At 41.8% G+C, this 287,064-nt stretch overlaps 21 protein-coding genes across 31 annotated transcripts in view; 8 read left to right on the top strand and 13 right to left on the bottom strand.

The window, feature by feature from the left end:
• LOC307269875 (neuronal membrane glycoprotein M6-b-like) overlaps positions 1-12,759 on the bottom strand; it is a gene marked incomplete at its 3' end in the record, with an annotated part of 18,618 nt that extends 5,859 nt beyond the window's left edge. Inside the window, exon 1 of the mRNA XM_080052957.1 lies at positions 12,645-12,759. Within this exon, the coding sequence (XP_079909083.1) occupies positions 12,645-12,714 (70 nt within the window). The 5' untranslated portion in view covers positions 12,715-12,759. The remainder of the gene's footprint in view (positions 1-12,644) is intronic.
• A 10,338-nt stretch (positions 12,760-23,097) lies between these two features.
• gemin8 (gem (nuclear organelle) associated protein 8) lies at positions 23,098-25,206 on the bottom strand. 3 transcript variants are annotated; one of them, XM_080053137.1, is made up of 4 exons: positions 25,160-25,206; positions 24,777-24,847; positions 24,136-24,457; positions 23,098-23,778 (listed from the first exon to the last, which is right to left on the bottom strand). In XM_080053137.1, exons 2-4 carry the CDS (start codon positions 24,777-24,779, stop codon positions 23,522-23,524), a joined length of 582 nt encoding a protein of 193 aa, XP_079909263.1. In that variant the 5' UTR covers positions 24,780-24,847; positions 25,160-25,206; the 3' UTR covers positions 23,098-23,521. The 3 variants fall into 3 exon arrangements, with proteins under 3 accessions (XP_079909263.1, XP_079909262.1, XP_079909264.1); XM_080053136.1 differs by having other exon boundaries at positions 24,777-24,850; positions 25,160-25,185; XM_080053138.1 differs by lacking the exon at positions 24,777-24,847 and having other exon boundaries at positions 25,160-25,205.
• Positions 25,207-49,915: 24,709 nt separating this feature from the next.
• On the top strand, positions 49,916-53,788 carry LOC307270081 (OX-2 membrane glycoprotein-like). Of its 2 annotated transcripts, none has more exons than XM_080053222.1 (7): positions 49,916-49,983; positions 51,648-51,986; positions 52,066-52,374; positions 52,455-52,484; positions 52,585-52,678; positions 52,767-52,829; positions 52,908-53,788. In XM_080053222.1, exons 1-7 carry the CDS (start codon positions 49,929-49,931, stop codon positions 53,029-53,031), a joined length of 1,014 nt encoding a protein of 337 aa, XP_079909348.1. In that variant the 5' UTR covers positions 49,916-49,928; the 3' UTR covers positions 53,032-53,788. The 2 variants fall into 2 exon arrangements, with proteins under 2 accessions (XP_079909348.1, XP_079909349.1); XM_080053223.1 differs by having other exon boundaries at positions 52,767-52,833; positions 52,914-53,003.
• Positions 53,789-57,757: 3,969 nt separating this feature from the next.
• On the top strand, positions 57,758-69,316 carry LOC307269792 (nectin-4). 3 transcript variants are annotated; one of them, XM_080052833.1, is made up of 8 exons: positions 57,758-57,856; positions 59,118-59,202; positions 59,365-59,479; positions 59,988-60,311; positions 61,054-61,383; positions 62,446-62,730; positions 63,008-63,109; positions 67,712-69,316. In XM_080052833.1, exons 3-8 carry the CDS (start codon positions 59,410-59,412, stop codon positions 67,714-67,716), a joined length of 1,116 nt encoding a protein of 371 aa, XP_079908959.1. In that variant the 5' UTR covers positions 57,758-57,856; positions 59,118-59,202; positions 59,365-59,409; the 3' UTR covers positions 67,717-69,316. The 3 variants fall into 3 exon arrangements, with proteins under 3 accessions (XP_079908959.1, XP_079908961.1, XP_079908960.1); XM_080052834.1 differs by having other exon boundaries at positions 57,782-57,856; positions 59,121-59,202; XM_080052835.1 differs by lacking the exon at positions 59,118-59,202 and having other exon boundaries at positions 57,761-57,856.
• A 6,283-nt stretch (positions 69,317-75,599) lies between these two features.
• Positions 75,600-80,622, bottom strand: btla (B and T lymphocyte associated). Of its 2 annotated transcripts, XM_080052743.1 has the most exons (6): positions 80,203-80,622; positions 78,261-78,584; positions 78,023-78,055; positions 77,808-77,936; positions 77,664-77,698; positions 75,600-77,573 (listed from the first exon to the last, which is right to left on the bottom strand). In XM_080052743.1, the coding sequence occupies exons 1-6, from the start codon at positions 80,306-80,308 to the stop codon at positions 77,217-77,219; spliced, it is 984 nt and encodes a 327-aa protein (XP_079908869.1). In that variant the 5' UTR covers positions 80,309-80,622; the 3' UTR covers positions 75,600-77,216. The 2 variants fall into 2 exon arrangements, with proteins under 2 accessions (XP_079908869.1, XP_079908870.1); XM_080052744.1 differs by lacking the exon at positions 78,023-78,055.
• A 997-nt stretch (positions 80,623-81,619) lies between these two features.
• LOC307269830 (splicing factor U2AF 35 kDa subunit-like) lies at positions 81,620-89,574 on the top strand. Its single transcript, XM_080052905.1, has 8 exons — positions 81,620-81,684; positions 82,538-82,625; positions 84,424-84,490; positions 87,268-87,317; positions 87,553-87,651; positions 87,959-88,092; positions 89,024-89,116; positions 89,283-89,574. The coding sequence occupies exons 1-8, from the start codon at positions 81,641-81,643 to the stop codon at positions 89,389-89,391; spliced, it is 684 nt and encodes a 227-aa protein (XP_079909031.1). The 5' UTR covers positions 81,620-81,640; the 3' UTR covers positions 89,392-89,574.
• A 1,017-nt stretch (positions 89,575-90,591) lies between these two features.
• Positions 90,592-104,749, top strand: cbsa (cystathionine beta-synthase a). Of its 2 annotated transcripts, XM_080052900.1 has the most exons (16): positions 90,592-90,682; positions 94,268-94,535; positions 95,118-95,224; positions 95,622-95,756; positions 95,903-95,982; positions 100,086-100,290; positions 100,399-100,490; positions 100,613-100,738; positions 100,844-100,928; positions 101,034-101,139; positions 101,652-101,729; positions 101,824-101,958; positions 102,107-102,215; positions 102,689-102,773; positions 102,910-102,924; positions 103,724-104,749. In XM_080052900.1, the coding sequence occupies exons 2-16, from the start codon at positions 94,279-94,281 to the stop codon at positions 103,855-103,857; spliced, it is 1,749 nt and encodes a 582-aa protein (XP_079909026.1). In that variant the 5' UTR covers positions 90,592-90,682; positions 94,268-94,278; the 3' UTR covers positions 103,858-104,749. The 2 variants fall into 2 exon arrangements, with proteins under 2 accessions (XP_079909026.1, XP_079909027.1); XM_080052901.1 differs by lacking the exon at positions 102,910-102,924.
• Positions 104,750-106,556: 1,807 nt separating this feature from the next.
• Positions 106,557-120,766, top strand: LOC307269823 (uncharacterized protein; the record flags this gene model as incomplete). Its single annotated transcript, XM_080052894.1, has 10 exons — positions 106,557-106,682; positions 109,375-109,520; positions 111,145-111,226; positions 111,405-111,540; positions 111,855-112,060; positions 112,226-112,362; positions 112,519-112,660; positions 112,761-113,042; positions 113,541-118,944; positions 119,470-120,766. 10 exons carry the CDS (start codon positions 106,557-106,559, stop codon positions 119,478-119,480), a joined length of 6,672 nt encoding a protein of 2,223 aa, XP_079909020.1. The 3' UTR covers positions 119,481-120,766.
• Positions 120,767-123,618: 2,852 nt separating this feature from the next.
• Positions 123,619-139,424, bottom strand: LOC307269827 (vascular endothelial growth factor C-like). The gene is made up of 8 exons (XM_080052902.1): positions 138,431-139,424; positions 135,238-135,475; positions 132,478-132,668; positions 131,960-132,090; positions 131,747-131,850; positions 130,152-130,286; positions 129,641-129,842; positions 123,619-126,015 (listed from the first exon to the last, which is right to left on the bottom strand). Exons 1-8 carry the CDS (start codon positions 138,530-138,532, stop codon positions 125,907-125,909), a joined length of 1,212 nt encoding a protein of 403 aa, XP_079909028.1. The 5' UTR covers positions 138,533-139,424; the 3' UTR covers positions 123,619-125,906.
• Positions 139,425-146,208: 6,784 nt separating this feature from the next.
• On the bottom strand, positions 146,209-147,195 carry LOC307269829 (trace amine-associated receptor 13c-like; the record flags this gene model as incomplete). The annotated part of the gene is made up of 1 exon (XM_080052904.1): positions 146,209-147,195. The coding sequence occupies one exon, from the start codon at positions 147,193-147,195 to the stop codon at positions 146,209-146,211; it is 987 nt and encodes a 328-aa protein (XP_079909030.1).
• Positions 147,196-149,830: 2,635 nt separating this feature from the next.
• LOC307269828 (trace amine-associated receptor 13c-like) lies at positions 149,831-150,817 on the bottom strand (the record flags this gene model as incomplete). The annotated part of the gene is made up of 1 exon (XM_080052903.1): positions 149,831-150,817. The coding sequence occupies one exon, from the start codon at positions 150,815-150,817 to the stop codon at positions 149,831-149,833; it is 987 nt and encodes a 328-aa protein (XP_079909029.1).
• A 10,044-nt stretch (positions 150,818-160,861) lies between these two features.
• LOC307269874 (secreted phosphoprotein 24-like) lies at positions 160,862-162,574 on the top strand (the record flags this gene model as incomplete). The annotated part of the gene is made up of 5 exons (XM_080052956.1): positions 160,862-160,925; positions 161,020-161,147; positions 161,263-161,385; positions 162,146-162,259; positions 162,512-162,574. The coding sequence occupies 5 exons, from the start codon at positions 160,862-160,864 to the stop codon at positions 162,572-162,574; spliced, it is 492 nt and encodes a 163-aa protein (XP_079909082.1).
• A 619-nt stretch (positions 162,575-163,193) lies between these two features.
• On the bottom strand, positions 163,194-205,156 carry raph1b (Ras association (RalGDS/AF-6) and pleckstrin homology domains 1b). Of its 4 annotated transcripts, XM_080052896.1 has the most exons (19): positions 191,954-191,998; positions 191,794-191,828; positions 191,561-191,633; positions 180,890-181,009; positions 180,429-180,537; positions 180,107-180,304; positions 179,111-179,556; positions 178,328-178,414; positions 177,385-177,459; positions 173,856-173,933; positions 171,402-171,561; positions 170,778-170,899; positions 170,337-170,402; positions 170,091-170,234; positions 169,803-169,913; positions 169,529-169,627; positions 169,290-169,410; positions 168,798-168,934; positions 163,194-167,860 (listed from the first exon to the last, which is right to left on the bottom strand). In XM_080052896.1, exons 4-19 carry the CDS (start codon positions 181,007-181,009, stop codon positions 165,071-165,073), a joined length of 4,863 nt encoding a protein of 1,620 aa, XP_079909022.1. In that variant the 5' UTR covers positions 191,561-191,633; positions 191,794-191,828; positions 191,954-191,998; the 3' UTR covers positions 163,194-165,070. The 4 variants fall into 4 exon arrangements, with proteins under 4 accessions (XP_079909022.1, XP_079909021.1, XP_079909023.1 ...); XM_080052895.1 differs by lacking the exons at positions 191,794-191,828; positions 191,954-191,998 and adding an exon at positions 204,941-205,156; XM_080052897.1 differs by lacking the exons at positions 178,328-178,414; positions 191,794-191,828; positions 191,954-191,998 and adding an exon at positions 204,941-205,156.
• Positions 205,157-206,920: 1,764 nt separating this feature from the next.
• Positions 206,921-209,138, top strand: LOC307270085 (uncharacterized protein). Its single transcript, XM_080053227.1, has 4 exons — positions 206,921-207,169; positions 208,161-208,496; positions 208,602-208,735; positions 208,872-209,138. Exons 1-4 carry the CDS (start codon positions 207,082-207,084, stop codon positions 208,983-208,985), a joined length of 672 nt encoding a protein of 223 aa, XP_079909353.1. The 5' UTR covers positions 206,921-207,081; the 3' UTR covers positions 208,986-209,138.
• A 739-nt stretch (positions 209,139-209,877) lies between these two features.
• On the bottom strand, positions 209,878-216,711 carry fastkd2 (FAST kinase domains 2). The gene is made up of 11 exons (XM_080052748.1): positions 215,538-216,711; positions 215,014-215,117; positions 214,802-214,910; positions 214,485-214,608; positions 214,075-214,214; positions 213,688-213,860; positions 213,168-213,331; positions 212,819-213,064; positions 212,208-212,295; positions 210,880-210,994; positions 209,878-210,491 (listed from the first exon to the last, which is right to left on the bottom strand). The coding sequence occupies exons 1-11, from the start codon at positions 216,204-216,206 to the stop codon at positions 210,366-210,368; spliced, it is 2,058 nt and encodes a 685-aa protein (XP_079908874.1). The 5' UTR covers positions 216,207-216,711; the 3' UTR covers positions 209,878-210,365.
• Positions 216,712-216,988: 277 nt separating this feature from the next.
• Positions 216,989-220,395, top strand: mdh1b (malate dehydrogenase 1B, NAD (soluble); the record flags this gene model as incomplete). The annotated part of the gene is made up of 10 exons (XM_080053171.1): positions 216,989-217,014; positions 217,098-217,206; positions 217,311-217,445; positions 217,542-217,684; positions 217,924-218,092; positions 218,433-218,775; positions 219,146-219,287; positions 219,641-219,816; positions 219,964-220,106; positions 220,207-220,395. 10 exons carry the CDS (start codon positions 216,989-216,991, stop codon positions 220,240-220,242), a joined length of 1,422 nt encoding a protein of 473 aa, XP_079909297.1. The 3' UTR covers positions 220,243-220,395.
• A 2,389-nt stretch (positions 220,396-222,784) lies between these two features.
• Positions 222,785-228,659, bottom strand: retreg2 (reticulophagy regulator family member 2). The gene is made up of 9 exons (XM_080053170.1): positions 228,380-228,659; positions 227,749-227,852; positions 227,214-227,244; positions 226,655-226,784; positions 226,364-226,448; positions 226,010-226,147; positions 225,489-225,577; positions 224,810-224,945; positions 222,785-224,308 (listed from the first exon to the last, which is right to left on the bottom strand). The coding sequence occupies exons 1-9, from the start codon at positions 228,631-228,633 to the stop codon at positions 223,524-223,526; spliced, it is 1,752 nt and encodes a 583-aa protein (XP_079909296.1). The 5' UTR covers positions 228,634-228,659; the 3' UTR covers positions 222,785-223,523.
• Positions 228,660-229,581: 922 nt separating this feature from the next.
• On the bottom strand, positions 229,582-233,466 carry prkag3a (protein kinase, AMP-activated, gamma 3a non-catalytic subunit). The gene is given in 14 exon segments (XM_080052918.1): positions 229,582-229,703; positions 230,195-230,288; positions 230,394-230,540; positions 230,697-230,734; positions 231,350-231,515; positions 231,617-231,743; positions 231,847-231,901; positions 232,009-232,015; positions 232,019-232,069; positions 232,593-232,651; positions 232,727-232,808; positions 232,925-233,025; positions 233,212-233,251; positions 233,378-233,466. Coding segments are annotated over 14 exon segments (999 nt in total). The 5' UTR covers positions 233,396-233,466; the 3' UTR covers positions 229,582-229,689.
• Positions 233,467-234,026: 560 nt separating this feature from the next.
• On the bottom strand, positions 234,027-238,997 carry cnppd1 (cyclin Pas1/PHO80 domain containing 1). The gene is made up of 8 exons (XM_080052715.1): positions 238,841-238,997; positions 238,229-238,331; positions 237,917-237,998; positions 237,681-237,801; positions 237,421-237,549; positions 237,278-237,339; positions 236,113-236,230; positions 234,027-235,983 (listed from the first exon to the last, which is right to left on the bottom strand). The coding sequence occupies exons 1-8, from the start codon at positions 238,901-238,903 to the stop codon at positions 235,342-235,344; spliced, it is 1,320 nt and encodes a 439-aa protein (XP_079908841.1). The 5' UTR covers positions 238,904-238,997; the 3' UTR covers positions 234,027-235,341.
• A 332-nt stretch (positions 238,998-239,329) lies between these two features.
• On the bottom strand, positions 239,330-249,490 carry abcb6a (ATP binding cassette subfamily B member 6 (LAN blood group) a). The gene is made up of 20 exons (XM_080052814.1): positions 249,270-249,490; positions 248,001-248,528; positions 246,722-246,862; positions 245,949-246,138; positions 245,584-245,676; positions 244,936-245,128; positions 244,045-244,166; positions 243,844-243,953; positions 243,557-243,622; positions 243,283-243,408; positions 243,028-243,104; positions 242,836-242,899; positions 242,642-242,727; positions 242,465-242,522; positions 242,256-242,360; positions 241,672-241,846; positions 241,388-241,500; positions 240,899-240,993; positions 240,716-240,784; positions 239,330-240,602 (listed from the first exon to the last, which is right to left on the bottom strand). Exons 2-20 carry the CDS (start codon positions 248,514-248,516, stop codon positions 240,443-240,445), a joined length of 2,559 nt encoding a protein of 852 aa, XP_079908940.1. The 5' UTR covers positions 248,517-248,528; positions 249,270-249,490; the 3' UTR covers positions 239,330-240,442.
• A 16,398-nt stretch (positions 249,491-265,888) lies between these two features.
• The window catches only part of nrp2a (neuropilin 2a), an 82,896-nt gene continuing 61,720 nt past the window's right edge, over positions 265,889-287,064 (bottom strand). The window contains exons 12-18 of the mRNA XM_080052856.1: positions 281,151-281,225; positions 280,492-280,596; positions 276,378-276,643; positions 275,503-275,599; positions 273,121-273,153; positions 267,290-267,355; positions 265,889-266,959 (exon numbers count right to left, since the gene is read on the bottom strand). Of these exons, the coding sequence (XP_079908982.1) occupies positions 266,652-266,959; positions 267,290-267,355; positions 273,121-273,153; positions 275,503-275,599; positions 276,378-276,643; positions 280,492-280,596; positions 281,151-281,225 (950 nt within the window). The 3' untranslated portion in view covers positions 265,889-266,651. The remainder of the gene's footprint in view (positions 266,960-267,289; positions 267,356-273,120; positions 273,154-275,502; positions 275,600-276,377; positions 276,644-280,491; positions 280,597-281,150; positions 281,226-287,064) is intronic.

The raw sequence follows: 287,064 nt of genomic DNA, 5'->3' as shown, positions 1-287,064 counted from the left end.
TAATTTTTGACAGGAGCTGCAATGAAGCATTCACAACCCCCTGCTGTTAAAGCTTGTTCTGCTTCCTGGGGGCCTGCAGGGCAAAACCAGAAGATTAGGATTTCAATTTGCAGCTGACAGTGATGGTTCAGCAAAGGAATTCTAATAGATGCTTCTTCATTTTGTTCCTCCCCCCCACCCCGCTAAGAACACATAAAGGAGAGATAAGAGGAGGAGATGGTATTAAGCAAGTAGTGTGAGAGACAGAGAGAAAAAGGAAAGCAAGAGGTAAACGGAGAGGAGAGGAGAGGAGAGCGATGGATCGATAGAAAGCCAAGCAGAGGAACAAATGGAATAGGAAGGAGAAAAGGTGACGAAATAGGGAGAGCAAGGAAGAACAGAGAAGAAGAACTGAGAGAGAGAGAGAAAGTGTAAGAGAAAAAAAGCAGCTCTTGGCCCCAGGGCCGGCGAATAGCAGTTGCCATAGCAACGTGTTACCCACGACCCAGTTCAGCAGCGGCGTAGTCCTTCGCAGCCGCTTCACACACACACACACACACACACACACTGACTGATGCAAAGTGATGTAACCTCACTCCCAACCTGAAGAAAGGTGCTAAATGGTGACTACGGTCTTGTTTAAATAGAAATGAGAGTGGGCAAGCAAATGATGATGATGATGAGGAAATGTGATGGTCGGGAGATGCAGTAGGCCTATCTTCATTCATATTCGACCAGGCAGTTTTTTTTGAAGTGGGTCAAATTGATATTGAGTCATTTTGAAACGAGGGATGAATTTGGGGAAAGGGAGAATGATTCCTTAGTTTCATTGACCTTGCTCGGACGTCAATGGTTCAAAATGAAACAGAAAGTGATTAATAGGCTACACCACAAATGAATTAATAGGAATTTCATCAAGCTTGATTTCCGTGTCATTGATTTCTTTGTAGATAGAGTGATAAAGAATGTGGAGGTTGCCAAAGCCAGCTTTTTTTTCTTTTGCGGTAGATCTAGCTATAGTTTTCTCTTGGTGACATGCATTGTTAAACCTGCATGAATTAAATTTTCTTTAGCTCCGTTTTGGACTCCACCAATGCCCTAGTGAAATATCAGGCTTTTTAACTGCTAAATGCTTTGCTGTGTGCACCATCTCTTCGCTCACTTTGTATCAGTTTGCTGTTGACAGCTGAGCAGGTGGCCTATATGTTGACCCAAACTATTTGGCCTGAAAATTGGTGAGAGCCGTGAGAATCAACCAAAACCAGTAAAATCGCAGGGTGTAGCCTACTGAAACCGAAACAACGGCTTAAAGACCTAAAATGCTCTGGAAAGCTGTCTGGAGTCTGGTGATAATTCTCTGTGGTTTCATTACTACAGCGAAAACCTTACACATTAGTCATTGTATCCACAACAAAGATAAAAAAAAAGATAATGATGATAATTTTATTCTCTACTTGTTACATTTCTAAAGGGATGTAGAAGTGACATTATGCAACTTTACACAAATGCAGGACAACTGCACAAAATATAAAGGAAAAAAGTATTCATCCAACTGAAATTAATTTGTTATTAATTTATTCATTATTCCTAAACTACTAAAAAAGTGTCAGTTTGTGTCAACCTCCCACACATTCAATAAAAAAACCTTCATCGTGCATCCATAGTCCAAGCCTCATCTTTGGACAAGAGGACGTGTCTGGTTCTGCGATTGGACGAGGAAGGCGTGGGGTGGAGTAGACACGGTTGGAGACAGAACTAGTCACCGGCTGCTGACGTCCTCTGTAATTACGCTTTGCTTTCTTGTCAATCACCTGACACCCACAATATGAGCGTAATCTCTCAAACACATGTCGCCTCGCATTTTCCATTAACACTAGGTATGAATTTGTAGCATTTACACTTCAAAAACTATTTTTTTTGCATCTAAGTGCAGCATGCATTTGAATAAAACTGGAAACTTAAAATGACTTCAACCTCTTTTAGTAGCAGCTTTAATCTCTTGTCTTGATAATACCTCCTGAATTTATGTGCTGTATTTCTCTGGCAGCATTGATTTCCTTGCTGCCGTGCCTATAAAGCTGATTTATTTAGGTATAAACTGGAGTGTAAAGGAAAGAGAGAGAAGATAACGTTGATTTTACTAATAGTTAATAATTTGCCATAAACTGTACAACCCAGTGGCGCAGCATGATTATCGCCTGCTGTTCATGTGCGCGGCGCATCTGCCAGGAGTATCAGCGTTAATAAAGCTTTGTGAATATTTCAGCGGCCAGTCTGGTTCCTGCCTGCGGCTGTTTTCGGATTCCGAAGTGCTGTATTCATTATGGGGGCAATTTTCCTCAAAGTGAATTATGGGTAGATTCCCACAAGAGTTGAGAAAGTCCGATTGAGAGAAGGGGAGGGGGATGGAGGGTGGTGAATCCTGTGGTCGAAATTAAAAAAGAAACCCCCTGTTTGCCTGATGGAAGCACACTTCCTCCACAACAACTTGACATAAAGGACAAAATGCTCCTCTGAGCCTTTTCTGAGAACATCAAAACTGCATTGTCATGAAGTTGAAAGCAAAATAATTCCACTTTGTGGCAGCTTTAATGTTGTTTTGTAGTTTTTCCCATTGTTTTGTGACACCAGAGAAATTGCTTAAATATGGGAGCATAGCGAATTCACTTACTATCAGACTTAAAATGTGGCAGAAACTTGTGTAAAGACGCTTATATAGTCCAAAATCTAAAGATAATCTACATAGTGTCATATAGATCTGTCACATGTTCCCGGTTATCAGCAATTAATTCAGTGCGATTATTATTACAGGAAAGTATGTCATCCTTCAAAAGTTCAAATGCTCAGAAAGTTTTCATGCAGAGGAATTTGTTTCATTCCCATAGCCAATGCAATTTCAAAACAAAGGCTTCAATCGGCTTGATGACACACACCGTGCCATGAGCCAGGTAAGAGGATGACAACGGCCATCATCGCCATTCCAAACCACAAACTAATTTCCCCCCCTTTTTTTCCCACGGGACATAGCTGACCCTAATCTTCTGTTTTGTGCTGGTTATGCAGCATTATGAATGGCCCGAGGTCAGCATCTGGCCGGGCGTAACTGAGCATGATGGACTCTCAAATCCCTATTCTAGGGCTCTCTTGCTGCGTGATCAATACTTTTATCCTGCTGATCTGCTGGATGTTGGTTCACATTTATTTATCCCTTGCTTTGGCCAACCTGGGCTACACTCTGGCAGCTTAGTAAGGGACACAACCCCCTAAATGCAAACCAAACACTTAACACACCCATCCATGTTGAATAGGCTACACGAGCGACCCCAGAGGACAGACAACTTCACATATACTGTAGATGCATTATGCTCACACACTCCTAAACACTAAAATATTAATCCATTCTCTGGCCGCGTTAAGGTGCTTTTGCTGTTTCTTGTCTGAGCTGATCTGCAGCCAGAGTGCCCTCACACTCTTGTGCTGCCCGCAAGGAAGGGTACAGTGTAAAATACTACACATAATGTAAAATACTACACATATTGACCAGATGCTTACTGTCAGCATCTACCAGGGTCAAAAACAGATACAGTGGATTTTCAGCAGATCAAGACGCAGTGAAAAAACTGAGAATTTTGCAATGACGTGCTTAAATTATTAAGAACGTTTAGCTATCCTGGTTATCTACAGACACCAAATAATTTGGGGTATATGATCACACAATATGATTCAATTAAGATGTATACATGTCCTTCAGGGAAATTGTGGGAAGTAGGATTAACAGCAAAATATTTAGAAAAAAAATGTGTAGGTTGCAGTAAGTAGACCTAGATAAGGTGGCAAATAGTACACTGACTGCCTACACGGTGTGAAAACTCTCTCAACAGCTATCTTGTTTCTAATCTGCTAAACAGAAGCAGGATCACCTGTACTGAGCTGCCCTCTGCAGACTCAGCAGAGCACAGTGAACGCTATTTGTCGGAGTCTTGTTCCACCAAAATGTAAAATGGCCCCTCTGGGCAGAAGTGCCGTGCCATCGGATTGAGTGGCTCAGCGGTTATGCAACCAAGATAATGCCACTCTCCCTGAGATGTCAAAGAAGTCGGTGGCACTCCCCTTCACCTCCACCCACGTCTCCCTCATGTCATTATGGAGATTCACTTTCCAGCAGCCTCAGGGGGCTCGGCGAACACTGTGTGTGTGTGTGTGTGTGTGTGTGTGTGTGTGTGTGTGTGTGTGTGGTTAGCACAAGGGCCCAACCGAGCATGTACACTCCAATATGACTCTCATTTACTGTAACATGGGTACACTTTCTGTGAAGGCTGATTCACTGTGTTAGGGCAGACACTTCTTAGAAGGTTTGGTGCTGAATGAATATAATGTGCCACTTTTCTTACGCTGTTGCAAACCAAGCTTACATCGTCATAAAAAAGGGTGATTTCTTATTAAAGCAGGATCAAAAAGAGGCCTAAAACCGACACACAGAATGACCTACACAGCACTCTAGTCCTAGCCTAGCCTTAGTCATTTATAGATGTCAGCCGTGGCTAATGATGATGAGTGCTAATCAGGCATTGGGCGCTTTATGGGCTATGGATGAGAGGAGCAGATTGGACAACAGTGGGTGATGGAGGAAGGCCAGAGGAGGTTGGCACCATTCAGGAACAAGGCAAGCTGCGCCAACCTGCCACTTGCTGCTATTCATATACCCACTGCAGACAGGGGTTCAAACATAGACCCATGCAGTGTTGGAGGGTGAGGATGACTTCAGATCACTGCTATGTGGTAGCCAAGCCCCAACCTCAGCGATTTTTACCAGCATCCAATAAGGAAGTGACCACAACTGTAGTAACCAGGAAGTGCCACTGGGGGCTGGGAGCAGAAGACAGCCATCTCTCATTGACTCCAATGTTAAACATGCCGTTTTCACAGCATTATTAAACCTATTTACAGCCTGGGCCACAAAACCATTTTAGTCTGTATGTTTAGGTCATATCTCCATGACAACACTGAGGGGGGTGAATTTTTTTGGCCCACGCTAGTTTTTATTCTTTTGGAGGTTAAAATGTATTGGCGCGATATCTTGAGTGACAGCTCTCCGCCCGTTTGCCTTGGAGGTAAACGTCAGCTATCTCCCTCCCCCTCACAAAATGGTGACGCGCTCAAACCAGGATTATTGGATGCCGTGTGAATAACTGAGGTCAGCCCGGATGCTACATCCATATTATTTACTATCTATGGTGGTAGCGTGTGCATATGTTACCAAACTCTTGTAATCTGTTGCTTCTTTGTAGAACTGCACACTTCGTTTCATTATCATTGTAAATATTTCCCATTCAGACCAAAACCCAAAGATCTGACATTTTCCATGGAGAAGCTGCATATAATCTTTTGAGAAGCTGCTATGTAACTGACTCCAGGAGGACTCTGACTCTGTCTCTTTTCTGATGGTCATATAACATATCTAAGCATTTATAATCTGTGATTCTGACTTGTGGCCAAAGGAAGCCGGCAAAAGAAACATCGACTCACTTAAAACAACAACCAACATCTTTGATATGATTATTTCTTAACAAAATCAACATATTTTTAAAATTTTCCTATTAACATGCATCTTTAAAAGTAGACGCCTTACTTTATTGTTTAATATTTGAAATATACAATCAAGTGTATTTGCTCTCAACGAAAAAGGATTATGTAAAGGGATTTTCCTTCAGCATTCGTTCAATGGAAAAAGTCAGCTAGATACATAAAGTATATATATATATATATATATATACTAAATATTGCTTGGTTTGTGAATTTGAGATACAAATATAAATGTGACCACAGTGTGGGGACTGAATGGGCTGAATAGGAAAACAACGGCTTACCACACCGACCCGCCCACACGTGTGCAAAAATAGAGCTTTTACTTTAGTGCAAGCGAAGCACAGACACAGACATTCCCCTAAACCACTCCTGGTCATTGACACGTAAACACACACACACACACACACACACACACACACACACACACACACACACACACATCCAGATGGAGGCTGACAGCATCCTCTGGGCAAATCGCTTCAAATGAGGAACACATGAGCCTCTCTAGGTGTGACGGCTTTCACATGCTCCCGCAATCTCACACACCTACGGGGCTATAGGAGAGTGTGTGTGTGTGTGTGTGTGTGTGTGTGTGTGTGTGTGTGTGTGTGTGTGTGTGTGTGTGTGTGTGTGTGTGTGTGTGTGTGTGTGTGTGTGTGTGTGTGTGTGTGTGTGTGTGTGTGTGTGTGTGTGTGTGTGTGTGTGTGTGTGTGTGTGTGTGTGTGTGTGTGTGGAAACAATAGAGATAAGCAAAAGAGAATCAAGACAGGATGAGAGAAAAGAAGAAAGAGGAGAACATAAAAAGACGTTTGATGCAATTTATGTGGAACAAATCCATCAAAAAGCCCAAGATCTGCAGGGGCAAGATTTGTAAGTGCAAAAACCTAGCTTCCAGGGGCCGTATTCACAAAACATTTTATCTTAGCGCTAAGAGTACTCCTAAGGAGCACTAAAAGTTCTTAGTAAGGAGTAATTTCTTAAAACCTATTCACAAAGCTGATAAGACCAACTTTTACTAAGGAGTGGGAGGAACTCCTAAGCTAAGACTAGAGGGCGGTGTTGACCCTGTTGCTATGGATGATGTCATGTTCATACCTTCTATGCCCACAGTGATTGGCTGAGAGGGAATGAGAGCTAAGAGTGAATTTATGATAGAAACACTGTGGGAGATATCCATATCGTGTCGCTGTATTAAAGTAAAGAGTTTTTATATACAATTAATGACAAGTGACACTGATTTAACATGAAACCAAGATACTGCAGGGTTTCCCACACATTTGTTCAAAACTAACCTACAAAAGCGCCACATAGGTCTATTCATTTTAAATTTTACAATGATTTGAATCGTAAAAAATATCCTCATTGAACAGCTGCACGCCATGCACTCTCACTGTATTTCTCTCAACGGCGGACTATGCAGCAATAGTCAGACAGCGACAAACCAGGAAATTCACAATTAAGAAACAGCCGGCGAAATCGTAAAGTGCACGCGGAAGGAAAAAGGCGAGACGCGCAACTAAACAGTAGCGGACCTGTGGAACGGAGGAGATGCTGGGAAGCGCCACATATAGGCCTAGCCTACTCTAGTAACAAATTAAACCCAAACGTGACACCAACAGTAACTTTCAGCGCATCGTAAACCCAAAGCAACTGCAGGAAAAGGAACTTAATAAGTATTTTTTTATATAAATGTAATAAATATAAATGTGTCTATCATTTCTAAACATAGCTTTACTAAGATCATTAAACCCTTACAGCTATTAAGGTACCTTTTGTAAAGCTCACTAGCATTAAATCTCTCCAAAACACCATCAAATGGTTGTCTGTGAATTACTCTTAGTGACTTAGGAGTCCTCTCGAGGACTCCTATCTTTTCATAGATTTAGGAGCTAGTTTTAGCGCTAAAATGCTTTGTGAATTACACTTATCTTAAATAGTTAGGAGTCTTAAAATTAGGAGTGAAACGCCCCTTATTTTTGAGAGTTACTCCTAAATCAGGACCTTAGGACCTACTCTTAGCCTTAAAATGTTTTGTGAATACGGCCCCTGAGCACGTGAGCAACAGAAGTTTGAGTGTGATTTAGTGTTTATAGAGGAGTACGTTACGTTAGACTTGAGTGAGAAATTTCAGTCTTTGTCGGTTTGGGTGCAAACTCAAATCAAAAGCCGGCAAAACTCATCTGAATTGACCAGATTTGAGTTAAGGTGTCATTGATTTTGCATTTGTCTAGGACTGAACATGTGTAAAATAGATTGTCCATCAACATATTAATGCATCCTCCTAGATCGTGCAGTGCTCAGTATCGTAAAACAATGCTCAATCTACTGAGTGGGAGCCTTTTTTCATCATTGCCATAAAGAGATGAGTTTCAGCCTTAGTGAGAGGAGGATATGACTAGCAAAGTGAAGCAGGAGAAGGTGTGTGTGTGTGTGTGTGTGTGTGTGTGTGTGTGTGTGTGTGTGTGTGTGTGTGTGTGTGTGTGTGTGTGTGTGTGTGTGTGTGTGTGTGTGTGTGTGTGTGTGTGTGTGTGTGTGTGTGTGTGTGTGTGTGTGTGTGTGTGTGTGTGTGTGTGTGTGTGTGTGTGTGTGTGTGTGTGTGTGTGTGTGTGTGTGTGTGTGCGGTAGAACAATGATAGTATCTCCGAGCGAGAATCACCACCTGCAGTAATGTATAATGATGGTGTAATGAGTTGAATAAATTCTATCACACCACCATCCCAAATGTATTTTTAGTCCATGCAAGGATGAAGGAGAGGAAAGTATTTGAATATTGCACAACTTTGTCGGTGGCAAAGCTACAGTATAGTGTGTGTGTGTGTGTGTAGACTAACTGATTAATGTTATGCCACACAGCCGAATAATGAGTGACTCTTACTTGTTAAAGAGTGCGGAAAAGAAGCTACTTAAGATTGTTTGGTGTTGTGTGTGTGTGGCAGCAGTGATTTGCTTTCGCCTTCAAAGTGGATTTCACGGGACCATAACACAAAGTTCATTCAAATTAGAGGAGCAGTCGTCGCCACCAGCCAACCGTCTCATATTTATGTTTTAACAAAAAAATTATCCGTGTAGGATTACAGTATTTTGTGTAACATTATGAAATTAAACGCTTGATGGAGTGGAGGGGAAAGGTGACCAATATTTATGGGCAACACAAGAGTAAATGTCAGCACCAGCAGAGAGAAATGGTCTAGCTCCCCTACTGTCCACTGAGCATCAAACTGGGGGGCCGACCTTCAGATTCAAGGCCTCCACCTGGACTCATCATATCAAAACATGGCAGAGAATTTTAGAATTGTAAACATAAAACTGTTTTAGTTCAATTACATCAATCAATTCATCAATAATCTGGTACCTCCTATAATATTTGGAGGTTGGTTGCCACTGGAGTAATACTTAAATCAACTCATTGTTCAGGCTCTGTGAGTTTCATTTGCCCAAATGAAGACAGAACAATCAACATAACCTCGGGAGGGTTATATAGATATATATAAATGAATACTAACTCAGGTTCTCTGAGAAATAACTAGGCCACACTATTCTGATGATCTTTTCTTGTATGTTTAGGGTTAGGGTTAGGGCAACTGGCCCCTATCAACTCCTGGCAAGAAGGCAAAACACTTTAGGCCTATTTTCAAAACATTGATCGCTTTCACTCAACTCCACCTCCTTTTTAAATCGGTCAGTGTTTCTTTGATAACATCAGGCGTTACCTCTGTAGCACCGAGTCTTAACATCCGCCTGCGGTCAGGTCAAACATTTTTACTGGGGGGGAAAAAAACTTGAAAGGGCGATTAGGAGAAGCTCCCTTTGTGTTTCCGAGGCTGCAGCGAGCTCTGCCCTTCCATGCAGAAAATTCAACAAAAAACCTGCGCCCCTCCAGACGATGATGTAATCTCTTACGGTTCGGATCTGAACATCATAAGCAAAGGCGCGTGAACCAGCGGCGTGTTATGTAAGAGTGGGCACACACATTCACACAAACAGACAGGGAAAGAGGGAAGGTGTGTGTGTGTGTGTGTGTGTGTGTGTGCGTGCACCTCACAACAAAAATCTCACACAGGAGGCGCTTGCTTTCTCTAATCAAACTTTCATATTAATGAAATCAGATGTAATTGTTCCCTCGGAGAGCATAGCTGATGCCTCGTTATCTGAGTCCTGAGCGGCAGCCTACCTCTGCAGACATGCAGATTAGAGATTAGAGGACGCAATCAAGCAAAGAAAAGATCAATCCATCTATTCACATAACCACAGCCATCGCCGCACGTCCCATCGGATTATAATACAAGTATGCGTTCTGTGTTAATTTCCCAGTTTGTAATTACACTCAGCTCAATGTAACACAGGGATGCAACGGAAAAAATACACAATGGTTGTGCAATCAATAGCACCGACTGTTTACCATAATTAAGGTAATGTAGTTGCAGCTAATCAGCACACCCTTTATAACAAAACAGTAGACATAGCGCCTGATAGTATTCCATGATGGGAGGATGAAAATAATCTAAAATAAATCTAAACCTTTACTTTTGGTGGCTCACGTATTATATTTCATACATTTTAGCACAAAGTTTATTCAAAAAGAGGAGCATAAGTTGCTTCCGGCTAACCTTCTCATATTTACATTACCACAGCAACATTGATAATAACGGCCACTATATGGGGATGGACCATTTACCAGTCTGCCTCCAATAGACAATCCTTAGCATATCGATAGCTTGTATAATTGGTTTGACTCAGCCACAGTAGAGAAGGGGACTCAAGTCAAGTGGTTTTCAACCTTTAAAATCTCCAAACTGACCCCGTCCCTGGACTTAATCAGATAAGAGGTTGTAGTAAACACAAGTGCGTGCATGTGAATATTTATACTAACACTTCCTACATCTGCTTCCGGAATCAGAAAAGAGGCAACGCTGGCACCCGCCGACACAAGCGCCTTAAACGACAGCGCTCGCCTCCTTGCCTTCGCTGTGAATCTCCATCCTCTTAACAGATGCTGTAAGCTGATGGTCACATTCCAGATGTCAAAGGCGCACACAAACGATTACACCCACGGATAGGCCATGCTCCAATCCGGGGCTATTTTTGGTAGATACGCTGGGTGTGGGTGGACTCGGTTTCGCAACATCACACCTGGAGCACAACAGCCCAGAGTTTAGAGAGGTGTGTGTGTGTGTGTGTGTGTGTGTGTGTGTGTGTGTGTGTGTGTGTGTGTGTGTGTGTGTGTGTGTGTGTGTGTGTGTGTGTGTGTGTGTGTGTGTGTGTGTGTGTGTAAGTATAAACATGGCCGACCTCCAGGGACCCTCTTGAAGTTGCATGGTTAAAGGCTCTCGTTGGACACTTGGCCTTTGCATTTAGCTGCTTGCCTCAGGAGAGGATGATGTAATGTCTTTAAAACATCACTGTTAAGGGACACCCTGCTCTTCTGCCCCTCACAGACAGAGTTTGACCCAGAGATATTACTATGGGTTGAAAGAGTGCTGCACGAATACAAATACATGTTAAAGAGAAAGAGAGAGTATCAGTGCTGAGATTTGAAGTCACAATAGAAGACAAAAATAAATGACACTGGAGCTATAGATTTTTTAGAACACGGTGACGATTTATATAATTGTGTACATACTGAAGCTAAAATCACTTCTAAAATGTACCTTTTCCAACACAATCCCTTCCTTTGGGGCACATCTGCACAAATGCAAGCGAAAGTAAACTACAAAAGAGGAAGGGGAAACGCTGGACTTTGCCGTGATGTGAATGTGTGTGAAGCACCTGAAGACACAGGCGGTGGTCTGACTGGGTGTCAACTATCCAGCTCTCTAACTGCCAACATGGCAAAGAGGCATCAGGCCAGATCAGCCCCAACACTGCACTGATTGGTTACACACACACACACACACACACACACACACACACACACACACACACACACACACACACACACACACACACACACACACACACACACACACAAAAGAAAACTCATTCATCTTCCAAATCCTTTCTTCTTTGCGTCTATATTCTACATCATCATGATTTATATATCACTGATATGATGGCTGCTTCTCTAACAACACTGCTGTCTCCAAACATTGAGGGTGTGAGTTCACAGCTGACCCCCAAGCTACAGCTGAAAACAAATCAGTCCCATCCACTCCTGTAGGGGCACAAGCCCTCCAAACAGAGACATGCCTACACTTGGTCTACACACAGGCCTGGAAAAGACACAGCAACAGTTTAGATAGGACAAGATTGACTGATTTCATTTAAGGCTGCTCTTTAGTGTAGGCCTACACATACAACACTGTTTACCTCTTAATTCATTTTGCATGCACATTGCAGATTGCGTTATGGGTTCAAAGAGCCCTAAGAATCAGATGACCACAGAGCATATTTTATAATTGAACAGACTAGGCTCCATCAACGTGACTGACAGCTGTGGTTGGAAGTGATGGAAACTAATGTCTATATCTGCGCCAAGTGTTGGTTCCCTTTGCAGCCTCCTCACACATACCACGGAACACAGGCTCCGTGTGTTGCAGCGTCGTCGACTAATGACAGTGTGTGTGTGTGTGTGTGTGTGTGTGTGTGTGTGTGTGTGTGTGTGTGTGTGTGTGTGGGGGGGGGGGGGGGGGTTATGGAGCGGCAGTTGCACACCTGACAAGGAGACAATGCAGCCGTGCACGGCACACAGACTCTTAAATAAGCTATGCATATGCACCGTGAAACCCGACCGTGCATCGTCCACAACCCACAATCCATCCATCCACCCAGCCTCTAATTCTCCTTCAAAGGCGCAAGATAACACAGAAGGCGTCAACTGTGCTCGTGGTTGTGTTAATAATCGCCTACAGCACAGAGACCCATATTGCATTTTTTTCTCTTTCTTCTTCTCAATCGTCCTCAAATAGATGAGAAGCCACAGAAGGCTGGAAAAAAAGCACCGCTATTGTGTCGCGCGCACGAGAGAAGCCATTGCAAGTAGGTTAAACCGCTCAGGCTGGCGCAGACGCGGAACGTCTCCAAAGGGATGGGTGGGAAAAACACACAAAAAGGCGCAAATGTCAGCGGCTGATTGAGCGTACCTTTGCTCTCCTGTCCCTCGTCTTGAGTCTCGTCCGCGTTGGACTCCAAGGCCGGCTTTGTCCCATCCATTATGTTCGGTTGAATATAGACTCCTTGTGTCACTTGTACCTTACACAGTCTGTGGATGGTGGAGACTGTCCTGGTGACTTGATGCTTGCTCTCTCTCTCTCTCTCTCTCTCTCTCTCTCTCTCTCTCTCTCTCTCTCTCTGACTCCCCCCTCGCACACGCCCTCCCTCTCTCTTTCTCCCTGTTAAAGCTTAGCACTGTCTCCCTGACTGTCTCCCTATGTATATTCACAATCCAGTTCCAAGATGCAAAATGCTGCTGTCAGATTGGATTTATTAAGCATATGGAGAAAATGATGCTCAAGGTGTTACTTTTTTAAATGTCTCTACTGGTGACTCATGCATGTCTTCATGGGACCTGTCCGTTCCCTTATTCAAATAATGTTTTCACTAACATTTAATGTTGTTGCATTATTCAGTAGTTTCCTCTGTCCCTGGTCTGGTGCTTTTGTTTTTATCTTTCTTTCTTTTAATTTTGTTCTTTGCCTCTGTGAAGCAGGGGAGGATATAAGGACGGAAATGTGCAGGATAATTTAGATATGCAAACTCATGGGTAACCATGCATGCATGAACACACACACACACACACACACACACACACACACACACACACACACACACACACACATATACAACCACACTCACACCGCCCCCTCTCCATCTGGTGAGCTGAGAGAAAACCAAAGTGCGGGAGGAAAGGGACTGAGGAAGAGTAGAGTTAAAAGAAGAGTGAGAGTTTTAAGTGTGTGAGTTTTAAGTTTATGCTTTTGTTTAAGATGACCTTCTTTTTCTGCCAGGCTTCTAAAAGAAATCTGCGCGATACAAAGGGAAATCATTTATTGTAGTTTTTATTTTTTTAAATGATGAAATCTGTGTTATTTTAACACTTATAGGGCCGGTTTCGCAGACATGGATTAAGCCTAGTTCTGGACTAAATTGTACTTTCAATGGACAATCTCCATTCAAAATTCCATTTAGTCCAGGACTAGGCTTAATCCATGTCTGTGAAACTGGCCGATAGACATTTTAAAGCATCCAATTAGCACTCAGTGGGAACATTTGGTCACATATAATTGTAGCTAAATGCAATATTATCTCCATTTTATTCCCATTAGAATAAAGAAGGCTAACACACACACACACACACACACACACACACACACACACACACACACACACACACACACAGAGGAGGGATGCTACTTAAGCCTCACTTAAATTGATTCGTGCTTTGATTGGACCTCCTCTGACCAATCTAAGCTTCCTCACTGCTAAGCAGCCATGCGCCTGGCTTCATTTAAGGCTCTTTGTTTGCATCCGAGGATGCCGATTGGCCAAGTGCAGGATGCTCACGATCCAATGAGAAATCAGGCAAGGTATGTCCTTGGGAAATGGTTCAAAAAAAGTGGGTGTGGTGTGTTTATTCAGGGAGCTTGGGATGTGTTGCTGTTTTCTTCATTCACCTCATTTTCTAATAATAAGCACATCCCCAAACAATGGGACGCCATCTGTCCCGAATCCTCTTAAATACGATTTTAATTCAAAGCCCACGTGGCCCTGTTTTCAGACAAAGCTTGGCCCACACAACATCCCCCCCCCACCCACCCACACACACACACACACACCCCCAGAGCCCCCCAATGTCGCCAACACAACATCAGACACACCAGCACAGCTAACATGACATCTATGACATTAAGTCGACCCCGTTTACCCCCAGGCCTGAAATTTACACCCACACTGCACCATATGCCGGTGTATCAAAGAGGGTCACCCCATCACGCTTTCTGACTTCTTGACATCTGAATGGCTCTGCGATATTGAGCCGGGAGGGCAACCCGATACGCTACATAAATGAACAAGCATACGTTTGAATCTAAATGTTGGTTGAAAAAAGTAAAATGCAGTTTTGGGGAGCCAGGTATAAACTTACAGACAGAGCTATTGGGGTTAGCGTTAGCTATAAGAGAAGTGGTATGTTATCACGTTATCGTTAGCATATTGCATTACATTCTTTTGTCACTTAATTATTAAATTGTCTGGTCCATAAACTGTAAAGAAATTGTGGAAAAATATTTGTCAAAGTTTCCTAAATTCCAGATAAGGTTGTTGTGTTTTATTATGATTTTATTATCACACAAAAGTAGTCAATCGATTTATTGACTATTTGTCAGCATTTGCACTCAGGCTTGCTGTTTAGAAAATAAGCCTATACTTTGCTGGTGTCATACTGTGAAGAACTTTGAGAGTTTGTACATAAAGAATTTAGGATATTAGCGAAGATATTTTTTATAAATTTTAGTGAGCCAACCATTACAATTGTAGTGCCCAATATTAGCCATTATTGCCCAGTGTCGCCTACTTGTTTATAGCTATAGAAGTGATGGACCACTTAATCCTCTACCAATTTAGCCAGACAGACTTTTTTAAATTTATGAATGTGAATGTGTTTTTCTGTGTAATTTCTATAGCAGGACTGCTCAATGTCATTTGGTTGCATAATTCACCTTTAAAACAAACCATTTCCTGTTTCATATATCAACATTCACACACAATGAATTGATGACTGAAACAGGAACAGAAAGAGAGAATGAGAAAAATTAATTTCACACGCACAAACACCACAAGCTGTCAGTTATCAAGCCCATTTGTCTCCAAGAACCCCCCCCCCCCTCCCGCCCCCCAACGTAATCCCTCGCTGGGTCACACAGATTAAGGACTTGTCCAGAAGATGAGATACAGTGCTCCCTGGCACTCCTGTCCAGTGCTTTGGACCCAGTCCCAAACCTCTAATTTATGTTGCGTTCCAGAGACGTCAGAAAATCGGAAATCTTACAGTGCCCCATTGGCTAAAGAAAAAAAAAATGCTACAAATCGTCTTTTTTTTTAAGTTGGAATTCTGAGTAGGATTTGTCAACCAGGTCTTCAACCAGGAATATGTTACATCACATGGCAGCTAAAGTGACATTTAACTGTGCTTGAAGAATTATCACACTTTTCTGTAGATGTTCCTGCAGACCTTGAACTATCATCCAAGAAATATAAATTTCTAACTCGGCAACGATTTTAGTGGCTCACAAATACATTTCAGCAGATACCACAAATGTCTACCGCCTGGTGGCAGTAAATTCAGTGAGTCACCAAAGATATTGGGAAACCATTTGATAAGTGTTGAGGTATTCCATGTCTGGGCTAAAGCGGTGGTCTCCTAGACCTTGCATTGTTTCATATTCAATGTGTGGATGGAAAAAATTATTTAGCAGCAAGCCATCATTCAAAGCCGGGTGTGTGTGTGTGTGTGTGTGTGTGTGTGTGGTGTGTGTGTGTGTGTGTGTGGTGTGTGTGTGTGTGTGTGTGTGTGTGTGTGTGTATTCACATATAATCACCTTCAGCCATTTGCCTGAGGAATGACAATAAAGCTAGGTTTAACCTACACAATGGACGGAGACAAAAACCCATTTGTACTTCCTTAAACCTCGAACTGGGTGTTTGTCCGTGTTAGCCTGTAGCTTGAATGTATCAGTAAATGCTGCCAGGGTTCACGGTCGATCCATGCACCCTCTGACTTTGCTGAATCATGTATCATCTCTGGCAATTTTGACCAATTGCTGGGCTTCAGTAAAGAACAACTTTCTAATCTGCCTCCGCGACTCTTGGCGTCCATTAAAAGGGAAAGTCATGTGAATGCCGGTCTTCCCTCATTATACAGTGGCCCCGTCACAAAGTAATGAGGCCACCGCGGCTCCTTGATGTCATCAGATGTGGAGTTAATGGGAGACAAGAAGAAGAAGAAGAAGAAGAAGAAGAAGAAGAAGAAGAAGAAAAGGAGGGCACAGCAGTCTCCGGATGCCTCTGTAAATAGTTGTAACTGGCTTCCAACTTTCTTTTATATATATATTCCCAACAACAGACTCTTGAGACTCTTTTGATCACATCCTCAGCATCCAAGTGATCTCAGAGCAGTACCTGCGGCTCTGCTGTTGCCTAGGAGATGGTGATGTGCAACACAGGCGGTAGACTTACTTTGATTCAGGACTTTTTACAGCGATGCTATCAGTTACCGGAGGAAGAAAAACATGTCTCGCATGGCATCTCTCACAGCTTGAATCCTCCATGAGACAGAAGCCAAAATCAAATTGATAAGAAAGTCAGGAAGAGGGACTGATTGAGAAAATACTGTGTGAGTGTAGTAGCATGGGTGATGTGATTTATACACAAGGCTGGAGTTGTTGACATACTGTAGCCTCGTAGAGCCAAACATCCTAAAGTGGGAATCAGTGGGTAAATTGATCCCTTTGAAAAGGAGTAATCAGCAATAAGATGCACCATGTCTTGTCAGCTTTATTAAAAGGCTTTACGGGCTGGTTTTGAAGGACTATTGAATGGATTGACAATTTTCATACAGAAATAATTTTGTCCCCTTGTGATGTTCAAACTCACTACACTACTAGCATTACGTTGACCCTTTAACCTTTGTCCTGTCACACCGCTCAAGACCTTTGATGCATCCCTCTTGTCGGGCGCTGACACTGACTGCCACTGCTTTGAGCTCTGATCCCAGGGGTTGACCTCACCATGACCCACACTATCTGTTGTCCCGGGCCTTGGGAAATCACTGCTCCCCGCCGACAGCTATCTGTGGCAGCCTCTGTCTGTCTGACACAAGGTTAAGGCCTTCCATGAGATGACACTGCTTCAATGACTCAAGGGACAATTCAGAAAGTGTGCTAACTTTTTTTGAAGCAAACGTCTTGAGTTCAGACAAAGGTTTCTTTACAGCAGGCTTTTTTATTTACGGCAAATGACGGAGACTGCCGTGAGCTAATGCTAATGCTAAAACTGTGTACGTTTGTTGATGTTTTTTGTACTTTTTGAGGATTTTTGATTTAGCATTATTAAACGGAGGTTTGGCGGAAATTGGTGGAGTGAAAACTAAATACAACCTTTCAAACTAAACAGTATCTATGTCCGGAGAGGCTCTTTCAGCCGTGCAACAGAAAACATAAATAATAATATCTAGCCTTGAAATATTAAAGCAGCAAATACTTTCACACTGTTCACAAATGCAACAGTTTGAGCATCCGTCCAATCAAGGCTTTGTTTGGCTATTGATTTATCTGCCTCCATTAGTCAAATTGAAGTGTTTTATCAGTAACGTTGGAATCAGGCCTTCAGTTGAGCAAACAAACACAAACAAAGACACCGGTGCAAACACACACACACACACACACACACACACACACACACACACACACACACACACACACACACACACACACACACACACACACACACACACACATACTGTCTTAGCAATAGCTTTACTAGCCTCCCACTGTCGCTTTACTCTAATCCTTGCCATTTTAATAGGCTTGTGGCTTCCTCTAAAAGGGAAACCTTTGGCAGAGAGTGAAATCCAACCACTGCCCCTTGCATTGTCTTGCCTCTTACCTGGGATGTTTCTCTAGTGTCTTCAGAGGTTGCTCATCTGTGTGTGGTTGTACTTTCTGAGCATCCATGTTAATTCTTTGGTGTGTGTGTGTGTGTGTGTGTGTGTGTGTGTGTGTGTGTGTGTGTGTGTGTGTGTGTGTGTGTGTGTGTGTGTGTGTGTGTGTGTGTGTGTGTGTGTGTGTGTGTGTGTGTGTGTGTGTGTGTGTGTGGAGATCCAGGGCCCTTAATCTTTGGTGGTTATGGTGGTGATGACCCAGATTTGCCCCCCTCCCCGCCCACAGCCGTCGGTCGCCAAGGAGACGCTTCCCTCTCATCCCTGAACGGAACCGCCGGCTGATGACGAAAGGTTAGTCCATCTCACACTCACACACACACACACACACTCTCAATCTAAAGATTTCAGCATGAATACATTAACTGTTTTGATGAAATATGCATTTAAAAAGGTCTGCCTTTTTGGGACCAATGCAGAATGGGATTTTGTCTCCCTGTGTCTTTCCTTCAGCCAATGGTTGAAACAGGGAGTGGACACATTGGCACCTTGAATGTAAATACATGCAAACTAATCCCATCATGCCTTCATCATCATCGGCATGGCCTCAAACACCTGCACCTCTTTGTGCACTGAATTTGACTGTGACTGCCAGGTTTCGCTTTAATGTGTCATGGTTTTGGGGCGAATATGTATCTATTGTCTTACAAACATAGATACACGCACGCGCACACACACACACACACACACACACACACACACACACACACACACACACACACACACACACACACACACACACACACACACACACACACACACACACACACACACACACACACACACACACACACACACACACACACAATCCAGCCGCCTGGCTGCACGTCCACCCTCTAATGGAAGCACATACAGAAACAAAATGAAAGTGGGCGAGCATCTCTGATATACCTTTAGGCGTATTTACATTATCTGACTGCTGTCAGTACGGATGGCTTAACCTACACACACCTCCACATACACACACACACATACGCGCGCCTACACACCAATCCCCCCTCCCTCTCTGTCCAGAAATTTATCCGACGAGCTGCTAATCCCGCTGCTGGCCCAGATTTGGCCCACAGGCTGCTCCACATGATGTTATGTTGCGATCGTCAAACCAACAACTGCACACACACCAATCCCACACACACACACACACACACACACACACCCCACCCCACCCCCTCTCCACGGCTGCCTGCCTGCATCATGTGACCTCTTTGACATGTGACTCACTCAGGAGCTTGTTGCACCTGTGACCTACTGTACTGAACTGCAGCACACAGTGGCCATGTGGGGGAAAAATGGCCACTTCCATCTGCAATATTCAAGCAAACTGTTTGAGTCACCGCCTTAGACTGTATATAAATTTCAAAGCAGGGTGGGCTCATCATCAGCGTCATCATCATCATCATCATCATCATCATCACTCCGGGGTGACAGAGCAGTGCAGGGGAGATGAGCTGTCTTTTGGTCATGTGCTTATATATATATATATATACTGTATATATATATATATTCTTGGTCTCTGGTGTGATCAGATGCATGAAATGTTTCGATGACGCCCGCCCTCGGAGCTCTGTGCATCGCCACGTCGCCATGGCAACAGGTCCTCTCAACGATGACCGACTCTGACACATCAGAGCGGCCGTCGGGGCTGATCTTGTGAAGAAAAAAAAAGCTCACATGCAGGATTAGGCAAAAGACATGAAAAGACCATAGCCTGGATATGAAGAGCAACTATTTTTGCCCCTTCAAAACATTAATCAAACACCATACAAATGATAACATATACTAAATCAATAAGACGTAAAGTAGAAAAAAGGGCTGCATTATGAAACAAAGACAAAGATTGATGTCATGATTTTGCCAAGAGGAAACTACACAGACCTCAGATGGTGGGTTGCTGTGTGTTTTGGCACAGGACCCATTGCATCCCTAAAAATATGATCAATAAAACCACAACATCAATTCTGAGAGTAGCAGGAAGACGGGGAACAGATAATGAACAGGGAAAACATTGTGACTCAGCCAGGAGAGCAAAGAATGATGCATATACAGAAAAACCCAGAGGCTGAACCCAACCGTAAACATGGCCGGATGGATTGGAGAACTGCTTCTATTCGTAAGGGGAAACGTTCATCATTTTCCGCAGCTCTTCATTTGATATGTCTGTGACCCATGCACTTTCATGTCTTTCCCAAACCAGCGATTCTATCCATCCTTCCATCACCTGAGCTCCACACCTCCTCCCAATCCTCCATCATGGACACACATCCTAGCCAAGTTGTCTGTCGGGAAACTCAGTTTAAAGGCCTTCTCGTGCAAGTCAGAGTCATATTAGCTGTGTGAGCGAGCAAAATGAGATCCAATACGTTTAGCTTTCAGCACCTTGCAATCTGAATGAACACAAAGATAATTAAAAAAAACAGTAATTCTAGTTTGTATCCAGCTATATCCCCAGAGTATAATTCTTACACTGTTTCTGGAGTTTAAGTGTTGGTATGCTGTTATTCTAATCAGGTCAGTGGATCGTTCCACATTCTCATTTTATCCCCCCTGGGAGCTGAGCCATCATTTATTCCTTCAGAATAAAGCAACCCTTTTATATATATGATAAAAATCTGCTCCTTATTTTGAAGGGAGTCTCCTGTTAGACTGCTGCTACATTCAGTATTATTTGATGATGAGCGCACAGAGAATCCAAAGGAAAGGATGCAAGAGGACACACACAAGATTTTCTTCCACAGAGCGAAGAGAGAAAGAGAGAGAGCACAAAGAGCTACTTCACAATACAAGAGGACACGTGGGATGGGGTCATGATGAGAGTGATTGAAGTAGCAGTTTTTTAGAGGGGGGGGGGTTTACAGACAAAATGAGAGAACTTTACAACAGCTTCCTGCTGAAAAACTGCTGCGGCCTCCCCCCAATTGCAGTAAATCATGTCACTTGGCTACATCCTGTCTGTTCTCCACTTCTCACCGGCCCCGAAGGCGATAAACAGGCCTTATTGGAAGCAGATGTTACGAATGGGAGCGAGAGAGGAAAGAAAGATAAAGAGGAGGAAAAAGCAATGGAGAGGTAGAAATGCTTTGGATCCTAATGAGATCCATCTGAATGCTACTGGTCTCAGGTCAGCCTCCAGTGAAACAGAGGCTGAATCTCTGCTCTGATTACTTCTACCACAACAAATCGTAAACCAATGGCACACACCCACAATTTTTTTTTCTTCTGCTTACTTTGTTCTTCCTGGCTTCTCATGCATGAGGAACTGGTGTTATCGATGTCAACATGCATCTGTCCAGCCATGTATTAATGCTGTATACTACACATCAATGTTGTTGAGTTTTTCGTGCCCTGGTTTGAGTGGTGTTTGTACTTACACTAGCCATTTGGAAGAGAACCAAAGCCAAATTAAAGGTCTTAACATTTGAACTACTGAACACTGAACTCCTTATTTCTCTTTGCAAACAAGATATGCTTCATCTCGTTACTGACTTTGCTCCTGTGTTAATCTTTAAAAGCTGTTAACCCTGCCCTAACTAACTTCCAGTGTGACACACACACACACACACACACACACACACACACACACACACACATACACACTTCTGGGTGAAACGGTGAAGTGAGACTTTTGTTTCTCTTCTTAGAACCTTAAAACCACACGCACGCGACCAGCTGCTGGCTGCAGAAAGACGCAGCATCTAGACACGCGTCCATAAAAGTGGCTTGCGACTAGTGCTGTTGCAAGGGTCGAAACTATTAAGAGTATTGAGGATATATAGGGATAAACAGAAGAAAAAGGTTGAGAATAGTTCACCTACCCATTTTTGTCTCCGCTTCCGTGGAAAAAACACTTTCCCAGAGGCAAAATACAATGAGAAAATACAAACTAGTGACCAAACTCCGAGTTGATGTCCACAGGTTGTCTGGAGAAGGGGGGCAGCGTGCAAACAACCGGGCGCCTCATTTTGGGGGGACGGTGGGTGGGGGTGAGGATGGGGGCTGTGAGAGTGACGTCAAGGCCAGATCAGACCTCATTAATTACTCACCCCAAGGGTTTTAATGGTGCTATTCTTGTGCAAAAAAGTGAAGCAGGGGCAGTGTTGCTTACAAATATTTCTCATTTCCACGTGATTTTCTTACTTTTTGTTTTTTCCTACCATAAACTTAAGTGCAATTTTGAGATCTTAACTTTACTTCTACTACTTTTCCTCCACTTCTTTAACTGGTAGCTAAAGTTTTAAATCAAAGAGTGTAAGTAAAGATTAAACCTTTTTCTTGCTGGTGATGACCTCTCTCAGAACAGCAGTGTCTGGATGGAGCTCCGTCTCACGTTTCAGATGTTTATTAGCTCTTGACCAAACAGACATTTCCTCTCTGAACCCCTCACATGGTTTCATTTAAATCACAGTTCGAGCCAAAAGGAGGCAAAATCAGCCAACATTTCGAAAAAGGTCTAAGATTAAAGAAACCCTGAAAAATAAATAAATAGGCTACTAATTTGAGAAGAACATTTTTTTCTTTCCTCTCCCATTTATCATCACAGGAGAAATCACATTATTTTTGTGACTCTTTGGAAGGGCCCCTGACCCAGGTTTGGGACTAGTCTAAACTAGCATACTGTTTATAAAGTAGTCCAAACTATATCCATCTCCAGGACACTTATGCTGTGCTTTGATGAATCGTTAACAATCTAAAAGTCATGTACAGCATAATACCATATACCTATCAGTACTTGCTGATATGCCTATATTGTAAGACCTTTTACTTTTAACGCAGTATTTTTTTATGTTGTACTTTAAGAAAACAACCAATTGAGAGATACAGTTTAATTATATTATTTCAACAAAGTGCTAAGAAATCACCACTGACAAAGCAGGTTTAATCCAGACATTAAAGACTTTATTATAAACAGAATTAATATAAAAAAAATACACATCCACAGTCTTAAAAAGTAAAGGGTTCAGAGTGGTGCGAGCAGAAGATAAAAGTGTATAGTCGATGTTCCTCCTTTGGAACCAAGCTAACAGCTTTGAACCAGAGTAAATGTCAGAATCAGAGAGGCGCAAGTTTACAACAGATCTCCGACAGGCTGCTTCAGCATGTCGCATCACAGGGCTGGAGGGTGAGCGAAAACGGATTGGGAGGATTTTTTTTTTAATATCTTCATGGGGAGGCTCTTCTCATGAAACGCTGACCCTCGGCTGACACCCTCTCATTTCTTTTTCAGCTCTAAATCAGTAAGTTTGTTGCTGCCGTCTCACTGGGAGCCCTATCCCCCTCCCTGAGTCACAACCAGGCTCTGGCCGTGTCCCGTCACAGTTTCAGTGGGATGACAGGCCAGTACTTTGTCTGTTTGATGTCACAGTTCCTGTCAAAGGTGAGCTGCATTGCCGTCTCCATGGCCATGATCTTGGCGGCGTCCTCTCCATAGAGCTTCTTCATCTCTGCCCCGCGCCTCTCCCCGGGCCGCTCGCAGGGGGCCGAGCTGCTGCGCCACGACACGCTGCGCAAGTCCTGGTCGGCCGGCACATAGCTGTTGTGCTCCTCATCATCAATCTGCTGCTGCTTCTCTGCATGGACAGGTACAAAGGTCATGTTTAGACACACAGCAGCCACTTCTATTCACTTTTAACTAAAACTATATGTTAACATTAATATGAATATGCTTGTATGTTTCATTTGTTTTTTTATGTCTGTTGAAAAGCCCTTCTAGGGATGGGCATTGGAAATCAGCATTAACCATAAATGCTGTACATTGGAGATTTCGTTGTTCAAGTGTCATGTGGTAGCAAATCTCGCCCTATCAAATAAACATGAAATGAAAACATCCGGTTGTTATTGTGCATCCCTAGGGAAAAGCCTATTATAACATAGTGATGGGTGAAGTTTGGAGATCCTATCCCTACACCCCCCTGTTCTTCTCTTACTTAGCTCCTCTCTGTGCTTCTCCGTATGGGCAAAGTACTGCCGGAGCTCCTGGCTGATCTCCATGTTGCTCACGTCACACTCGATCTCGCTGTCGGAGCTACTGTCGTCGTTATCCTCCATCTCTTTGGCGTGCCAGTCCGCATAGCGCCGTCGGTTGATGGGGCGCCGCTCCTGGCAGAAGCCCGGGCCGTGGGCAGCCTCCAAGGCCTTACTGTAGGCACGCCGGTGTCTCTGGTGCCACGCCATGGCCTGGTGGTAATGCTGCCAGTAGCGGCTGTACACCGGGCTGGAAAACCAGGACATCACAGTGCTGATGTCCTCCTGACGAAAAAGAAACAATTAAACACAGTTTTAATGCTTAGTCTGACATTGGTTGTTTCACAAGGACACTTCAGGAGAGGGAACACAATGTCGCATGTCCAGCAAAAGTAAACAGAAGAATAAACAGAAGGTATATCTGTAAACTGTCACTTCCTGTTGACATAACAAACAAAAGGGGGGGGGGGGGGGGGGGTGGGTTCTATGCAGCAGTCCCACTTTGTCATTTAGGAATAAAACGGGGGTGTATGTACAACTAAAACCACAATATTAGTACCATTTAAACTGTGAACAGTAAACAATACCATCTCGGTTGCCTTACCATAACTGGGGATGACTGTAGTTCAGTGATTGTCCCTGCTAACGCTGCTATCACTGCTAAACACCACCAACCTGCTAAAACAATGAAATACTAATAAGAACAGCTGTGATAACCAATAGCTAGTTTAACAATGTCTGCTTGTTGGGATTAAATACCGCTTGAATAAAGACAGTCAGGGCTAACTTTGTGAGCTCAGGAGGAAAACAATCCACACGCTGACATCTTGAAAACAAAAGATGGGCGCTACCAAACGTTACATGTCCATGTACGACACAAAGCCATGCACAAAGCACAGCCTGTGAACACAATGCCACTAAAATAAAACTGAAACCCACATTAGATGCGTTCACGTGCTTGAAGCCCCCTCGTTGGGAGATATTTACCTGCGGCGTGGCTCGCACTCACAGCACAGCCTCCTCAGAAGAAAAATATTTCCCAGCAGCCTTTGAGTGACAGCTAAATAAAAGTGCGGCAAAGTAGCGACACCCAGTGGCCCCTGCTTAAGTGTGTAACGAGGTGAAAAAAACATTGGACGGAGCACCTGTAAACTGGAATTTTACTTTTTAAAGGTAGGCTATTTGGTTAGCAAGAAAAAGTTAAATAGCTCGAGAGATAACGTTCATATTAAAGTAAGAATAAGTGGGACTTAGTATTTTTATTAAATTGGCTTTCACCTTTTAATTTTTATTTGGGCCTAAACATTTTACCGTGGCATTTTAGTCGCAGAATTTCGAAGCCTCGCTTTAGCCGTTCATACTTTTTAACTTTCTTTACTATGAGTAGTATGTGTCACAAACTCTGACACATAGAGTTAATGGAGTCTGTTTTATTCTTGTCTCGTTTAGGGGAACACTAGTCTACCTACGAAGGATGTGGAGCTGCTGCAGGAGAAGAATAAATATGTAAGTAGTTTCTTGTCATTATGTGTATTGTTTTAGGATCTGGCCCATCAAATGTATGACGTAGGCCCTATTCAGTTTTCAACATAGATAGAATATAAAAGGTTTTCAACCGGTTTTAGCTGCACCTTCAGACCAGAACGTGATTTAAATAATATTGTTGTGTTTACCATGTGCATATTGTGTCAAATATATAATAATAATCTTTATTTGTATAGCACCTTTCAAAAAGAAGTTACAAAGTAGCCTATCCTTGTTTATATTTTGAAACAACAGTCTGACATGATGTGTGGATGGCTTCTTTTTAAAATAAAGAAATTATCCTTTTTTAAAGGTATTTTCATCTGGTAAAAGAGAGTGGGGACTTCTTCTTCATCATCAGGCCTTAAAATGGAGAGCCATGTGATGTTCTTGAGGGTCAAAAGGTGAAGTTCAACCTCCCTATGGCCATGGATGGAAGTAAGTCGGCAAGGCTTTTTTTGATTCGTGGAATAGCCTATATCCATATTTGTATTAGTAAAACTTTTTCTAAATTAGTTTCAATTTAACTAATGTTCTTATGTAATGTGGCTTCACAGTGAAGTGTTTGAGAGTAATATTGTGATTATTATTCATGTTATGCCTTGTCAAAAACATAGCTGTGTCTGATTCTGGTTTGAAAGTGCTTGAATATGTGAGCGACATTGTATGGCCGAACATTTTCTCCTTTGTTGCGCTGTGAGACACATCTGACTGTAGCCTGCGTATATCTGGGTCACGCGCTGGCCTCAAGGCTTCAAAGCTTTTTAGAGGAAATGCAACAAGGCAGATGTGCCTCTTCAAAACACATTTCCCTCTGTGTTGTTCCAAATGTTTTTTTTTCTATGACACATAAGAAGTAGTCTAAAAATAAAACAAGAATTCCCTCTATCGCAGAACACAGATTTGATGCAATATGTACTGCTTCTTTGAATACTTGCAATGTGTAAGTATTTCTGAAACAGTGCTTTTGATGAGTGCATATATAGATACAGGAATCTCAGTTTGCTGGATACTGTTAAATATGGGTCATACATGAGACTTAAGTGTTTACTGCTACTCCCTCTGCTGGTCTTTGCTCGGTCACACATCTTCATTGTATTTAATCTGAGGCTCTTTACCTCTCTAACAGTAAACTGAAGAAGTAGAACGAATGATCTAACAATGATCACATGGGCAGCCTAGAGTAAAAACCACAATGACCAAACCACAGATAAGATAATAAGGGGGCTGTTGAATTGAATGTGTGGTTTGTATTATGTGCTTCCCTTCCTTTCTTTTTTTCCCTTGTCAGAGTGTATTCGATTGTTGCGCAGGTCAAAATGACAAGATATTTTATTGTCAAATGTGTCCCCTCAAGATTTAACCCCGCTCTACCTTGGGTCTGTGCGCTGTACGGTGTCTAATTGCTGCTTACTTCACATTTAATTAAATATAACCTTTTAAAGTGATGGACGGCTCTGTTTCACACGCTTATTCTTCATGCATCGTGTGTTCGCTTGAATGTGTTGCAGCGTTTTCACCACAGTCTTGACACTTAAAGCCGTGAGAGCAGACAACTGAAAAAGAAAGAGACTAAACTAACTTAAAACCGAGAAAACATTTCAGTCTGCCCTCCTGTCTAACTGTCTGTGTTGTAGTTTCACTTTGTACGAGGTTTCCTTTCCAGCTGAGAAAAAAAAGCTCATGTTTTTATTAACCAACAACCATGGTGACATGTATTTAAAAAGCCATAGCGTTTACTAATTCAAAAAAAGCATTACCCAGCAATAAGTCTTCTTAAAGCCTTTCTCCTGGGTAATGGGTTTGCTACCTGCTTGATTAAATTATTTAACACAATGCTGTTGGACAGGGAAAACCACCTCTCTAATCTGATCCCTCTGTAGTCCGGTATCAAAGTCTCTTTGACGAGTACCTTTGTCAGTTATCTCAGAGGACTGTTATGTTTGGTGCAGTGGTGGACCTCTGTGGAAATTTGCATTGTGCTCAATGTGAAGGTAAGTCTTTTCAATGCACTGCCGTGCCAATATATATATTTCAAGCATGTAAGAGTATTAAATTCAAATTGACTGTGAAAAACTCCCCCTTCAAGGTGCCGCTTCATCAAGGCGATAGAAATGGAGTCCAGTAGCACTGATTTCGACCGGCATTTGGCCCAGTTCTTGGAGGAAATCATCGCTAAGTCTGAAATGATGACACAAAGGTTGGACTGATGGTAGCTGTTTAACATCTCTTTTTTCTCCAATATTTTGGACACCCCATATTGAAAGTCTTGAAGATCCCTGTATGCCTGTAAAGCACATGAGATTGCATGTTTTCAAAGGAAACAAAGGAATTAACCAATTAATCTGTATTTTTTGTTCCCTTCTAGACTCAGTTGTCACCTCCTTCAGGATGTGAGGCCCGTCCTCCGCTTGACGACCAACAATGACGCAACAGTGACCAGCAACGACCTCCGACACATTCACACAAAGGTCAGTTTGTCTCATGAACGTCATAAACTCAAACTGCTTTTCCTCGGTTTTAAAACATGGCTCATACTGCAGCCTTTGCAATTTTACATGTGTGTGTGGTCTGCTGCCTAAAGCTTCTGCAGGTGATGGCCAGCAGCAGTCGACTGGAGCAGAAGCTGGATTGCTGCCTTTGGCTCCTGAAGGTTTTTATTGCCGTGGTGATGGTCCTGACAGCGTTGTGGTGTTTTGTTCTTTATGTCCACTGCTCACCCGGCTATTTGTACTGGGCCACGTCTAAAAAGTGATGCTCAGTACTGACAGTATCATTGGGGCTGTGTGGGTCTGTTTGAGGATAATCCTTTTCACACTTACATGGATTTACATGTAGTTGTCTCTGTGTGTATGTACTATGTGGATGCATCTTTTACTGCATCTTCACTTGATTCAATAAAATCTATCCATCAATCTATGTTGATCATAACTTCACAATTCTGTCTTTGGTGCTGTTGTTGGTATTATATGTACGGTCCAACTTTCTTTAATGAAGGGTGATTTGGTCGAAATTGATGCTTTTGAAATGAAACCGGTGTTAAAGATTCCCCCTGCAGTGTCTAAACCGGAAAGTAGAGGCAGTCATGTAAAATGCTGTTTTCCGACAGCAGCACTGCTGTTCCGACGTCTGTACCATTATGGAGAAATGGAAATCGCAGTGTTTCCTTCTTCTGCCCCTGTGTGTTTGTGCTTTGACAGTGAAGGTACTGTACAGGAGTCATTTTTTTTTAAGTTTGGTAGATTTACAATTCGCCAGCACTAATGTTCTTATACTGACCCACATTCACTTTACCCTTGCTCGCTCTGGTGCAGTTGCTCTTATGTCCTCTAATTGCAGAAGCTCTGGTAAAAACCATCGGAAAATAATTGAATTATTGCAGGTGAAATATGAACTCTTAATACTTTATTTTTTAGGGAGTATTCTACTGTTGCTTGATTTTTTGTGTATTTATGGTGTTTCCTTGTGCAAAACGCTTTGCATATTCAGAGGCGACAAAAGATCAGCGCAATCTGGACCATCTGTGCCTGAAAAGCCAGCACTTTTTGGTGAGCAATGAGTTTTTTTTTCATTCTTTTGTTGTTTACACATTTCAATTTATTATGTGATTTTAACATAACTAACATAACGTGTGTAGCACATCTGCTGAGAGAAAACATTTAGTGACAACTGAGAAAGTGTTTCTACACATTTCTTTCTTACTTTGTTTTTTTGGCTTCGATATGTCTGTTGGGACCAGTGGTGTAAATAAAGGTGTGGGGGAGTGAGTCTTTTCATTTCATTTTCCTTTATTTAACCTCGAAAGATCAATTGAGGGGTGACCCTCTTTTACAATGACGTCGAGTTTGTACATATACACAATATACAATGAGAATACATAACAAGTTTACACACACACACACACACACACAGACAACAACAATTTAAAACATTCAGATCAATTGAATGAGAGACATAATAGCCTAATTAAAACAGTTACAAGTGTAGAGGGGCTGATTCAAAATAATAATTTTAAATTGGTTAACAGTTATGAGTGTATTTATTTTAATTGTATGTTGTAGGCTGTTCCAGGAGTCAGGGGCACTATGGCTAAAAGCGGATTTACCAAGCTCAGACCGGGCATAGGGGACATATAACATGAGCATGTCAGTTGAGCGGGTTTGATAAAGCCCATCTGAAATAAGCAGCATTTCTGTCAAATATAGTGGTAGCTTTCCAGTCAGAGCTTTATATATAAAAATATGCCAATGTGCATCACGTCTCTCCTTAAGGGAGGACCACCCAACCTTTTCATATAAAACACAATGGTGTGTATCATAAGCATCTCCTGTAATGAATCTCAAAGCAGAGTGAAATACAGAGTCTAGAAGTTTAAGGCATGAACGAGATGCATGCCGATAAACCACATCACCGTAATCAAGGACAGACATAAAAACTGCCTCAATAATCCTTTTCCTACTGAACAACGGGAAGGTGGCTTTATTCCTATAAAAATAGCCAATCTTTTGTCTGATGTGATATATGACAAAGTGAAAAGATGAGGTTTCACTATGAGTCAAGTTTCCTGACTAGAGCCACAATGTGTTGACATGATAAATAACAATGAAAAGTTATTGTTTTTCATTTCAAATAATGGCTTAATTGATGCTTTATGCATCCTTCATCAATTATTATGAATAACTTGTGCATTGTCAACCATGTTCTGAAAATTTTACCAACTCTTGCTTACATCCTTTTTGTAATGTTCTAACATTTATAAATTAAGACTCATTTGACCTAATAAATGTACAAATAATTAGAAATTAATGTATTTGTTACATTTTATAAACCTTTACAATTTTGGCCTCAATAAGAAGTGTTTGTGTTTTTTTAGGACAAAGAAGACCCACATGACTTATACACAAGCCTCCAGCAGCCAGAAAGTGATCTCTACCAAACCATCTCCTCGACACAGCATCAACTTGCCACCAAGAGAAATTCATCCAGCAGCAACAATGTAGCAAAAATCTAGAAACACTATAAAATAAATGTTAAAATTCTAATTCTAATATACAATCATGTTAAAATACACACAAAGACGAAGGTTGCTCGTATCACCGTCATTTACATCTAACAGGAATATAATATAGGAATATTTCTAAATTAATTGCTACTTATTTCTGCTACTTGTGTTTCATAATGTCCCAAACGTAACATTTGAAATATACATATATGAAATATTTGTGGATTGTACAAATACATTTTTTTTAGACAAAGGATGAATTAAAAGAATGAGTTGAGTCTTTCGGCTCTCTTGTCCTTCGTCATTTATTTTGATAAGTGTTAGGTGTTACTCGCAAACACGACGGGGGCGTCTCCTTTTAAAGATATAATCAGTGGTCAATAAGTTAAGCGAATGCAAGTATCTGTTTCTTGCATTCATGTGTGGTTTTATTCCATGTCAGGATTAACACAATGCTGCTCTATTTTTAGCAGTAGAAGTAGAAGCAGTCGGTGTAAATTTCATAATTTTTATCTAATAGTACATGCAGTAGCACTAAATAACGTTCATTTTAAAGTATCCAAGTCTTAATCACAAGTAGGAATCTCTGCTCTGATGCTACTTGGCTTAGACAAGGCAGACTGTCAGTAGCACATAAGGTGCGCTACTTGTTTGGTCTCATTTATCATCCTAAGACTCTATGACTGTGTTGTTATTGCCTGTGATTTCATGTCAATAGAGTGACTAACCTACTTACTTTTTTAGTTACCTACTCCAAAGTATATGCTTTGCTTACTACTTCGCTTTAGAGTGTGCTCACATGAAAGCAGAAGCGGTCGATGCCTTGCATTTCCGCTTTTAACGACCTCACACCAGCTCAGACCTGTGAGACATTAGATTGAGGTAACCAGAGCACTGTGCAAAGAGGTGTCTGTGTTACCTTACAGTACAGTATACTGAGCAGCACTGTTGCTCAGATGTCTTGACCAGTATGGGTAGATGGAAACTATGGGTTGTTCTGCTTCTGCCGCTAACTTTCCATGCCAACGGCAAAGGTACTTAAAAGAAACTACTTTTTGATCATATACAGTCATATGAAAAAGTTTGGGAACCCCTCTCAGCCGGCATTATAATTGACTCTGCTTTCACAAAAAAAAAGATAAAAGTGGTATGTCTTTAATTTACCAGGAACAGCTAAGTACTGGGATGTTTTCCAAACAAAGATTTTTTGAAAAGCAGTATTTGGTTGTATGAAATAAAATAAAATGTGAAAAACTGGCTGTGCAAAAATATGGGTACCCTTGTGGTTTTGTTGATTTTAATGCCTGTAACAGCATGTAAAACTGATGACTTTAAACACACAGTTGGTTGGATTATGTTGTTAAGCCTTGAACCTCATAGAATTGTCTGTTTAATCATGAGAAAATGTATTTTAGGTGCCTAAATGCAAGTTGCACTTCTCTTTGACTCTCTGCTGAAGTGAAACAGAATGGGATCATCAAAACAGCTCCCAAAAGATCTGAAAAACAAAGATTGTTCATTGTCATGGTTTAGGGGAAGGCTACAAGAAGCTTTCCCAAAGGTTTCAATTGTCAATTTCGACTGTAGGGAACGTTGTCAGGAAATGGAAGGACACAGGCATAGTGGCAGTTAAACCCAGGCATGGCAGACCAAGAAAAAAACAGGAGCGGCATAGGTGGAGGATTGTGAGAATGGTTGCACACAACCCACAGATCACCTCCAAAGACCTGCAAGAACATCTGGCTGCAGATTGTGTATCTGTACATCGTTCAACAATTCAGCGCAATTTGCACCAAAACATCTGCTTTTTATAAAGACCAAATAACTTAATTTTTGTCTCATCAGTCCAAAGCATTTTCTTCCAATATGAAGCTGGCTTGTCTAAATGAGCTTTTGCATACTCCATGCAACTGTATCTGTGGTGTGGGCGCAGAAAGGGCTTCCTTCTCATCACCCGGCCATACAGATGTTTTGGTGCAAATTGCACTGAATTGTAGAACCATGTACAGATACACAATCTGCAGCCAGATGTTCTTGCAGGTCTTTGGAGGTGATCTTTGGGTTGTGTGCAACCATTCTCACAATCCGCCGCATATGCCGCTCTTGTACTTTTCTTGGTCTGCTAGACCTGGGTTTAACTGCAACTGTGCCTGTGTCCTTCCATTCCCTGACAACGTTCCTTACAGTAGAAATTGACAATTGAAACCTTTGGGAAAGCTTCGTGTAGCCTTCCCCTAAACCATGACAATGAATAATCTTTGTTTTTAAGATCTTTTGGGAGCTGTTTTGATGATCCCATTCTGTCTCACTTCAGCAGAGAGTCAAAGAGAAGTGCAACTTGCATTTAGGCACCTAAAATACATTTTCTCATGATTAAACAGACAATTCTATGAGGTTCAAGGCTTAACAACATAATCCAACCAACTTTGCGTTTAAAGTAATCAGTTTTACATGCTGTTACAGGCATTAAAATCAACAAAACCACAAGGGTACCCATATTTTTGCACAGCCAGTTTTTCACATTTTATTTTATTTCATACAACCAAATACTGCTTTTCAAAAAATCTTTGTTTGGAAAACATCCCAGTACTTAGCTGTTCCTGGTAAATTAAAGACATACCACTTTTATGTTTTTTTTGTGAAAGCAGAGTCAATTATAATGCCGGCTGAGAGGGGTTCCCAAACTTTTTCATATGATTGTACCTTGAAGTCAATGTTTTTGGTTTTGGTTTAACTGAATATTTTCTGTCATTTGCTTGTTCGCCAAATGCATAAATAAATGAACCCAGTGATTGTATTTTATATAAAAAAAAATCTGATTAATAGATGAAACTCTTGCAAAACACATTGGACGCCTACCAGACGTGACTCCAATTTGCACCAATGGAACAGGAAAGACTATCACACTGATCGTCTGTCATATCAGCACCAGGAGCAGGGTAGAAGAGTGTCGTCTGGCATATCGACATGGACAAGGCTTTGAACATAATTGCGACTCAAGGTTCAAACTCATGGAACAAAATCAGACTGTGTTTCTCCACTTGAGCAGTTTAACACCAGGGGATAGTGGAAACTACAGTTGTGTGTGTTCACAACTAGACGGAACAAATATTCTCCATCTGAATATCACTGTGGAACGTAAGTGATTTATTTTACAGCAGCAAATTTACAAATGGCCGCACATAATACTGAATCTACTTGAGTTGAATGTTTCTTTGCAAATGAGAGAATATCTGTGCTACATTTCTGACTTTTTTTTTTCTTTTCTTTTCAAAGCTAAGTAGAACGAAGTAGCCAACAGCTCCACAGAAATGCCTTTCATTTTTGTTGGAATTGGTGTACTGATATTCATCATTATAACTGGAGTTATATTGGAATTTATCCACAGAAAAATCCACCGTGGGTAAGAGACTGATATGCTGTAGTGCTTGAGTAAAGAGTTATGGCTTGTTTTAGGTGCTACTATCATGGAACAAATTTGGTTCCTACGCACAACACCATCTCCACACAATGGCCCTCATTTATCAATCTTGCGTAGACCAGAAAAATGGGTGTACGTACATTTCCACGCAAATCTCGGCATTTATCAATATGGACGTGAGCGTAGGGTACGCTCAAATCCCACGCCAGCTCTCAGCTCGTGTACGCAAATTTGAAAACAGCTTGGACTCGCAGTGCAGGCTGTGCCGGGTAGCCGATGACTTTGTTGGACACTTATTAGAAGATAATACAAATGCAGTGCAAATAAGACCGAAATAAAGATATTAATCACTTAAAAATGAGCAGCTTATGTGCAACTGAGTAGGAGAGCTGATTCAATAGTGCGCACACCGGCTGCATGGGACTGCGTAAGGGCAGTCTCCGTCTTGGAGCAGCTGGGGGGACACTGAGGCACGGGGGCTGCATTCATTCAAAATGTTAGCCTAAGTATTAAATATGTAGGCTAGTAGACATACACTGCTCTTTATGATACAAAAAATACACGGCACACCATTCAGCTTAACATTTTATTTATTTGACGCATTTGTAGATGTTAGTTCCTCTTTTAATGTGTCATTAATGCTAAAGCGAGCGATTTATTTCCACCGTTAACCGGCACGTTGTTCCTATCTGCTGGTGGAGCAGGACAGTGGGCGCTCTCACAGCTGATCGCTGCCGGGTCGGCTTGTGCAGCTGACGGCCGGGCTGACCACTCGTGCCAAGCGCATGCTGTCATACAGTAAAACGCTAAATGTGTTATTTTTAGTTTTTAAAACCCTTTTGAATAGTGCTATCTAAAAGGGCCAATACATTCCAATCATTCAAATCTCTGCAGACGTGTATTTATTTTATGGGGACCATTATCGGACAGTTGGTGCATCTTTTTCTCCTCCACCACTTATATTATGCCCGCAGCCCCGCACCCCCAGTTGGTTGCATTTCAGAACAGCAACACGCTTTTTTAGTGGCGATTTTGAGTCAACACCAACGCTGTTGACCGCAGCAGTTATTTCCTTCCTAACTGCTGCCTTCTGTCGTTCTTTGATGCTGCTTGTAGGCTAATGCTCCGAAATGAAACTCTTTTTTTTTCTACTTTCGCTGTTATTCTGTCAATTTCTACTTCAGGGAAGTGCCGTATTGCGCATATCCATGTCGTAAAACCTCTGGGCGAGGCCTCTAAACTGAGAAAATATAGGGGCGTGATACGCTCGTTTTCATCCGCCGCATTTATCAATAATGGCCTGGCGTACGCTGAGATTGGCGAGATACGCCTGTTTGATAAATACCACGCGACACCTGGCGTAGGGAGGTATTTGCGCCAGAATCTGCACCAGTTTCCACGCAAAATTGATAAATGAGGGCCCATGTGAGTATATAATGAATTATTTTCTTTTGCAACAGAAGACGGACAGAACCACTCAGCAGTCGTCCAAATGTGGTACTGTAAACTTTACTTTTCTCTACTTTATTTTATTTTATAAACTACTTTTCTTTAAAACTAAGTTTCCTTTGCAGGAACCACAAGACATCGAGGCATACAGCACCTTCATTCAGAGAGAGAATGGACTTTATTCACTAACAATGTACTAATAATTCAGTTGAGATGACACAAGTTCAAAAATGCATTTTGTAGAGTTGAAAACCTTTAGCTGTATCCTTGCTTTTCATTCTGTTAATTTCTCAATTTTTTGGATTCTAGATGGATTTTATTTTGTGAGTTAAATGTTTTAAAAGGAGCTCACTAAGTGCATTGTGCTGTTTGAATCATATTCTGACTAGCAGAATTGTGTAATTAACTAATGGTTGAAACAAAGTTGACTTTGTTTTTTGGATGTCAGCTTTTCAGTTTGTCAAATACCTGTAAAGCAATTAAATATCACATAATATACTGCTGATTAAACTTTTAAATACAGGTTTTACTTAAGTCAAACATCCCTAATATATCATCTTTGAATTTAATTCTGTTTATACAGTAATCATAGTGTGTTACAAATAGAAATCATAGGGAAAGTGCACTTCTCATTTTAAGTATTTTCAGGGTATTTTAGAGAATATATGGTAACACACCACGGTGCTCTTAAACAGTTGATGTTACACGGGGCTGTTGTATATTTCAGGGGTTTTAAACAACAGACACTAACTCAGCTCCCGCCGTCTGTGACCTTCGTCTCGGCTTCCTGTGTGGACTTCCTTTCCTTACCCCAAATCTGCCTCGAGGCCTTTGTTTCTGCTAAACGTCCTGCAACAAAATCTACCACGTTATAGCCATCTCAATCTGGGTAAGTTTGTCTTTTCAAAGCGCTATGGTTGCTTTGGCACAAAGTGATGCTTTCAATAAAACCTGTATAAGAGAATCACCCACAGAGAGTTCTACCTCTAAGTCAGAGGAAGTCATGTCATGTACTTCCTTTTAAGATGATAAGTTATTTTAAGTAATTTGGGGGTTAAGGTAGCAAAATGAGTGTATCACAGTTCATATCTCACTTTAAACTGCACGCCGACAGCAGCACTGTTGTTCAGGCTATCAGCGATTATGGAGCAATGGAAGCTCTGCTTTGTCCTGCTCCTGCCCCTGAGTTTTGCCCTGACTCTGAAGGTACAGGAACCTTTTCATTTCAAACAGTTGGTGCAATTAAGCCAGTTTTGCATTTTTGTTTGGTAGATTCATATGTATCACGTAACTTTGAATTATTAAGGGCATAGGCTATTCCACGATCTTCTGTAATTTCATCTATTCTTGTATGTGATAAGAATCCTTCATTTGCAGTCAGGCATGAAAGATATGTATAAATAGTACAGACATTTAGTCATTAATAAAAATGTTTCTTATCATTTGCAGCGACTCTTGTGAAAACCATAGGGAACAAACCAGACGTGACACCAATTTGCACCAATGAAACACAGAATATCATCACACTGATAGTCTGTAATATCACAACAGAAAGGAGCACGGGAGAAGAGTGTCGTCTGCTTTATCAACCTGGAGGGAACTTTACGTATAATTGTGACTCCAAGTTCACACTTTTGACAGCGAATCAGGCTGTGTTTCTCCACCTGAGCAATTTAACTCAGGGCATAGCGGGAATTACTCATGTGACTGTTACCATGAAAATGGAAGAGATATTCTGCATCTCAGTATCACAGTGGAAGGTACAAGTAGTTATTTCCCTAAATTATCAAAATCAAATAATATATTACGTATTTTTGTAGGTACTGAGAGGTTTTTATTTTTTTATTTTTTACTCAAATTATTTCCCATTGTGTGTTTCAGAAGCATTCATTGAAATGGAATTCCTCCTCTATCCTTGGATATTGTTGATCATCATCGCTGCGTTGGTCACTGCGCTGTGTATAGTTACAGAACACATACACTATATAGTTTTACCTTTACGGTGGTTTGGCTATTTAATATGAAAAAGTAGGTCCTATGTACACAGGAAATGATGAGGAGAGAAAGAGAGGGCTTCAACATGCATAAAATGGGCCACAATTAAATGTTGCGCCCACAGTATTCTCTTTGCATTATAGCCTCATGAACTATAGGCTACAGTTTGTGTCGATGTGGGTTTGACGCCGGTTTCCTCCTAATAGAGGTGAGGAGGCCATGAAATGTATCGACCAGTAGAGACCGCGTTGCTTTCTATTCACAGCTCAAGCTCAGTATGTGGCGGCCACAAGAGCAAACATGTCAGTTTCAGCAGCTCAAAGTGTGCAGGATATACTTCACGTTGGTTGGCTCACACTGTTGTCAACTTATGTAGATGCACATAGCAAAGGCATGAGAAGTTTTTTTCAAGGTAAGAAAAGGTGTGAAAGCAGAAGCTGGTGTTAGCAGCACTTCCTTTTAGGGAGAGTTAATAGTGACTTGTACCTCTGCTCTCCTCCCTGCAGCAAAATATATTGACTGCCAGCAGCCATCGCTTCTTGACCAGTATGGCCAAATGGAAACTGTGCTTTGCCCTGCTTCTGCCACTGTGTTTTGCAGACAAAGAAGGTAATGTACATAAAATTGTTTTCCTAATCTAACATTTTTCCAATTTACATTTTCTGAAGTTTCTCTGTTGGAGTTAAATATATAATTTTATATTCACAAGATGCAAAAATACAGTGAACTCTAACTCAGATTTTGTTTGCAGAGACTCTTTCGAAATTAATTGAGGGCGAACCAGATGTGACTCCAATTTGCACCAATACAACACAGAGTATCATCACACTGATAGTCTGTAAGATCACAACAAAGAGCAGGGGAGAAGTGTGTCTACTGATGTATCAATATCAAGGAGACTTTAACTATACATGTGACTCCAGGTTCACACTCATGACAGACAGTCAGACTGTGTTTCTCCACCTGAGCAGTTTAACACCAGGGGATAGTGGAAACTACACCTGTGAGTGCACATCTCCAGATGGATTTGATATTCTCCATCTGAATATCACCGTGGAAGGTAAACACACTTTTTATTTCATGCAAATCTAATGTGGTAATTTCCTAAAGTTTTAGTGTTTTTTTTAATAGTTTTTCTCTTTGCAATTTTGTTCAAGCTGAAAACACCAGAAGTAATGCACATATTCAACTTGCATTGATCGGTGCAACTATTATATTCCTCATTTTAACCGGAGTTATCCTTGGATTAATCCTCACACGAATACGCCACAGGTGAGAGACTACTGCGTTTATATTTCTGTTTAATCATAGCTCATGTTCTTGACTACGGAAGCTGAGATAAGCAATGTTTGTGATAAAAAACATTTATTATAAATAATTACTGAAAAGAAGCGTTTCTGTTGTGGCTATTATAATGAGCATAACTGGAAATGTTTTTCTGTGAGATAACTGGTTATCTCAAGATAACAATTCATTCATTTCAATTCACTTGTGATCTCGAGATATTGGCATTTAATTTGAAGTAATAAGCTGAAACGTCCTTTATATTATGTTTTCTTGTTATCATGGGAATATTAGCCTCGTTTTCTCGGATCACAATAAAATGTCATTTAAAAAAAAGCTTCAAACATACAATTCTTGGCTTTCCGTACTTGACAGCATAGGATGCCCTTATACAACAAAATCTTTTGTGGTGAACAAACATTTCATGCAGCATCTTCCAGATCCTTTTATGTTCATCACTTTTATCTGTCTATCAACTTCTACTTTCACATAAAGCTATAACAGGAAACATGGTCTTTCATTTCCTGTGCCATTAATAGACATTACTGTAGCTTCATGACTTACGCATAGCTGTTTGACCCCAGCAGACGACCACCGCCTGAATAATAAGTATTACAAATGTCCAGTAGTTGGTTATATTTGAGTCCTCTACCTTAACTTGGCCTGTGTGTGTATTGTCACACTAACTCTGATAACTGTTTACATTTAAAGAAACTGTTCAAGGTCAGCCACATCTGGATGTGAAACTCCTGTAAGTCATTTTTACATTTAATTTTATTTCAGTGGTAATGTCTTGAACCAATATCTTAGAACATGATGCATCATCAAGTTGTTTTCTCTCTTTTTTTGTATAGGACCCAGATGACCCTTACACGAGCCTTCAGCAACCAACGAGTGATGTCTACCAAACCATCTCCTAGGTTCAGCATTAATTCAACACCATGACAAAATGTAGCCTTCTGAAACACAATGACACAGCAGGGAAAATGTGGAAGATAAAAAAAATGTTGTTCTGTAAAAGATCCAAAATAATGTCATCTTTATCCATTATGTTTTTGTGAGGATGTTTTCCAAAAAAGCCTGGAACGGCCATGATTGCAATTATTTTGAAATAACATTATCTCGTAGTAACAAAAAAAAATTGTTTTCCCGTGATAATGAGAAAACAAAGGGTTTTTTATTATTATTACTTATCTTGTGAAGTTGTGATACACAACAGTCTTTTGTTATCTCCAGATCAAGGGTTAATTAACATATTTTTACGTGATTAAAAAATAATCGCAAGCATGGAAGTTCTGGGCTTCTTTACCAAAATATTGAGTTAGCAGTATTTGTTAAAAAGGTCTTATGTAAACTACTGTAGTCAAGAAATATATTAAAGTGTGTACAATTTGAAGTCTCTTTTAGAACCATTTTATTCAATTTTTTGAGTGATGTGTCTCTCTCATTCTCATAATCATTTTAAAATGAAGCTATCCAGAGAGAACAATTGGGTCTTGCTTTGTACAACATTGATTATAAGTGATCAATTAGTGGGATTTAAGTGTGTAACTGATGAGTATATCCAAAGGCTTGTAATACTTATTGTTCATTTAATAAAATATTACTTTGCATTATAGCCTCATGAACTATAGGCTACAGTTTGTGTCGATGTGGGTTTGACGCCGGTTTCCTCTTAATAGAGGCGAGGAGGCCATGAAATGTATCGAGCAGTAGAGACCGCGTTGCTTTCTATTCACAGCTCAAGCTCAGTATGTGGCGGCCACAAGAGCAAACATGTCAGTTTCAGAAGCAAAGTGTGCAGGATATACTTCACGTTGGTTGGCTCACACTGTTGTCAACTTATGTAGATGCACATAACAAAGGCATGAGAAGTTTTTTTCAAGGTAAGAGAGTCTTATTGTGAAAGCAGAAGCTGGTGTTAGCAGCACTTCCTTTTAGGGAGAGTTAATAGTGACTTGTACCTCTGCCCTCCTCCCTGCAGCAAAGGATATTGAGTGCCAGCAGCCATCGCTTCTTGAACAGTATGGCCAAATGGAAACTGTGCTTTGCCCTGCTTCTGCCACTGTGTTTAGCAGACAAAGAAGGTAATGTACATAAAATTGTTTTCCTAATCTAACATTTTTCCAATTTACATTTTCAGAAGTTTCTCTGTTGGAGTTAAATACTGTATATGATTTTATATTCACAAGATGCAAAAATACAGTGAACTCTAACTCAGATTTTGTTTGCAGAGACTCTTTCGAAATTAATTGAGGGCGAACCAGATGTGACTCCAATTTGCACCAATACAACACAGAGTATCATCACACTGATAGTCTGTAAGATCACAACAAAGAGCAGGGGAGAAGTGTGTCAACTGATGTATCAATATCAAGGAGACTTTGAGTATACATGTGACTCCAGGTTCACACTCATGACAGACAGTCAGACTGTGTTTCTCCACCTGAGCAGTTTAACACCAGGGGATAGTGGAAACTACACCTGTGAGTGCTCATCTCCAAATGGAACAGACATTCTCCATCTGAATATCACCGTGGAAGGTAAACACACTTTTTATTTCATGCAAATTTAATGTGGTAATTTCCTAAGGTTTTAGTGTTTTTTTTAATAGTTTTTCTCTTTGCAATTTTGTTCAAGCTGAAAACACCAGAAGTAATGCACATATTCAACTTGCATTGATCGGTGCAACTATTATATTCCTCATTTTAACCGGAGTTATCCTTGGATTAATCCTCACACGAATACGCCACAGGTGAGAGACTACTGCGTTTATATTTCTGTTTAATCATAGCTCATGTTCTTGACTACGGAAGCTGAGATAAGCAATGTTTGTGATAAAAAACATTTATTATAAATAATTACTGAAAAGAAGCGTTTCTGTTGTGGCTATTATAATGAGCATAACTGGAAATGTTTTTCTGTGAGATAACTGGTTATCACAATTCATTCATTTCAATTCACTTGTGATCTCGAGATATTGGCATTTAATTTGAAGTAATAAGCTGAAACGTCCTTTATATTATGTTTTCTTGTTATCATGGGAATATTAGCCTCGTTTTCTCGGATCACAATAAAATGTCATTTAAAAAAAAGCTTCAAACATACAATTCTTGGCTTTCCGTACTTGACAGCATAGGATGCCCTTATACAACGACATCTTTTGTGGTGAACAAACATTTCATGCAGCATCTTCGAGATCCTTTTATGTTTATCACTTTTATCTGTCTATCAACTTCTACTTTCACATAAAGCTATAACAGGAAACATGGTCTTTCATTTTCTGTGCCATTAATATACATTAGTTTCATGACTTACGCATAGCTGTTTGACCCCAGCAGGCGACCACCGCCTGAACCACAGAGCAATCTTGCAAACACGGTAGTGTGCATACATATGTAACATCTTTTGCATTCATGCCGTTCATTAAACTTTAATTACTTTTTATTTCTAAACACATGTATCTTTCTGCAGGAGCCAGAGGACATTGAGCCGTACAGCACCTTCACACAGAGAGAGAGTGGCCTTTATTCAATTGTCAGATTACATTGATGTGACACTAATGCCAATAACCCCAACCAATCATATTATATCTACTCTGAGGTAATGCATGTTTCACTATAGAGAAGAAGGCTTGTTGTCCACAAGGTGGCACCCTACAACTCTGGAACAACTTCTGTGTATTTCAACTATCAAATTGCACTGTATCCTTTACTGTCTAAACCTGAGCATTGTAAGAGCATTACTGTTATACTATTGTTATGTAATGAAGATCAAATTGATCCAATTATCTGGAGAATAAAACACAGTGTGTTGCATTGTGTTTTTTTAAGCGTTTCGCCAAAACAAATAACCTCTTTCTTTCTCTAAAATGTAGACTCAGAATATAGAAATGTTCCAATAAGAGTGCACTTTTCATATTTGGGCTTTACATTAAGAACACTTATAAGCTCAATTAGGTTTGGATACATGACACAGATGTCTGCATTGGTATAAACTACATTGTTCCCAATGCAATAAAGCGAACAAAAGTACTGATTTAAATGATTGGAAATTGTATCGAGGTTAGATCCATGTTACCAACCAAATAAATTCCATTAGATATTTATTTTGACTTGTTTTGCTACAAGGAACGAGGAACAGTTGCTTTCATTTTCAACCATAACTTAGATAGATTTGAAATTCTTTGCTGTTGTTTTTCTCTGGTGTTCCCCTGAAAACACTCCCTCATATAAGTGTGACTATAGGCCACAAGCAGCTGATCGGATACCTACCACTATCTGTTTTCCTTCGTTTCACTCTCGTAATCAAGCATAAACTGCATGCAAATGATGCTGCATTTCTTTCTTTTTGTTTGTTTGTTGTTTACAGGAATAAGAGTTTAGAAGTTTGGGCCTGTCCCAGCAGATATTATTACGAGTCAATAAAACGGATAACTTCAGCACATCTGAGGGGAAATGAGTCAGCTATCCTGTTGCATGTGACCCAGGTTTTTAGCGTACCCAATTAACATTTTCTCACACATTTTCTCTTATATTGCATCATTTTGGATCCAATCAGCAGAAATACTTCTTGAATTCCACTTTCCAGTTTACTGAACATGTACTGCTAGGGCTTTCCTCTTTTGTACTTTGAACTACTAATCATATTTACTGTACATAGAAAGACTTTAAGGTACAAGTATTTGACTTAGATTTCTGGAATGCCTTCTAGGAATCATGACCAACTCAATGAAGCACCAGTTTTTGGGTGGGGGGCTGCCCACTTGATTACCCAGTATTCTTGTGTAGTCACACACACACGTCATGTTGAATCCTTGTTGTTTCCTAATAACACGAGTCCAGGGACTTGACTCATGAAATGTTTTAAATACCAGAGGTGTTGCTAGATAAACAGTGAGCTTGGCTGGACTGCTGAGTTTGATTGGCCTTCAGATAGATGCCTAAGCTAGAGAGATATAAATGGCTGTGGCTCTATAGCAGCGGAAGGAGGAAAATGATTTCTTCCAGACTCAAATCAGGAAAACTCAGCTTTAAAAAACAAAGAACACTGAAAAAACTGACTGGCAGACTATCCACAGCTGGTGTGCAAAGATATGTTTTAAAATTCAGAGCAGTGACCCCCTTGTGACCAATATAGTTGATATGATGTGGATTAACAACAAACTATAGGCCAAGCTTTCCTTGGAACATGATGCTTACGTAAACACAAACCAAGCCACTGGCATTGCTTTTAGCATGGCATTCTGGTTTCAAATGACGCAGCTTGGCTTCCAGGTAACACAGGTGATTTCCAGGCAGTGTTTAACCAAGGAATGGATTTCTTAAATTGCTGCAGAGGCGTCGCCAATATCAGAAACCATACTTATTTAGTCTATAGTCTGATGCATTTAAATTTAAAAAAATAAATAATGCAACATTATATCTTGTTCTACCTATTGTAGTCTTAAACCTACTGCCGAATATCAATGGAACCTTAGACTTTGGAGTTTGCAATCTAAATGATTAACGTATTTACGTGTAAATGTAATACTGAAAGCGGAGATGATTGATAATTGAGGCGTGTTTGCTATGAACCAAAAAAGAAAGTACTTGTATAATCAATTAATTTAAGTTGTCTTGTTAGAAGTACCATCTTCCCAATACATAACAAATCAAAAAAACATATTTGGCATCTGCTCGTCACAACCCTTCTTAAGGGGATTTATGTTCTTCCCCTCCACACGGGACAAGATAACAAACATTCATTGTGCCCAGAATATGACTCCTAGAGCAGAGGATACATAGTACGGCAGGCTTCAAGTGTTTACTGGACATGGCATTATGCAGCTGAAAGGAATTAGTTTGTGTCAGTTTTTTTTGTCTTAATGGTAGTGAAACATTGTCCAAAATGTATTTACTCTGCTCCAAAAAAGTCATGAGACTTTTTTCCCAGAAGTACTATATTCTATATTAGGACTTCTCCAGCAAGTGCCTGGAACACTGTTAAAATTGAGTGACGTGTCAAATATGTGTTTGAGCATGGGAATTTGAGGTTGTCCTCTGCGGGAAATACAGCGTCAGAGCAAAACCTCGAAATACCCAGAGACACACTTCTGCTTCTGCGATTGTTTTTAACCTCAATTTACTGACAGAGAAGTATACAGTAAGTATACAACTTACTGTATATGTTGTAGCAATTAGAAGACAATACAAATCAGTATGAGTTTGGAGTCACTTAGGCTTTGCATTTTTGACCTTTGTAACCGAATAATTTCCCCTTTACTTCATTGATTAATCAATCCTAAAATAATAATCATGTTATCTTATGAACAGAACATTCAATACAAATATAAGAAGACTGTGCCTTGTTGATGGTTAGATCAGCTGCTTGGGTAAATCCCCCCCACCCCTTCCCTCTTTCAGTTTCACTATCAGACATTTAAAGGGCCCATCAGATACAAAATGAAAGTATTTCACGTAGAGCAGTGGACCAACATGTTGCCAATCCTGATCCTCTTCAGTTTGCTGTTTAAAGGTAGGCTACGTGAAACTGACAGAGGGGTTCAACTCCCTCTACTGTATATTCACTGTACTAGTTTATTTTTTATTACTTCATATTTTTTTGTAGTCAAATGCTTGTTTTGTATTAAAGCTTGATTTAATTCATAGACTACAGTATGATGCAGTGGTGGAGAATGTATACAGATACTCCTGATACCACAAGTAAAATACTCTCTTACTGAATAGAAAAATGTGACTTCAAGTAAAAGTATGTGGGTATAATCAGGAAAATGTGCTAGTATTAAATGCAGAAAATGTCCGCAGTTATATATTATATAATTAGATTATTATCGCTCATGTAACAATTGAGGAAAGTTAAACTTATTTTGAAAATGTGTGTATGCACCTAATAATTATTTTGATTATGGATTAATCTGCTGATTTTTTTCTTTATTAATCGATTGATTGTTTGGTTTGTAAAAGTTGATTAGATGACTTAAATGATCTTTTTATTGAACTGTCAACCAATGGCTTCAGTTGTACCTGTACATACTTGGGTAGTTTAGCTTATGACAAAACTTCATGTTTCATTTACTCTTCATACTTGTTGTGTGCAAAAATCTTGATTTTTAAACTAACAAAGTAACTAAAGCTGTTAAATAATTGTGGTTGAGTAAAAAGAACAACATTTCCCTCTGAAGTGGAGTAGAAGTAGAAATGACTTGCAAATTGCAATTAAGTATGTACATGAGTAAATGTGTTTTATACAAAAGTATTCTGTATTTCTCAGCTTATCAGTATTTGCACATTTTTTATATATATTTAACTTTAAAGCTATGGTGCGTAACTTCTGTTGCCCCCATGAGGAATTCTAAGGAATTACATCAATACTGTTAGTACGTCTACATGAGGAAAGCCTTCAGTGATTGTGAATGGATTTTATACCTTCTGCTGTAGGTCCAGGTTTTTCATAGCAGTAGAATCAATAACTTAAAAAATATGTGGGTACTTCTTTGTAGTTTGTAAGAGAAATACAGAGAGAGTTTTGCGGAGCTGATAGGCTTAATCAACTTTGTGTCAACTTATTATGCGATATGTGTAACCGATATGAATGCAACCAACCTTTATTAATACGAAAAAGTTGCACACTATGGCTTTAAGCCGGCACTTGCTGATTCAACTGTTTTTAATTGTAGCCTCGACGGCGCAGATCACGGGTCATGGGAACTCAGAAGCTGACAACGGCGGTAAAGCGCATTTCCGGTGTGCAATGGCCAACCCTGCAGGTATGGAAGTTACTGTTGATGGTCAATGCATTGGTTGTCCCCTTCTCTAACACAGTATGCTGTTAGTTGTAACAGCTTTGGTTAATTTGTTTGTCTCTGTAATATCTGGTTCTATTCAGAGCATTCATTACATATTTGACTGTTGTTAATTGGCTTGGATTACCGTTCCCGACAGGCGTGCTCCAGGTCACATGGCAGAGGCTTTTCAAAGACGAGTCCATTGAGAATCTGGCCACCTACAGCAAGCGCTTCGGCCTGCTAGTAAATGAGCCGTACCGGGGGAAAGTCATATTCACCGAGGCGTCTCTCAGCTCGACCTCCATCACTCTGACCAATGTCACATGGGCGGATGAAAGCTGCTATATCTGTTCCTTCAACGTGTATCCTGATGGGTCCAGGAGGAGACAGACTTGCCTCACAGTGAAAGGTAAATCGAAATCAATCTCTCAGTCATGTATGAGGAAAAAGTCCTTAGATAAAAGTCGGAAACACAGTCAGAACTCACACAATACCTGATTAAAACCTTGCTTTTCGTGGTTGAAGCCCAACATTTTTGACCTTTTCCCTACAGGTTTGATCATTTTAGTCCTCTTTTTCTATGGCCTTGATTGTGTATATTTTACCAGAAGCATTCAAGTGATCAATGAATCCTCGTCAGAATTGCTGCAGCTCTCAAAATGACCGGTTTTAATTCTCTATCAAGGTATATCCGAAGTGACAACAGAGGTCGCCAGCAGTCGACCCGAGGGGGAAGAAGAGGTGGAGAAGGCGGTTGTGTTTAGCTGCTCTGCAACAGGTAAACCAGCTCCAACCATTGAGTGGGACTCACCTGGCGCCATTCGCTCTAACCTCCCACAGACTACAACAGTGTCAAACATTGACCGCACGTTTACCAGCAGCAGCAACCTTACCCTGCTATTGTCTCTGGACTGGAAAGGACACGTGGATTGTGTGCTGAACAGCGGCATGGCGGGACAAAGGCGGGAGAGGATGAACTTTACTATGCAAGCTGAGGATCGGACGAATACTGATGCCAAGGGTATGCCGGCTGCTTATAGGAAGTCCCTAGACCAAAATAGATCTAATTTAATAGAAAGACCAGCTTCCAAGAGAATTAGGTTGTTGCACATCCACTGCACCTTTCCCATAATGTGACAACAGGATCATAAACAGTTTATTATGTGTAGCAGCACACATGCAAACTCATGTCAATATTTGCTGATTAACTTAAGGAAATTCAACCTTAGTTATTCCATTAGGTTTGACTTTGCCTTCCAACAAACTAAAGAGAAAAAATAGTAATTGAAGGGACACCATTTATTATGACATGCTTAGTTGTTTGTGTTCCTGATGGGAAATCCTAGAAATCTACTCTTCTGAGGAAACGTATTGGAGGGTGTAGATAAGAGTGACATAGCTTGTAATAGTCCCTGTGAGTCAGCTGGGCAGCGACGTGCAAGAAATATGTTTACCTTCAGTTTCACTTCGTAGTAAGTGTAAGGTTTCATGTTTGAGAAAAAAACAACGTCAGGGTGCAATAAGTTATGTTGACATACACCAGCTCCCCTGGGAAGCTGTCAGTAAAAAGTATGCCACTGTAAAACTTTCCCACCTTCCTCTTTTTTTAGGGAAATGTATTTAACCTCTGCCCTGTGCAAGCTAACCCTGTTGTCTAATTTTCTGTAGGAGGGAAAGCACAGTCTCGGTCAGGGACTGCACTCACTGTCAGTGTTGTCATCATCATTTCCTTAATCGTGGCTGGCGCTGTACTATTGCGAAGGAGGTGAGATTTGTCACACTTGGTCACTTAATGTACATGTAGCCGAAGTGTCCTTATGTGAAAGTAATTAGCCCAGTGATACAGTATCTTATCTTTGTAAAACTCTTTGTCTTCTCTCCTGGCAGGTTAAAGGGCAAGAGAAGAAATGAAAATGTCTGATAAGTATTTGTATATTCGGCCTTTCACACAGTCGTCTTAGACTTTTGTCGATGTGAACATCTTAGCATGGAAGCATTAAAAAAAATGCAAAGATGTGACAGTGAGTTAAGCTAATAGCTGCTATCCAAGATCCATTTTCCAGTGTGTTTTATTCTGAAAACGAACCTGTCCAATTGACATTTCTTGTAAAAACTCAGCACTTTAACTTTGATAATGGAGCTCTGAGCTAAACACATGTTTTTGAATGTAAAAATGTTTGAGCAGACTAACAGGTTGTTTACAAAAAGTCTGCGATTGTGCAATCTGCTTCCAGCAAGTCTACCTGACAGGCAGAATGAAATGTAAATGTCTTGCAGCGCCATCTACTGTGCTTTGTGGGGAAAACAGAAAGGAGTGAGAAATTAAGCACATTAGGCCTCGAAAAGGACATTTCAAACTTTTTTTCCTTTTTTTTGCACTGGAACTTATGTTGGAACTGTTTATTCATTGAATTAATCTGTAATGCTGACATGTTTGGCAACAAGGTAAATATGTTATTCCATAAATAAGAATATGTATATCTATATGTATCTTTAAAGTATATACTGTATATTAGGCTCCATGATAGAAATTATACACTTTTTCTAATTATGTTAGTCATTTTGCACTTTTCTCGCAGTTTTGCACTTATTTATTGATAACATTTACTGTGTCTTTATAATTGTGGCATAGTGACTATGTGTGAAAGTATTATTTTTGCATTCAATTTGTGTCAGCCATTTGATTGTTAACATGTTCATTATAATGTAATCTTTCAAGGTGATGTGTTATTTAATATATTTTTTGTTGTTGTTGATGTTGTAATGTCACTTTAATGTGTTTGTTCAGTCAAGTGATCAGCAAAACCCTCCTTACTGAAACAATCTGACCTCCTCTCAAAACAGGCTGTTCAACAAATATATTAAAAAAATAATGTAATTATCTGACCTGCAAACGTTTTGATTCATTCCATGTATAGAGGTGAAGTGTTGTCCCCCGAAGTGTCTCTGTAATGAACGCACCCTTTGAATGGACATATAAAGAAACACGGCTCAGTTGAAAAGAGACACTACTGTATGCTTCTACCTGATTGGTCCGGATGTACCATTGCAGGGAATGGGGGCAACTGCAACATGCTGCTGTTTATATATCCCATTCCTTTATACATTTAATTTGCCCTTTCTTATGAAATAAGTATTTATTTATTTTAAAGAAAGGCCTTTTTTGTATTAGTTGGTTGCTATATTGTTCGCTAATGGTTGTATGTACAGTATTTAATCTGGCAACTGCCATATGCGCAGTGACAACTTTCACTTTCATTTTTTTTAACTTGTGGCGCCAGATACAATAGTAAAGATGGCCCGCGCTGCTGTTCTACATTTCCTTTGTGCGTTTGGAGTCTTCCAGAAAGGTGAGAACGAGATGAGCAGTCACTCTATGCAGGACTCATTTGTCATTTATTTCTGAGTTAGCCTATTCTAATTTTCCTAGAGTGAAAACAAAACGTTGTGTTCTTTGTTTACTGTTTTTTATTGCATTATATAGGCCATTTAAGTTTTTTGGCGGTTCAATTTTAGAAATTGCAATTCTTGCATTCTTAACCTTCCTCTCGTGTTAGGGTCGCCACCGACCCGTTTTGGATTTCAAATGCATAAAAGAACCACTTACATTTTGTTTATTGCATCAAGATTTCTTGACTTTGTCAGGAACCTATTTCAACAAAATTAAAAAAATTAAAAATGTTTCACTTAATTATAAAATGCTCTGTTGGAAATTATAACACTTGTGGTGTTAGGGTCGTTTTCGACCCGGTTATAGAATAAGGTGTAAAAAACAATAACTAGAGCCAAAACTTAAATTATAAGTGCACTGTCAGCCAACACAATGACAGTCAGCTCCTCTCCCAATCATGTGAGCTCTGGGGAGGTTCTCATTTTGACTTTTTTTACCCTTATACCTGCATAAAAGCGAAACAAACAGGCAGGCATATCCAGACATGTGAGGTCAATTCAGTATAGAGTTGGTGACTTGCAGAGTGCACATCTCCTATTTGCAGTATTCAAAAATGAGGAGATATACAGTGAGCCAAGTTCTGGATCATGTTTTTGGTGAAAATGGCCACCTGATTCTAAAAATAAGAGGTGTCAGATTTGCCGAAGCACTAAGGACAGAAAGATAAAAGTATTGTGCTTTACCTGCAAGAAATATTTCTGCAAAGAACACTGAAAGTGTTGCTCTTTGCCACACATCTGAACACACAACCAAACATATGTACACAGAGACTTTTACTCAGTTTTTTTTACTAGTTTTGGAACTAGTAATTGATTTCGATTGGTTTGATTTGTTGATTGGTTGTTGTTTATTTGACCTTACAAATATATATGTTGTTTGTGACTTGTTCTGGTTTTCATTGTGTGTTTGTATAATGCTGAAATAAAAGTTTTTTTGCTGTTTTCTGAAATAGGTATATATGGGTCGTAATTGACCAGTAACACCATATATGTGAAAAAGGTCAATAATATTAATAGGAAAAAATAAATAAAACAAATTTAGTTAAGAAATGTGTTCTCATACCCCTCAGTAATAATCAGGTAACACAACAACCAAATATTTATTTATATGATTATCTTGAGGTTAATTTTACCATTTTTTTTTATTGAAATTGAGGCGCATACTGACAAGAAAAAGGCCCAGCCTCCTACACCAAAAATATTAAAAACAATATTTTCATGGATAAGGAAGCCTAACAAGGTAACCAAGAGATGAGAAACAAACTGGATGATAGATAATTGTTTTTAGTGTTTTTTACAGCTGATTTCAGACACGGCTCGAAACTGACCCGCTAACACCATGGATGGTAGCAGAAAGTTAACACAGGAGGAAGGTTAAACCAAATCCTTCAAAACCAAAGCCTTCTAACCATGTAATGTTGGGAGTTAGTTTCTTGATAGTAAAGCAAGTTAATGAGGCTGATTAGCATAGTCAGAAATATCTAAAACATATCCGAACCCCTCTATGAATTTGGTGTATTTTACCTTTTACTTACAACCACAATGTGAATGCCTTCTGGTGCAGGTCTATCAGGTGTGGTGCAGACAGAGCGGACTGTGGTGGCAGCTTTAGGAAGGGACGCACATTTCAGCTGTGAGCTGACGCAACACAAAGATGTTCATCAAGTCACCTGGCAGAAACTGCTATCAGACGATGAGAAGACTGTCGCCACCTGCACTAAAAGCTTGGGCCAGAGAGTGAGCGCTGACTTTAAAGGGAAAGTGGAGTTCATAGATGCTGGACTACAGAACAGCTCCATAGTTATCAGGGAGGTGACGGAGCTGGATGAAGGCTGCTACCGCTGTTTGTTTAACACCTACCCTCAAGGTGCTCTCACTGGTACAACCTGCCTCCTACTCTATGGTAAGAAACTTTATGCATTGTCAAAGATATCTTCATAATGCTTTAAAAGAGTGATGTAATGATATGTTTGCCCTTTCAGAGCTGCATGGACCCGTTCTAAACGTGACACAGTCAAACTCTACTGAAGAGGTGGTGGTGTCCTGCTCTGCCACAGCTCGACCTGCTCCCACAGTAACGCTACGTGTCCTGGGACACAACGTCCTCTTCGCTAAACGCAGTTCTGCAAGCTTAGAGGAAACCAATGGTCTGGTCACTACCACAGATACGGCTGTGCTGCCTCGTGTCCGTGAAGGCAGCACACAGGTTGGATGTGCAGCGCGAGTGCTCTCTGGTCCTCCATCAGAGGTGTTCATGATGATTCCTGAGGTCAAACAGTCGTCTGCTGAAGGTGAGAAACACGTCCAAAGAGACATTTAGAGATCAATACTTCACTTTATGATCCTGATGTGATGGTTTTATTTTTTACAGGTTTTGATGAGTCTAATTACCTTGGTCGCAGTAAGTCAATGTTCAGATGTAGCATTCCCACTCAATTAGTTGTTGCTTTTATAACTGCTGCGTTCATCATAATTATTAATTAATTAATTTTTTTTCAAAGGTAATCTCATTGTAGTACCTGTGATAGTGGTTTTTGCTTGTGCCTTACTTGCTGCACTCATCATCTCCCGGTTTAAACAAAGAAATCAGAACAGGTTAGTTCAGTCAGTAAATATACAGCATGTGTCTCAGTTTAGAGTTGTTAAATGTTTGTTCAGCTCTACCTGTTCTTAAACCCTTTAGTCAGTCACACAGTGTCCTTGACGATAACGAGATGCCTCATGCTACAATCGGAGACATTCATAGGTAAGTTATTCTTTATTTTATGATTTTTTTATGATATACTGTATACTATTGATTGAGCAAACTTTTTTTAATCTTTAGGACCAGAGAATCTTCATTCCCACTGGAGAACGATCAGATCAGACAACGTACAACTCCCATGAAGGATCAAGTTAACACTGAACCAAATCCATCACCGTCTGCAACAAGGAGAATGGATTTCTGACTTGAAATGGTTTTATTACGTGTTATTGTGTGTGGCGATGATGCACAACGTTGCATTAGTTTAAACTACATAGAGACTGAAACCTACTGAACAATACATGAAAACACTTCAGTCAAAATCTTCATTTATTTCCCAAGATCTGAAATTGATTGTTAAAGAAGATATTTCAATGTTTACATTATATATTTTTACAGTTATGTTTTTTTTATATTGCTTTGCAGGATAACTGGAATGTGAAACACAAAGATGCTGCTTTGAATTGAAAAAATAATCAAATGTTTTTCATATTAAATATTTTACTACAGTTGCTTTTTAACAAATATATGTTACAAAAAATTGTGCGAGGAAAGAAAAATTCAAACACAGACCTATACATCATGAGTTTATTTCAGTTCTCATAAGAATCACGTTGGTCATTAATATAATTAATAGATCCTCAATATGTCATTTAATCCCAACTGTGCCTACATGTCAGCGGCAGAGTAGCAGCCGTTCCGTCAAGTGTCCACAGGAGGACGCTGTTTACTCAGATTTACTGAGCCAGTGTTGAGAAATAAGCGAGGAGATCACTAAAGGCTGCTTGTAGTTTAACCTTTTAATGTGCTCCCTAAGAAAAAAGCAGTGGAATTTTAATTAGTATTTGTTGTTTCGTGTTTCCCCCTTGGGGCAATAGTAACATCAATCTATTGGCAACTTTGTAGTGGTTTTTATATATATATGTTTGTTTTAATAAAGGCCTATACAGCTGAAGTGAGAACCACCTTTTCCACTTGTCATATACATGCTAATTTTTTTATGTGTTTTTACGGTCTGTCATTATCAGGGAATATGTTCCAAGTCACTACATCTAGGATTATCTTTTATCCGAATAATATAACATTTACATTTGATAGTTGTCCTTTAGTTAAACTAAAGAGGAACATGTACACATCCTATAGTTTTATTTATCTGCATGAAAAAGGGTAACAATCGGTCAGTTCTCTGAGAGGTTGGGCAGCAATTAATTATTAATTTAATTCAAATGTCTACAGGCTTCTCTATGATTGGTCCATGTGAAATACGCCTCGCGCGCTTTTAATTGGATCACAGCTTTTTAAACAACTAGTTAGCCCATTGTTATTCAATAAGTTAATATTACTATAATAAGCTCCATATCTATTTTAACGGTCGGTCGATAATTTGTAGACATTAGCCTTGTTTGAGTAGGAGCCGTCTTGCTCAGACCTGCACAATTATGACGCGCTTCTTGCTGGGCGCACAGAAAAAATGCTGCAAAAATGCTGTGCGCTCAGCAAGACGTGCGTCATAATTGCGCAGGTTTGAGCAAGACGGCTCCAACTCAAACGAGGCTACTATAACGTGAAAGCGGAAGTGTCTGCGTGCACCTCTTTTACAATAGTCCCATGGTGCACCTGCGTACACCTGATAACAGTTTGAATTTTGACCGGTAAAGTTTGATCCGAAGATGGCACGCGCTACTGTTCTACATTTCCTTTGTGTGTTTGGAGTCCTTCCGAAAGGTAAATAATTACGTATTAACTTCACGAAGGACTTATTTATCAATTAATTTCCATAAATTGAAAGCACAGCTGTGTTTCTGTTCTTTCTTTCTTTCTTTCTTTCTTTCTTTCTTTCTTTCTTTCTTTCTTTCTTTCTTTCTTTGGCAGTTAATTTTGAAAAATACTTTCGCATAAACGTATGTTTAATTTCATGTTTGATATCATGTTTTGCGAAGTAACAAATAATTTATCATCACTGAGTTGGATGTACATATTATAGCCCTTTATACCAACTATAAGTGCATTATAGAACAAAACATAAATAGTTTACTTTTTTTGTTGCATTAATTAACCTGTGCATAGGCCTACATATACAGTAACTTGCAGCCTGGACTATCACTACAGCGCGCAAACCCCTCCCCCCCCCCCCCCCCCACACACACACACACACATAATCTACTGTATGTGTAGTTGGTATTTTGAAATATTTGAAGATAGAGAATGCTGTTCTGTATCATATATTTTCTATGTTCAGCCCTCTTTAAGTTTACCTCAGTGTGAGTCAGATAGGAAATCATGTGTTAATCCCTACTATCTATGGTTAATCCTTGAATATAGAATTGTTCTCATATTTGTAATGCAGCAGAATAATGCATCCTCAAGTTCTAGGAACAGACAATGTAACAATTATTGATTTATAAAGATAATAATTCCATTTTCAGTTTGTTTCGCTTTGGTCCACAGACCCTGTAGCACAAACACGCACACTGAGTTAAAAGCATAGATGGTATATAAAAGCTGTCTCCTCCCGCAGGTCTAACCACTCTGATACAAACGCAGCACACTGTGATGGTGGCCACTGGAGACCAAGCCCTCTTAAACTGTGAGCTAATGCAACAGAAAGGAGTCCTACAAGTCACCTGGCAGAAACTACTACCTGAGGGGAAGAAGACTCTCGCCACCAGTAACAAATACTTTGGCCAGGGAGTGAGCGCTGACTTTAAAGGTAAAGTGGAGTTCATAGACGCTGGACTACAGAACAGCTCCATAGTTATCAGGGAGGTGACGGAGCTGGATGAAGGCTGCTACCGCTGTGTGTTTAACACCTACCCTCAAGGTGCTCTCACTGGTACAACCTGCCTACAAGTCTATGGTAAGAACTTTAATGCAATGTCAAATATATTTTCATTATGCTTTAAACGAGTGATGTAATGATATTTTGTAATGATATTGTTGCCCTTTCAGAGCTGCATGGACCCGTTCTAAACGTGACACAGTCAAACTCTACTGAAGAGGTGGTGGTGTCCTGCTCGGCCACAGCTCGACCTGCTCCCACAGTAACGCTACATGTCCTGGGACACAACGTCCTCTTCACTAAACGTAGTTCTGCCAATGTCGCCAACGCAAACGGTACCGTCACTGCCACCGTTACGGCTGTGCTGCCTAGTGTCCGTGAAGGCAGCACACAGGTTGGATGTGCAGTGCGAGTGCTCTCTTGTCCTCCATCAGAGGTGTTCATGATGATTCCTGAGGTCAAACAGTCGTCTGCTGAAGGTGAGAAACACATCCAAAGAGACATTTAGAGATCCATACTTCACTTTACGATCCTGATGTGATGGTTTTATTTTTTCCAGGTTTTGCTGAGGAATCCAGATCTCATAATGAAGAGTTCAGTAAGTCAACCTTTAAGTGGTGTTCAGTGTCTTCAGGAATGTTGTTATTGTTGTTCATTTTCCTCCTTTTCCTGCAGATGTTACCTGGATAGTTGTCTTGTCCACAGTCGTGGCCTGTGGTTGTTGTGCTGCAATCATTATCATCACAACCATAATATGTTTCAGACAAAAACATCAGAAGAGGTATTTTGAAAATCTTTTTGCTTAATATCTGTCTCGTTGCCACACCAGTGACATTGGTGATGATTGATTTGAGATCCTTTCATACAAAAAAAAGTAAATATTCAGTACACTTTTGTTCATTATTGACTTTTCTTCAACCCTTCAGTCCATCGCAGGGAGACACTGAGGGGATCAAGACGCCACAAAGGCCAATCGGACACATTCACAAGTAAGACAGTTTATTCATTTTTCACTTGTACATAAACTTTTAATTTTTTATCTTTGCAAAATTATTCTATTGTGGCATTTGCTTTCCTACCTGCCAATTTACCAGAGGGATTTTATGTCCTAGGATCAAAACCCATGCAACTACTTGCGTCAAGCAAGAGAACGAGCAGCTGAGGCAACGGACGCCTGCTCCTAAAACGAATGAAATCGGCTCCCCAAAAGCGTTGTCGCCGACTGTGAGGTGTCAGCTCATCTTCCAGGAGTAGATCTTTGATGACACGGAATAACACGCATTGGCTGCAGCCACTAATCAGAGACAGTTCTGACAGATGAATTGCGTCATAGATTATGAATCTTTTTTAAATCTTTTTGTACTTTTCCATTTTTTTATGGTATCCTTTACAACGTCTGATCTTTCTTCTTATGTGTACTCTCTCTCTCTCTCTCTCTGGTGTGTTGATTTCTTGTCTCTGTTTCATTGCGAATTTACACACTTAAAAACCCCTTCTTCATTTGTCTCTTTTTCGTTTCAAAATTAAACGTACTGTATATATATTTCAACTGCTGCTGCTTTTTGTTACCGATTGTTTTTTAATAAAACCTCATCATGGCAAAGATGGGATAACAGGGGACTGAATATAAATGAATGAATGTTTAAGAGTCCTGTGTTAAATGAACATCCAGACTAATGTTGTTTGTGTCATCTAATAATGTAAAGATACATTATGGGTTAAGGATGCAACCATGACCACTGGATAAACAGTTAAGACTTACTTTTATCACTAAGAAACTGTGGTATTAAATATCTGGAAAGGGCTTTGTGAGCTCAAGAAGAACAATGTGTTGTATTTTTAATGAAGGTGAAATAATTGTTATATTTCATGTAATTGTATTCTGTACATATTTTAATAAATCTGAATCTACTTCTCTAATATCCAAGTCGTTACTCTTTAAGTAAAAATAAGAAAATGTTTGAATGTTTATTGTAATGTACACATTTATAATAATGTGACTAAAGTTAATATGTGCCACAGGTTTGTAGCAGCAGGAGCCCTACGTGGCCACTGGAGGTCCCACTGTCCTCAAGAGTCACTGAGGAGGTTTTGAGAGAGATTAGGGGGTTGAAATGCAGCAGCCTGAGCCCAACGCGGCTCAGTCGCTGTTCAGAATCAGTGGCCGATGGATTATTCTGCTCTAGTTCCTCTTCACCTGTAGCACAGGAGAGCAAACCCTGTCTGCTGTGGGACTGCCATCTCTTAGCGGGTAAGTCATGTCTTTGTATCATGTACAAAATCTCTACAGGTTTAAGTTGTTGATTTTCTTACTTTAGCTATGAATGTGCACTACCCTAAATGAATTTTTCAGCTTGTAAAACAATGCAGGTCTATGAAAATTTGTAATGTGTGTGTGTTTGTAAAAACTACTGCAAGTTCTTTTAGAGAAGTTCTGATCCCTTATATTAACCCTTATACCTGTATAACTGATCCATTAATCATTTAATTGAGCTTTAACCATAATGTTCCTTGTTGCACTCTTGCTGATGGTTTACTTTCCATATTTGCTATAGCTTGACATTTTCATGTTATTTATCCCTGTAGCATTTTCATCATTTCTTTTTATGATCTCCATGTGATAAAAGTGACAGGAGAAGGATTTACTTCCCCCAGCATACGCTTAATTATGTGAAAAAGCCACCACCCCCCTCCATCCCTTTCTCATAAATGCTGTGGCGACAATGTTTGGTTCACATCTGGACATGATGGATCAATTCACATTCCTTATGTAAATGAACCAACAACCTAACTACTGAATTTTCACAATAAAAGCACACAGTTTAAGGATTTAATCGGATTTGTTGTGGCACATTTAGACATCATCCTTTTTTCTTTTCTTTTCTTTTTCTTTTTGTAGTTTTTTGTAGTGGAACAGTGGTTTAACTGCCGCTCCAACAAGAGCAGGCTGCAGGTTTTGAAGCCAGATGCGTTGGCAGTGTTAAAGAGCAAATAAATGGCCCGTAAAACTCTTAAGGTCTGGACCTGGTCTGTGGTGTGGTCTAGACAGGGTTTCTCTTCCCCAAACTGCCTGATCCCTGCTGGTTCGTGGTGGGCAGAGTAGCTGATTTACAGTGGCATCTTTTTGTTTTCTAACACAATGGGACGTTTATAACCAACCAGGCAACCACACACACACACACACACACACACACACACACACACACACACACACACACACACACACACACACACACACACCCTGCAACTAACTCATGTCCTGATTACTGCCTAATGTCTCCTCGTCATTCCAATGCATCATCAACCGGCCACTGTAATTCTTGACAGATCTTCAGCATATGTGGTTGTTGTTGATGTTTGCATGCTGTATTACCTTGGCAACGTCTAGCCTCAGATCGTCCCCATACGTTGCAGAGCTTTAGTTTTCCGAGAGGCAAAGAAAGAGTGTGAATCTCTAACGGATGCTGTGATGCTGTCATTGCTCATGTCATCCTCTGGCATTCCCATTGCAGCAGACGGTGTGCCAGTGAGATGTGGCTACGACTGTGCTGACCGACAGCAGCTCAACAAGCCACAACACTGGACGGCTGACAAGGGGTACATCTGCACCACAGCCTCTCAAGTCACACTTGCTTCGCTGACTTAACCTCCTTTTTTTCCTTTTTATTTGTTGCAGCCAACTCTACTTTGAGGTTATAAAAGTTGTGTTTGGAACAGTTTAAAGTGTCCCTGTGTTCAAAGCGTGTTGTGTGTTTTCAGCTGCAGCCTGGATGTGTTAGTGGTTAACACTGTCCCGAGTGTGCGATGTGTGGACCCGCTGTGCCAATGTGTCTGCTGCTCTGGATAGCAGGCACGGCCGTTTCCAGGATGCAAGGTAGTAGTCTGCTGTTTATATTCATTTTAGCAGTGACATGGAGTAACAAGTAGGCCTAGATCTAGTTAACATTACTTGACTATTTCCATTTTCTGTTACTGAATACTTCTACTCCACTTCATGAGATTTTTACATAATATAAATTTGAATCAATCAAATACAAGGCATTGATAATGATCAAACATATGGTTTCCGACCTATTTTGCTTATGACTTCTCAAAAACACATGTTTTAGACCTGTATACAATTGTGAGCAGCTTCACCAAGGAGACATTTCCCCTCTAAACATCTCAAATGGTTTCATGTAGATAGATATTTGAGGCTGAAAGAGTTGATATGATTGACTATTTCATATAAAGGCTAGGAGAGTTGGGAAAAGTCTGAGACATGAATCTGATGTTGTGTATCAGAACCTCAACTCACTTATCTCACAACAACCCCTTAGTTTAACCATGTGGCCCTTTGGCGGTCACAAAAATGTAAACGTAAAATTGTCTCTGCCTTGAAGGTGAGGTCATAGCTGCCGCCAGTGTGAGCGCAGAGGCCGGTCACCCCCTCCTGCTCGGCTGCAACGTCACCACGGAGAGAGGCGACAGCGTGCGGCAAGTGCGCTGGCTGGACAAGCACAACAAGGTCCTGCTGGCGTACGAGCCCAGCGTGCCCGTCCGCATCAGCCACCGGGCGGCCAGCGTGCAGCTCACCGCCTCCAACAACGAGGCCAGCTACATCACCATCAACAGGGTGCGCTCTGACCACCAGGGATGTTACCGCTGCATCTTCGACGTCTTCCCCAAAGGCCCGCAGGAGGGCGAGACCTGCGTCACTGTCACTGGTCAGTCACATTCCAGTGTATTATTTTCTAATAAAGTTTTAATTTATTTTTTCTTTTAGATTTTTTTATTTATTTTTATGTTTTTTATTAGATAGTTTGGAGTGACAGAGGGGAAATGCGGCAGAAGGAACGACCACGGGCCGGATTGGAACCCGTGGTCTGCTGCTTCTAAGGAGCCACTCGTGGTGTAGTGGTTAGAACGCCCGCCCATAGAGGCTCTAACCACTAAACCACAATCGCCCTCTCTCTTCTAATAAATAAAGTCTTAACGACTGTATTAATATTCTAGATCAACAATGGACTCTTAATAATATGTACAATAAATGATTGTTTGTGTTTGTTTTAGTTGGCTTCTGTTATTATCTTAAATTAAGTATTTTTTTTAGTGCTGTAGCGCACACTTGACATTTAAACTTTTGTTCTTTTTTCCCGCAAAGAAAAAGAGACCCTTTTTACCACAGTGTTTGTTTTTCATGAGACAGGATAAAGTAGGCAAAGGTCTGAACTGCAAGACAAGCAGAGGAGAAAGCCCACCCACCCAGCTAGCCTCAGCACTTCCTGTTGTTCCTATTAAACGTGCACACACACTCACCTTAATTCCTCCCAGACTCCTCTCGTTACCCCGGCTCCTGCACACAAACAGCAGCAGAAATGAATCCACATACAGCTGGCATACAATCACATATTGATCTCCACATTCTTCATATTAGATATTAATAATAGGGTAACTTCTTCATTCCAGGTAAAGTGCGCCAGGAGGGCAACAAGACGGCAGTGAGTGGGAAGGAGGCCACCCTCTCCTGCTGGTACAGCCTCCCTGAGCGGGTGCACCAGGTGTTGTGGAGCAAGACGGCCGAGCAGGGCGACACCGTCACCGTGGCCTCCTTCGCCAAGCGCGGCCACCATAAGATAACCAAGCAGTTTGAGGGCCGGGTGGAGCTGAGCCGAACCCTGGCAGACACACAGTTAACCATCAGGTCAGTCAGCACGGAGGACGAGGCCTGCTACACCTGCGAGTTCCACACATACCCGGACGGCACCAAGAGGGCCACCGCCTGCCTCTCTGTCTACGGTGAGTTGCGTCTTTTTTCCCCCCCTGTCTGTTCAATGTGAATCACTGAATAATATGAGCCAACATTTCCATTAAATGTGACTGTTTTAAGGCTGAATGCTGGGGTAGATGATGATGGTGAAGGAGTATCTAAGTAGATCAGAAAAAAGCAAAGGTCAAGTTGTGCACTGTACAGACAGAGGAAATGTGTGTTGCAGTGTGTGTGTGTGTGTGTGTGTGTGTGTGTGTGTGTGTGTGTGTGTGTGTTCGCATCCCAGAAGTAGCTCAGGAAACGGGAAGCGCCGTGTATAAACAAAACACTGGCTGCCCCCGAGGTGAGAGTTCTCCCGTTGCCAAACTTCTGTTCTGACCTGCTCCGTTGTCTCGTGTCCCCCGTCAACACTTAACCCGTTCCTCTTTCTTCCCCTACTTGTTCCACAGAGGTGTAAAATACATGAGTGTTACCTCTCTTAGACGTGTGAGAGTGTCTGTTGATCGTGTGTGTGTGTGGGTGGGTGGGTGGGTGTGTGTGTGTGTGTGTGTGTGTGAGAGAGTGTTTTTTCAGAGTGATAATGTTGACAGAGGGAGGGGTGTCAACGAGGGAAAAAGGGGGGATTAATTTGGTAGAAAGCCCGGCGGATGAGTGGCTCACTGTTTCCCTAGACACAGGGCCCTCAGTGTGTGTGTGTGTGTGTGTGTGTGTGTGTGTGTGTGTGTGTGTGTGTGTGTGTGTGTGTGCGTTTGTCTCCTTGCTCTGCTAAACAAGCTTTGTCTCCACTGACGAAACAAGCAATCCAGACACACAGCCACAGAGTTGGTAAAAGCTGCTTGGCCTCTGTCTGCTGTCGGAGGACAACTTGTGTCATTGTTGTCTTCTGAGCAGACAGATTGATAGACCAATGCACTTTGTCTCTTCATCTCCGTCATGAAGGCAGAGGAGCAAATCTGCTTTCTGTTGACTGTGCATCACTAAAAAAAAACAATCTACGATGAAAATGACCCAAATATAGTTACTTTCTTCATTTATACAAAAATAGGTTTTAATGTGAGAGCTAATAATCAACACAATGCTTATTTCACCAGTTTTACCCAAACCAGAGGTGAACCACGTGACCTCGTCCTCGGGAGTCACAGAGGCAAACTGCACGGCTCTGTCCCGGCCCGCGGCGGAGATACTGTGGAGCGTGGGTGAGGACAACCGAACGCTGGGGCCGCCCATTACCTCCGCCTACGAGCAGGGGGACGGCACCACGCTAGTGACCAGCACGCTCCTCTTCCAGTCGGGCCTGCTCAGTGACCTGTCCGTCAAATGCATCGTGCACCACCCGGGTCTGGAGAAACCCCTGACAGTGGCCCTCAACACGACCGGTACAGTCTCAAAATGTTGCCAAGAAGCAGTTCTACTTCCCACCTCAGGTTGCTGGGTTGCAGTAGAAACAAGGCCTCTATTGTTTGGCATGTGTGTGCATTCTCAACTGTTTTATTTTTTGGGTAATTATAGCTGCTGCAGCATACGGGAAATGTTATGTTTCTTAGGGGAAAGTCGTCATTCCAGTACCACTTCCGTATGGTCTAAGTTTTACACATTGTAATTTTACATACACAGTGCTGCAAGGTTAAATGTGTGTGTGTTTGTGTGCTGTAGTGAGTTCGGCCATGGTCATCCTCATCTCGGTGTGTGGCGTGGCGGTGGTCCTCCTCCTGTGTCTCTGTGTGTGTCTCTGCAAGTGCTTCGTTTGCACTGACGGTGAGTCCCGGCTCTCAAGCTTCACTTTCCACCTAGAAAAAAGACCTACAATTTTCTCTTTCAGTCACCCTGAATGACTTGATGAAATGTATTCCAGGCCTCTCTCCACATTTGCTGTAATTACAACTTGTTTTTAATCCACCATAAAACAGAAAACAGCACTGTCTAAATACCAGATTATGCTACATAGGCTATGCTATGCTCTAGTGGTTTTCCAAAGGTTTTCTGGGATGTGCAAGTGGTGGTTTGAAAAGAGAAAAAAGTATGAGCATGTCATCAGAAATACTCCTGCTATGGGACTATCTGAGTGTGGATTTCCTGTCCCTGTTTCAGCTCACGGCTCAGGAAAACGTGGGTGAAGAAAGTGAATTAGAGGCAGTCTTAGAAAGTTCTAGTGTTGATTTTAAGGGCCTCAGTCTTCTGCTGTTTTTCTGAGCAGCTTTCAAGCTCAACAGTGTAGCCACATGAATCAGAAGCAGGGCGGTAGAAATGACCGAAAACATCTGAAAACACTGGCATTTTAAGACAATACAATCTTTTCCATGGGGCATTACTTCATTACATGATCTCCACCATGGAAGAAAAACACTCACACTCATTCGAAGTGCATTGTTTATCTTGCGGACATTTGTTCTGGCCAAGTTTTAAGTGCCTCTTGTCATTGTAGTGAATATGATGAATCGTTCGCATTCACAAATACGCCGGGATTTCTTTTTTTAGCCCTGAGAAGCCAACCTCAGAGGACTTTAGCACAAACAATCCTGACTGATCAAATGTGTTTTATCTGTGAAAATGTGTGCTTAAAGCTGCTGTTGTCAATATGTTTAAATATTCAAAGCATCACAATGATGGTGTGAATGAAAGGGGCCCTCATTCTGACAACATCGCAGGTCTATAGCAAAATACTATAGAAATTTAGCAACTAGCATGTGAGCAGTTAAAGAGACAGATGTTGCCCTTCCAAAAGCTGACCAAAAATTAAAATCAAAATGTATGCTTATGCTGCTCTGTCTCTGCTGGCTGTATAAATAAGCAACTGTTCATCATATGTACATAAAACTTGGCAATACTGTGTTCCATCGTTGTGATCAAACATTGTTTCTTCTGCCCCCAAGTGGCCAACAATGTTTTATTTTATTGTGGGTTAAAAGAGGCTAAACACTGAATACTATAGACTGTATGTAGGCTGGATGTGTCAGGGCTCTAAGGCATTCAACAAAAAACAGTAAAAAAACTAAATTGATGTGTTCACCCTCGCAATTTGGGTCCATTGCCTTGAGAACGGTGTACGTGAGGGTTGTTGAAGAGTAAGTGAAGAAGAGCGTCATCAAACCATGAGATGTCTCTTTTTCCCAAAAGCAACGTCTAAAGGTCAACTCGCAGGGCTCGCTGCTACCTTTCCACACAGATGTGTCAGGGTGGATGCTTACTCATGTGTCATTGGCACTCCCTGGACTCCTGTTAACACCTTTCCACACAATCCTTGCCTGGGTGTCACGGAAACCTCATGGCGCCAGCGTAAAGTAAAGCGTGTGGATGGCTGCCCACTTCCTATTTATCGGGAGTTATCTGCCCCGCCCAGGAGGGGCAGGGGAAACAGGGCTTTTATGGCGGCAGTGACAGAAGCCTTGGCCGACGTTGGCACTTCTGCTGGCCAAACAAACGCTGTGGAGGAAGAAAAACAAAAGTTGGAGCTGACGTCTCAAGGTCGGGACCATCCCACGGCTACTCTCGATTGGGCAGCGTACAAATTAGCTCATGTCACATTAGCCACAAGAGTAATCCCAACAAATACAGTAGTCTATATTTGATATATTCGTCATACCTGCATGGGGCCTTAAAAGGATCCTTAAAAGTATTTCCACAACAATGAATTTCCTAAATAGACCTTAATCAGAAGATTAATGAGGTTCCCTTTTCCATTCAGCTCCTCCTTGCCATTGTTTTCTTGTGTGATAAGAATGCTGGGATCACACACGCCTATTTTCCTAACGTCTTAAAGATGGAAGCTCGCAGACACATTGCCCTAATTCCTTACATTCCTCGTCACATCTTCATGTCAAGTTCCAAAACCAAGAATGGCCCACATAGGTTGCACACAACAATGGCCTCAACCATGCCACCCCGACTTGATTGTTTGTTTTTTACTCACATCCCTAAGACATGAGACAATTCAGGGACAGTGTTGACACTCTCAAATTCTCTCTTTGCATGTGATTGATTGTGTTGTGTTGGACCAGATCTTGCTCAAGTATCTCTGGCCAAAATTCAGCGTGGGATATCTTGAACGGATTGCAGTTGGGTCATTGCAAAAATAGATTTATTTTTCTCTGCTGGAGACTTTGCATGTTGCTGGAGGCGCATTGCCCCAGTCTTGTTTTCCAACTCTTTGAATCCTGAGCAGAATAACAAGTGGTTGTGCCGATTGTCTTGAGTTAGCAGGCCAGAAGAAAAGAGCCTCTTTCTCTTGTCTAATCCCTTGGACTGTAGAGGACGGCAGACATTTAGGGGGCCTGTGGGTAGGGAGCGGGGACAAGGAGGACCAGAGGCCGAAGTTGAAAGCCTGCCCAGTTGATAACAACGCCCCCTCTCACGCTTCACTGTACAGACACACACGTACTGTATGTCCCAGTCTTGGCTCAGGGTAAATGTGCCAGGAACACAGGCTTTTTACTGTCATGTGGTTCGGATTGCAGTTTAAGGGATGAGAGCTGTGATGCAAAGTGTCTCAACTCCTTATTTGGAGCTGATTTGATTAATTTTGCCACATCTTTTTTTTCAAATACATTTTCTGTTTCCATCACATACGTGCAAACAACTTGAAAACGGGTTTCTAGCCATGCAGATACTTTTGGTTTCATTTGCCAATGTTTTAAAATAAACTCATATGAGATTTCATTACAAAAAAAGTACACTTAGAAACGATTAGCTTTCTAAAAACAAGCCAACAACTAAATCCTGGTTGAGCGGCCCTAAGAGCATAAGTGTAAAAAAACACATAGAAAGTTCTCATGTGAAATAACTAACTTTGAAATGTGGCAACATTTTTGGTTTTCTTGTGGGGCTGGGGAGCAGTTTCAAGGGATTTAATGTCATTGTGTGTTGGATACTGTAAAACCAAAACTCATGACCTATATGCCACTATAAGTAAGAGGGAACATATGCCTCTATTTTTGTCATTTTGGTGGGAAACCCTTCTTAAAAAGTTAAACTCTATGTTGACAAATATATGAAATCTAAAATGTCCTGCTGCCGAGAAACACTACTGTTAACGGTCTGAAAAATTGTGATGTCTGCGGCTGAAGTGTAACCCACGAGCTGGCCACAGTGGCATCTGTGGTTCCTTCTTAACCAGTGGGTGTAATTCAGCCTCTGCCCGCTTCAATCAATCACAGCTGGGAAGTAGAGGCCAAGGCCTGAGGTACTTCCAGTAAAAATGCTGCCGGCCTATTTGTGTCTGTGTTTCCATTTTATTTTATTTTTTATTTTTTTGTGTACGACCAATAGGAGGTGCATAGACTCCGATATATGGTGGTGGCACAGCAGGATGTGAACCATGGATAAGAGCCGTTTAATCAAGTAAAGCAAATGTTTTCAGTTGCACCTTTCAATCCTGTGGCACCACAGGAAGTGCTGGGGGATGCACCACATCCGGCCGAACATGGTCGGCCTTTGAATCATAAGGGCAACACTGATTGCTCCTTAGAGATAAGAACATATTGTAGCCTACTCGTGCAGAAGAATGGTGAAGGTGACACCTGCTGCCTGCTACAGGAATAAAACATCTTCAACCTCTAATAATGAGACATTTTTCTTTTCTCTGTATTATTTTTATGCATTGGTTCACCAGGTTCTCTGTAACACACAGCTGAGTTCACTTGCCGCTCGTGCTCTAATTGGATTTTTTTTTTTTTGGCTATACGTATCGATTCAGCTTTGCCTCCATGGACTTTTTCTCCTAAGAGGGCTAACTCTGAATAACTCACATTGCCACCACATGGTATATTGAGGTGTGGCGGCTGCTTCATTATGGCTGTGGAATTCCTGCAATGTCTCATTATTTTCTGCATGTGGTCTGTTGTTGAGTCACTGTGTGTGTGTGTACACAGACATGTATGTGCTTGCTGTATTTATTGTTTGCATTCCTGGGTGGGATTTATATCAAGTAATTACAGCTTCTGTAATGTGTTTTCTTGCATCATGTTCTGTGTGAACCAAATTCCAACTCATGCCTCATTGAATAGAGTTGGTGACTTGCACTATTAAATTTGGGAGAAAAATAAGTTCTCTTCTAAAAAATAACAAACATTGTGGTCCACCTTGGTGAATGGGGGAAAAATACTGAAAATGTTCCAGCTTCCCAAACACCTGATGTGTCACTGTCAAACTCACAGTGCTCAACCTTTTACTGAGGAATTCTCAGGGGCGTGTTGGCCTGACAGGATGCAGGCGTGCAGAGGAAGGATTTGACCTGCGTGATTCATGCAAGAAAAGAAACTGGAAATAAAAGCGTTGTGGAAAAGGGCTTCTGGTGGTCGTGGGACAAAAGCATCGGGCTAGCCAACAAACCTCACGTCTCTCTCTCTCTGTGTTTCTGTACAGACTGATTTGGAGGCGCGGCGTCGCTGCTGCTTTGATGAAGGTCCAGTGGAGCTCTGAGCCTGACCTAGCTGCTCAGCACCGTGTCCTCCAGCTCAGCATGCAGAGGAAGGGAACAGAACAGAACTCTCACAGAGCCGAGCCAAATGCTTCTGCTAGTCCTGCTTCCATGAAGACACTGCTAGTGCGGACACACACTCAGACGTCTATTGTCATTTACCAAGTAAACACTCAATTAAAACCATATTATTGTTATTACACTTACAGTAGAAAGGTTGCTTCGATGATTGATGAAGTCCTTGTGATATGTAATAGTTTTTCATTTGCATCAGCGTATATTATGCCATTCTGGAGATCCAGTGGTCAGGCTGATGTTTTGTAACCTAAAAAGGTTGTTGCAGTGTCTATGTATAAAGTTTGGTTCATTTTCAGATATTGAACAGTGTGATAAGTTATATTATTGTTTTTTAGGTTGATAATTGTAGCTCGAGTACAGTTTGCTCAGTAAGTTTTAGCTGGTTTGTGAATTTGTTGGGTATCTTATCTCAATTCAATAGAAAGCAATACATAATTATCAGTGGTGAATTGATTAGTTGCCATTGAAAAACCACACAAATATTGCTTGTTAAAACATTGCATCAAAGTTCAGGTTGATCATGTGTCCTTAGGTATTATTTTTTGAGAGTTAAAGCTCAAAAACTCAAAAAGAAAAAGACAACTGTTATCAGATTTTAACCAAAACGTTGCTCAATCCTGAATGTGTAAGAGCATCAATGAGGTCACCAAAAACAGAAATCCGTGACTACTGTAAAAACTTGACTACTGTAGGAACCCATCACTCACAACTGATTAAGAACTGTTTCGGGACCTTTTAATTAAACTGAAAACCTCTGTTTATGGCTCCCAAATAGACAAGCCAGATGATTAAAAAGGACTCATTTTTAAACTAGACTTGCAAGTTATACCGTAAATCAAAAAGAAGCAAGGGCCACTGACTTCAAGTGAACCAGCCCTGCTATGACTCAGACTGACTGGTCTGAGTGGGAAATAATACAGGGGGATTGTTATTTTTAGCTGCTGTGCTGCGCGGGGATGGAGAATGGGTGGTCAACCTCTAACCTCCACGTGCTTGGTGGTTGACACCGCCCAAACAATTCCTGTGTGGATGAACCCTGCACCCGTGAATCACTGTTGGTGTGAAAGAGTGTGTGTGTATGTGTGTGTGTGTGTGTGTGTTTGTGTGTGTGTTTTTTGAAAGTGAAAGGAAATTGGAGTTTGTCCATGTGTTTGCAATGTTGTACAGTATTTCATGATGTACAGAGCCGAACTGTAGGGATCATCCTGTTAGAGTAAAACTTTTTAATTTGGAAAATATTAATATAAGCCTACGGTGGCTGTACAGTTAATCAGGAAAATAACCATATATTCTTTATTACAACTAAACACAGCAGTTATTATTAAACTTTAAAAAATCTATTAAAAACCACATTGGAAACTAATATGTAATCATGCCTTCACATTTATAGTGTTTTTTCCGAGCAGTATTCATCTTTTTATTATTAAGTAGTTTCCTGTGCTGGTGCTGATTTGATGAACCTGAAGTTAAAAGTGGAATCGAAATAAAACCCAAGACTTTGCCTGCTGTGTTATTTGTCTTTTGGAGATATTGCGTCAGAAAATTTCAAACATTTCTCGCATATACTTCAAATTTGAAACTGCACTCTCCAAACTACCTTGGATACTTTTGACATTGTTGGGTTGCGATGTTTAATGACTGTGGGTGGTACAGAAACCTCACCAGAAAGTTACACAATAGAAAACTCATTTCCTCCGCAGCCCACTCCAGTGACTTCACCATCTCACTCTCACCCATCGACTGGCATAACGGCTTTGGGAGGTTTTTTTTTTCTTACCAAAACAGATATTGAAAAAGCTTAACTTAGCCTGAAATAACCACATACAATTCCACAATTGTTGTTTCAGGTGTTGTCTGAGTGAGTCAGTTGAGCGACGTGGATATTTTATGTTTCACTCCAAAATAATCAGTTGGGAAAGGCATTGCAAAATAATTGTTGGTGTGATATTAAGATATGCCGTGAGTTCAACCTTAAGTTCACAGGATGCGTGAGCTATTTTTTTCCAAATTATTTTAGAACGCTTTTAGACTCACGCTGTAAGTCATTAAATCCAAACCCAAACAGGGTACTTCTATTTTTGAAAAATTAATTGAGCTATTTGCTCAAAGCTCTCCTGCCCCAAGACGCTCCTCAGGGTTTAGTGCTTGGTCCTCTCCATTTTTACTGCTAGCTTCACTAAATCCAGCAACCTCTCATTTGAACAACATGTCACCCAAATGACCAAAACTGCCTTCTTCCAGATAAAAACAGCTGAAGCTGAGACTTTGACTCAGGTTTTCATTACATCCAGAAGTGAGTGCAGCAACAGCATTCTTTACGGCACATCATCCAAAGTCCTATTTAAATTCCAGTGTGTCCCTGCTCACCTGCTCCCGGCTGACTATTTCTCAAACTGAATTTATCTTGTTTTGGGAATTACTTCTGCGGTCTGAATTGGACCATCATTGCATTTTTTTTTCATATAACATATTCACGTAAATAACCAAAAAAAAATCACTAGGAGTTTCCACAAACCACCAAGACAGGAACGGGTAAGTAGTTCCGTTGTTACTTGGAGGTTCTGAGTGGCATTTGGCTTGTTTAAAGTTATGTGTGATACTGATCTCATTAATGCAAATCATTTGACTGAATGAAAACAAAGAGGCTTATCTGGAGGAAACTGTGTGCTAACATTGGTCCCTGAACAATTATAAGGTGTATGGAGCCGTACTGGTAGGAAATAATAATTCCAGTGATCACTCAACGTTCTTTTAAAGGGTGTGTTGATCCATCTACAACCTTGTATCATCTGGCCAGTTGCCTTCTTAAATCAGTCCTGAGTTTTGCTTTTACACCACTAGATGGTGACCTTGTTAAATTGGTTTTAAAGAGAAAGTTCTTGAGTGTCCCCTTGTCGCACTTAATTCATACTTTTTTTGTTCGCAATTGCTCCACGTCAACTTCCCTAACATAACATAAAGCAAAAAAGCACAGCAGTTGAAGACAACGACTGAAAAAAAAAACTTCACTGCAATGAGCCTCTCCAGCTGCACCAGTCACATGTTGGGTGGGGTGTTTGTCAAAAGTGAGCGCATCTGAGCAAGCGTGTGTGTGTGTGTTTGCCTGTGCCAGATTGTGCAGACAGTGCGGCGATGTAACCACAGAGGTATCGCATGATCCCACAGGCCGTCCCTGCACCAGGCTCTTCATGCAGCCCTGTACTGTTGGTCCAACTAACTACAATCATTCAAATACAAATCAAACAAATTAAAATCATACAATCAATGTGGTTTAAGGCTTTTGTTGCCACAAAATCACCAGATCACACTGAATCAAGATGCTGAACAGTTGCTCATTAGTGTTGATTATGGATATAAATGTTCATTGCATACTACATGTCACACCTATGTATGGGAGATAAAGTAATTGGTCCACTCTCTATAAATAGTCCTAAAATGTCTTCTTATGTTCTGTAGGCTATGCTTTAACATTTTCCAGCAATCTTCATTATTATAGCCTTGTTCTTGACTTTTAATTTATAGTTCCCTCTATATTTTTTTTGTAAAGAAATAATGTTTACCATTAATAATTCTTGTTGTAGACATATCATGCTACATGAACTGTAGAACCAACTTTCACATGAGACCTGTGGAGATCTCTTTTGGTTCTGTTTTTTTTTTTTTCAGTTTGTAGGTGGTTTCAGTGTTGACTGAAAGGCGCCATTTCCTGGATTCAGGTTTGAAGACAGGCGGTCCTGTGATGAGCTGAGACGGAACATTAAGAGTTCCCCCCCCCCTACCATGGTTGTCTGTCTGCTCCACACATGTGATCAATATACTGTATATGTAAGTTAGGTGACTCATTTTGAAATATGGCCTGTAGTCTTGTTGGAATTCACACTCATTTATTAGCACCTCGTACCAGTTTCAGTGAAATGTGAGTTGAAATAACAAAAGGAAAATGTTCAGATGATAACAGCCAGTGCCCCTTTCATTGGATTGGGCACCTGTTTTGTATTTAAATTTTTCAAATCCAACATTATTTGATAAACAATATGTGGTTAATGTGCTACTTTCTCTCAAGCCGTCTAACCTGGTTATTTATCCTGCCTATATCCCACTAAATTCCACAGTGGACATAAAACATTTTGAACTATTTTAAAAATTCCAAATGCCCTTCTTGTTTTAGGCTTAAAATGTTAAAGCTTTGCTAAATTAGCCTGAAATATATTAGCCTATATTATATTAAAAAGCTAGTAACCTATTCCATTAAGTAGCCTAGGCCTACTAGGAAACTTTAAATATTTCTTGTTGTTGTTTGGTTGACAGTTATCTACTAACAGTTTGAAATCTTAAGTGAATCCTAAAGATGTGGATTGATGTCCATATTCCTTCCTTGGGTCTGAAGTTGAGTAGATGGGTGAGTTTATGATTTATATTTCTTTTGCCTAATGTAACACAGCTTCCAGCCTTTGTCTTTACATATTTATATGATACGTGTGGTTTCATTCTGCTTCCTGTTCGTCAGTCGACAGTCCTGAATGCACAACAGATACCGTGGCAAAGAAGAAGAGCTGCTTCTATCAACATCTAAGAGACCGTCAAGAACAGAGGTGCAAACACAATCACACAATATGGACAAACACAAAGTCCCATTTATGTCTGCAACGGATGTATGCAAAAAGACTGTTACCTGTACAGGAAGCAAAACTATTTACCTGTAAACATTTTACATGCTGTGGTTTCACACGTAAGACATTTCACTGCAGTTTCATTACAGCTTGATTTACAGGAATTCAAATGAACTGAATGGAGTCAACAGTAAGATTTATAACAGTAAATCTGCCATGATAAAGACATTAATCATATTTTGCCAATGCAAAAAGCAATATTTGGTAATCAATAGCGTATAACATAAAAATCACATCTTTATTACACAGCCCAGCACTGATACACTCATTTGACAAACACACAAACAAGCATGTTACATGATAAAGAAACTTGAAATCAATACTTCATAGTAGCCTACTACTAATATATCAAGATTGATCTTCACAGTTTGACTTCAAGACATATAGTTTAGGGATTACTGATAATTTTCATAGATATGGATGATAGACAGTTCATGATGGGTAGGCTGGCAGCTCGGTTCCGATGTCTTCCTGGATTTTCCCACACACCGACCACCTTGGATGAACATAAGTATGGGTCAGTTACGGAAATACATATTCCTATTGTTAATAGTGTTACTGCATGTAAAGATCACACATTCTCACCTTTGAACCCAGATTTTGATACAACACATATAGCTATCACCAAGATGAAAAACACTGCGATTCCAATAATTCGGTACCCATAATGCCAGGGGGTGCCCTGAACTGCTGGTTTATCTGAGACAAAAAAGGGAACATCATTAAAATAAGCATCATAGAAGCTAAAGTTTTTGAGCCATACATTGCGTTTTAAGTGCAAGTTAGGTTTTCTTACCCGTTTCCGAAGTTGTCCCAGTAACTGTGGTGAGCTCGATTGTCCCTGAAAAATTATTAGAATGTTACTTTGCTACAAAAAAGTAACGTATCTTCAATGAGACCACTTGCAAAAAACACATTCGAAATGAATCATTCAACAGCAGTAAGAGAGTCCTGCTGCTCACTCACCATGGACAGAGACGTCGATGGCATGACTCATGACAAGCCTCACACTGCCTCTAATTTGACACTGATACAGACCTGAGTGTAAAGATGTCAAAACTACAGTAAAATTCACACTCACCATGGACAGAGACGTTGATGGCATGACTCACAGTGCCTCCAAATCGACAGAGATACAGACCTGAGTGGCTTGTGAGTATTTGTTGAAAGACCAAATGTGATATCCCTACTAAAGGGTTTGAAAGTGTCCACTCTGTTTTAATGTGACTGGCACTGCTAACATTGACAGGAACATATCTTTTCTCAGCTTTATACCAGGAGACTGTTGGTGGGGAATCGTTGCAGAAACGGACAGGACAGTCAATACTAAGACATTCCCCAGGGGTAGCATTATAAACCGTGTAGCGGCGTACTTTAATTTCAAGGTCACATCCTGAATCTTCACCTGCAAAGGGAAAATGAGAAAATATAGGGATTAGAAATGGACGAGGCAACTCATGCTCACTTAATTGGACGATCTGATACCAGCTGACAATGACAGATATTACATAATACTTAATTGATCCCGAAGAAAATTCAAACATCCATTAACAGCAAACATACATAATAAAAAACAACCACAACACACACACACTCCCCACCCCTGTCAAGTTGAAACTGTACAAAACACAAATAATTAAATTAAACTTTGAAAATGGAGAGATAAAACTTATATAACATTTTGATTAAACCTTGAAACAAAAACTAAGCATAAAAATAATAAAATGTAACCTTACAGAAAAAATGTACACCTATTAGTAAATAAATACTAATAAGCCTTATACTAAATGAAGGAGAAATAAGAACAGTTTAATAGTAAATATGAAAGCAGTGAAAGAATTAGATCACAGGAAGAGTTGTATGGGTTTGTAATGCTGCAGCTGTGGCCGTCAAAAAAATCCAGGTCAGGAAGTCATCTTTGGTACCTTTGTGGTTACAGCAATTTTCTGCCTCTGGTTATGTGCAACTGGAAACAAATCCTTCCGATTTCAACATGCTTAGTTTTTTACATTATCGAAGGATATATTTTGTTTTGGAATTAGTGTCTGGCATTCTTTAATTAAGTGGTGCCCAAGAGGCCAAAATTTGTAAGCAAAAGAGTTGCTGCGAAGTCTTTAATGGTCACTCTACGTGACGTCATGTAGTGCAATATGTAGCCTTTTTTTACTGGTACAAAGCAATCCCCATCTCCATGAAATTATGAGAAAAACTATGCAAACTATACCTTGTCATCTTTACTGCCTTAAATGGTTTTGTGCGGACATACCAACCACACCTACTCAAACAGTGGTGTGTGATATCCGCATTATATATGATCTAAGATTCAATATACACCTTTACATTTGCTCAGTTTAACACCTATTAACGTTGAAATACTCATGTTTTCTGATCGCTCAAATCTTTTACTATTCTCATCTTCGGAATTAAATGAACTACTATAACATACAATCTAGTTTATTTCCGCGTTGAGTATTTTTCATTCTGCGTTTTTGCTTACAGGAAAAATATATAAAAAGTAAGATGTATATATGTGAAACCCTTTCAGTCTTATTAACCTGTAACTTTGCTAAACAAATTTACAATAACATTTATATGATTAGTTTTCGTGAATAGATTACTAAGCGACAGTAAAACAGGTTGCAACAAAGAGCCATTCAGACTGAGAGTATAAGCGATATAGATAGAATAATAAAAAAACCTACTATCAGCTTTCAGAGTGATGATGAGCACCGCTAGGATGGACATGTAGAGAGTGGTCAGGCAGGAGACAGGTGTCATGGTTGAAACTCTTCAAGAAGCAGCTATCAAATAACTTTAACTGTATGCCTGCTCTATATACCAAAGTCAATGCCATGTGGTCTATAACTTCCTGTTTCTTTGGTGTATGCAATCCCCCTTCACAGAATACACTCTTTTTTCAATTCAACATTTTTGTTTCAATGGTATTAGATTATTTTACAAGTAAAACGGTACAAAAAAGAAGTCAGAAGTGATTGAATAATATATTCTTGATTAAAATCCGACAGGTATTGATACATATTATGTTATCTGATTGCACAAAATGATGAGATTATTATTACATGTATCTAGTCACAATCAATAATTCAGAAAATGGACATAATTACAGAAGCACATTAGTCATTCGTACAGTTGGAAAATTAGTCAACGGTTAAAATGGTGCATGTTGTGAGGGTAAATTCAAGTCATGGATGCACTGCAGCAGCACAAAGTCACAATTGTCGCCTTTAACGTATAAACCAATAACAAACAAATCCATATTAGTTTAAAGACAGTTTGCAAAAGTTCTGTTATTATACATTTAGTTTGATGAGAGAAAGTGCTGGCATCTCCAACGCTGCAGATTCAGCCTTAGGACGTCATAGCCTGACTTCTTCCCTTTCTCAGTTCTCTGTTAGAGGATGAGACTGGTTTACTTCCATATATTGCCTATTGTCAACCAATCCAATGACATAGCCAAATCATCATAACATGCGTGGTCCATCTTTCCCATCATGTCCGCGGCACTAAAGCCCCAATCATATTGACTCTTGTTGAAGATTTAAAACTTTAAAAACAGCGCACAAATATACTGTAGTTTAATTTTTGAACAGTAGCAGACGTTACTTAGACAGGAGGAAATAGTGCATTGATTGAGGACTATTTGAGTAATAGTTCCACATTGGGTGCTGTAGTCTGTATTTGTGACAGCAGGACTTGTTTGTAAGCTTGAGTCAAAATGAACTACAGTGTGTGTTCATGGTGATGAAGAAAGGCTTATTGATGTTGAATAATATAAGACTTTTGATATCACAAGTTAATTGTTTCAATTATCTTTGTTTATAATGGGAGTTGTTGACAATGAAGAAAGTACAGAATATCACCAGCCTTATCCTTAACTTGTATGCCATATCGGGATTGATCACAACGTTTTACAGTATGATTTGAAGAAATGCTTCACCATGGCACCAGCCGGATTATATCAGTATCATTTTCAGGCAAGCACATTAATACAAATGTTACTGTTACATGATGCAAACTAGACAACCATATGGCTAAAACAATATCAGTACCTTGTTGTCTTTAGTCTTCAAGAGGCAACCATAGTAGCCTATTGACCTTTTCCAAGGTTGTTAGCATGAAAAGTAAGAATTCGCAATGGAAAAGTTAGCAATTCAACAAAAAATATCCAGGCTAGTTAGCTCCTGTGTTGCACAGGTATTATATTAGGTATTTATTGCTTATGTCGAATTAATAATTGTTCAGGGTGTTTGCAAAGACAGAAAGGTACCTTTTCTATTTGGATTCAGTCATGACAAGCCATGTATAATATTGTCTGTACTTTTCGACATGTTGTTTTGCTTACCTGTCACACAAAGCTGTTAATTCACATTGGTAGCCTACTGTATTTGCAGTTTATGTCATGTCGAATTGAAATGAAGTGGAAACCACAGCCGAACTGGCGCAATTGTAGTTTTGTGCCAGTTTGGCTTGTTGACTTGACTTTACTTCGGCTCCTATGGAGTGCACCCATTCTTACCGGTTCTCACAAAATTTGCATTAGAGCAGGGCCTTTGTAGCACCAACTAAATGGTGAAGATGCTAAATGTAGCGCTTACATAAGGGCCAATCTTGACATTCTCAGGTAGATCCGTACCCCTTGTTGTGGGAGGGTAATTGTATTCCCAATTGAAATGTCTTCCCTCTAGTGTCTAGTGGGTGTTGGGTCTTTAACACGGATGGCTGCGTACTCTGAGCTCTCCTCCTGCTGGGGCCTCCGGGGCCGAGGAGCCGCCCCCGCTGGAGGCTGATGGTTGAGGGCAGCGTAGACGACAGAACTCCCCTCTTCCTCCACCTCACCCCTCTGCCTCTCCCTGTCCCTCTCTTTCACCTTGCCGTGAACGTGCTTGTTGTCTCTGGTTGGTGGCAACTCACTGGCTTCAGATGGCCGTGTCTTCCTTCGAGTGGATCTCTGAGACGGCGGCACACAGGGGCTTCCACGTGGCGAGGGCTGGAGGCTGGCGTGTGTGAAGGGTTGCTCGACCATGGGGATCGCCATATACTGCAAAGATTTAAAGAACAAAAAAGCATTGACATGTTTGAAGCAATAAGATTTAATGAGGTGGCTGTTTGAAATGTATCCTGGTCTCACCTGATTTTCAGTGAGCGTCTCTTTCTTCTGTTGCCCTGCGTGACGACATTTGGGTGAAGTTGGTTACTAGATCGTGTCCTGCATGGCGTATTCATTCAAATACACTCTGGCATTTAATCTCACAATGGAGAGTTTTAATCTCACCTTTACACCCTTGCATTAATGTGACAGATATTATTATCACCACGATGACGAATACGACGATCCCAGCAGCAGTGTACCCGTATAACCACAGATTTTCTTCAGATTTAGAATCCTCAGATGTACTCTCTCCTAAAGAAAGAGGGAGCTTGACTCAACATTAATGTGTTTATGTTTTAAAACGTATGTATTCACATTCAAATGTACATATTTCTTACTTGTGTTATTCTTCTCTGTATCATTGCTACCCTCTAGATCACACAACACACAACAGAGAGTCTTAATTCATAGTGATACAAAGACAGTTGTATTATCCAAATGAAGCCAAAATTAAGTATTACATTTGTTCATTAATTATTCAGTAGCTGTAAGAAATTCAAGATGTTAAATGTCTACAATTCGTGGGACACTTAATTTCAGTAAAGATGTCAAAACTACAGTAAAATTCACACTCACCAAGGACAGAGACGTTGATGGCATGACTCACACTGCCTCCAAATCGACACTGATACAGACCTGAGTGGCTTGTGAGTATTTGTTGAAAGACCAAATGTGATATCCCTTCTAAAGGGTTTGAAAGTGTCCACTCTGTTTTAATGTGACTGTCACTGCTGACATTGACGGGAACATATGTTTTTTCATGTTTATACCAGGAGACTGTTGGTGGGGAATCGTTGCAGAAATGGACAGGACAGTCAATACTAAGACATTCCCCAGGGGTAGCATTATAAACCGTGACGCGGCGTACCCTAATTTCAATGTCACATCCTGAATCTTCACCTGCAAGGGGAAAAATAACAACGATTACTCGATTGTTCAGTGTTGCTGTTATGTTGCATTTCAATCTGACGGCAGCTCGTGATAAAAGAAGATGACATCTAGATCTTGAAAACAACAGCAACAAAAGGTTTTTTTGAATGGGGTTTCCTCAACACCTTAAATTCAATTGCATGGGAATACAAGCCAAAATCATCCCATTCATTATCAGGATTATTCTCAGTACCATACAACATAATTCCTACTGATATAATTCTTTAAAATAAAGTGACTTGGACACACAGATAAGTTGGTTAAAATTTATGGATGGGTCAATTAAAAATGCTTTGTTTGCTGCGGTTGAAATGCTGCTGACTAACTCCATGAAAAGGTCGAATTCAAGACTTTTAAAGATACTCTGAAGAGAATGGTTTCGGGAGTTGTCGCACTGGTTAAAGGACACCAAACACAATTTAAAATTCATATTTGGAGGTTCATACTCTAGAATTTAGATTGTGAAAGTGACATAGGAAGCAAATAAATTGATCATATGCGATATAACACAAGGTAAAAGGATGAGAAAATATGACGTTTGACTTAACAAAGTAGAAATGAAAACTTAAAAACTAAGCACGCAGAGACAAAACGATTTGGTGACATTTCAGTTTGCGATGAGTGGAAAAATAATTTGCATAGGATCCAGCGGTTTGAAGGAACTGAGAGTTACTTCAGGTCACCTAAGGAACCAGGTTTCAAGGGGGAACTTAAAAATCATATTTACTTTGCATGACTACTTGGTCCATTTAGTAGCTGACCTGAAGCTTTTTTAAGACATGATCTTAAATTGCTCATAAAAAAACTATTTTAAATCTATATGTTTATTTCCATGACGACTGCAGGTGAGAGGTGTGTGATAAAACTCAAAATCATCAAATTTGGAGATAGGTGCTTTTCTCAGAGACAGTTATTTCCTGACATTCAATGTTCACCTTCTTAACTCTTAGTAGAATAAACTTAAATCTGATTTTGTCACCAACATGAGTCATCATCGAATAATACCTGTCTTGCAAACGAGTAACTTTTTCGCTCCTGTGTCTAAATCTTTACCGCAATAGCACAAGGAGCATCGCGTGGGCCGACAATTAATAAAGTCAATGAGTAATATGGAGGTTTTCTGTGCCTTTTTCCGTAAAAACATTCTGTCTCTTTCATGTCCGTCTTAACATCTCTAAATGTTTCCATCATGCTCCCACACGAGCCAGACAAACAGCCTCCTGTTGTGGAAGAAATTAAGTGAAAGTGAAATTTTTTGTGCACCTGAAAGAGAGACTGTGCAGCCTTCACCATGTTAGCTCAAGTTCAACAGGCCTGGGTTTGGGAAATGACTGTTGGCCAACTCACATGTTTGTGAGAATTTAATTTCCATATTCAATCCAAATCATGTGTGGATGTGTGCACTTTAAAGTTCACAATCTTTACAAAAAAATTAAAAATCAGACCTCCAACCATTACCTGAATATTTTGAAAAGTGGTTACATGAGCACACTTTTGAATCAACACATCACAGGTCTACAGAGAAGAATATTGTTGGTGACACAAACAATCAGACAGCACAATATGCTTAGAAAAAATATTAACTTACTGTCAGCGTTTAAGCTGAGGAGCAGAACTGCCAGGATGGACGCATGCAGGACGGTCCAGCGGTGGCGAGGCCTCATGATGGGAACGTTCAGAAAACCTCCCGTCATCTTCCAGTCGCACCCAATCTGAGTGGGTCACCTTCCTCAGAGCACATCATTATTTGGTTCGAAAAACAGAAGTGCTGAACCCGAGATGATATATCTACAAGTTGCTTCCTCTTTCTACTCTCAGTTCGCTCCCCCTATAGCCTACCTCTACCTCTTTCCCCCTTTAAAGCAGGGGAGGGAAGGTTGGTGGGTGGTCCTGCTTCTGCAAAAGTTGCAGGTCCAATGCAGAGAAGCATCTCAGATCACGAGGAAGGGGGCTTCCCACAGTTTCAGCAAATATCTCAAGTTTTTACTACGATCTGCCTCCTACCCTATGCTGCCCTCACTCTGACTGCACCTCTCTTCTCACTTCCGAGTCGTGTCTGTATGTGCACCTTGACGTCGGCTTCATCACTTCTTGGCACAGTCTGTGGTTCACCCTTTTTTCTTTTTTTCAAGCTGACTTCCTCCCCTCTCCCCTCTCCCCTCTCCCTTCCTCTGTACCTTCACAATCTGCGTCTCCTGCAAGTCGTGTGCGGGCTCTAGCATGCAGCCGTGTGGTTTCAGAGGAGGATGGACCATCAGCATGCTGCTCATCTGTGAACAAATCTGACACATTCAGGTTTTAAAGGACGATCCACATCAAGTTCATATATGGAAATATTATATATAATTGAAATAAAAGTCTGTCGCTCAAAATAATACCCATACAAAAGAACGAGTAAGAATCCATATTATGATATGTAAAACCTTGTTTTGTTGCTGTGACACACATGTAATTAGGCTAAATGAAAATACAATTTAAAGAAGTATTCAGATTCTTTACAGGTGAAAGGAAAAATAGGCCTATGTACCTGTGACCAACAGAATTACAATTAAGTGTGCTACATTCAAACATCCATATAATTAAATCTGAAAGTAAAAACTTATTTTGACAAAGGCCTACGTATAGGCAGGCCTATAGTAGGCCAACTTAGATAGGCCTATTATAGTTACATTTATTTGACTACCAACATTTTCCTCCGATTAGTTTAATCTAGCCTATATGACAATGCATCATATTTTGGCACTTGAAGAAAAATTAGTAGGCCTACAAAACTGAAAAATATCAAATTGCAAAGCAAAACTGAATAGCCTATTTTGAGTGATATCGTCAGGGCATTCGAGCAGTGGGACCAGTTGCGGTTGTGTGGGATGATAATAAAATCACAGTTTTTGAGACAGAAATAGTCTGTTTTTTTCTATGGACCAACAGCGCAGACATACGGCGTTCAGGATCAGTGCAGGCATTGAGGGTGAGAGACTCGACGTTAACGTAATGACGTGCATCACTACGTCTACGACGAGCCGAAAATGGCGGAATACCTGGCATCCATTTTCGGCACAGAGAAAGACAAGTAAGTTTTATTCAATATATGTTTCACTTCACGCTCAAACGAGGTGGTATGTACAAAGTGTGTGTTCGGTGGTTCATCCTAGGCCCCTGCGTGCCTCAGTTTGTCGCTGGAGCTCTGCTGAATGTCCCAGACAAGCTTTCATTAGCAAGGGGATGCTAACGCTGAGCTAACGATTTGAATGAAACTCAGGAATTAACCATATCTAACCTGCAGCTCCTGGGGGCTGCTGGTTTACTGTCGTTAGTACATATGTGACCACTGCAGAAATACATTGTAGGCCAGTAAATAACCGGGTAACGTGAAGCTTCGTTGAATAAAAGAGCTTGTTAGCAGCAGAGGAACAGCCCTGCTCAGGCGGGTTGTTTTGTTCCGTCACACCGGTGGAGTGCAGCAAAAGGCACCCTGTACACTAGTGGCAAATAATCTCGCGATATGTTTATTGTGCGTTATTTCCACTAATTATGCAATAAATTAAAGCAGGGTTCCTACCACATTAAAATGGCTTAAAGCGCACTGGATAAGTTAATCTAAATATAAGGCCTAAATTGAGGTTAAAATATCTTGAATAAATATTTCAAACGCCTTAAGAATGCTAAGACAAAGGGAGTAGTATTCTAGCAATATTTTTTCTGACTTTGCCATTTGAAAGCTTCAAATAATGGGTCACATCTATTTTTATTTGAATAATTTTCAGATGAGCTGTTTAAACGTTGAGAAGCTGACTTACATCATATTTTGCTATTTTTCATGTAGTTTGTCGACATTCATCAAAATGTAGAATATCGCCAGGCTGGTCCTTTAAAACAAAAGTAAACTATTAGGTATGATGACACTGTTCCTTCTTTTTTTCCAGGGTCAATTGTTCCTTCTATTTTAAAATTGGAGCGTGCAGACATGGAGACCGCTGCTCGAGATTGCACAACAAACCAACTTTCAGCCAGGTAAGGAATGAAGATGCCACCAAAAATAATTGCTTTATTGTGAAGTTTGACATACAGTTTCAAAATAATATCAGTGTGTTTAAAAAAGTGAGGCAAGTTCAAAATCCTTATCATAGCTTTTATTTCCAAACCCGCAAATGCATTGGGGACATTGCACATTCTATTCCAAATCCAAGAATGCAGAAACATTTGTCAAATGTTTCTTAATCTTTACAGAAAGTGAAGAAAAAGGAATATTAGTTCAAAAAAACTAAAAAATGCAATGAAGATTTCTGTCTTCAAAGTGTACCGTGGCTTGAATTCAGTGTTTGGGGGTCGTCTGACAAACTGTCTGCGGCCCCTATTCAAGCCACAGTACACTTTGAAGACAGTGAAGCATGGTGGCACAGACATCATGTTATGGGGATGTTTCTCATACTATGGTGTCGGGTCTATTTATCGCATACCATGAATCATGGATCAGTTTGGATACATTAGAATACTTGAAGAGGTCATGTTGCCTTATGCTGAAGAGGAAATGCCCTTGAAATGGGTGTTCCAACAAGTCAACAACCCCAAACAGACCAGTAAGCGAACAAGATCTTGGTTCCTGACCAACAAGATTAACGTTATGGAGTGGCTAGCCCAATCCCTGGACCTTAATCCAATAGAAAACCTATGTGGTGACATCAAAAATGCTGTTTTTGAGGCAAAACCAAGAAATGCAGAGGAATTGTGCAATGTAGTCCAATCGTCCTGGGCTGAAACACCTGTTCACAGGTGCCATAAATTGGTCGACTCCCTGCAGCACAGATTTGAAGCAGTTCTCAGAAACAGAGGTTATACAACTAAATATTAGTTCAGTGATTCATAGGAAAGCTAAATCTTCATGCATTTTTCAGTTGATACAGTAAATGTTTGAGTAGTAAAGAAAAATGCAGGCACTGCGGCAGAGCTGGAATGGAAGGTGTTGCCTGCCATCTGGAGCAATTCAGGGTTAAATGTCTTGCTCAAGGACTTGTGTACAGGAGGCCGGGATAAAACCACAAACCCTCGCCAGGAATAGGCAACCTGCTGTACCTGCTGAGCCACAGCTGTCTCAATATTTATCCTCTGACTCATCAAAGCATGTCGCCGTTTCATCCACTGATCGGTTTTTCAAACTATATCCCTTTTATCTTCTATGAGGCTAAACATGTGCATGCTCAATTGAGTATATTGGCATTGCAATCTCTCAGACATGACAGCACTGTGAATGAGATTCTTCCTCTGAATTTACACTTACTGTTTAAAGTACTGTATATTGGGTTCAAATTATTCCAAGCCAATGGGAATGTTTTGGTAATGTCAGTAAGTAGGCAAAAACTTGCCCCGTCATTCATTCGCTATTTTGTAATTTCCTTTGCCCTGCAGTTGTATTTCAAAGCTCATGTTTTGCAGTCATGAACTTCTCTATAAGTCTAGAGCTCTATCCAATTAGATCTAAGATCTGCTCTCAGAAATATTCACAAAGCCGTTTACGACCCATCTTTTTAATCTGGCTTTTGTATGATGCTTCTCTTTCTGTTTTACTTACTTGTAACTATGTTTATGTCATCATTGTACATTTTAGACTCTTTTTTTGCTAGGTGTGTTGTAAATAAAATGACTGACTGACTGACTGACTGACTGACTGACTGACTGACTGACTGACTGACTGACTTACTTACTATGACAATCAAGTACATGTTAAAATAGAAGTTGATTTAATTTAAAAAAGAGCACAAAACTTGAATCCTATCTGACCATGTGCCTTTTCTTGTTCTTTTGTCGCCTGCAGACCATCTTGATTCAAAACATCTACCGTAATCCCCAGAACAGTGCACAGACGGCCGATTCTTCTCGCTGTAAGTTGAAAAAAAGTATTTCATCATCTTTCTTTTTTGTTTCCTGAAATTGATGTTCACATATGACAGCAGGTGTGAGGTACAGCTTCAGCCCTGCTGGCTAGAAACCCACTTTGGACCCCATCTCCTCAGGTATCCCAAACTAAATATTCAGTCATCCATTGGTTATCGCCTAATCCCAAAAAACAAGCTTCCAATATGTGTTTTTCAACCTTGTGCTGCTGAGTCGTCACAACTTCCAGTGCTGGCCGTAAGGGTAAGATAATTGATGCCAAGACAAACAGTACTAACAGCCTGTGCTGATAATGTTAAAATACCTAGAAGTGGGTTTTTCTAAGTGTGTGCAGTACATATATGGAGCACCAGTCTAGTAGAGCTGAAAGCGTACCTCACATACAGGTAAGTGTAAGACTTGTTTGTTTTTGCTGTGGGCCCCAAATGTAAATCATACATCCAGGGAATTTAAAAGCATTGCATTCACTCTGCCATTGAAAACTAGTGTAACTTCAGCCTTACATTTAAATGTTCATCTATTCAAAAGTCCATTTATCAGCATCCTTCCTCAGACAAAGGGCTTCATCTAAAATGTCCTCCTCTTTGTTAGATTTGAAAGTGAAATAAAACCGTCACCTGCAGTGCAGACCATATAAAGATCAGGCTTGTTTATAAATCATATCCTGAATGCGGTTGCACAACACAAGACCCTTTGACGCCTTTATCGTTTTAGGATACAGCTTGATGTCATTAACATCCATTTAGTGCCTGATTACATTGGCAAACAATTCTGGAAACCAATTTAACACCAAGTAAAGGTGATGCATTACTGTTAATGAGTAGCATACAGATGCATCAGAGCGGTGAAGTCGGGTTTAACGTTCACATTGCATGAATAACAAAACACAGTGGGTTAAATTGGGTGCCTCTCTTTAAACCTTTGTGCTCATATGAAAACATTTCACCTTTTGATCTATTTATTTGATTTGTCAATACATTCTTTTAACCTACTGTCTGTATATCATAGAGTATAAACACTTACAGGAATAAATGACAGGCCTTTTTCTGCCAAACAAAACCTTTAAGAAGCGTAAAGGAGCAAATATATCTCAACAAGAAATATTTAAAGAATCAGCAAAAATCTAAAACAGTGGCCCTTTCTCAGATCTTGAATGCACCTTTATCTATCACATAATTGCTAATTAGAGATATAATATCTAAAGATCTCAGTTTGCTGACAGAAACATTTTCTAATCACATTTTTTCCCTCCCCAGCTTTATTTTGGTTGATTTCTGTCACAGAAGTTTACGTTTTGTATTTCAGACCATTTCCCTCTTGAACATTTACCTTCATAACCTTGAAACCTCTGCCCAGTCTGCTGATGGTTTACACTGTAAGTTCCCCTTTCATCCACAGGACCCTCCAGCACCGACTGCACTTCATTTACTGTGTCACACCTCCCCACATGAATTTGGCCTAGTGTGCAGGAGATGTTTACGGCATCGCAACAGAATAAGTGGCCAAATTCTGTTTTGCGTGTTTTCCTGGCCTAACTCTTAAGTACCTGTGTCAATGCTGTGCAATAATGTGCACAGCTTTGGTATCGGATCCCTAATTTAGCTGAAATGAAAGACTTAAAAGCTATAAGAAACGGACTGTTTCTGTGTTCATCGCCTTACACTTAACAGTTTCACATTGAGTACACATTTTTCTGCTTTTGATTCAACGATGCAGGTTTTCTACTGGTGCTTAGGCAATTCTCCTCAATGAAAGGGGAGGGTTTACCTAAACATACGTTCTGTGGTATTACGTCATGGCTTCCTGCGCACAGTGTACATGACTTTATGCAAACAAGGAAGGTGACACAGTGGCAAATACTTTTAAGGCCCGGACACACCGGCCCGATAATCGCCATTGTAGAGTCTGGAGGGGGCGGGGACACAAATCTGTTTGGTTTGTGCCGTGAAATCGGTCGTCGTAGATGTCGTCGGGCTTCTTTTGAGCCATGTTCAATCGGCGGCGGGCAGTCTTTCAGTTGGAGCAATTTGATTTGTGGAGGGCTAGCGAATCAGTGAAGCCCGGAAGTGAGGCGGGTAGCACAAACAGCTAACAACAGTTAGCCATTGTTTTAATGTGTTTGTTTGTTTGTTTGTTTGTTTCGTTCAGCGAGTACTCACATGCATCAACCCTTGTTGACTGCTCGACACCATGCTCGACACTCTCTGCTAAAAATGGTGCTCTTTATGGTCCATAAATATAAATACGTATTTCTATCTATGTTTATGGTCTAGAGAGCCGTCCATCATTTCCGGCTTCCGTATTTTTTCGGGCCACAATACAGATTAGCACCGCCTGCTGTTATGGAGACATTACGTCCCGCGCAAGCGCAGAGCGTACGGAAAGTCAGCAGTCGGCTTGGTGTGTTCTTGGCACTTTTTTGGCCGCGACGGGAAGACTGGAGCTCCCTGAATCGGCAAACTCCATTTTCGGGTAGTCGGACTGGTGTGTCCTGGCCTTTAAAGTCAAAGCCCAACTTACCATGAGGAAGCTAAGAGGGGTCAGCTCTAGTGTTTACTTTGCTTCTGTGAAATGGGTCGAAGTGCCAGTTTTTGCTGAAAAGGCACAGGGGAGAGTAGACCGTTTTATCTTCCAACAAATAACATCAAAGTCTTTTACAGTTAGACCTTTTTGTTAAAAGCTAAAGGTGATACACAGTCCATTTGAAGACCAAGGGTCTCATGCCAGCTTTGCCTTGACTCTCCCCCTTGTTGACATTTTCTAGGCGCCGTCAGCGATGTTGAAATGCAGGAGCATTACGATCACTTCTTTGAGGTGAGTGATCTTTAGTACCCTCCTCTACATGCTGCACAGCGTGACATGACAAGTGCGTTATCTGCCTTCTGACGTTGGCAAAATATGTCCAGTTTGTGTCAATATTGATTCAGTAGGAATACGCAACAGCTGCACTATAAACAGGAGAAATAAAAATTTAGCATTTCCTGAGTGATTAGGGATGTTAACTGTAGCACAGGTTAATTGTTCTTGTTCCTCTTTATTTCCCACACAGGAGGTGTTCACTGAGATGGAGGAGAAGTATGGGGAGGTGGAGGAGATGAATGTGTGCGATAACTTGGGCGACCACCTTGTTGGCAATGTCTATGTTAAGGTTGGTTATGGGCCTACTGCCTATCTATATTTCACAAGAGATGAAAAGTGAATCCACATAACATAAATCGATTTAATTTAATGAAACAGGCTACAAAACAGATGAATGAGCTTGTATCAAAATAAAACCATGTCAAGTGACTATGAGTATAAAGACATTTAAAGTGACATATTTTCCTTTTGCTAAGATCGTTTGAGAGTTTATCTATTTTTCAGTGTATAAATGCATAATCACTGCATCAAATGGGATCATTGTTTAGTGTCAGTATTTGTAACGGAAGTTAACCTCAGCTGTCCCTTGTGTGTAGTTCCGTCGGGAGGAGGATGCAGAAAAAGCAGTCATGGACCTGAACAACCGTTGGTTCAACGCCCAAGCCGTCCACTCAGAGCTTTCCCCCGTCACTGACTTCAGGGAAGCATGCTGCCGCCAGTATGAAATGGGGTGAGTAGCAGCTGCTGAATTGTAATGGCTACCTATTTTACCTATTATTAAAGTGCTCTGAGTGAGAGAAGAGCGCTATATAAATAAAATGTATTATTATAAATGTGAGAAGAAACCAATGTAATGTCCTCTTCAATTTGTTTAAATGTGATAAATCATTTTAGTAGAAAAATCCTTTGAACATTTATAATTTAAGAATTTTGTGGTAAGCTATTGTATATACCAGGGTTCCTGCAGAACCGTATAAAGTATTTAAGGCATTTCTAAAATAAGACCTGAATTAGTATTAAAATGTCTAAATCAATCATTCAAAAGTCCAATAGAAATTCCCCATTTCAACTCTGTACTATCTAATAAAGCTTGAAAATGCCAAAAAATAACCTTTAAAAAAAAAGTCCAATAGAAATATACTATTAATCAATACTAATTCACATTACACCTAAATGAATAGGTTAAAAAATAGAATTTAGGTCAGTAACATTAAACGGCAGGTAAAAAGGCCAAGTGCCCTCACAAGCTCTTTTGGCCCTGGACCCCTAGCAAGGCAGCTAGATAAAACTGCACTGTTTCCTTCATTGAATTTGCACATGTGTTAGTCAGAAATGCATTGACACTATTATCTTTTAAAATGTAAAGATAAACGTTGTCCTTGCAAAGTGGGAGGAAAGATCTGATGGTCACTTTTATGAGTCTGTCAGTGTTTTTCCATTGGATCGGGGGGGGGGGGGGGGGTTGTTTTCCCTGCCAGTGATAAGATCAACATAGTGTGGGGCGGGTGGGAGTTACAGATCAGGTGTTCTGCTTGGTGGTCTAGCACGCTCTTCGGCATGTGTAAGAGCCAACTTGTCCTCAACTTGTGCCCCACCACATGCTTGTGCCCCACCACATGCTGCAAGTCTTAACCCTTTGCATACTTTGTGTTTGCATACAGAGAGTGCACCCGAGGGGGATTCTGCAACTTCATGCATCTGAAACCCATATCGCGAGAACTCCGAAGAGAGTTGTATGGCCGCCGCAGGAAAAGGTATAGAAATACATTGTCTAAAGATCACTTATACACAAAATAAAACAAATAATAGTAGAAAGAGGAAGGAAGTTTTGTTATTTGCATTACATGTTGATATAATAAGATAATAATAATATATTCTATATTTCTTTAAATTCTAAACATCTTTCCCTTTACAAACCAGGAACCGCTCACGCTCGCGCTCCCGGGAAAGGCGCTCCCGCTCCAGGGACAAACGGCGGGACCGTGGTGGAGGAAAGGCGAGGGACCGAGAGCGCTCGGGAAGATTCTGAACAAAGCCGAGACCGACCCAATGTCCTACCAAATCCCTCTCCCTTAACCCCAGCAGTGATGACAAAGTTATTTTTTTCTTTTTTTGGTGAAATGTTGGAAGTGTTTTTTCTTCTTATTCCCTTTTTTTAAGACAAGCTTGTTTCGCTTTCTCAATAAAACAGATTTGTAATTCTGCACAAGCACCACCTGTTTACATGAACATCAATTTGTTTCTCATGTAGGATCCTTTTTATTAAGAAACTAATTGGTTATTGTTGGTAGACTGCAAACATGCAGCATTCTGCTGCAGCTGTAGACAACAAACACTTAAACCACATTCAAGCCACAGTTATCAAGATTGCAGTTCATAATAGACCGATGCTTCCTTTCTTATTTCCTCCTATTACACTATATGATGCAATATAATCCAATCCTCTGCCTCTCCCATACTTCCTGTTCGGTTTTCTTAGGTCGCACTGATGAAAACAGTGTTTGCTTTACACAATGCTTTACTCTGTTGAACATATGTGCTCTATACATATAGCCTACACCATATAGAATAAGAGATTTCTAAATATGTAGATAATGTACACAAAATATATAAAATAGATAAGATATGCATTTGCCTTAATGGCAATAGGAATAATACAGTTAACGGAGTGTAATACAGCAATAACAAATAGGTGACTTAATGTATATTATAGTTAAATAATTTCACAGCGCAATGATGAGATTCATCTTAAATGAAAATAAAAACATTAAAATGTAATAAATCTTTTTTTAAATATATTGAATCTAAACTAAAACTATTATATTCAAATCATAGACTGTAAAAAATTAAAAATCTATTAAAATTGTTCTTTACTGGTTACGTGAAAATACGTGAAACGTTTAGTCCAACCCACATTTAGCCCCTCCTCGATCTGCGAGCTGCAGTCAGGGGCACTTTAATACTTTGGGATAAGCACGCCATGCTCACGAGAAGCTTTCAAGATGTAACATGCGTCAAAGTCGTAAAGTCCGTGCAGTGTGTTTTGTCAATAAAAGGTAACAGATGGCGCAGCGCAACTGCATTCCCAAACCCTTATTAAGAAATCTCTGCTCTGATTGGCCGAAGCGCAACAAACAGACGCCTTCGCCGTAGCCAATCGGTGAGAGCGTTTAAACTTTTCCCACGTCACACCCGCTTGGTCCACGTGCTTCGTCACGACAATCGTTTTGCCTTTGTCAAAGTCGGACGTCTCTCTCCGCAGTGAACAGGGAAGGAGGTGCTTGCGTCGGGGTCGTTTTTGGCAACATTTAATTCACAAGGTGAGTGGGGATTAACTCGTGGGGGAAACCTTAGCACACAGGAATGTGAAATCGAAACGTCAATGCACGCGTTGTTGTGGTACATTTCATTTGGTGACTTAAGAGCGCTCCGTGGACGCTGTTTCTGATGCAACCTTTAATGTGCAATACAGCACTAAATGCTAGCCAATTTAGTTTCGTTAATGACTTGCTGCTTACAATCATAGATAGTATATAAATACACTACACGCCATATAACTTATTTTATGTAATAATTATCCTTTATATTTTACTGTTACCTTCTTTCTGCATTTTTTTCTATTTTCTCTTAGTTTTTGCCTTGTCAATTTATCTGCCAATTTATTTTCTGAGATTAATAATTGAGTATATTAAGCATCATAAAACACTGAAATAGCATACTAAACTAGATCATTTGTCTGTCAAATCATGAGTTTAAACCCACCATAATATTACATGTAGGCCCACTACATTGTAAGACCAAGAAAAGTTAGAAATTACTCGATTTGAGAACCTGGAACTAACACATTTGCTATTTTCGCTGTAAACAAGTTTTATCAATTGCCAAAATAGTTAGTGATTCATTTTATTTTAATGAACAAGTAGTCCTGCTCCTGTTTTGCTTTAGTGTCCCTTATCTTAATCTGTATGGCACTTGTCCCAACAGCTAGCTATATAACATATTTAGTCACTGACTGTGATGCTAATGCATTGATGGTTGCATTTAATCTGAATAGGCTATTCGTCATCATTTTGGCTCCTATATGGTGGTGGGGTCAACAACTGTAGGCCTGCAGTTTGACATTGTTCTTCTACTCATGTAGCATTCCTGCTGTTCAAATTTGTCCCACCATTTGTTATGGTTGAGTGACTATACAGCCTGCTCTTCTTGGTTAAACAGCTGAGACCTACTCCTGCTGATGTTTGTGTTTGTTGCTGGCGGAGCAATTATGCAAACGACACTTTTGCCAATTTGAGCAGCCTAATTTATAAAGCACATTATTATTCTTTTGGGTGCTCCGAACTGGCCAAAGGAGATTAGAAATACCCCACCCCCCATATAAACAGATAACCAAGGCTAATAAGGTAAGCATATTACAGAGATGTTTCTTTAAGATTGGGGTTGATGCTGCCAGACTCGGATCAGGTGATTTCCCACAGAAGTGGCTCAGCCTGGAAGGTATTTGAGGATTTGGATATTGGCTTAAAAAAAATTGGAATCTCTCCTTCTTAAATCCTCCTATTGCAATTTATTTTCTTCTGCCCTTCAGGCTGGACTCCCTGCTCTCACGGTAGGATCATATTGCCCTCGTTAAACCCTGTAAGGCAAACTACATACCAACTGACCCTTTCCCACATTTACTGCAGCAGTTGTAGGCAGTGCTACCTTAACTAGCACTGGACTGGCAGTGGCCAGGCAGGCAGGGATCAAATGTCAGAAATTGAAGTTGCATGTAAGCAGGAAAGGATGGTAAACAACTTTTTTTATTTTGATAGCTGATAGTAATCAAGTGGATTACCATTAGAGTTAAGCATGGACAAAAACGGAAGCGTAAATGTGTTCTGGTTTCCTGTTTCAAGTGATTGCTTTTTCTATGTCACAGCTTACGGAACGTGTTTACCAGTGCGTCACTAACTCGTAATGTAGCTCATCCCACAGGCAGTTTTCTCCCCCATGCCGAGTTGTTTGCTTAAGTGAATGTTGGATGTAGTCGGATCACTGCATGGACATCGTATGAACTCTTGTTGGAGTCAAAGAGGGGCCCTAGGTTTTAACAGCTGGCCCCTGTGTGTGCACTGCGTATTAGTGAAGGTTCATCTGCTGCCAGTTGCAGCGGAGACTGCAGAGAATCAAATGGATGAATCAATAAGTTGAGGCAAGATCTGTGGAAAGTTCTGGAAACATATAGAGGGTAAAGGATTTAAAAGTCATCTGATTCTTTGTGATAAGTACTCATTCAATTCGATGAATGAATTGCTTCTCTGGTCACATTTGGAAAAGCTCTAGATGGTGATCAATTTGTTTTTGTCAGACCAACAGTCCAATTTACAATCCCATAAACAAAGAAACTTAAAAAACTCACCTTTTTTGTCTGCTAAACCTTAGATCTACCTACAAGATGAACTGATTATTTGGCCTTTTGTTGGAAGGTTTTATTATTGACCCCCTCATAGTTATAAAACCAGTTTAGAGCTCCTCTTTTGTCTACTGATGATAGTTATGGCCCTGTAATACTGAACTCCAGCTAATGATAATGTTTGACCTTTAATTATTTATTTGTGAGTTTACAACATGTTATTACTGGTAAGGAACGACCATTGAGTTATTGTTGGTTAACATTAACAAAACTCTTGAGGTTAATGCCTACAGGCCTATGTCTGCAAATTTACCCTAAGCTGTAATCATTTTTATGAAACCCAATTCCCATCGATATCTTTATATGTGGCGTTGCTGGTTCTCTCCAGTGAGTGAATGATGCAATATTGGCCAAAGCTTGATCAGCCAATCACCAGGGCCTTACTCACACTGCGGGTTCTGTTTTCACTATTGAAAGCAGAATTTGATCCGACTAATTTGCTGACTCATTGTGAGTCTTGTAATTCTAAATGAATCTGTGTGCAGTATGGAAAAGGTGTAGGCTAGTAGAACAAAGGGTAGTGAAGGAGCAGTAGTAGTGCGAGTTGTGAAAGCTCCTCACTAAGCATGATGGGCCTTTTTATTTGCATTTGGGCTGAAGTGATTCAGCGTTAGTATAAAGTTGGGAGTGGTTCAAGGTTTGTTTCCCTGTCGGTCCACTTTATGTTGTGTTCTATCCATGTAGTCAGTCAACTGATACCATCTAGTGTAAGCTTAGACTATTTGTGTTTTTAAAACTATACGGTGACATCTCTTTTTATAAAATGTAAACAAATTCATCACTAAGGACTCGGAGGGTGATATTTGATTTGTGTGTGCTTTTCTCTGGTGGCTTTCTTTGCTGCAGATTTTTCAGTTCTTAGAAGAAACATATGTTCTTGAGGGCTGAGTATCGAGCTTTGGTACTTTAAAGGATCTTAAAAAAAAAATCCAAGCCGTCAATGACTAAAACATAGATATTAAACGCCTGCTCTTGGTCCTTTTTTGTTTACTTCTTGCTTGATATTTATCTATAGTGGTTTGGAGTAAGTTGTATGGACAACTTGGATGGATTTTAATGGCATTCATTTTCTCCTGATGAATTGTAAATAAAGGTGTCAACAATCAGAAGACAGTGTCACAGTTTGTTAACATACAGCTCCGGAAAAAATTAAGAGACCATTTTTCTTAAATCTTCATCTCTACATTACTTAATGAAATTCTATTAATGAAAATATTTTTCACGGAGTTTGTTAGAAATGTTTTCAATAGTCTATAGAATAAAACCAAAATGTTCATTCTACTCAAACATATGCCTATAAATAGTAAAACGAGAGACACTGAATATTTGGAGTGGTCTCTTAATTTTTTTCCGGAGCTGTAGTAGCAAAACAGAACATGGCATTCTTGAAGTGATTTCAAAAAGTCTTGACAGGTGATTACATGACCATAGTTTACTCTGTCTTTTCCAGTTTAAGCAGCCATGCCGTCTGTTCCCTCAAACAAAGAGACCATGGACAATGGTCCCCAGTGCCCGCACGCTGCCAAGCTGCTCAACCACACCAACGGAGACGCCAAACACAAGGGTGACATGCTGAACAAGGTGGACACCGAAACCCTCCAGATAAACGCCAAGATCGCTTCCCCGGAGAGGAAATGGATCCGGCCAGACCTGCCCAGCCGCTGCACATGGAGCCTGGGAGCCTCCAAAGCCGACAGCCCTCATACACAAAGTCCAAGGTCGGTCTGATGCTCAAATGTCCAATGCTTTCACATGGGGAAACAAATGAATATACAGTTAAAGGTGGAGTCAGTCATTCTGGAGAACGCTTGTTGTCGAAATCATTGAATATTTCCTCACAATCCACTTACCTGTCCGTAATATGTGTGCTGGTAAAAAAAACTGTTATTACACAGCCTAGCCTTTGTAAACCAGCCGCTACGATGGGCCCCATTTTTGTTAACATACCAGTCTACAGAGCCTAAGCTGGCTGTGTATTAACACCAGATTTATTTCAGTGCACATCCATTATGGGCAGATTGTGAAAAGACATTCACTGATTTGGACAAGTGTTCTCCTCGAAAAATATCATCGTACAGATAATGACTGTTTAAACCAGATAAAGCAGATTCAGTAAGAACCTGGGGAGTCGAATATGTGAAAATGTTGCAGCTAAAAAACAGTGAAAGCAGTATATCCTTCTCTCTCACTAGTGGTGTAGTGATTCATCCTTACAGTGTATCCACACACATAGATTCAGCGTCCCTGAAGGTATTTGTCTTTGCTGAAACATTGTTTTCTGCCACTTTCTCCTCCCCCAGAAACGTTGCCCAGGCCATTCTTCCCAACATCCTGCACCGGATCGGTGACACTCCCTTAGTACGCATCAATAAGATCCCCAAAATATATGGACTCAAGTGTGAAATACGTGAGTCAACAGAGCGTGCAAACTATGACACATGGTCACATCAGTCAAGAAGGGGGGTTGTTGATACGGTTGACTTTGACTATTGTTGAGGGGAGTGACATGCAGAGAACGACCGCGGGCTGGAATCGAACCCGGGTCCGCTGCTGGCCGAGGCCTATGGGGGGGACGCCCTACCAACTGAGCTAAGGGCGCCCCCACGGTTGACTCTTTGACACCATGTAATCATAAGGGCAGGCCGGTGAAATGTGTTATACAGTATGTGTTGTTGCAAATGCGTTTGTCTTGAAGAAATGAAGACGGTTCAGGGTCAATTTGCATCATTTCAGCTTTCTGAATCAACTCTTATGAAAATGACCTTCGATGTAACTCTTTAACAAGTCCCTCTGTTGTGTATTAGTGGCCAAGTGTGAGTTCTTCAACGCTGGCGGCAGCGTCAAGGACAGGATCAGCCTGCGAATGGTGGAGGATGCTGAGAGAGCTGGGATCCTCAAGCCTGGAGACACCCTTATTGAGCCCACCTCTGGAAACACTGGTAACTACCTGCATGTGTTTGTGGTTGTGGGTGTGTGTGTTGCTATGGTTGGAAAGCTCTTTTAAGTTGGTATACCAAATGGTATGTTAATTACAGGAATGCAGCCGTGTCGTAAACAGTCTATTGTGGTTTTTCCTGTTTTTTAGGTATTGGACTGGCCTTGGCTGCAGCTGTGAAAGGCTACCGCTGCATCATTGTCATGCCTGAGAAAATGAGCATGGAGAAGGTGAGTTGTTTGTCATAGGTGATTTGTTTGTGTCCCAGTAAGCAAATTCTGGTAAAAGGCGGTTTTCAAGTGGTAAAAAAAAAACTTGTGTCTTAGGCATGTCTGTATTTTGCATAATGTCTTTCCTTAAATGCACGTGTTATTAAGTTATTTAGCAAACGTTGTCAGAGAATACGCCCGTACGCCCAGACCACTACAGTGAGTCTGCTGCTATTTTAATGTGGTCTGACAGAGGGAACAAGCACTAGATTTAAAAGATTATGTCTGTTACAATATGCGCTCCGCATAAACATGAAAAAAACCAGCCGATCCGTGCGCTTGACTTTTGTTTACAATTTATAGTCCATTTCAGTTTTGCCTGTGACCGAACCATCTAAAAACAGAACAATGTATCCAACTTCCATTTGGTGCGCACCAAGCAAGCAGCCTATTGGGTCTGAGCATGACCTAAGTACATTTTGTGAATTTTGTTTCAAACTAATAGACTCAAAGCTGTTGATGTGCTTTGGAGCCATCCTGACATGTAGTGTTTTCAGTCTATTAGTTTCATATACAGTCATATGAAAAAGTTTGGGAACCCCTCTCAGCCGGCATTATAATTGACTCTGCTTTCACAAAAAAAATATAAAAGTGGTATGTCTTTAATTTACCAGGAACAGCTAAGTACTGGGATGTTTTCCAAACAAAGATTTTTTGAAAAGCAGTATTTGGTTGTATGAAATAAAATAAAATGTGAAAAACTGGCTGTGCAAAAATATGGGTACCCTTGTGGTTTTGTTGATTTTAATGCCTGTAACAGCATGTAAAACTGATGAATTTAAACACAAAGTTGGTTGGATTATGTTGTTAAGCCTTGAACCTCATAGAAATGTCTGTTTAATCATGAGAACATTTATTTTAGGTGCCTAAATGCAAGTTGCACTTCTCTTTGACTCTCTGCTGAAGTGAGACAGAATGGGATCATCAAAACAGCTCCCAAAAGATCTGAAAAACAAAGATTGTTCATTGTCATGGTTTAGGGGAAGGCTACAAGAAGCTTTCCCAAAGGTTTCAATTGTCAATTTCGACTGTAGGGAACGTTGTCAGGAAATGGAAGGACACAGGCACAGTGGCAGTTAAACCCAGGCATGGCAGACCAAGAAAAAAACAGGAGCGGCATATGTGGAGGATTGTGAGAATGGTTGCACACAACCCACAGATCACCTCCAAAGACCTGCAAGAACATCTGGCTGCAGATTGTGTATCTGTACATCGTTCAACAATTCAGCGCAATTTGCACCAAAACATCTGCTTTTTATAAAGACCAAATAACTTAATTTTTGTCTCATCAGTCCAAAGCATTTTCTTCCAATATGAATCTGGCTTGTCTAAATGAGCTTTTGCATACTCCATGCAACTGTATCTGTGGCGTGGGTGCAGAAAGGGCTTCCTTCTCATCACCCGGCCATACAGATGTTTTGGTGCAAATTGCACTGATTTGTTGAACCATGTACAGATACACAATCTGCACCCAGATGTTCTTGCAGGTCTTTGGAGGTGATCTTTGGGTTGTGTGCAACCATTCTCACAATCCGCCGCATATGCCGCTCTTGTACTTTTCTTGGTCTGCTAGACCTGGGTTTAACTCAGTCTGGAAAAAAGTCTGGAAAAAAGCTCACGTCATTCCATTACATAAAGGGGGTGACAAAAGTGATCTTAACAATTACAGGCCAATTTCCAAACTCCCATGCCTGGCAAAAATTCTAGAATCAGTCATTAATACTCAGTTGAAATCCTTTTTATCCAGTGCTTCCATTTTGAGTCCATTTCAATCTGGTTTTAGGGCAGGTCACAGTACTATATCTGCTGTCACTTTGGTCTTAGACAACATTGTTACAGCTATCGATAAAAAAATGCATTGTGCAGCACTTTTTGTTGATCTGTCAAAAGCTTTTGATACTTTAGATCACCATTTGCTTTTAGAGAGGCTGCATGAAATTGGTTTTGATTATTCTACATGTAGCTGGTTTAGGGACTATCTCTCTGATAGACAGCAGTCAGTTAAGCTGGGAAGCTACCAAACTGAGTTTTTAACAGTTACAAATGGTGTTCCGCAGGGCTCAATTTTAGGTCCAGTCCTATTCACAATTTACATCAATAACATTGTTTCATCACTACAAAACTGCCATGCCCATTTGTATGCTGACGACACTGTACTGTATTGCATTTCTGATTCAGTGCAACAATCTGTTCAGAACCTACAGAGCTCTTTTAACACCCTGCAGAACTGTCTAGTGGATCTCAGGCTTGTCCTTAATATAGAAAAAACAAAATATATGTGCTTTTCCAGAGCAAGAATTACACATTTTAATGATCTTATTATTCACACAAATAATGGATCTCATATTGAAAGAGTCACTGAATATAAATATCTTGGCATCTGGATAGATGAAAAACTCTCTTTTACATTTCACATAAAAAATCTTGTCTGTCGTCTCCGACAAAAGATTGGCTATTTTTATAGGAATAAAGCCACCTTCCCGTTGTTCAGTAGGAAAAGGATTATTGAGGCAGTTTTTATGTCTGTCCTTGATTACGGTGATGTGGTTTATCGGCATGCATCTCGTTCATGCCTTAAACTCCTAGACTCTGTATTTCACTCTGCTTTGAGATTCATTACAGGAGATGCTTATGATACACACCATTGTGTTTTATATGAAAAGGTTGGGTGGTCCTCCCTTAAGGAGAGACGTGATGCACATTGGCATATTTTTATATATAAAGCTCTGACTGGAAAGCTACCACTATATTTGACAGAAATGCTGCTTATTTCAGATGGGCTTTATCAAACCCGCTCAACTGACATGCTCATGTTATATGTCCCCTATGCCCGGTCTGAGCTTGGTAAATCCGCTTTTAGCCATAGTGCCCCTGACTCCTGGAACAGCCTACAACATACATTTAAAATAAACACACTAATAACTGTTAACCAATTTAAAATTATTATTTTGAATCAGCCCCTCTACACTTGTAACTGTTTTAATTAGGCTATTATGTCTCTCATTCAATTGATCTGAATGTTTTAAATTGTTGTTGTCTGTGTGTGTGTGTGTGTGTGTGTGTGTGTAAACTTGTTATGTATTCTCATTGTATATTGTGTATATGTACAAACTCGACGTCATTGTAAAAGAGGGTCACCCCTCAATTGATCTTTCGAGGTTAAATAAAGGAAAATGAACTGCAACTGTGCCTGTGTCCTTCCATTCCCTGACAACGTTCCTTACAGTAGAAATTGACAATTGAAACCTTTGGGAAAGCTTCTTGTAGCCTTCCCCTAAACCATGACAATGAATAATCTTTGTTTTTAAGATCTTTTGGGAGCTGTTTTGATGATCGCATTCTGTCTCACTTCTGCAGAGAGTCAAAGAGAAGTGCAACTTGCATTTAGGCACCTAAAATACATTTTCTCATGATTAAACAGCATAATCCAACCAACTTTGTGTTTAAATTCATCAGTTTTACATGCTGTTACAGGCATTAAAATCAACAAAACCACAAGGGTACCCATATTTTTGCACAGCCAGTTTTTCACATTTTATTTTATTTCATACAACCAAATACTGCTTTTCAAAAAATCTTTGTTTGGAAAACATCCCAGTACTTAGCTGTTCCTGGTAAATTAAAGACATACCACTTTTATATTTTTTTTGTGAAAGCAGAGTCAATTATAATGCCGGCTGAGAGGGGTTCCCAAACTTTTTCATATGATTGTAACATTCACAGAAACTGAGTGTCTTTTGCTGTGGGTAAAGAAACCATTTTTCTTTTAAAGTCAAAAGCACACAACTGAAATCCAGTACAAGTGCACCTGCTTTTGGACACCACATTTTTTACATGTTTTACATATTTAGGAGTTATATAAAGCCTCTTTAAGGCTTTTTTAATTTTTTATGTCTGGCTACACAGAAAGCATGAGCAGTACATGAGATCCACCGAAATATGCATCATCCAATGCAAGTCTTATTAGGTCATTCAAGAAAAATTCAGACACGCGTGGATCTTTTTTTATTATGAATACAGATTGTGTTGCATGATTTGTTTGATGTTTTGTCTTTTCCAAACAGGTGGATGTCTTGAGAGCCCTCGGAGCCGAGATTGTCCGCACACCGACTAGCGCTCGCTTCGATTCGCCAGAGTCACACGTGGGCGTCGCCTGGCGCCTCAAGAACGAGATCCCAGACTCCCACATCCTGGACCAGTACCGAAACCCCAGCAACCCTCTGGCTCATTACGACACCACCGCCGAGGAGATCCTGGAGCAGTGTGGTGGTACGAATATCTTCTCCCCGCGATGCTATGATACTGTACAGAAAATCCTTTGATTTGGCAAACGGATCCCTTTATAAATTTCTCTCATCAATCCCCAAAAAATTACAGGTAAAATTGACATGCTGGTGTTAGGAGCAGGCACAGGAGGAACAATCACAGGCATTGCCCGCAAACTAAAGGAAAAATGCCCCAACGTCAAAGTAAGTCCTTGAATGGCGCCAAATCGTTTTTTTCAAAGTTCATACTTCCTGCAGTATTTATTTTCACGCTTCTGCTGAGCTACATGTTATTTATGAAGGGTGTGTGTTTGTTGTGTTTTCAGGTTGTTGGTGTAGACCCACAAGGCTCTATCCTGGCTGAGCCCGAGGACATTAACAAGACGGATAAGACCCAGTACGAGGTAGAGGGCATCGGGTACGACTTCATCCCCACCGTGCTTGACAGATCAGTGAGTTGAATAGCCTATTTTTCTCCTCACTTCCCATCTTTTTTTCTATCTGACATTTACCATCACAACCGTGAAATGCAATCAGTCTATTTGTTTCGCAATTAGGTAGTTGATAGCTGGTACAAGTCAGACGATGAGGAGTCTTTCAACATGTCGCGCATGCTGATCAGAGAAGAGGGCCTGCTCTGCGGTAAGTGCTCGGGTTACGCCTACGGTGAAACGCCAGACGTGTTTGAGATGCTTCTTTAAAGCAGGAGTTTAACCCAACTCACCTTTTCACCCGTTTCTGTAACAGGAGGCAGCTCTGGAACGGCCATGGCAGCGGCGGTGAATGTCGCCAAAGAGCTGAAGGAGGGCCAGCGCTGTGTGGTGCTCCTGCCAGATTCCATCCGCAACTACATGTGAGAATCCCCACAATCTATTTCTGTAACGCCAAAAATGGTATACAGACTTTCAGGAATTTCATTGACAACATGGGGCCAGAAAGACCAAAGCAAACTTTAAAAAAAAAATGTCTTCATGTGTTGGATCGGCTTATAATGTAACATACTATAAAAGTAATTGAACACATAAACATCTAGTTGAAAGAGAGCAGCATTGGTGTCCCATTCTCGGAAATCCGTTTCCAAAATAATGGGGTTGTTTTGAAGCCACCTCTAGCTCCCCCATGTGACCAAATGAGGTAATTTAATCATCATTATATATTGTTGTGAAAGGGTATATGAATCCATCACACAGAGTGCCACATTGTGTGGTGGTTTCGATGAACAGGCTAGTTGCTGCTCAAATGACAATAATGTTGGCGGTCACTTCTGGTTAGCGTGGCCTTCAGATACATGCACATGGTTGGTTTGGATAGGTTTCTCTTTAATGTGTAAACTTATATGATATTGAATCATTTGTTCTCATTAAGGTCTAAATTCCTGAGTGACAAGTGGATGGTCCAGAAGGGTTTCCTGAGGGAGGAGGACCTCATGGTGAAAAAACCATGGTATGTGCAAGTAAAGTGTGTATATAATTTTTCTTGTTAAAGTCTCCTCCGTGTACGCATGTGTAAAAACCCTCTTTATTTCTCTTTCTGTCAGGTGGTGGAACCTGAGGCTGCAGGGTTTGAACCTGTCGGCGCCCCTCACCGTCCTGCCCACTGTCACCTGTCAGAAGACCATCAAAATCCTCAAGGAGAAGGGCTTCGACCAGGCGCCCGTAGTGGATGAAGCTGGGTGAGCGTCCTCAAAGAGAGAAGACAAATTAGCCAACTGAAATACTACTATGTCGGCATCGTTTTTATGGTCCATTGAGTTTTATTGCAGAACCACTCAGTACCTAGTTGTACTGTGAAAAGGCTTTAATGTGTGTGTGTGTACACAGGTTAATCCTGGGAATGGTGACTCTAGGAAACATGTTGGCGTCCATTCTGGCAGGGAAGATCAAGCTGTCGGACCCGGTCAGCAAAGTGCTTTACAAGCAGTTCAAGCAGGTCAGACACCAACTTTAATCTCTAGTTATGTCTCTCGTTTTCAAGGAATTTTTTGAAAATGTCTGAAGAGTAAACTATTAATTGAGATTGCCGCAACAGCATTCAATGATCAGGCTGGCCAACTCAGGGGAGTCTCTCCAGGTGAATAAGCTGTAAATTGGTTTGTCAAAAGAGATTTTATTACCAGGTAACGCTTAAAAGGTCCGTTGTGTTGTTTTGAATGGAGTTGCTCCAAAACGGATTGTAAAAAGCAGATGGCTATAGTTGTGTTTAGCCAAGCAACAATAACACACAAAGGCAACAGTTTTATGACTTTGTTGACTTGTTAAAACGTAATGACCTCCCATGTGAAAATAATTACCATCAATGAAAGTAGCAGAATTACATTTCCATGTACTTAGCACATTCCAAACTCTAGCCTAAGTTGTGTAAAATTAATATTAAGATTGATTTTTTCTTATTGTCATTTATAGATCCGTCTGACTGATAACTTGGGAAAATTATCCCGCATTTTGGAGACAGACCATTTTGCCCTGGTGGTACATGAACAGATCCAATGTAAGTACAGCTTTTTTCAGAAACACCCCTGTAATCATAATTACACATGCACACACACAATTATTACACATGCACACACAAGATCAATAATTTGCCCTAATTTTCATGAACGCCCTAATTTTCTGTCTTCTCCCAGATGGTGTTCAAAATAGTAAGTGAACAACAGATTTTTATAAATTATAAAGTAGTGCCTTTTAGCGCTATAGAACTTTGCGTTCTTTCACCTCTTGGTTTTCCAACCTGTGTTCTTACTGTTTGGTTCATACTCACGGCTCTCATTTTCTCTCTCTCTCTCTCTCTCTCTCTCTCTCTCACTCACTCTCTCACTCTCTCTGATAACCTCCTGAATGCTACCATCCTACCCAATACATTGCAGACTGAACATAGTGGAGCATTTAGCGACTAAAGAACGAGATGTGTACTATAGGAGGTTGTTGGAAATGAAAACGGAGCAAATCAAAGATTGAATATTGGATTTAAATTCCTCGGAAACACAACTCCAAATGAATGTAAATAATTCCCTGTCTCTGCTGGGTGTATAAATGGGTAGTTTGTGTCTGCAATGTTTTGTTCCACAGCCTCCAACTGGCCGATTGTTTTATTTTTCTATTATTTTTCTATTATTGATGTTCTTTATTTTTCATTTTGTTGTGGTTGTTGTTGTTTTCTGTAGTTTAAGAAGCCTTAGGTCTGTAGACACATGTGAGTTGTCCCTTCAGAGTTGGCCCCAGTGAGCTCCACTACCTACATACAACCAACCCCTTTTCCCCCCCTTTCAATTGTTTTCATCGCATACAATTCTTCACATTCCTTTTTAAAATATTGAATAAGTGGCTCCTCTCAAAACATTTGTATCAGAGCAACATGAAGTGATGTAGGGTGACTAGTCAATCTCTGTAACAATCTCCTAATCTTGATCATGCATTCATTTCATTCTGTTCTTCCTACAGATTTGACAGACGGCTCTCCGACTCTGAAGCAGATGGTTTTCGGGGTGGTGACGGCTGTTGACCTGCTCAACTTTGTCACGGTCCAGGAACGGAGAGAGCGATCCATGTCAGAGTGCATGGACGAGCTGAACTGAAAACACGCGGAACACACTTGTACATTTTTCCTCTCACTTAAGTGACATACATATACAATGACAAGATTAGTAGATGGGTTCTAAAAAATGGCATTCGATAATCCTGGAAGTTTTGGATCTGGTTATGCTTTCTTTTCTACTTAAATATAGATTTTTTGTTTTTTGTTAAACATAAGTCTTAAGGTATAAGATGTTAATTATATTATGCCATTATGTCTTACATGTGATAGGTTTACTTATTTGAATCAGTTGATTTTACTTATTATATTTGCTTGTAGTGCTCCTCGCAATTTTTTTATGAGTTTGTTGTATGACTTTTTATTTTTTATTTTTTTTAAATATTTTTTGGGGCATTTTTATGCTTTATTGATAGTGTAGAGACAGAGGTGAAATGGGGCAGAGAGGGGAGTGGCATGCAGAGAACGACCACGGGCGGGAATCGGACCAGGGTCTGCTGCTGGGCGGGGAGGGACGCCCTACCAACTGAGCTAAGGGCGCCCCTGTTGTATGACTTTAATGACTTGTAGGGGCTTTTTGTTTGAGCCTGTTACTGTTTTATTTGTTTTAAAAGTACATGACTGCAATAACCGTGGCCTTGTGTATCAACTAAACATCAGATAGAATATGTAAAAAAGTATACACACACGCATATTGTTTCTGGTGCTGCTCACTATGTGCTGCTCTTGCTTTTATTTGTGTGTGTATACAAGAAATGCAATGTAATCACATTTCTTGAAAACTTAAACAAATTATGTTGTATGTTCCTCTTTCAGCACAGTACCTGTGATGTAACTGTAAATTGTCTCGACTAATCTTAGCTGTGTCTGAGAAAGGTTTGTATTGCATAATTTTCCTTAAATGAATGTATGATTTTAAATAAAGTTTAAAGGAAGTCTGACTGTTTGGCTTGGCCCTGTCTCATTGGCATCTCCCTACCCTCAGTGTTAAAGGGCAAGAGGTTTTAAATAGTTTATAAATGTATCAACTTACAATTTCACAAGTATTAGCCATCATAAGGCGGATGAGAAAGATGTGTCTAAGCGCTCATCGAAACCAAGGCACCTACCTGTGTAAATTAAATCAGTGGACCAGACAATCCCTTATGGTGTGGTTTAAGACTTGCAAAAAGCTCCACCAATGGTTGGCTTATGAGTTATGACTCTGGCTTTTTACCGTCTATCCTTGATAAGCAATTTAAACAGTGGGTCCACAAAGGTAGAACTGCTTATTGTTCTATAACCAATGGTTGTTATCTGGAGTCATTTAGTCGTCTTTCAAATGTATTTGACCTTGAAAAATTTGACTTCTTCAGGTATCTCCAGGTCAGGGACTATTTTGATACAGCTAGCGGATAGTGATCTAAATTGATAAATATATTTTCTGAGGCTGATAAGGCCAAAGGCAGCAAACATTTAGTTTCATGGATATATAAGGAACTGCAGATCTCTAAAGACTAGTCCACAGACCAGGTCAGACAAAAATGGGAGAAGGAATCAGGCCTGGAGATATCTCAAGAAGAATGGAGTGATATTTTGGAAAATCAGGTTAAAACTACCAACTCAAGATCTTTGTGTGAATTTTCCTGGAAGAATACAATACGTCTTTTTGTGACAAATTAAAAATGAAATACATGCAGCAGGGATCTCAGGGCCCGAGTGGATGTTGGAGGCAGTGTGGTAAATCCATGGCTGATCACTTCCATATATTTTGGGACTGCTCTTATATCCAGCCATTTTGGGATGAGATTTCCAAAGAAATTAGTCCAATTTTTGGATTACAAGTTAAGTCCTTTGTTATACTATACCTGGGTAAACTGCTGGACAACCTTATGACCCATGATAAGTAGGCTACCTCTACAAAATCCTTCTTGTTGCATGTAAGAAAGCCATCACCCTGAAGTGGCTAAGGGAAGAACCTCCCTCATAAGACGAATGGATCGATATTGTCAACGAAATAAACTGTATGGAGAGACTGACCTTCTCCTTAAAGCTGGGGTGGAGGATTTGGGGAGAAAATGGCAGTTGGGATAGAGATTCGAATCCAAATACCTCAACCGCTCCATTCGTTTTATTTGGTCCCTTCCCTATGGTCCTTCCCTGACACACTCTACACCTACAAAGTCGTGCCAAAGTGAATGGACAGTCCCAACAGCCAATAAGAACAGAGAATTGGAGCCTCGCTCTGATTGGTGAAAGTGTACAGCTAATGTTAACTTTGACCAATCAGAAATCATATACCCCAGCTTTAATTGTAGGCTAATTGTAAATGTGCCCGTTTCCTTTTCCTGTCCTTTTTTAAATTCTTGCACTCTAGTATGGCCCATGCTTGCCCTATGTTTTCTTTGTCTGTTTCTTCGTTCTCATTCACCTTGAAAAACAAATAAACAGAAAGTAAAAAAAATATTAATTCATAATTCAATCCGTGCTGTGTTAGTGTCTGCCATGTGGTTGGTGGCGCATGTAATAGTCTACCCTTAACACCGAGTCGGCGGGGCTTCATTAGAGTCAATCTGCTTTAATTAAGGAGCACAGATTCCGCCCTAACCACCCTCTCTTCGGCGCACGCTGGATTGTAAAAGGAACAAGGCCGCTTGACGTTGGCAGCGTCCAATCAGCGCTGTCATAGCGAGCCTTCGACGGTGGCTGGCTTGTGTGTGTTGTGTGCTGCCTGGATGCTACGAGCAGCAGCAGACGGGCAGTATGGCGGAGGAGGGCATAGTGTGTGAATTAGAGGGTCTTGAAAAACAATTACAGAGTTTGTTGAGCCGCTACTCAAGCGAAGAACAGCGAGCCGATAGTAAAACGTTCTGCTCTGACTTTCGCAAGGTAAGGAAGCCGCTGCTGAAGTTACTGACAGGCTTTGTTGTCGAAGATAGCAGCGTATGTTAGCCGACTCCCCTCCCCCAGAACTGGCCGCTACACAGATAGCATTAGCACTCCTGCTAACGCGTCGTAGTCGCTTCAAAGCCATATATGACCATAACACCCTTAAAGTGTTACCCCCATAACCCCGGTTCCAATTCACGTAGCGTTATTGTAGCGTCAGAGTGTGCAAATCAGTCATAGTTGACATTGATTGCTCAGTGTACAGCTAACACGCTAACTCGGCTAATCGTTGCAGCTAGCCCAGTTTTGCCTGCTGAGTTAGTACACTGTTTACCAAAACCACTGCTTGGACAACTTTTGACCACGTTTGCGACACGTCACTTAACTTCAAAGACAAGCGACCTTAACGCTACATTAGCTAGGTTACAATGCTGATTCTTACCCTGCATTATCAAGCATTTTCCATGAAAAACATCAAAAGCAGCAGGACATGTTGTAACTGCAGATGTGTTGTGGCAGTGATGGCTAATATATTTTCTGTTATCAGAAGATCCACTCACACACCCTGAAGTTTACACACTGCTGTAACGTTAGATGATAAAAACCAGGAGGTGTATCATACCTAGGGGGCAAAACCCCTTTTTTTTTTGAAAAACAGACATGGAGCGTTGTAAAAGGTTGTTCACCAGAAATGATATCCAGGACCTTCCAGGATCCCAACCTGGGTGGACAACCTTGTCAACAAGCTGCTGGAAAGCTACAGTGGGCCGACATAGAGCAAATCAGAACCACTGTTTAAGCGAATGGGGGGTGGGCTGATAGGGAATTTTTTAAACGTATATCAATATGAAACTTTGCAAGTTGATTACTGACATTAAAACAACAACTTTTTGTATTACAGTATTTTCCAAAAGGTTTGAATAGATATGAAAAATCATCAATATCTTACTAATGACGCGTACATTTGCATATCTGCAAAGCCCCAAAATCTAGATGTTGGACAAAAACAAAGTCAATTTATTTTTAAATTTTGAAAACAAAACAAGTGTCCAACTGCCTGAAGCCTTTCCTAATCACAGTTAAAATTTGATCAATAAACCATAGAAAATTAATTTTTTACACTGTTTTTTCCAAGGGAATGTCTAGCCGTTTCCTAAAATAGCAGCTGGAGACTCCAAAAGGACACTTTTGATCCATAGCACATGAAATGTAACTGTGTAAATGTGTGATGATTTTTCATATTTATTTAAACATTTTGGAAAATACTGTAATACAAAAAGTTTTTGTTTTAATGTCAGTAATCAACTGGCAAAGTCTCGTAATGATATCTATAAGTTTAAAAAATTCCCCATTAGCCCATCCCCATTCACCCCCATTCACTTAAACAGTGGTTCTGATTTGCTATGTCGGCCCACTGTAGCTTTCCAGCAGCTTGTTGACAAGGTTGTCCACCCAGGTTGTGATCATGGAAGGTCCTAGATGTCATTTTTGGTGAACAACCTTTCACAACGCTCCATGTCCATAAAATCACTTTGCCCCCTGGGTATCATGCAGTTTTAATGTCATATGTCTGTTATTTGATGGTAAATCTATGAGTCGGTAACAGTGTCCCAACAGTGTAAAATAAGTTGTTTCCTGTTGATAAATCCAACATGTTACCAAAGAAGAGGAAGGAGAACAAACAGTGGGGGGCCATTCAACGTTAAAACAAATTCAAGCTTCAGCACAGTATAAACACTAGGCAATTCATGCTCAACGCACAGTCGGTCAATGCGTTTTTTAAGACAAGACACCGCCTTAAAGAAGTGATGAAGCTTGGTAACTTACAACATTTTTTAATTGAGCAGGGAATTAGTTGAACCGATTGGACAAAGGTTTGAAGACATCTTTGTTGACGGCCAACATTCACAGGATTCCTTTGGGGCATAAGAATGATGTCTTGGATCTCCACCGTTAGAGGGCAATATAAGCACGCTGTATTTTAGGGAGTTTGACAGTTCAACTGTTCTGTGCCACCTTTTGGTAGCATGGGGTCCCTGATTTTTATAGAATGTAATTTTGCACTGTAATAAAAATGAGCCTAAGGGGTAAAGCTGCCGAATGTTCCAGTCAAGATGTTGCTCAATGCATTATACAATGATGGTTTTGATTTGAGCAATATACAAATGTATGCAGGTTATTCCGTTCGTTGTATTACTTGCTGTAGGTGTTTTTATTGACGTGTTTAAAAAGAAATGCAGGTGTTGTTCATTGGGTTGCCACAAACGATTAATTTCATCATGGATCAATCTGCAGATTTTGTCTTGATAAATAGTTTGGTCTATGAAATGTCAGTTTCTCAAAGTCAAAGGTCTTAAAATGTCTGGTGTTGTCTGAGCGACAGAGCAGTACCTTAATATATGAAATCAGCCATAATGCAAAATAGAGAAAGGCAGGAAATCATCACATTTGAGCCGCTGCTGACGGCTATTTTGGGCATTTTTGCCTGGAAATTAAAGCACAAATTGATAATCAAAATAGTTGATGGTGGTTTTTCTGTTGACAAATTTTTGCTGCTCTAATTAGTTGTTATTGGTGCATACAACTCCTACGCCTCTGAACTGTTGCATCACCAATGTAACTATAACTGTTGTTACATCCACTATTTAACATGCTAAGTAATCCAAACCTTTTTTGCCTTTCCTCCATGCAGCTAGTGGAGGAATATGCCTCTCGCTGGCAGGTGCCATTGCCTCAGCTCGGGATCCTTGAGATGTCGCTGTGTTACTTTGCCCGAGCTTCCACCTTCTTTGCATCAAGCTGTGATCATGTGCTCAACACACTCAGCAGTCTGGCCTTGTGAGTACACACACACACACACACGCATCTCCCGAGATAAGTTGCTTTTATCCTTTTCGCACCTACTGTAAGTTACTGCCGCAAATTTGATTCACAGCTTTCAAAACGACACCAATGACAAAAATGAATCAAACGAAAGCGATGACTCAAATGTGCTGTGATGATCTCCACTTGTGTTTGCTTAATGGCATTGCAAGTAGTAAAACATTTTATATTTGTGCTGTTGTCAAATTATGTCTTACTCATTATGTATAGTAGCAAAAGTGAGCTAACCAGTTTCAGTTAAAACCATACCCCAACCACAGCGAGTTCTACCAGCATCCAATGCGGAATTCACAAATTGCAGTTGCACCGGGTGGCCACTAGGAGCAGGTTTCAAAACAGAGCAATTTCTCGTTGACTCCCATGTTAAATATGCCGGTTTCACAGCATTATTACACCTATGTAAGGCCTGGTATAAAAATCAATCTTGTCTATATGTTTAGGTCATATCTCCATGACAACACTGAGGTGGGTGAACTTTTTTCTAGCAGGCTAGTTTTTCTTCTTTTGGAGGTTAAAAGGTATGAATAATTAGGGGCGCGGTCTCTTGAGTGACAGCTATCCGCCCGTTGTCCCTCACTTCGCCTCGGAGATATACTTCAGCTAGATGGCCGTATCTCTCTCCCCCCGATGTCACATCAATGCCCTTTTTCGGTAAGAGGAAATGAGGCGCAGTAAAAATCTGACAAGATGGCGACGTGCATAAGCCAGGACAATTGGATGCAGTTGGAATAACTGAGGTCAGCCCGGATGTTACATCCATTTTATATACTATCTATGGTTAAAACAACACGCTATATGGCAATTGGACTGTGTGGACAGGAGTATTGTTGGCCTGTTTGAAGTATAGTCCCTTAATAGGACATTCATTGAAATGCAAAAGGGTATGCTGTATCGTTACACTGTTGCATTTCCTTAGGTAAGAGAGGATGTATCTTAGTATGTTTGGTTACTGCTTTGTTGAGTTTTGCTTCGCTATTTGAGATTCACATTGCTTTTAAAAGTGAATGAATGAAACCCTTTCAGTTCATGCTGAACTGGTCTTGGGCCTATCGGCCATTAAAAAGCACCCATTCCGTGCACATACTACTCATTGAGAAGACACCGCGTTTAAAAAAAGTTATCAGGGGAAAATCCCTTTTGCAATGTTATCATATACAGAGAAAATGCCTTTCAAATCAGTTGCAAACAGAAAGCAAAACAAATACTCATAGATATCAATAATAGAGCCTTTGTTTTTGTATATGTCGACTCTCCTATGGAGTAGTGCTCTATGTTTGGGAGCAGTTCATGCCCACGTTTATGGAATTTAATTTGAATTGTGTTCGTTGGCTCATGCAACTAAATCTGTGAGCCAGGAAAAAGCCTGGCCAGCTGCCAGCCGTAGACCCTGCCCGATCCCCTTCTCCCCCAGGGCTTCTCTCAGCTTTCAAATGCATACCTCTGTCGTTTTTATCACAGTCAATATCTTTACATCCACACACATAATTGGATTTCTGGGTATGCTCCGGTGATAGTTATACAATAGGTTTAAAATGTGAATTTGTTCATTGAAGCCGAAGCCATTTCTATATCTTTACAGGAGTGTTTTTGAGTTGCTGCTGTTCTTTGATCCAAAGGACTTCAATCAGGAGATACTAAAACAGTTCACTGTCACATTCCAGGTGAGAATTGTCCTCAACATAACAGAACCCTGTGTACATGTTTTGTAAAATTAATCATTTGAAAAATAAGTTGTTAAAACTGCTCAGAGCGTTGATAGAATACAAGATAAAGCTGCTCTTTATGTTTATTGAAATACTAATTACTTTATAAACCCTTTTTGTCCTCACACTTTTTCAGGAATGTCATTCGGTCCTTTCAAGGCATCAGAATGTTCACTTACTTCAGGTGGAGCATTTGATTCGGGCTGGTGGGCCTTGGGCCAGCCCAGTCTTACATGCAATCCTCAGTGAGTCCAGTTTACCTCAAAGTGAAGGTAGGTAGCATGGGTAGTATGCCCAAGACTGATGCCATTACCTCAGATTCGGCTCTCGTTGTTCATACTTATCTCATCTGACTTTCCATGTAAAATATATTATATATACTATATATATATATTTTTTTTTGTCTCATGTTGAAGTATAAACCAAAAAGCTTGGTTTGAATTTGATTCCTGCTCCTTCAAAGCACATTATAAATTGTAAATGTTTTCCATGGTAAATTAATTGTATTCTGCTAATCTGGCAAGCAATTGCGAAATTTGAAGTAAACTGAATTTGTAAATTCTCTTCTGGTCTGACACTTATTCAGTGGATGGGTGCATCAGCTCTGAGCTGCCGGTTTTCTTTGAGCTTCGGGTGCGCTACCTCTTATCCTGTGAGCAGCGGGTCGGTGAGGCCATGGCCCTGGCCAAGTGCTGTGCTCGGCATCCCACAGCAGGGCAACACTTATTCTTCCTCCAGGTCTACCTCAGGTGGCTTTCAAAAACGTCTCAGCAGGACAGCCTACAGGGAGAGGTGAGTGGACTCTTGAATGCTGAAAACTAGCATGTCTTTCAGTCAAATGGAAAGAATGTCCACTCAAGTCCATTTTACCTGTCGCTTCGCTACCACTCAACTATGCCAAAATGTTATGTTATTCTTTGACCCAAACTGATGTTTTCTTTGTTGTCTGTTTTTCAGGTGGTGGACCTTAATGGCAAAGATGCAGTTCACATCATCTGTAGTTTAGAATGTGAAGAAAAGGATGAGTTGCTACTAATCCTAAGCAGAGCCTTTCTCTCCCAGCAGCTCCGGAGGGGAGACATGTTGTATTTGTGGTAAGTAAGACCTTAAATGTGATAATGTAACTGTTTTTTTTTTGTTTTTTTTTACACCAACTGAAGCCCATTTAATTGTTTGGATTCCTACAAAAAGCCAATATCTACATTTATATATATCCCATTTAAGGAAAATTGTGACTCTTTTCATTGCAGTGATCTTGTCTCTTTATGGAGTAAACTTCATAGCCGGTTGAACACATCTAAGCAAGCTCTGCTCGCGGAGGGTCACCAGCTGATGCTGTCTGCCACCAATGTCAACTCAATCTTCCCATTCATCAAAGCAATACTGCTAGAAGTGAGACAGACATTTGAACTGCAGTGTATTTTTAATATTTGGCTAGATATTTTTAGGTGTTAGGAAATATAAATGTAACTGTTTGTTTTTATCTTACTAGCTGGGGGGAGATGGCATCCAGTTCTGTGTGGAGCTTTGTGCTAATGCCCTGGAGTCTTGCCTTTCCTGTGATGTCATCACTAAGTCACTAATCTACAAAACCATTGCTGGCCTGCTACCCAACGACCTGGAGGTTTGCAGGGCGTGTGCTCTTCTCGTGTTCTTCCTGGAACGCACTGTTGAGGCCTACAAGATGGTGTACCTTCTTTACATGCATCCTGATCAGGAATACCACGTGGAGCATAGCCCCATCAGAAATCATGTCCGCTTTGAAACCCTGCAGGTACAGCACCTTTTTAACAAATTACATAGATAGGACATTGTTTTTTTTTTTTTTTTACCACTTTGTTTATTGATTTTTCACAATATAGCAAAACATCATTTTACAAATGTAACAATTTTTTTTTTTTTATCCCCAAAGACAAACAGACAAAAATAAATCAATAATCAATGATTATTATAATAACAATAAAACAAACAATGACAACAAAAAAAGAAAAAGTGTGTGTGCACAGTTTGGAGTTATTGGGATCCATAGCAAAATACAAGTGAACAAAAATAAAATTAAAAAATAAATGTGTACATCCTTAGAGCTGGTCAAGCAGATATGTAATGAAAGGCTGCCAAACATTGCTAAAATTGTCCTTTGAACCCTTTAAAGCAAATCTTAACTTTTCAAGCTTCAGAAATTGTAGTGTGTGATAGGACATTGTTTAAGATCACATGGGCAGTACAGAATTGGTAATGATTATGTTCCATTTTCTTTTCCATATTTCCTCAGATCTTGAAGAAGGGCCTGTATTTTGACCCAGAGTTTTGGAACCTCATTGCTTTGCGGACCAACTGTTTAAAGCTGATGAGTGAGAAGGTTGTTAGTTCCGCCCTGGAAGAAATAATGGAGGACAAATGGATCCATAACTACTGCACCAAAGAACCTGCTTCAAAAAGCACATCAGTATGTAAAAAAGGAAGGAAGGGGCAGCTTCAGGCAGCTTCTAAGAAGCGGCACCATAAAGAGGACAGACATAATAAAGAGGACACTGACAATGCTTCCAAAAAATTAAAGGTGGGCCCAGGCAAAACACGGATAAATGTTGACCACACTGTAAAGAGGAGAGCCAACCAAGGGTCACGACCTTTGAAGGATGCGTCATCTCAACCTTTGAGGCGTTCATATTGGCAGCTAGACAGACTAAGGGACAATGTAGCTGTTGGGTATGGAGATCTTAGACGCACTACACGACTCTCAGAGAAGAACCCAACCAAACGTAAGATAAGAAAACCCAAGTGGCTTCTGGAAGACTCAGGAACTCTTGAAGAGAACATTCCGAGGTTCAAAAAGCATAGGTTGAAACATCAAAAGCACCACCAATCCTGTGTCGTAAAGAGGTCTGAAACTGGTCAGATCAAGAACAATGCAAAAGACAGAACATCTAAAAACTCTCGTTTGATGGCAAGGGAAAACAACAAGCACCAGAAAGAATTGTCTTTGGACTGTCCTAAACCAGCCACTCATCCACAAGTAATTCTTGAGCTCTCCCTACCAGACAATGAACTAATGGGCACGTTCACTGAAGACTCTTGCAACCGACCGAGAGGGTTCCCACAAGTGCTTTTTTACAGACCTACAGTGAAACTCCCTGCCACACCACAACCTATGAAGACTTTACATCGCAAAGAGGTCCTTCTCACGGCGCGGGATCCAACTATGTTTGTTCAGCTGATGCACTGTTATGCTCGGCGGCAGAGGGGTAATGGTAATGGATCGAATATTCAAGGCTCAAGATCAACAATCACACGCTCCTCCGTTCAAGGAAGTCCTCCGAAAGATCCTCAGAGAGAGCTTTGCGAAAATCCTGCTGCTGAGATTAAAGGTAGAAATCCCTCTCGGACACCGGCATCAGTTGAAGCTACAGTATCCCTAGTTAAAGCCCAAACTACAAAAGCAGTCTCACGAAAGACTTCTTCCGCTAGAGAGCTCTTTAAAAAGTCACCTGCTGAAATGAAAGTCACTGTTGGGTCACAGACACCGGCACCAACTGAATTGACAAAAGGCCCAGTGTTTGATAAGGTCCTGCAAGCCCAACCCGTAGCTTCTGCAAGAGAGCTCTGTGAGGTGTCTGCTGTTGAGATGAAAGTCACAATTGCCTCACAAACCCCAACAGCTGCTAAGGTGACAGATAAGGTCTCTAAAGCTGAAACCGTAAAAGACACTTCAAAAATCGCATCATCAACTGAGATTTCTAAGACTTCAACCATAGACCACAATCAGTTGGTGGTAGCTGATGAAATTACTGCAGTCGTCAATTTGGCCAACATTTACAGTGATCCCTCACAGTCTCAGGATGATGTTCTTAGAGATCAGAAAGTAGAACTGAAGTCACTCTTCTCTCTGGCTGAAAGTTGCAAAAATCCTGTTCCAGATGTGCTCACTACTGTCAGCAACAGCATTTCTAAGCTGCCTTGTGAAAATGACACAAAGCCAGGAGGAACAGTAGTCACTGTAATTAAGACAGAGGCTACCTGTAGACCTATAGATCAGGACAGTATAAATGACATACCTGCTCTGACATTAGTAACGGAATTGGTAACTGAACTTGCACCAGAGACCATTGCTACTGATCCTGAGTGTCACACTCCAGCGCAGAGTGGCACCAGTGAGTCAACAGCTGAAAATAAATCTCAAGTTCTACACAAGTTACACACTTCCTCCAGCTTCTCTGACCCAGGGGTGTCTGCTTTTGCTGGAATGAAGAAAGAGGGAACTCGGGATGTTGCTCCAGAAACACCTGACAGCAGTGACCCTATGGAAACGGAACCAGAATCCGAGGAATCCTGTTTAGAGTACTGTTGTACTTTCTGCAACAAGGTCTTTAGGGGAAGTCGTGTTGTTGCACATGCTATGTTCCATTATCGTAAAGACGAGTGCATGTTCTGTGGGACGATGTTCAAAGACGACCTCCTGGCCATGATGCATCTGTCCGATCATATTGAGAAGTTAAAGAAGATCAAAGGGTCAGCTGCTAGCAACGCCCAAGAAAACTGTGTCTCTGAGACCAAAGATATTCCCACACCTAAAACCTCTGCCAAAGTTAAGACCAGAAACGTGTCCCCTGGGCTACGTAGTAGTGGGAGATCAAAGACATCTGCTATCCATCCTAAATCACAAAGCCTTCCAGATTCAACACCATCTAGATTCAGAAAGCCAAGATCCAATGAAAAGCCAGAGGATGGTCCATCTTTACAAAGACATAAACAAAACACGTCAAAACACCACAGTAGTATAACTCCTGTTCACAAAGTCAATGGGCATATTGGCAAAAAGAAAGAGCTTGACAGAGCGAAAAAGGCCAAATTAAACTTAGAAGCTAAACAACCACTTGCGATGAATTCTGCAACATCAGTTCACCTTGAAGGCTGTTCCACCGAAGTTAGCACTAAGGAGATGAAATCTCTCCAGGTCCTGGAGGCAACCACAAAACAGGATGGGGAAGTTGTTGAGAGTAATGTGGAGATGCTGGAAAAAGTAAGCTGTCCTGTTGATGGCTGCACCTGGTTCAGAGATCTGTCCAAAAACCGTGTTGCCCTCCTATACCATGCTCTCGAAGATCACTATGGTGAAGTAAAACCTTTAGAACTTGCATTCCATGTGGCAAGCAGTAGATGCAGTATTTGCATGAGGGTCATGTGGAGCTTTGAACATTTTCAGCACCATATCGAAAGGCATAGACTCACTCCTCGCCATCCTTGCCTTCATCAGGGTTGTACAGCCAGGTTCAAATCGGGAATGGAAATGAGACGCCACACCAGGAGGCACAGTCCACTGCAGGCAGTGTGCTGCGTCCCTGGTTGTCCTCAACTATTTATTTGTCTCTGGGCACTGAACCTTCATGAAAGAGAGCATTATGCTTCCAAACCCACCAAACCAGACAAGAATACAAATGAGCAAAAGGATGAAAAACACAACACACCAGTTAAAACTAAACAACGGTATCATAAGATAAAAAAAGGAACTTCTACTACTTCTGTAAATAAGACTGTGAGCGTAAAGGCTGCAAGTAAGTCAAGACGACAAGATAAACATAAATTGTCAACTGGAAAACACGCTACGGCTCCTTCGCCCACCACTATCAGAGCATCTCTGTTGAAACAGGAGTTGGCAGAGAACAATCAGACAAAGGATTCACATGTCTTGAAGAATCTTTCTAACAAGGGCACCTCAGCACAGCTCACTGGCCCTAATCTTAGATTAAGACAAACCTTAAGAAAAGTTAGACTCACAAATACAACCCTGACAGACCTCAAATGTCAAAAAGTCATGTCATCATCATTAAGACAGAATCTCAGAGTTAGGCAGAAGTTCCAGAAAAAGCTGCTCAAAGTAAAAACAAAAGGTCCTGAAAGAAGGGGTCGTCCTCCCAAATCAAAGAAACCTGTGCATGACGAAAACACTACCACTGGTCAAAGCAATGAAACTGTCAAAGAAAACGCTGATCTGCTGAAGGATCAGACGAGTCCTGCAACAGAGAACTCAATGGAAGAAACCAGTCGGCAGGTTCAAGATGTAGACAAAAGTGCAGAAACATCAATCGATGAATCCATGTCTAAAAAATCAGTGAGCAAGCAAATTAAGAAGACTCATGTCAAACAAAAGGGTGTTTCACGTAATAGCTCTACAGCTGTTGTGACAGCAAAAAGTTCAAATCAAACGGTCACCACCACCTCTGCAGACAAAACACAAAAGTCCATCACCGACGAACTGAAGAAAGTGCATAAGGTGAAAAAACGCTCAACTCCTAAAGAAAACAGTAGTGTATCAGCTTCTTTAGACTCGAGCAAGTCAAAGAAGCGGAAGATTACAAATAACAAAGCCAACACAGAGATTGTCAAGAAAAAACGTCCCGTCAAAGCACCAGAGCCTGCCTTGAAAAAGCATAAAAAACAACCCGTCAAAGACCCAGAGTCTGCCTCGAAAAAGCCTGCTGAGTCAAAATCTATTGCCATAAAGGTTGAGGCCAAAGCAGCAGTAGCTGAATGTTCTGCTGATGAGGAGGGAAAAAAGAGGGCAGAAAACACAGACTCAACACAAAGTGGCGACTTTGTGACTGCTGTCCCTGCTAATAGTTATAATGGGATAACAACACCACCCGCCGACTCAGGAGAGGAAACGCAGAGGGTTAACACACAAGAAAAGTCAAAGAAATCTCAACGTACGAAAAAAGACGTAAAGAAAGAAAAGATCCCTTGTGCTTTTACAGACGCAGGCAAGACAAATAAGAAGCACAAAGATATAAAGAGAAAAGGGGATAACAAAACGGTCAAGGAACGAATGCCACGCAAAGATGCTAGCAAAACATCTGCTTTGAAACAGACAACCAAGTCAACGTCCACAGACAAACAGGTTGAGCCTGAAGCAGCAGTAAAGAACCCTCCTGATGTTGAAGCGAAGGCAAAAGAAGAAACATTAGATGCAACACCGGTCACGTCTGATTCCTCCGTCCCTCCTGCCACAGCTAGTGGCTCAAATGAAACGGCTTCCCCACCCGCTGCCACTGAGGAGAACACTCAAACGGTAGCGAAAAAGGAAAATTCAAAGAAATCGAATGTCAAGAAAAACCCAGACCCCAGCAAAGCAAATAAGAAGCGCAAGGATGTTCATAAAGAAGGTGATGCGAAGAATGTTAGAAAGAAGAAGTGCAAAGATCAGGGTGTTCAATCAGTGCCTAAGAAGACTGCCAGCTCAGACCCTGAAGTCCGACCACTCACTGCAGAAAAATCTGAGTCGGTGGATAGCTCTGTAGGTGTGGAGGCAAAGGAGTCAACCGAAACAACACTTTTAGCAGTTGGCAGCATCGGTTATTCTATGTTATTGAATGGAAAAGGGGAGAGTGAGGATGTAAAATCGAAGTTGAATACGGACACCCTTGCAGAGTATGGCAAGAGGCCGTTCATGCGCCTGCCTCCTACAGCATACCTGGACGAGAGGTTCATCACCATGCCCAAGCGAAGGAAGCTCCTGTCGTCTCAGAGAAATCCCCCTCCTGAGCAAGCGAGAGCCACAACTGCTCTGCAAAGGCAACGATGTGCCAACTGTTTTGCCACTTTCAGCAGCGCCGAGGAGCTGCAGGGTCATCTCCATTTGCAGAAGTGCTCCAACCTCTTTGGATTTGACTCTGATGATGAGGGTGAGTCTACCCCTAGCGACATTAATGCTGGTGGTAAATGATGCAATGACAGAAATCAGATTTGTTAAAGGTCACCTTATATGCAAAAGGCACTTTTTCATGTTTTTTTTACATTAATATGAGTGTGATGAGAGACTCAAAAGTTTGAGAAAAAACAGCTCTCTTTTCTTCACCTCCACCTTCATGAAAACCTGTGTTTAAAAATCACAGTCAGATTTCTCTCCCTTTATGACTTCATAAGAGGATAGAAATCTTACTGGGGCTACTAACCTTAGCACTACCTCTGTGATAAGCATACCCCCAGATACCACTTAATCTGTCTGTCTGGTTAAAATGAGAGAGGCTGGAAAGAGGAGATTGAGCAATGGCAATGTGACAAATATAAAAGCTTTTTTGGAAACTACACCATAAAACAGTTTCTAGTAGAAAACCAAATGACAATTTTGAATTAGCATAATGTCAACGTTTAAAGTTTTTTATTTGGTACTATACTGTGTAGTGACTCTCTATGTGTTTCTGTTTCAGGCAACAGTTGAACAAGTCGACCTAGGTCAAAGGAAGTTGACATTTTGGATGAATAACAGACTTGTTTGACCTGCATGGACTGCCTGGGATGGATCATACCTCAACGCATCAGTCTTCTCCAGAGGAATTGTCTGTTTCTGTGGCTAGACACTCTATCGGCCAGAACAGGTGAATTGACCATTGATTAAAGAAAAACTGAACTGGATTCCAGTCAGGCTGTTAGCGGAACAGCCAGAACTGAAGTGCCTGCTCTGGAACAGCCGTGTTTCCAGCTGCTTCACCTGGTATGGAGATTAAGCATTGTGGCTTAAAGACTTGAATTTTGAAAGCTGTGAAAAAAAAACTTGCATAAAACGACAGGGCTGCTCCTGCTTTCACTAGGATACATATTTTGACATCACTAAGCCATATAATGCCATTGTTTGCTTTTTGCACTCTTCTCATAAGACTTAACAGATATATTTCCGCTTAGAAGCTCAAAGTGATATGAGCAAAGCATCTAATAATTTTAACACCCTAAGGTTACATACACTTAAGATGAGTCTAAAGTTTGAAAAGTTGTAAGTTTACTGTATCAGTCTTCTTTGGGAGGTTTTTATGTATAATTGTTGCTTAAATACTAATTTTATTTCTGATAAACGTTACCTGTGGTGTCGCATAGGTCTGTGCTTGTCCTCACCATGAGAAACCAGTAGGTGTCAGTCTGCACCAATCTGAAGTTGTTTCATTATGTCCACAGCTATTCTTTTTCTCACTCTTGCAAAACATTACATGATTAATGTTTTTCTCTTTTTACAATGGAAGTATTTCTACACTCAAAGCTGCTCTGCTGTTTTTATCACTGTAGGGACTCAAGAAAATGGCTTCTCTTCCTGTTGCATTCATCAAGCTGTTTTTGTGCTTTATCAACAAACAACAAAATGTCCCAGTGATATTGTGCTGGGCTCTGTCACTGTTTGTTTTGTCTATTATTTGCCATTTTTGGAGCAGCTGATTAAGTCTGGCTTATGTTATATTTTATCACGTAAACATAGATTTTTAACAACAATTGTATATTTGCTGAACTGTCCCAAGACCATATAAAACATTGTACTTTCTCTTATTAGAGTGAATGTCCTCTTTGTAGGATTCTGTCCAAGACAAACAGACGTAAACTACTTCAGTTCAAATGTGTTACAATCTAGGCCGAAGCAGTCTTTCATGAGCAGCAGCAGGTTATATTTATTTATGTTTAATTTTCTATCTTTTGTAAATATTTGAAGAGTTTCAATGGCCTATTATATAAAGGGGTGTCTGAGCCGGGTTTATATTTTGTTCTTGAAGAAAAAATAAAAAAATTCAAATGGCGTCCATTCTGTCTGCATTTTATAATATTCACCAGAGACATTATTATCTTCATGAGGAAGAGGAATGAGGTTCTGATTCCAAAGGTGGGAAATAAAATGCTTTGGTCACTGGCAACAGATAAGACACAGACTTATGTCAGTGGAAGGTTGATATCTCACTGGATAAATCACTCACTCGTTCGAAAAGTCTCCTCTCCAACATGTGAAACTACTTCAAAGGTAAAACCAAAGAGTCTTTTCATTTTAAATGCATAAGCTCTGACCTTTCCCGCCCTGATGGTAGTGAAAATCGGTGGAGCAGAAAATGTAGCAAATCCCCCTCTGATTATCTGGATTGAATTTCTTTGTCTTTCTCTACTTAGATGTTTGACCTTCACTGGGCAGAGTTTGGAGATCAGGACACGCTCATCTGAAATGCACCAGTTAAAAAGAACACAGCAAACCCACAAATGCACTTGACAGCCTTCTGAAAGTGACGGAAACGCGGAGAAAATGTAATTTATGCTCTCCTGATTTAGGGAAAAAAAAGGATCTTAGCACAGCTGCACTCGGAAGACCTGGATTTCCACCAAGTGTATAGCCTCAGGCGCAGACTCTCACAGCCTGAGATTTCATGGACGTTTCAGGGTAGTTTAACTAGCATGCTTTCAAGAGAATGGCATGTGATGTTACTTTGGAATAATTCTGATTTCTGCCGTCAGTAGTGCAGCCAAAGTGGATATTGACCCTTCTGAGTCAGTCAAATCACAGTCATGTTTACACACATATTGCACTTTCGGTTGGCTGACTGTCAACAGTGAAAACAACGCAGCCATGAATCACTAACGTACAGTAGTGTAATCGGCTAATGTGGCAGACAAACCAGATCAAATAGAAAATAGATGAGTCAGTTCACCATGCAGACGGTGAAAAGTGCTAGACAGAAAGGCGATCTCTCCGTTTCCCATCTGAGACATTTTTGTTTTTCTTGTGGTAGACACAGGCTGCGGGAGAAGAATAAACGCGATACCAAAGGAAGTGTCCCAGTTCCCAGCCACAGGTGTGTGGGTGTCTGTGGCTGCAGAGTGGTGAAGGTACTTTTCACTGGATTTGAAACATGAGCAATGCAATGTGCAGTTCTCATGCCCTAGTTCCCAGAAAACTCACTTGTCCTTTAAGTAGCAGTTACAAATTTCAGACTCACCTTTTGTATGATGTACTGTATGTATAACCCTTCTACAAATTTTGGGAGGATAATAACATGCAAGATGTATTACATGTAATTGGGATTTTTGGGGTATTTTGTCGATCAAAATTGACATACCTGCCACTAGACCACTACAGTTGTCAAAATGATAAACTGAACAGTTAAAGCGACACTGTAACTCTTTAGAAGAAACGATAAAACATTGCTACTCTTATATATGAAAAGTTTAATTCATGGGAAATCAAATACACCATCTATTTATTAATTACATTCTCAGTTTTTGCTGCTGCAGTATCAGGTGATGTGGTATTATGAGGTGCCGTTCTGGCCATATATCAAGAATGCATGCACTTACATCCAGGGCCGCTGCTACGCTTTTGGGTGCCCTAAGCAGAAATTGTCAGTGATGCCCCCCTCCTCCCCACCCCAAAAAAAAAAACACCCAGAAGCTCACGTCCGCAGGGCGCGAGCGACATTTTTTTGCCATTGCAAGATCTCTGCGACTGCTATTTGGCACATTTGCCAGCATTTACTAACAGAAAGAACAGCTTAACTTGTGAAAAAACTGCCTTTGCAAAGGAATTGAGTGATAGGATCATAGACTGATTATGAGATAATGGGCCCCTGGGCTTACACTCTTAAAGGGCCCCCCACTTGTCCCTATCCAGTCAGGTACACTGAATTTTCTACACGGATACATACAATAAATGGCAAAAACATATTAAGGAAGTCAGTGTTTCCCACAGGATCTTGGGGTATTGTTGGAGGGACCCTGTACCTTGTTGGGGGGTGGGTGGAATTTTTTTTACCTTTTTAAAGTAAAATGCATCAATCTGGTGCACTTTGTGAGGAAATTTTAGAGACTAGAGAGATATCAAATCCTGAGATGCAGAAGGAACATTATTTTTCAGATTTTTCTTAAACAGGTAGCACTCTTTACTCTGCAGTAGATTGGTCTGCAGACCCATGTTCTATGATGGAGAGGCCCATTTCAACAGATAAAGGGTGGATATGAACAATTTAGAATTCACACATATAAAGTTTATTTGTGTATGTGTGAGGGGGCCTTCAACCCCCTTAGACAGAGCTACTAATGCTGTTGTTTTTAACTTGCTTTTGTATTTCTCCCCTACTAATGAGGGGCCCATGATGATTTCTATCTTGTTACATTTTAATGAGTACTTATATTTAGGCTATTCCTTTTTGGACCCTGTTATTGACATCAGTGACCGAGCTCTTTGACTATGCAACATGAAAAGTTACTATCAGTATCTCTGGCTAAGGGCCCCCCTGAGCCCTTGGGCCCCTGGGCCTGTGCCCGGTGTGCCTGTGCAGTAATCCACCCCTGGATAGGTTACACAATTAAGAAAAAACAACGATGGGCCTGTTCATAACTAATTTATATATTTTTTGTAATGTAATGATTATCATGAACTTTAAAAAAATATATATATTTTGGGGGGCCCCCGGACCATCTCTTTTTCCTTTTTAATTAAAAAAAAAATATATATATATATATAATTATAATTTTTTTTTTTTTGGGGTGCCCCCCCCAGGAACTTGGTGCCCTACGCAGTCTGCGTACTCTGCGTATAGGGAGCGGCGGCCCTGCTTACATCACATTTTCCCGCACACACATGACTTTTTCTTGCACATACACATAAAAAGCTTGAACATACACCATGGGTTCTTGCACATACACCAAATTTTCTAGCAAAAAGTTGTGTGTGTGTGAGGGGAAATTCTTGATATATGGCCTAAAGGGCACCTCAAATGGTATGACGGTAGCACATACTGGCTTATGTCAGCTAACCTTATCTTTAGGTAAACGTTCACATTAGAGCACTAAACAGTAGTTTGGTCGTTGCTAAAAAAAATATTTTGACTTAATTTGTTAAGGTTTAACATGATAAATTGTTCTGTTTTTACACTATAAAATACAGTAGATTCATCACAGGTTTTCACTGCCAATAAACGTTTAAAACAAATTTAGTCAACATAAGCAAAACAAGGACACAATCATATCAATCTGACAAAGCTTTAAATATTTAATAGTAGTATGATAAAGAATTTGTTTTTCTCTGCATCCACACAACACAAACCTACAATCATTCATAAACTGCAGCAATTCTTCATCCTAACATGTAGTGTTTTTTAAGCTGAATATGTGTCTTAAAGAGCTGCTTAAAGAATAATTGCAGTGCATGCAATATGGGCGATTTCTCCATGTCAACTCAAACTGCTGGAGTACAAAGACAAGTAAATAGTTTCATTCTCAAACAATATTTAGTGGTGATAATGATTTAAATACAATATTTTACATCTACATATGATTCCATCTTCAAAAATCAAATCAGCTTTAAATATGTAAAAAAAAATATTTACAAATAATTTTATTTAAAGGTGCAGTGTGTAATATGACATCATCAAGAAAGTTCTACAAAGTTCTAGAATGCAATGCTCCCTGGGTAACCCCACCCCTTTCAAATAATAACAGAAGCTACAGTGGCCTTAGGACAAGAACAATTCTAAATTTTAAACAATGCACCTGATGACATTCCAACTATGACACTTTCAAGATGGCGGCACTAGGCCTTGGTCCAAAATATGCAAAAATATGGACATATATGAGACCCTTTCTAAGGGAAAAAATATATAAAAAAAAATGTTCAGCTATTATGCACTAAATTAACTTATGGATATTATGATTACTTTCTACAAAATCTGCTAGGAAATAAAACCCAAAATTCTACACACTGCTGGTTTAAGAGTATTTTAAGTTAAATTACCAAAAGATCTGGATGTGCACCCGAGTGTTACCATCACTTGTGATTGGGTTCATCCATCTATGAAATCTTTAAAGAACAGCACTGCAGTAGAGGCAGGTAGGAGCTGGAGCATGTAATAGCTGTTATGGGAGTGTTTTAAAATGAGCGTTTAGTTGAACAGGGTCTGGCATTAAACCTCTACTCTGTAAGAAAAAAATTAGAGGGTTGAGGGAAGCTTCGCCAGCTAAGACTCATTATGTAAAGATTCATTTTAATCATCAGTATAGACACACCTTTGTTTGTTAAATAATTCTAATGTAGCATTTTGGAAGCAACCCCTGGTGCTCCAAATGGACCACCAAAAGATACTGTCACCATTTCCACCTCTTCTAAAAGAGTGAACGTAAGGCCCAGGCGACATCACATCACAGGCATCCTGCAAAATAAATCCTTCACTCTCAAATATTTCATCACTCAAAGTGTGAAATTGCCAAAAAAAGAAGAAGCATGGATCCTGGTCTGTTATTATTTGAATCCACTTTCCATTTCACACAGTCATTAACGGTGCCACTACAGCAGCTCGGTGGTTTTGACATCATGTTCCGACACGTTGCAGAGGGAATGGAAGCGGCTGGATGGCTCATAGGAGTCTGGTTGGTCCATCTCGTCGCCACTGCCTGTCATGCTTTTAGGCCGCCTCCAGGTGTGATTGGTTCCAGTCAGGCTCGTGGTTGGAAGTGTTTGGGGAAAAAGCCAACTCATGTACAAAGTGAGTCCCAGAGGAGTCAACCATATCCCCTCGTTTTCCCTGTTTGGCTGAGATTACTCCACGTTTACAAGTATTCACTGCAGGCTGCTTTGGCCTTTTTGTTTTTAATGGGAAGCACTCCCATCCTCCTTTTGTTGTATCTTTATGTTGGAAGAGCATCAGAACACAGACAGCGTGAATAAAACTCCAAGTGCTTCTTTTGTAATCCAGCACATGTACATGTGTATAATTCCACCTTCAGGCCCTCCTGTGAAGAGCCCCTTCCTCCTCTTTTACCCCTGTGTTTTCAGGGCCAAAAGGTTTTCCAGCCTCAAGTTGCAGGGCCAATGAATGACAGCATCCTCTGTCTGCAAATCTGTTGTGATTGGTTAATTCCACTCGGGCCTCATGTAGTTGGGGATGCACTGGCAGACTTGGTGGCTGTAGTAAAAACCACTGTGGCATGGTCTGGGCTTTCTGCACGGCAACCTGTAGCAACTGGAGGGGGGGGGGGGGGGGGGAATAAAAAGATTGAGGTGAATTAGACGAAAGACAGAAAGTGTGGGGAAAACAATGAAAATGAGAAGAGAAAGAGGCATTCGAGGGTAGAGTGGAGGGAAATAGGGTGAGGATGAGAAGAAATAAAGACACAACGGAGGTAATATTCTCTTGGCATGAATAGTATTATTATCCAGATATTCACATCCCGTTTGGATAAACCCCTTGATCCAAGTTTTGTTTTGTGCGTGCTTCAAACGATTCTGTGAGTGAGAAAAAAGAGAGGGAGTAGCCATTTACCTTCCGAGAGAGGCGAGGACTATGGCCAAATTCTGGTCTTTTTTTGTAGCCTACCACCTCCTGTGACCAGATGGTGTGTATTAGGCCTTTATGAAAAATTACATCCTTGCCTGTGTTTGTAATGCTCGATTTAGTAGGCTATTCCATACTAAGTTTAGCCTATTTATTCTAAACTAGCCTATTAGTTAGGCTACTACCAGTTAATTTAGAGGTGTCTTAGCTGTTAAATACATAGCCGAACTGTGAAAATAAAAAATAGCTTAAGTAGTGTCTCAGACTTAAAGGTTAAGCAAGCAATTTATTTATGTTAATATAAGTGTTAAGTCGCTCTTTATTCACTCAGTGATCACTTCCATGATGTGCGCGTTTCATAAAGCGATCTCTCAGTCAGCTGCTCTGCAGGTAATCGGCAATTAAACTTTTCGTTGTATCCCATAATTGACATTCAATCACAAGAAAGCGCGTTACAAACCGACACCCGTCTCACTCATGGTCTCACTGCCAGTGCACGCCAGAGGACAGATGGGTGAATGTTTATGCGCCTTCAATGGCGCACCAGGTAAAAAATCTTTCCCAATGCCTGTTTTGGTGTTTTTTATCATGTTTTATCACAATTACGTATCTGAGATGGTGCCAGATAACTAAACTCGCTGTTTGAAGACTGCAGTGCATTAATGTGGTGACATCAGGGTGACATAGGGACGAGCGAGGGGACTGCTAACTGCAGTAACTGACAGGAAGTTAGCTAAAAGAACCATTCCGCTTACAGCCCCTTTAAGGTAGGCTTAAATTGGTTGGTATATTACAAAAAGGGAAATTAGCAGGCTGTTAAATTTTTTACGTATTTTGTACGATATGCCCTACATTTTACGTCGATTTACGGCATCCAATTTGTTTTCTCATTGCACCTAGTCACCTAGGTCATTACTTTCGCAGGGTCAACAGGTGTGTTTTTCTCGTCCATGCTTCGCACTTAATTGCCTCCTTTTTTGCCTTATAATACGATGTTTCCTTACTTGGTGAGCATTAATATGCAATCTTGTAATTATGTCGGAATTGTCACTTGTTCTAATGTGCTTTACGTTTTTAGTGACCAAATTGATATTTAATTTATGTTGATATTCAGTGGTGGCCCTGCTGGCCCTGTCAAAATCAAAATAATATATATATTTTTTTGTTTAAAATTAGATTAATTTGTGTTTAAATGTGTCTGTTTTTTTTTTTAAATCAGTAGCCTACATTACAACAATAATAAAAAAAATGTTTTGGAATATGGTGATTTTTTTTTTGTGAGGCTGAGCTGGGTTTCCCAGGCATATCTCTATCTAAGTTAGAGCACACCATGGTTTATTGATGGTCGTGGCTGCTGCAGTCAACATGTGTGTTTGGTCCATGGGCCAGACCAAATTTTAGTGCCAGTCAAGGTGGTATTTTTTACTTATACAGTTTTAAGATTCATGCCACGTTATATTTTGGTATGATAACCCTTCGTGAGTGGTGATGAAGTTAACATCCCCCTTATGTAAATTGCATTTTAGACGCTTGGTTTAAGCTCACGTTCAGAACTTTTTTCATTGTTTCAAAAACTTTTTTCGGCTTCATACCGAGTCTCAGTTTGAGTAACATTCTTGCTTTTTTCAACCCTAAGGCGGTTAAAAAAAACTCAGAGGTCACGTGTGTGTGTCTGTGAACTTTCCCACGTCTGTAAAGATAGATTAAAAAATCATTCATATCTGAGCTCATGTCAGCTTATGTGTTTTTTTTCTTGCGTCTGTCACTCCATATGTCTGTGAGCCTGCTCGCCTGTCTCATGGCTGCCCTGCTCAATGTCATCAAGTTCACCCCGTCCTCCTGTCTGTCTCTCTGCAGGCCTCCGGGGGTCAGAGGGAGGTTGATCTCTTGCAGGCTGGCTGTGGGAACCGCAACACGCAGACAAACACGCACACGCAGCTGAGACAAACGTTTCGGACACCCAGTGTCCATAAAAGGTCATGTGGAAACATGTGAACGAAAGAAAACCCAGAAAGAAGGTTTGTCTTTAACGAGTTTGGAATGTATGACATGTCCATTGAGAGTTTGACTCTTTCCTCACCCCTTTCTCTCGCAGAGCTCCCAGGGTAAAGACTTGTGATGGCACCCTAAGGGCCGACAAGGCTGAACAAGCAGCGACTACAAGCCACTGGTTCAGATATATATATATATTTAACTATTTTTTAATTACATCCCCAGAACAGTTTATTACCTTGTGCTTCAATATTTTCAGAATTTAGAAGTAAAAGTAAAAACCTTTTTGGAAATGGATGTTAATACACCCAAGGAACTGTCTATGCCTTACATACACCTCCAAAATACTGAGTAAAACCTTTAAGGAGTGCACATACTTAACCAGAACACATCTGGGTAACATCAACATTAACCACAGACTATGGTTTGCCAGGCAACAAGCAAGCATGATCAAAGCTTACATGCCACAGAAGGAATTATGTTTACTAGTAAAATCCTGCTCTTGAACCAATCACGCAAGTTGTTTATAAGACACTCTGTGTTGATCAAAGCCATTGTTGTCTTTTGCCTCACAGCAGGAATTAGGTGCTACTTCACCTACTTGCCCTCCATCACCGATAACATATTTTATGTTTTCCTAAATCTATAGGTTGTTTGAATGTTCTGGTCCACATGTGCTACTTAGTGATTTAAATTGCAGACAAGGGCTGTGTACCTGGACATTATTTGAAAACTGTGGGTTTACGTCAGACCATGGATTTTATGCATCTGTGGAAATAGGAAAAGAGCAACTATGTCTGTTAATAGTTTTGAAGCAACCTGGAAACCAGACTTGGATAACATTGAATATTACCCCTGTTTCCAACCACCTTATGTGTAAGATTCTGTGAAACTGATTGAAGAAAGAAAGGGTAGGTGTGTGTTCTCTCACTTGGAGACAGTAGCAGAACTGAAATATTTTGATGCTGAAAGAGGAGGAAACCATTGACTGTAGTGCCGCAAGTGCAAGCAGTGATTGTATAATGCTTACAAAAAGGCTGCAGGATTAATGTTCCTTTCACAGAATCCAGACAAATATGTTTATGACACATACATGTTTATTACTGCTTATTGGCTTGGAGCAGAGGGAGTTGGCAGAGACCCAAAGTGCAGATACTTGGGATTATTTCATCCCCAAAAAGGAGTCGTTCTCCCCTCCCTCAGCCCTATTCCACCAGGGAGCTTAGAGTATAGAGCTAAGAAAAATGTAGTGTTTTGCTAAATGGCCCTGGCTTGAAACCAGGTCCGAGGCCAGACTCCTGGCCTTTTCGTGCAAGCCTACCTGCAGGTGCTGGGCTTGAACCTCTTGCCCTGCCGCAGACACGACTGTGGACTCTCCCTGCATTGGCAAAGGCAGGTATCGGGGTTGAGGGGCTGATCTCCGGGGCACTCTGCAGCACACACACAGCCGCACAGCTCCTCATCCCACCGCTGGCCGGGGGGGCACAACTTCCCCTCACCTTGGCCTTCACACTGGCATTCACCTGGGAGAAGAAATATGATATGATAAAGGAAATATTAAAAACAAAACTTTATCTGATACGGCATTGTGCACCTCTTTGTGTTGTTTGGCTACATATTTGTTGGTCGAGTTTGGACTTGTAACTGTAGATTTGCAGAAAGCTTCAGAAAATTAAAAAGCTTCTTTGGCATCCCTCTTCAGGCATTCGTACCCATTTTGTATCCCCTCCCTATGTCTCCAGTGTCACACATGGTCCAGACAGGTATATTTCGGTTGTAACGCTCTTCACGTTTCATATGGAATTTTCTCAGTAACTGGAAACCCCACTTACAGGTGTTGTGGTCGAGTTTCCAGCCTGGATCGCAGCTGGCCTCGGTGAGTCCATTCCGGCAGACGCACTCGCAGGTGGACTCGTCTAGAACCCTGTTGGGCCCGCAGAGTGCCAGCAGACCTGAGTCCAGCGCCTCTGGAAGCCACATGGAAAGGAAGTATAAAAAAAATTGTATTTAGTTTTTCCACCTTTGCTTTTTTAAGGATGACTCTATAGATGGAAATGTGAGTCGGTCTGCCACTTGACTAAAATATCTGAAAAACTGCTGGATTGCTCTGACATTTATAGTCCCCAGAGGATGAATCCCACTGATGTTTCCCCCAGTGCCACCACAAGGTTGAAATGTTGGCAAATATCTTGATAACTATTTGAAGGATTGTACTGAAAGTGGCTATAGATTAATCCTGGAATATGAATTCTAACACCTTTTTGGGGATCAATGTGATATGTTAGGTTTGCCCATTTTATTATAAGCAAAATAATGAGTAATTGGAAATGTAGGGAACTGTGGTTGACAACAAGATTGTACAAGCAAAATGCCACAGACGCCACTCACAGAACGGTTAAATAAACAATCCCCCATTTCATATTTCATTTGCCCCCAAGACTTTGTCATCATGGTGAAGTTATTGAAGAAATGTCTTTGAGCCTGACATCTGGCTCACATCCCATAACCGACTCAGGTTAGGTGAGTTCAACTGAGTTTGCCAAAATCTAGTTAGGGCAGGGAGTATTTCTCATTCCTTCTGTATACAACATGTTTGGGAAGTCCACCCTGCAGTGGGGGGGGGGGGGGGGGGGAGAGTTTGTTCAGACTTTTTCTACCTCCAAATGTTACAGCGGGTGATTTCTACTTCTATCAGTGACTTCACCTGGTGTTGCTTTCTCTTCAAGGTTCAAAGTCTCTGACTGCAGAATTTACCCATGAGCATAATCCTGAGTTTGAAACTTTTCCAACCCTTTTATTGAGGATATAAAGTTGCAATTTCTTGGACTTTTTTTTTTGCTTTGTTTTCGCTTGCCAAAAATTCCCTCACTGCATTCAAGCATCTGATGAGTTCAATGCTTTGTTTTTCTATTTGTTAAAGTATTGAATTTGGACACAATTGGAGGCAGCCGGAAATATATTTGGTTCTTAAGACCTCCTTAAAGGGATAGTTCAGTATTTTTGAAGTTGGGTTGTATGAGGTACTAATGCATATTTGGAGATGTTGATCAGCACAGTCACTTGAAGGAGGTTGGGGGAGATGTAGCAGATATCAGCCTTGTACTGTTGCAGAGGGGGCTAGCGAAACATTTGAATGCATACTTATTATTTAGCTAAGCATTTATATATTTGCCGAAAAAACTTTTCTCTGCTGGCCCACTGTACAACAGTACAACTCTGAATTCCGCTGCAGCGAAATCTCCCCCAAACCTCTTGAGTGACCTCATAAACCCATCACTTCATAAATACTGAATGATGTATTTAAAACAAGGTGTATTCATTTGAGTTTAGAGGACAAAAGCAAAAACGAGAGAAAAGATTGGTACAATAATATATCTCAAAACACCTTGAGGGTGATCTTAACTGAATATCTTGCAGACACACTTACCTGTCTCCCTCTCAGAGTAGTTTATGGCATCTGTTGAGACACACATGCAATTCACAGGATCCCACAAGGCCCCTGGGGCACAGGGAACTTCAGGTGGGGAACACCTGCAAGTACAAACAAACACACACACACACACACACACACACACACATTATAGATGCATGGATGCAGGGTAAGAATATCAACACACCTCAACCCTTGCTCCCTACTCACAGGTGATCAGCTGCGGCTCGTCTGATAATGGAGTGGAGCGGCCGCTTGGAGAGGCATTCGCATGTGGTGTGGTTGACGAAGGTTACCATGACATCGGAGCGCTCCATCTTGGGCGGGGACAGCTCCATCAACTGGCAGGGAAAGAGAGATGAAGGTCTGGGGTGTGTGCATGTTGTGCGTGCAACTGTAAGTAATCAGGACTTCTTGGTCAATACTCTCTTCTTTCTTCTGCTGCTGTCATTACTGCTTTTGAGTTTTGATCTGTGGACGTTGATGTAATGGCAGCAATGTTGCGCAACTGTGCGTGACTGTGTATTGACTTGATGTCCAGCTGCAGCCAAAGGGCGTCTAACTGTAGCAGAGTGGGCTGTGATGCAGATGAGCTTGTTACATAACGCAGATTGGTTCCTGTTCCCTTTCCTTAAGCAGTTTGAGGTGCTGGAGCGTTAATACACCAACCCAAAGTGTGTAATGTGAGAGAATGTTAAATAGTGGGGCGTCAAGCTGCACACACTCACCGTCTTGTTGACAAGCGCGTGGCTCGTGTTGGTGCAGTAAAAGGCCTCGTTGTTGCAGCATCCGCCGCACCGATGCAGCGCCACGCAGCGAGGGAGGTAGAATTGACTGGTGGACTCTGGGTATTCTTTGGCGACCTCAACACACACCTCTCTGGGCTGGCAAGAGGTCCGCTGAATCTCTTCTAGGATGACTGAAAACATGTGGGATTAAGTCATTGGATTTGGTGAACTCACTCCCTGAATCTGTTATTTGTGGTTTTGAGGCGATGTTGGGAAATCATCAACACCTCAATTTTTTTTTCAAATTTTCCTTTCCAGTCTACTTTCCAACTTTCTCAGTTTCTTGTATTATACACCCACTTACAGTATCTCACAAAAGTGAGTACACCCCTCACATTTCTCCAAATATTTAATTATCTCTTTTCATGAGACAACACTGAAGAAATTATACTTTGATACAATGTAAAGTAGTCAGTGTACAGCTTGCTCCTCCACCTTCCATTTGAGGATGCCCCAAAGATGCTCAATAGGGTTTAGGTCTGGAGACATGCTTGGCCAGTCCATCACCTTTACCCTCAGCTTCTTTAGCAAGGCAGTGGTCGTTTGGAGGTGTGTTTGGGGTCGTTATCATGTTGCAATACTGCCCTGCGGACCAGTTTACGAAGGTTGAGTGCACATGCTCAGCGTCATACCTAGAGGTTGATTTTGGAACTGTGTGACTTACATTTCAATGACTGTATGACACTGCCTATGACACATGTAGGCTACATCTGTTTATGTGTACAACTTTGATAGACGGGTTACATTTAAGCATGCATAAGCTACTGCTTTCTCCGGGCACTGCACTATTTGTATCAAAGTGTCATTTCTTCAGTGTTTTCCCATGAAAAGATATAATGAAATATTTGAAGAAATGTGAGGGGTGTACTCACTTTTGTGAGATACTGTATATTTGTCTCCAGTGCATGATATCTGTCCTGCAAGTCCCCTTTAGTTTTTTTTTAAATACCGTAAATCCTTAGAAAAACTTCTTTATTATTAACATAAGATCTTGAAGAATCAAGGCGGTGTACGGCACATTTTGGGAACGATTTGGTTCTGTGCGGACTTTCTCCAATATACAGTGCTGTTTGAAAGTTTGTGAACCCCTTGAGCATTTTGGAATTTTATTGTGTTTAACCATTATTAATTCATTTTTATCAATGCCAGTATTTTTTATATGAAATAACAGATGTTTGTTTATCAATTCAACATTTTTCTTTTCCAGAAATCAGTTGTTAAAAGAGATAAAACAAATTATTTGCCAACTGTTGTATCTGCAAAAGTTTGTGAACCTTGAACTGCATTGCTTAAATCGAGCAGGTAAAAACAATCAGGTGGGCCAAACTGATTGATGAAATAGACCAATGTAATGAGAGCTCTTTAGGGAATCAATTGGGTGGCACAAGGTAAAACAGAGATAAAACCAATTCAGTTTAGGCTCACCAAAGAGAACCCATACAGGTGAGACATGCTAAAAGGGAAAACAATCTTAGAGGATCTCAGGAATAGAGTTGTGATGCTGCACATTTGTCTGGGGACAGCTATAAATTAATTTAAAAAAAGTTTGAGCTCCATCGGTCCACCGTGAGGCAGATCATCTACAAATGGAGAGCTTTAAGAGTGACTGAACATCTGCCTAGAAGTGGACTTCCTTCCAAAATATCCACAAGCACCACAAAAAAGTGATTTTTCAGTTAAAAGCCAACCCAAACATTACATCTAGTGATTTGTAGACCTCTCTTGCAGCATCTGGGACAGATGTGCATGGTTCCACAATAAGGAGAACACACAGTCAACATGGCTTTCATGGGAGGGTTGCTGAAGAAGCCTCTGCTCTCAAAAAAGAACCAAACTGCTTGTCACAACTTTGCCAGAGAGCACCTGGAGATACCTGAAGAATTATTCTGTGGACAGATTAGTCCAAAATTTAACTGTTTGTTCATAACCAAAACCACCTTGTTTGAGCAAAAATGCAATTCTGCCTACCACCAAGAGAACCTTCTCCCAAGTGAAGAACGGTGGTGGCAAATGGTCTGCAAATCTCCAGATGCAATGGTTGGGTTGGCTTTTACCAGAAAAATCACTTTTATTGTGGCGCTTGAAGATATTTTTGAAGGAAGTCCATTTCTAGGCAGATGTTCAGTCACTCTTAAAGCTCTCCATTTGTAGATGATTTGCCTCACGGTGGACTGATGGAGCTCAAACTTTTTTATATGAATTTATAGCTGTCCCCAGACAAATGTGCAGCATCATAACTCTATTCCTGAGATCCTCTGAGATTTTTTTCCCCTTTTAGCATGTCTGACCTGTATGGGTTCACTTTGGTGAGCCTAAACTGAATTGGTTTTATCTCTGTTTTACCTTGTGCCACCCAATTGATTCCCTAAAGATCTCTCATTACATTGGTCTATTTCATCAATCAGTTTGGCCCACCTGATTGTTTTTACCTGCTCGATTTAAGCAATGCAGCTCAGGGTTCACAAACTTTTGCAGATACAACAGTTGGCAAATAATTTGTTTAATCTCTTTTAACAAATGATTTCTGGAAAAGAAAAATGTTGAATTGATAAACAAACATCTGTTATTTCATATAAAAAATACTGGTATTGATAAAAATGAATTAATAATGGTTAAACACAATAAAATTCCAAAATGCTCAAGGGCTTCACAAACTTTCAAACAGCACTGTATGCATTTAAATGTCTCAGGAGCCTTTACCTCCTAAAGTCTCATCCACTTTGTAAAGCGCCTCCTTCCTCGGGGCACCCCACAAGTCCTCGTCGTTGGAGTGCACCAGTGGGCTCCCCGAGGAGGAGGAGGGCGACGAGGAGACGCGCCACGATTTCCTCCTCAGGCAGTGCTGCAGCAAATTGTATTCTGGGTACAGGAGCTGTAGCAGCTGGTCCACACTCGTCACTGTTTCCAAGCTGGGCTGGTCATCTGAAAACACTGGAGCCTTGAAGACAGTAGAGATTAGACAAGTGTTACTTTCTTTACACATCACCACTATGCATCCATAGTCACCGGGAGGGGAAAAAAATAGGAGTTAAGAGGGGAAAACTGGAATCCACAAAACTCGGGGCCCAATATCCTGTTTTGTCTGTTAAAGAAAATAGAAAATCTTAAAAGTAGAATCATCCTTGAAGTTTGCAGATGTCATAGTTTAGGCTTAGGCGTGTTTTCCGGATGACAACGATTACATACTGTAGAATTTACAGTATAAGATTTCCTTCCTTGAGTTGGATAAACAGTGAATACCTACGCAACCAATGTGTTGTGACATGTTGCTTTTGGCTACTGTTAGTTATTATGGGTGCGTGCTAACTCTCCCCACCTGCACACACATTGTTGAATTTAAATGCACAAGGGAGCATAGTCTGCACTTTCTTTATACCAGAGTACCAAGGTTAGGACTCTGCAATTAAAAAAAAATGCCACCAGAGGTAATCGAATTTCAAAAATACCCAGCCCGCTGCTCCAGTGTCCTTGAGCAAGGCGCTGTAATCTGACTGTTACATCTGTATTTTCTATATAAGTCCTTTTGATGGCTTTATCGATTAACATTTCATGGTCAACACCCACATTAGCGTGATTACTATACAGAGATGGCTTTATGTTGTGGACCAGGTAATTGCAAGACATTTGACTATTCCTGCTGTGAGACCCCTTAATGATTTTTCTGCTGACATGCTAGATGGTTCTGTTGCTCTCCATAGGGATGTAGCAGATGAATAAAATAAAAGGTTACTCATGTGGCAGACTGGCTAATAGAGGCCACTGTATCAACTGTAGGGGATTAAATGTCAGCCGGGAGAGTGTCACACATTCATTCCTGCAGGGAGGGCGGTTAGTTTCCCAGGCTGAGAAGGGAGCGGACTGGTTAAGTTGGCATTGTCTCAACACAGAAACCACATCTCTGTTATCTGGCTCTCTCGCTCACCCTCTCTCTCTCTCTCTCCATCTCAGCTTTCTTAACATATTTGCCCTGCCCCTCTCTGTTTGTGTCTCACAGCAGTCCTACACTTACCTGTGTGACACTAAATAGTAACTGTAGCTTTTCTCCCAAAACAGCAATTAGTTTGGAACAACATGCATACAGAATACAAGAGTCCACAACCCATGTTGACGGCTTACAACATGTAAGCTGGTGTTTGAGCAAGTATAACGTTTACAATGTTCACCCATCTCAGTTGAGCATGTTACTTTTGCAGATATTTGGTCTGGAAACATAGTCAACTTATTTGCTGTATTAAATTGGAACAGACAAATAGTTTTCAGTCAACACGTTGCCTATCAGTTCTTGTATAGGGCCAGCTAAACCCATCATGATCTTGATCTCAGTGCTGAGATAAGTACCAAGGGTTAGTGACTTGTTAAGTCATAACTCAATTAAAATGAACTGATGCCTCCATAACACTGTCAGATACGTAATGTTGAGGCACAGCTATAAAGACTGTATGGACAATGGTGACATTACAGTTTCAATACATGTCAATAGTACCCAATATAGGAGAAACTACATGCCATTAATGGGCATTTGAAGTTACACACTGGAGAGGGGATTCTTCATCCTTTTCTTTCAAGTTTTTTCTTTTGGTCTCTCTCTCCATTTTTCTGTTGTAAAGTGATCACAGGACATGAGGTCATCGCCGTGGGGACCATGAGGTCATGACAGACGAATGACCAGTGCTCTTGGGTCCATCAATAGACAGCACTGGCACCCAGACACACGCACACTCACACACCCATGCATTTTGTCACTCACTGCGTCTTCCTGTATCAACATCTTGAAGCTATTGTCCAGTAAAAACACGTCATTTGTCTTTGAAACTATTGATAAGGGCTTATTTTACCACATAGATTTTCCCAGGAAAAACCCTAGTGTGTCAGATTTCAACAGAATATGTAAGTGAACAACACATGTTTTCCTGGCTGACTCGGCTCATAAACAGCATTTAAAGTAAAGTTGAAAGTCTAAATCAAAACAAATGGTGGTAACTACAACAAAAAGGACTCAATTGTAATTGCTTTGGACTAGCTCATAGTACAATGACTGGTGTTGTGGATAGCTGGCTTGATAAAGAGCATATCTGTCAAGGCTTTTGATACTGGTTGGTCATAATATTTTGCTCAATAAGCTGCTTTCATTTGTTTTTCTCTTAGACCTGGTTGAAATCACATATTTCCTGTTTGGGCTTTTAAACCAAGTCAAAGTTGTTTCACAAGGATACATTTTAAGGTCTCTGCTATTTAACATTTATACGAACATTGCGATGTCTGTTGTTATGTGAATGATGCCTTCTTGTTTGGCATAAGCTGTATCGCAAAAACAGGTCACTGTCTGCCTTTGACCTCCTCCAACACACCTCTTTTTATCCCCTAATTTAAAGCTATTTCTAAAGCTCTATAAAAAGGCAAAATGTTAGCATTTCACAAGAGCACATTCCTTCTATTGTTTTATGTTACAGCATTATATATATATGTATATATACATATATATATATATATATATATATATATATATATATATATATATATATATATATACATTTTTAGCTAGATAAAAGCCCCAAAAAATGGGATTCTTGCACCGAAACAATGCTTATAACTCCTTACAAAATAGGAATCATACGATCCACTGTCCTCTCCACACTGGATTATAGAGATATCCTGTACGCACACACAGCTGTCACTACCCATAAAACCACAGGATGGATGCATTGTGAATTGTGTTCAGCCCAGTTTTAAAAAAGTATATATTTTGCCAGTCATTTGTTGACATTTTTACTATAATTTTTCGCCTGTATGTAATCAATACTAGACACTCAGCCAGTGAGAAATGTGGCAGCAATGTTTGAGTTCAGGCCAAGCGTGGGCTTTTCATTAATTGTAGGGAAAGGAAATGTCTCACCTCGGTGCCCATGACTCCGGTCTGGTAATTGTCTGAGTAGTCTTGTCCTGAGCACAAATTGCTGAAATTAAGAATCCATAGGATCAAAGCTGGTATCCACATAGTGAGGAGGAGGAGAGCAGAGAAGAGATCAGGACAGAGGAGGAAGAAAGGGGAGGAAGTCTGTGAAATTTGAAGCCGGATGTAAAGTGAAAAACAGGGAGATGGAGGAAGGAGGAGAGGAAAGTGGAGGAGTGTGAGGGTATCACAGGCTCGGCAGGTATCCCTTGGCTCCTCTGGTCATTCTACCCGGGGACGAAGTTGCTCTTCCGGCGCAAGTTGTTTGAGTTTGGGAAACGGGCTGTGGGAAACATGATGAGGGGGGGATATCATCTCCTCGATCGCGCTGGTCAAACACAAACTGTCCTATTGTCCCCTACCCGTCTTCGTCTCAGAGGACGTTGTCCCGCTTGTCTTGCTGCATCTCCATTCTCACCGCTGTTTGACTTGATGTCAGGTGTCTCCTCTTTGTCTCTCTTCTGTTTATACGTTCCTTGACCTCCAACTTGAATTATTCCTCCACCTCTGTCCCGGTATGTCCACTTTTTTTCCTCAGCAGCCTTGGTTGTCCCCTTTCTGGTCTCGGCTCCTCGCCCTTCACACTTGTGCACCTCCTCGCTGTCTTTATCTATATTTTCTACTTGCACAACAGCTGTGCTCTTCTCTCCCTCTCTCTCTCTCTCTCTCTCTCTCAGATTATCACTGCCTCTTTATCTGTCTCCTGTTCCTTCCTCAGAAAACCCTCCGGGGCGAAAGCTTTTTTCCCTTCTAGATCTCTCACAACTTTTTTTCTCCTGTCAGGCTGTCTGATCCTTAGACAATTATCAAAGAGAGTGAGAGAAAGGAGAGGAAGAGCGTATTCCAAATCCTGCTCCCAAAGGAGGAGTTTCAAAAAAGAAGGGGGAAAAAATCCAGCTTTTGGTTCTTCAGAGGGAATGTTGCGTGCTGCTCACAGGCGTCCTGGTGGAGCGAATGAGAAAAAATACAAGAATGGAAGGATTGTATGTTGTGGGCGGAGTGAGGGATTTGAAAGACATGAATCGTGGGTTATAGCTGATTATACTTGCACACTATTTTTTTTCTTCTTCCCCCTCACAAATTGCAGGCTATTCTGTCTACAGGGGCCGGCACTGACACACTTTTCCCACACTAGCACATAATTCCCTTGTACATGCATGTTATTTAAACTCATACATATATTTGCCCTTAAAAAAAAATACATGGTCAGCCCTACCCTTTTTCTCACACATTTGTTACCTTTGCGTCATCGTAATGGGAGCAGCTGATGTCGACACTTTTGAAATGTGTGTGTGTGTGTGTTCAGTAGCAGCCAGTGGTGATGAATGTGTGAGCTGCTTAAGTGCCTTTTTTATGAGTTGGTAATACCTTTGCTGTCCCTCTTTTCTCTCTCTGCTTTGTCAGCTGCCCCCAATTCCTGCTGCTTCCTTTCCACTTCAGCAAGCACTATTTCACTGTGAAGACGTGTGTGTGTGTGTGTGTGTGTGTGTGTGTGTGTGTGTGTGTGTGTGTGTGTGTGTGTGTGTGTGTGTGTGTGTGTGTGTGTGTGTGTGTGTGTGTGTGTGTGTGTGTGTGTGTGTGTGTGTGTGTGTGTGTGTGTGTGTGTGTGTGAGAGTCAGAATTGGCCTGACACCTGCAAGTTTTTAAACACCTTTTTCTGGCCCTTTCTCCTTTGGCTGCTTCAAGACCCTAAACATGACAAACTTTACATACCTCCTTAACTACACTGCCCCAAGGCTATGGGCATGTGTGTCATGAAAGGATGGGGAGGTGGAAGGGGGGTGAGAAGAGGTGAACTGCAGCTTACATCTCTGTCTAAATAATGATATCTTTTCTATCTTTTTCATCCTCTCCCAGGGCGAAGCAGCAACAGACAACTGTAAAATAAATTATAGAGGAGGAAAGACGGGAAAAGAAGAAATTGGATAAGAAGAAGAAAGAGAGACGTAGGAGGAGGGAACAAGAGGTGTGTCTGTGGGAAACGCTCGAATGAGAAAACATCCGATTCTTGGGGCCAGTCACTGCCGGCCTTTTCAAGGATTAAAAGACTCACTCACAATGCATGTACGCGGTGGCAAGTGTCTGCTTGCAGTGCTGCTTTATGTGTCGAAATCTATGCAACCAAATTCCACATTCCAGTCATTGCTCTCTATCTCTCCAGTTCATCATGGTAGCTCAGAGCATAGAATTGGAGATGATAGAGAGCAGCAGGTTTGTAATAGTTTGTATGTTCGAGACAAGTGTATCGCACTGACAACCACAGAGGCTTACCAGTGTTTTTAATGGTCTCATGTTTTAAGTTTTTAAAAGTAGTAAACAAATCACCGCCGCTTGAAAAAAAAAAAAAAAAAACATCTGATCTGCCAAAGAGGAAAAGATGATTTATTTCCAGGGGAGACATTAAAGCTCTCTGATAAAATATTTATTGACAACAAACCAAACGCAACTAAAGCCTGAGCAGAAGTCAAGTCAGGAAATTAAAAAGACGTATTTGTTTTGTGTAGAAGAAAGAAATCCCTAATCCTTTGGTAATCTCGCATCCTCTTGGGTGGTCCTCAACCTCAGTCCTACAGCTATTCAGAAGAAAAAAATGATCTGTCAGACTCATATCCAAGTAAGACTGCTTCTACTACAGGTGCACACTGGGTATGCAGTACCTCTTAACTTGAATCAAGTCCATAGAAAAAATAAAGTATGTATAAAAAAAAACTTAAGTTGAAGTTGCTCTGTTAGATTACTGCTTTGCTTTTACAAGAATCAGTGTTTTGTTTTTTCAATAGCTGTCATGCCTGTGACGGATTTAATGTTGTAAACTTGCTCGACTATCAAACTCCTCTTGACAGACTGGCCTCATGCAGTTCAAATATTTGAGGTAAATAGCTGATTTCACACAGCGGTGGAGCCAAATAATTGTGCTAAATCATCACAAGCTGCACTAAATATCTACGCTTGACCTTTGTTAAGATAGGGAAACTATACAGCTGCACTAATTACACTGAGCTATTCAAGGTTAGCTGTGCATTTGTGACTGCTAGAAACTTGTAAACTTGTTTGTGAATATGAAAAAAACAACCTTTGAGCGAGTCATAATTTGAGTCTGAACTTCCCTCTATCTCTCTGAAGTTGTACAAATGCAAAAATGGGTTATTTAGTCTGCACTAAATAACCACACTTTTGCTATGCTGATAAAACAATCCCTCATTTCTCTCAAACAGTAGGACAAATGTATCAAATTTATTTTTTCTTAGTGCCCATATTTCTCCCTTATAATTCATCAGCCCAACAAGTAAATTACTATTTATAATGAATGATTTCCAACTCCCCCAAACTACTGGCTCTTCAGATGCTATTTTTTTCAGCCAAGTGCTCTAATGTTTTAAAGTTTATCCCAAGCAAAAGTTACTTACTTTCTTCATGGTGTAATACAATAGATTAAGTTAATGTCCCTATCACATCACATGGGTTTTAGTCCAGGTACAACGCCAACACTGGTAACATGTGTGTTTCTTACTTCCCTTCCCCAGCTGTCCTTGCTTTGCATCGTCTCTCGTTTATCAAACAACGTTCCTCCGCCTTGACATCCTGTGCCCTCCAGCAGATAAAGTGGCCTTTGCACCAGACAGTAAGGGAGACCACACAGCAGTGCCATTGTACTGCATAGCTGTGGAAAAAACGGCGTCCTCTGCTACTGAGGTGAAGCTTCACTGGGTTCCTCTGTCTTGGTTTTCTGCTCTCGGCTATTGGCCTCGGGTTTGTCCAGCAAGCTGTAAGTAGTCATGGCCTAAGAACAGTATTGAAAGTGTTACAATCGTATAGCAATAGATATGTAGTTTTATACAAGTACACTATCTCACAAAAGTGAGTACACCCCTCACATTTCTTCAAATATTTCATTATATTTTTTCATGGGACAACACTGAAGAAATGCCACTTTGATACAATGTAAAGTAGTCAGTGTACAGTTTATATAACAGTGTACATTTACTGTCCCCTCAAAATAACTCAACACACAGCCATTAATGTCTAAAGTGCTGGCAACAAAAGTGAGTATACCCCTAAGTGAAAATGTCCAAATTGGGCCGAAAGTGTCAATATTTTGTGTGGCCACCATTATTTTCCAGCACTGCCTTAACCCTCTTATTTTGAGATACTGGATTTTAATTTTCATAAGCTGATAGCCTTAATGATCTGATTTAAAACAAAACAGGCCTAAATTATTTCACTACATGTGATATATTAAAGCTCCCATATTATACACTTTTCGGTTCTATTATACACCATATTATATGGTCTAAGTGGTCCCTAATACGTTCTTCTTTTGTTTGCCGAAAAAAACTTTCAGATAATTTATTGTACTATGCTGATGTTTAGCTAATCTCACAATGGCCTATTTTTTAAAAAGAGCTGCAGCTCCCCTCGTAAATATACAATCTTTGAGCTCCCCCCGCCCCCTGTCCGGAAGCGAAGCCAGATACGCCTCGCCCTCTGTCTGTCAGGGCCGCGGACCAATAAGAAATAGGGGTGTGGGCTGCACAGTGGAAGCTTCTGGCTTTCCAGTTTTTGAGGTCAGAAACGAGGAGAATTCTGACTGGAGTATATTGGGGGGGAGGCGTGGGGGTTTCAGAAAAGGAGAAAAGGAGAGATTGTTATTTTTTTAAATATTTTGGCAGTCTCTAGGCACACCGTGGACCCATGGATATGTTAGAACACATTTCAAAAGTGCATTTAGCATAATATGTGACCTTTAAAATGTTTGAATGGTGTTACGTGAAAAAAATCCATGATACCGTTTTTTTTTAGATACACCGAAATATTCCAAGACAAACCATTTTTTTATTATTGTAAACTGTAAATCGTAAATAGTTTTTTAGAGTAAGTTAGAGAGAAGATTGTAGAAGTTTACCTGTTTAAACTTTCCCTTGTGTAAGTACTGTATACTCAGTGAGGCGGCAGCATTTCCTTTCTGTCAAGGATAAAACGGAAGATTTTGGTTACCATAAAATATTGGAATAGACACATACATGAAACGCTCGATAATTTCTAATCCTTCAATGACAAATTAAGCGTTACAATTGACTTCATCCCTCCTCACTCAGAGCAGTGACAGCAGATGAGTGGCCTTGGTTTTGACTTCTGCTTTGTCTAACACCGCTTGGGTCTCACCCAGACACAACAGCCTGTAAAAAGTGGATTTGCTTTTACAGTGTATTTTACTTTGAAACCTTCCTTTTTCCAACATTCCTCTTGATTCACTGGGACTCAAACCCGCTTGAAAGATGTAATTGACTGTGTTTTATTTGTTTAAAGTCTGAGTTGTGAGATGCTTGTGTGGTGTTGTAATATAATCTGCGAGCAATGATTTAGTGCATTGACTCTCCAGATGGGAGTTGTATATTTTCTATTTCGTAATGCAGGCAGTGGATGCCCCACTTGTCTGACACGTGGTTGAGTGGACATTTTTGGAATAAAGAAACTCCCTCTTGTTGAAAACCAGAGAGGTTAAAGGTTCTTTATGTGCATCTTTATCTTGTGTAATGTAGAACACACAGAAGCAGTGCAACAAAAGCTTATTAATCCAGATCAGATTTGCCTGTGTCACACTCAGCTGTTCAACTCTGTGATCAGCATCCAATTGGCACCACCTGCTGGCAAAACCCCTGAACTCTCTTTCTTACTACAGACCAGTGCTCACATAACAGATTTGAAAAAACTTGTAAGATATTATAGTGTTTTTGTTTATTAGCCATATGATATGTGGGGAGATAAGTGCAGTGGTTAAGTTATAACTGAGGTGAAGTAAAGTTTAGACCCATTAGGGGTGTGAACATTTATTACAAAAGCTTTTGCTGCCATGCAAAAGCTTTTGTAATACCACTCAAAATATAACCAAAAGACTAGTTTAAAGATTTTAGACTTTAAAGTTTAAAGAAGTCTAGAGAAAAACACAAGTAACTTTGGTTAGGGGCAATTTAGCATACAACTAAACAGTTCAGGATTGTGTATTCTTTCCCTGACAAGCTATTTATTTGGTTTTCAGAGGCCTTTAAACCAGGCAACACTGCCCCTTACCGCTCTGGATGACCATCAAACAATCGTGAGTGAAATGTGAACCTTTGGCTGTTTTTGAAAAGCCACACTAACGTCCTCCCTCCTACATACTCAACTTATATATACTAAATTCTGTCTACTTAACCATCGATTGTGTATGCGAGGTTCGTTGGACCATTTACACGGAAGAATACAGAAGTTAGAAATAATTTTTTTTTTATATGTCGTTTGAAAAGATGCAATGCATTGTGGGGCGGTTGAGTAGGAAAAGTAACCTATCGATCCACACAAAATGTTTCCGGAAGTAAGTACTCATCCGGGCATTTCTCGCTTACACAAACTCGCATACACAACCACAACATACTTAAATTGATGTCAAAATGACTATGAGTAGGACCTAAGTATGGCCCTTCGAACACAGCCGGTGTCACCTGTGATATCAAGGACAGGCAATAATATTATGTGTTGGAGATATTAATTTGTTAGCTGAAGTAGGATGACTTGAATAATTATTTACATTTACATAAGGTTTTAATAGTTAACTTATGTAGCATGAGGCAGGATGTATCTTCTCTTGTTTGCTTGCCTGATTGGTTAAGTTATAAGAAATGCTGAAACCCTGCTCTGACATGACCTTGACTTTTTTTGCCTGTGCAAACTATGTTACCTTGGCGCTTCAGCATAAGAATAAACTGGAATAAACATTTTAATTATACATTTAAGCAATAAACATCCAGTGTGTGATGGTGAGTTAAGTCACATCTGAATTTAGATCTATGGAAAACAGCAACAATATTTTTAAGGGTGTTATAATCTAATTACTATTTTATATATATGCAATTAAGTTGGGGGAAAATGTGTTCTATGAAATTCTGCTTATAGTAATTTTTGCCATTTCATATGTGTTGCTTTGCAGGCTTGCTTCATAAACGCATACACACGAGAGACAACCAAGTCTCTGGATGAGTGATACACAAAGGTATAGTGCTGTAGTGAGTGTTAATGATTTACCACTTTCTTGTTTGATTTGACTGTTTTATTATTGCACTGTAAGTTCTTGGATGTCAGTAATTTAAGATGTTGAATAGATTTTCAGCGTGACATTGTTGTTAATTCCACTGAGTATTAATCATGCCAGACCTACAACTGCACCTATGCTTTGATTACATCTTGACAGAGTGATTTGAAAAACAGATCATTGACATTAAATCTCTTAATGAAGACTATGCAACAACAGTACCCTTGTTGGTCAAGAGGAAGCAAACTAACAGATTCATAAGGACCTTTTCAAAAAAAGTCACAATCAATTAGCATGCATTATTGGTAATTCATTGACAATACATTTTTTTCTTTCTAGGAATAATGCTGTTCTAACTGCACAAGTTAAACACAAAAGCAGTCTAAATCCAAGGTCGAAATGTTTTGAAATTAAGATCCCAATAATAAAAGTGCTCTTTATCACATTTGTTAGTTATATTTTTCATTCATCTTATGTGCAACATATGTTTTGCTGCAGAGTGCTTGGAAAACTGAGTCTTCAACTGAAGCCCCTGCCGATGAGTGTCGAGAGCTATTCATTACATACTGAATACACGGTGAGTCTGAACATCACATACACAGGTAATGGCAACAGATGGTGCAGGCAGCATGTGAACAGACACTTTCAGCCCCATCTACAAGAGCTTTATCTCACGGGAGTGAGGCTGCAGTATTTTGAGGGTAAAGATGAGTTTGATGGCGTTCCTAAACCACGGATAGAACATAGCATATATCAGAGGGTTCACACAGGAGTTTGTCAGCATGATCCAAGACAACGTTGCAAAGTATGATAAACTAGTTGAGGTCTCCACGCCTGCGATAGCAGGATAGTAATATGGGCAGAAGCACATTAGAAACACCCCTATTACTATACCAAGAGTCCTGGCCGCCTTCCTCTCTGATTTTTTAACAGTTGGAGCTGCATGGACATTGTAAGCGACGGTCTGCGACCGAATGACTCGCATCTGAGAAATAGCAACCACAAACACCCTCGTATAAAGAACAATCATGACCGTACAGGGCCCCACAAAGGTTATTATCAGATCAACAGTTCCTGCTATGTGGCTGATCACAACCACACACTCGCCATGGCAGGAGCTGAACCTGTCAGGCTGCTTTAAGTGTCCCATCATAATACACCCATTGTAGAGAAGAGAACAAGCCCAACACAAACAGATTAAAAGTGTCACTCTTTTCAAGGTGATCTTGCTGCTATAAAGGAGCGAGTCACAGATAGCCAGATAACGGTCTATTGATATGAGCACCATGTGGCCCACGGAGGCAGAAAGCAGACAGTAAGAAATATACGGAGTCACAGCACACATGAGCCTCCCCAGCAGCCAGCATGTCTCCATGTGGCGCAGGCCTTCGATGGGCATCACCAGCATCCCCACCACCAGGTCTGACAGAGCCAGAGACAGCAGCAGGGCGTTGGTGGGCGTGTGGAGCTGTCTGAAGTGGGAGATGGAGACCACGACCAGCAGGTTGAGTGTCACAGTGAGCAGCGAGACCAAGGCCAGCACGGTGTAGAGCAGGGCGCTCTCAGAGCGGGGCTGAGGCAGGCGCCGGCAGGACGAGTTGAGCTCGGGGAAGCAGAGCTGAGTGACCCCAGTGCCATCCATCAGGGGAGGAGGAGGAGAGACGCAACTCCTCTTCAGACAGTTGATTTATCCACCTGAAACCATCCCTCCCACCTTTCAAAACACATGATGTAACTTCTCTCCTTCCTCATCACTTCTCCCTCCCCCCAATTTAATTTTTATCATTAATATTTTTTTTGTTTCATGTTAAGCTTGAGGAGGGTTTCAAAGTATGTGTAGTTGAATGACCATGACATAAGCAAGCAATCAAGTAATTAACATACAGTCATGGACAAAAGCCTGGAATTCTGTTAGATAATGCACTGCTCCTCCCAGAAATTGTTTGCAAGTACAAATGTTTGGGCAATAATATATTTATGTAATTTGTTTGCAATGAAAAAAACACACAAAAGCGAATAGACAAAAAGCCAAATTGGATATAATTTATCTGGTAAAAGACATCAATGTGTTTACAGAAAACTAAATGAGAAAAACACAGTCCCTTCAGTCGAACATGGTCGAGGTTCAAATATGTTTTGGGGTTGCTTTGCTGCCTCTGGCACAGGACTGTGCATGAAATCGGAGGACTATCAAGGAATTTTGGAGCGCAATGTACGGCCTAGTGTCAGAAAGTTGGGTCTCCGTCAGAGGTCATGGGTCTTTCAGCAGGACAATGACACAAAGCGTACTTTAAAAAGCACCAAAATGATTTGAGAGAAAGTGCCGGAGGGTTCTGAATCTAATCTAACAAATCTAATAAAAATATTAATGCTGAAGCACTTTTTATTGCAATCATTTTCTGGGTGAGAGTGCATTATCTGAGAGAATTTCAGGGGTGCCTGCATTTTGTCCATGACTGTGTAAGCTTATTTTTTCTATTGTAAAGCTAAGAATAAATCATTTAGTTCATCACAGAACAAGAAAGATTTAATCTGCAATGATGGTACTTAAAGAATTAAAAAAGCGAAACTTACCTAATCAAATACAATCATGATTTACTGTTTAAAAAGCTCAGAAAAGTGTAAATGCATTTAACCACCACTTCAAGCAATACAGACATATGAGTATAGAGATGCATTTTTTTCTATTTCAAACATAATATTTCAACCTCTAGTTTACTTCAAATCAAGATAAATTTTACAGCAGGCCGCCTAGTACTGTTTTTCTCATATTGGATTAAATGGATCTTAATAAGAATGCACAAGACAAGATATTAATGTTTATGTAATTGTTTTGGATCAGTGCAGTTGAGTTTTCAGCTGACGAGTTTAACACCACACACTATTGTCAACTAGAAGTTTGAGTGTGCATCAATGCAAAATTGAATTTAATCGGAATTAATTGGTTTAACAAATGAAACACTGAGCTGTGAAATGTTATATTAATTGTCTGAAGGGTGATTTTAAGATTTCTGTGGGTCTACTGCTATTTCTGATGTAAAAAAAAAAGTGAGCTGGAATCTTCTGAAATAGACTTCATAGCGCACTCACACTAGGGCCTTTTTTAGAAGATGGGCACTGCCCTCTTGTGGTTAAAGCAAAAACCTGCATACCTTTTTAGTGAGGGCCAAATACATCAGGTTTGCCAAGATGTTTTTATCAAAAAAGGGTTTAATGTTCAGTAAAGCCATCCTTTACAGGTTTATTTATATATTCCTTATTTTTTTTCATGTTCATAGATTTATACCTAAAAAATTGCTTTGTAAAAACCCCAGCCATTTACCAGTCTTTATTGCGAGACATATTTATTTACTTGGGCCTTAGGCAAGGGGATGCGATTTTTACTCTCTTCCTATTATTCAGATGTATACTTTACTGCTCAACTGCTTTGTATTACTTTTTTGAATATACAAAGTAATGTATAACATTTGCATAACCAGATGTTTACTTTGTAAATTATTTTGTGAATTTTAATGCTTAAATAATTTTTCAATGTATCTACTTTTCGTTGTGATTTACAGGCCCAATTCAATCAGACACTTGTGTCAATACTCCACATTCTACAAATGCAAAGAGATCATTCAGGATAAACATATGAATATGCAGTGCTATACATAGTTTGTACGATATTATCTTTACTTGGTGAGCGTTTTAACTTCCTTGGTAAAGAACAGGCATTTTATTGTGTTGGTGCAACAATCAAGGAAGTGCATTTGACATCTGTGTGATATAAAAATAGGTTATACAAGCTGAGAGATAAAGGACCACACTGATTTGGTTATTTATAATGGCACAGCTGGCAAGAGAGGTGCAAAAAATGTACATTGTAGTTCTCAATAATAGTGATAGTGACGCCTGTTGACACAGCTCGTTTATTTGAACATCATCTTTATTGAATGTATCCCAGCAGATGAGCATCATTATTCTATGCTTTCTTTCACCCATCTTGTTTGCTTATGACAACCTTGTGTACACAAAAGTAAAGAAAAAAGAGTAAATAAAGTTTAGATATATGTTTAATGTTTGCATTTGTCTCTGTTAATATGTTGCTTCCAGACACAAGCTGTGCGTGCAGTGCTTCATAAAGGTCAATACAGACATCTGCAGACTCGAGATAGAGGTAAGTATCTGCAAGTTTCTGTGTATTCAGCAGAATAAAGAATCTTTCAAGGGATTTCCTAGAGGTGACGAGAAAGTGTTTCCAAAAAGTGACTGTGCAAAGACCCTTTCAGTCCTGTTTACAAGAGCTTCATCTCACGGGAGTGAGGCTGCAGTATTTTGAGGGTAAAGATGAGTTTGATGGCTTTCCTAAACCACGGGTAAAACATGGCGTAAATCAGAGGGTTCACACAGGAGTTTGTCAGCAAGATCCAAGACAACAGAGCATAATAGGACGAACTAGTTGAGGTCTCCACGCCTGCGATAGCAGGATAGTAATATGGGCAGAAGCACATTAGAAACACCCCTATTACTATACCAAGAGTCCTGGCCGCCTTCCTCTCTGATTTCTTAACAGTTGGAGCTGCAGGGACATTGTAAGCGACGGTCTGCGACCGAATGACTCGCATCTGAGAAATAGCAACCACAAACACCCTCGTATAAAGAACAATCATGACAGTGCAGGGCCCCACAAAGGCGATAAACAGATCAACAGTTCCTGCTGTGTGGCTGATCACAACCACACACTCGCCATGGCAGGAGCTGAACCTGTCGGGCTGCTTTAAGTGTCCCATCATAATACACCCATTGTAGAGAAGAGAACAAGCCCAACACAAACAGATTAAAAGTGTCACTCTTTTCAAGGTGATCTTGCTGCTATAAAGGAGCGAGTCACAGATAGCCAGATAACGGTCTATTGATATGAGCACCATGTGGCCCACGGAGGCAGAAAGCAGACAGTAAGAAATATACGGAGTCACAGCACACATGAGCCTCCCCAGCAGCCAGCATGTCTCCATGTGGCGCAGGCCTTCGATGGGCATCACCAGCATCCCCACCACCAGGTCTGACAGAGCCAGAGACAGCAGCAGGGCGTTGGTGGGCGTGTGGAGCTGTCTGAAGTGGGAGATGGAGACCACGACCAGCAGGTTGAGTGTCACAGTGAGCAGCGAGACCAAGGCCAGCACGGTGTAGAGCAGGGCGCTCTCAGAGCGGGGCTGAGGCAGGCGCCGGCAGGACGAGTTGAGCTCGGGGAAGCAGAGCTGAGTGACCCCAGTGCCATCCATCAGGGGAGGAGGAGGAAGCAGGCACTAGAGAAATGGCTCGAGTCTCTAGCAGAAAGTTAATTTATCTGCCTCTAACACCCCCCCTCCGAATCCCAAAGAGATGATGTAATATCTGACACTCATTAACATAAACTTAGTTCTATGACGATACATTATATTTTCATATTTATTTTTGGTTTGTTTTTTATATCTTTTTATGCACGTTGTTTCCACGTACCACTTTCAAATGAGACATACTTTATAAAGTTTAAAGGTGGAGTCAGTGATTCTTGAGTGCTTTTCATCAGTGAATATCCTCACGATCCCGATGTTTGCACTTTTGCACTGAAAAAACCCAGTGTTGATACACAGTCTATGCTCTGTAATTTGGCATGTTGCTGGCTACGGTTGTCCCCCTTTGTTTATGTAGGCCTACACGTTTACAGAGCCTAGGTTGTGTATAAACACCAGATTTATTTTTTCAGCGCATAGACAGTTCGTAAAGGTAATGGATCGTGAGGAGACATTAACTGAGTTTGACAAAGTCATTTTCAAAACAAGTTTTCTGCAGATTTGCTAACTACAACCTTATCCAATGGCTTTGTTATATTAAGTAGGCACGCTCATTCGCTTTCTGGTTAAGAGTTACCGGAGAAACTGATACCTCAAGTACTGGTGCACATCATAATATTTTGAATATGATCAAAAAGTTTGTAATGATCAAAAAGTGAATCTTTCATATATTCTTCATTCATTTCAAATAAAGTGGAACATATCAGGTCTTTTTTGTTTTAATTTAGTTGATTATGGCCTACTGCTCATGAAAATCAAAAATCCAGCATCTGAAAATCTAAAAAATATTTATAATACAGAAAGGATAACCTTCAGAAAAGTGTGTACATTTATACACTTAATACTTTGATGGGGCTCTTTTTGCATGAATTATTGCAATAAGTCTGCGTGGCATGGAGGCGATGTGCCTGTGGCAATGCTAAGGAAGCTTAAGGTTACTTTGATATCGGTCGACAGCTCGTCTGTATTGTTGGGTCTGGTGTCTGTTATACTTCTCTTGACAATACCCATCTAATGCCATTGTCACCCAGCAAGTTTCTAGTGGTTTTGGCATGATGACACGTGCCCATTTCTGCTGGAAAAGGAAATTTGCATCTCCATAAAGCTTTTCAGCAGATCACATGACACCCCGCATCATAACTGAATGTGGAAATTCACACTGAACTTCAAGCTACTTGGATTCTGGGCCACTTTTTCTCCACTCTTCCTCCAGACTCTTGGATCTTGATTTCCAAATGAAATGCAAAATGTACTTTTATTTGAAAAGAAAACTTTGGAATTTCCTGTATTTTTTTTTGACTGGCCTTATGTAATAATCTAATATTATGAGATACTGGACTTGTGTTTTTCATGAGCTGTAAGATGTAATAATCTAAATTAAAATGCTTTATTTTTAATATATAGAAGATATGAAATTAAACGTTTTGAATGAAATTATGGTAGAAAAATTAACTTGTCAACGATTAAATTTTTTTTATGCACTGCAAGCACCAGGATACCTGCGCTTGGCACAAAGATTCGAAACAGTGGAAGCAGCTAGCTTGGCTGCTTCATAAACATTTGCCTGAAATCCCTGTTACTATTCTCTATGTTAAGCTAACCAGCTACTAGCTTCACTTCTAAAATAAAGAGTGGAGTCATCTTCTCCTCCAACTCTCAAGAATTACACTACCGTTCAAAAGTTTGGAGTCACCCAGTTCATTTTATGTTTTCCATGAAATCTCAGTTTTATTCATCAAATGAGTTGCAAAATGAATAGAAAATATAGTTAAGATATTGATGACGTTAGAAATAATGATTTTTATTTGAAATAATAATTTTGTCCTTCAAACTTTGCTTTCGTCATAGAATCCTCCTTTTTAAAGCAATTACAGCCTTGCAGACCTTTGGCATTCTAGCAGTCAATTTGTTGAGGTATTCTGAAGAAGTTTTACCCCACGCTTCCTGAAGTTGGAATAGCTTGATGGGCACTTCTTATGTACCATACGGTCAAGCTGCTCTCACAACAGCTCAATAGGGTTGAGATCTGGTGACTGCTGGCCACTCCATTAAAGGCAGAATACCAGCTGAGTGCTTCTTCCCTAACTAGTTCTAGCGTGGCTCCAATCAAGAGCTGTCCACAGGGTATGGCATGGCATTGCTAAATGGAGTGATAGCCTTCCTTATTCAAAATCCCTTTTACCTGGTACAAATCTCCCACTTTAATAGCACCAAAGCAGCCCCAGACCATCACATTACCTTCAACATGCTTGACAGATGGCGTCAGGCACTCCTCCAACATCTTGTGTCTTTGTGATCCAAACACCTCAAACTTGGATTCGTCTGTCCATAACACTTTTTTCCAATCTTCCTCTGTCCAATGTCTGTGTTCTTTTGCCCATCTTAATATTTTACTTTTATTGGCCAGTCTCAGTCTCTATGGCTTTTTCTTTGCCACTCTGTCTTGAAGGCCAGGACCCCGGAGTCTCATCTTCACTGTGGACGATGAGACTCGCGTTTTTGCGGGTATTTAATGAAGCTGCCAGTTCAGGACCTGTGAGCGTCTATTTCTCAAACTAGAAACTCTAATGTCCTCTTGCTCAGTTGTGAACCGGGGCCTCCCACTTCTCTTTCTATTCTGGTTAGAATGAATTTCTGATTAATTTAATGTTATCCTCATTTTAAAAAACAGTACTTTTCTTTCAAAAATAAGGACATTTCTAAGTGACCCCAAACTTTTGAACGGCAGTGTAGTAAATAAGAATATATACCCAAATGTGGAAAATTTGTTCCGGCATCTCCTGGTGGCTGTAAATGTAGTTACAGGCAGTTCTGGGCCAGAATTTCTTTCAAAACCGAACATTGACTGTATGAAGTCAGTACATTGGCAGTAATTACCTGCAGAATGCTTTCTCTGTGTGTTTTGATCCAACATTGCCACCCTGAAGTTATGAGAAGTGCAGACAGAGAGTCTGTATCACTACAGCCGTTGGCACTCGCAGTGAAGACTCGCCCAGGCATGCCTGTTGCTTTTGATTTGCTCGTGGAAAATCAGGAACATCAGACACGGCAGCACACATCATCATATGCTCAATCACCATTGTTTTAACTCACTATTTGATAGATAGGAACTTAAAATACAAACTAGACGTTAATGCGACAGCTTACATCTATAATAATAATAATAACAATAATAGACTGAATTGTAATCACGTGACAATGAGGAAGGGTTTCAGACCCCCACGCCTCCAAACTGGGCGACCCCACTATGTCCTCAGGTGGAGGCGATGATGGTGCAGCAGGCTACCTGGCTTCATCTGTTGAGGTCAACGTCTCTGTGAAGGCCAGAGACCTTAATAACGTCTACAGTAGATGATTCTGATTCATTAAAACAAATTATAGATTGAAGGAATTACATTTTTTCTCCCTTTTTTGGGTTAAACAAGAACCCTCGTACCAGTGTGCTATGTTGGATGGGATCCCCATCAATTATTGCCAATGGAGATATTTAAAGTTACTGCCAGTTTAGGTTTACAGGATTGAACAATTACCTATTTACAGGGTTATGTGTGAAAGTGAGGATTTTGATGAATCCAATAGTACATTTAAATGATCAGTATTCTTATAATTTTGTTCATGTGCATTAACTTTATCCAATGTGCAACTACAGTAGCTGCATTAAAAGTTTCCATTTGACATGTTTACCTGTGTTTCCATCATAACAGTTTATTTTTTTAACACCTCAGATTGGCCTGTGCCTCAGTGGTTTGGAGGTGTTACTCTGCTAATGAGACGCAGCACCCAAGACATTCACCTGAAAACGCTGCTTGTTTTGCTGCTGGACAAGAAGTGATAATAAGACCTCAGAGGTATTACTGTTTCTGTCTATTTTGATGTGTTTGTGCGCTACATCATGTGTTTGTTTGCTCTGCAGTTATGTGAAGGGGACACATTAAGTTAATGTATTTGACCTTTGAGACTGTTTGGAGCCAGTTTAAGGCAAACACACACACAAGTCCTTCCTGATATTTCACAGATTAACTTTACAGCATTAAAGTTTAGAAACGTTCCAACAACGCATCAGTGAAACCTGATCAAGAAACAACAAAAGTGGAAATCTATATTTTCATAAATGCCTTTAACAGTTAGTTTATTTATTGTTCATTCAGTTGTAGGTTTGTGAATGAATTCCCCAGAAGTCCATAATGGTATCTTAATATTGCTGAATGTGTATCATGGGGAGGGGCTGGGGGTGATGTGTTAGTGCACTGTGGTGGACATAACTCAACTTTAGGTTCACTGTGAGGTGTCACTACATCATCACCAAAATATGTCTTATTCCCCACATAATGATCACCAAGAGAAAATGGGACTGGGGTGCTATGTAACCCTCTACCCCTGCCAATACCCAGCGGAGTGATATCAGAGTTACAAAAGTTACTGAAGCTCATTTTTGTCATCAAAAGTCACCAGTTATAGCTAAGAACTCAATCAAATATAGCAACTAGGCTGGCACTTAAACACACTTAATAAAAAGGACACAGTTCCAAAACGATGTAGTGGCGAGAAGACGTCTGTCCGGTCCGGCGTGGTCATGGACGAGTCACGGCACCAATGTGACCTCTGTGGTCTGTCTCTCGCACAATAACGTCTCGGAACCCAGGTTTTGGCAACAGCAGTTTTCAATGGCTCTGCATCTGCATATTTTATAGAAAACAACAGCGGAGAGAGTCATCAACGTGGGCACGGACAAGAGTGTGTTCACTCATGGAATTCTCTCAATGGCTTTGGAAAATCCCCAGAATTCATTGCCCTAATGACCCAACTACTCCGTGCAGGTACACGTTTACAACAGTAGATGGCACTGTTGAACCATTTTAGCTGGATTTAAACAAGAACTCAACCAACCATGTTACACCCGCAGTATTAGTGCTGCTTGTTGTTGTGGAAGTTTTTAATCAGTTAAACCTTGTGGGAATAAATGAACTGAAACTTCTCAATATAAACAATTTAATAAAAGTAGATAAAACAACAGAGTAAAGTTTCCAACCTGCATGGTCAGCCCCCGACGGGACTGACCCTATCTTTTGGTCAGACAGAGTACTTAAAGGCCCCCTTCAACAACGGGGGTGTCAACTAACAGATGGTTAATAGAGTAAACAGGTCTCAGGGGTTTATTGTGGTCAGCCACAATAAACCTTAAAATAGTTTAAGCAACTGTTTTGTCAGTACATTCTTAGAGGAAATGCACATGTGTTAAACTGATGTGAGATACATATGAACAACAGATCAATTAGAGAGTTACAAATAAATCTGCCCTCACACTTGTGTTTTTTAGTTTGATGGTATATTTAGAGGGAACTGATGTGCCCACGGTCTCATTTGTGTTTGTATTACAACAGGGCCTCGAATATATTGTATATAGGTTGACTGTTTTTAGCCATTTTCATTATATAATAAATCAGAATATTTACACTCTTCTATGACCATTGTCACTGTGAACATTGTGATCCCCTCAGGAAATCTGTAACTTCAAGGGTTTATATGTTTGCATATTGAATGAGATATTGCCTAATTTGCATATTTTATTAAATGTTTTAGACTAAGTGTAATACAAAAAGTGTTTCTCATAGTCCCCAAAACAACATAATAGGGAGGACAGTGATAGGGAGGACAGGTTTGGGTTGATGGGTCAATATTGTGTCAGGACGCAAGACAACACTGTTTGCTGTCTATTTCAAACAACATCTATCTATTTATCTTTCTGTCTATCATCTATCTGTCTGTCTGTCTGTCTGTCTGTCTGTCTGTTTGTCTGTCATGTTGTGATAACATTATGTTCTTGTTTAGCTTGATGTTCATCTTTACAGTGTGTGTGTGGTTGGTTGTTCATATGAAACAGCAGCTGTGAGGCAGTAATGATTATTACAGACATTGTGATACGCACACAGCTTCAGGTCTATATATAGTACTGTGTTAGCCTGTGTAGAAGAGGGAGTGTGTCTGCGTTCCGATCCCTGTACTTTTTGCAATTCAGTATGGTAGAAAGATTTGTATTAGAATGTCCCAATTATTGCAGAAAAGACATATTTAATGCATTTTCCTTCTGCCAACCTGATGCCACTTGGAAAGGAGAAACTGATACATACCAGGATGGAGCTAGTGACGCTAGCATGACCATTTGCAGGTGACTGTTGGGACAAATCTGGTGACTCTTTCTGCAACAGAAAATACAAAATATAACGTTTTAATGCCCTACTGAAGATACAAAAAATCTATACCTGTGTGTGTGTGTGTGTGTGTGTGTGTGTGTGTGTGTGTGTGTGTGTGTGTGTGTGTGTGTGTGTGTGTGTGTGTGTGTGTGTGTGTGTGTGTTTGTAATACCCTACCTCACAGGACATGGACTGGGACCGGTAACTTGGTACAATCTTAAAGGTGATGCTACCCCTCATCTCCTTCTGTAAGGACGAAATAAAAGATGCATGTTTTTAAGGGGAAAAAGACCCAACAATAATAGGATCATAAAGAAACTGAGAAGGTAAAAGTCATTTAAGCCCAGGACAAAGCTGCAGACTGAAAATCTGCCTGCACAGTCCAAACATGGAAAGTGTGATGTATGTGACTTACCAGCATCTTCTGGAGCTGTTCTACCGTCTGATTGGCAACGCTGATGCTATTAATCTCTCGGATCTCATCTCCTATGCAGAGTCCCTGAAGCCCACAAATATTCAATCATAGCCTTTACAGGAGCTTATATCCAGTCAGGAGCTTGTAGCCTAGGTATTTTCGGGAACTGTTAGATCCGATGTTGTTCTTTATTGCCATAGGCTATAAAATCCGTTTTTATCGCGTATTTTAGTTAGGGATTTATGCTAATCGCCTGTACGCGTGTGGTCATTAGCATAAATGCAGGGAAAAAGCCTATGGACTTTTTAAAAGATTATGAATAGTTTCTATTATGTATAATTTATATTTATTTTAGAATTTTCTCATCACTTATTGACTCCCAAGACTAAGAAGAAGTGTTTTAAGCAATAACAAGCTTAATCAATGTGCCTTTTTGTGTCATATCAATAAATAATTGTGAGATATTTTTAGCTTTTTTACTGTCTAATTGATAATTTCCTACATTCAAACGACATCACTGCAGCACACATATTCTTATAGTCCAGGTTGTGGCCCAAATAAATGATAGCTTGACAGCTATGCATTATAGGGGTGATGAATGCAATCTTAATAAGAGAATAAATCCAGGCAAACCAAAACATCTCAAAAATGGCTTAGGGCTCAGAGTTTAAAAGGCTGGTACAAGCTCTTAAGGCAGTGCTTCTCAAATGGTGGGGCGGGCGCCGTGAGTTGTCGGGGGGGGGCGCGGGATGCCTTAATTTCCAACTGACAAAAAAAATATATTTTTTTTTAGTGCTAGCAAGCATGTGTGCTTCTGTATGGTCATATCCGCGCGAAAGGCCGCGATTTGCAGTAAATACATGTCCACATGTGTCTCTGTAGGCTATTTAAAAAGAAATCAAGCAAGTAGACTAACAATGACATTAATGAATTATTGGCATCACAGAAGGCCTGTTGGCCTATTATAATAAAAAAACACCACCTTAACCATGTTTACAGTTTAAAAATGTTTTGAATGAAATGCAAACCCCAATGAATCATTTGCTCTTGTTTCTCTGTCCTGAGATTCACACAAACTGAGCAGTCTTGTTTAAATGTTACAAATTGAGCTAATAAACTGAACTTTGATTTTTTTTTTTGCTGCAGAAGTTATCTCAGCTAATTTGTTATCTAATTTGATAATAAGGTAATTGTATGCAGAATGCTCGTGCCAGAAACTGATACAGTGGTTTTGTACGGATAGATAAATAAACATTAGCAGGTTCTCAATAGTATTTCAATTTAGGGGGGGCGCGAAAAAAATTCTGTCCCCTAGGGGGGGCATGACAGAAAATAATTGAGAACCACTGACCTAAACTAACATGTTATTTTTGTATTGTTTCAATGCACTGAACAGTTTACTGGGCGTAACATGACGTCCTATGCCCTCTGGTGGAGCGTTTAAGCATTACACCACCGTGCGCTCACATTCACCACAGTACATGCTACACTAAACCCTTTTAAATTTAGCTGTAATTTGTGTTTGGTGATAATTCGCTCAGATTGATAGAGATGCTAGTTAAATATAGCCTACTGTCAGCTTAAAGGTGCACTGTCTAGTTTCAGTGGAGGGGATTTGTTTTAATTTTTCAAGAGCCTACAATTTTCAAAACCTATTAACTCTACATACAATTCTTAGTATTGAATAATTTGATCATTTTAAGTCAAAATATAATTATTTTGGATGTGGACGAACCTGATGACTCTTCCATGTTTCCAACAGATGATGTGTTAACCTAGCCTAGCGGTGCCAGGCTAGTGTAAACCGTTCCACCGGCAGCATCTGTAGCATCCAACACAAAGCAAAGAAAGTCAGCACAATTTTAATCAATTTATTTTACCACTATCGTTATAGCAGCTAGTGTGTTACGAGCGCTATCCTATGGTGCCTAGAAGATATTGCACTGCATGGGCGATATTAGTATGGTACCTTATCTCTATCTTACCGCACTCAGTGTTGGAAATACGATATTAAATACAATTTCATTTGAAATTTTCCCCATATAGATACCGGCTAAAGTGCATTCATTTGGAATAGTGAACAAACTGTTTAATTGGAACTTTTCATGTTGTTAGGGAAAAGACGCCATCTGGTGGATAGCACTAAGATCCTATTTAGAGAGGTGTCCTGTGTCTGCTATGATTTTAAGATGACATGTTTTGGCATTTTCATGCTTTAATAGAAAGTTTGGAGAGGCAGAGAGGGGAATGACATGTAGAGAACGACCTATAATGTTATTCGGATTTCTGGCGGGTGAAACTTGGAAAAAATAAGTCGTTGGTGTAGCCTATGTCTGTCAAATAGGTTATCCAACCTAAAATTAACTAAACCTCCGTAGGATTTGCTCACTTCCTCGACCATTGCTCCGTATGCACCTGCATCAAGCAAGAGGAATGAGCTACAGAGTAGGGTTGTCATTAAATGTAATCTAAAGCATTCACAACGGTCTAAAAAAAGTAATAAAAACTCTAATTTGACACTACATATTTTGTCTTATGGTCAAATGTACTATGTAGAATAGAAAAAAGATAGATACATGCGATTTGGAACGCAGGTTTATTTACCTCCAGGTACACAAATGGATCTATTATAAAAGGTTGCACACAGTTAAACAGGAAGTGGGGGAATCCAATTTGAGGGGGAACCCAGACATTACCACATGGGGTGGCCTAGAGGGGGGCGTTGTCATTGTTTTCGGGTAGGCCGCCTGGTCTTTGGTACAAGTGAAAAGATTTATTGATCATCAGAAGTGTTGCAGGTCAATTTTTACTTTACTGACCATGAGTTTAATTGAATTTTCAGCTTTAGTATTTTTGAAACATTAAACGCCCCAAAACACAGAATTAAGGGTTTCACTATGTCTATCACCACTCAGATATATTAGCCTGCCAAAGGAATACATCATTATAAAAATTGTTGCCGATAAGTAGGCCTACATTGTCAGTATTTGTAGTGAGTGGCAAAATCTGCAATGAATTTGTATTTTCTAAGCACATTGTATCAATAGAATTACTTTATGTAAAAGGCCTAAAGTGCTGTAAGAGGCTAATCAATTTGGCCTAGCCAAATGTTATAATCAAACAAGGTTGAGAGTGTATCATAAGCTATAGTGTGTGGGATTGAGAATGTGATCTGAAATCTTATCATAGTGCACTTTTAATTCAGACTGGGATCAATAGTGCTGAACAAAGGTTCACAGCATAACGGATGCTGGACAGGCAGCAAGGGGAGCAAGTTCATTTTCTGGGTTTATTGAGGGTAAGAGGCGGCGCTTATCGATGCTAGGTCAATAGTGGGGCATATTTAGAGGGTGGCAATGGAAGGACTGATGCATTGTTGCTATTATCATGAATAAGATGAAGTCCTACTACGTGCCTTTCTTGGCCCTACTGCTGTCTTTGGGTAGCTCGGGTGAGTGGTTCTCTACATAATGATTGATTGCTTGGATACAGTGTCTCGACACTGACTTTCTTTTTCCAACATCTTCTGTCATTTGTCTTTGCAGGGATCCCACTGCACAACCCTGAGCTGCAGGCTATGGCAGACAGAGGCCTGGGAGCAGCTATGGCAGAGGTCAACACTCAATACGGCTTTAGCCATCTGTACCGGGTGACTCGGGGCTCTGTCTCAAGGGTGAGTGACTTCATATGCTTTGTGTCTACAATCAGGGCCACACAGTACAGCAGCAGGTACTAGGTATGTGTTTTTTGTGTGTGTGTGATTATAACAAATACCAAACGTTCGTCAGGTTGTTCCCATGGGCATGAACACCTTTGACCTGCTGATGACCTTTGGTGTTAAAGAGACAGAGTGTGCCAAGGGCTCCACAACCGATCCCCAGACGTGTGCCTTCAGACCCGGCTTATTTGTGGTGAGACACTCGAAAGGTCATGGGAGGGGATGGCATGAAATGGTTTGGGACACATTAGGGTCTACACATAAATGGCAGAAGCTTAAAAGGTGAAGTCAGTGATTCTAGGGAATGCTTGTTGTCTAAATCACCTCGTCAAAATCAGTGAATATCTCCTCATTACCTGTCTGCTACCTGTACCGTAAATAGTCTGGTGGTAATACACATCCTACACCATGTCAACTGGTATGTCAACAAAGGGGGCCCACAGTAGCTAGCAACATGCCGTTTATGTTGTGTATTGATTGGCACTGGATTTTTTTTAAGACCACACAGTTCAGACTAGTAGTGTATTGTATGGAGATATTCACTGATTTTGACAAAGTGATTTTGACAAGTGTTCTCCAGAATCGCCTTCTCTACCTTATAGGGAAAGTTCACCTGAAATGACACGGGACTTCTAAAGCAAACAAACTACTATCAGTTAATATAACAAACAGTATCACAGTCCAAAGTCAGAAGTTAAATAGTTTTTTTTTACACTGTACCTGTGCACTATTCTTGGACGGCCTTGTACATCATTTCTAACTAAGAGACACATGTTGTTTACACACTGATGCATTGCCAACCCACTGTTTGCGTTGGACTGCATTTACTTTGAAGTTCACAGTGTGTCAATCGGGACACGGAGTTGTGCTCATGCTAAAACTCAAATAGCTCTTAACAAATATCTGGGAGATATTTTCATTCCATAGAATATTAATGTCTTCTTACCTCCAAGCCGACCCTCTCCTGCTCCTCTCGGGTCCGGATGTCTGCCTCTGCTGCCCAGGTGGTCTCTCTCCGATGTGGCCGCGACGGGAGCTCCAGTTCAAGCTCTAGTTCCAGTGAGGAGGTGAGGTCATTTTCCATGCTAATTTTCCATTATCTTTTATCTATCAAAATCAGTGAATTGCTACGGGTTCATAATGTGTTTGAGCTAAAAAAAAAAAAAATCCAGTGTTAACATACAGCCTGGGCTCTGTAAAGGGTTCTGTAAACAAAGGTGGCCCACCATAGAAAGCAACATGCCGGTGTACTGTGTACTATTAACACTGGATTTTTTCGCAGTAGTGCATTTGAATAATGCCGAGGTTTTTGATTCCAGATTTTCTCCAGAAGAGGGAGACACCAGTTCAATATCCCATCTGCAAACCGAGGTAACCTATAGAGGTCATTCAGTAGTAGACATGAAGAATTAGGATGTTCAGTGCATGTAAATTACCACAACCCCCCCCCCCCCCCCCCACAATATCTTTCAGCAGTCCCGGCTTCTCCTGCACCCTTCCAGCCAAGCCAGTTCCTCCAAAGACAGACAGCTGAGGAGGTCCAGCCCAGAGGAGAGAGCTTCAGCAATTATCTAGTTTAAAAAGTTCAACTCACTATGGAAACAATTAGGCGCTGATCAGATACAAAAACTAGAATTAAAGATGGCATTTGCACATGATGATTGTAGCCCCTTTCTTGATATATTAAATTGGTTTTCTTTTTGGCTATAAAAGCCTCCTAAATGACGTGTTCATTTCTGCATAAAATAGTTAAAGAAATAAAAAGAAAAACTGTGTTGTGCTTTGACCACTAGAGGGAGTGCAAGGTTCACTAAGAAATACTGTTCCCGATGCCATGACAGTGCATACATTACTTGAATCGCAAATACAAATATTCCTAGATGAAGCTTTTCCAAATGGTTTGAACAAATGAGGAGACGGATTGCAGTCTGCTTTGAACATTTATAATTGTGATTTTTTTTTCAGTTTAAATGCAAGAGGACACATTTACTCTATCTGCAACCGGTTTTCTTCTTCTTCTTCTTCTTCATTTCCCTGGGCACCTCCCCTTTCCCCCACACATGTTCACGTCAGCACATCAATAACTTACATACTGCACTGTAGCAAACGATATTCAGTTATTATAAGAAATGGTGAGCATCCTTCCAAGGCCATTTGCACTGTAGGACAAAACGGAATAGCATGTATGTTAAACAGGGCTGGTTGTGGAGAGCAAACAATAAGCCTTCATGATTTGCTCGATGGACTATAATGGTCCCCTTTGAATTGAGAGCTACCATGTAAACCATCTTCGCTGCACACATTTTATTCCACACAAAAAGCAATTTAAAACCAGTTTAAATTGTCGGAAATATTAATGATATGTCTTCCTGGCACACGAAAGGACATGTTGAGATTGAGTCCCCTTGATAGGACAACACTAGCACCATGAAAATGAAGGCATTGCCACTAGAAATGGAAAAAAAAAACCTTCATGTTTTATTCTGCAGTAACAAAATCAAGATATAACATTATAGTCCCCTGTGCACCAAGCGTTGAAGCAGTAATGGCACCATGAAGAAAACGATACACACACACACACACACACACACACACAAAAAGTTGAAAGCAACATTCAATCTAATGCCGGTCACATGATTTCTGTTCTTGACTACATGAGTTTGAATGGGCTGTACAATGGACCAGGAAAAGTGCACCTTTGATGAAGGACGTAAGTAGGCCTATACTTTACGTGACAGAATCCGATATACAAACTGAAGGATAAGGTCCAAAATCAAGCCAACGCACGGCACGGGACAGGCGACAAGGGGGGTGACTCGCTCGCAATGACATTTACACAAGTCCTTCAAATAAAAAAAACTAAAGTATTTCTTTCTTTTTTTCATTTGCACAGTCCGCACTCTGCTTTGACCTCTGTGCAAGACTTCAGGGATAAGGCTTCCTTCTAGATTTGCATTTACAAAGTGGAGAAACAGTCTTGAAACATGTATGGATATGAAAGTTTGAGTGGCTTTTGAGTGTTTTCCTCTTATGTTGTTAGTCAATCATTGCCTTCTTAATGTGTGTCATTTTATAATTTCTTAAATACGCCTGACCATATACATTCCATTGTGCCCTAACGTTTGTTCCACTCTATACTTTGTTGACCAGCTGTTAAAAACAGACTTGTAAGAAAAAAGAAAATCCTTCCATTTATCGATCATCATTAAATAATTTTTATATAAAAACAAACTTATTCAACTTCCAGCTCTGAGAAGTCCTTAGCTAATGGTTAACTTCTTCACCGCCATGTATTGGTACATACACGCATGCACACGATGCATGTATGTATATTCAGTCTTGGTTTGACTCTCTCGCTCATGCGCGCACACACACACGAGTACAGCTCTGTTCTTACATGAGTTTCATGCAGTACCAAAGCCGTAAGATCCTGATGGTTTTTGTTGTTTCTTTTGTCCCCAGAACGTAGCACAAAATTTTGGCAAGAAGCGAATACATGGTTTTTGGCTCAGACCTGGCTCCAGTTATATTTGCACAATTCTTATTAGCGTATAACTGAATCTGCTTGGTGTACCAGATGGCCTGGGGTTTACCATACAGGGCAATACGATGCCTTTTTAGAGAGTTTAAGACAAACGCAGAACCTTTAAAGACGTCAAATGTACCTGCTGTCGTCTTAATTGTCCCAATATTGTAAACCCCACTGATCCAGAATGCAAAGCATGTTTAAAAAAGAAAAATGCAATTACCAAACAGTAACTGATATTGGGTATGTAGTATATACACAGTCCTCTATGCATCATAGAGGTATCAGCTCTCATATATTCTTTCCATTGTCTGTTCATCCATCTCTTGTTCTCCCAATGTCAATACTAGTCTCAAGTGAGTTTGGTGAAGTCCCCGCGTTTGGGCGGCGCGGGCGGGGGTCCTTTCCGTAGCGTTGCATAGCCTGAGATGTTGCCCGACATGTAGCCGCCGTTCCCTCCGTTGCTGTGCGTGCCCTGGTCCAGGAGCAGCTCGGGGGGCGGCGGGGGCAGAGCCATGTCATCCACAGTTACCGCCTGAGGGTCCGACTTGCCCGTGAGGCCGGCCGAGTTGAGGGAACCCTGTCGGCCCGTCGACTTTCGCTTCAGCGTCCGGTGGAGGTCGTCCAGGAAGTTGGGCTGGCCCGAGCTGCGCTTCGGGGACGTGGGGGGAGGCGAGGATAGTGGAGGGGGCTCCGGGGTTGTGTTGCTACGCCGCGCCAGTGTCGGCGGAGCGGTCTTCTTCAGCGAGCTCTTCCCCCATGTTGAGTTACTCACCAGGGACACAGGCGGTGGAGGTGGGGGGGCTTGGGGCTGGGGGTTCACCACCGCAACTTTGGGGGCGTCCCCTCCAGGAGGCGGGGGAGGGGGGAAGAGATCGTTCACGGGGGGAGGAGGGGGGAAGTAGGCGCACTCGGGCGGCGGGCAAGGGAAGTCGCCGCCAATCTGCTTCACTTGGTTGACTTTGGCCTGGAGACCCATGGGCAGGTTGGCCAGGTTGAGCTTGCCTGGTTTTGGGGGGGCGGGGGGCCCATTCGACGGGTCCTTGGAAGGGGATCCGGTGGGGCAAGGGGACGAGGGAGGGGTGCTGCTGCTGCGGGAACCAAACTTGCTCAACAAGTTCCTCCTGGACTCCTCGTAGGAATCGGACCCGTTAGACTTGATGCTGGAGTTCCTCTGCGGGGTGGGAGGGGGTTTCTTGCCTCCGAAATTGGATGAGCCGGACGGCGGCCTCCTGGTGGGGGAGCCCAGGTTCCCAGGAGGCAGCGGAGGGGGTGGCGGGGTCGGGCCTGTGACGGGGGCCATGGGGGGTGGTGGTGGTGGTGGTGGGGGCGGAGGAGGAGGTGGTCCCGGGGCGGCTACAGGGAAGCCAGCGTTGTTCTCCATTGGAGGAGGGGGGAATTCTGGAGACTGCAGCTGCTGTTGACCCCCTCCACCGCTGGGCTGCCATTTTGGTTTGGTCTTGACCGCGGGCGGGGAGAGCGGGGCTTTGGGGCTCTCCGTGTGATTGGCTACTGGGAACTGACTCGCCAGTTGTTTCACCAAAGACATGGCAGGGGGGCCTCCTGTTGAAAGCGGCTTGGACAGACTGTGTTGCTTGGGTAGAGTTGGCGGTGGGTGGTGGCCCGTCTGGAGGCTGAACTGCTTCTTTAAGGGCGCGGCGGGAGGGGGGGGCGGAGGTGGTGGAGGAGTCATGGTCGTCGGGCCGACCGAGGCGGCAGGAGGAGGGGCTGGGGGGAACGGCGATACAGGTGACAACGGTTTAAGGGCCGCGTGAGGTATGAATCCTGGGGTGAAGGTTTTGGGTGGGGGCGCGGGCGGTGGCGGGAACATGGCAGACACTGGGACATCCTGCTGCTGCTGGGGAGGAGGGGGAGGCGGAGGGGGAGGTGGGGGAGGTGGAGGTGGGGGCGGTGGTGCCGGGGCGGGAGGCGGGGACTCTTCAAGGCCTCCGTTTGGAGACGGGAGGTCCCTCGGGGGGCTGGGGAACCTCTCCTTCATCGCTTGATTTTGCCTCATCCCGTTGGGGTAGACGGGCTGGATCATGGGGGGAGGGGGTGGTGGAAATGCTACTCCATTGGTGTGCATGGTGTGGTGTAGTTGAGTCGGCGGCGGTGGGATGAAGGCAGGCGGAGCGGCGGGGCTCGGAGGGCCCAGCCTCAACGACGCCATAGCTGACCCGGGCGTCGGCATGGAGGGAGGAGGGGGAGGAGGGGGCGGGGGAGGGACGTTAGTTCTTGCCGCGATGTGATTAACATTCACCGTGGGTTTGACGGTGGCCTGTGCGGCCGGAGGGTGAGTGGGGAGAACTTGGTGAGCCGTTGCTTGGAGGTAAGTGGGCAGCTTGCTCTGATTGGACTTCTGGTTCTGGAGCCGGTTGATGGTGCTGAACTTGTACATGTGGGGCGCTGGCGAGTGGTGGGACACCGTTTGTATCGGGGGAGGGGGGGGAGGTGGAGGAGGAGGAGGAGGAGGCACGGGAGGAGGTGAAGGAGCAAGCTGTGGCTGCTGCTGCTGCTGCTGCATTGGGGGCACGTGGTTGTAGTTGCTGATGGGCTGTTGTTGTTGTTGTTGTTCTGGAGATTGTGGCATTTGGAGAGGACGCTGAGCCATCTGGGGTGGGGGCTGCTGAGGAGACTGTGGGTAGGGAGGCAGGTGTTGGTGTTGATGTTGGTTCTGCGTATGTGGGTGCATTGGCTGTTGGTGCTGTTGGTAGGTCTGTGTGGGTGTCTGGGGTTGCATTGGTGGGTACTGTTGCTGTATGGGTGCCAGGGGGTGCATTGGTGGGTACTGTTGCTGTGTTGGTACCTGGGGGTGCATTGGTGGGTACTGTTGCTGTGTTGGTACCTGGGGGTGCATTGGTGGGTACTGTTGCTGTATGGGTGCCTGGGGGTGGGGTGGGTGCATTTGCAGGTGCGTAGGCTGCTGCGCTGGGTGCTGGATGGTAGGCTGCTGTGTGGGTGTCTGCGGTTGCATTGGCGGCTGCTGTTGTTGTTGCTGTTGTTGGTGTGGGGCAGTCTGGGGCTGAGGCTGCACCTGTGGCCCGGGAGGTGGCGTCAGGGCAGGGGGCTGATCCACCGAATGCTGGCTGTGATGGCGGTGACTGTGGGGCAGCGTGGCCCCTCTGGAGGCCTCCATCCTCATCTGCTTAGGGGGGAGACAAGTGTGTTTGTTCAGCGCAATGAGGTGATTGACATGTTTTTTGGAGAGTGTCCAGGCCTGTTGGCCTGGACACTCTCCATTGAAACTCATACAGTTTGTCAAGAAATCCTGAGCTACCAATAAAATCGTTCTTTCTGATATGGGCGGGCCAGAGCCCTATGTATGGTGCTCTATTAGTACGTAACCGGATGACGACAGTGCGCCGCCGAAGCCGTGATAGTAAACGGAGATGGCTGTGGGTATGTTGTTCGAGTTTGAGATGGCTTTGGCCTCGACAGTTAGCGATTTGGAAGATGGCACTCAAATCTTTCATTAGCAAGTAAGAGGAATGTTCTGTTTTGCCGACCGACCACGCCAAAAGTTTAATTTAACAGTTAACCCGCTTATCGCTAAACGAACAGGGCTTAATATGTCACCTTGTTCATTGCTCTGATTGGTCGTAGTGCTATCCAATTGCGTGCAGTGGCATTTGAAATGCACACGTAGGTGCCGCCGCTTCAGTTGGAAAGGTCTATTGATCGTGGCCAGACCCTCTATCGTTCTAGATACGAGTCTAAATTTCCAGGCTAGTATTTATGGTGCAGTGTCCATAACAACTCTTTTTAAAATTGTCACAGCGCGATTGCTGGATGTCCTCCTTTATCCTCTGTCTAAAACGCTCCATTTTAGAGCCTGCCATTTTTTGACGGTCCGCCTTCCAAAAAGCCTAGTCTGCTCTGATCGGATTGGTTACGGGGGGCGTGTCTGCTCCTTATGACATCATATGTGGGAGAAAATCTGAGAGAGAGGGTTGTTTTTCCCCATACTTTGGGAGTCTCCAGTCGCACTGGGTGGGGACCAATATTTATGTTGAAAAACCATGAAAGGGTGAATTTTGGTGACCTTTAAAAAATATCCTGTATTTGAAAGAAAACCATACCTTGGTGCTTTCCTCAATCTGGGTGCCCCTCTTCCAGGCCTCAGAAAATATGGAGCTCACCACGCTCTGGGACCGGCCATGAGAAGAGCCTGTGTCCACCCCACTGTCTGAATGGCCTGAATGATTTGACTGGGACTCTAGAAGCACACAGAGACACACGCACACACACACACACACACACACACACACACACACACACACACACACACACACACACACACACACACACACACACACACACACACACACACACACACACACACACACACACACACACACACACACACACACACACACACACACACACACACGACAGTAAGACTTTCTGGGAGGCGCATATTTTTGGGACAATCAAAATATCACATATGAAATTGTATTAAAATGTAAAAACTTAGTGGAATATTAAATTGCTGCAGTATCCCTTTAGATTTTTTAAATGTCAATAGATACTCTATTCACTCTATGCTCAGCCTGATTGGACAATGAACTAACCGGGTATGCTGGCAGAACTGGAGCCCGATCGGATACTGGAAGTAGAAAGAGAGGACCAATCATAGGCCGCCTCAGTCCTCTTCATGGCCTCCTGGTAGTTCACATAAAGCAGCTTTCCATACTACACAAATCATACACACAGGACACACACACACACAATTACATAGAATTAACCTAAATGATTTCTCTAAGAAGTGTTAACTGACAAACTGGTGCAGAAACGTAGGGATTATTCACACCTTGGCAATGCGAATTCCGTTCACCCATTGGTGCAGGGTCCTGACATCATCACAGCACAGATACTTGATGTACTGGGACTTCTTCTGGATTTGTGGATGCTGCAAAAGGAAATACATATATATTGTAACACACAGTTTAGTCTCATTATGTAATGATCATGTATGATACTGTATATAACGGGCTGCAAGTCTTTTGGCTTGAAACAATTTCTTAATTTTCATAGGAAATACAGACAAACACTAATCGGAAGATATAGGGATAGGGGCTGTTCACCTTGAGAGCCAGGCAGTAGTCAGTGGGAGCCTTGTATTTGCTGCGGTAGTCCTGGCCGTAATACACGTTAACGTGGTCCAACTGCAGGAAGCACACAAGATCTCTGGATGCCTAGAGAGGGAGACAGAAGGGGACGGATTGATGAATGGGCAGTCGTTTGTGTTTGTACACATACAGTACATATTACATAGCATTTCTGGTGACAATTGGGACTGACTGAATAGAAAACATGAAAGGCAATTGTCTAAATGACAAATGAATTTGTAGTGTTTCCAAAGTATCACTGACCTTAGCTTTTCCTTTGGGGACGTAGTAGATGCCCGAAGCTCTGAGGAGGAAGTAACGCTTCTTCCACGACTTCTTCCCGTCTTCCTTCAACCATAGGATGCCCTCAATCTCCGGCACTGACACCGAGCCGCCACAGAAACACTCCTGATTGACACAGCGTTTAATGTCAAATTTTATTATATATAATCTTTCTGGTCTGTAAGGTTAAAAAAAAAAAAAAAAAGTCTTAAAAAATCTATATCTCACCTCTAATAGAGCCTCCTTATTCCTGTCAGCCATTTCGGATGTCTCCTTCCGCCCCAGCAAATAGTTCTGGAGATGATTGAGAGGAACAGTGAAGTGAATACGGGACAAGGAGAGGACGCATGTGTAAAGTCGAAAGGCTCAACTCGTCTAATGCTAAATAAATTATTCACCTTTACTCGGCTTTATAGCTTTGACCTACTTCCAATTCTCCCCAACGCACGCACGCACGCACGCACGCACGCACGCACGCACACACACACACACACCCCCCTGGATGTGAAGGCACTCAGCATGCATAAACAATGTGTTTGTGTGTATAGCATATGCTCTCGCCGTTTACACTCACTGAACACAGTACGGCCACAGAGGGTTAAGGAGGAAATGATAGGGTCTCTCACTCGCATATCTGTGTGTGCGTTGAAGTGTAAATGGGGCAGTCACCTGAGGGTTCTTGAAGAGAGCATATTTCTCGATGCGTTCGATGAACATAAGCTTGTTGTGGCTGTCCCGCGTCCAGTTTAAGAGGTTCTCCACCAAGTTCTCGTGATCCTCGAAAATACGCTCTGAGAGAGAGTAAAAGAGGGAAGGGATAAGATGGAGTAAAATGTAGACAGGATGCAAGATATGCATTTTCTTTTTTGCTGACATAAAACATGTGCACTTAATTTATTTTCCCTCTGGGGATTTCTGTTATTTTGGGTGGGGCAGGACCTTTAACTGTTAACAAAGTCTGATAATTAGCCTGCAGTTACAAGAAGTGGCTATTCTTAAACCCCTGATTGATAATAACAGTAAGGTAGCCTACATGTTTGTCAACTGCATTGTGGCATGTGCAGTGCACACTGACAACAGTTGTATTAAACGTGCAATAGTATTATTGTTATCATTGCAATCGTTATTTTATTGACTGATTCTTATTCTTTGACCATTGTATCTACTGATATTTTACACACACACACACACACACACACACACACACACACACACACACACACACACACACACACACACACACACACATACATCCACATAACGTCTAATTGGAAGCATCTCCTGAGTCCTTACCCATCTGTAGTTCATTGATGGTTTCCACTAGAGACCAGTCAGGGCTGTATCCACAGTGGGACTTATCCAGCAGGCTGTCCAGCACCTGCCTCACCGTCTGCCTCTCGTCCACCATCATGGTCTTGGAGCTCTCGTCCGACATGTGGACCCTGATCACCAACTGAGGAGAGAAAAAAAGAGTCACTTTTTTCACTTAATGCTCAAAGATACAGTCAAAAAAGACCAAGAGACACCAATATGTCTAATGTAGATTATATGGTATTTAAATGTTAAAACAATCATTCTTTACGTTAGACAAGTGTATATTAATTAAGAATATTTCAGGCTTGCAACCATCTATGCATGCACTTTACAGTTAACTCATATCTCGCGATTGAGAGGGAAAAGATGTAATTGATAGATCAAAGACTAATCTTTTTGCCATTTTTAGAATAAAAATCACCTTTCACAGTTACTTAAGAAACATTGCTTGCATTAGAGCTGCTACATGTTTGAAGTGTATCACTTTTGATATAATATTAGCTAGGGGTGGGAATCTCTTGGCACCTCACGATTCGATTCCGATTCGGAGGTCAACGATTCGATTCAAAATCGATTTTCAATGCATCTCAATGCAAAACATTTTTTATGTACATACCCATGTGTGAATTTCAAAAATATATTTATATGCACATCTGAGTTTGCTACTCAGAGTTTGCTAATCACTTCCTACTTATGTGATGATCATTAAAGACAATCAACAGATGAATTACCTTCTCTAATATTATATTAGAGAAAAAGCTTTTTGTCACAAATATGACTTTCTATGACCAGTGCAATAATCAATGCAGCTTTCATTTCAACACAATATGGAAGTATGTAAAAACTAAACCGATTCAGTTTTATTTTATTTCTAATCTCGTAAATCATGTTTCTATAGGATTTATATTCTATTATCTATTATTTTCTATGTCATTTCAACACATTGTACAAAAAGTATGGCTTGGAATTCAGCTCTCATACAAAAACGTAAACAGAGATAAAGCCGGTGCAGGTCATGGGTTTGCTGCTCTCGGCCCTTTTGAAGCCACTTTGGAAACAACTCGCACATGTGTGGTGTGCATGCGCAATGGCGCAGGAAGTATTAGTATTTACAAAAAAAAAAAAATTATATATAAAAAAAAAAAATTGATTATTAACTTTTCTGAATCGATTCAGAATCGTTCGAGAGAGAATCGATATTAATCGGAAAATCGATTTTTTTTCCCACCCCTAATATTAGCCCCTGACTTTCACTTAAGATGCTGTACTGTAGCATGTAACAAGAAAATCTCTGGGGAAAAATGGGGAATTATCATCCCTTATCAACGCAGGAAGCTTGACGAAAAACAAACCCCCAAAGTTCACGTCATTCCTTAAAAGGCTAATTTATTTTGAACAATTTGCACTAAATGAATTTCTTGTGAACATATGCAGCAAAAAGCTCATTTCAAACCACAGGAAGAATGAAATCTTTTGCCTATTTTAAACTATTTATATGGTCACTACAATCACAACGTCACGTTTACAACCTCTAAACACTTAAAATACAATAACCAGGCCAACGTTTTGCATCGGTAGGGCGACCAAAAGCTTAGTTTGAGCTAATCTGGATGAGACGAGATGTGGGGAGTCTGACCTAGATTTCTCACAGGAGGGAGCCCCCCCCCCCCCGCAAAACCCCCCAGTCTGGCAGAAAAAAGTTCAATCAAACCAAAAAAAAACCTATCGCTTCAGAAAGTTAATGTACATTTCTGAGTCTTCTATGAAAACGCAATCAAGCTACTAAATATAGATGATTGAGAGAGGCATAGCTGGCTGTGAGGACTGCTGACAGGAGTAATAATTTAGCACATCACACCGTTCTCCTACACTGCCTGAGGTTTTTTTTGTATTGCTTGATGTTCCAGCAGCACTCTTTATATTATATTCACTTGGCAGCCCAGTCTGTTATAACACTACTGGGTGTCAGCTATTCATTGCATGCAAAAAGGCCACCATTCACAGAGACAGTTCATTCACTGGCGGAAACACTGGTCCCCTACTAAATTCCCAATTGACACTGACACAGACAAACACACACACACACACACACGCTTTATAATGGAGCAAAGCGCCCCGGTTGTCCACCGAAAATCAGTGCCCGTTTTGGTGGGACGGGGGGAACGCGAGATGTTCTGTGCAGAATGCGTCTGCATTGTCTCGCGGCGCTCTCTTTCGGATTTCTTGCTGCCTCCCCAGCAGACACACACACACACAATCAAACACTGCAATGACCTATTTTCTCTGTGCTCCACTGCCTCGCTGTGAATGAAGTTCACAAAGAAAAATGCAGCGTGCAGCGATTATGACAAGACAGTGGCATGTATTATGCGAGTGAGAATGGTCTACAGTAAGAGATAGTGTGTGTATAAAGGAAAGAGTGGTGGGATCTACCTTTTTGACCTGTGCCTCTTTGATTTTTTCCAGGGCGACTCGGATCTTCTCTGCCTTCAATTTGGCAGCTTGCTCCTCCTAGATGGACACACAGAGGCATGTTTAATACAGTTATCATTCACACACACGCACACACACAACACCCTGTCAAAAAGCATTTTTTGATGTCATCGCCTTGCCTCATCCTACACCCATGTCTATCACTGTCCTCTGGCAAACATCATGCACATGCATCTTCATTAAATAGAAAGCAGCCTTCAAAACCATTTCAATGCTCACGCCTCGGGCTTGACTGATCCTGTCAAGTGTCCTGTGCCAAACCAAATCAGAATCCCTCCCCCATACGTTACAGTTGCTTACCTGGCCCCTCCAACAAGATGCCATCACCTCCATTCCGCAGGTTGTGTACGCGTAAGGGCGCTTGTGCGTAAATGTTCGAATAAAAAAACCCCGAAAATAAACGCTGTGGTTCTATAATCGCCGCTATTGTGACATTGGCACCGGCGTTTCCCCTCAAATATGGCGCCCTATTCGCTGCCTATGGTTTCATATTGGATTCACATGGAAGCCGCAGTAAAGCATTTCCCTTTGATGTCGAAACAATGGTAGAAGAAGATCCCTGAAGGGGCGAGAGAGGCTGCGGATAAGTGTGTGATCAGTTCAGAAAGCCCTCCACCATGAGATACAATGATCTCTCAAGGGCAAAAATTATCCAGATTAGTCCATGAGTAAAGAAAAATAACAATTAAAAATAAAAGCAGTTTCTTTCTCAAATTCCGCTTGCCACTAATGGCAGTTTGTAAAATAAAAAAGTTATTCCAAAATGATGCTCAGCTTTGCACTCCACATCTCCCCAGACTGTGGTGGTTCACATGTGAGCCCTGAGATGAGCACAAGTTGACTCAAAGCCAAAGTCCCCTCCCCCCTTCCAACATCTCTTCCTACTTCCTCCCCCCTTTCTTAATCACTCTCTTCCTCTCTCTCTCTGTTTGTATCAGATGCAGGGGTTTGGGAGCGTGCCCAATCGATGGAGCATAATCCCCCTCTCACCCAAAAAAAACAGAAAATAGAAGAATGAGGGGTCGGCAAACTAGCAGGCAAGCACCCTACCTTCCTCAACCCTTCTAGACAATCCGGATGAGAATTTGAAACCGTGACCGACGCTGGCTGCCCCCCCCCCATCCCGCCCCCCCGGAGCTAAACTACAGTGACAAGGATGGAGAGTGGAATTTGGATGAATGAGAAGAAGTAGCCGCCGAGGTGCTGAATATTTGAAGTCATGTGCGTTCAAGCCCCCCCCCCCTTCTTATTCTTGACCCAGTCTACCTTTTCCACATGACCGGCTCCAAAAAGCAAAAAAACACTCTATGTTTAGCCAACACACCGATAGGCTTTTAGAGAAAAAAACGCCATGAGAGGAAAGGTCACCGGGGTTGTGTAAATTTACAGTCACACTGTAGGTTTTGACCAGAATTGTCAGCGAATAACCCCCTCCACATGTCCCTCTCTCCCCCAACCATTATTCCCTCTCAACATGACACCAACACCATGCTTTTTATTAGATATTAGTCTGATTTCTATTCCACAGGCGTTTTTCTTTCCCCCCCTTTGCCACAGTACAGCAAATTTTAAATAGGGCTCTTCTGCCTAGCCAAGAAAAAAAAGGAAAAAAATCTCAGCACCCTCTCCCTTTGATGTCTCTCCACTCTCTCTCTCTCTCTCTGTCTCTCTCCCCCTTTTCGCTTGTGTCCCAAACATCCCGCGCTCATTCCGTATTCCGATTTTGCAATATATCTAGAGGAATAGAATATTTCTCTCTTCCGTTCGTTGGTGAGAAGCGTACAACGAAAACCAAAAAATCTCCATGTACATCTATCCTCAGATCATTTATAAAATGTAAAAAAAACATCCAAATGGTTTCTTAGCACAAAAGGAACAGCCTGAGAGCTGACGCGCCAAAAAACCAATAGCCTTGAAACATGGAATTAATGCAGCTGTTTTGTAATGCAAAGAGACAAAAGTGAGTAATAACTGCCCCCGTCCGCTAAGAGTTTGATTGTTCAATTGGAGGGGAGGAGATGAATTGTGTGTGTGGACATATTACAGCTTCACTGCTGTGCTGGCATCCATTATTGTAAACTATCAAATACATTGAGATGAGTGAAAGGGCTTTGGAACCAAACCTGCAATTCAATGCCAATGGCCGCTAGTGGACATCTTTTCAGTGCACTCTTTACACAAATATTACAAGGCTGTAAACAAGTATGAGTATCTCAGTATTGTGTGTCTCAGATTCAAGCAAATCCGGTTTGATAAATCTCAAGAGCATTTAAGGAACTCTGGCCTACATTGTGGAAGAAGCACACTACGTGTGTTGTGTTGTGTTGCGATGGTACCATAACTCACAATCGAGAGGCAAACTTTAGAACAAATGTGCACACATCTGATGCACGTTAGTATTGAACGGGAGCCCAAGGCTGCGACCAATCATTTTGCTGGGATAACGGACTGCTGCCAAGACGTTTACAAAGAGTGTTGAGAAAGTTTGGGAACTTATTAAAACAATGGAGCACTCTTGAGGCACATATCCATCAGATCATTGTGCATTTAATTGTGTTAGTATGAGCATTTGAGCAGTTGAGTCAAGGCAAATGCATTTCATCTATATAATACATACAGTATACCGTTTTCAATATAGTACAGAGACAATCTGTTCATATTGAAGAAGCTGGAACCACAGAGTTAATAGTCAGTCAGTTTTTGACCAGTGAAAGGATTAATTGTTTACCAAAATTGCTGCAGTTTAATTTCCTGTTGACTAACCGATTAGTTGACTAATCATTGCAGCCCAAATTGCAGTTGCTAACCCACCCCTCCCCCCCACCCCCTCTCTTGCAAGCTGCCCATGCTGAAAAAGAATAGATTTGCAAATCAAAAGCCAGCGATATGGAGAAAATAAGTGCGAAAGGACCAACTCCACTACAAGTGAGAGATACATGTGTAAGTGTATTCATTCTATATAAGAAAGCTGTGTGCATTGTAAAAGCTAAGAAAATGGTGTAAGGGAAAAATCCATCCTGATACCCTGTTGGATATTTGAATATAGTAGTTTAATTATTAGTGATATGGTTTTTCAATTTCTATCTTTGGATGCCCTAATTGTTCTCATCTGTATTTCTCTATATTTGTGCATTCCTTAATATCCAAGAACACTATTTGGCAGCCCAAATAACAGGCCTAAACCTGTTAAGAGACACTGAGTGCTGACATTGCTGTGAACTTCTTATCTCTGCCTCTTTTTTAATTAAGAAAGTGTTTTGGTCTGGTTTCCAGCTGTCTTCCAGCAGGGTTCGTAGCATGGATTTGTCCACTTAAAAAGACATGCAAAGCAGAAGAGAGCAGTTGTGTGAACACACAGACACACACACACACACACACACACACACACACACACACACACACACACACACACACAGACACACACACACGCAGACACACACACACACAAGCAAGGGTATGGGGAAGTCACCTTGGTCAGGAGGTGAGAAGGCTTTCCAGCTATGCTTTTCAGAATGAGCGAGGTTTCTCGGTCCAGATACGAGTGCTTTTCGTGTAGAAAAAGGGAGAGCAGAGGAAAGAGACAAAAATATAGTAAAGTCAGTGCCAGCTGATTCTCGGAGGCTTATTAATCGCAGGTGTTTTTGATCTGTTTTGATGTAGGAAAAAAGCGTGGAAGCGAGAGAAGGTTCCATAAATGGAGCGCTCGGCGGTTGTGGTTCTCATTAGCTGCGGCTGTGGGTAAAGAAGCAATGTGGGTGAGAAGCAAACATGGCTGCAACATTGATGTGTGGGGAAACATTATGCATTCCGGCTTGCTACTTAACCTATAGTCTACAGCTGCTTTCACATACATACACTCAATCCATCTTTCACACCATACACATAACAAAAACCAAAGAGCTTAAAGCTATAGTGTGTAACTTTTTTCATATAAATGAATGTCGGCTACATTCAAGCCATTACCAAATTGACACAACGTTGTATTTCAGTTCTCAGTATGGCAGCGTTTATAAAATGGTGTCGTCGTCCCCGACACTGGCGCAGGAGCTCAGAAAACTCCCAGGAAGCGCCCAGGAAATATTTCAGTTGTTGATTCCACTGTTAAGAAAAAACCTGGACGTACAGCAGAAGATATACAATCCTTGCACGGTCAACAAAGGCTTACCTCATGTAGATGCACCAACAGTGCTGTTCTAATTACTCAGTATTCCTCATGGGAGCGACAGCAGTTACACACTATAGCTTTAAAAATTCATTCTTATATTTAGCCAATATCTCAGCCAAAGGTTGTCAAAACTTTGTTGCAACTATAATTACTGTTTTGCATCTGCATTAACAGGCAAACTATGTGTCAAAACATGTGTCATACATGCGCACACACACATGCAAAGCTCACACAAACGTGCACTTACGGTGGCCCGATCCACTTCACTCTCTCGTGAGGTGAAGTCAAGCTCCCGTCTGGCTGTCTTACCGTTGGGCCGGCGCAGTGTGACATGCTGGGACAAAACCAGGGGGGAGGTGCAGACGAGGGGTGTGTGTGTGTACAGACGCCACGGATATAGAAAAAGGATGCAAACACAGATAATGTGAACACATGCAAAGGGGATATTGTGATATGCATATCTGATGCATGTGGTCTGTTCCACATGCATCAGATATGCATATCACAATATCACCAGAAATTGTGTGAACGGGTTAACATTGACTTCTGAACTGAAATGTTTTGCCCACATATCTGTTTACGAATGGTATGTTAGCATCAGTCTTTAAAAGGTTAAAGGTTATTTTGTCAAGAGAGCCAAGATGCTTTGTGAGTTAAAAAAAGAAATTCAGAAATGGGAGATAACAATGTATTTGTAAACACACCATTCAATGCACAATACACAGGCAGCAGCAGTATTGTGGATTGACTCTCAGTGAGTTTCAGGCATGCAGTCACTTCCAAACGTCATGCTATGAGGGTTAACATGCGGGATAAGAGCTGGATTGAGCTCAATTCGGGGCGTTGAGAATGACTGCTTTGTAGGTGACCAAACAGAAGCTGAATTGACCACACACAATTTCACTTACCATTACATTCTTTTGTGTTCTGGGCTCACACACACGCGGATCATACTATGTCTACCCCTTTGGCTTATCCTTAGTGTTTGTCTGTATGTTGTGTGTGTGTGTGTTTCATCATCAGTTCATACCTCCGTGCTGCTCTGGTTTGCGCCGCTCCGGCCTTCCGCCTCTCCACCACCCGCCATCACTTTATCAATGTCCAGGGAGTCCATACTGGACGCGGAGGCACAGGCTGAGTTGACACTGGAGCGCTGGGACTGGGCCTCTTGTTCGCTGACCGCGCCCACAGAGCCTGTCCTCCTATGCTGGCTGCTGCCCCCACCACCACCACCACCGGACGACCCTGACGAAGGCCTCCGCAGTGTGGCAGAGGAGAAGGAAGAGGAGGAGGAGGAGGAAGAGGAGGAGGTCTGCCGCGCGGCTTCGTCCATGCTGAGAGAAGCCTTCTCCAGCTGAGAGGTGATTTCGTCCAGGGAGATGTTGGAGGCACCGGGCCGGGAGTTGACGCCCCCGCTGCTGCTGCCGCCGCGCACCGTGTTGGCCGGAGACGCCCGCGTGCTGCTACTGGCACTTCCTGTTAAGAGACAGGGCAATCAGAACATTGAGCTTTCATTTGTGAAGTAAGTAGCAGTGTAATGAACCGTTAATCATTTATACCATTGACAAATGATATATGGCAAAAAGACAACAAAAAAAAGAGGCTGCATTCATGTCATTTGAATAGAATGACCATTCACTCGTGTATGTAAAAAGACTACATTTCCCTGCCGCAAACAGGATGCTGCTAATTGTCCACCCTTCCCTTCTTTATATTATTACTCTCCATGTGTTTGTCCCTTTTAAAGACAAAACAAACATGATGGAGTTTCTCCCATCAAATACCAGAGAAACCATTTGCACTGAGTGAGTGACATCTTCCTGCTACATTTCATAAAGCTCCCCTCCTTTTGTGGTGTCCGGCAAAGCCCACACATCATAGACCGCTAAATACATTTTATTCCTCCACTGTCCAAACCCAATGCAATGTAATGTAAAATACAAAGCAGAGTATGGTATTTTTGTGTGGTTGTTAAAAATACTACACAATAAAGCATCTTAAATGAACATTATCCAGGGGGACTAACCTCCACTGCTTCCCCCTCCGCTAGTTCCTGTGTGCTTGGCGCTGGCACTGCGGCCTCCGGGGCCCCTCTGCTGCTGGCTCTTGGTCTGTCCGCGAGACGAGGAGTTTGGTTTGGAGATGGTGCTGAGCTCCTGTTCTATGGAGCACAGGTCAGCCATGAGGGCATCCAGGTCCACCGTGTCACCCTGGTTCAACGCCTCTGGAACCAAGATGGCGGAAGAAGGCAGTTTCATTGTTTCAGTCCTCTCATCACATTGTGGGATCTGTGCTGCTGTTTTTCATTATACCGACGTGTGAATGACACTGTGTGAATGAGCTCTCACCGTTTATGTTGTACATTGAGAAGCGGTAAGAGAAGTTGGCCATGTTGGTCTCCTGCCTGAGGGGAGCCTTCTGCAGAGCTTTCTGGGGCGGCCGGCCGTCATCCAGACTCTACAGAGCAAACACACACACACACACACACACACACACACAAACAACATGGGGTGCACGATTATATGCAGCTACCACACATATTCTGACAATACAGTCAAAGAATAGGATCTAAGCAACCATGTCGACTCCCCAGTCACACACACACACACATCCGCACGAACACACAATACAAAGTGGTGGTGGGAGAGGAGGTTGCTAGGATACAGTATAGAGGAGACAGGATTAGCAGTGTGAAGGTTGCTATGGATACAGCCCGTTCCTTTTCTGTCATGTTCTTTTACCTCTCTTTGCCTGTGTGTGTGTGTGTGTGTGTGTGTGTGTGTGTGTGTGTGTGTGTGTGTGTATTCACCTGTGTCAGCTTGTCCAGTTCTCCCAGCCAGTCACCAAACATCTTGTCCAGGTCCTGGTCCTCCTTATCACTGTCCTCCTCAGCACCATGGTCCAGTTCATCATCTGATACCTGCTCCATCTACGCACACACACAATGAGAAATTGTCACAGTTAGTTTATTCTGCACATGTTCACACATGCACATTATCAGATCACACCCTCATAGCAGGAATGATATTAAAGAGAGAGAGAGAGAGAGGCTCATGCCAACCTCACTGCCTGTTACCATGACTACCGCTCATGGACCCCTAGCAGGCGCCCAGTGCTGTCTACTCGCTGGATTGCCCTGTAGGGTCTGGTGGTGTGTGCTGTTCACTGCGGACAAACCCAGCATCTCAGAAAAAAATAGGGGCGCCAAATATTGCCCAAATTGAGCAGGGCATTTACACCTGCAGTGAGTCCATAAACCAGTGGTGTAATGAAGATATCAATCCAGTGTGGCAGTAATGTCTAAATGGGGCAGCGAGAGTGAAGGAGGGCATAGCAAGCTGGTTTGTGGGAGAGCCCAGCTGTGTTCTGTTAAAAGGTGATGACAGAGCTCCCTCTACTGGACACTGAGGAAAGTGGTGATTACTGCTGCAACGTGCAGCTAAAAGTTGAATCAATTTCAGCCAGCTCATTTATTCAATAATGAATGTTAATAACATTTTACAGAGGACAAAAAATTCTAATCTTATTGATTAATCGAATGGGAACACAACAACTAAAGGTCAGATATTCTGGGGCTCTGTTTAAAACTTTTGCTTGCTTTTATATCTCAAACTTATCTTCACCATAACATGATGGGACGCTCAATTCTATGTCTAGCGTTCTAGCATTGGGGTCCAATCAAATGGCTTGAATACACTGAAAACACAACACTATAGATACAGAACCCCTTTCAGTGTGCACAAGGCCACTTCTCAGTAGACAAAGCATTAAATCCAAACATGACAATAACAGAGACATAGCATAACGGATAAGACTTCAAGAAGCAAATGGCAGGGCTGTCCAAATGTTTTTTGATTTTTTTTCATTCACTCAAGTTTGGGTAATATGACATTGAAAGCCCTGACGCACATTAAAGAATGTTGTCTAATCTGGCAATAAAATAGTCAAGTAAAACGTTGTGCTTGTTTACGGCAGCATAATACCCTGGCATACACAGAGCAAAAATGACACCATCCTAACTAATATTTAGTCAATAGGCTAAACAAACTTACAACTTGATTAGATACTCTTCCCCTTAAGGGTGGCCCCTGTTTTGGTACAGTCCAGTGCCCCCTTAATACTCATGGAATATTCCAGGGTAATCCCATTGATGTTTTGAGGGTGTGTGTGGGTGGGTGTGGGGGTGTGTGTGTGTGTGTGTGTGTCATTCCTTATAGTTAACCACAGGATTACCCCCCCCCCCCTCCCTATGACTGACCCTGTTCTTTTGATCCGTCACAATGTGCCAAGTGCCACCTAATGTGTGTGTGTATAATATTTCTAATGCCTTTATGGTCACGCGGAATACTTGAAGAGCAATATAAAAAGTCACGCTTTGTTGTAAAGAGGGCGATAAAATAAGGTCATAAAAAAAACAGGTGAAAGGCAATAAAGAAGCGTTTGCTAGAGCAAACAGGAATATGATAGCAACATTAGTGAAAATCGGTCAAGTGCTGACACACACACACACACACACACTTGACGCAGTAACATCCCAGAGAGCGCACATGCTCTCCTCCTCCTTACAGTCACTGTATGCAGTGCATTTACAACATATACTCCCCCAACCTCACATCCCATTCCATCTTATTCAAGCCTTTGTGTCTACAGCTGGTATTAAAAGCAAATGTGTGTGTGTGTGTGTGTGTGTGTGTGTGTGTGTGTGTGTGTGTGTGTGTGTGTGTGTTCATTACAATGATGATGACGGATAGCTTCCTGTTTTTGCACGCATATCAAAACACGTCAGAGAACGTTGACTTGGCATCTTTGTCGATAAAGATAAACAAACAAAAACAAGTATGTGTGTGTGTGTCTGTGTGTGTGTGTGTGTGTGTGTGCGCGTGTGTGTGTGAAATCATATCCGTGCACTCGTGAATGTGTGTGGGAGTCAGAACAGGAAATGGCCAGGATGTGCAGAATTCCTAATTTCCCTCAAGGCCTGTTTCTTGTCAGGAAGCTCCAGCTGTCCTTCAGTTTATCCGTGCCCACTTAGGGTATTGGGGACGGCGTGTGTGTGTATGTGTGTGTGTGTGTGTGTGGAGGGGGCCCTTGTGGGTAGACCCCGTCCTTTAGGATGCCATAGTGGTTTACCAAAAAAAGAACTAAAACTTCACCACAGTTTGCCATTATTTAAATGACATGGTGCCCATACTACCATAAAGAATGGTTTGGTTACCACATGTGTATAAAAAGGGTTGAGTGTCCTTGCTAAAGCATGACATCATTGGCTGACTGGATGCTGGCAGGAAGAGGAAATGGCTAAAAGTAAATGAGCTTGGATTGTGTTTTGCCAATACTGTCCAAGGTGCCACCGTATGTATACACAAGCGAGTAATGGGCTGAACTGCTACTGTTGCCATCTGTGTTTGTACAGCAATAAGCCCGCGCAACCACTCGCATTAGATGAACACACACACACACAAACAAACCGTATATACATTTGGAGCTTGATGGAGTTTTTTGTTTTTTTCATCTTAAATTATGCACTTGACGAGATTAAACTTGCCAGTTCACGACTGCAGTTAAACTGCAAATGTGACAGATTTGAACTACCGGGACCAACAACTTATAAGTGAAACATTATTTGAACACCAACAATGCATCTTTGTCACTGACACCAGACGTCCTCTAAGCTCCATAAACAGCGGTCAAAATAAAGACAGAACAAGAGCAAGAGAATACAAAAATGATGCACAAACCAAAATACAAAAACGTCACTTTTTGAAAATAGCTCTGTTTCTGTCGTTCTAATGGAATCATAGCCCTCAGTGGCAGACGCTGCTGCAGGTTTAAGTGAATTACCACCTGAGGCCCTGGCTGCTGCTTTTAAGCTTATGGAGCGTGACCTCAGAAAGACACTGGCAAAGGGGGCGGGCTCTGTGCGTGTGTGCAAATACACTCCCACGGGCAATATCGCAAACCAAACAACAGCCTGATACTGCACACGGTCCCTTTTTGCTCTCGTCGGAGCATGACCTGTGCTCATCTGTCTCTTGCGACTGAGAGAGTTTTAGGTTTGAAAAGGTCAAAGTTCAAAGGTCTTCCAAATGGAGACTCTCTGTGGCCTTTAACACGCTTGGGAGTTCCCCGCTGATGTTGCCGTGCCGACAAAAGGCAGTTGACGAAGAACGGCAGGATGAAACTTACTCATTTCTTATTTAAAGCACTTTGTGTTCGCTTTTTGTGTATGAAAAGTGCTACATAAATAAAGTTCTAATTGAATTTGAAACGGTCCATCCCAGCGTTCCAATACCCATTCATCCCTGCTATTTAGTATGGTAGAAAAAGATTTAGGATGTCCCAATACTTTTGGTCAGATTTAGCATGCTTAAAAATACCTGGATGCCATAGGCCTACAACAGCCGTTCGAGATTTTTAGTGTTGAAATCAGCATGCTATTTGGACGATTCAGACCCACACCCACCGGAAGTGATGTTACATCGACAGAGCCTGCGAGTGAAAACAACCAGGGTTGCAACTGATATATGAGCAAGTTATAGTATGTCCCAATTGTATGCATACTAAATGCATGCGAACAAGATCAGCAGTAGTATGTAGAATAGAACAAAAAAGAAAGAGTAGCCTATGAGGTTTGGATCGCAGCCAGTGTGTTCTGGGAAAAAGGAATCTCTTTTAAATCTTAACAGAAGCTATACAGCCACTGCATCCGGTGCAGAGGAGCTGTAGGAGGACACGTCTATCTTTAGAAGTCCTTCATATCGGAGAATGTCAAGAGGATTGGAAGAGGGAGTGATGTGAAGAAGAGATCTTACATTGCCGCTCAAAGGGGAGAAAAGTGGGGGCGCCCTTAGCTCAGTTGGTAGGGCGTCCCCTCCCCCATGGGCCTCGGCCAGCAGCGGACCCGGGTTTGATTCCAGCCCGTGGTCATTCTCTGCATGTCACTCCCCTCTCTGCCCCATTTAAACTCTGTCTCTACACTATCAATAAAGCATAAAAATGCTAAAAAAATATCTTAAAAAAAAGGGGGGGAGAAAAGGGGCTATGGCTGTTTTTTTTCCTCAGTTGCTACTGCTAACGACAACTGGTATCCTACTGATAATAATTGAAATTTGATTTTAAAGTTGTTCACTGGCCAACAGGCCTTTACACTAAGGCAATAGGGTTAAATGAATACTTCACTCATACAGAACCGGCGTTCTATCATTATAAAATCGGTATTATAATATAATGAATGAGGTTTTTCTTCCCTCAGTCTTCCCTTGGCCCAGCTGTCTGATTACTAGAATGTTTGCACATTTATACTACTTAGGATCTCAGAGTTCAATACACCTTCATATTTCCACCAGTGAAGTAGGTCTTTAACCACCACCCGATAATGGGGATACAGAAGGACTGAAGAAATAGCCAAATGTGGAGGGCAACATGACGTCATAGGTCAGCTTGGGTGTCTCCATTACATGTCTTTGCTCCTTCCTGAGTCAGTTTGCATGATGGGAACAGGCTTCTGTTGCTCATTTGGTTCACATTAAGATGAATCCGGGATGGACAACCGCAACATTTGTGATTCTCCACAGCATGGTTGGTACTTACGACGGAATGAATTGATCACTGTCACATTCAATTTACAACTAACCTAATATTTGGGGCATCCTCTCAAAACAGATGGAGGACAATAATTAATTTTCATTTGATTTGGAGCCAAATTAGCCAATAAACACATCTGTGTTTTATTTTTTTTAGATATATTTTTTGTTCTTTCTTTGGTTCTGCTACATTGACAAGAGAGTCAAATTTTCAGACTATCCTTCGATTTTTGTAATATCTGGAAATGATACCATCACCTAAAAAAATTGGGGAAAATACTGTGATATAAATGTAAGGTCGAATCGCCCACCCCGGCCCTAATACAAATTAATACAAAGTCAAAATACAATAGACAGAGAGAAGAAAGCAGCCAGGTCCCTACTGTAATGCTTCCAAGGGCATTGCCTGACTGTTCCCCGCCACCACCTGCTCTGTTCCCAGTCCACATTTCAAAATGATGAATGGCCTCTAAACATTGGAGTTGGACATAAAAAAATCCTTTCATGTTTCAGTCACACAGGAAATAGGAGGGCTGGTGTGTGTGTGTGTGTGTGTGTGTGTGTGTGTGTGTGTGTGTGTGTGTGTGTGTGTGTGTGTGTGTGTGTGTGTGTGTGCGCGTGTGGAATATGACCTTAGCTGTGTAAACACTGTTGTGGCCAGATGACAGTCCAAGTTGATTTTTCCACCAAGAACTTTTGAAATAAGTCTATTTTTTGGACCAAATAAAATAAGCCACCATAGCTTTCCTGATGCTTTTCTTGTAAAAAAATAAATAAATTTCAACAAATCATATCTACTACAAAAATAAGCCAAACTCTAGTTGAATAGATCGGGGAAAAAGGACTCAAAACGGGGCTAGAAATAACTGAATGGCAAATTCTCAGTGAGCCTTTATGAGGCATGAATTTACACCGCCATGGGGCTTGGCTGCAAATGTCTATCTAGAGTGGGGGGATTCTCCAGAGTTTAGTGGGACACAAACGCTGATGAAAAGAGTGTCCGGGAGGCAGATTTCAGACAACGCTTCGACAGAGGGAACAAGCCCAACTTGTCCAACATTAAGCATATACACACGGTTAGGAAGAGCTTCAAAACACAAGTCAATCACCATGGTCAACCTTAGTTAACACACAAGCCCTGACACAGTCTAAATACTGGGGGATATTGCATGAGAAACAGCAGGAATGACTGGTACACAACATAACGTTTGTTACATAACATTCTATACTGTATGATGATGGTACATTATGACCAATGCTTTTTTCAAGTCTACCCATCGTCTTTTGCCAACTGTTCTTCTAGTCTGACAGACTATGATTTACCTCTTAAACATATATATGCCTGATTGTCATCATAGCCCTGCAAGGCCTATAAACTATAGCCATAAAACGCTGCTCTGATATACCAATATATCATACTAACGTCCTGTTTCATGGCAATGCCGTTAAGAGCCAATATTTACTGCGCTTGGTGATCCTATTTGTGTGTGTGTGGCTAGACAGACAAAAGAAGGTGCCACAGTCAGGAGTGAACAAAGCCTTTTTTATTGCTGCTCTCAAATGCTTGCTTTCACAGTGCTGCCTTTGAGACATAAAAAACAGATTCAATCTCAGTCTAAATGTGCGATCTGTGTAATGGCTGGTGGTTATTTCTAGGCAGACTGTGGTCATTGGCTCATTTCCTGCTCTCATCCCTTCTTTAAAGCCCTTTCCTTTGCCTGGCCTTTGCTTCCTGCTCCACTCCCTTTTGCGTGCAGTTGTAACTAACAAGGAGGCCAAAAAAATAAATAAGCCAACGTCACTGTATGAAATGGACGTTTGTGCCAGTTTAAAGTGGAAAGAGGAAGCTGGCGAAAGGTGCCAGGAAAAAAAAGTTTACAAAAAACCTCTTTGAACAAGGGAATGGTAAGCCGCCTAGCTGCTGCTGTACAAGGTCCAACTGGGTGGGGTTTGGATTGTCAACCTCAACTGACCTTTTTGTGGCCACTTATGTTTGACTCTTAAAAATATGACATAATGCTGTGTGTGTTTCATCCTTGATGGATGACAAGTGTAGGGTGGAGGGAGCTGTAGAAAAGGTTAGAAAAGCACGTTTGTACAGCAGGGGAAAACAATAACAGCTAGCTACAATATCTTCTGCTGAATAGTACAATTTAACCATTGGACATGTGATCTGTCCTATGGTGCTGCAATCAACACAAGTATTTTGATGTGTTTTATCATAATATAGTTAGAATGGAAAACATACAGCCCAGTGCACTAGTGTCCTACATGATTATAAAAATAAAACATTGGACAATATGACACATAAATGAGAAAGGATTTAATTATGGGGGAAGGACAGACAGATGATAATGATAACAGGTCAGTGAGGAAGCATAGAGAGTGATGGATAGGGACAATAATGGAGGGAGGGAAGGAAGGAGGGGGCCGGCTAATAGGCTGCGAATGAAAAGGAGGGCTCAAGCGCGACCAACAACAGCCTGCAAACAGAGGTGGAACGAACACATATGGATCCACACGCAAACACACACACAATTAGAAAAGGCCAGAGATGGAGATGGGGGAAGAGAGAGGGTGTGTGAAAAATGCACCGTCACACTGGTGGGTGGGTAGGTGGAGAGTGAGGATTCGACAGCTCACCAATATCATCAGAGCAAAGCCAAACTTTAGCTTGCCCCGCATCTTTCGGAGCAGCCGTTGCCATGGAAACACACACATATTGGCCCTCTCTGCATTGGAAAGGTGCTTCGACAGGCTGAAGACTTGGGATAGCTTTGGGTGTGCGAGTGTGATTCTTGGCCTAGATCCTACTGCAATAACTAACATGTTAGTTGTTGACTTGATGTTTTCCACATCGCTGCCAGCCAAGGGCCCATCTGGTTGTTTGTATGACCACGGATTTGCCTAGATTTTCCATATTTTCCAAAAACTTAATGTGATGGTAAAAGGAGCAAAAAAAACATCAGGAGGGTGGCCTGGGCTGGTTAAAATGGCTAACTAATGCCACAGTAAAAGCAGGATGACAAATCGAGAGGCAGTGGTCATAGAAGTGGGGATTGGAACGCAGCTTTTGTTCTTGTCTCATTTGTGTGTGTGTGTGTGTGTGTGTCTCTCTCTTTCAAAAACAAGAAGATGTGTCAGCTTCCCTGCAGGGCAGTGGTCCAAATGTGAAATCAATAGTCTTGTCCCTGCCCTCAGGAGATCCGGTTACACACACACACAGACAGATAAAGGGACTCAGGTGGTCTGCAGCAGTGGTATGGAATCTCACACACACACACACACACACACACACACACACACACACACACACACACACACACACACACACACACACACACACACACACACACACACACACACACACACCCACACCCACCCACACCCACCCACACCCACACCCACCCACACACACACACACACACACACACACACACACACACACACACACACACACACACACACACACACACACACACACACACACACACACACACACACACACAAACACAAACCTGATGCAGCACTGCAGCAGGAGAACAGAGGCAGCCTGCTGAGAAGGGCCAGCCAGACATTCTAATAAGAGCTGCTTAAAAGAGAGGAGAGGCACACTGCTCTGGTAAAACAAAGTATTTGCTTAGTAATGCCAGCCCTTGTTTGTGCCTGGTCAGGTAATGTTGAGTGATCTCATCCTTTGTTATCGTCTATACACACCACCACATAAATGATATCAGTACGCAGTGCCAACAGATCATTCTCCTCTAGCTTGGCCGAGCAGAGCAGAAGGTTTCTATCTGCCACCTGTTAAGGGAATACAAAGCACAGTAGGTACAGCATAGCACACAGGCAACACATGCCCAAACACACACACACGGATGGATGACTTGTGCATGAACAACACATTCTTACTGCAACAAGCCAACCGTGTGCAATGCGCTGTAACCTAAAGGCAAAGAGCTATCCCCATACGCCTGCACACATACCACGATAGCAGCTGGGAATGTCTTCCTCTATTAGCTTACTACGTTTCCCATCTCTCCCCTTGCTCAGCGCTCCCCCTCCCCCCATAGCTGATTGGCTGCTGCTGCTAAAAAGCATCTTGTTATTGCAATTCAAGGCGAGTGTGTTTCTAAAATAAAAAAGAAATGTAACAGCCTGTATCCTGCCACACCACCTCAAGCATATCTGCCAGGCCACTATGGCCATACTTTCGATTTCAGACACACACACACACACACACACACACACACACACACACACACACACACACACACACACACACACACACACACACACACACACACACACACACACACACACACACACACACACACACACACACACACACACACACACACACACACACACACACACACACACACACACACACACACACACACACACACACACACACACACACACACACACACACACACCTTCAGCATGCCCAGTCAGTGCATGAATGACAGTTTCCATGACAACCAAATCTCATGTATTAAAAAAATGACACCTTAAACAATGGGGCTGCTGCTTGTGTGATCATAAATATGTCGAATAATATAGACAGTCAAAGTTAGTGGTCAGCTCCACATCACAGGCACCTCTCCTTTGCACACATGGCACTGACACACCCCCCCCCCCCCCATCACCACCGCCAACACACAGCTATAAAGCCCTTTATAAAGCTCTCTGACACACACATACACACAGGCTTGGCTACTTCCTGGAACAGTTTAAGTCCAGGGGAGACGGTTTCCGCCCTCCCAGCCTCGGGGGCTGCATCACCGCTGGGGTCCCTCTGTTAAAAAATACAGCTTCCTGCCACATCCTCACTTCTCTTGATTCTTTTTTGGGGTTTTCCAAGAAGAAAATAATACAGTATACTGCATCTGGGACCCGCTACCTGTCCGTACTGTGGGTGAGCTGGGAGGAAAAAAATCCATGGGTAATACACAGACCAGGCTCTGTAAACTGACATGTTTCTAGCTATGGTGGGCTGCTTTGTTTACATACCTTTTGTGGTAATGCCCGAGTCTAGGCTGTGTATTAACGTCAGTTTTTTTCTCCCACACACAGTACGAACAGGTATCTTATCGTGGAGATATTCAAACATTTTTTACAAAGAATTATGTAAGCCATAACTACCTATAGCCATTATAAGGCTTTTGTCTTTTTGTTTACATGTTTCCCCATTTGTGAAATGAGAATAAAAATACAGAATGGATTTCTTTTGGCGCGTGAACCATCTATCTGAAAATGAATACATTATACATTACTCAGCCCAACCCCTTGTATGAAAACAACTGTGGAAATACTGACTCTTTTTCGGTTGCAAATTCAACCCAGATATGCGATAGTGATAGTATAAAGGCTCACTGTAAGGAGCATCTCTTTGCTAATGGACCACAGCCACAGCTCACCCTCACATGGTTCTACTTTAGTGGGGAATTATCTCTGTTGGAGAGGACCATTCTCCCCTGATGAGATCCTTTGACTGCTCTTTCATTTGGCTTTGATTTACAAGGCCTTCTGTAGGAGACTTTGGGGAGGGGCTATAGCCTCCCACTCTTCACTCTACACACTTTAGATCTTTAGATCATCAGCAGAGAGATGATAGCTGGTTTTGAGCACATGACGCCCCAGACATGCATGTGACAGGCACTGCCACACCACCCCGGCATTTGAGACCACCTTAAATAGAACTAGCCCCTTTGCAGTGGCAGCTTTTTACAGCCGCAACTTAAGTCAAAATAACAATCCCCAAGTTGAGTTTTTTTCTAAAGCTAACTGGCGCCGAGTCGACTTCAACACTGGTGTTCAATCCGCTCACAATTTATGAGCCACAAAAGTAGCAATGGCAGCGTTTACTCACTGCGGTTTACAGGGAGTCTTACCTCTGAAGTGGTGTTCCCTTCTTCCTTTGGGGGTTAAAGGTCAGACTGCTCTATATGACTGGGCGTATGTCCCCTGAAACACACGAGCAAAAAATAGAAAGATTTAGTGTCTGTTCTGGGTAACACTACCAGCAGAAACACAATCAACAGGGTCCAGTCATTGCAATACAAGGACATATAGATCGAAATGCATTCGCTCCCTGGGAAAAACATTCAGGGACTTGGCAGTTTACCGGCAGCTGGAGCATAGAGCAGAGGAGCGCTTCCACTGTCAACGAAAGAATGCAACGGGATTAAGTATGGAGAGAGAGTGCTTGAGCGAGAGACTTAACTTGGATGGTAGTGCCAGGCGAAAAAGACACGTTGTAACAGCAAGAGTGGAGGGACACTTACTGTTACACTTATTCGCGCCCAAAGCTCTGAAAAAGCAATCAAGCGCAGTTCTCCCAAGTTTCATTATGAACTAGCTTTATCGCTAATACTGCAAGATTAACCGTGTGACATTTGAGGCCTTCCTTCATTTGACTACAAAAGCTGTTCACACAGACACACACAGACACACCCGACTTAATTATACAAGCACGGCAACCACCACAGGCTAACAATTTCACTACATTAGTCAGAGTAAAAACTCAAACCTTGTCACAACTCTCTCTTGTGTGTTTTTGACTATGACTCAACCCGGTCTCTCCAGTAGATCTCAGCAACATTTCAAATAATCATCATCAGCTTATCCACACAACAGTGCTGCTGCTGCTGACTCACACTACAGCCTAACCTTATTTCATCTTAAACAAGCGTGATATGCTGAATCATACGTCTGCTGCTGGTAATGAGATATAATCAAGACGGGGAACGTCACCAAGCCTGTTGATGGCAGGTCACAACATGCTGAGCTGGACGGGAAATATCTAACAATGTGATTTGGTCATCGGGTGAGAGAGGGAGAGAAACAGAGAGAGAGAGAGTTGAGGCAGCTGATGTTGTGGCTAGCTGCTAGGAAGCTATTCCCGCTGGCCTCAGCTGTTTCTTCATTTCGCCACACACCAACTGTTGTTCAGCCACGGCATTTGGCCCATTCCCCTGGCAAAAGGTGTTTGTGTGTGTGCGTGTGTTTTCACATCAAACAGACTTCATGTCACAAGGAGAGAGTGTCCTCCGGAAGAATACTACATTTGCATTTCATCCATATATGCGTGTCAGAAAGAAGAAAAAAACTATTCCCTACTCAGATTACATATCAGTAATCATACCTTCCTCATCCACTCTGGTCTAATTTGCACACAGAGTTAGCGTGTGATCTCACTCAGTCAACACACAGGACCATTGAACAGGTGTGGCAGTGACACATGGGTCTGTGCAGCTGCAAGGGAACACAGTTGCTCCAGTCACAACAGCAGCACCGGGGCCTGGCAGCTGGTGCAACGCTGGAACACAAAAAGCCAGGGCCCATGCTCACACAAACATTAACCAACGTGGCTGGACAAAATGTAAAGATCTGTTTCCACTTCACACATGTTAACAAAACACAAACGATGTTGGCCAATTCAGAAATCAGATTTTATTTTGTGATGTATAAATGCTCAGGTACAACACGCCCCTGGAAACAGTAGCTTTTCCTTTACGACTATGAGAAAACACAACAGCCCAAACAGGGTGCCTTGTGCGTCGCTGTCTTTATGTGACCTAGATGTGTGCCCCACTTCAACAACAGACCAAGGGGGGAAACACAGGCTCCTATGTAGTGGACAGTACACACAGGTGTGTCCTTGTCCACCCACACGTATCCCCCTGCATTAAAAGCAATCCTTTGGGGGCAGCTTATTTCCTGTCAGGGCAGGAAGTGGGAAGGAGCAGGGCAGGGCACCGGCGCTGATGTCACGGCAGGAAAAAGAAAGACAGGATTGTTGCAAAGGGGGAAGCACACAGCGGAATGAGGGAGTGAGCTAGCATCGGTTAGGGCTAAAAACGCATGATACGTGTATGCCTGTCAGATCCACAATATAGGACTTCTAACACACGCACACACACACACACAAAATGGGTTTTACATGAGCACATAACAGACTGTTTCCAAAGACTCCCAAGCCACTACACACAGCGTCTTTGTGACTCAGGATGACACACCACATTAACTTGGGAAAATACTGGTGTTCAAAGAGCATTTCCCCCTCCGTGCTGACTTTCAGTTGTGTTATTCATTCGCAGGGATTCAAACATATTATACTGTTATCGTCCGTTTCAGAAAAGGCTTCATTTGAAATGAATACGACTTTCACACCAGAAACATCATTCTGGTTTCCCAACTTGTACATAGTGTCGCAAAAAGCTCATGGACTGAATTGGTACAGACCATAATAATTGGATTGGGTATCTGCAAATTTCACCCAGTCCATATTAAACACACATTTTTAAGTCCTTTACAATGAAGATAAGCTACAGGAATAATGGCAGAGACAAGAAAAGCAAGACATTAAAAAGTAAAAACCAGAGTTTTATTTTCATAAAAGGTTCCCAGTCTGACAAAGGGCTCATATTAACTTTGGACTCTGCACCACCGTCAAAGAGACACCTGTGCAGTGCGCTACAACAGTTAATCGAGGAGGGATTAAGTCCGTTGCCCATTGTTTGGACTCCCGAGACAAGAATGTGAAATGAGCTGTGTCAAATGTTTATTGGGACAGCTTTAGGAGGCTTGTGTATGACCCGGAGTCAGAGCGGTCACAGGGGAACACACCAAGGCTGAAAATGAAGAGAATTCCTCTTAAAATTTGATCTTTAAAGACTACAAATTAAATTTTGTAATGCATATTGAACAAATATCTGCACACGAGTACCGATTTCAGGATGCACTGTTTTACACACACACACACCATTTCATAGTGACGCAAACAGCGAAAGATCACAGATACAGATTAATGATTAGAGATGCATTCCACCCATTCTTGTGTTATGCATGACGTGAAGATACCACCTGGAACTAATCATACACACTAGGCAAAATACCCTCAAGGCCCAATGCCATAACATGGTTGTGACCTCTTATTCACAACACAATATGTACATACCCTACTAATTTATTAATGATGTGTGTATAGCGATTGGCTAGACCAAAGGAGATATATGGAGATATATTGATTAGGGACACTCAACAGCACTAATCTGCTTTCAGAAGCAGATAAGGCCTTTAGCAGTGACCCTGAGCCTCCATGTAAGGGCCACTCAGGTAAATCATCAGCCACACAGCCAAGGTGCATTAGCATTGATCAGTGTATATAACTTCTAAAGAAAGTCAAGTGCAACTCAAATGGGAGAGACCGCTTGGCACAAAATCACTTCAGAAGTCGCCAATGACAAATTTCAATGTCATACGTCTTATAAGGCCGTTGTTTTTAGGGTCAATCGATGCTTACTAAAGATGGCATTATCCACCAAGCAAGTCTTCCCACAATATAAAGTGATGAGGTGAAGATCTGTATTTAGTCATTTATTCAATAGTACTTCTTCTTTGTCTTCCAACAGGTGCATTTCCCCAGGACACCCACTATATATAAAAACTCATATGGCCGTTAAGTTTGTCCATCCTGTGCTGCTGTAGAAAAACGGCGGTGCAACATGGCAAGCCTCCGTTTGGGGTGACCAGCTCCTGTAGATATGAACACTCATTCTAAAGGAAATAAAATAAAAATAAAAACTTTTATTTTCAAGCAATTATACACTAGTTAAAACATACTTTTGAATATTATATTTAATTTCTACTAAGTCTGTTCTGAAAATTATAATAAATTCGACACTGCGCCTTTAAAATGAATTGTCTTTGGGTGCTTTCCTGGTAAGAACAAACAAACTGTATGCCCTTCTTTACCCCAGGGTTGAAGGTGCTTGTCCAACTGACCTTCCTATACCTTCTTTCACAGCCTGTCCTCTTGCTATTCCCTCGCTCACACAGGGGGTGACGGCTGGTTGCGATTACAAGGAGCTGATCTCTCCCTCGGCGGGGATTCTCCACGCTTCTCGCAGCCACACATGGTGGGAATTATGGGAAATAATGCTGCGTCAGGAATGTTCCCACGATGGCCAGAGGGGATCTGATGATGGGGGTCCCGCTGTTTGGCTATTGTTTTTTTTTTGTTTCATTTATTTATTGGGTTTTCTTTTCTTTTTTTAACAACAAGAACACAAACAAAGAACAACTGTCTCCGGGCTCGAAGTAAATCAAAATACATCACACAAAAAACAATAAGCTTTCTCAAAAAAATGTGAACAAATAGACATGAAAAAATAAAATAAAACAAAAAACAAGCAGCGACTAAATAAAGTGAGGAATACAAAAAAAAAAAAAAAAACAGTTAAAAGAAAAAAGAAAGGAAAAAAGAGGAGGGGGGGTTCAGTCCTGGCTGTTTGGCTAGTGTGTGTGTGTGTGTGTGTGTGTGTGTGTGTGTGTGTGTGTTTCTGGCTAATGTAACACACACATACAGAGAGTTACAAGATCAAATGTCCCTCTCGTGAGTGTACATTTGGAGCCGTTCCTCTTGATCAAAAAATAATAGTGCTTTGTGTCGGCGCAACTGGTTTTCATTTAACTGCGAAAAAGAAATCAGTGAGTTTAACTCTCTGACCTCATCATTGCTCGCAGCTGATCAGCTTAAGAAAGAGATCTTCTTGCCCTCTCTCTCATTTACCATACTCTATTTCGTTCCAATAATCTCCCTATGGGGATAGTCCAGATGACTGACCACAAATATGCACCAGTATAAGTTACCCTTCCCCATAGCTTCGTGGTGCCGAGTGCTCAATTCGCTCATTGAAGGAGAGCTGCTGGCACATGGGAACAAGTTATCAAGAAATCACTAAAGAGTGAAGATCGGTTGCAGCGAGGGGAGAGATTAGCACGCTACTCCGACACTAACTTAACCCAGTGAGTCAGTCCACAGAGGCTCAGTCGCAGAGCTGCCAGGGTATTAGTGAATGAGATTTGCCACACACGGACACAGACACACACACACAGCTGGCACTATTTTGTGACATTAAGCAGCATAGGTTTGAGGGACTCAAGGGATTCTCTCGCCCAAAATAAAAAGGGAAAAACAGTGCCAATATACCGCTACGGTGGCTGCTAGTTAGTGACAGAGACTCAAACATTCCTTCAGTGTCCTTCATGAACCCTGATGCAAAAAGGGGGGGAAAAAAATGGAGCAGGCCTTGCCAACATCAGCCTGTAACAGTAAGTGTAGAGCGCTGTAGCCTTGAAGCCATGTGCAGTGAAAAACTTGGCTTCCAGACATGGTCAGACGCAAAAGAAAAAACCAAGAATGACCTAAGTGTTTCCGAGCTGTCTTATTTCACATGACATCAGTGTTGCACTGAAGAACATTTGCTGGTTTTTACAAAAACCTCTCTCACTCTCCTCCATCCCACCCCTTCTTTCTAGAGGTGCACCGATTTCAGTTCTTGGCCGATTTTGTAGCAACTGTCTAAACACACATGAGCTGGGGTATCAGGATTGTGGGTGAGAGTGAAGTTGAAAGTCTTCGCCATGCAGGCAAAGTAGGCTACGGTGCATATTTAATGACAAAACAAGCCATTTCAGCACTGTTGTTTCTTTTTTCTTCCCATGTACTGCTAGTTTGTGGCTCAAACTGAGCACACAGATACACTTGAAACAGTTGGAACCTTTAAATAATGTAAGCCTGTTTTTAGCAGCAGTTTCAATTGCTTTCAATTCAAGAGGATGACAAGTTAAATCCAGCACACACGCTCACAATCTATTTTGTGTGTGAGGCAAGGAAAAAAGACATTGGTTTGTTTGTTCCAAGGATGATTCAGGCAACGACCACAGCTTTTGAAAGCCACACACAAACATTGACCCCACTCCCGGCCCCTACCGACACAACAGAGACAGTGGGAAAGCACACTGTAAATCACTGTATTACTTGACTTTCTCTGATTGTCTTAAGATGCCGCCATTGTTAGTGTATTCTAAGTGAGTTGGAGTGTAAAGCTGGATTTGACTGGAATGTAACGAAGGAGATCAATGGTTTCACGAAAAAGCAACTGTACAAGCTTATAAACTTCATCTAAACAGAGGTCTTTGAAACATTTGGAGGCCAAGACGAGAGGCGGGCATTTCACAGTGGGGTGTGGGAAAACAGTACAGTTCACTGTGTGTGTGTGTGTGTGTGTGTGTGTGTGTGTGTGTGTGTGTGTGTGTGTGTGTGGCGTGTCTCTCTCTTACAACCTGGTACGATGAACTGTAAAGTGTTACCAGAGACTGCAACAAAAAAAGAAAACGCAAACAAACACCGCCAGACCCTCCACACATAAACACACAGACACGCAAAGCTGCTGCTGTTATGGTTTCATGGGAACACGCTGAACTTGGGACACAGGAAAGGAAACCCGGCACTGCTCATATATTTATGGCAGACTATATAACGCAAGGCACAAGCACAGGCCATTTAATTCAATTCAATTAAATAAGAATGCAAAGAAATTGCGCAATGCAGAGAGGATAATCCACTTTCTCCATCCATATTTCCATCCCCTTGCCAGGCAGATCATACATCACCCAAGTCAATAATGCATATTTTCCAAACAGAAGCCAGACAGCACATGTATATATTTCCTCTGAGTTAGCACTTCTTTAGCGTGCTGTGCGCTTACTACTTGTGCCTCGGAAGCACTCCTGCTTGCCTTAAGCTATTGGTGTTCTCCCCATGTCAAATACCCATTATCAATGGGCCCAAGCTCTCAAAGGCTGTGCATCAATCCATCCACACAGACAGGCAGGCAGGCCGCACCATCCATCAAGCCCTGTACCGCGGTTACTGCAGTGGACTTTGCATTGGATCACACAGGCAGGGGAGAAAGAAACTTGATATCATAAATCACCTGGTCCTCTCCCTCCCCTCCAAGTTCTAACTGATACCTGATGCGGGCTGCTGGAATTCCAGATGAGAATTCCCACTGGGATGAGATTCCCCTATTTTTCAACCTTGAATGCTAAGATCAGTTTCAATGTTTGTCACAACTTGACCTAAAGATAGTAGGTGCAAAAAAAAAAAAACACAGCAAAGGGCCTGGAGGCTTTGAGACAGTCACAGGTGTGTGGACCATATAGATGAACTGTGTTTGACAGAGCACAACAACAGTCAGCAGCAGACACAATAAAGGGGTGATGGAAACCCAGCTACTGTTTACAGGGACCCATCCATTTCCTGTCATGTGTACTGTGTGTGTAACAAAAGACAGACTCCCAACAACAGTGAATGGAACAGGCCATCTGTAATACAGTATAGGAGGAATAGGATTGCAGTGAGTGGGAACCTACCACCTGCCATTGTCAAAGTCACACTGATTAATGGCTGTCTAAGCTGCTTACACACTAAATGAACAGTCAAAGATGGTAGCTAAAAAGGGACAATTAATGCACAAACAACACAACAGGCTGGACTGGATGTAGCCTACCACAGCCCATCAGATAAACTAGAGGAAAATGGGTCATGGAGGAAGACACTTATAGGCTGAGGTAGTAAAACATATCCTTAAAAACATGCTCTTAAAACAGACGGTGCTAAATGTTGGTGTGCCCGACACATGCTCAACAATGATATTGAATAAAAGGGTACATCTCTTACTAAACCTAGCCATTATAACCTACAGCTAAATGCAGACCAGTTCTATGATCGTTGTAGAAAGGTAACGTGGGAAAGGTAGGAAGGTTCTATATATGTGAAAAATCATAACATTTCATCAATACATAATAACTGACTAACCATGCAATTGAAAAAGGTGATTCAAATGTGGGCTTTTCCTTTAAGAGTGAAAATCCCACCAGGACTGACCCATTCTAAAAATTCACTCACTCGTGATACATTGTTACATAGAGTCGGGTTCATTGTCGTCAAAAAAGGATTACGAGATGGCTCAAGTTGCAATAAGAATTGAGGTGCTTTTACTTACAAAAAAGGAGTGATAAAATAGAAAACTGGACGTCCAAAGGAAAGTAAAAGAAATATTCACTTTGCGTTCCAAATAGCATACTCTTTATTTTTTTCTATTCTACATACTACATCTAACCATAAAAAGAATCTAGTTAGGATGCAGAAAGCATACACTTGGGACATACTTTAACTTATTTATTTCATCATAACATAGCGCCTTGATCTTGCCTCTTGCTTTTATATCCATCGCATCCCTGGTTGTTTTCATACGGAGGCTTCGTCAATGTGACGTCACTTCCTATGCACACTGGATTGTGGGTCAGAATCGCCCAATTAGGATGCTGTTTTCAACACTAAAAATCTCGTCCGGAACTAAAATACACATCCGTGTATTTTTAAGCATACTAAATCGACCACAAGAATTGGGACATCCTACATCTTTTATCTACCATACTTAATAGCAGAAAATATGGGTATTGGAACGCAGCCTCAATTAGCAACTTCAAAAAGGTTTTCCAGTCATCAAAGCACTCTAGTCACACACTGACTGTCTTCATGTCTGACTCGAGTATACTGGGGGGTTGCAAGGCTCTTAAAGGCGTATCCCCTCCCCTTAGAACTACCATTTTCAATTAACTCATATTTAAAACAAATTACACTTAGAATAACCTTCCTTCTATATACAAAATAATACCTCTCACAGAATCCACCATTGCCAACATCATACATCAACACATTACCTTACACACACGCTCATATACATATATCACCCATGAGCTAATATCAGATGGTATCTTTCACCATCAGCCCGTCTGTGCCGCCTGCTGTGCCCTCTATATGAAGCAGCCTTAAGCAGACACTCTGGTTGAAACCTGGAATGAGGAGACCATGATATAAGTATAAATTAACAAACCAATATAAAATGAACAGTACCACATTTGGGTGTGTCTTATTGCTGCTAATTAACTTCAAGGAATTTGTGTAAGGTTGTGAGCTTAAATGGGAGTTGTATTGTAGTGCGTGCACTCACCACAAAAACAGAAGGGAATGATGAGTAAATGAATGTATACTATGTCTTTAGCCAGCAACTAGTGACATGCCCTTCATGTCTGCATACATGAAAAGTGCTTCGGGATGGAGATCGTTCACCCAGTGGCACAGACATTAAAAACTAAACATGGCAGAGACGTCCCATTTGTAGGCCAACAGTACATTCGCCGGTTGTATCTCGGGCGTTGTCTTTACTCGTTTGTGGTGTGCACGTGCGCTTGAGTGCACCTGACGAAAAAAGGAGACGAGAGCTGCCCTCCTTCTGCCTACTCACATCAGCTGTGAAGCCGGAGAGCAGAGGCTGTGTGGTCCATTCATTGGTTAGCCCATGACACACCTTTACAGTTCTATACATCTGCCCATGTCTTTTTTCTTCTTGTCAAAATCATGAATTCACAATTTGCTACCTGTATGTACTTTCTGTGCAGTGAAAGAATTATCTATTGTCAATGCACAGACTAAGCTCTCTTAACGGGCATGGCTGCTAGCCAGGGTGTGCCCCTATTGTTTACATAGCAGTTTACAGAGCCTAGGCTGTGTTTTAACACTAGATTATTTTTCAGAGCACACAAGTAGCGGAACATGAGGCGAAAATAGTTATACAAGCATTCTGCAGTATCGCTGACTCTACTTTAGCTTTAAGAGGGTAAACGTGTTTTTATTCAGGCTACACAACCATAATATCACTACATTTCTCTTTGTCTAAGAAGAGAAATCAATCATCTTAAGAAAAGGCTACTTCTAGAACTCAAACAATTGATTTCCGGCCAGAGACGGCATTGATACGAGTATTTCAGTGTGTATGAAAAGGCCAACAGGAAGAGCCACGCTCAATCTGAAGCAGTGGTGCTTTTTCTAGCCACACAGGCAGGCTGGACGGTCGGCCATTTGTCTTTGTTTCCAAATGGCAGGGGCAGCTGCCACCAAAGGTCAGCAAAATGTTACCAGAACAAGGCCCTATAGTGGCTGGGACCATGTGACAAGGGGTGGGGTGGGGTGGGGGTGTGACACTTTCACTGCGTTCCAAATCAAATCGCACACTCTTTCTTTTTACTATTCTACATACTACAGCTGAGCTGATCCTAAAAAAGTATGTCGTTTGCATGCAGTAGGCACACAACAACTGAGCTATACTTTTTTGTTATATCGTCATCACATTGCGCCTTGAACTTGCCTCTTGCTTATATATCCGTCGCATCACTGGTTGCTAAATAGCTGCTGATTTCCACACTAAAAACCTCGAGCTAGTGGCCTATTCTAGTGTATTCTCCACTTCTCAACCCCAAAGCCAAGGCAGCTCCTATCCGCAGAAATATCATGTTACACTGTATGTGTCCCTCCTTAGCTCTCCATCAAGGTGTGTTGAAGTTCTGTGTTTGAAGTGCCATCCCCGCTCGCCCACCCTACGCCCCACGGCCATGGTAACACAACCTGGGTTCAGTTACACCTGCCACCACCAGCCTTGTCTCGGGAGCTTTTGTTCAGAGATGCCCAGGGACATTTTGGGGGTAAATGTATGGATGGGAGAAGAGTGGTCAGACGTGGTGGACCCTCCCTATTGCAACTTGAACGACAGAGCCAGTGAAGCGCTGACAGACAGACAGACCAGCACACAAGACATGCTCTCGCACTCACAGACGCTGACACAGACACACACACAGACACACACCAACAAGAATAGCTTTCAAATCTTTCTTCTCCAAACGCACAGTCTCTGGGGCATCGTTCCTCAGGCTCCAAAATGTATTTGACAACTGTTTTTCTCATCTAATCAAGTACATCCAAAAGCAAGTCAAGCGCACACAAAAAAAATTGGAGGGATGGAGCGAGGGAGGAAAGCAGCAGAGGGCTTTCTTTCTTCGCTCCATCTTTTGGCAAAAAAGATTGAGTGGGTGAATGTGAAAACCATGTCTTCTGGGTTGTGCATCTATTGAGCTGACGTTTTCTTTCCCAAACATATATTAAACCCTCTCTCTCTCTCTTCCAAAGGTTGTCTTCAAAGTGGCCTCTGACAGAGGGGTGGGGGGGGGGGGGGGGAATTCCTAACATGTGCTTTTAGAACAGAAGGCAGTGAAACGACACGCTCTCTCCTCTAACATATGTTTTACTTCTGTGGTGGTGGAAATTTAATCCATGACTGAGCTTTTTATGACTGTGCTGTATACTGGGCTGCTGCTGCCGGCCTGGACGCAATGACTTCAGGACTGTTAACTCCTGAATGAATGTTTTGTCTGATCCTATTACATTATGTGGCTTTATTATGCGAAGAGCCTGTTCACCGTCTCTTTTCAAAGTTGCACAACAACATAATCACGTTCTCAGCACAAATACATTTGTGATACAGAATCAAACAGACCACCTTTGTTGAGCTTAAATCATATGATAATAGCCCTACGATGACAATAATCCTGTTGGAATTCAGCCACGCAGGGCTAAACAAATAAGCCACCACAAAAAAGTTGCCTCTAACATATTTAAAAAAACAAGAAAGGCAAATATTGTTACATAACCAGTTCATAGTGAAGTTCTTAAGAAACACTGTCATGCTGGGGGAAGAGCACAGGAAACAGATACACAATAAACGGTGCCTGGGGGAACAAACACAAAATATCACTGGCCATTTTCCAGATGTGCTTGTGGCATCACAGGCTCGCTGCCTGCCCTCCGCTCTGCCTCGGAGGAGACACAGTGAGTCAAACCGGACGGCAAAACTCCTGCTGTTTTGTTAGAGAAAAACATGACAAGATAGGAAAAAGGCATCTGCCCTAGGGGAAGCGACCAGAAGGCCAATAGTTATTTTCAACCCATTAACTGCCCTGTAGGCCCAAAGGGTTGCCATTGTTGCAGCACTGTCTCCATGCCCAGAATAATGCGCTCCTAGTCGAGGGCTTTGTGGATGCAAATCAAGCGTGCCTTAAGGACACAGACGGTCTATTATAATGCCACTGAGGGGAATAAAGGACGGGCCAAGTGGCTTCTTTGTTGCATTTTTTTTTTTTGCAGTTTGTTGTGTGTATTCGACCCTCGAACGGATGCGATAGTTAAAAACAAAACAGCCTTGCCCTTGCTAGGCCTTGGTTAGTGTAAATAACGCACGTTCATTCACTCAGGCACACACACACACAGTTTACTTGGTGAAAACCTCAGTCTATATGGTAGCCAGACAGTCACGGTGTGCAGCCCCTCTGCAAAATGACCTTTGAACCCTATGTCAATGAAGGGTCATTATCTTTCCAGTGTTACTGTCTGAAGCTATGACTTGAGGGGGAAACTTTAGCTTGTTTTGTGGACTGTTCACAGTAATTTACCAGGGCGGTTATGTGTGAACCATTAGACCAGGTTACTTATTTTGTTATAAGCAGAAGCAGAGTATGAAATAGTGTGTGTGAGTTTGACTTCCAACCAGTGTGACGTTTTTATGAGCAAATAAAAGCTGCTTCATAATAATAGAAACAAAACACTGCATGCTTACGTGAATGCTAGCATTTAAACTGGTGGTTATAGCCACTGGTCAGAAGAACTAGCAACATGTTATCCAATCTGCTGCCCAGCCGGCGGCATCCAACAAAGGGAATTAATACAGTGAGCACGCGCTGCAGTGACGGAGGCAGCAAGAATGGAGTCAACCGCCGACATAGCCTGTGTTACCGCTTAATTTACAGGTTTATAAAATACATAATAAATGGTAGCCTACTTTAATAAAATGAAACATTGGCGCGACAAAAACAAACGGCCATTGCCAGAGGCGTATAGCTGCCGCCTACCGCTAAACAGGGTGTAGGCTTCACCCATCGCTCTCCTGTTAAGATGCAGGGGGAGGATAAATTAGGTTGAAAATGCCTCAGGGCGGTCACGAGAGAGAGAGAGAGAGCACTGACGGGCTCGGCATTTTTGGCAACTCCACTGACTAAATAGATACACAACAATGAGCTCATGTTCAATTGCCTCTTTACACTGTGTGAAAGCCGAGGCTCTTTTCCAAGTCGGCCCAAAATTCTGCACGCCCTTTCTCCCCAAGAAAAGGGATTGTTCAATGGCCGCATTAGGGGACGGAGGGAGGGGGGGGGGGGGGCACGCAGACACATACACCCCCATTCAAACAACCAGCCACAGCACACACAATTATTAGCCTTACATACAACAACAGTCTCACAATGGCTTGCTTCATAATATGTGTCTTTAAGAGGTGCGGTAAACATAGCATGTATAGGATAGCTCATGTTTTCTTTCCCGAGGACACAGTCCAGGATGGGCTGCCGCTGTAGCCTATGTAATCAACTGACACGTCTTAATGTTGGACATTTTTAGTCTCGTCAAATACATTTTTAAGAAAAGGCAAGGTAAAGGACCTTCTGGAGTTAGAACAGGCTAAAGAAAATCTACTTACAGTCAAATGGGATTCACAAAGAGGGTCCTCTCTCTTCTCTCCTCTCCCGTGTTCTCAAATAGCAGAAAATAGCCCCTGCCCCCAGGGAAAGGAGAATACAACTCCTGATGTGATATATGCAATTATTTTTCTTTTTTCTTTCTTAAATGGAATTTAGTCAAGAATTCGTTTCCCTCATGTTTTTCACACGCCGCCTCGTCTAAATATAAGCTCCCATTCCCGTTCCCATTCTTTTCTCCCGGAGCCGCTGGAGGAGACACGCTGAGCGTCTCCGTCGTTTCCTGTCCAGCCCAGAATCCCAATGCTGCCTTCACGGGCTGTTGGAAATATCTTATTATGGTTAAACCATAGATAGTATAATAAAACTGAATAGAAAACAGACAAGTTGCGTCTTAAATGCAAAACATTCTGAGCTCCTTATTTTCCTTAAATAAACAGACGTAGAATGCTGATGTCCCCATGTGAATTCGGCCATCTATAAAGCACCTCAATGAGCAATATTATGTTTGATAGTTTGTAATTTCGAATGTTGGAGTCTTGGAGGGACGTGAAAGTAGCATCAGCATCCAAGAGCTATTCCCTGTCGTCAGCGCCAGTAGATGGGCTAAATAATAATAATCAAAAATGAACAATAAATAAATAAAATAAATAATAATAAAACAATTTGTACATACAATAAAATAATGATAACATTTATAAATACTAGTATACAAGGCCTACTTATAAAATAAATAAATCAGATTTTTTTTTTCAATATACAAAAATAAGGTAAAATATAAATACAATATGTAATATATTATATATAGGCCTATACACATTTAACCACAATGCACGGATTATTGCGAATGCTCCTTTAAAAGACACCAACAGACAAAAGGGACAGATTAGGAGATTATACCGTGTTATCCATATGGACACATAGCATTACTCACCCGTCAATCCCCTCGTCCATTTTTCTGGAGTTAGAATTACGAGCAACATTTTAGAAAATACTATAATCCCCATTTGACAATCCCACGAATCTGTGCCATAGACAGTAAATATTTTGTGTACTGTTGGAACCTCTAATCCCGCAAACGGGTAGCTAAATCTACACACAAAACAATGGGAGAAGGCACTGAGGCAAAGTGAGACATCGTTGCAATTAATATAAAAATCATATCATGGTTTGTAGCAGTAAAGAAACCATGTACATTGCTTTGATGCCATCTAGTGGACAAAGATAGCTACTGCACGTCCAACTCAAGGATTGAGCGATGTGGATTTTTAATAAAAAATTCACGATCACAATACTATAATCAGTCTCTTCTAACTGAGCCAATGCCTGTTCCCTATAGTCAAGTTGAAATTTTGCCAGTCAGTTAACCCCCCACATGGCATATGGGTCATTGCACTTGTGGGGACTCAACCCTACCTCCAACTTTGTCTGCCAAATTATTGCACACGCACACGCACACGCACACGCACACACACACACACACACACACACACACACACACACACACACACACACACACACACACACACACACACACACACACACACACACACACACACACACACACACACACACACACACACACACACACACACACACACACACACACACACACACACACACACACACACACACACACACACACACACACACACACACACACACACACACACACACACACACACACACAAATCTTAGCCAACGTCTACACTTCCATGTGGCCTCTGAAAAATACTTCACTTTTTAGGGGGCAGAAGTGTCCTGCAATGACCTTGTTATGGTCCGAATAAACATAATCTTACATTCATGGAACTCAGGGCTTTGGGTCAAATAAGGTTACAGAATTTCTTAAGGAACGGAAACATGTGAAGAGGAGGCGTTTTCAGCTACAGGATGTTTTTCCCTCGTGAGAAGATGTGTAAAGTCTCAGTCAGCACTGTGTCGTGGGAGGGGTTCACACCAGAGGCAAGTCAGAGCTTGGAACCAGGGGGGAGTTGTTGTTGATGATATTGGACAAACTGAATTCTCTCTGCAGCATACAGTTCCATGTAGCAAGTTTTTTTTGTCTTTGGGAGCTTGGGTTGGGGCTCCAGGGCATGTGCTGGAAGGCTTTACGTTCCCGTTCGTTGTGGAAGAATTGAAGATGAGTGCCCGCTGTGTGTTGGTCATCCTCGTGGGCTGCACATTGGCCTGCTGCGCCACTCAGCACCAGAGCACCTGCAACTGCCATGGTGAGTTCCCTGGACTTCATTGCAACACATTCATATTCTCTGATGATTTATTATGGGGCAGTAGTCGTCACTTAGAAAAAAATGTCATTAAAAAAATACTGGGTACATTCTTTGGGTCTTTGGTGGTATCCAGTATTGGCTTAAAATAGCACCCATAACTTTACTCAGTAGTCCTACATATGGGTTTAAAAATCACTGGGTCAACACTCATACCCTAGGCAGTGGGTTGTTTGGGCCCCATTTTTGGCTCCTTCTACTGCTTCTGTTGGATTATTCAACCGTACCCATATATGGTTATTTTGATCAAGTAACAAAGTCATATTTACCGGTCCAATTGTAACCATGGTTAGTGGGACAGTGGTTAGCAACATCATTCTGAAAAGTAGTACAACTTGAGTAGCCTATCAATGTATTTAGACGGGGTTGATTGTAAAAAATTAAGCAGTCGCATCAGCAGATATTAAGCCTACGTGAAAGTAAGCTGTGATTGCAGACCATTTTTTTCCAAATGGCACCGTAGCGCATAAACAACTACCTTGTGAGTGGCACACCTGAGTCACACCAACTGCTGCTTTTTCTCATGAAATGTGAGGATGAAAGAAGGGGCTAAAAGCACTGCTTTTTGAACAAATTCCGTGTGGGGGTGGAACTGCTGTGAAATGAGTGAAAGTCTCAAAGTCTGACTTTCAATGTGGGGGAAATAAATTAATGTTAGTAACTGTAGGAAAGCCATGTCCTCTGTAAAAGTTACTGACAAAGAAACAAGGCATCCATAAACAAACATAACGCTGGGCTTATCTGCAAAGCACATTGTTCTTATATCTCATATTGCAAAGTGCATTCATGTGACATTGGCAGCATTTCTGAAAAAAAAGCAGATGTTAATTCACAGCCTAGGCTCTGTAATCGGTTATGTAAACAAAGGGGGTAGTTTTGGCTTATTTAGACCCCACACAGCCCTATCTCATCCTATCGTTTTTTGCCCCCCCAGACCAGCTGAAAATTGTCTGCATTGCCGCTGGAGCTGACGTGACCGTGCCTTGCCCCGATTGGACCGGCGAGGACATGAAATTCAACCTATTTCGAGGCCAAGACGTTATCCACAACCACACGTGTAACCGTAAAATAAAAGCACCCAGCTCCGGGCTCCTGTACGCCGGCGCGGGAGTGGAACTGCACGAGAATCCAGCAAATAAAACGGTAGGTTTCAGGCTCACTGGTGTGAACGCCAGCAGCCAGGGCCTCTACAGATGCGAGGGCATATCGCTGTACCCTCCACCCTCTCAACGAGTGCAGAGTCATTTCACAATCCTGGTGCTTGTAGAAGGTAAACATGTAATCAAAAAGAGATGCTGAAAAAAACTATTCATATATTTTATTCTTTGTTTGCATATAGTCCATTTAACTGAATATGTTTTTTTGATTTTCCAAGGAGAACAATGCAATCTTAATAAAGACTGGAGTTGTCCTGAAACAGGCCATGATCATAAGTGGATTTGGATCCTGGCGCTTGTATCTCTCGTTCTCTACAGTGTCATTATCACCATCGTTGCCTGTGTCAACTGGGTAAGTTAGGCCCTATTCCTAAAAAGGCCTCCAAACTGACACCATAAATGGAAAAAAATGACAGTAAATAGAACAGATATTACATGCATTTTAGTGGATTGTAGGCCTTATGCTATTGTGGCATGTGTTTTTACAGGTAAAGCTGAGGAGGGCAGACTGTCATAGTGACTACATGAACACCAAACCCAAAGCAGCCCGGGACCGCAGGAAGAAGAGAGGGTTGCAAAACCCTATACCGCGATACTTCTGATTACCCTACGCATCATCGGATCAGTTTTTACAGCTTTTTCTAATGGTTTAGACATAGACATAGGATTGGCTTTGTAGAAGCTTGCCCAGAAAATAACATTTTTGTGAGTGAAATATTGTGTGTTAACATGCCAAACGTAGCAGATCCATTTTTTACAGTTGTGACTGTATGAAACAATAATAAAAAAAAAAAAACTCAGCCAAACGTTTCTGGTTTGCACTCTTCCTGTTTCACTAGCTTGCCGTTTATGCCTCTCTCTCACACACACACACACACACACACACACACACACACACACACACACACACACACACACACACACACACACACACACACACACACACACACACACACACACACACACACACACACACACACACACACACACACACACACACACACACACACACACACACACACACACACACACACACACGGAACCCCCGATCTCTGTGGTCGAAACAGACAGTAGGTGGTGTCAGAACGAGGGGATTTAACCACATTCAAAGGGCTCATTCGGGTTGTGAATCAGTGAAAAGTGCGGATTAGTGACCACAATTTCAAAATGGCTGTTCCAGGCCTGATTGACATGGCACTCTCTTGCAGACAGTGCAGTTTTGTTTAGTAAGAAGTAGTGCCGCGTTCTCAGAGAGTTATCGCAGAGATTGTGGAGATATACAAAATACAACATGGAGAAGCGCACTTCAGACAATAACAATGTGCACCGCCACCGTTTCCTGTCATCCTCCCTCTACTTTTTCCCCCCTTCCCCGTGCTATTTTTTTTCTTTTTTTCTGCAGTCGCGGCTGCTTCAAAGGGCTCTACCTTTAACCCCGCTCACCTTGCAGTTTCTGCGCAAGCTATTGCAAACGCATACTGTTTTTTTTCTCTGCAGCTCTATCTCACTCATCTTACCACCGCAAAGCGTCAGCAGCAAGACACAGACACAGACACGTTGTTTCAGTGTGTCAAAGAAAATCTTATAATGAAAGATACTGTTCCTCTCCCAATCACTAATAAAATAATTCATCCAACTTTGCAAAGTTGTTTACGTGCAAGTTTTACAGGACATTTGAAAAAGCCTTAAATGTTTCGACCTTTTGCCTTCTTCGGTGTGCGGCTTTTCTGAAATCTTTCCAAAACAACTGATTCAAGTCGTTACTCCCACACTCCTTGCCATGCAACTTATGCCAACGTCTACTTTCATGTGTGCTTGAACTGGTCTCAAGATCCAATTTATCCAGAGACTACTTGTATTTACATACTTTAACATATTTATTCCTTCTTGATTGTTTACAAAGCTTTAACAAAAAAACCTGTGTGTCCATGATGATAGCACAGGTTGAGACTCCAATAAACACTGATATCTGTCCTTTAAGATCAAAGTTTCTCCACTTGGACTTGCACGTCTGATGTGTTGTTGAGGTGTTCTGGAAAAATCCGTGTCCTTAGCAACTGGACCCTCTCTTCCTCGGACACAGCGGACTGCAGCTCTGGCCCAGTTACCTAGAGGAAACAAAGGGAGAGAGGGATTGTGTAAATCTGGCGAGAAATCACTGAGATGCACATAACAATGATAGTGCTTCCAATGGCATATTCTCTATTTATCTATTCTAACATGGACGCCGGCTGTAGTTTACTTATCCATCCATCCATCCAACCATCCATCCATCCATCCATCCATCCATCCATCGTCGTCATGGAGGAACACAATATTTAGAAATATATATGCAAGGTTCAAAGGAAATCGGTGCATTGTTCATTTCTAAACAAAATGAAAAAACGCAAACGCTCATATCCATACAAGTGGCTGAAAACAGGTTTATTTAGATCTAAATTAGGGCTGAAACAAATGTGTTAAATGATGTTATTGGAATGGGCACATGACTCTCACCAGAACAGGCTCGTATCCCAGGATCTTCAGATGGCGAATCTTCATAGCCAGCAGGCCGCGGGGGTTGGACGTGCCATAGCAAAAAGCTGAGTGCGCTGCGCAAATAATTGCAACTCTAGGAGATCGAGACAAGAGTTTTTTCTCAGGTTTCAAAAAGGTCAAAATTTGAATGAAGGTACAGGCATGACAGGATGAAAGTGGAGGTATGGTTTATTGAAACTTGATTGGGAGGTGAAAATTTGAAACATACAATAGCAAACTGTGGCTTTTCTTATCGCTGAGACAATTGCTGTGTGTGGAGATTTTTGAAATCCTGTCACACACACACACACACACACACACACACACACACACACACACACACACACACACACACACACACACACACACACACACACACACACACACACACACACACACACACACACACACACACACACACACACACACACACACACACACACACACACACACACACACACATCTGTAGTCACAGTAAAGTTGTAATAGTTGAGATGTTTCATTATTTCTAGTCAAGTTACAGTATCGACTGTTTTTAATTAATTTTTAAAATTGAGTTTAATACCAATTTTCGAGTTCTCCGTTTTGAAGTTTTTAAACAGACAATTAAAATGTATTCAGTAAATCCTACATCATCAGAACCATTTGGTTGAATTTTTATGATGGGTAAATGTATTTATTTAAAAAATATCTGTGCAGCAGTGAGAAAGACAAAGCATATGTTACATGATATAACATAACTTTAAGGTTGCTTGTGCATAAAAAATCCACAGAAGTTAAAAACTGTATGCCCAAATTATTTTGAATAAACTAGATGTAAACTACAAAAATGCGCACACACACACACGCACACACACACACACTTTTCAGAAAATTACATATGCAGAACTTCTAGTTTAGTTTGTTTTGTTTATGTTTATGATGAAGTTTGAACACAGAAAGTCTTACATAGTTTACAAGCTTGCTTTTCGGTAAAAGCAGGTGACTAAAATATGTACATATATTCCTATCTCCAAGCTATAAAATGAGTGGTATTCAGATTGTAATCTTCTGCCCTTAGGAGCTCTTTGTATAACTGCCTAAGGTGTCAATAATGCCTAGACACTGCAATTTTTGCATGTAAAGTTCACGTTGTGCGTCATTGGCGAAACATCCTCTCTGTCTGCTTTCCCCTCATCAAACTTCATCAAAACGTGACATAAGCAACATTGAATCAAAAGCAAAATGTGCAGGGGGAAATGACACTGCAGTGCTTGGCACTGAGTGTGGTGACGTAATCGCCTGCTAACCAAACGCAGATACCTTACCTTTGACTGCTCTCTGATGGAGAACACTGCTCTTCTCCGGCTTCAGTCTGGATGGCTTGGTTTGGCAGAGGTTTGGTTATCACGGCATCTGAGTGACACAACACACACACACAAACAAACAGGTGATGTATAATAATAATTCCTTTTCTGCATATCTTCACTTCAGACTTTTTTTATATGATGAATTAACACATATTAGGTAATTAAAGCCCTTATAAAGGCAAATCCACAAAATCCTTCTATGTTATTTAGGGAGTTAAGTTTAGTTAGTAAAGATATTGTCATTTAAGTTTGATAAACTTTACAGAAATTCGGATTAGATGGAGGGGGGCTATGCTCTGGTTCTTATTACACAATAAGTATTTTGAACCAATCAAAATGCAGTTATCTGCCCAAACATTCTATAAAACCAATGACTATTGCCACAAAGAGAGTTTGAAATGGCCACTCCCGCAAATTCCTGTCATATGGTCAAGACCCTTTTTTTTAAACTAAGTTTTATAATATTTATGAACATTTATTTTGGATCAGATTTTTGTAAAGCTTATTGGTAAAACTGCCCAAAGCACAAACGCCACTAAACCCTCTTTCCTCCAATATTTTGTCTTTACCTATGAGGTAGAAGTTCTCCACCAGCACCTTCTCTTCCAGCATTGTGTCTGCTGCTGCCCGGTCCCCCAACACGCCCTGCAGTCCCTCAGACGGCCACCAGGGGACGGACTGAGCGCTGGGAGGAGCGGGGTCTCCCAGGAGAGATTCAGGGACAGTCAGGGGCTGAGGGAGGGAAGGGCGGTCCAGGTGGAGGCACAAATTCACCGTCTGAAACATTCTCTCCTGGCTTTGGAGAGACTTGGAGGCTGAGGGGGGAAAGGAGGAGAGTTCAGATGGATGTAAAATGGATATATATAAAAGAAAAGATGGAGGTCAAGAAGAAGACACCAGATTGATCCACTGTCTTACATTTGACCTTAAACTGCTCCAGTGTGCTGCTCTGTAGGAGCTGCTCCAGCGGTGCGGAGGGGAAGTGGCCCAGTAGACACAGATGGTACACAATCTTCAACAAGTCAAAGCCGGACATCTTGGGCAGATAGGCGTCCAGAGCCCGACTGAGACTGTCCAAGAACCTGGAGCAGCAACGATGACACCAAACACACATACTTAAAAACATGGATACCAATAAGTCAGGTAAGCCACGAAGAAACTACTGTTTGACCAATTAGCGAAAGGTTACTATAAGGTTGTAAGCTGCTTTTTAAATATGGCAAATGACATATCCTCTGTCCTGGTTTTGACAGTATATTTTGGCCATTGACTTAGCAACTTTAAAGTTACTTGAATTGGGTAGCTTAAGTAGGGGTACGGAGAATTGAAAACAATGGATACCATCTTCATTGAGTAAGCTGTACGCACAAATGTTTATGAGCATGAAGGGCCTTTGAGTGAGTACACTATGGAAGGTGGAGACATATGAGTGTCCTACTGTTGCCGTTGGTGCTGAAGATCATAGTTGAGGGAGGAGTACACCTTGAGGACACAGAGGAGGTCTTTGAGTGTCAGAGCTTCTGGATTGGCTATCACCTTCTCAGCAAACGCCTGCATGAGGGCAGTGGGACAAAAGAGGAGGTTCTCCAACACGGACAGGTACAGAACGGCCTGAAATGAGAGATGTGAAGAAAAAAAATGCATTAGCAGCCCAGGACAATGAAGACAAAGGTAAATATGGGATATCATGAGCTATATTCTAACATGTTGAAAAGCCATGTTGAGAAATACATTAATAAATTGATTATTGACGACAAACCTAGTACCGTTGCTGTACAGTAAAAAACATTTCTGTTTTCATATAAAAGGTGGTGTGTTGTAGCACCTGTTTGGTGGTCCATATGTCCATGACAGAGGCGATGTAGTCTGAAATGTCAGTGAGCAGACCCAAGTCTCTGTAGTGCAGCTCCCGGCAGGACTGGAGCACTTTGAACAATCTGTTAAAGGGGATTCCATTGAGGTTTTCTACCAGAGAGGACAGAGGAGGGACAGCACATTTAGTCAAACTGAATCAAGTATATTATGGTAGATTCTTCGCTGTCACCTCTGCATATCTGAATTTCATTTAAAAGGATGATCACACACACTCATTCAAACTCTTTAAAATATGCTACTATGTTTCCCAATTTTGCAAGCCAATCATTACCCCTGACAAAATCAATTTATTTTCTTTAAAGTAGGCTGTAATTCAATGTATTTAACAATTGTATCTTTAGAAAAAAAAAATAATGTCACCTCTGATCTTGTGACTGCAGATGTCCAGCAGTGGTTTGGAGTAGAAGCCCATTGTGGCCATAGTGGAGATCATGTACTGGGTGTTGGGAAGGCTGAACTGCTCTGTCATTGATAAAGCCTTTCTCTGGAGAACATGAGAGAATAAACAATGACAATTGGGAATTTTTTCTTTTTTTTTAACAAAAAATCCATAAACAATTTGGAATTTCAGTCAGTCTGTAAACTATGTGGATAATAAATTATCAACATGGATAGTTTTTCTAATCACATACAGATATGAGCTCCAAATATGGTTAAAAAAAAACACACAAGCCAACCTCTAGTTTTCTTTTGAGGTCCAGTGAGGAATCTTTCCCCATCAAACGCATCATGGTCTGGAGAGCCATGACATTCTGGATCCCGGGAAGACGGGCCTCAACGACAAGGCTGGGACACAACCACAACACAAATCAATGGGACAATACACACACGACTATCAGACCAATATTTGTTTTTATTTTTCACAAAAATTCTATATTCCAATCCTTACCTTAAGCCCTTCTTAAGTGCAACACTGTTGGGGCTCCCATCCATATGTTCCAGACAGGAGGCCAAGATGGACAGGCTTTTCTCATCAAAGTCATTCACGTTTTCCTGTTGGATTCAAAAAAGAAAGTCAGCAATTCTGGAGGAAGCTTTTTTGTCAAAATCAGTGAATGTCTCCACCCAATCCGCTACCTGAGTTGAAAAATAAAATCCAGTGTTAATACACAGTTTAGGCTCTGTAAACGTAGGCCTACATGTTGCTAGCTAAGCTGGGCCCCCTTTTGTTGACATACACTTTGTTTACATACCAGTTTACAGAGCCTATAGGCTGTGTATTAACACTGGATATTTATTTTCAGCTCTCATAAAGTAGGCTCCAAACAGGCAGTAGGATCATGAGGGGATATTCACTTCACTTGATAGATTGATAAAAAAGTGATTTTGACAACAAGCATCCTCCAGAATCACCAACAAATATACCAATCTGAAAATATGTTTGCTTGCTGATCGTCCACTCACTGGCCTTACCTGGCAGGATCGGAGGAAAGTCTGGACCACGCGGCTTCGTTGGGGAACGCCCAGTTTGACCATACTGAGGAGAGAATAGGCGATGTCCTCTGTGCGCATCTTGCCCACGTTCTGCATGGCGTCCTGGAGCAGGCTGTCAAACTGCGGGTGATCGAACATCAACTGCAGCTCGTAGCGCCGCTGCTCCTCCGACATCTTCTTGGTGCTGGTCCACATGTGCGACAGGCAGTTGCTCACTTGTCGCACGGTGGGCGAGTAATGAATGGTGAGGTCCAGCACGTCCGATGGGGAGCCACAGAGCTGCAGGTGGTCCACGAATGGCGACCTCCCTTGGCTCTTCGTCTCATCTGATTGGCTCTCAGCGGGAGGTTGTGAAGGCTCTGATTGTGTTGTATGAGCGGGGGAATTCTCCTTCTCAACCAACAAGTCCTCATTGTGAATCCTATCCTGGGAGTAAAACCTCACTCCTCCTCCTACTGATCTGGCAATACTCCCATGCAGCAGGCACTTGTGGCTTTGCCTGGTACGCCAAATGTGTTGACCAAGGTTAGAACTGTCTATTATGGATGACGTTGTCACCGGGAGACTGGGGTGTTGCCATAGCGACCGGCGGCTGCAAAAGCGCTGCAGGCTCCGTCTCATGAACGTTTCTGTCAACCAGAAAGACATTCTTCTCCAATGAGTTACGCTCAAAAAAAGTGAAAATATAAATGAGACAATATGGCGTACTTAATTTAAGCGCCTGTGTGGAGAAAATAGCTACTAAGTGACTGACTACAAAGACGTTAGGTGTTTAGCTAGCCTAATTGAACCAAAGTAATGGCAACTACTACACAATGAGCGTTAAGGCAATAGTTTCCACTTTACATTACTGCCCGCGTGTACTTTTAATGATCCAATTAGTTAATGCGAATGAAAAAAGTACTATGACTGCACTTGCAACAAGGTCAACAGACCCACTCCTTCACGTTATGAAAACACTGGTTAGCCTAGGTTAGCTATGCTTAGCTAAGTTACCTTACTCTAACCGTGGACACGTACGAGCAGTTGAGCCAAAGCAGCACCCGGCACTCGGTGGACCCTGACACATTTGGAAGAATGTTTGTCCAGTGAAGAGGGGTGAAAACAAAAAGAAACAAGTCCGGTCCATGTTAGCCGACAGCCTCACGCGTTGCTGCTTGCGGTGTGCGCTGCCATATTTAGTCCCCCCTCCCTGTCAACTTGGTACACCCATAGGTACACCACCACTCGACAGCTGTTAAAATATAACAAAACATTTGTATTGTGAATATAAAATGTCGCTAGTATACATTTTTTTTATTGCAGTTTATAATATGGAAATTGTACTTTAAAAACGAAATAGCTCTGATAATTTCTGTATGTTTTTCCTACAAGGACTCAAATCAGCGTAACACCCTCGGTTTCCTAGCAACCGACGCCATCCGGATACGATGGCCAAATTTGTGCTCGCTGGTTCGTTTGATTTGATTTTTTAAAGCGTTTATGTGTGTTTAAACATATAACATTTGTAATTAAAATAATTTCAACCTCCCCAGGCAGAACTGACTGCCCGCATTACGCCAAAGCGGAACTGCTGGGGGACAGTCTTCAGCGATCTCTACCGGACTTCAGGATCCACAAGATCTCCATCCTGCCAGGTGAATGGAAGGTAGGTCTTTTTGATTCACAAATAACAAAAGTATTATTCTTATGACTTGTTCAATGTTTTTTTTTTTTTTTTGTTTACCTCAATGTGACCTCTCTCCCGGTTAGGAATGGCTGGAGGCGACCTGCAAAAGAAATGGCTGGAGACACGAGCAGTCTCCTCTGGTTTGGAGGGAGCTGGTGGCCCAGGGGGGAAAAGAAATGCTTTTGGGGGGCTTCAGTGACTTCCTGGAGCATTGTCAGGTAGCCTATTATTACGTTTTTTAAAAAAAATAATATTTCAATGACTTCCAAACTTAACAAACAAACGCCCTGATTCAATTGGTTAATAATGTGTAGGATTACTACAACATCACATCAGAAATGCCCTCAGAAATAATGCTGAGTGTAGCAGCAGAGAATCTGGAGGCCAGGATTAACCTTATCGCAGAGGAGAAGCATCGGGCCAGTCTTTTAAAACCCTTTCACATATGGATCAGCAGGTAGGTTGGTCTGAATGTTTTTGAAAGTTTTTTTTCCCCCCTCTGAGGATGTGTGTGGAAATGTGTCTAAGAGTTAAGTGTGTCAACTGAACTGACACAAGAAAATAAAAGACGCCCTACCAACTGAGCTAAGGGTGCCCCCGGCAAAATCTTTTCTGATGTGCATGAACATGAACAATACTCAAAATGAGATAACAGGTGGAATAATAGATAGAATTTTCTTATACGTCTTTTGCCAGTGCTCTCAGCCCTACCTGCCACGTCCTGATCCCCAGCCTGCTCTCTGCCGAGGTGTTCCCCCGTGTGACAGCCATTAGCCTCTACCTGTTAGACTTGGAGGGGAGCGAGCAGGACCTGCATCAACTGAGGATAGAGACGGAAGAGCTGGCAATTCCTTTGCTCCATCAAGTATAGCATAACATTTTTTTTTTTAATTGATATTTTTTTTAAATCAGTGCATATCTCCTCACAATCCGCTACCTGTCTGTAGTGTGTGGTTATTTTGAGGGGTTCACACAGCATAGGCTCTGTCAACTGTTAAAGCAACACAGGGGGCTAGCAACATGCCAGTTTACAGAGCCTATAGGCGTGCGCGCGCACACACGCACACACGCACACACACACACACACACAATATGGACAGGTAGCAAATAGCAAGCAGATATTCCAAGATTTTGACATCAAACTTTCTCCAGAATCGCTGACTCCACCAAAAGCCATCAAACTAGGCTATATTATTTCTTCACAGGTGACCACTCATACTAATCTGCAACAGGCCTTCAGAGAGGCGAACGTCATCCTGCTGCTGGACGAGTGGTGGTCTGATGGAGAGCCAAAAGCAAAGGAAGATCAGGGGGAGAAGAAGAGGATAATCTCAGAGCGGTTCAGACAGTACGGGCAGCTGATTGACACCAGGGCCAAGAAGGATGTGAAGGTGATCGTGTGCGGCGACTCGTTGGTCAACCTGAGGTGCTCCATCCTATTGGACAACGTGCGCTCCATCGACAGCCACCAGTTTGTCACCATGGCGACACAGCTGGAGAACATGGCCAGGACCATCGTTGCAGACAAGCTGAAAGTGAAGCCCTCAGGTAAGCTATACTGTTTGGTGAATCTGATTTACATTTAAAGGAGGATACAGCGATTCTGGAGAACGCTTGTAGTCAAAATCAGTGAATATCCCCTCATGATCCACAACCTGTCTTTACTGTGCAGCTTGCCAGTTTACAGAGCCTAGGCTCTGTATTAACACTGGATTTTGTTTTCAGCGCACACACAGAATGTACAGGTAGGAGATTGTGAGGAGATATTCACCGATTTTAACAAAAAGTGATTTGGACAACAAGCATTCTCCAGAATCCCTGACTCCCCCTGTAATTACTGCATATTCACACTGCACTTAAGCAAAATCACTTTTCGTAAGATGAACGGTGTCTCTACTCCTCTCTCTCTCTGTTCTAGATGTCACAAATGTCATAGTGTGGGGGAACATCAGTGGTAGTTTCTACGTCGACCTGCAGAGGGCGAGAGTTTTCAACTATGACGGGCCCATCAAAGGGCCGGCATTCTTCTCCCTGCCAGTCCAAAAGGTTCTTCATGGAAGGTTTGTTCATATTAAAAGTAAGTATTTATACATACAACTGTACGTCAAACTGTTGGTTCAGAAGCATAGGGTGATTAGTTCTTAGTGTGCTTCAAATGCTAGATTAATGGCTTTTCTCATTTGATTTACTTTCCTCTTGCATGCATTTTACTGTTAAGCTCCACCCATCTGTCACTCGCTAAATAAACAAAATATGAAAAGGTCTACCTCTATCATCCATAGCCTGCTGTGGCTTCAATCTGTGTTGTCTGTTCTGGTTTCACAGTACATCTGCTCTAATCAAAAAGACATCCTTTGCTTAGATGCGTTAAAGAAAAAATTAAATATAAAGCCAATGACCTCATGTCTTCCAGGAAATGTTTCGAAACAGACTTACAGGACATGGTGTGTTGGCAGCGCGAGGCAGTGGCTTCCGGGACTTGCCAAGCAGCCGCCATGTCGGTCACCAACGGGCTCCTCACCGTCCTCAAAGCCTGGAATGGGATTTGTAGTCCTGATGACATCTTCTCAGTGGGTGTGCTTTGCCCAGGTAGAGCTACAGTCAAACATAATATGGGTGCAAAATTACATTGCAGCAAGCATGAAGTTTAAAATGTTAAGAAACATTTCAAATAAAGGATACATAATTGTAATTAATTTTTATTAAACTTATATGTGATTATGTGTTTGCTTCTAGCAGGCTACTACAACCTCCCAGAAGGCATTGTGGTCTCAGTTCCAGTAACCTTCACGGACGGTAAATGGGCCGTAGTGCGTGACGTGACTGTAGGAGACGAGTTGAAAGAGAGCCTTCAACTTTCTACGACGGAACTTAGGCAGGTATGTCAAGTTACCAAAATGGCCTCAATCTGTTGTTACCACAGTATTGTTTCAATCAATCATTTTAAAACCTACCAAAATATTTGTTTGTCTTTCCTAGGAAAAAGAACTTGGAAAGCAAAGTGAGCAGGATTAGCTGTTAATGTCTCAACAAGGATTTTGTGGCAGACAGGTGGAATTTGATACCATATAAGGCATATAATCAACTCTTAATGAATATATTACACCTTTCGGTCATGATCTATATGGGTGTATTTATCTTCACATACATATGGTGTCAATGTTGTTTTCATCCGCTAATTAAAAGTCAATATATAAAAGATAATTCCCAAAAAATAAAGACACGAATAAAGACAAACAAATCCAGATACATTTCATTTCCACATCTCAAAGTTTGTTTCAGTTTGTTCTTTTATTCTCTCCAGTTACATGTGGAGTAGCAGTTTGATTTCTACCAGTCAAATGACAACCAATCTTTTTTTATTCCCCCTGCTTTGTGAAACTGGTCCGTAGCCGCCGTATATTCTTAGATGTAAAAGATCAAACTGAGTACTTTATGGAAAAGGAGAAATTAGAAAATATATTCCTTTTTTTTTCTTAAAGTGTACAGTTCAGTAAGTGCCTTTTTTATATATAGTTCAAGAAGCGATATTTTATTTAAGCGTATATCACACTACTACCATACACAAAACTAGTCTGTTAATTGTCCTTCTCCAAATCTGATGTCAATGTTACCACAGTTTTACAGAAAGTGGTTCTTTAAAAGGAGGACATGTGTAAACATGTAATCCCCCTGGTTGGTAACTGAATAATAAAACATAATGAATTTAAATGGGCTTTCTTTAACCTTGAAACATTCAAATAGATGTTATTTTTTTTATTCCTCACAAATTGTGCAGTACTTTGTCAGTCGACAAGGAGAACTTGAACAGAGTGCTGTTTTTTACATGCAGAATATACAACGTTCTTTTTTTGTTTTTACTTTAAGCATTTTCTACACTATACACAAGGAGGCAGCGACTGGAAAACGGAAAAAAAAGTTAGTACAAATACAATGCACTACAACAAGTCGGGAAATGGCGTTTTCGGCTATGCTATATTCAATGTGTACAACCCACCCCTGAGATCTGGATGCTGAGTGGTTTAACAAAGCAAAAACCGCCCTCTTTGCACAGTCGCGCATAGTGCTAGATTATTTTCAGTCACGTTGAAAATGTGTCCCACAACAGCGGTCTGATAATGTATATTTGAACAAGTATGTTCCTCAAAAAAAATAAAAAAATAAGATAAAACTCCTTTGAAAAATGATTCTCAAATATTGAAGATGGTGAATAAATGCACAATGCGTGGCATGCATGGACTTGCCGTGGCACAAAAGGAGGTTATTTGGTAAATATACACATCCCGGTGATGACTATGCATCTCAAATAGTTGAATGCGAAAGGGGCCGTTTTCACTTTTCAAGAATGGAGGAGAAATTCACTTGCATACGGATGTATTAAATTAAATTATTTTTCAAAAAAATTGGTAAAAATGAGGCATTAATCACAGACGGGGAAGTTGTGGAACGTTTCTATTATATAGCGTCATCAAAGTCACTTCTGTGGATGGGTAAAGATGCTACTACTCGTCGACATCCAACAATGTCAGGGGATGAAGTTTCTGTTACCAGGCAACAAGTGAAATCCCACTACTGACTGAACGCTGCTGTCAAAACCGTAACCTTGGAGACATTAAAAAGTTGAGGATAAAGTGAGGGACGATACAATTTTTTTTTAAATTAACAACATTTCAAACCTGTATGTCCACCATAGAAAAAAAAACATACTCTTTATGGGCATCTGAATGGATCAAATTTACATTTAAATCCCCCATCTAAGTTTCGGCTAAACAAAGATTCGACTGGCCGTTAAATAAAATAATTTATAGCATATATTAATAGTTATGGAAGCCAACATTTCAACTCTTCATAACACCATCTAGATAAACGTTTGCTCCTGGAAGGGTAAAGCTCTTTGCCAAGGTAGAAAATAAAGGCATTATAATTTTCTTTTTCACTACGCAGCGAGAAATTTGCCTGCTTATGTTACAAGCAAATTTCAAAGCTAGATATAAACTGCCCGGCAACAGCCCTGACAACAATGAAGTTTCTGTTAACCCGAGCCAGTTCTGCACTGAACATGATCCAGGCAGTAGAACAACCACTGTAAATGCATTATTGATGATTTCTGAATTAGCTTGTGTACTTAAAAGTGTGCCGTTGTGTCAGCGCGAACGCAGCTTGATGAACCTGATAATGTTAAAGCCCCTGTAAACCCATAAAAAGAAATCCACAAAATCCTTTTTACTTTGTAATGTGGGGAGGTAGTTGCATGATAGTAAGCATCTGAAAAGATTTAGGCATATTTATCGATCCAAATGAAAGATCATGTCATTTAAGTTTGATCAACTTTTTGAACCAATCATGGCATTTTTCTGGCCCGAACGATCTATAAAAACAATGACTGTTGCAATCGGAGTCTGTTCAATACGGCCACGCCAACACAGCCTTGTCAAACGGTATAGACAGTAGAGAAGCCTTTTTTAAACTAAATTGTGTGTGTGTGTGTGTGTGTGTGTGTGTGTGTGTGTGTGTGTGTGTGTATATATATATATATATATATATATATATACACACACACACACACACACACAACTGAGAAGATAGCATTTTTTGTAAAGGAACACCACATTTTCAACACAAAGCATCAAAAAGGAGGATTCAAAAGTTTTTTGATGTCAATGGGTCACAGGCTTGATGCAGTTATTGCAAGCGAAGGCTTTGCAACAAAATATTAAGTCTTATTCACTTTAATCTATTTTAAGTCTATCTGTTCCAATACTTTTGCTCACCTAAAAATGTGGTGTTCCTTTAAATAATGCTATCTTCTCAGTTGTTTATCAGATCCAGATGTGAATACCTGGAAATGAAAGCTGAAATGTTGATCTATTGTCTCATATTCATATGTTGGTGTCAAACCCAAATGTTTCCAGTCTACAGCAAAAATAAAGGAATTGGACTCACTGTTCCGATACTTATGGAGGGGACTGTATATATAAATAAAATATACATGAACAATTATTTTCGATCAGATTTTTGTAAAATCTTATTAAGACACCTGACTTGATATCATATATTGATTTTTACTATTTGAGAGCAGGTTTCCAGAGGCTTTAAGGTCTAGGACTAGAAGCTGGAAATGAAAGGCTACGCAAGCAGAACGCACCGAGTACTAACGCCCAACTCTTTGATAAAGGTTTTTGTATATAGTCGTATGTATGGGTATAATGTGGTTCTAATGGACAAATAAAAACAAAACAGTTGGGAGGTGGGGTGGGCTGGGGGTGGGCTGGGATAGGGGGGCAGGAACAAAGAAGCTATGACTGGGGTTGATGCTGAGGAGATGGAGGTGTCTGTGGAGGTCTCGAGGCTCCGCCCACCAGCTGTCCGTCAGAGCCCAGGTCCAGCCCTTCGTCCAGCTCATCCAGTTCGCTTTGGTCCAGAAGCTCAAAGTCCTCTTCCTCCGTTTCTGCGGGAACCAGCCTATTGTCGGGCATCTCCTCTTCCCCAGCAACGTTCTCTGTCGGGATTGCCTCGTCCGGGTCGGCGACGGCAACCATCGGACCGATTGTAGTGACTGTAGTGTCGGTGGGTTGGGTTGGGGTCTCCATTGCGCTAGGCGGGGTTTCAGCGGGGAGAAACTCGGCTAGGGACGGCTCCTCGCTGGTGTCTCCGGAGCGTAACAAAGCCGACAGAGTGTTTTGAACCACGGTGGAGATGGCCGTGCTCACGATCTCCTCGCTCAAAGCCTCCAGCGAGCGCTGCTGTTCACCCTGGATTCCTGCAACCTCCTCCTCCCGAACAAGCTCCTTCCCCGCTTCCTCCCCTGCCCCCGGCCGAGGCAGTGTGGGCCCCTCCCCGCCCGGTGGTCGTCCGTGTCCGTTGAAGTGCGTGTTGACAAAGTGCAGCGGTGAGGCCAGGTGCTGGAGCAGGAGGCTGGCCGGGCTCAGCAGCTCCCCCTCGGCCTGGGCCCCGGCCTGGGCCAGAGGGAAGTGGAGCAGGTGGCGCTCCATGGACGGGAACTCCTCCACCGACGGGAACTCGGGGAGGTCGCGCAGGAAGGCCTCCTCCGGGTCGCTGTGTACACTCTGCTGGTCCAGGTCTGTAAGGAGACGGGGGGAAATACAACTTCATTGAATGCAGCATCTAAGCCAAAAATGTACAGATGGGTTTTTGATGTTGTCAAATTGAATGAAGATTACATGATGCAATGTCATAGAATTGACTGTTCACATACACAAAGAAACAACACGGAAGATGGAATAATGTGCAGTACAAATGTTAACTTACACACTGTTGCATTATATGCAATTATTGACACTACACTCAACCAGGTAACAGCAGCAGAAAGCCAGGAGGGTTATTACTACCTTGTTTCTACATAATCAAAGAGTTGCCAAGTCTTATTCAATTTGTCAACAGAGTCTCATAAAGGTGAATCCAACCCCTACTAGCTTCAGGTGCATAACATCACAATCTACATGCTCAAATGGTTATAAACCTTGCCATACTTGAAGAGGACTGTCTTCTCTCCTAGTTCCCCAAATACAGCCCATGACGGAAGAAATTAAAAAGACAGAATTTTTCAGTGACATTGACCTACCTTCCGAGACGTCGGTGAGCTGAGGAGTGGTGGCTCTGGACACAGAGAAACCCCCGCTCTCCAAGATAGACGCCTCCTCATCCGACAACTCCGAGTCTGTGATGGCCATCGCAAGGGCTGTGGTCTTTGCATCCACCTGAGCAACGAAACCACATAATTATATACACATCATATTTATTTACATGATCTCCAACAAAACAATATACAGTTCGTGTGACTATAAGTGAGACGTTGCCATCAAGAGTGAAGCGTTACTTGAATGTACAGATGCAGCAGTGAGGTAAGGTCAAGCCTTTAACATGTCAGAGAAATGACTGCAGTTAACATTTCAATGTATAGCTTTACACTGTGCTCTGCAGGTCTGAGTTCATTCCATAGACACATCCACAGACATGAAGTCACTATGGCTGAATACCTGACATTACTTCAAAATTGTCAAGTTGCGATAACGGAATGTGGTGGTACTTGAAATATAGTCACATAGCTCTATTACAATTCCACAAACCCCATACAGCTACTGCGGCGGCTTCCTCTGTAGGTTTAATGCTATATATATATATATATATATATATATATATATATATATATATATACACACACACACACACACACACACACAAGTGTGTTCTATGTGGCGGTGTAACTTGGGTCGGATTTCCCGGTGTGCGTATGTGTATACCGTTGGTGCGAAACAGGACAGCTCTTCCTCGCTGTCGCTCTCCGTCTCTGCCTGTGGCTCGTCCCCTTCCTCCATCTCCTTCTTCACCTCTGTTGAAACACACACACACTATTAAATATCACTTTGGTAAAGGAAATATGACGACACAACAGCAACAAACGGCCATAAGAATTGACTGAAAGATAGAAAGGCACCTGATTTCATCTCGTACTTTGAGAATAAGTGTATGTGCAAGTATGAACATTCAATTGGGAGATAGGGGATCTAGGAACAAATGTAATAAGAGGAATTTATAATCCCACTTTCTTGAAATTCAATACCGCTATACAGAATTCACACAATTACATAGCAGGTGGAGTTACAATGGCTATTGTTTGTTTGTTTGCAGTGGTTGAAAGGTAATCCAGTCGATTCAAAACACAAGCTCTTTGTGTAAAATTTCCTCCTGTAAGAATTTTATGAGAAGTAGCGTGTTTAGGCCTAAAGTCTAGACCCCGAAGGCTTCCCATTAAGACACTCACTCCTCTTGTCGTGCTTGCGATGCTCGGTCTCTCCCTTCATGCTGTAGTCCAGCTTCATCATGATTGGCTCCAAGCCCGTGTACATCCTCTGGATCAGCTCATGGTACACCACCAGCGGCCACAGCAGCACGCTCAGCACTGAACAGGGGGGCGCGCACACACACACACACACACACACACACACACACACACACACACACACACACACACACACACACACACACACACACACACACACACACACACACACACACACACACACAGTTTTATGGTTCACAGGTGTCATTCAGATACATTTGAAACAGTTGATGTGAAGACTTTAAAAAAAAGTGCATAAGGTAAGAAGTGACTCACCTATAATATAGGAGATCATGATTCCTGGTACATAATGTCCAACCACGGCGAGTGCAAAACAGCCACTGCACGTCATCGCACTGAACTGGGAACACAGAGCGTGTTGGTGGGATTAAGCAATAGAACATGCAACAAGCTGCAAGTTACATCTACTGTATGTGTGTGTGCAGGTGTGTCTTAGTGTCGATGTATGATAGAAGAAATTGTGTGGACGAATCATGCAACAGCAGCACCAGCACTGTTTCAACATGTCGGAAATGTGTGAATGTGTGCAAAGCCAAAATGTCAAACCTTGCCGTGGTTCTGCCGCTTGTACTGCAACATCTCCTGCAGGTACAGGCAGCAGTACAGGTAGCTCTCGGCCAGGTGATGGCTGAGCTCGGGAATGCTGAGTAGGCGCTGCTCGGAACCAGTCGTCTCGCTGCGCGCCAACAAAAACACAAAATGGACACTTCAAAATAGGACGAAAATCTGTAGTTTTTTTTGCTTGTAGTTTGAAGAGATGTAGAGCAGAATTGGATCATGTAATGGCAGTTTTAAGGGTGGGATATGCACACAGATGAATACAAACAGAACAGACTATTGGTTATAACGCCTGTGGCCTCAAATTAGACACGATGTGACATGTGAGGAAAAGGTCATTTAACATAAAGAAAGACTTTAAGCCAAGTAGAATCACTTATATTTATACAGCCCCATGTCCCAAGGAACACATTTGCTGAGAAGGGCCTTAACTTCACGCTGTTGGAATCGAACATATGCACTTATTTTTAATAGCTACAGGATTAAGCGTTGAGAAGAAAGGGCTATATTCCCAGTCAAGTCTGTTTATCATGTACACATTACACACCTTTGTACAGGCTGGGCATCTGCATGTTGAACTGCAGTAGGAGAAAAACACACAATTAGAAAGATTATCATGAGTGAAAAACATAAATAAATAATTTTGTTTTGGTACACACAAATCAAATGACAGTTCTTTCAAGATTTCCATAGAGCTTCAATGTGTGAAAGGCTTTTTTCAGAATATTTTTTTTGCTTTATGGGTTTGTGCGTGTGGAGCATCCAAAGGTGTGTCATTTGGCCACATCTGATATGATGGACATTATGCACTGTGTTTGATTACATGTTTACTGGAATAAAAATATTAAGGAATCCGCAATAAAGCTAAATTAAAATTCAATAAAATGCAACTAAAGGCAGATAAGCACATGATGTCGACCAGTCTCCTCTCCATCCACTGTGCTCCAAAAATAAAGATTTTGAATTGGCTCAGTGACAGTGAACACAAGTGCTTCTTGAGCGATGATTGACAACAGGCTTAGGGGTAAGATTTGAATTACAAATATATATATATAAAATTAGGAAAAAGGGCCTGAGCTCACCGGTAATGATGGGCAACTTGGGCTTCCATCTCTCCAAAAGCATGAGCCCCAGCAGGGACACACTCAACAGGAAGAGAGGCCGAAGGGATGTGGACGACAGGAGCCTGTAAGGGACAAACATAGATTAGAAACCGCCCACCAACTGGCTGATGTTTATCACATAAATACAACAAACATTGGCACAACATAAAATCTTCCGTATTTCAATAAATACATCAACAAGGCAGCTGCTCGTTCGTCGGCTGTGACTGACAGCTGGGTTCTTAACAAGGCCCGGGCCACTCACTCAGCATGACAAGAGTGTTTAGGATTAAGCCAAACATAAGATAACAAGTGTAGCAACTCGAAATAACTACATTAGTATGTTTTTGACCAAACAGGTAGGTTATGTTGTTGCTGAAACTGTTTAAAGCACCCCGCCATACTTAGTGTGCTGCAAATTAAGTATAGACTGGTTGCACACACACTACGTTAGCATTGAGCTAAAGCCGTGGGATTAGCTAATTTATCTTGACATTCACTCGTAATGGGTGATATAGCCGTTGATGTTAGCCAGCTAACTAGCGGTGATAGCAAAACTGTTGAGAAAGGTTGGGGAATTTCTACGCGAACTTTTATGAGGGACAGTTACCAGAACAACGTGTTTAGCGTGAGGGCCACGGTGATGCTGTACAGCGGCCTCTCCCACACCAGTAGCCTTTGCAGCCAAAGCAGTAGTAGTTCATACGGCGAGAGCCAACCCTGGAGACGCTCCCGTAGACGGACGAGCTCCGGGTCGCCGTCCTCACAGCCCTGGTCCGTATGCCCCGTCGGGAACAGGTCCTCCAGGCCCACGGCAGACGAGGTGACAGAGGGGCGTCTTCTTGCCTCCTCTCCGCTCGCCATGTTTCTCCCCCACTTTGTTATGTTGTTTTGGATGTCACGGGGTGTATATGGAGGGCTCAGCGTCAAGCACGACGGACTTAAACAACTCGACGTTTCAAAATAAAACACATTGCACATACCAACAAGTAACAGCAAATATTTTATTCATAGTGAAAGTACATATATTAAGCCAAAAAAGGGGGGCGGGGGGATAAATGAAAATGAAATAACAGTTATGTAACGACCTATGCTCACACAAATAAGACAGTGAATGGTAATTTTAAAACCACACGGTGCTGTTCAAGGTTCACAGCCTTCAATAGCCTACAAAATCCTTGCAGATGACAAAGGACATTAAAGATTTATCATTTAATTCTGATTTGAATTTATGTCACATTACTTTATTTTACTTTGAAGGATGAGTACACTTCTGGTAGCATTTTCTTTTGATAATTTCTGGCACCTTGATGTACCAATGACACAGATGGGGCGGACGGAACCATGGACGGAACACACGAGCGCGTCACGGATGAGAAAAAAAAGTGCATAGTCACGTGTTTCCTTGTTTACCGTATAGGAAACGGGGTTTATGGTTTAATCTAATGCCCAAGAGCACCACCGTGTGGTTATGGATGCTGCTGCATGCGTGAAATGTTGCATACAATTAAAATACCTGCAAAAGCTCCAAATAGTTCTAGCCAATCCTGCAACTATTTAAATTTGATAGAACTATAGCCTATATGTGTTCATGTATATTTTTCTTATTCTTTATAGAGCTTAATTTTACCCCATATAAACACACTTAAACCATACTGCATTTTTCCAGGAAGTGTATTTTGAAATGACCACCCACCAGCAAGGATTGATACAAATGTTTAATACAGATATACACAGAATTGAATAAACATATATAGATCAATTTGATCAAATGCGGCCAATGTGGACATTGCCTTGGAGACCAATGTCACAGTAATCACGGTCAGCTCACTGTCCTTTATAGTTGCGCCGCGCGCACAGCACATAGATCAAGGAGACAACCAGGGGAATTGTTCTTCCTCTTGTGATCTCTCATTTTAGTCACAAGTCAATTTCTGAAAGACACAAGCAAAAGCTACTAGTATTCTACTCAGCAACTATCCCAAAAAGTAGTATCCTTGCTTGCAAAGCATTGGTTAAAGGTGCACTATATGTAACTTTGGGTGTGAACAGATGGGTGAATGGGTAAAAATCCTTCCCAATGTCTGTTTTGATGTTTTTTATCATGTTTTATCGCACTTTTGATTTATAGTGATAGAATAGTGCACGCTCAAGGAGCAGGGTTTTTGAGTTGTTAGAGCACATGCATGCATTTTACGCATAAGGTTTAAGGATTCTTGGTGCTAGTACAGTAAGCAACCACACAGCAGGGTGGGAGGGGGGCGTTGTGGGATGGGATGGGGCGCTTGCCTGGCGTTGGAAAAAGGGCTTTCAGAGCCTACCTGGCTGGGTACACGGCCAGGACTCAAGCCTACACAGATGGTAAAGTAGAGAAGGAGAGGACCCCTCCGTCCCCACTGGTGCTAGTACAAAAGGGCTTCAATACCTGCAGGGGTTAGAACCATGGCCTGCAGCAGGTCAGACAGAGAGACGATGCCCCTCACCACGTCCGCCCTGTCCACCAGAACCAGCCGATGGACCTGGGGGGGAAGTAAGAAGGAAATTGACACAGAAAAAGCTCTCCTCAATTTCTCCAGTCTCATGATTCAATCTGAAAGCCAACTCTTTTGGAGGAAAACCTCTACCTCCGCTTTGACTAAGCGGTCTATGATGGTTTCCAATGTTTCTTCGGGGTAGCACTTGATCACCCCCTCCACGAAACACCAGCGTCTGCGTACTGCCTCCCCCATAGTCATGTCCAGGTTGTTGTAATTCTTCTGGGCGGCCAGATTCTGCCAGGGTGCAAACACACACTCAGAGTGAACAATGCTATAATATGCAAGGATAATAGGCTGCATGGTGTTGTACGGTGTACTGGGACTTTCAAAATGGGGCCTTTGTTCAACAAAAAGCGTGCAAGACATTGCATGCATCGCTATAGTACTTACAATGACATCAAATCTTGAGTAGAGGGATACCACCCTACCTGAGGAAAGAAATGTTTTGATATGAAATAACAATGCTAGAGTCTGAACTCTGTGACAGGATATTTGCTTCTGTCAAGGGAAACACCTACCAATAAATAGTAATGTAAAAAACGTACAGGTCACCAATTATGCAATTTAACTTTTTCATGGTTTTTCATCATTAATATGGGTCCCACGTGTGTCTAAAGATTCTTGTGTTTTCGAACAACCTTCACTCTTTTTCTGCACCTCCACCTGTCTGAAAACCTGTGTTCAAAAACGCCAGTCAGATTTCTCCCCCAAATGATGTCATAATGGGAGAAGCAACGTCACCTCATTACCAACCTAATTTAGCACTACCTCCACCTGTGATAAGCTACGCCCCCAGATCCCCCTGAATCCAACTGGCAATAAGATTCAGAGCCAATCAGAGCAGACTGGGCTTTTTGGAAGGCGGGGCTAAAAGAGACAGGCTCTAAAAGGGAGCATTTCAGACAGAGCCTGGATAGGGGATTCATCACTGGCACTGTGAGAAATGATGACACTTCCGCATGAAAATAGGTCTAGTGAAAACCCAAATATCAACTATGAACCTGAAAGATAGCATTATATAGGTATCATTTTTAAGAGCGTACCTTGTTCGTCAACCACAGGTAGCGCAGACACCCGCCTTTCCACAAAAATGGAGAGGGCGTCGTAAAGCGTGGCCGTTTGCGGAACCGTGGCGATGTTCCGGAAAGTTCCAATCCCGAGCTCCTGGATCGTCCGTCCCATGAACGCAGGCTTGGGAACCTTTTTCCCCTGAAACCATTCCGAGAGGCAGTTTGTGGGAGTCCTTTTTGGTTTCTTTTTTCATGGCACGGTTACAACAAAACGCCGATAAATACATCCAGGTTACTCACAAATATGTGGAGGAACTTGAGGATTCTTTTGTGGGTCAGAATGTGCAAGACATTCCCAGACTGGGGATCGATGACCGGCAGCCTGTGGATCTTGTATTTGAGTAAGGAGTAGATGGCGTCAAAGAGGCTGAGAGGAAGAACATAGTAAAGAGGAATCTATTGTCACTTGACTGTAGAGTGCAAATAGAGTAGCAAAGATTTGCATGTGGGAGAATGTTATGTGCACTCACCTGGCCTCTGGAGAAATACTTATGAGGACGTGATTGGTACACTGTAGGTAGACATCTAGACAGGGGAAGAGAATGGGAGAGAGAGAGAGGGGGGAGCTCTGATGGAAATTGACAGAAATGTGCATGCGGTGATAATATTATTGATCAGTGTTGGCTATTTACTTTGAAATTAGTCACCTCTCCATGTTTCAATCTTGTGGCTCTCCAGCTCACACATCTGGACCTTTGCCGAGGGAGAACCCGGTGTCGAGTTAGGAGTCAATAATGACGGGGAAAGGACACCAAATAACTATCTGTTGCTTAGTTTTTACTTTACAATCTTAAAGCTATAGTGCGTAAGTTACTTATGTTGCCCCCATGAGAAATTCCGAGTAATTACAACAACACTGTCAGCCTTACTACATGCTGTAAGCCTTCAGTGATCACACATGAATTTTATATCTTCTGCTGTAGGCGTCTGTCCAGGATTTTTTCTAAGCAGCAGAATCAGCCACTGTCATTTCTCGTGGGCATTTCTTGAGCTCCTGCGCCGGGGGGGCGACACCGTTTTGTTAATGCTGCCATAGTGAGAAATACACAGAGAGTTTTTTGTAGCGCTGATAGGCTTACTCAACTTTGTGTCAACTCGTTTGGCGATGGCTTGAATGTGACGGATATTCATTTATATGAGAAAGTTGCGCACTATAGCTTTAAAATCACAGGGGAATAACAAAAAAGAAGAAGAACTGATGTGTGTCCATGCTCACCAGTGGGGACTTGTAATAGCAGTGGAGGATGTTGATGAAATCTGTAATAGTCAGCATACCTGCGTGAGGGAAAAAAGTGGATTTATGTGCAAGTTATTATAATTCACAGAGGCCTACGCTTCACTGTGACCTACCCACAAATCTCTGCAGCTTGCTGTCCCACAGAGGCGCAGCCCTCAAGCCGTTTGCCACCAGTGCAAAAAAGGCCTTTTCCACCTTCGAAAGGAATGCATTCACACAATCAGAAGGAGCATTTTACAAGCAAAAAACAAGACATAACAACCCAGATTTGTAATGTTCCCTTTCCTTGCAAAAGCTGCATTCTGACTTACTTGCAGTGTGGTATCAAATATGACCAGTTTACAGCTGGTTGGAATGGCATCATAGCAGCTGTGACTCTTCATGAAATTCATGTAGACTGTGGCATCAGCGTCTGTGAGGTAACATAATTTCAAAACAGAGACTGATATAGATAGGACACGTTCGTGCACACACACGCCTGCTAATACCTAGTTACAAACTAGCACGGGCAGCACAGATCCATTCAGTATGCTTCCCATGTTTACTTATACAATCTGATGCACATTTTAATGAAATAAAACAATGATTGTAATGGTACCTTGTTCCTGCATGTCCTGCTTCTTCTCTGGGAATGAAACCTACAACATAGCAAGCCAAACATTCCCAGCATGACATTGCCAAAATAGTTTGAAATACACACTACTAAGCTCAAACAAGCACTCCTCCCCCCCATTAGTTACATATATTCCAAACTAGCACTTCACCTGGGAGAAAAGATCCATAATTCTGTTTTATGTCCATGAAAAAGTTGTTTTCTCGGGGACACAGCAAACTGGAAAGAGTGTCTGTTTATTACCCTTTGCCTCGGAAGCCGTCGGGGTCTATATTAGGGAACTCTCAAGTGGTATGTGTCAGGCTAGAGGGGAGGGGTAAAAGAAGCTGGCACAGGCCTTTACGGGGAGAGTTCACTGCTGCAGGATGCATGCTGCCAAAAAGCAGACGACTGCTTTCCAGAACTGTAAAACTGACCAACACCTTCCATTTGACAGCTGTTTGAAAGAGGAATGCAAGGACCTTTCAGGGCACAATCCTAATCTGTGCTGTAACAACTTGCCACCTCGAATCATATTCATTTGCTGGCTGCAGCACAGACACGAGGTGGAGCTTTTTGCTTAGTTAAATCTTTTGAAGATGTGATTTATAGAACCTATAGAAGGTAAAGTTTCAGACGATACGCCAGAAATCAAAATGGCATGAACTCTTTCTGTCTATAGAGTAAATGTCAGGCGACATACAGTAAAGGTCTAGGGTCTATTGCTAGTTCTAAACTTCACAGACTTTGTTGTTAACACAGACCATAATAAACAAATGTCACAAAGAAATGTTTTCTTTATTAGTTATTGTTTTACACCCCTGCAGATTTGTACAATATTTGCATTTTACACCATGTACAAAATGAAAAGGCTTCATGCAGTGCTTCAAAATGTTATCAAATTCAGATGCGCATTGTGTTTTTGTCAAAAGGTTCACTCACAAAGCAAAAACATCCTGGGACCATGTGGAACTGTAAAAAGGTTTTTTAAATATATTTTTCTCAAAATACTTCACTGTGCGGTGTAATAACGGAGTGAACTTCCTGGTAACGATGAAAACTGAGCCAGATGTGCAAAGTCAAGAGTGTATCAACAACGGGAAAAAAACCCTGACGTTAGCCTTCAATGAGTTAAATGTCATATTCAAATTGTTAACTTCAAAAACACCAACCAGAAATCGCATGAAACCCAAGGAAAACCTGCTTGAATTTGGCTAAACATTACCCTGTAGCTGGAAAACAGCAGCTTTAAGATTATGTTACAATAAATGAGACAAAAAAGAAGAAAAAAAAAAGTTCAGCTTCAAATGACCATAATAATAAGAGCTTGTGTATAAATTCTGTGTGGCCAATGACTCAAGTTACACTGAGGTTTGGAGGTGGTGGAGTCTGTATTTAAATGGTCCCTTTCTTTGATGCGTTCTCCTAGATAGAAAAGGGGTAAGTTTACAAGAAGAGGATACTATTTGTTTCACAAATAGTAACAAACTATCTGTTGTACAAAAACAGTGCTTGCTGCATTGGGTATAGCCAATGTCTGGTGTAAAGCTCCATATGCATAAATGGAAAAATATATGGTAACAATAAGCATATATGGATACGCCAACATTTTGTAGACAGAATAAACTGGTCTTTTTCCCTTCTTCTCACCGAGCACTGCCATACTAACACAATAATCTCAAACTTCAGATATGCTGTGAAACCTTCGTACACTTTCACCAACCTGACAAGTTCTTAGGAACTTCAACATGACAGCTGCGATAAAATAACTCAAAACACACTTATCAAAAGGGCCCTCCATCACCACCTGACAGGTCCAAACTTTCAAACAATGATACATGCGTTCAAAACCGTGTGGTTGTAGCCCTAAAAATCAAACTATGATCAAATAATTTTTCAAATTCCTTGAGGTCTTCTCTGCTATTAAAGAAGCCACAGATCATTAACTGAAGAATATGGCATTTTTACTTATGGCAACTTATAGTCTGAATTGCGCCCGATTTCCTCTTGCCTTTTACATCTGTATTTCTAGATCTGGAAAAGTAAACTGAAACATGACATGAAAAAGTGCTGGTTTAATTTCCAGAGTTCCACTACTACATGTTTCGACAGCAGTGGAGTTCAGTTAGCCAGTATCTAGCCGGGCATGAGCAGAGCTTGGGCTTTGTCGACAGGTAACAGGGACTGAGGGTGGCAGGGTCCTAGCTTGACAGAGGGGAAAACCCCCAGACCAGAGTTCAGACTGGGGTCGGCCCCTCCCAGGAGACTGGAGGCCAGCCACGGCGCAGGATGCAGATGGTTGTCCGGGCGACCGTGTGTTAAGAGCGTTGAGGTGTTTCTGAGACCACACTGTAGAGGAGGAAGGGTTGCTAGGCAGCCGGGGCAGAAGAAAGAGGCGGTGGACCAGGTGTGGGGAGAATGAGTGTCCGGATGTATGTGGCCCATAGAAGCCAGGAGAGAGCCCCAGAGACACAGCACAGAGGTCTGCGAGGAAGAGGCCGATGGGGGAGTTTGTCCATTGTGCGTGTCGATTCCAGTGGAACCGGTTGGTTGGTTCACACTCTTGTTGGCTAGGACACAACAGGGGACTTGCTGGGGTGCAGACGGAGCTTGTGAGTTCATGTTGGGAGTGTGTAGGTGGGCGGGGCTAATCTCAGGTGGAGTAGGTAGCAGGGGCTGGCTGATGCCTCTAGCCACACTGAGCTGCTGCAGCACAGTGCTGGTGGCCATGAGGCCCGCAACGCTGGTCAGATAGACAATGCCGAGCATACAGGATACCTAAGGGGAAACAAAAGAGAAATTTGATGATCAAACGTGGTGTGTTGGCAATAATGATACCAATTTGTTATTTATAGTTCTGACTTTATAGTTATATTGTTGAAAATACATCTGAAATACTTGACTCACCTTTATAAAGTGTTGGTAGATGGCTGTGAGCGCTTGACTCCAAGATGAGTTCTCCATTAACACACACAGGTCCGTGTAAGTGAACCAGCCGCGCTTCATCCCCTGCCGCTCTGCCAGGCTTTGGATACAGAAATACGCTTTACACAAACTGGTAGGAAAAGTATTCACTCTCCTTTACAACACTGAATGAAATTCATTTTTTTTTAGGGAGCAGCATTTCTTACAGACACTATTTTAGTATAATGTGGAGTGAGAGTTTTAGGGCGGTTTCACACCTCCCTTGTTTGGTTCGAATGAATCTAACTGGAGGTTCGTTTTCCACCTTCGCTGCGGTTGGTTTGGGCAAGTGAGGACACAGCAATCGTACTCAGGTCTGCACCAAATAAGTGGACCGCGACCTTGTTAAAGAGGTGATCACAGTAAGCTTCCAAACAAGCTACCGTAGCTAGCTAAGCTTCGCGTTGCGGAATGAGGATGACAATCTACTTCCTGTAGTTTCTTTGCATGGAAATTCTGACCAATTGTAGAGTAGTTCTGGAACTATATTATTGCTCCGGCCCCAGACACATCTGACTAGGGATGTAATGATATGAAATTTGAGTACGATACGATACTGCGATTGATATCACAATACGATATTAAGCGCGGAATTTTCATTTCTACCCCCTCAAATTAAATGGTGTAATGCTGATTTAAATAAAACATAAACACAAGAATTTTTTTAAAGAAGCTTTACACCAATATTTTTCAAACTGAAATAGGAATTTTAAATCTAAACTTAATTTAGTCACTTACTTACTTACTACGTCTGTAACTGTAAAAGTATGTATAAAATAAAAACTATTTAAATAGTGTGATGTGTGATAATTTCCCCATTTATTTACGTTTTATTTTCTTATTAACTCTATTTTTACAAGCCATGTTTTACCTTAATAGGCCTACATTATGACAGGCACAATGAACTCTAAGATATTCATTTATTATTTTTATTTGTTATTAACTTAAATTGAAGTCCCAAAATCAATATTTTTGCAGTGCACTCCTCTCCCTGAAAGAGACTCGGACCTGGTGATAAAACGAACAAATGTATCATTCTCGCATTTGGTGCTCACAGAGGAAGCGGACTGTCGGGTGTGAAACCGCCCTTACACAGCTGACCACATACCTGGTTTCCAGCTGACTCAGGATGTCAAAGTAGTCACTCGGCTCCGTGAAGAGGCTCCACTCCTACAGGATAGGACACGATTGGTTGGAGGAGGAATGATCATTTAAAGTACACGTCACATGCAAATAGACACACAAACTTACAAGGGCGTTCAAGAAGTTCATCTCCAAAGTATTGACAGTTTTGACGTCCAGCTTCCCAGCCGTCCCCCATTCATCGTTGAACACCTCTTCCTCCTCTCCTTCATCGTACAGGTACTTGCTGGCAACCATCTAATGCAAAGGGGGAGATTAGTGTGTGGCAATGCAATAACCTGCCTGGGAACAACCTCTCATCTGAACTGAGCAGCGAACATGCTAGAATTAACATTGCAACACATGACCTTTGAACGTGACACACATACCATGGAGATCAGGAAGAGGTCAGAGGAGGAGATCTTCTGAAGGTATTCGGGGTTTCTGTGTCGGAGCCTTTCGATGTAAACTAGAGCCAGCATCATGGCACACGGAGAGATGCAAGCTTCCCTGAAACAAACAAAACAAAAAGAGTTGTTATCGTATGGCTGCAAGTGCTACATGAAGTTTTTTATTTTATTTTTATATATAATCTATGCATACATGCGTCGTGGAATATACAAACCTGGATACGTGAGATGCATATTTCTTTTGAAGCTTTCGTATGGGGCTTGGGGCAGACTTCTGGAAGATTTCCACGGCAATATCTGCAGGAAAAGATAAAAAGTGAACTTGTATATTCGATTTAAGTTCATTCGAACTTTGAAGTTGTCCCAATTTTTTTGTTTTACTGTAACACTAAAATCATCTTTTTCCTGTCATCGACTTATATACAAAGTCATACAAATGACTTACACGTCCAGTATTTCTTGTGAAGGTTCGTTATTTGTACTATTTAACTAAACTAAGTTTTGTTAAAAGCTAATATTTGACTCACCTGTAACAGGGCACGAGAGGTCATCTAGAGAAACGTCTTTGTCCAGGCCGTAGTACAGTCGCTTTCTCACTCGTTCACTCAACTTCTGGTGTCCAGGAAGAAACTGCAACAACATGCAATAACATTAGCTACATTATCTTTAGGAAGCAGCTAGGATAGCCAAGTTGGAAGGCTGTAACTACTTCACGTTATACGCTTCAACCAGCATTAGTAAGCGATACATAATTACGTTGTTTACAGCTACTGATAGCATTTACCGTGCTGTATAACATTGGCTAAGCTAACGCTAGGCCCGTAGCTTGTCAGCGGGGAGTGAGTGTAGAATAACAGCAAGTTAGCAAACAAACTAGAAGCACTAGCTAGCTATTTGGGCTTACGTAACTTCACGGTTTGCATTTATAATTTAAAGGGCACAGGAAATCAGCATGGACATGTATATTTATTTGTACAAATTACCAAAGTAACTGTGCTACTTTGAAAGCTAGGTAACGTCTTCGTTCATCACATTCGTAAAAGAACACAATGTTAACTTCCCCATCTGACATGGAAGTCAGCTACCTCAGCTAGCGCGCCTTTAGCATTACGTCGACGTATAGTGTCTCAACAACATACCGTGAACTCCTGGAAGTCCGAAAACTCGAATGTCTTCTCGTTAAATAAAGCGTTGAAATCCATATCTACTGTAGATTAAGCATTAGTCAGCCGAATGTAGAAAAAGCGACTGTTCGTTGCCTGACACCCCCGCCCGTCAGTCTGTATGTTTGTCTGATTTAGCGCTCAGCTAGAGACACGCCCTGACCGGGGACAGCCAGTGACGTCACGACTGAACCCTCCAGCTGTTTGCTTCGCTTTCCACCTTTCCACACACACACACGCTCGGAACGGGAGGGGACGCTGTAGCAATAGGCTACTATACAAAAAAAATCGAATGACACATTTGTCGTTTTAACTGACTTACGACGTTTCTATGAAGGTTTTTAACAGTTATATTAATACATAGCATCAGTTGTTAGGGATGAAAACAGTTGTACTTTTGTTTTTGAATTTTATTTCAGTACAAGAAAAAAACTGAATATTTACAAAAAGAGAAATTCATGAGGGATACCTTTTATGAGGTAGATATAGGAAAACCCATATGACTTTACGTACTTGTATTTAGTAAGAATAATGGTGGGTAATATAAATGCATGGGCTCTTGAGTTCAATGACATGTTTTTTTTCATTGAACTCATGATTGTGATGATACATTATATGTAAATAACCCTGTGTAAAACAGATTTTTAAAAAATCACATTTATTTACAAAATTTACCATAACTTTTGATGTATTCATTTAATACTAAATGTCTGAAGACACAATAGTCAGATGAGCATTGAGCAACACACTTCACTTTATCTTATTGATTGAAAAGTATACAGAGGCTTACCACCAATAAAAAAAGTATCACTTTAAATAACAACAAAATTCAGAAATCCCTGACAGCTTGTACACCAACCAATTGTCATTCAACTGCTTTCATCGAGTAATCAAGAGAATCATTTGCCCCAACATATGCAATACTGAGGCTGTGATTGTTGTTTTCTAATGACTTACTTCTTTCATCTTTGTGTCTTTCAATATAATTTAAAATCAGGCCTTAGAATATCCAAAGTTCCTCTTGGAAACAGAAAATGCCTGTTTTGTTTCCAGCAGACAATCAGATTGCACAAACTAAGAACTCAAATGTATATACAAAAAAACAAGACACACAATATTAAAAAGTTCTACAATTAAAAATGCAAAAGAGAAGTTCAGGAACTAAAGATTTTCCACACCCACGGCGTTACCAGGATGAAGGAAAGAGACAACATGCACTTTCTTTTCTGTAGTGTCGTAATTAAGCTGTTTGTTGAATTTATGAAATGAAAGTTCCCACATCAGTCTTTTATGATGCGGTAATACTTTTTTCCTACACAAAAACCCAGGGACATGGTCACAACTAATGTTTTTTTTTGGACACATCTGAACAGTAGCAGAGCATTCAAACGTACTCCGTTTTGTTTTGCACCTTCCCTTTTTTCCTCCCATGACTGGCCAGCGTACATTCAGTTTCAAAAATTCTAAAATAAATAAATAAAATGTTCTACCTATCTACCAACCTTTTTACAATTAAGAGGAGGGGGAGAGATCAAAATGTAGGGTTCTTTTTTTTTTTTTCAAACTGAAAATATACATTCAGTGGTTGTGGTGGCCTGCAGAGGTGGTCGGCGGCTGTAGCTTCTCAGACTGGCGGTCTTTGGCCTCAGTGTCTGACGAGGAATCAGAGTCCTGGGCCTGCTGTTGATTCATCCACATGTCTGAATAAAGGCCGCCCTTGTTGAGCAATTCCTCATGCCTTGGATGGAGAGAGAGAGAGAGAGAGAGAGAGAGAGTGAGAGTTTAGTCAATAAAGAGGCATAATACTGTATAGTTGACAGTCAAGACAATATGTCAATGAGAAACACTTACCGTCCTCTTTCAGCGATCCTGCCGTCACTGATAACCAGGATCTGGTCTGCTCCAATTATGGTCGACAGCCTTAAAAAAAGGAATTTACAGAACTCATTAGCTAAAACCATTGATTTCCTGTAACTAAAGAAGCCTATAGAAAAAACATTTATAGATTAAATTTTTTTCTAGCAGATTTCTTACCTGTGAGCTACAACGACCGTAGTGCGATTGGTGCAGACTTTAGCCAACGAGGCCTGGATGTTGCGTTCCGTCTGTGTGTCTAGTGCAGATGTGGCCTGCGGAGAGACATCAGTTGTTTCAAAACCCGGAAATAACCGCAATAACAATCAGTCAAGGTGTATTGAAAGCAAAAGAAGTTGCTTAAAGTTGTATAAAGTTGGAGTCGGCGATGTCGTAGAATGCTTATTGTAAAAAATCAAATTGTCAAAATCCATGATATCGCCTCACGATCTGCTACCTGTCTACCTACGATGGGCCCCCTTTGTTTGCATAGCAGTTCACAGAGCCTAGGCTGTGTATTAACACCCGATTTTTTGTCATTGCACACACACATTACAGACTGGTAGAGGATCATGTGGAGAGATATCTCTACTTATTCACTGATTTTAACAACAAGTGTTCTCCAGAATCGCTGATAAAGACATGACTCTAGACCATTGACATATTTACCTCATCCAGCAGGATAATCTGCGGTCCCTTGAGGATCGTTCTGGCGATGGCCACCCTCTGCTTCTCTCCTCCACTCAACTTCAGACCTCTTTCCCCCACCTGAGTATCGTAACCTGCAAGGGGGGAAAAATACAGGTTGGTGGTAGAAAAATGTGTGTTCATATCTCTTAAATTACTTTTGAACCTCCACTATATATACCTGAGGCATTGGTTAAACAACAAATAAAACACTGCTGTTTTTGCTGACTTGGAGGGAGGTTCATCTACTGTATACTGTAGGTTACCTTCAGGGAAAGTCAGGAGTTTCTCGTGTATGTCGGCAGCTATGGCGGCCTCCTCCACCTCCTGGTCGCTGGCCGAGATGCGGCCGTAGCGAATGTTGTCGCGGATGGTGTCGTTGAAGAGCACAGTGTCCTGGGGAACCACGCCGATGTGAGCGCGCAAAGATGTCTGCTTCACCTGAGGCACACCAACACAAAGGGATAAGGTTAATTACACACACAGAAGGCACAGAGCCACACACACACACACACACACACACACACACACACACACACACACACACACACACACACACACACACACACACACACACACACACACACACACACACACACACACACACACACACACACACACACACACACACACACACACACACACACAGGTAATAATTCTTAAGGGAAACATAAAAAAGGAGTTAATTTATACTTTATAAAAGCAAGGAGATTTCATCTGCACATAAAATGATTCACAGTGCCTTCTAATGAAGGAGAGCATTTGTTATATATCTCTTGTGGCACTATATTAAGCTTTTTATTACGTTGCAATCTCATGTCACTAGTTCTGGTGGGTGCCAAACATTTACTTTTGATATATCCTGCCCATCGATGCTAATGGAGCCTCCCTGGACGTCATAGAATCGGAAGATGAGGCGGATGATGGTGCTCTTCCCAGAGCCGGACGGTCCCACCTAGGGAGATTAGCAAAACTCTTGTGTAGTGTACAGTCGCAAACCGAAAACAGTGAGTTTAAGCTGAATACATTTTGAGTTTAAGTTATTCCTTTAGGACTTACCAATGCAACTGTTTGACCTGGAAGTACAGTGAAAGAAACATCCCTGAGAATCTCTTTCCTGTAGAACAGCGGGAAAAAAAATTGAGGAAGTGAGTTTTAAACATACATAATAAAAAATAAAAAACTTTAGGCAAATATGGTTGTGGCCAGGCTATCAAAATCAAAATGTGAACCAACCCATCTGTGTAGCTGAAGTAAACATTCTCAAACTCCACCTTCCCCAGCTTGTAGAGGAAATTCCCTGCGTTCACTTCATCTTTTACCTACAAAAGAAAACAACCGTTGATGAATATAAGACAGAGGTTCATAATATACGTGATGCTTACAGTGATGAGACAGACCAAAAAACAGCTCCTTCTTTACAAAAGTACCTCTTCCTCTTCTTCAAAAAGCTTGAACATGCTTTCCATGTCAATGAAAGAATTCTGGATCATTCTGTCAATAAAAAAAAAAAAAAAAAACTTATTAGCATCCATTCACATTTGCAAACACTTTTAAAGCATATATTGCTTTATATTATGGCTGACAACAATGCATTTTTAGCCCTTTTTGCCTCTTCTTACCTGTAGTAGGTTCCAAACCAATTGAGGGGAGTGTACAGCTGAATGATGTAGGTACCAAAGAGAACGAAATCTCCAACCTAGGATAAACAGGATTTAAAAAAAAAAGTACTTTAAGACATAATCTAATTAGTGTTCAAGTTAACAAGGCCAGTAGAAACTCTAGTAAAGACTGTGGAACACAGAAGAATATAAGCTACATGAGCAATTGCAAAATCATATTTCGGACTCATAAAAGTATGCAAATTTCATCAATACCTGAAACCTTCCCTCGGTCACAAAGTAGGCACAAAGCAGGGAGCCGGCCAGCAGGCCCGATCCAATGATGAGGTTCTGCGTTTGGTTGAGGAAGGCAAGGGACGCCTGGGTCTTCCACTCCGATACCTAAAAGACAAGAGGTAGAAAAGAAGCAGTGAGACCAATGCCTGAATGGTTGGCTTGATATTATAATAACCAATACATTTACAGGCTTCTTCCACATATGGAAAATCTGTTAAGAGCAATATTGGAAGCCACACAACGTCTATCATACTTGATATTTCAAGATGGCGTCTTCGTAACGTCTGGTTTCGTAGTTTTCAGCATTGTAGTATTTTACCTGTTGGACAAAAAAACAAAAAATAACAATTTAATTTAAGTTACTTTATTAGCCAATGGTTAGATTGAAATTTTACAACCAACACCCTCCTGTCCGGTGCCGGGGATCAAAACAGCGACCTCATGGTTACTGGTCAACCACCTTTCCTCTAAGCCATTTGACATCTGGGAATACTTCTAAAACCTGCAAATGGAGCAAAAGTTACAAGATGTTTGACATACCGTCTCAAAGTTCAACAAAGAGTCCACGGCTTTGGTCTTGGCGGCGTTGTCCTGCAGGTTCATGTCTCGTCTGTACTTGGTCCTCCACTCTGTTATTATGATGGTCAGAGCTGGCAGGGAAAAATCACCAGAAAATCCAAAAATATTTCACGGAAATTTGGAATGTTTTGGTTTGGTAAAGTAATCACTACTACTACTTACTGAGGTACAGGGCCATGCAGACAAAGACAATGAGGCCGAACCAGGCGTTGAAAAGACTGATGAAGTAAATGATCGCAATGACAATATCGGCGATGGTCGGGAAGATGCTGAACACTATATAGCTGTAGGAGAAAAAGAAAAGAAGAGAATTGTGTCTTCACATTCCAAACCTGCGACCTATATACAGTATATAAAAAAAAAGGTACCCACAGGGATCTCTAAGTTAAATTTAAGAATTTGTAATACGTTATTATACTTAATTCAATGCCAACGTCTCAGCCATACTGGCTAAAGTGAAAAGGATATAATGGAAATTATGATGCATGTTAAGGAACTTTAAAAAAAGAACATTTATTGTAAACTCAAATGAATATACTCACTTTGATATACTGTAACACTAGCTTTATAAAATAGCTTCTGTGTATACTCCAAAAAGTGCTTATTTGTCCCATAACAACCCCTCTCCAACTATTTAAAAAGGGCTATCTAAAAAACGTAACACCTTTGTAAAGGAAGTTCAATAATATGCAGATAAATTCAATACTTTCACGGCATTTATTTTGAGAATATTAAAATGTGCTACGAACTTTAAAATATTTCTGAAACGGCCTCATTTTTCCTCTGATGATCATAGATGACATGTAACAGCAAACAAGACCATCAGTACAAAGAATGCTATTTTTATACAGTCTTAATGCCTTTGTCATGGGTGCCATCACCCAGGAACCAGTAAAAACACAACTGCTTTTTTCCAAAGGGGTTGCAAGAAATAACATTAATTGAAAGTTCCTCGCAATACCTTTTTTTACATTACTTAAACTTTTTTTTTTTAGACTCCCGTGTGTACCCTAAAAGAAAATGTGGAGTGATATCTGGCGGCGCCCCCTTTACCTTAGCAGGCTGTTGATGGAGGAGGTTCCGCGGTCTATGCTCCGCAGCACGTCTCCGGTCTTGCGGCCCAGGTGCCAGCGCAGGGACAGGGAGTGCAGGTGTCCGAAGAGGCGCACCTGCACCACGCGGTTGGTGAACTGCTGCACTTTTATCCACAGGAACGAGCGCAAGTTGCTGACAAACCCCGAGGCACCTGGGTAAAATACGAAAAAGAGAAAGAAAAGTGTGTGTTGGTGTGGGTATAGAAACCTTATCACTGCCATAATTTATGGGGAAATGTTGTATGCTGCACATATTTCAAATGTTATTAAGAAGAATTTACATCTGTACATATCGTATATTATATTTACAATTATTCTATTACATGTACAGTATCCTATTTCACTAGTGCTTATTATTTGTATTCCCATGTACAGTATTCTATTTCGTCTACATTTAGTTTTATTTAGCATTCTAAATGTACTTGATATTTCCGTATATGGGGTACCTCATCTCTACATGTTTTATCTGCACTGTTTATTTGTGTCTCAGGTGTGTTGCTCTCTTCACTTGTGTTTTTCTTCTTTTATTTTTTGCACATGACAAACTTCTTGAATTTTGAAATGTTTTTGTGTGTGTGTGTGAGTGAGTTTGGTGAGTGGGTCTTACCTGCCCCGCCGCCCTGCAGGAACTTGAGCAGGACATACCAGCACACCATTTTAGCCAGTTCCTTCCAGCTGGTGCCAACCGTCAGCGCAGTCACTAAGAGATTGGGGACAAACACATAATATTAAAACAAGGAGTGTGATTGTGATGTGTTTATTTGGTCGAGTCAAATTCGGAGATTGAATCAACTGTCTTTAAAGCCACACGGTGGGTATTTTTCACAAAATTTTCCTTGGCATGTTTGTATGTTGCTCTTGAGCGAATAAAATAAACACTGCTAGCTTTTGGTTCAGGCATTTTGCAGCAGTGTAGTGGGCGGAAAAAACATTCGAGTCTACAGGGGTTGTGAAGAAAGACACGTCACTCACCAATATTACTGTAGAAAATGGGCACATTGAGATTGATGACTCTCTCTACGCCCAGCAGCCCCAAACAGAAGACTACCAGCAGCTGGAGGAAGATGCTGCCCCGGGGCCACATGTAGGGCAGCAGGATGCCAACCTTCTTCCTGAGGCTCTGCCACGTGGACTGGTTCTCTTCTGTTCTGCCCAGAAGGCTCTAAAAAGGTGCAGAAAAATATGAGAAATAACCAAGACTCAAGATGGTTTATGGTCATATGCACAATAATTACAGCAGCAGGCATTTCATGGAAATTCTTAGGGTCCCCTGGTTCCTCTCAACAATGCAATATAGACCAATAAAATGTATAAGAGAAACACACAAGTGAAGAGAGCAACACCTAGGACACAAATAAAGTAAAAACAATGTAAAGATAACTTTATTTTGCATGTAAAGTGGAATGCATAATAAAGTTAAGTTAAATGTAGATGAAATAAAATACTGTACATGGAAATCAAAGTAATAAAATTGTGATCCTATTTCATGTATCACTGTACATACTAGAATAATGTAAGATATAATGAGTAACATGGTAACGTGATATGGTGTGATTAACATTATAAATATGTGCAGCATGAAGTGAAAATGACAGCATTGAATTGTGTATAACAGTTAAACAGAGGGCCATCACTGTGGAAAATGTTGAAATACCGTACTAAAGTAGCTTTTGCCTCAACACATTAAAAAAGGGGAAAAGTTGCGAGCGCTACGCATGCGTCACACACACACACACACACACTACCTGCGCGCTGTTCTCCACGTCACGCTCATCCTCGTTTATCAACAGCATGTACGGTCTCCGCGGCAACCCCGGCGCCTTCAGACCAATGAAGAAGAGTAGCCCGGTGCCCATGTAGCGCATTAGCCACAAGCCAAACTGCACCTGAAGGGGTTCATAGGCCATAAACAAGAGTTAAGCTAAGCAGAGCAAAATACATTAATGTACAGCTCTGTGTGTGAGAAAATTATTATTTAAATGATTATAGAAACAACAGAGCCTCTGAATAACTTCACTCAATATGTTATCATACAAGTTACTACTATCAATGATACATTTTTTATTCTAGGCTCCTTTGAAAAGGGGGACTTAAGACTGGAATTGATTAATACAATTGAGTAAAATGTAGGATAAACTGTTTGAGGAGCAGTACTGCATATAACAAGACAACAGTTTAATTTAAGGAAAGATTGATAAAAAAAGACAGAAATTTCCAGTAATGCTTACAATTATATAACCACACAGAGATAAAGTACTGCGAGTGACTCAGCATGGGAGGGGCTAGATTTTTGTCCCGTGATTTGATTGGTTAACGGTGTACTAGCGTTGTGGAACTGAATGTCAGACGAGGCAATGACTCAGCAAAAGAAGCAAGGCTCTAGTCTTGCGCTCACTCAGCAACATTAGTGTTATGGATTTTTTTGCAAGCCACCATGACTTCCATTTTTTTGTTAGGGTAACTTTGTAATACTTTAAACAAGACAGGCTGCATTGCTTTGTGAAGCAATGCATGTGATCTGAATGCAGTGAATTTACAATAGCCTGACCAAAACCCAGTTTGAAAAGAAAGACTTTAAAAAAGGTGCATAATCAGTGAATATCTCCCCACGATCCAATATCTGTCCGTACCGTGTGTGCACTGAAAAACAATATCCCGTGTTTATACACAACTTAGGCTCTGTAAGCGGCCATCGGAACAAATAGTATGTTAACAAAAGGAGCCAACTGTAGCAAGTAAACATGCCCATTTACAGAGCCTAAGCTGTGGATTAACTCCAGATCTTTTTCTCAGCGCACACCCAGTAAAGAAAGGAAGCGGATAGTGAGGAGATATTCACAGATTTCGAGCATTCTCCGGAATCACTGACTCCACCTTTAAAATATGACCCTGAATAGATAGGAATGGAAAAATACAATTATGTACAATATTCTGACCAAATCCAAAGGTTTAAAACCTATTATTTAACCATAAATTATTTTCAAAAAAGTGGATCTTATTTGTCGTTCGATCCCCTCCTCTCACCTGTTGTTGATAGTTCTCCAGGCTCCACCACCAGTGCGGACTGTACCAGGAGACGAAAGCTAAGTTTTCTGCTGCGAAAGCCACCGCCCAGAAGAGCAGGAGGGCTGCGCTGTGGCCCCTTGTGCGGTCCATTAACAAGACCCTTCGCCTCTCCACGCGGATCACGGCTAGGGCCCAGACCCAACCCATGACGGAAAAGCAGCCGTAGAGCACCACATAGCCCGGGAGCTCTCCTCCAATGGCTGCCCTCCATATCGTGCCACCAACAAACTGAAGCAATAAGAGGACTGAGATGGCCTGCTGGAAGCCGTACAGGCGGGAGCGCGGGATGAACTTGGGCTCCATGGCCGTGCCGTACTTCTGGTAGAAGATGCAGTGGATGGTGCCCAGGAAGAAGGCAATGGTGAGCAAGATGGCCGGCACCAGCGTGAAGTAGAAGCAAGGGGAGATGCCTTGGTCCACCCAGGTGCGGGAGATGGAGGAGTTGGCTTCGCAGTAGCTCTGTAGAAACGCCATGGCTGCTTGCAACTAGGGGAGAAAGACACATATTAACCATAAGAACCACAGATAATATATCCATCTTTATTCCTTACAATCAAATAACAACAAAATGAAAGGGAATTCTGACAAAGGAAAATATCCCCCCAAACAAAGCAAGAAGCTTTCTTCACAAGCTTGGCTGGCTGCTTGCTTGGCTCTGCTAAATTAGGCTGTGAACTTCAGCCGCTGACCTCATAGGTCCACACTGTTGCACCTGCTTTAGCTGCTGCTGATACATACTGTACATTCAACCCATTTGTGTAGCCTTATTTATCTAAGAAGACCTATGTACAACTTCATTTTCTTCAAATTTCAGTGGCTTTATGGGCATGAAAGATTCAAAAACACATTCATAGGACACTGAACACATTAAGATTACATTTTAATTCTATTCACATTCAAGTACAACTTGCATTATTGTTGTTACCTAAACCATAAAGTAAGAAAGTATATATTTGACCTACTTTAAATTAAAAAGTATAGTTAGTTCTTATATTAGTACTTATGGTTAACATAGCCTATTTGCTGTTGCCCAAGTACCCAAGATAAGTTATTTTGTAGCATTGTATGGGTCTGCTAGTATGCCCACTCATTTAGGGACAAAAAGCATATAGGCTTTAACCATGGACCTATAAGGCTTTAACACTAGAAACATGCATTACAAAAGGTACAGTCGAGACATAATTAGTAGTTGGCTACCACTCTGTTGTTGCTTGTATGTATCCTTACCTTAATTAGGCTGTCGACTTCACAGGCACCTCGACAATGGAGGCACTCAGGTTGTCAGTAACAGAGGTTAGGCTACTCCACAGAAGCTAGCGAGTCCACTCAAACTATTATTAGCAGTCAGTTAGCAGTGAGTCGGCTAACACCCCGCTTCACCTCAAAGAACAGTTTAAAACGTGACAGACAGGTAAGAGTGTGTACATATACATAGCTGCAAGGAGCGAGTGTACTCGGACTGCTCCGCCTGGTGTCCTTGCCGCGCGCATGGTAAATAACAGCTATCCATGACTCGGCAATCGACACTTTACACAACAGTGTTTTTTGGCTTGGGCTCAGCGCCCTCTACAGGATGACAGACGTTGTGTCTCGTGGAGACAGGAAGGGGGCGACACGGACCCCGGAAAGAAGTCGACATGGATGGGAGAATTTTTATTAAAAAATTAAAAATTAAATAAATGAACAAATAAATTAAAACAAGCAATGCCACAGTAGGCAATAGTAAAAAAAAAAAAAAAAAAAGTACATTTGAAATACTTTTGTTGGGGAGTTGAATCAATGAAATTGACTTGTAAGTGCCTCAAACATGTGCTTAAATAGGCCTACACTGTAACACATTTTTAACAGTATAATTTACTAAGTATACATCCCACTACTGGAAATCAAATGTAAGTTATCAACAATTAACAGTGCGTAATTTTCAGCTCAAATTAGTCTACAAAACCAAGCATCAACACAATTACATCTAACGCCTATTACTCTAATTTCATCATTAAATGCTTTTTATATTTTATACAATTGCTTGTATGAAATCTTTGAACAAATCAGGAAATAAAGAGGGCATGCAATGTTATCAGGTGAACAGTAGGTGGCACTAAATACTAAGGTATAATCAAAAGGAAACCTCTGGATACATGAATGTACAATAGTTCCTAAAACCTCAATTACCATATGGCAAACTAGTGGAGAGAAAAAACTACTCCTGTAGATGAAATATATGACATTGTGATATAAATGCCTAAATGTTGAATATTACTGCAGGTTTAAGGCCAGGGAATGAGTGATTAATTGCTGTGGAAATGTAACCCAAGGTTGCTCCGCTCCCCCCCGAAAAGAGTCACTTTCGAGTCAAAAGGAAACATAAAAAGGAAAATGGTCTTTCAGTCATGAGCTGTTCAAGTCAAGAGCTTCTCTGTCATACTGTAAATTCAGGGGGTTAGTACAACGAGGGGAAGTGACTCAAAAAGCCAGCTGTCACATCTGTCCTTCCTATGAGGATGAATGAAAGACTCTTCAGACAAGTGCATGTGTGCATTTGTTTGTGTGCGTGTGTGTTCGTGTGTGTGTACTTGCATATGCGAAAACAGAAAAAAAATTGAAGGCATATCTTTGTGATGTCTCTAAGAGCTGGCACCCAGCGCGCACGCACACGCGCGCACACACACACACACACACACACACACACACACACACACACACACACACACACACACACACACACACACACACACACACACACACACACACACACACACACACACACACACACACACACACACACACACACACACACACACACACACACACACACACACACACACACACACACACACACACACACACACGGTTGGGATGGAAGAGAGGGAGTAAATCTTATCATTCTGTAGCCCTCACAATGGGCATAAAGAGCCGCTAATCTGCTTCATCTCGCGGGCTCTTTTGTGCGAGTGGAAATGGGCCTTCTGTCCAGCGCCTGGCTTCTCTTTGTCTCCCCTGTGGATGTGACGGCCTGCCCATCACAACCCCTCATCTCTCTCCCCTTTTGTGGCTGTCCCTATACCTCAGCGTACCGTCTCAGCGCGAGCCCTGTGTAAGTGCATGGGCCCTTTTCTTGCATTCAATCCCCACCTTTTTTCTTTTATTCTATTTCCTGCTTCTTTTGTTGGCTTGAGGCCCACCTGACACATGGTTAACAGGCTGAGGGGTTAGCCTATACGATGGATGTGTACGCGCCAATCTAAGCCCTGGATTTGGTGAGAAAAGAATATTGGTGGTGTTAGGGAAGGCTATGCCCAATCTCATTAGTACTTATAAGGCCAATCAATAAAGCTTTCTGGTTCCATGCTGAATGTATTATTCACCGAAAGGGCTTGCGAATTCAGTTCTTACCACAAGCCTCACTGGCAGATGACCTTTACTACAGTTAATCCCCACAAATCACCCATGATGCATTGTGTGGTGGAGACAGAGTGAGTACCAATTGTGTAGACAGGCTAGACAGATAGGATATGGGACTGACAAGTATCTACCTTGTATGCTGCTGAAGTCCAGAATGGAAAAAAAGCTATTGTCTTCTTACCTCATTTCATCATATTTTTTCAATGAACACACACACACACACACACACACACACACACACACGCAGCCCACCACCACCGATGGTATATATAGTTCAGCCACCTTTTTTTTTAAAGAAAACTGCTCTTGACAAACTGAACTGTGTGTGTGTGTGTGTGTGTGTGTGTGTGTGTGTGTGTGTGTGTGTGTGTGTGTGTGTGTGTGTGTGTGTGTGTGTGTGTGTGTGTGTGTGTGTGTGTGTGTGTGTGTGTGTGTGTGTGTGTGTGTGTGTGTGTGTGTGTGTGTGTGTGTGTGTGTGTGTGTGTCTGTGGGGCAGTTACAGATAGAGAGGCAAATAGGCTGAGGCGAGTAAAAGGTATATTGATGGGGGAAAAAACGTGCAGAGCTCCAAACTAACCTACAGTATCTATCTACACACTTCAGGCACAATGGACAGGAAAAATAGCAGCACCTTTTTGTCCTCCACACACTCTTCTTACACTATTTGGGCTTTGACCACAAGGGGCAGTCCCACCTCATCATAGCAATAGCCTACGTGTTATATGTAGTTTTAGAGTCAACATTATTAGACTTAAAGTGGGTTTATGAGAATCTTATGTGCTAAATCTTAAAAGGCAGACTTGCTCTCCATGCACACAAATTGACAATAAACAGTAGACAGATATATGAACTTTTGAGTGACTGATATGCTGCATCAGAAACCATAGTACAGTACATCCATACTAAATAAAGTCTGTCCTTTATTGTAAGGAAAACAAGCTACATTTGTTTGCCCTCATTTCCTGTATGAATTAAAAGTGTACAAATGAATAGACTTGATTAAAAATAGTCCCATAATTATTTCACCCTGTGAATAATTTAGAGATGTATTAAGCCCTCTTCAGAAAAAAGCCATAATTATTGAAGCCAGTTTAAAAATAACTTACAATAATGCTGGATTAAATAGGTTATGTGAGGATAAACACAATGTATTATTGAAGCGACTTGAATAAGCACAAAGATGAGTTGAGTCATGTGACGGACTGTATTCTGGGCTGCTGCAAATGTGGTGAGGTTGCCACATTTAACCAATTCATGTTTATAAAATGATATGGGCCATTTTGGAACATGGAATTGCATTTTTGAAATGAACATTCAGCTGTGTGAATAAATTAGAATGTTGAATAACATGTCATATTGTAAAAAGTGTTTCGGAATACACTGCATTCTGGAATGGGAGTCACAAGCCAAATAAGTCATGGCTTTTCAATCAGTCTTCTCAATGCACTGTTACTGAAAGACACCTATTGAAGTTTACTCACGAGATCGATCATTTTTACAAAACCCAAGGATATTTCAGGATTATTTCAGAGTTATACATTCTCTAAAAGCAAATCCACAATGGACTGTTGGTTGAACCAATGCCTTGAAAAGGCTGACAATATGGTAAGTCACTGCTCTTTGCGTGTTTGTTGTTTTAACTCAATTATGCAGCTGACAACATTGTTAATGAACAAGCAACCAATTTACAACTAACAAAAATGTAACATTTTCTTAGCTAAATGGCCATCAAGCAGCCTATGACCCAGACGTCAGCAAAAGTCACTGTTACACCGCTCCTTATGATAAAACTGACAGGTAAGTCTTTCATTATTATTTAAATAACTTTTAAAATAAGACCTGGAAGGATGAGATCTGGGCTACAAATAATATTAGAGGTGGCATTCAATACTTGAATGCTTAACAATGCTTACTGTCTTCCTACTCTGATTAAGACATACTTTATATGAAAACTTTGGGGGTACATTATTATTATAAGATCTAACTATATCTGTGTCCTCCAGATCTCATCCTTTCTCTTGAGGCACCTTTTTGAACTTCTGAGTTCAGTCTGGCGCAAAGAATCCTTTACCCTAATTTCAAATATAAGTTGCAAGTTAAAGATTTGACAAGTGGAAGTTTGATTGTGGCTTAGCACTCAACATGTTTTCTTTTCTTTGAATGACTACAAAAAAAAATCCTTTGTGGTCATTTTGATGCCAAAAATCAACTACTTCTACTATTTTTTTCCAGCTTTCAAGAGGCAGCTACTTTATCACCTCCGCCCAAGGAATACTACTGCTCCGTGTTCTTCCTTGCTAAGGAGGTTTCACTGCCAACAAGCGTGGAATCAGAAGATCTGTCCCTGAGCCCACTGCCCCACGAGCATGTCCCTTTGGCCCCATGCCCACCGCTTCCACAGACAGAGGAGGAGAAGTACCCCAATAACGGGTTCTCATCTCAGGACGATGAAGTGGACGGGTTGACCTCCCAGCTCGCGAACCGGCTGTATACAAGCCCTTCTCCATCTCTAGATGATGAAGAAGTGGCCCACTGGATGTCCGGTCTTCACATAGTAAATGATGGGGATGTTCCACTGCCTCCACCTTCCGAAGATGTGTTGGACATGAAGTACACACAGGACAAGAAATACCCAGATTTATCCAATATAGGGTTCACTTTACTTGATGACGTCATCGAACCGAATCATCGGAACCAGTTGGATCAGGACGTTCCACTTGCCAAGGCTGTACCTCGCATAGGAATGATTGATGAGAAGAGATACTCAGACCTCAAGAACATCGGGTTTCCACGTCTGGACGATGAAGTGGCCAGGTTGACTTCCCAGCTCCAGAACCTTCTGTATGTAAGCCCTTCATCATCTCTAGATGATGAAGACATTGCCCACTGGATGTCCAATCCTCACATAGTAAATGCTTGGGATGTTCCATTGCCTCCAAGCCCTACACCTTCTGAAGATGTGTTGGACATATGGTACACAGAGGACAAGAACCCAGACCTAAAGAATCTTGAATTTCCATGTCTGGACGATGAAGTGGCCAGGTTGACCTCCCAGCTGGAGAACCTGCTGAATCCAAGCCCTTCACCATCTCTAGATGATGAAGACATTGCCCACTGGATGTCCAATCCTCACATAGTAAATGCTTGGGATGTTCCATTGCCTCCAAGCCCTACACCTTCTGAAGATGTGTTGGACATATGGTACACACAGGACAAGAAATACCCAGATGTATTGTCTTGCAAAGGGACAATTGATGAGAAGAGATACCCAGACTTAAAGAACATTGGGTTTCCATGTGTGGATGATGAAGTACCGTCGTCAAGAGTAAGTGATGTTCCTCTGTCTCCAAGCCCTCTACCTTCTGAGGCTGTGTTGGATATGGGGTACACAGACGAAAAGAAATACCCAGATTTATCGAATATAGGGTTCCCTTCACTTGATGACATCATTGAAACAAAGGTTCCCAACACGTTGCCGCAGGAGGTTCTCATTAAGGAGAAGAAATACCCAGATATAAGGAACATTGGCTTTCCTTGTCTGGATGACGATCCAAAGCAACCCAACTTGGTGCTTGGCAAAATTCCATCGTCTCCAATTTACCCTCCTGTCCAGGCTAAACTTCATCTGGGAGACAGACGTACTCAGGCCAAAACAAATGGTCTTACTGAAGAAAATAAATACTCAGATTTAAAGAACATAGGGTTTCCATGCCTGGATGACGTCATTGAACCAAAGCATTCAAACCAGTTGCCCCAGCATGGTCCACTGCCTACAAGTCCTCCACATGTTGAGTCTGTACTTTGCACACGGGGCGTTGATGAAAAGAGATACCCAGACATGAAGAGCATTGTATCTCCTTGTTTGGATGACGACTTGGATCCAAAGCAACCCAGCCGGTTGTCTTGCAAAATTCCATTGCGTCCAATTAATACCGCGGCGGAGGCTATACTTCATATGGGCGACAGAAGTTCCTAGAGCAAAACCACTAGTCTCCCTCCTGTGTATATAAGCCATTTCTTTTTTGGATCAAGACATACAAGCTTGTTACAATGAAATAAATTACAAATGTATTTTTGTATTCTTGTCTCAATATATTTTTAAATCAAATGTGACCAAATCAAAATTTTAAGTGTTTTTTTTATGGTGGAAGCTAAATCAAAGTCAACTGGTTGTGTTAAAAAAACAGGACATTTTTGTATTTTTTACAGACCACGTGTTAGTCTATTGTACATATTGTAGAATACATCAATACAGGAGTCAGAAGTTCAACGGCCTGCCTGTCATTTACTAAATTGTACTAACTGTGTTAATTTATAATCCAGGATTTGACGCTATAGTTGAGTATGCAAATTCATCAACACTTGTAGTCACAGAGTATTCCCAACCTGTACATAGCTTCACCATGAGACATTAATGCACACTTCAGCTTAATTCATCCTTAACAACTTTGAATAATGGGGTATGAAGTGAGAAGTAGTATTAAATGAACTGGAAGTGCAAGGAAGGGGAAGGGGAGTTGAGAGGAGGTGGGGGCCTTGCGGGTAGATGCAAGTCAGGCAGAGCATCTGGAGACAAGGACTCTCACTGGTGTCAAGTGTGTGTGTGGGGGGGGGGGGGTATTTATTTGGTTGGGGGGGTCGTGGGAATACTAGGAGCATCTTCTCTGCTGATTAAGAACCGATGCTCTCAGACGCATTGCAATGTCATGGCAGTGTGTGTGTGTGTGTGTGTGTGTGTGTGTTTTGAGTCAAAGGCTACTTTTCAAACAGCAGATGTTGACGTGCTACTAGGCGAAGAAGACACCTAGTTGCCATAACAAACATGCACAGTAATGCACATGTACTGTTCCTCCACGCATAATGTATTAGTCCAAATTTATGAGTTATGGGAGATGTTTTTTTTAATCTACGACATTGTTGATAGTGTCGCCGCCAGTCACAACTCAGCAGAGGTCAGGGAGAAAAATTGGACACAAATGACTGGAAAATACAGGTGAAATTCAGCACAGAGGTGGGATGTTATATGCTCACAATTTGCTAAACCTTTTGAATTTGAACTCCTGTATTAAAAGGTGGACTCAGCGATTCTGAATAACAAATGTTGTCAAATTCAGTTTTTGTCAAAATCTTTACTCCACCACCTGTCCGTACTGTGTGTGCACTGAAATAAATTCTGGTCTTAATACACAGCCAAAGGCTCCGTGAACTGCAATGTAAACAGAGATTGTGTAAACAAAGGGGGCCCACCGTAGCTAGCAACATGCCAGTTTACAGAGCCTAGATTTGTTTTGATTGCATAACACAGCAGGAAGGCTACATGATCGTGAGGAGATATTTCACTGATTTTGAAAAACATCCTCCAGAATCGCTGACTGCACCTTTAATTTCGAGAGGCAATCCACTCAGTACAGAGGCACCCAAGTACAGAAGCAGCACTTCTCATTCATTGCAACGTGCAGAGAAAGAGAGAGATACTATTGTTTGACCTGCTGAACTCCAGATGTGTTTAGCGTGCTTTATAGGGCTAACATACAACACCCATGCTGATGCTGTTCCCGGGACTGCTCTTGTTTCCATAACAACTTATCGTGAAGGAGACAGGCCTGCTGCAAGGTGGGAGGATACGGTACATGCTAAACCTGCACACGCACACACACACACACACGCGCACACACACACACACACACACACACACACACACACACACACACACACACACACACACACACACACACACACACACACACACACACACACACACACACACACACACACACACACACACACACACACACACACACACACACACACACACACACACACACACACACACACACACACACACACACACACACACACACACACACACACACACACACACACACACACACACACACACACACACACACACACACACACACACACACACACACACACACACACACAGGTCTGTACATGTAAAAACAAAAATACGCCATGGGGTTAGTCGCTGTTGTGTGTGGATTGGTTCAGTGAGAACACCAATCCAGTCACTCTTGTTGTTCTCCCTCTCCCCGTCCAAGAGGGCACACATGGTGCACACACAGTCCCCTGGCTCCGTCCTCCCGAGAGTTATTACTGTTACAAATAATCCCACGGTGACACCAAGCCTGAAACATGTGTCATAAATAAAGACGGGATATTGATTTTTTTTAATATTTTGCACTTCGTATTTTGTCCGTGACTTTTTGGGTTTGCTTGTTTGTTGTTCTTTAGTTAGTGTACATAGGGAAACTGGCACGGGCGCGTCTCTGTGTGTGGCCTTGGTCATGGGAGGAAGGCCTTTTGTGTGGGTTGCTTATTCTACTACGGTGTGTTTACTCGACTCCCCGCTTTCTGCGCCCCAGTGGCCTGATGCTGTTATGTCCCTAAGGGCCCAAACTGCAGCTCGACAGGGACTGATAAGCTAATTGTGTATAGGCCCCTTTCCTCTCTCTACTCTGCGATTGTTTCATATGAGTACAATGTATTTTCTCCTTTTGTTTTTACTGCCTTCTCTACCTCGGTTTCCTCTGTAAATCACATTTCTGATTCTAGAGCTTGTGGGAGCACTGAGCAGGGTTCAAGCAATTGTAAAGATCCAACACTGCAATATGATACGGGTACAGATGAAAAATAATACCACGCAGGGAAAAAATTAAGGGGAGTGTGCAAAGATAAGACTCCGAAAAACTTTGTGCAAATGTCCCATGAATCTACCTCCATGTTGTATGTGTATGTGTATGTGTGTGTGTGTGTGTGTGTGTGTGTGTGGTGAGACAGAGGGAAAAGAGAAGAGGGGTTGCTAAGTTGGCGGTTTGACTGATGTTTTAGTGGAGCTCAGCACAGTTGAATGAGGCTGTAAATCCGCTTTCACCCGTGTGCAGTTACTCAGTGCAGAGCGCCACGGTACAGAACTATCACAGGGAGAAGGATGTCGCAACATTACCACAATATACACACACACACACACACACACACACACACACACACACACACACACCCTCCTACAAAGGCATAAAATATAACCCGGTACCATCAGCAGCAAGCCACTCAGATGGATTGAGGAAATGCAGAGAGCACAACAGACAGAGCCTCCATATCCCACATTAACCAAACACAGATATCGCTCCTCCCTTGAGGCATTCACATTGACACCAGCCTCCATGGCACATAATCTCCCCTCTCTGTCACAGTGCTTCTCCTTGCTGCTTACACTGCTTATGATTAACTCTTGAAAATAGGCCGAAAATATAGAAAAACAAGAAAACACAACAGGCACGACTGACAGAATTTATATGCGATTCAATTTCATGCCTTCAGTGTGTGTAGATAACATAAATGATGGGAGTATTTGTTAGAAGGGCAAGGTTTTTCCCCCCACTGCTATAAGCAATTTATATTTTATGCCTAAATGTATGATTACAGACCTTTGTCTGTCTATGTCAATAACTTCACTTAAAGGTGCAATATGCAGATTCAGGGGAGGGGGATTTGTGTTCCTTATCTTCAGAGCCTAGTTAGTTTGCAAAAAATATTTTACGCCCTTACCCACTGCGCCACAGGCATAGTGCACCTTTAAGGGCATTCATGATGGCAAGTTAATGTGGCTTTAAAAGGTGAACAAAAACATCCCGTGATTTTACATTTACACCTTTAACATTGACTGCTCCATTTCATCATGCTACAGTGTCAAACATCATTAAAGGGGAAATGTGGCGGTTGCTCTTGCAAAGCCACTACGTAAACAAACGTTACTTGTGGAGCTAATTTGAGTCAGATGAGGAGATTTATGAGCCAAGGAGACTTGGGAAGTTTTCGTCAATTATTTTGGAACAGATGGGTCCCAAAGTGCAATTGAATTTGATCATCGCCTCGCTGGAATACATAATGAAAGATGCCTAATTTGAAGAGAAACTATGAGAAGGCCATTTCAATTACTCCCTTATGCTAAACGTGGGTAGGCCTATATACCGGCCTCACGCATGCAGCAGACTCAGGCATTTCTTGTGATTTTCTTTTTCTTATTTTCTTTCTTTCGTTTCTTTCCCTTTTAATGAGTGAATTCTCAGTTGTTTATTTCTTGCTTGTTTTCTGAAATCTAGCCCCGGGCAGCATTCTTGAAAGCGCGGTGCTTTTGTTCATCGCTAATTGGTTTTCACTTGTCATGAAATAAGACTTTGTTTTCTTCATTCTATTATCGACACGCCCGTGCAAATAATAACAGGCACGGCAACTCAACTACATTGGAATCGTTTGACAGATTTTTTCAGAGTAAAAGAATTGTCTACGGATAATTTCAGAAGCATTAAGATGTTTTGTCCGAGGAACGTTCAAATCCTGAGAGGCTGTCAAGTGTGATTGCTGCAATAACAGTTTTCTTTTACTTAACTTGTTACCGACAAGTTACATTTTAGCTGCTCTTTCTCTCATATTTAAGAGTTCATTTCGACTAAAGATACAGTGCGCAACTTTTTCATATACAAAATATTTATGTCGGTTATATTCAAGGCCATTGCCAAATGAGTTGACACTAAGTTTATTAAGCCTATCAGCTCTAAAAAAAACTCTCTGTATTTCTCAGTATGGCAGCATTTACAAAATGGTGTCCCATCCAGTTGACACTGGTGCAGGTGGTCAGGAAAATCCCAAGAAGAGCCCACTAAATGTTTCAGCTGTTGATTCTACTGCTAAGAAATAACCTGGACGTACAGCAGAAGGTATAAAATCTGTGCTCGATCACCAAAGACTTACCTCATGTAGATGTGCTGACAGTGTTGTTTTAATTACTGCTCAGAATTCCTCATAGGCGCGACAGAAATTAAGCACTAATGCTTTAGAATTGGGCTGTGGTAAAACTTTGAAGGATCTTCTTTAAGTTATACCTTAAACGCTTGCACAGTGATTACTCTTTCCACCTATATACAATAGTCAAGACTTGATAACTGATGGGTGGATTGGATGTTTAAGACAAGAACCCTCACCGAACAAGTTATTAGAAATGTTTACTCCCTGTTCTACATTAAAGGGAACTCCAGGAATCCAAGGATTTAACACATCAAAGTAGAAACGCTGCACATGTTAAATTCAGTTGAATGAGACTTACCAGACCTCTGTAGCCCACTCCTCGCCTCTTTCATGTTCACGTTTCATAAGCCTCGACTAACAAAACACAGCTGAATCCCTGAGCCAATTGTCAGATGCATTGTGGGTAATGTAGGCGCCAGGTATTGAAAAGGACAAAGGATTCAAGATATCTGTTCAATACATCTTTAATTCTTACATTCACAAAAAGAGCTTTTATTTTTTAATTGAATGCTGTAGCAATATGGATAGCATTTGTGGTGTAAAGAAAGGTATAGATGGTCAACAATCTCCGTAAAGGTCCACCTATTTCTTAATAAACTCTAAGAACTGTTGATTTGATTTGAAGACTATTAATTAAACAAAACAAATCTTAAAATGAATAAAATCCGTCCAGCCCTTGAACTGCACAAACCTTCAATCAAACACAGATAGACAGATGGTTGGGAGGACTCCCGCCATGTCCGATAACTAGTTTCTTGCGCTATATAGGGCATCGCCTGTGACTGTAAACACACCAGCCTCAAGTGGAGAGAACAGGTTGCCTGCCACCGTAGGCCCAACAGTCCTGTTGTGTGTCCGTAACAAAAGTTTAGTCACGGGGGAAACGCTTGAAAACCATGTGCAGGGCCTCAATAAAACCCTGTTGACGCATAGAAAATATCTGAGATGGGTTATGGGGGAGTAAAATCCACCCAAACATTGATGCTGAGGTGTAGTGGTTAGAGTGCCCCCACCTCATAAGTTAAGTTAAATTATCATTATTAGTCAATTTTACACGAGGCACATTGGAATTCAAACTACACTTTGGAGGGGGTCAGAGGGCAACATCAGCCATAGTATAGCGCCCCTGGAGCAGTGCTAGGGGTTAATTTTCTTGCTCAATGATACAATGCTAGCAATGGTGGGCACAGTACATGTAATACCAACCACCACTTGTTTTTACAAATAATACCCTCCTGGCCATTGCTGGGGATCAAACCAGCGACCTCATTGTTACTGGTCGGCCCCTCTTCCTCTAGGCCCCCCAACCACCCACCACATAGAGGATCAGTCCTCGTCGCAGCAGGACCCGGGTTAGAATCCAGCCCGGGTCGTTCTCAGCATGTGATTCCCCTCTCTGTCCCCATTTCATCTCTGTCTCTCCAAACTGTTAAAAAGAAATCATCCTCAGTATGGCTCTATCCAGTTCATTTCCTCTGTGCTTGCCTCACAATGACAAGAAGAAAGCTGGCCTAGTTTGGAGGAACGCTGAACGGAGACTTTCTTTTCTCTCATCCCAATCGCTCCCTCCATGTATTTGTTTTCCGATGGCTGTATCCTCTGGTGGTGGAGCGGAGATGATAATGTCACGGCGGAAGGAAAGTGATGGTCTGCCTGCTGTTTATTTAAGACTTTGGCATTTGTTGTCATTGGGGCCTGTCTGTCGTCATCGACGGGCACACTGCCACACACACACACACACACACACACCCACACCCACACACAAGCACACACACACACACACACACACACACACACACACACACACACACACACACACACACACACACACACACACACACACACACACACACACACACACACAGCCCCCCGCCCTCCTCACTCTGACCCATATAGGTGCTTTGAACCGCTGGCAGGCCCGACAAGATTATCTGGGCCCCCTTCCCAGGAAGACCATTGGGATATGAATGCATGGTTGTGTGTGTGTGTGTGTGTGTGTGTGTGTGTATCAAACATGCTAGCGTGCAGTCCGTCTCTGCATGTGCAAATGTGTGTCTGAGACGGCACTTTGGATGCTGTTGAAAGAGATGCAAGGCTTATGTCTCCAGGTGCTTCTCTTCAGACTGTCACTGAAGGTGCAGGGAGGAGGATATTAAGGATTTTTTTTGTATTTATGATGTCTGAATGTCTTTATATTCTATATTATTAATATCCTGCATGGCTATATCACAAGCCATGTCTAGGGGGTTAAAGGTGGTGTCAGCAATACTGGAGAATGCTTGTTGTCTAGACCACTTTCTGTCAAAATCAGAATCAAAGTCTTCTCACGATCCGCTGCCGTTGAGATGACAACAGGCCATTCTCAAGAATAGCTTACTGCACCTTTAAAAACTGGTTAAGTGTTACCAAGTGATAAAGTTAGAAAAAAATCAGACAAAGTTTTCTCCCGAACTGTTGTGACTAACCTGTTTGCCCTCGCTTTCTGTCTTGATTGCCTATAATCCCCAGGTTCATTAGTTGTGGGTTTCAGTCATTTCCTGTGGCGCAACCCTAAAATCCCCCCCCCCCTCGCAAACTGGCCTATCGACTTACAGGGTGCCAGAGCTTTTCTTTTTTCTTTGAAGGCCGCCTCGGCTTCAGAGGCAAAGGAACCCTCTGATCTGACGGCTAAAAGGAAAGGGCCCCTGCTGTGGGCCGTTTGCCAAATGATAAAAAAAAGGAAAAAAAAAAATAGAAAAACAACATTTGGGTAGCACACACACTCACAGGGAGAGAAAATAAATTAGGAATAATTTGGTTGTGAAAACAAGAGGCGGCATGGAACAATGGCAATCTGGCTCCTTTGGTAATTTCCTGTCGGCGTTCATTTTGTGTGATGTGGTCGTGACTGTTCTGGTGGGATCAATCAAACCTGTGAGCAGATGGCATCGCGCTCCTCCGGGCCGACTGTCTGTGTTTTTATATTCACAGACAGTAATTGGCCCACTATGTCACGGACTGGTGCATGCTAACTGTTACATGCCATAACTACAGTAAAGTGCGGACGAAAAAAACACGCGTAGTTCTGCTTTGTATGGCCCATTATGTGGTACCTGTGCTACCTGGTATTCATTTCATATCAGCTCAAGTGGTGTTTAATGTTTCTATGGCTGTGTTCCATACATCCTTGCAATTTAGTATGGTAGCAGAAAGATTTAAGATGTCTCCAATACATGTGGTTAGTATTCAGCATGCTGATGCCGTTCTACATCCAGCCGTAACTTTAAGTGTGGAAATCAGCATGCTTTTTTTTGGCAATTCTGACCAAGGATCCATTGCGCAGTGGAAGTTACATCATATCGACTGAGCCTTCAGAGTGAAAACAACCAGCTATGCATGTGGCCGATATACAGTATAAGCACGAGGGCAAGTTCAAGGTGTGATGTTAGGATGAATTAAATAAGTAAAAGTATGTCCCAATTGAATGCCTACTGCATGCCAATGACATACTTTTTTATGGTCAGCTGTAGGCTAGCTGTAGGCTAGTGTATAATAGTAAAACAAAAGAGTATGCAATTGGGAAAGCAGGGTATTTTAGTCAAGGAAAAACTCAACTCTCAAATGCACACAAGTTAGAAATGTAACATTAGCTTTGGAGCTCCTATTAATCTTCCAAGTCACTGCAATCATAATTCCAGGAGACCCCGAAGAGTTTAGGTGTGGAAAGCTTATCTGGATAAATGGAACCGTGTGTGTGCGACATAGCAAGCTGTATAAAGAGAGAAGCAGAGTAATTGCATCGGTACTGTATGAGTCCCTGTGTGTGTGTGTGTGTGTGTGGGACTGAGACGCCGGGCACTTCAAAGCTTTGATGTTGAAGCTCCTAAATGAGGGCCACCAGAGGTCCACACTAATGGGACATCATGTGGAGATTAGAGGCCAATGCAGCAGGCAGACTACACAGCATTCTGTATGAATGTGTATGTGACGGAGAAAAAAAGAGAGCGGGAACATTTTTGTGTGTGTGTGTGAGTGATTCTCTGTGTGTATTCTTCTTGCAGATTAAAAGTGAAAGTTTGCTTCTTAAAGTCTCCGATGAAGTTTGAGGCTAATTGGCTTTTTTCGTCGTGTCCTCCAGTATTGCTGGAATGTCAATAACAAGTTTTCTTTTTATCATAGGAATCAAAGTGACACAAGCTATTGCTTTTTCCTCAGTATGGTATAAATCCTTTATTAAATAATCATAACAATAATTATAATAACAATCATAAAAAGAGCATTTCTGTACAAAGACCCCCTTCAAAACAACAACAATTAACAGCAGTCCGAGCAGTGCTAAAAGGGGGGTCCTGTCTTTTTAACATAGTTTGGTCCTCCCGGGCAGAAAGGGGCGCTGTGATTCTCACTATCATTGTCAGTGTCAAAATGACTATGTCTGATTCCGGCTCTGAAGGAAAGCTGGATCCCCGAAAGGCTCCAAGGCACTTTGTAGAGAGTCAGTGGGGTCCAGAGAAGTGTGTGTGTGTGTGTGCGTGTGCGTGTGTGTGTGTGTGTGTGTGTGTGTGTGTGTGTGTGTGTGTGTGTGTGTGTGTGTGTAGTGAAGGTTTAATGGCATGAAATGTTGAGTGCATGTGTGTGTTGTGAAAACATGGCATTTATGTACTTGAATATTCTCAAATATTAGACCCGCCCAAGGCCCTTTCAGCAGCAGCAGCCATTGTTCCCTTCAACGTTTATGTCTGAGAGCCTCTTAGTGTGTGTGTGTGTGTGTTCTGAGCGACTGAGGGTGTGTATTTGCGTTCTGTATACACATCTGTATATACAAGTGGGGTTGTGTATGTGTGTGTGTGTGTGTTTGTGTGCGCGCGGATGGGAGGGATTTTCTAAGACTGTATATCTCTCCCCCTCTTGATTCTCATGGCTTATGAGTCCATTCGGTGCAAGCTTGCAAGACAAGAGCCTTTCTCTAAACTGTTTTGAAGTCCGTCCGCCCAAAGAATGCCCACGCACCCACGAGACGACAAAGCAAAACAACAAAAAAACAACTTCAGAGAAGTATACTGAGGTTGAAGGGGTTGTTGGGGGTTGACGTGTGTATGTGTGCGTCGAGGTGGAGGGGGGAGTAGTAGTAGGTCCTTTAAATCATGGCTTTTTTGAGGTCCACTCAGTGATGGCCTCAACATTCCTTATTCAACATTTCCTGTGAAAACAGTTTTTGCTTTTTAAGGCTTTGTCGTGTGTTTTCCCCGCACACAAGTCAGTCGAGCTGTATTTGGGCTGTGCGTTTGTCTTTTTTCTGTGTCCATCGCGAGAAAAAAACACAGCGATTGCCCCCCTTCCATGTGAGAGATACTGTATATGGGATCTGAGTCCTCTTGTCAGTCATAGTCTCTCTCTCACTCTCTCTTTCTCCAGTGGTTTTCCACTCTCTTGGCCCCTTTACCAGCAATCCATAGGTTGCACCGACCGAAAGCTCCTTGACCTTTTTCGTCCCATTAACCACAATGTAAACATGACCTTCTCCTATGACAGGAACCAGCAACAACTAAATCTAACAATAACTCTCTCTTTCGCTAAAAGAATGTGTTAAAATACCCCCCCCCCCCCCCCCCCCCCCCACACACACACACATACACCTTCCTTGCCCTCTATTCTTCTTCTTCTACGTATCAGCCAATCACAGACTGGCAAACAGAAATAAAACATTTAAAAAAAACGCAACTCGATGGACGCCTTTCACTTAAACAATACCACAGACTGTCTGGTACTAAAGGGGATAACTGAGGCTGATAGGTAGCAGAGTCTAACGAAAGGAACAAAACAAAATAATGGGGGGCCACACAAAGGAGCTAAGTTCTAGGCCACTGTGTTCACATGTGATAAAAAAAAAATGCTTTTTCCTAGCTCAGTCCTATAAACTACCACCTACCACCTTTTCCAACACAATGTGTTCTGTATGTGTGTAGCGCCGCACATGTCCAGTTTTCAAAACAAGACCTCTTTACGAATCTATGACGCATTTATTTAAACACAGGAATCTTGTGATTGATATGTGTAGATATTTTTTTTAATCTTCTTTTGAGGCCTAACATCTCCCCGCCAAAATGGAAACGATCCATCCAGTCTTTCCCTCTCTCAATGGTTCTTTCGCCCCCCCACCCCAACCCCGAAAAAAAAATACCAACACTGGACTGTGGCACGTTTTTTTCCCGAGCAAATCCTCATTTTCGAGTTTGAAAAAAGGTGTCTCTCTCTTTTGTCCAGTGGGGGGGGGGGGGGGGGGGGGGATCTACGTCCACCCAAGCAAACTGACACCCCAAAAAAGTCGGAAACTGGACAAAATGAAAAGATAGATAAAGTGAGAGGCTTTTTTTTTGGACTCCATTTTGTTTGTAGTTTCTTCTCTCACGCCTCGGTGCAGCACCTCTGTTGGTTGAGCTTGACCTTGTGCTTGAGGCCGTCGTACAGTTCAAAGTTGTAGTTCTCCAGGGTGGTGGAGGAGCGTGAGGACAGGCCGCTGTAGGAGCACGTGCAGTAGAGGAGCAGGCCGGCGCACACCGCTCCTAGTAGCACGCCCAGGGAGCTCATGACTATGATGGTGACCAGGATGGGGTCCAGCGTGTACAGCCACGAGTTGTCCTTCTCAGAGACGCGCGTCACGGGGGGCTCGCCGGATGGGGGGGACGCCGTGTTCCACTCGGGGAATGGAAGACCTAGGGTGGGGGGAAGCAGATGAGGAAAAAGTTCATTTTATAATAGTGATAGATTTTATTTTATATAGCGCTTTTCAAGGTACTCAAAGACACCTAATTAAATATAGTACACAAGCAAATTAAAAATAGGTCTAGCAATAAAGCCAACACACAATAAACAAAAAGCAGAGGAAAGTTTATTAAAGGAGAAGTAAGCGATATTTCTTTGGTAATATACGTGTTAAATCACTCTATATTCATGCAGCAATCACTTAAAAAGTATGCTCAGTTCATCCTAAACACACGTCTCCAAGTTTTCAGCATTAAGTTCATAAGTCCCTTGTGCCTTACCTCCTCCTAGAGGGTCTCTGCCACTGAACAGTCGGCCACCATCTCCAAATTCATTGGGTCTCTTAACTGTTGGAGAGAAAAGCACAGAAAGAAACGCAGCCTTGTAAGTATTGAGAACATTCTACTACATTACATATAGCATACACCCACAGATGTTTTTTTGCTAAGACTCAACTCACTTTCACAGGTTTGCGACATCTTAGAGGTACTTTTTCATGAATGTCTGGTCGGTGTCCGCTTTCCAATTCAACACGTTTGCGTAATTCTAACCGTGAGCCATTAACATGTGGCACTGGTTATGAAGCGTGCAGGACCTCAACAAACACATTCACTGGACATGTTCCATTCCATTACACACACATAAGGGCTACATAAGTCTTGGAGTATTAGAAAAATATGACTTTATTTAATAGAGAAAGATCAATATGATACATTCCTTTCAAACACGCAGTCATCACATAGCATACTGATGGCATAAGACTGTTCATTCCCGTGTGAATAAAGATGCAAACACGTCAACGGCGTCAAATCATTAACAGTAACCCATCGTTATCACCATTAAAAGCATTGACAATGTGTCGTCAAGTTTAAGAGTGGTGTATAAGATGATAAGAAAACAATAAAACCAATGGCAACATATGTTAACATTTAAGTAGTGCTTGTGACCATTCCATCACTGCCAGGCTTGTGTTAAAAAACTGATACATATGGAGAGTGTCTGAGTGAGTTAGAAGATTACAAATGCGGTGAAACCCACAATGGCTGCGTCACTTTAGCTGAGCCCCAAAAAGCTTGAGTGAACTTATACTGTACATGTGTGTTTGAGTGTGTGTGTGTGCGTGTGTGTGTGTGTGTGTGAGAGAGAGTGTGTTTGAGCTCGCTGCTCTTGGCAAGCGTGCGGGATTGGGGAGTAACTGCTTGGCAAAGGCACACGTCTACAGCCTGAGGTCTTTTATTGGCCAATGAGAGTTATTAATTCGGTTTCCAGGGCAACTGTACGCTGGCAGCCGATTGGGGAGGGGGAAAAAAAGTGCTTACCGTAGCCTTAATAAATGTTATCTGTCCATTAACTAATTACAACTATTAAGGGCTTGGAGCGTAACGGTGTCGAGTTGGATCGAGTATGGGGTTGTGTCCAATCCCTCCTCCCCACGTTGATTTAAAGGCGCATAGTAAGAGGATGCCAAAAAAATAAAATAAAACATCATTTCTTTCACAGTTGAGAGAAATGTTTGGCTTCTAAATTGTGGCTACAAATGGTGGTGCATTCTGCTGAGCTGTGGGGCTAGTTGGTGATGAATTTTCTACTGGTGTGACGGATCACAGAGTCTGTTTCACTCTATTCTGGGGTGTGAAACTGAGCCCGTGTCCCAATCCTACACCTCTGCGTTGATAGATGGTTGAGAAAAAAAATGGCTGCCAACACCAATTTGTCTAACGTCAGCCAAGAGCTTGAGAAATTTCACAATAAAATAAGCTTTTTAGATCCCCGCTATTGTTAAATTTAAGTAAGAAGTGTATTAGCGATGTCTTATTTTATGTTTATGGCCATTCACGACGCCCCTATGGCACCAAAAAGAAAGAACCAGTCAATAGCTGGAGCTCTACTCTGGTTCTCATAATGTCTTTGGATCCCTCTCCCATTGTGCACATACACGGGCCAAAACACTGCACTTATGACTTCCAGCTGGGCCAGCGGCATTGTGGGATTTGTAGGAGTATAAATCAAGGGGAGCAGTGGTGACGGCAGACAGCTGTGTCTATTTACAAACCCCTAAAAACAACAAGCGCATACTCAAGGAGGCCGGGGCTCAGCGTGGCTCTCATCTGGGCAGCTCAAAGAGACTTGCGGGGGGGAACAACAATGGTGAGTGGGTGGTACGGAGCACGATATGTGGGAAGTGGAACAACGTGCTTTTATTAACGCCAGAGAAGATCAAGATGAAACGCTAAACACTGAAGGAGACGGGCTGCATCCATCACACACTGATGCCTTTATCAGGAGAAGACGAGACTCTCAATCGAGCGGAGCTGGTTATCTCCCGTTTGTGATGCAGGACTTAAAGTATGATGGATTTTGCATTCCCTTTTGTTTTTTAAAATGTGCACATGCTCTGTTGAAAAGGATAATGGAAGGACCCCCACCCCCTTCAAACCCCCCCCCCCCCCTTACAACTATTGGTAAACTCATATCACAGCTATCCCTTGTTGTTATTACAGAGATACCAAGAGCTTTATTTTGCGGGGCTTGCCAGATCATTTCCCACAGCCAGCACATTGAATGCCTCTCCAGCCTAACAGTTTTCTCTTCTCTCTCTCTCTCTCTCTCTCTCTCAGCACTGCGGAGCTCCCGTGTCCCTGGGGTCTTGTTTTGAGCCTGTGGTTTGGCAGCCCTGGCTGGCTCTTGCAGCGGTACAACCATCTCGACCCCCCCCCCCTCCTCCTCTCACACAGCCCACACACGTCTGGATGTCCACGCCGGGGTCATTTCAGGAGGACCACTGGGGGCGGGGGGGTTGGGGGGGGCAGACGACAGCACTCAATGGTCCGAAACTGTTCGGATAAATAACTTACTCAAGAGTTCAAGTCTACTCTCTCGTCGGGAGCGACATAGTGTGAAATGTCAACAACAAAACTCCTTAATGGGACAAAGAAGAAAAACTGCAAAGGAAGCTACAGTACATCCATGAGAAGCACACTAAGAGAGAGAGAGAGAGGGAGAACACAACGTTCTCTTGGCAACTCTTCACGTGGCAGTTTAGGGGAAATTGTCCGTGTCACCTGTGCAACTGTAAACTAAATGAGGGAGGGGTGGTGTTTTCGTCGTCCAAGTGGATGTTCTGTCAATCTTGTGGCGTCACAAAAACACACACGCCACGTCACGAGTATAAGCGTCTCCACCCCAAAAAACACAACACGGGCTTAAAGTGCTTTCTTGTCATTTTCTTTTTGTTGTTGGTGTGTTCAGTTTTATTTTTGTTCAGCAGAGGGTCCGGTGTCTGTCCCGGCTGTCCAGCCTCACTGTCAGGACGGGCTCCACCCCGGGGGCAGCCATACTGGACGACCAATTAGAATACTGGAAGCACTGCGAGGAGCTGTGATAGGCCACAGACAGCTGGCTCTTCTTGGTGGCCAGGTGTTGCCGGCAGCAACAGAGGGCTCGCACCAAGATGGCCACGGCCAGGATCAGGAGGGCACCCCCCACCGCCATTATGTAATACCAGTGGATGGGCAAGGGAGGCACAGGAACGCCTCCCCCTGCTGGAGAGATATACACAAGGGCAAATTGGCCAGCGGGAAAAAGAGAGGAGTGGCACTTTTTTGTTTTGTTTTTTTGATTATATATATTTAAAGGCACAGTGTGTAAAGAAGTGGGAATTGGCGTTTTTTTTTTTTTTACTAACTAGACTTGGTAGAAATGGAACACAATATTAATAAGTATGTTTTAATCAGTGTATAATAGTTCACTAATAAAAGTTCTTTTTTATTTGATTACCTTAGAATGAGCAGCACTTATATCTACAAAGTTGCAGAGCGCCACCATGTTGCGCCGCCATGTTTCTACAGTAGCACGGAACGGACAAACTTAATGGCCTGATACGTTTTTATATATAGTGGGTGTCTGGCAGAAATGCACCGGTTGGAAGACAAAGAAGAAGTACGTACTATAGAATAAATAACTTAATACATCTTGACCTCATCACTTGATATTGTTGAACGACTTGAGTGGTGGATGATGCATCATTATAGCTTCTTGTCCTCAAAGGCCAACGTAGCTTCTGTAAATTCTCCGAAGGGGAGGGGTAGACGGAGCGTTGCAATCTAGATTGTTTTACCACTAGATGACGCCAAAATACACCTTAACTACACACTGCACCTTTAATTGAATTCTCCATTGTCTATCCCTATTGGTCTTCAGCATATGAACAGCGGGCGTGCAACTCATATGAGCATGCACAAGCATGCCAGATGCAACAAAAATTAAATGAATCTCCAAGACCAAAAAAATAAAAGGCATCCATTTCTTTCATGTAGTGTAGCTTGGGCTGCAGTTGGGAGGACACGTTTTCACACCAAAGACCATCAAGAGATTTGCTTTGAAATCATTCCAATGGGTTGCTCCAATCAAATAGGTCTGACTTGGTGTGAAACGAAAAGCGAAAATAATTAGTTAAAAACAGCACCCACACACATTGAATTAAGGAGCGTCCTCTTCCCTTCACAAACAGCTTCATGACGAAAGCCTCAGAACCATGCACCAATCAGCGGGACTCCACATGGGAATCCAATGTTCCGCAGCTCTCTCTCTTTCTCTCTCTCTCTCTGAGCTGATATTGGACTGGGATTTGTTATTTAGCTGGCTGGAGTCAGCAGATTTGTTTTGAGTACATAATTCATCCTGTTCTCTGTTCTTGTTTCTTTCTCTCCTTTTTCTCATGCACGCAGGCCTTACTCCTTTTGCCAGTCCTCTCCTCCTCAAGCCAAAATGCTCTGTCTCCTTGGAGACTATCTCCACAGATCCTCTGCACTGCCGCCCCTGGCTTCAACCCCATTCTCAAATACTTGGTAGGAACAAGCTAACCATCTTCCAAAGAAGCTTCTATTCGACTAACCAAATCTGCTACGCGAATAAAAACGAATCCCCGAAGACGCTGACAAACTAATAAAAGTAAATACAGGCCACACGCACCATCCAGCACTGGGTTTGTGAGAAGAGTTGTTAAAGAGAATGTCAAATTGAAACTAGGGAGAAAGTGAAGCATAGCTGAATAGCACATCCGGATTTTTGGACCGTGTCACATAATTATAGAGGGAAATGGTGCGTGCCGCCGCAACTTCACACTGCACACACTCATTAGACAGAGCTGAGTTTCGATAGAGAGAGGGAGCTAGAGAGAGAGAGAGAGAGAGAGAGAGAGAGAGACCCACCCACGCTTGCCGCCGCCGCCACTGCTCAGTCACTCTATCTGATTACTTTCCACTGGGGACGCTGGCGTGTATGCGTGTGGTGATATTAATGTGTGTGTTTGTGCATGTTTGTCAAGGGGTTAGAGACTGTGTCTGTGTGTGGGGGTGTGTGTGTGTGTGCGTGTGTGTGTAGGAGAAAAAGCCAAAAGAAGTGCACACACATCACATTCGCACTGAAAAAACCCCGGCAGGCTCTTATCTTATTGGAAGGCATTATGAGATGCCAAAACACTAACATCAATCTCATAGGGTCCCCCAGGATGCTCTAAGTATTTTTTTTCATGAGGCAGACAGTTATTTAAAACCCCTTTCGGGCTGTGTCAGGCAGACAGAGAAAAAGTGAGAATGTATAGAGTTTTTTTTTCTCTAAATATCTGACTGCGTGAGGTGCACTTGATTCGGCTTGCCTTTGCAACACAGAGTTTTTTCTCTTTTGAGACTAAGCCTTTGTCTCCGCTTGAGACTGACAAGGTAGAACTAATGCACATCACTGAAAGAGTCTATTTTCCAACTTTGGCGAAAATTTGAGTAAAGTGCGTTTGGTATTTGCAAATTTTATAAATTTTTAGATTAATTGGCAAGGGTTTTAAGTGTTTGTCTGGTGATATCTACAAGCTGCCAGTGATGCAATGAATGACTAGTTTAAAAAAAGAAATTAAACATTTTAATACTCGGGGATCCACACAGCGAAGCCTCTGCGGTGACAGACTGGTTTTGGGCTTAATCTGTTTAGCGTTTTTTTTTTTTTTGGACAACTCAGTGCCACCAAGCAAAGAAAACCCCATTCTGCAAGTGCATACCGACGGGCAGGAAAAAGCAAGACCACAGACAGGAAGTGATGTCATAGCAAGTGTCAAACTCACCTGAATTTTCTGGGGAGAACGCGGCGAAGGGTTCTGATTGGACAAGAGAGTGACGTCAGGCAGACATGGAAATGGAAAGAGAAGGAGAGAGAGAGAAAGAGAGAGAACAGTTAGATAACTTTTAAACACGAAGGGAAAAGTCAGCCAAATGTCACACAAATGTCACGAGACGATCAAACTTCCTCCTGGGGAAATTTGAGTTAATTCCTCAGATAACTCACATAAATGATGGCATTTGCTCGGGCTCCTTTCGCTAGAATGCAATTTCAAACATGGTACGTTGTTGTGTGAGCTGGGAATTTGCGAGTGTATAAGCTATGTGTGTGTGTGTGTGTGTGTGTTCTCCTTGTTCGAAAAGTTCACACGTTTTCAAGTTGTTTATCTGTGGAGTCCAGTTAAACTCGAGCGCGCTGGAGTTTTTTTTTCTTTTTCTTTTATTTTTGGCTTGCTGCAAAATTCACAGAGCAGAACCTTCACTTTGATGGCCTGGAATGCAAACACACACAAAAAACACTGGTGTGTGTGTGTGTGTGTGTGTGTGTGTGTGTGTGTGTGTGTGTGTGTGTGTGTGTCCTAGTGTTTGTGTTAAATAGTTCATGTGTGTGTGTGTGTGTTGGGGCGCGGTTGAAAGGGAATGAAAGACGCAAAGCGACTTGGGAGCTGCATGGCGCCTCTTGGCGGGAATGCCAACGTACTGTGAAGAACTCGACTGCGTGGGGCGATAAGCGACATCCCAGAATGCTTTGGGAGTGGCGATGGAGAGGGGAGAGGCAGTAGCGGAAGGCAGGAGGGGGATGCGCTGTCATCTCTGCCTTCCGTGCTGCTGTGCTGCTTTGACTAGGGCAGGACTCTTGTGACACAGGCATTTACACAACTATGACTGAGGACAAAAACTGGAGTATTTGCCATAAGCTAGGAACATTTAAGGGTGCAGTTTGTTATAACTTGTATTTTTTAAAGCGGCAGCTGGTGTTGAAAGTTCAACATTGCAACACTCCCTTGCTAATCCCTCCATTTCAGAGAATTTACAGAAGGTGGCCCACTAAAGATGGCATCATCCGCCACTCTGCCTCAAGTCTTTCCACAATATCAAGTGATGAGGTGAAGATGTATTTAGTTGTTTATTCTATAGTGCTACTTCTTCGACTTCCAACAGGTGCATGTCTGAGGGACAACCACTATACTTTATATAAAAATGCGCCGTTAAGTTTGTCTCTTCTGTGCTACTGTAGAAACATGGCCGTGCAATATGGCCGCTCCTATGTAGATATAAAAAGCTAATTCTAATGGTAATAAAAACACAACTTATGCTTATACACTTGTTAAAACATACTGTACTCATATATAATATGTATATATTATATTCCATTTCTACCAAGTATGTTATGAAAAAAAGAAACAGAAATTTCCTTCACACACACACACACACACACACACACACACACACACACACACACACACACACACACAAGCACACACACACACAGGCACACAGACCCATGCGCGCTTACTCTGCCGTGGTCCAGCCAAAAGTGATGATGGCAGAATTTTGGCTCTGAACTATAGGGCTTGCTCTGTGATCTGTTTAAGACCCTCTCCAAAGCCCCTGCAATGCTGGGGCCAGATTAAGCGGGGGCTATGCATGGTGCTGACGCTCACACCAGGCAAACAGAGAGAAAACCTGCTTGGGAAACAGCCTGTCTAGTAATTCCCTTTGACGGCTCGGAAGAAAAGCTCTGTTTACTAAATACGACGGAGTGCTAGAGAGGAGAAGGGAAAGAAAAAGAGAAGAGAAGAAATCTAATGAAACATAGATTAGCATCGCTGGGGCCCACGGGGCGTTTATGGCCTATTTTTTTTATTCTTCTTCTTTGCTTTTCTTTTCTTTCTGTTTTTTTTTTTTGCCAAAGGAATAAACGTTGTACCTCCCTCCCCTTACTCCTTTCATCTCTGTATATTTTCGGAGGGTGCTTTAGAGGAGAGACTGTATCGCAAAACTGGGATAGGGCTAGGGAAGTGTAGGGCGGACGTGTGTGTGTGTGGGTGAGTGTGTGTGTGTGTGTGTGTGTGTTTGTTTATCTTTTCAAATGCCCTCTGTATGGAAACAAATTTGGACAAAAAATAGTGTGTGTGATAATTATTCCTTTTATGATTTTAACGGTAGGCTATTTATAAGAACTTGAAAAAGGCCAAAGTCGAAAATGGACAGCTATAGGCATCCGTAAGCACTCGAAATTGACACTGATCTTTCATTATATTGTTATTACTTGTATGAGACTGCAGCTACATGCATTACATTTCATTTTTAAGTGGAATAAAAAAGTCCTATATCCTGGTGTATAGAAAAGTGTGACTGCGTTGTTTGTTTGTGTGCAGACTTACGCGTGCACTCTTTCAGGGGGATAGTGGAGCTCATGTGGAGGTTGTCAATCCAGATGTGTCCTCTGGTTCCGTGCACAAAGAATCCCTCCATCACCACCTATGGGAGGAGGAAGAGGAAGGAAGGAAGGGGGGAAGTAGGAATGAGGGGTGGAGGCAAAATTGAGAATGCGGGAGGAAGAGGAGGAGAATAAAATGGATAAAAAGTTAATACGGCGCCTGTGATTTCAAAGTGCTCGCTATCTCACATACAACACATGTATCTCTATCTAGGGGGAGATATGTTATAAAATGCCTCTGACCCAGATACTTATTCATCTAGCAGACATACTTTCAGATATGAGCCACTAGTTGGATGCTTTTTTTCATACCAAGATAAAGTTGCAGTTTTTTTTGTTTCTATTCTAGGGTTATTCCTACCTAGAATAGAATAGAACATCTTTATTTGACTGTTTCATAAACACTTAAAGGTGCACTATGCAGTTTCAGAGGATTTGTTTACATTTGCCAAGCCTGCAGTTAGTTCACAAAACATATTTACTGATATATGTCATTCTTAGAGTTGAATAATTCTATAATCATAAATCAAAGCAAAATAGAATACGACTAGAATATGTTTGTGAACAGAACTGTGGGCCCTGCTGCTGTACAATAGTGAAACAGTGACTTTTCAGGCAGCTTTCTAACTTCAAACAGTGTTCCAGGGATCCAATTTCCCTGTGATAAAAAGTTTGTTTATTCAGTTATGAGAATATACCTTACAACATGTTAACTTCTCTGACACAGCCAAAGTAACATAGTGCACCTTTAGGAGTTCCTCGTAGGGTGGTTTAAAGTTTAAAGCAGTTTAAAGTAAAGACATCCAACAACATTCATACCTGGAAGTCTTTGGGTGAGCGGGGTAGGATCGTGCGGCCCTCCTTCCAGACGGGGCCCTGGTCGTCTTTCAGCGTCCACAGCACGGTCTCCTCGTTGTGGGCGTCGCGTAGCAGCACCTTGAGGTGTCCCTGGGCCTCCCCCCACAGCTGGTAGGAGAAGAGTAGGCAGAGGGGTCCAGTGTCAGCACCCACCACCGGGCTCACCAACCGAGCACGCTGCTGCTCTGTCTTCAGGCTGGCGTCCATGTACAGATAACTGTTGAGTTCTGGAAAGGGGAGATATAAGACATAATATTACTTTCCATGCGTTCCAATACTTTCTGCTATTTAGTATGGTAGAAAAAAAAGATTTAGGATGTTCCAATTCCTGTGGTCAGATTTAGCATGCTTAGAAATATCTCAACCGGTTGAGCACCGGAAGTGGCGTCACGTTGACGGAGCCTCCATAGAGGCAAGTTCATGGAGCCATATTAAGATCAAATAAATAAATAAAAGTATGTCCCAATTGTATGCCTACTGCATGCTCACTACATTACTTTTATGGTCAGATGTCGTATGTAGAATAGAAAAAAGAGTATGTGATTTGGAACGCAGCCTTAGCCTTACTATGAATAAGCCCATGTAGATACAACTAAATGTAGGTTTACACTTTGAACTGTTCTGCTTTGAAAATAGAGAAATGCTACTAAATCCAGTTGGATAAATAGGATGAATTAAAAAAGAAAAGAAAATGGTTGAGATTTTCTCACCAACAATATACAACCAAAGCTGTTTAAGTGCTTAATATATTGGCAGAAATGAGCAGAGCTTTTGTTTTAACCTTGAGTTGGCTGGTTGCTATAATACAGTCAAATGAAAGATACAGTCGCATTTAATGGGTTTTCATTTCAGCCCTTGAGGCAATAAAAAAAGTAGGAACATTTGCAAAGGTTGTGTGGATGTTTGATATCCCCTCGGTGAATGGATGCTGGGAATGAGTTTGTGGGAAACAACTGGACACGTAAACACACACACACACACACACACACACACACACACACCCCTTGAGTGCACACAATTATAATCATTAATCATGGGTGTTTATACACTGACTGTACAGGCAGACTTTGGTATGTATTCAAATGCACACACATGTACAGGACTAGTTTTCACACAGATATCACACATGAAACTAATCACCAGCAGTTGCCAACAGGAACGTAATCATAGCGATACAATAGTCCCGTCAAACAATGGGGGATATGACAAATATAAACACGCACAAAGAATAGAATAGGGCCAAGGAGAAAGCGTCACACAAGCAGGGAGTGCTAACCCAGGACTCATGCCAAGACCCTCTGGGCCCATTTCTCTTCATTCCCTCCCAGGTATATATGACTTATATGACGGAATAAGTCAAAACGCACACACACCAATCCGTTTGTTTACACCAGAGGATGTTTAGTTTGCAAATTGGATGCCGCGAATTCCATTGTGAGGGAGTAAGATTGGTGAGGCCTACAGTTTGTGTGAGACAGAGTGTGTGTCTGTGTGTGTGTGTGTGTGTGTCTGAGAGAGAGAGACAGAACAAATGTACGTGTGTGAGAGAGTGACTCAAAAGGAGGCGTCCGGTGATAGATTTCTTGAGTGGGCCCTGTGGGAAAATGTCCAGCATCAACAATCTGGCGATTAGATCACCTGCTTTTATCATGATGAATAACTGTGTGTGTGTGTGTGTGTGTGTGTGTGTGTGTGTGTGTGTGTGTGTGTGTGTGTGTGTGTGTGTGGGAGCAACTATGGCAAAAACCAAAGGAGCTCTAAGGTATTTTCCAGAATAAGCTTGAGTGTGTGTGTTTTAATAGTTTTTCTGTACAGAGCATCTGTCTTTTTTTTTTTACCAGTGTTCAGTGTTGGGTGTATGTTTTTAGCGCAGGCAGCCATGCTCAAGTTACTGGGTCGATAACCTTTTGCCTAGTGTGTGTGTGTGTGTTTGTGTGTGTGTGTGTGTGTGTGTGTGTGTTTGTGTGGTCTTTCCAGCAGATCCGACAAGCAGTATCTAGAGAGGGGACAGAATCTTGACAGGCCCCCTCTGCCTGCCACACGCCCAGGCTCGCGCTGTGTGTGTGACACTTCAGACAGTGTGTGTGACAGTGTGTCCCTCGGCCCCTTTCGAATGAGGGTGTGTGTGTGTGTGTGTGTGTGTGTGTGTGTGCGCTCTTCCTTTGCCGCACTCGACACAGTTTCTTTGTGTCTTCGCGTGTGTCACTGTGTGTGAGTGTGTGTGTGTGTGTGTATACCAGCCTAGAGAGGACATGTTTGTGACTTCGCACAGTGTTTTTATCACTCATTTTCTAATGTGTACACCAAAACCCTTTCCCATGGTCTCTGCCTGTGTTGGAGCTTGGCATCCTGCAGCAAAGCCAGTAAATTAAAGCTATAGTGCGTAACTTCTGTCGCCCCCAGTCAAGAATTCTGAGTTATTACAACAACACTGTCCAGTTTGTAAACGCTGCCATACTGAGAGAGTTTTGTAGAGCTGATAAGCATAATCCACTATGTGAGAACTAATTTGGCAATGGCTTGAACGACAGACATTCACTTATATGGTAAAAGTTACCCACTATAGCTTTAAGCCAATGATACAGTATATGGTGGCTAATTCCACCTTTTTCCTTGATTTGTTTCATGACCGAGATCAAGAGTTGAGGTGATCTTGGTTTGTGTGTGTGGCATTGGAGAAAGGAATCCTATAGGGGGATTAAAGAGTGATTTGATAGCAGTGAAATAACAATCCCGTGTTGGCGTGGATGTCTGACCTTTGACAGGAGAGGGGGGAAAAAAATCAAAGGCGGCCATGGCGTGTCAAAAACGGACGGGAAATGATACTCCATACATGAAAGCCGCAAACCTGACTTAATCTAAGCGAGCCTTTTTCCAATCCCGATCAAAGGAACTGCTTTGAAGCACCCTGTCAAAGATGGTTATGACCCATAAGAAAGGTCACGCTTGAGGAACGTTTATTTTTTTATTTTATGGTTGCCTTTGCCGCAAGAACATGACCCAGGTGACATCACAAATTTGACAAATCAAAAGGCTTTTTCTTTGGGTCTGGCAGGGGGCAAGCCGAAACCCTCTTGTTTAACTCTTCCCATCTGGAGAAAAAAAATGGCTCAAAACCTGATGAATTTTAAAAAACAAGGTTGTGATAACAACCCTTAGCTGTAGCCTACGCAAAAAATGATAAATAACCAGCAGGAAACCTCTTCTCTATGCTTTAAATAACACTCCAAAAGGCTGCACTTTTGATCCACGCGAGATGTCTAAAAGGGAAAAGGAATAATTATTTCTTCAAGGAGTGTCTAAGTAGATGCGGCGTCGTGAGGGATGTGCCTGGGGTAATGGAGGGGCAGTAACGGGGCAGCTGGGAATAACAGCTCATCTCGGTAGAATCCCCCCCGCTCGACACTTAATTGGAGAATGTGGGTCTTAACCCCTTTTCCCGTGGAGGACAGCACACCACACATTTTTGAACACTTCTGGGTTTGTGTGTGTGCCTGTGACATGATTCCCCTCAATTCATTTCCATCCGTGCGGCTTGCAGACAGACAGTGTCGGGAATTAGACTGCTTTCAACTTTAAGGGAATAATTTGAATCAACAATTTCAAAAAGGACAAAATGAAGATGCGCAAAGGGAGATTGACTCCATTGTAATTATAGAAAGCAGTGTCTTGTCTAGAACCCAGTGAAGTTGATGATATAAACTGCAATTGTTCTGCCAACCAAATGAATTGCAACCTTATGAGCTGCATGCATAAAAGCTCCACAGTGCTAATTTGTCTGGTATGAAATAGTATTCTTGAGTCCATTCTCTGTACTACTAAAGAGAGTGCTGGCACTACAGTGTACCATTCTGCAGTTGACAGAAACCCATGTAGCACCAAAAATAAAATGTGAAATGCCGTTAGTCAACCTGAGCCACTGTTTTGTAAGATCATACAGACACATTTGAAACAGCTTCAAAACATCTCCTTGTCCATCAAATGCTCACTGTGTAGAGAAAGAAAAGTGGCAATGCTAACCCATGGAGAAACTGAGTCATGCAGAAATCTGGGCATGACGAATGAGGACACTCACCGTGGCTGTGTAGGGACCATAGCAGTGGGGCGTTGGGGTCGTGCGTCCACCCACACAGGCCCTGGTCAAAGTCACACACGCTGTCTGAGGAGGGAGAGGTGGCTGCTAAGAATGGAGAAGGGAATAAAAGAGAGAGACAGAGAGACAGAGAGAGTCAAAGGGCAAAAAGGCGTGAGAAATTACAGTCATCTCGAATAAAAAAGCATTCAAGGCTGCCCCTACACAATGTCATCCCACCCTTTTAAAAGCCTTTCATCTTGTTTTATTACAGCTTCTTAATTAGTGTTGTCGCAATACCAACATGTTTGTGAGGATACTGGTAGCAATAGGAATTCCTATTATATTGCGATACTTACAATTATTAGTGAAAATGATGGTGATACATTTGTCAAACTAGCTGAGGCCCTTATTAGTTTCAGATTCCATAACCTATGAAATAATTTGATGAGACTGATTAGGTAAAGCCTATCATAGGACAAGGTTATATATGTCCTATTATTGGCTAATATTGTGCTCCAATAGCAAGGCATTCGCAATAAAAAATATTGAATTGAATTGAATACATTGGTAAAGCGGTATACTTTTTCAGTACCGGTTTCATACAAGACTATTCTTCATAATGCTATCCCAGGTACTTTGTTGCATTGCATTGGTCTTACCTGCAGTTGTAATAGGGGCGGTACTGGTTTCAGTGGGCATCGTTGGCGTGGCAGTATCAGCCGGCGTGGTGAGTTCTACACACACACACACACACAGACACACAAAAAAAAACACTCATTTTAAAAAGGTGGTCTAATGTATGAAGCAATCCCCTGTGACGTTTGGTTACTTTAAAAAGGGAACACATGAATCAAGACATTGTTTATTCGAGAGGGATTCATTGTATGGAGTTGCTGCACTTGGTAAGGGAGGAAGAGGGAATACAGATATGTGAGGAAGTGATATAAGCAACAGCAGGCAGAATGTAATGAGGTAGAGTGTCTTTATATACCTTCAGCTACTCCACTCTGGATTATATTCAAGGGATTTAGATAGCAAAGAAAGCTACTTTTGAAAGGTGTTGAATCGGATTTTATTTTAAACCTTTCATTGCTTTAAAAAAGTGGTTTCAAGTGGAAAAAAACAGCTAGACTTGCACAGTTGAGAGTAAAAAAAATAAATCCACCCTAATACCATATATAAAACTCACACATTTTTCACGTTTTATATTATTTGATAAATCCATACAAACGTGGGGTTTGGGTTATGACTATTACTTGGCGAAGACCTAAAAATTCTTACTGTTTATTCAGTACAGGAATACAGAAATCAGTGTGCAGCATTTTAAGGGTGAATTAAAGTGCATGTCATAGTCGGGACAGTGGGCTCAATGTCCGCAACTAATATTTTGTCTCTTGTTGGTCCAATCCCAACCAAAATGTGTCAGAGACAGGCAGAGGCAGGCACAGATAGCCCCAGAGCACCCGAATGACCCCCCCCCCTCCCCACATGCACACACACACACACACACACACACACACACACACACACACACACACGCTGACTCATGTCCACAGGCATACAGATGCACAAGCACACATGTCCTCCTGCCAAAACACAAAAAGGCTGATGGATGGATGTGTGTTACAAACTCCTCTCAACCTTGGACAGGATGATCATGCTCTGTGACTACTCACTGGCTGATAGGGAGGATAATATGTGTGTGTGTGTGTGTGTGTGTGTGTGTGTGTGTGTGTGTGTGTGTGTGTGTGTGTGTGTGTGTGTGTGTGTGTGTGTGTGTGTGTGTGTATGTGTGTGTGTGTGTGTGTGTGTGTGTGTCTGTTTGTGTGTGTGCTACCATGTGTACCTCACTATATAACTCATACACATAGAGAGAGAACACACCACAAAGACAAATATTTGATATTCCCTTCACCCTTGATATTAAGCCGTGACACTGTCTTCTTTCATAAAAGTATAAAAAAACTTGTCTGTTTGCGTCTGTATATTTCTCCTGTACAACCATCTTTAACGCCCATTAATCTCATTTTAGTTTTGTTCCATACTCTGAACTAAAAATCTCAACTTTCTAAAGCACTTGCCCTTTTCACCAGCAGTGTCTCGCCTCAATCTAAGCACACACACATCCCAGAGAATGACAAACAACACGCCAACCCCTTCAATCTGCTCATTAGAACGCGTCACAATTTGCGCATCAACAGACACATGTTGCACAGGCCGCAGTCGGAATGTGAAGTGGGAGAAAGCGGCGTGTTATTTGGAGCAGATGGGGTCGACCATTGGTGTGTTACGGGAGTTTACACACACATCTCAACCAAAAGATCCCCCAAATGCATCATGGGAAATAACTGGGCAACTTCTGTCCACATAACCTCTGCAGAAAAGTCATTATTTACAAGTCGACTTTTACATTCAAATATGTTTGGATGATATGACGCTGGCTTCTCTTTCTTATGACACCACTGGCCACTGAAATGGATAAGTGAACTCGTATGCAAGTTATATTTCATATTTCTTTTGTAAGCTTTCCATGACACGTCCCATTTAAGCCAATCCAAACAAACTCGGAATGCCTGGACGTTTTTTTGATTAATCACCACACTGCTAAACGCCTGTTAAATAGCAATACTAGAGCCTCCTAATGGTCTTTATTGCATTTAAAAGGCTACAAAGAGGAGAACAAAGGTAAACAAACCCCCGGTGTCATGCACAATTGATCGGCTTATATATAGAGGAACTTCCTGTTTTGAAACGGTCGCCACGACGGCGCTCCCAGGTGGAGAAAATGGCACACATGAAAAGGGCTCGGGCCACAGCTGGCATCGGCTGGCTTCTGACATTAACCCAACATTGTTAATGTCACGTCCTTTATGAATGCTATTAACTTCCTAATGAGACTCTTATCACTGCCGGCCCATTGGGAAGGTATAAGGCGAGGAAATCAAGCCTAAAAAAAATCTCTTTCCTCCTGCGTTTCAAATGAATACTACCATCTCTTGTTCCCCTTATTTCTTTTTCAGGCTAACTTTTGAGTCATCCGTTTAAAAGGTGGAGTCAGCGATTCTGGAGAAACCGATCGCGAGGAGATATTCACTGATAAAAAAAAAATATTTTTTGCATTCTCCTAGAATCACTGACTCCACATTTAGGTCTAATGACCAAGTGTCAAAATAAACCGTGTGCCTGCCTATTTACCTGGGTGCCAGTGTGCACACGCCAAGCGCTCCCTACATTAACACACTCCATTAAGATTCTACCCAGCTCCCCAGCACTGCATGCTTTCAAAGGTCAAGGCTTGTCACAGTGTAAATGTGCTGACCTTTTCCAGGGTGTGACATGGGAATGGGAGCAACTTGTGTGTTTGTGTGTGTGTGTGTGTGTGTGTGTGTGTGTGTGTGTGTGTGTGTGTGTGTGTGTGTGTGTGTGTGTGTGTGTGTATGTTTGTGGCTATGTGCACGAACGTATGTGACCTGCCAACCTTGCCCAGGGCCCTGTCCTTGATGTGTGTGTGTGTGCATATAGGCAAGCCTTACTGTACTGATACATGCGCAGAATAGGGGCCCGTAATGCAGGAGAAAGTCCCACTGCAGAGAAGTGTTGCCTTATATAATGTGTCTACCGCTGCAGGTGATGATGCAAGTCATCATCATCATGCACGGGATGAGATGCCAACACTTAGAACTGGACCCGGGGGGGGGGACTGCTGGCAAAGATTATGGAGATGCACACTCCCGCGTTACAAATGCACTCGTGCACACACCCATTCTTGCACTTCTATCTTTGTGAGGACACTCATTGCCATAATGCATTCCCCCTAGACGCTTACCCTAACCATGAAAACTAATTGCCTAGCCCCAACCCTTACACTAACCATTACCTAAACCTCATTCATACCTGAACCTTGAAACCTAGTGTTAAAACCTCAAACATCTCTTTTAAAAAGGCCGGTCCCAAAGTGAGAACTGAGCAAAATGCCTTCACTGTCCAAACATTTTCCGAAACCCAAATTGGTTCTCACAAAAAATAGTTGTACAAGTACACACACACACACACACACACACACACACACACACACACACACACACACACACACACACACACACACACACACACACACACACACACACACACACACACACACACACACACACACACACACACACACACACACACACACACACACACACACACACACACACACACACACACACACACACCAGGGATGGAAATTAACTTTTTTGCCTACCAGCCACTGTGGCAGGTAGATTTAAAAATCTACCAGCCACTCATCTTTTTTACCAGCCACTTTTTATACGCAATATCTTTTTTAATATATGCGTTAATGTTAAACAATACAATAGTAAGAATAGCTAATGAAAGTGTTTTTCATACAAATGTTTTCCATCAGAAGTCATTTGTACTGTAAGTAGGTGCTACCAAGGAACTGAGTTGCAAATGAAATGGTACACTCTTACTATATATGATACACAATACACGCCATCTTTATTTCAAAACATTGTATAATTGAACTCCATATATACTCTGGGTTCAATGCAACTTTTTTTCCCAACTGGACCGCTTGGCCAATAGATCCGAGTTTTACTGGCCCCTTGTATATTTTCACTGGCCCTGCAGACACCTTTTTTTCATCATTTAGTCAATAATTATAATACAGTATTGAAGTTACCTTTAGATTTCTTTTTTCTTTTTAGTTAATGATATGAAATGTTGATATTGTTTATCACTTTCTCCATATGCATTAGGGATGTGAATGTGTCGACACATTGACCGGTTTTCCACTTGCGCTCAAGTCGAATTTAAAAATAGAAATCTGAAAATCAGGGAGTTATGCCGTTTTATTAATGGGAGATGTCACCGTGTCACGTCTGGTCGTGAGCGCGCTGCAGGAGCGTCACTTCTGCAAGGTGCGTGCATGAAGTAATCAGCTACACATAAGAGTCCGGTGTGGGACCATTTTTTCACTGTTGATAAAAAACAGTGCAGTGCAAAAGATGCAGCATAATGTTAAACGCTCGTCTGAGACTATGACGTTAAATCATCTAGAAACACACGATGCCTTCGTCCGAGCAAAGCAGCGTTTCACCGTGAGATCACTAGTGAGTGCGCGAGCCACCGCACGGGGAAGAACTCTGTGGTTTGAGGCTCAAATAATAACCGGGGATATTCTCCCCGTTAGCGATACCGATGGGAAAGGCTTCCCTGTTTGTATGCGATCTGATTGTATGTCTCGAGCCTTAAATACAAAGCCATGTCGGCAAACTGACTGCGCGACTCAAGGGACTGTATGTGAGCCGAATCCCTCCGTTAGTTTCTGTTTCAGCCGACACAATTAAAATCACCTCTAAGCACGGACAGCGTTTAAATAAAGCATCTCATTTGTATTACCATTAGGGCTTTGATGCAAATACTGTAACAACGGCGGCAGCTCTGCTGCTTAAAGGAAAAGCGCAGTTTTCACTTTATTTTCAGCACCTCAACCTCTGCTGTGGGAAGAAAAAAAGGGGGCAAAGTAAGTCGATTGATTTGTCGACTTATGCCTCCACACGTTAACTCGCAGATAGTATTTCCTAGCGGAGCGGATCGCGCCGTAGTTCAGTTCGACTAGAAAGGCAAAAAGAAACTGTTGAACTGTGTAGCGCCCTGTCATCATGTTCATGACGAATGTATTAAATATGCAAATTAGATCGGACCTGACTGGAAAGTATTACCCGACACAGTGGCGGGTGAAGTGACACAATTTACACGCCAGCACGCAAATCTACCCGCATTTGGCGTGTGGCGGGTGTTAATTTCCATCCCTGACACACACACACACACCATGCAACATCCAAGGAGACACACATATATACAGAGATAAATGCTTTTGCAGGCTTGTTCTACAACATGCACAAGACACCAAAAAACGCACACACACATACGCAGGGTGGCAAAGGCCCTCGACCCTCTCCGCATAAAAGGCATTGCTCACTCCCAGAGAATCTGACTCAGCAATATGTCAGAGAAGGGCAAAAAAAAAAATCTTTTCAATTATGTAGAAAGCCTTTCTGTAAATCTCCACTTGGCAGTCGTAAAGGCGCGCATGCACATACACACCAATGATTGCAGTGCATGCGCGTTCACACACACATACGCCCCAAAAAATTACGAGGAAGACAAATAGGCATTGTTGGATGTTCGGTTGGGTGGGGTTAAGTGCTCGGATCAAGGGATCATCCACACACACACACACACACACACACACACACACACACACACACACACACACACACACACACACACACACACACACACACACACACACACACACACACACACGGAAGCTTTCTCTACAGGATGTGACAGTGACAAACAGCACAATAAGTACAAAACTGTGATGAGTCTGTCATTATTTTATACCGACCAATATTTAAGGAGGTTTTGAACAGTGTGGAAGCTAAGTGCCTGGGGGTTTACATTGAAGGTGTGTATGTGCATGTGTGTGTGCAGTGCACTCTATAGTACAGTTCTCCTAGGACTACAATTCCTGGAAAAGGGGAGAGGTGGTATTATGCT

This window comes from Ammodytes marinus, assembly GCF_949987685.1.
Source record: "Ammodytes marinus genome assembly, chromosome: 24".
Classification (NCBI taxonomy): domain Eukaryota; kingdom Metazoa; phylum Chordata; class Actinopteri; order Uranoscopiformes; family Ammodytidae; genus Ammodytes; species Ammodytes marinus.
The sequence above is the reverse complement of the archived record's forward strand: the minus strand, read 5'-3'. Positions and strand labels throughout refer to the sequence as shown.

Bases quoted from the DNA above. Each gene is read 5' to 3' on its own strand.
- cbsa (XM_080052900.1), top strand. From the start codon at position 94,279: ATGCCGTCTGTTCCCTCAAACAAAGAGACCATGGACAATGGTCCCCAG. The intron at 100,291-100,398 runs GTACGAATATCT...AAAAAATTACAG, and splicing joins GATCCTGGAGCAGTGTGGTG to GTAAAATTGACATGCTGGTG. The intron at 101,730-101,823 runs GTATGTGCAAGT...TCTTTCTGTCAG, and splicing joins CTCATGGTGAAAAAACCATG to GTGGTGGAACCTGAGGCTGC.
- abcb6a (XM_080052814.1), bottom strand. From the start codon at position 248,516: ATGGCGTTTCTACAGAGCTACTGCGAAGCCAACTCCTCCATCTCCCGC. The intron at 245,677-245,948 runs GTGAGTGACGTG...CCAATCTCTTAG, and splicing joins CATTTTCTACAGTAATATTG to TGACTGCGCTGACGGTTGGC. The intron at 241,501-241,671 runs GTAACCTACAGT...CCCCCCTTGCAG, and splicing joins ACTCCTGACTTTCCCTGAAG to GTTACGATACTCAGGTGGGG.
- retreg2 (XM_080053170.1), bottom strand. From the start codon at position 228,633: ATGGCGAGCGGAGAGGAGGCAAGAAGACGCCCCTCTGTCACCTCGTCT. The intron at 227,853-228,379 runs GTAACTGTCCCT...TGTCCCTTACAG, and splicing joins ACGCTAAACACGTTGTTCTG to GCTCCTGTCGTCCACATCCC. The intron at 224,309-224,809 runs GTAGGTCAATGT...GTCTCCTTACAG, and splicing joins GCTCACCGACGTCTCGGAAG to ACCTGGACCAGCAGAGTGTA.
- btla (XM_080052743.1), bottom strand. From the start codon at position 80,308: ATGACGGGAGGTTTTCTGAACGTTCCCATCATGAGGCCTCGCCACCGC. The intron at 78,585-80,202 runs GTAAGTTAATAT...TTCCCCTTGCAG, and splicing joins CCTCAGCTTAAACGCTGACA to GTGAAGATTCAGGATGTGAC. The intron at 77,937-78,022 runs GTAAGAAATATG...CTCTTTCTTTAG, and splicing joins TACAGAGAAGAATAACACAA to GAGAGAGTACATCTGAGGAT.
- LOC307269830 (XM_080052905.1), top strand. From the start codon at position 81,641: ATGGCGGAATACCTGGCATCCATTTTCGGCACAGAGAAAGACAA. The intron at 81,685-82,537 runs GTAAGTTTTATT...CTTTTTTTCCAG, and splicing joins TTCGGCACAGAGAAAGACAA to GGTCAATTGTTCCTTCTATT. The intron at 84,491-87,267 runs GTAAGTTGAAAA...GACATTTTCTAG, and splicing joins GACGGCCGATTCTTCTCGCT to GCGCCGTCAGCGATGTTGAA.
- fastkd2 (XM_080052748.1), bottom strand. From the start codon at position 216,206: ATGTCTTTCTGGTTGACAGAAACGTTCATGAGACGGAGCCTGCAGCGC. The intron at 214,911-215,013 runs GTAAGGATTGGA...GTTGTGTCCCAG, and splicing joins GCACTTAAGAAGGGCTTAAG to CCTTGTCGTTGAGGCCCGTC. The intron at 210,995-212,207 runs GTAAGGTATCTG...TCGATCTCCTAG, and splicing joins CCATCAGAGAGCAGTCAAAG to AGTTGCAATTATTTGCGCAG.
- cnppd1 (XM_080052715.1), bottom strand. From the start codon at position 238,903: ATGGATTTCAACGCTTTATTTAACGAGAAGACATTCGAGTTTTCGGAC. The intron at 238,332-238,840 runs GTATGTTGTTGA...ATGTTGTTGCAG, and splicing joins CGGACTTCCAGGAGTTCACG to TTTCTTCCTGGACACCAGAA. The intron at 237,999-238,228 runs GTGAGTCAAATA...CTTTTCCTGCAG, and splicing joins CCTCTCGTGCCCTGTTACAG to ATATTGCCGTGGAAATCTTC.
- gemin8 (XM_080053137.1), bottom strand. The intron at 23,779-24,135 runs GTAAGAGAAGAA...CTGTCCATGCAG, and splicing joins GAAGCACAGAGAGGAGCTAA to AGAAGCAGCAGCAGATTGAT.
- LOC307270081 (XM_080053222.1), top strand. From the start codon at position 49,929: ATGGCCCGCGCTGCTGTTCTACATTTCCTTTGTGCGTTTGGAGTCTTC. The intron at 49,984-51,647 runs GTGAGAACGAGA...CTTCTGGTGCAG, and splicing joins GTTTGGAGTCTTCCAGAAAG to GTCTATCAGGTGTGGTGCAG. The intron at 52,375-52,454 runs GTGAGAAACACG...TATTTTTTACAG, and splicing joins CAAACAGTCGTCTGCTGAAG to GTTTTGATGAGTCTAATTAC.
- LOC307270085 (XM_080053227.1), top strand. From the start codon at position 207,082: ATGAGTGCCCGCTGTGTGTTGGTCATCCTCGTGGGCTGCACATTGGCC. The intron at 207,170-208,160 runs GTGAGTTCCCTG...TTGCCCCCCCAG, and splicing joins GAGCACCTGCAACTGCCATG to ACCAGCTGAAAATTGTCTGC. The intron at 208,736-208,871 runs GTAAGTTAGGCC...GTGTTTTTACAG, and splicing joins TCGTTGCCTGTGTCAACTGG to GTAAAGCTGAGGAGGGCAGA.
- raph1b (XM_080052895.1), bottom strand. From the start codon at position 181,009: ATGGAGCAGGTATCAGATGATGAACTGGACCATGGTGCTGAGGAGGAC. The intron at 170,900-171,401 runs GTAAGGACTCAG...ACTCTCTCTCAG, and splicing joins CATCAATGAACTACAGATGG to AGCGTATTTTCGAGGATCAC. The intron at 168,935-169,289 runs GTTAGTTCATTG...GTGTGCTTCTAG, and splicing joins CAGTTCTGCCAGCATACCCG to AGTCCCAGTCAAATCATTCA.
- LOC307269792 (XM_080052833.1), top strand. From the start codon at position 59,410: ATGTGTGGACCCGCTGTGCCAATGTGTCTGCTGCTCTGGATAGCAGGC. The intron at 59,480-59,987 runs GTAGTAGTCTGC...TCTGCCTTGAAG, and splicing joins GGCCGTTTCCAGGATGCAAG to GTGAGGTCATAGCTGCCGCC. The intron at 60,312-61,053 runs GTCAGTCACATT...TCTTCATTCCAG, and splicing joins GACCTGCGTCACTGTCACTG to GTAAAGTGCGCCAGGAGGGC.
- LOC307269827 (XM_080052902.1), bottom strand. From the start codon at position 138,532: ATGTGGATACCAGCTTTGATCCTATGGATTCTTAATTTCAGCAATTTG. The intron at 130,287-131,746 runs GTAAGTGTGTCT...TGTGGCTTCCAG, and splicing joins CTACTCTGAGAGGGAGACAG to AGGCGCTGGACTCAGGTCTG. The intron at 126,016-129,640 runs GTAGGCTTGCAC...CCCCCCCTCCAG, and splicing joins TTCAAGCCCAGCACCTGCAG to TTGCTACAGGTTGCCGTGCA.